The 288,358-nt window shown below is 45.5% G+C and overlaps 4 protein-coding genes and 2 pseudogenes across 4 annotated transcripts; 1 reads left to right on the top strand and 5 right to left on the bottom strand.

Moving 5' to 3' along the window:
* Window positions 1-85,940: 85,940 nt before the first annotated feature.
* On the bottom strand, window positions 85,941-189,149 carry ADD2 (adducin 2). The gene is made up of 16 exons (XM_060027554.1): window positions 188,906-189,149; window positions 127,170-127,287; window positions 121,294-121,510; window positions 119,430-119,568; window positions 112,728-112,879; window positions 112,199-112,279; window positions 110,178-110,327; window positions 108,762-108,905; window positions 106,722-106,820; window positions 102,203-102,379; window positions 96,786-97,043; window positions 95,754-95,873; window positions 94,838-94,927; window positions 92,743-92,890; window positions 91,020-91,145; window positions 85,941-86,248 (listed from the first exon to the last, which is right to left on the bottom strand). The coding sequence occupies exons 3-16, from the start codon at window positions 121,474-121,476 to the stop codon at window positions 85,941-85,943; spliced, it is 2,175 nt and encodes a 724-aa protein (XP_059883537.1). The 5' UTR covers window positions 121,477-121,510; window positions 127,170-127,287; window positions 188,906-189,149.
* LOC132435355 (kelch domain-containing protein 10 pseudogene) lies at window positions 148,582-149,797 on the top strand (annotated as a pseudogene).
* Window positions 189,150-200,118: 10,969 nt separating the features above from the next.
* FIGLA (folliculogenesis specific bHLH transcription factor) lies at window positions 200,119-214,983 on the bottom strand. Its single transcript, XM_060027552.1, has 4 exons — window positions 214,783-214,983; window positions 211,983-212,135; window positions 210,189-210,410; window positions 200,119-200,421 (listed from the first exon to the last, which is right to left on the bottom strand). Exons 1-4 carry the CDS (start codon window positions 214,981-214,983, stop codon window positions 200,386-200,388), a joined length of 612 nt encoding a protein of 203 aa, XP_059883535.1. The 3' UTR covers window positions 200,119-200,385.
* Window positions 214,984-229,887: 14,904 nt separating this feature from the next.
* Window positions 229,888-241,266, bottom strand: CLEC4F (C-type lectin domain family 4 member F). The gene is made up of 8 exons (XM_060027532.1): window positions 241,206-241,266; window positions 240,249-240,377; window positions 240,105-240,206; window positions 239,843-239,938; window positions 236,781-237,899; window positions 231,914-232,065; window positions 230,902-231,020; window positions 229,888-230,276 (listed from the first exon to the last, which is right to left on the bottom strand). Exons 1-8 carry the CDS (start codon window positions 241,264-241,266, stop codon window positions 230,132-230,134), a joined length of 1,923 nt encoding a protein of 640 aa, XP_059883515.1. The 3' UTR covers window positions 229,888-230,131.
* A 1,559-nt stretch (window positions 241,267-242,825) lies between these two features.
* On the bottom strand, window positions 242,826-256,125 carry CD207 (CD207 molecule). Its single transcript, XM_060027531.1, has 7 exons — window positions 256,095-256,125; window positions 253,450-253,566; window positions 251,718-252,092; window positions 250,966-251,117; window positions 250,181-250,299; window positions 249,548-249,696; window positions 242,826-242,860 (listed from the first exon to the last, which is right to left on the bottom strand). Exons 1-7 carry the CDS (start codon window positions 256,123-256,125, stop codon window positions 242,826-242,828), a joined length of 978 nt encoding a protein of 325 aa, XP_059883514.1.
* A 6,857-nt stretch (window positions 256,126-262,982) lies between these two features.
* Window positions 262,983-263,742, bottom strand: LOC132435393 (hypoxanthine-guanine phosphoribosyltransferase-like; annotated as a pseudogene).
* Window positions 263,743-288,358: the final 24,616 nt, after the last annotated feature.

Genomic DNA, 288,358 nt, shown 5'->3' with positions numbered 1-288,358 from the left:
ATTATATTTTCTGTCAACACTTTAGATGTTCCATTCCACTCTTTTCTTGCTTGCTTGGTTTCTGAAGAGAAGTTTTTCTATAGCCAAGTTTTTTTTTCCCTCTGGCTTCTTTCAGGACGTTTTCTTCATCTTTGATTTTCTGTAGTTTGCAAATGATATGCCTAGGTGTAGGGTTTTGTTGTTGTTGTTATTTGGGTTTTTTTGCATTTATTCTGCTTGGTGTTCTCTGAGCTGTCTGGATCTGTGGATTAATCTGACATTAATTTGGGGAAATTCTCAGTCATTATTATTTTAAATGTTTCCTCTGTTCCTTTCTCTCTCTCTTTTCCTTCTGGTATTCCCATTATGTGTATGTTATACTTTCTGTAATTGTCCCACAGTCCTTGGATATTCTGTTTTGTTTTTTTTTCAGCCTTTATTCTCTTTGCTTTTCAGTTTTGGAGGTTTCTATTGAGATATCCTCAAGCTCAGTGATTCTTTCCTCTACTGTGTCCAGTCTGCTAATAAGCCTGTCAAAGGCATTCTTCGTTTCTGTTACAGTGGTTTTGATATCTAGCATTTCTTTTTGGTTCTTTTGTAGGATTCCCATTTCTCTTATTACATTGCCCATCTGTTCTTGCATGCTGTCTACTTTATCCATTAGAGTCCTTAGCATATTAAACATAGTTTTTTTAAATTCCTGCTCGGATAACAACATCCTTGCCATGTCTGATTCTGATGCTTGCTCTGTCTCTTCCAATTGTGTTTTTTGCCTTTTGGTATGCCTTATTGCACACCAGTTTTTCCAGATAGCTGGACATAAGGTATCAGGTAAATGAAACAGCTGTAAATAATCTTTTAATGATGTGGTAATGAGATGTGGGGAAAGGAGAAGCGTTCTGTGCTAGGATTAGTTCTCGGTCTTTTAGTGAGCCTGTGCCTCTTTACTGTGTTTTTAAAAGCTAGTGTTTTTAAAATTTTTACTCCTCCCTTAGATGGGAAAGGATGGCTAGAGTGTGCTGGAGTTGGATAATTCTCTTCCTCCAGGTTAATTTTGCTCTAATGATACCCTGGGCTCTGATTAACTAGTTTCCCCTGAGGGCAGGCCTTGTTAGGGAAAACAGAGGGCTCTGGCCATTTCAGAATAAGTCCTGTTGTCCTAAACGCCCACCCCCACCTCCCACCAGAAACACAAGAGGATTTTTCTCCAATATTCACTCCAGGAGCCTGGGAGAGCTCTTGGAGGTAAATCTCCAAAGGGCTCCCCCTATGACTGGATGCTCCTGGAGTTTTTAAATCTCAGAGTTGTCTGCACTGAGCCTCCAGAAATTCACCAACTATAGTTCAGATTTCCCTACTGGGCACTGGTTCCCGTGGTGGTTCCCACTTGTGGGTCTCTGCTCCAGGCAGCTGAGACTCCCTGTATGGCTGGTCTGTCTCTCCAATCTGGGGGCAGCAATTTGCCTTGTGTCCTCCCCTTTCTTACAGATCCAAGAAGAGCTGTTTATTTTTTCATTCTGTTCAGCTTTTTAAAATTTATTTATTTTTGGCTGTGTTGGGTCTTCGTTTCTGTGCGAGGGCTTTCTCTAGTTGCAGCAAGTGGGGGCTACTCTTCATCGCGGTGCGCGGGACGCTCACTATCGCAGCCTCTCTTGTTGCGGAGCATAGGCTCCAGACGCGCAGGCTCGGTAGTTGTGGCTACGGGCCTAGTTGCTCCGTGGCATGTGGGATCTTCCCAGACCAGGGCTCGAACCCGTGTGCCCTGCATTGGCAGGCAGATTCTCAACAACTGCGCCACCAGGGAAGCCCTCTGTTCAACTTTTTACTTGTTTGGGGGGAGTGGCTATTTCTCAGCTTCCTACATGTGCAACTGAAAACTGCAAGTCCCCCTGCTTCATTCTTATAAACCTGTACAATGAAGAAGCTACGGCAGGAGATACATATGGACACGTGGGGAGTGTGGGGTAGGTGCTGTTGCATGTACACCTCTGTGTGGGTGTGTGTGTGCACATGCACGTGTGTGCTGGGGCACCTACCAGGGATGGCCCAACTGGGTAAGACCTTGCAGTAGGATTCTAATGGTTTAAAAATCCTTGAGGGGGGGCTTCCCTGGTGGTGCAGTGGTTGAGAGTCTGCCTGCCAATGCAGGGGACACGGGTTCATGCCCCGGTCCAGGAAGATCCCACATGCCGCGGAGCGGCTGGGCCCGTGAGCCATGGCCGCTGAGCCTGCGCGTCCAGAGCCTGTGCTCTGAGGCGGGAGGGGCCGCAGCGGTGAGAGGCCCGGTACCGCAAAAAAAAAAAAAAAAAAAATCCTTGAGGGGGACTAGTAAAATGGCCCTTATTTCTAATTTTCTGAGCAATTAAAAAAAAAATCGGAATCCGTGGTTTCACATTAGGAGTGTGAAATGGTTTTCTCATCTCTTTGGGAAAAAGTGATGGCCCTGAGGGGCGTACATGGGAGGGGCTGGTGCAGAAAGTGAAGGAGTGCTGAGTCTGAGTGTTTACACTTCGTTTGGAAATCGGTTTCACGTTTGGTGTCCCACGTTTTCTGAGAGTTGTGATCCACCATTTCCTATTTTTCAAGTCGATTAGAAGTCCCTTTATTTTATTTTTGTAAAAAAAAAAAAGAAAAGTCCTCGAACAGCTGAGAGAGAGACAGGAAGGGAAGGTGGTTTGAGGCTGGTGGAACTTTAGATTCAGATGTAAACCCTGGAGGAATTTCAAACCTTTTCCTGAGCTTTATTTTCACTTTCCGGAGGGTTTCCTCAACGCTCACCTCCACTATACCCCCAGAAATAGTCATTTTAGACTGGGGGAGGGGTTGAAGCATTTTCTCAGAAATAGATTGGGTAATGGCAGTTTTTCGTAAAAATCTTTCAACATGTGAGGAAGGTAAGATACCTTAGACATCTTGGTTTAATTTAAACGTTATGGCTGCAGGCTTATTTGTGGAAACAGGATTAACAAACATAACCAAGGGCTTCCCTGGTTGCGCAGTGGTTGAGAGTCTGCCTGCCGATGCAGGGGACGCGGATTCGTGCCCCGGTCCGGGAAGATCCCACATGCCGTGGAGCGGCTGGGCCCGTGAGCCATGGCCGCTGAGCCTGCGCATCCGGAGCCTGTGCTCCGCAACGGGAGAGGCCACAACAGTGAGAGGCCCGCGTACCGCAAAAAAACAAAAAAGAATCATAACCAAAAGACATGTGTGGAGGTGGGGTGAAGTAGGTGGCTGATTACAGGAGTAGTTTGATGGCATTAACATGGAAGTTGGTGGGAGGGACGACAAAATTAATTTACAACATATAGCCAGTGTAGTATTTTCACAGTTTAAGACTTCTGGTCCTGGTTAAAGACTCAGCGTGAAAATAACTTCTCAGGATGTAGTCATTCCTTCTGAGGCTCCATGTTTGTTGTGCAAACAGAATGAAAGCCTCATTCCCTGAAAGGCTGCGAGGGAAAGTGAGCATTGGCCATGCTACGCACCTCCATTTCAGGACCCACCCAAACAGCTGCATCTTTACAAAATTCTCCTGCTTCCACCACTTCCCCAGGTGCCCTGGATATGGATTTGGGAAAGCTTTCGCTGGCCTCCAATCGCTGCACGAAGGGCTTCTGCCTAAGACACCCAGCATCCCTTACAATTCAGTGTGATCTGGGGCTGACATTATTCTTGAGTCATCCTCGCTTACCACAGTGAGGTGAGCAAGAGGGAGGGGCTTCTTTTTAAAAAACAAAATCTATCTGCAGTGTTCGCAGGTGGATCATAGATTCCACCCTCTCCTATGCATTGATGATGCCCGGTAAACTGAACTATATAAAGCACATCAAATGCTCATTCAGGAGCACATTGGATAGCTTATTCAAAAGATGCTTGCAAAGTGTGTGGTTGGAGATGGGCCTAGCACAGAAACATCCAGTGTAATGAGGGCATGTTCATCTCTTTGACCTTCAGCCCTCTGCAGTCTCTAAACCTAGGTTAGCCTGGATTCTTCAGAATTGGGCCCAAAGGAACAGGGAACGCTATTTTAAACAGTTAAAAAAAAAAGTATGGGGGCAATGTTAGCCTCAAAAATGGTCAAGAGACTCACCTTAGCTGTAGGCCCCTGTATAAAACAGAAATTTAGGGAGTGGGTAGGAAGGGGAGAGAAGGGGTGAGTCACTGCAAAAGGATGCAGGATTTCTTTTTGCAGGTGATGGGAATGCTCTAAAATTAGATTGTGGTAATGGTTGCACAACTTTTTGCACTTACTAAAAATCATTGAGTTGTACCCTTACAGTATGTAAATTTTACCCCAGTAAAGCTTTTAAATAAAAAAAAGAAAGAAAAAAAGTAGATTATGGAGAGCTATTATAGATGCAAAGAGTGATCACTCTCATTTCTCCTGCAGGATGAACAACTGCTGATAACCCAGCAGAACCCAGAGCCCATCAGAACAGCTCAAGAAATTCCACTTTCTCTAAACAAGACGAGTGAGTGGAAATTCCAAAGATGCAGATTCTGTCTTGATATCAGGAAAGGACTTTTGACTGTTACAAAGGCCCCTAAAAGCAAAAAGGATGCTGTATATGAGGGCACTCCCTGGCCCTGTGTTCAAGCACAGGGCTCTACCAGGGACTCTCTATTTCCAGCTCAGAGGTTCAGGGATTCCACTATTGGGATGGGAGAACACCTTTACCTTCTGAGGCTGTCTTTGTCCATCCAGAAGCCGGATGGTCTTTGCCACATTTCAAATTCACCCGGAATGGGATGTTTGTGTGCTGCTCTGAGATTTGCTGATGAAAGACGCCAGAGAGGCACAAAGACTCCCTGAAGACTTAGACTCAGGTAATAACAGGAACTCGGCAGCCCACAGACTGCAATTGTGCCTCCATGATAATAGTAATTAATGCAAGAATAATAATTTCATTTTCAATTTCCTATTGCCACTTCTGTCCTGGGGGGCAGCTCAGAAGCCCAACAGAAAGAACTTTAGCCACTTCTGGGGTGTGGCCTCATAGCAGAATTTTTATGTTTGTTTGTTTTAGCATTTATTGATTTTCCTAAATTACAAAAGTACTATGTTGCCTGTAAGAAATTGAGAAAAGGCAGAAAGCAATGAAAGATAATATAAATTAAATGGGAATCCCACAAGCTAGTGCTAACCACTATGACATATATCTTTTTATATATTGTTTTGCAAAAATAAAAATGTGGTATGTGTTTAGTAAACTGATTTCTAATTTAACAATATATTTCAGTCTTTCCAAGCCACTAAATAAAATAAATATAACAAATAAATAAATAAAATAAAACATTATTTTTAATGATTGCATAGGATTGTATTATACAAAATATATGTACATATTAATATACTTAATCCATTCTCTATTTTTGTAGATTTAGATTGCTTCTAATTATTTTTGCTATTGGCAAGGAATTCTTTTAAGTCAAAGCATTTTTCTGAGGCCAAAGTGCTTATTGGTAACAGATGCTCTGGACATGGACCCTATGTGTAGAATTTCTGGTTCAAAAATACATAATTCAGGCTTTTTATATTTGTTTCCAAATTATCCTTCAAAGAATTTCTGTCTGGTTATGCTCAAACCAGCAGGGTATGAGTGAACTTATTTCCACATATCTTCTTTAATTCTAGGTATTATTGTCATTAGTAAATATTTGTCAAATGGGTAGGTTTACAGTGGTATCTCGTTCTTTAAAATTTGCATTTTCCTAGTCATTGTTGACCTTGACCACCCTTTTGTTTGTATTTCTTCTTTTACGGGTTGCCTGCTCATTACTTTTGTTCATTTTTCTGTCGGACTATTCATCTATTTTATAAATATCAAGCTTTTGTTTTCCTTACAACCTGCAAAAATTCCGCCCAATTTGTTGTTTGCCTGTTAATCTTATTAAAGATTTGTTTTGATATACAGATTTTTAAAATATTGTCAAAATTTAATAATCTAGTTCCAATATGATTTGTGTCTTTGGTATTATTCTTAGAAAGTACTTCCTCCACCCAAAATATATATATGTGTGTATATATATATAATAGTTTTATACATATATATATATATATATATATATATATATATATATATGTAACTATTTCTTTATTTTTCTTGAGGGTTTTTATAATTTCTCTTTTTACATTCGCATCTTTAATCTGTCTGGTGGTGATGTTAATTTATTGTGTGAAGTAGGAACTTCTTTTTTTTCCAAATTGTTAGTCATTGGGCCAATTATTGAAAATTTTATCTTTTATTTAACTGCTCTGAAGAGTCAACTGTATCATGTATTAAAATTTTATGTATATTTTTTTCTGCTCCTGGACTTCATGATTTTTTTCATCAATCTGTCAGTCTTAGCTTTTGTTGCTCCCAGACTATCTCAACTAATATTTTTATTGTAATATATATTGTTTTGTTGTATATTGTATTATGTAGCTGGGAAAATTGTTGCATATTTCATATGAAGTTTATGCTTGGATATTTTATAATTTCTGTAACTATGGTCATTGGGAACTTTTTCCATGAGATATTTTGAAGTAGATATTGCTGATATATGGTAAAATCCTTGACTTTTTAATATATGTTTTAGAACATCACGCTAACTACTCTCTTATTAGTTCAAGTATTCTTTCACAGAAAGCAGAAAAATAATTTATTCCAAAAGATGAAAGGGACCTCCCTGGTGGCGCAGTGGTTAAGAATCTGCCTGCCAATGCAGGGGACACAGGTTCGAGCCCTGGTCTGGGAAGATCCCACATGCTGCGGAGCAACTAAGCCCGTGTGCCACAACTGCTGAGCCTGTGCTCTAGAACCCGTAAGCCACAACTTCTGAGCCTGCATGCCACATCTATTGAAGCCCGTGTGCCTAGAGCCCGTGCTCTGCAACAGGAGAAGCCACCACAATGAGAAGCCCGCACACCGAAGGGGTGCCCCTGCTCGCTGCAACTAGAGAAAGCCTACGTGCAACAACGAAGACCCAATGCAGCCAAAACAAAAAGAACAAAAGATGACAGATCAATCCTGAAGACGGAGTTTAGTATGATTCCATCACATTGGGATGGATTTTCCCTCTGAATGTATTCTCTTTCTGATTGTCCCACTGGAGTCTGGAACAAAACCTTATCTGAACACTGTGTGGTATATTTAAATATATATACTGTTCAAAAAGTTTACTACTATTTTATTTAGAAAACTTCCCCTTGTGTTGATAAAAGAAGTCTGTAATTTTTTTTGTCATTTTTGCCTACAGGGCTATTTTCGCTTTATTTTATAAATTGAGCTTTATTTTATAAGTCAGAAAGACTTACTGTTTTGTATTCTCTGGAGCAATTTTTTTAAACTTCAAAAAATTTTTTTTTCTTAAAGGCTTGTAATAACTCTCCAGTAAGTTGTTTGAATCTGTCCTTTCAGAATGTTACATCCAAGTCACTGTGAATGTCCCTCACCAATGTATTCTCTCTCCCATCCTTATAATTTGCATCCCCAGTTCTAATATATTCTAATATATTTTGCATCCCCAGTTCTAATATCTGAGACAGTGAGGAGGGTTGATACTACAAGGTACCCGCCTCAGGTGAAGTCCTTGCAGGGTCTTCAGGCAAGAGGAGACTGCTCTCCCTGCTAAGGGGGAGGCAACCCTTCTCCTGGTGCAGACAATTCAGTGGAAACTAGGGGTTCAAGATTATTAGAGTCATACATACAAATGTCCTCATTCTGTGTCTCACAGATTCACTCTTTTTGTACAAGGGCCCTGACTCAAACACATGACACCTACTGTGGGTACAAGTTGTCTCTTTCTCTATTTTGCTACCTTTACAATTAGATCCTGGGCCTGATTTTTGACATGGTCTGCCCTGTAGCTCCTGGAAATGAGGGATCTCACTAACTGCTACTATAGAAGCGATCTACCTTACACAGCATGCTTTATGTGTTGAGAGTTGTCTCTGCTGATTCCATCATTTTCTTTTTTAAGACTTTTAATGTAGTTAACAAAAGCTAGACAAAGAATTGACAAAAAAACAAACAAACAAACGCACACAAACAACAACAAAAAACCCCACCCCTCCTGGAAATAATAAGTGATTATAGCAAGGTTGAAGGATACAAAGTTAATATACAAAAGTCAAGCACTTTCCTATATACCAGCAATAAATATGTGGAATTTGAAACAAAGAGCACAATAGCATTTACATTAGGACCCCCCAAAATGAAATACTTAGGTATAAATCTAAGAAAATATGTACATGGTCTGTATGAGGAAAACGATAAGACTCTAATGAATAAAATCAAAGAATTAAATAAATGGAGAGATATTCCATATTCATGGATAGGAAGACTCAATATTGTCAAGATGTCAGTTCTTCCCAACTTTGTCTATACATTCAATGCAATCCTAATCAAAATCCCAGCAAGTTATTTTGCACAAACTGATTCTAAACTGATTTTAAAGTTTAGAATATATGGAAAGGCAAAATACCCAGAATAGCCAGCACAATATTGAAGGAGAAGAACAAAGTTGGAGGACTAATACCAGCTGACATTAAGAATTACTATAAATTAAGTAATTAAGTAATTAAGACAAGGTGTTGGCAAAAGAATAGGCAAATAGATCAATAAAACAGAATGAGAGTGCAAAAATAGGTCCACAAAAATATAGTCAACTGATCTTCCACAAAGGAACAAAGGCAATACAAAGATAATCTTTCAGCAAATTGTGCTGCAACAACTGGACAGCCATATAAGAAAAAATAAATTTGGACACAGAAGTTACACCTTTCACAAATATTAACTCAAAATGGATCACAGACCTAAATGTAAAATGCAAAGCTATGAAACACCTAGGAAATAACATAGGAGAAAACCCGGGTGACCTTGGGTATGGTGATGACTTTTTGTATACAACACCAAAGGCATGATTCATGAAATAAATTCTTGATAAACTGGATTTCCTTAAAATTAAAACCTTCTCCAAACAACAATGTCAAGAGACTGAGAAGACAGCCACAGACTGAGAGAAAACATTTGCAAAGACACATCTGATTAAGGACTCTGCTATCCAAAATATACAAAGAACTCTTAACACTCAACAATGAGAAAACAAACAACCCAATTAAAAAATGAGCCAAAGATCTTAACAGACACCTCACCAAAGAAGATATACAGATGGCAAATAAGCATATGAAGAGATGCTCCACATCATACGACATCGGGGAAATGCAAATTAAAACAACAGTGAGATACCAGTACACACCTTTAGAATGGCTACAGTATGGAACACTGACACCACCAAATGCTGACAAGGATGTGGAAGCAATAGGAACTCTCATTCATTGTTGGTAGGAATGCAAAAATGTACAGCCACTTTGGAAGATGGTTTGGCAGTTTCTTACAAAATATACATGTTCTTACCATATGATTCAGCAATTGCACTCCTTGGTATTTACCCAAAGGAGTTGAAAACATATGTCCACACAAAAACCTGCACACAGATATGTATGTCAGCTACATTCATAATTGCCAAAATTGGAAGCAACCAAGATGACTTTCAGTAGGTGAATGGATAAACTATGGTACGTCTAGGCAATGGAATATTATTCAGCTCTAAAAATAAATGCAATATCAAGCCATGAAAAGACATGGAGGAAACTTAAATGCATATTACTAAGTGGAAGAAGCCAATTGGTAATGGCTACACACTCTATGATTCCAACTATATGACATTCTGGAAAAGGCAAAATTATGGATACAGTAAAAAGATCAGTGGTTGGCAGGGGTGGGAGTTAGGGGAAGGAAGAATATGCAGAGCACAGAAAATTTTCAGAGTACTGAAATATCATACTCTGCAGAATATTGTTATGATGAATCCATGTCATTATACATTTGTTCAAACCCATAAAATGTACAATACCAAGAGTGAACCTTAAGATAAACCATGGGCTTTGAGTGATTATGATGTGTCAATATAGGTTAATCATTTGTAAAAACTGTACCGCACTGGTGATTGATGTTGATAATAGGGGAGGCTATGCATGTGTTGAGGCAGAGGCTATATGGGAGATACCTATACCTTCCTCTTGATTTTGCTGTGAACTTAAAACTACTGTATAAAAAATAAAATCAAATCTTTAACTAAACCCCCACCAAAATAGGTGGGACAAATATTAAGTTGATATAAACCCAAATATATTAGTAATTTCATTAAACATAAATGAATTAAATACTCCAATGTAAAAACTGAGATTTTCAGAGTGAAAGTAAAATCCAAAGCCAACTGGGGGCAAAAAAGAGCCTGAGACTAAGGCTTAGGTATGATTGTTAAGGAATGTAGCTCTAGGGGTTGGGATAGGAATGAGGGAAGGATAGGGAAAAGACACAGGGAAAGAGGAAGAGTCAAAACAAGGATGTTTTAACAAGTTGACTAACTGCTACAGAGTTCTCCATCCCAATGGATGATCTAAGAAGCTTTGCAACATGCAGCTCAGGTCCTTGCTCCTGGGGAGAGAAACAGGGAAGCATTTATCCACTGGGTGCCCCCACACTTTGTTGAGGTTGCTCCAAATGACATTAACTACTTCTTACCCAGATTGAGCAAGCAGGGTCCCACTGGCATCCTACACTGAGGGAAGAGCTAAGGCCCAGAAGATTCCAAGTAACGTCCAATAGACCATCCAAACACCGTGACTGGAAGTTTTCTTCCAAAACTTTAAAATTTTCTTTAAGTATTAGTAATCAGATTTCTACCCCGCATTTCATTCATTTTGGTAATTTACATGTTTGAGAATCATCCCATTTCATCGAGATCCTCAAATAGGCTAGCATAGATTTTTTCCCTCTTTTTTTTTTACTGTACTTTTAGGAGGGTGTCTAATTTGTTATTTTTGTTTTTATTTTACAGAAAGGAGCTTGGATTGAATTATTAATGCTACTTTTCTGCTTTTCAAATAATTAATTTCTGCTTTCATTATGTTAATACCTTTTAACAGCTTTACTTTATATTTATTTTACATTAAAAAACTTTCCTTCTTAGTCTAAAATAGTCACCATAGAAACAAAGAATAGAATGGGGGTTGGGTGGGGGGAGAGGGAAATTGGGAGATGTTGGTCAAAGGGTACAAAGTTTTAGTTACGCAAGACGAATAAGTTCTGGAGATCTAATGTACGGCATTAGGTAATAATACCACATTGTATACTTGAAATTTGCTAAGAGCGTAGCTCTTGTGTCCTCACCCTCCCCCCCCCCACACACACACAAAAGAAAAAGAAAATGGGAACTATGTGAAGCGATGGATATGTTAACTAGCTTGATTGTACTGACCATTTCACAACGTATACATATATCAAAATATCAAGTTGTACACCTTAAATGTGTGCAATTATTATTTGTTAATTATACTTCAGTAAAGCTGGGAAAAAAAGAATATACAGACACTGAAGGCTGTTGGATAGAGGCAGGTGAATAAAAGAGATGAAATCACCCTAATACACAGTAAACAAACCAAAACTTTCCTTCTTGAAATAAATGCTTAATTCATGTATTTTCAATATTCCTTTAAAAAATAATAATACAGTAATAGCATTTTAGAATATGATTTCTTTTCTGAGTACAGCTTTGTCACATGCCAGAAGTTTTGAAACCTGGTATTATTATTACTGTTATTTTCAAAACAGTATTTAATTACATGTTTTATTTCCTTTGTTACCCAAGAGTTATTCACAAGAATATTGCTTAATTTCCTGGCATTTAATATTTTTCTTACTAATTCGTTGTTTTGCTGGATTATGATCAAAGAGAGTTTAAATCTAAGAATTTATTGAAATTTCTTTTATGACCTATATATGACCTTATAACCCATGGCTATTCTAAAGGAATATGAACTAGGTATTTGTGGACTATAAATTTTGAAAAGCTCATTGATTATATTATTTAATTCCTTTGTTTGTGTGTCCACCTGATTCATCAAAGGGCATAAAGAAATGGTAAAGTTTACCATTACAATTATAGCCCTAATAGTTTCTTCTTGATTTCTCAGTTTTCATTTTTAATATTAGACACTATTTTATGCAGAACATAAACATTCATGAGTCATATCTTTGTGATTTACATCACATATTGGTAGAATATTCTACATAATGTTTTTCTTGAATTCTTCTTTGTTTGATATTAATATTACCATCTGTATTTTAGTTTTGGCTTTGTTTTCATTAATGCACTATGTCTTTGTCATCTTTTTAAAAAAGAGCTTAATGGGTCACTTTATTTTAGGCTTGCCCTTTCTCAACCACATATATTACTCAGATTTCTGTGGAGAAAATAGAAACCACCTTATGTGTTTCAAGTGGAAAAGGACTTAATACAAGGAATTTTGTGCTTATGGAGGCCTTCGGGGCATCTGGAGGAGTGGAGGCTGGCGGCATCCACTGGCTTATTGATTCCAAGTTACTTCATGGGGATCAGGAAGCTATTGCTGCTGCTGTCAGCACAACTGTCTCTCCTCCCTCCAAGTTAGTGACCAGCTGCTGGAACATGGTCCAATCCGGCTGCTTAACTGTGTTTCTTGTTACCCAGCAGCAGGAAAATGGCCTCCACCTCACCTCCACCTATCACAGCAGCACGTCTTTGTCGAGGGCATCTTATTGGCCCAACCGACTTAGACCCAGTGCCCTCATTCTGAAGGCCTTCGAAAAAGGTAATTTTTAGTTTTACAACCTCTCCAAATGGAAAGAGGCTGGAAGGGAAGTTAGGAGAGCCAATCCAAGAATCTGCCACTCAATAACAGAGTGTTGGATTTATCTTTTGGAATTATGAGAGCCCTTTTGTCTCAAATGGGGAGTAGGGTAGCCCAGTCACATTTATTATAATTGATAATATCGCTCTAATCTCCTTATTCTTATGCTAACTTGCATTTCTGCTCTTCTTTGCCTACCTTTTGTTTTTCTTACTCAACAGTAATTTTGAAGTTTTATATTCTACTTCATTCTACTACTGATTATCTTCAGATTAAATATACATGAAGGAATATATATTTAGATTATATATATATTTAGGTTAAATATATATCTATATACCCACACACACATATGTATATAGATATCTTTTTTCAAGATCAAGCATAAATTAGCATCTATTGACAAGTGTACTAGTCAGGACCCTTACCGGCAAATAAGAGAAGCCTTCTGCTAAGTTTTAGGATTTTAGTGGAAGGCTCTTTGGTAGATTACAGAATTGGTGGGAGGCCTGGAGAGTGAGGCTGGGCGAGTAGGCAGGAGGCCAGGGACCTAGAACCGGGTCATACCCAGGACCAGCCTGTTTAGCGTGCTGCCCCTGCCACCACAGCCCCAGGGCACAAGCCTCCTGACTCCTCCTCTAGGTTAAATCCTGGGGGGCTTCCTGTCTGCTGAATTTAGGCCGCCCACCTGGGGTCTGGAAGAACTGTATTTGGCTTTTTTAACGCCAGTGGAGAAAGGCTGGTCTTTGGACCTAGGAAGGTGTGAGACACTGGCATTCCCCCAGAATGACTGCACACACCCTCATTGTGAAAGATGAGAGATGTAGTCTGTTTCCCTTCTTCTCTTCCATCTCATCAATAAGCACTTATTGACTGTCTTCTATGAATCAGAAGCTGTTGTAGGCACAACATATAGAATCAAGAAACCGATTTCTGGGAATTTGCTGGTGGTCCAGTGGTTAGAACTCCGCACTTCCACTACAGGGGGCCCGGGTTCTATCCCTGATCAGGGAAGTAAGATCCCACAAACCTCGTGGTGCGGCAAAACAAAAACACAAACAAAACCTCCCCCCGCCCATTTCTGTCTTCAAGGAACGTATAGTGCAGCATGGGAGAGTTAGATACTTAAAGGTATGTTTTAATATCATGAGATACAAGCTAGAAACATATATTTTCAAAGAGTGGGAGTGGAGCAGGGGAAAGGGATGCTTAGTCCAGTCTGAGAGAAGATTAACTGATTTCTAAAGAAGAGCATTTGCTGGTGTCCAGGGAGCAGAAAGACACGGGACCCAGAAACATGGGACCCCACGGTGCACAGAAAATAGGCATGCTTTTCTGTGACCGGGATTGAAATGCAAGGGCAGCTGAGGCAGGAGAGGTAGACGGAGCACCTCACGCCAGAGGAAGGAGACCCAAGGGAACATGGATCGTCCCCACCTCCACCAAGTTGGGGCCTGGTGACTCTCTGTCTCTGAGATTTGCTGCGTCTTTGGACCCACAGACGTTCTAACCCTGCTGGAGCCTGGAGAAAGATGTGCCTGAGAGATGGCAGAGCTGCTAGAAGGGTACCCGCAGGACACCGCACCTCTGCCGTTTGCCTCAGCAAAAATGTGAGGGTTCCCCACAGCTCAGCAGACCCCAGAGAGGGTGGCTGGGGTTGAGCATCTTTCAGGTGAGGGGACCCCAGTGACAGTTTCTCAGGGGGGGACCACCTGAGTCAGGGAACTTGCCTCGGGGGACGACTTGCCCAAGAGAGGACAGCATTTGGGTGTCTGACCCTCAGAAGCCACCAGGGGCCCATCGGTTACTACTTTTCTAGTAGCAACATCCACAGAGGGACCACAGGAGGGACTCTCCCCTGCGTCTCCTCAGAGCTTGGGCTCAGAATAGGAGGGGTTGGGAGGTCCTGGAGAGGTGACCCCCACTGGATGGTCAGGCCACTCAAGATGGCTGTTCTCTTGCTCTCTGTACATCCCCAGTTAGACCAGTGCCTATTTCACCTACACCCTACTTACATGACTGACCTTCCTACTTAGCTGTCCTGGTCCCAGCTAGTGATGTGATTGTTCTTTTTTTTTTTTTTTTTTTTTTTGCGGTACGCGGGCCTCTCACTGCTGTGGCCTCCTCTCCCGTTGCGGAGCACAGGCTCCAGACGCGCAGGCTCAGCGGCCATGGCTCACGGGCCCAGCCGCTCCGCGGCATGTGGGATCTTCCCGGACTGGGGCACGAACGCGCGTCCCCTGCATCGGCAGGCGGACTCTCAACCACTGCGCCACCCGTTAAGCCCTAGTGATTGTTTTTATCAAAGGGGTGGTGAGGGTGCACCCCTCTGTTAGCTTCCCTGGTAATCCATGAGCCAACCTGACGTCTACTCCCCCTAGAACTGGCAATCTCCCCCCTCCCCTGGGAATGAAGACTGCCGCCATGTCCTGACTGCTGCACACGATGGGGTGTCACTCCAGGACCTTGCTTCAAACATGTAAGCTCCCCCGTCCATTAAACCACTGATGTCTCTGTTGCTGACTCCAGGGCTCTTTCTTCTGTCTTCAAGCTGGGTGAGCACAGGGCTTGCAGGTGTGTGGGGTGCAGCCCAACAACACCCAGCCCCACCTCAGCCCACCCTCATCTCCAAGCTGCTGCGGCCACAACTTTAGTTTGCCCTGGAGTTTTCAGTACTGGAGTGAGACTGTTTCAGTCACGAAAAGTGGTGGATAAAAAAGGGTCTGGAGTCTTGACAAGCTGTTGATAGGAGAGCTGGCTTCCCTTCGCCAGTGGGGAAGGGAAGTGTGACAGTACACGTTTAGAGAGCAGTTACTGAGAAAAATAAAAACACTTCATGTCTGTACCCTGGTGAGCTGCGCCTTCTAAATAAACGAGCTTGGTGGGCGTTTGCTGGTGGCTAATGGAGGATGATGATGAAAGAGCTGGTTGCACTGCACGGACCCTGCAGTGCTTCCTAAAAGTCCTCCCAAGAACCTCTTCTCTCAGGAGCCTCTCAAACACCCCATCCTCTTCCACCACTCCCTAAATCTTTGTCCTCCCTGTGTTTTCTCATGTAAAGCAATCTACCTCGGCCATCGGCTCATCCCCACCCACCAAACCTGTCTTGTGGGGACCTGACCTCAGCAGGCTGAGTCACACCTGCATCATTGCTGGCGCCCAGGTCTGCATCCCACTTCCGGCCGCAACCCCACGGTGAGCTCCATCAGATTCCCGGAGTGGAAGCTGCTTTCTCTTCCGCCTTCTGAATTAGTTTCCCCAACAGCAAGAAATCAGGCTTCCTGGGGAAACTGAAGTTTGCTCATGAACTTGACCATTAATTGTTGCTCGGTTATTTGGGCCAGCTGCCTTTGCAAACAGCAATTAGCTGTGCCCTGGAATGAACTGCTGCTGAAGCCCTGAGGTCCTGACCACGGACACTGTTCCCGTTCCCCTTCCCTTTGACACACAGCGGTGAACTCTGAATTCCAGCACGTCTTCGCTCTACTGTAGAGCCTTTCTAGGGCTGGCAGGCATTCGGCCAGAACTGGTCTCTGTGGCTTTGTGCCCACAGGTAATTATTAGGGCCAGGCTCCAATCACCCTCTTAACCTCCTTGACTTTCGGCCTCTGGGGTCCGCCACCCCTGCAGCGTTTGGAGGCATGTCTAACCACAGAATGGACGCGTGTGGTACAGCAGGGGGTCTGATGGATGGAGGGTCCCTCCATGACCTTCTGCTCTCCAGCAGCCGGACTGGGGTTCTGAACATGTCCAGTCATGTCTGCCACTGACCTCTTTACCCATGAAAGAGTCTAATATCTGTAGAAATTGTGCATTTATATATACAATACTGAGCAAATACTAATTCTCAGCCTGTACTTTCTGAAGACTTAGACTCTCAGCCTTGCCTACATAAAGCCACAGATATGCGGTTCTCCATTTCACAGACCTGCGTCCTTAAAGTTCATGCCTCCACAGTCCTATTTCTGATTGTAGAAGAGCCCCCATTTCCTTCTTTTGAAGGAGACTTTCCAAGGATGGCACAACTCCTATTGGGCCAACCTCTGCTCCCTGGTACCATGAGCATAACAACTGGATGGTCATCGTGAAAGCTCATTCTTGTCACAGTTCTAGGGACGTAATTTACCTAAAGGTCCAAAACCCAGACAAACCATCACATACGACGTGAAAGTTCCAGGCTTCCTTGCAGACCATTGCCATGGTGTCACATCCAAATAAACACAGATCCCACCTTTAAAAAAACTGAGAAGTAATGCAGATCTTTAATGAAGTATTCTTCTAGACCCAGAAGAGAGGGTGACAAAGGACAAAAAGATCTCCTAAAATCCCTGAACAATTCTTCTTATGCCCAAACTGATTTCTCATTGTTTCCTATGGCAAATGCTCTAAATCTAAATGTCTCCAGTTTTTCCTCCTTTCTCTGCCTCGCCATCCCTTTCTTTCTCTCTGCTTTTCTCTTTCTCTCTCTCCTTCTGTTCTGCACGATTACATCTCCTTAGCATTTCATCACAACAGGTTGTCTGGTCAACAAAACCGAACCGTCTACCCTGAGGCTCCTTACAAAAGGCACCAGGGACAATTTTTCTTTTCTGCAGTTATTTTTCAATTAAACTTTTTATTTTCAGATAAATGGAGATTCACATGCAGTTGTAAGAAATAACACAGACAGAGCCCCTGTACCTTTACCCAGTCTCTTCAGTGTTAACTTCTTGCCAAACTACATAGCGTAATTTCACAACCATGATATTGTCATCGATATAGTCAAGATACAGAACATTTCCATCACCGCAAGGAGGCGTCATGTTCCCCTTTTGTAACCACACCTATTTCCTCCCCATCCTCTCCTTAGCTCCCGGCAACCACTAATCTCTTCTCCATTTCTGTAATTGTGTCATGTCAGGGCTCTTGTATAAATGGAATCATACAGTATGTAACTTCAGGGGATTGGTTTTTTTCACTTAGCAAAATTCCCTGGAGATTCATCCACATTGGTGCATGTGTCTGTACGAATAATTCCTTTTTATTGTTGAGTACTTATCTTTGTTCATTTGGGCTGCAATGACAAAGTACCACAGACTGTGTAGCTTATAAACAACAGAAATTTACTTCTCACAGCTCTGGAAGTCCAAGGTCAAGACAGCAGCATGGTCATGCTCTTGTGAGGGCCCACTTCCTGGTTCATAGCCAGTGCCTTCTTCTGTGTCCTCACATGACAGGAGGGGTTAGGGGGTCCCTCTGGAGCCTCTTTTATAAGGCACTAATCTCATTCGTAAGGGTTCTACCCTCATGACTTACGCATCTCCCAAAGGTCCCACCTACTAATACCATCATATTTGGGGGTTAAGATTTCAACATATGAAATGTGGGCAGAGGCACAAACATTTAGACCATAGCACTAGTGTTCCATGGAAAAGATGTACCACAGTTTGTTTAACCATTCTCCCCTTAAAAGACATCTGGGTTATTTCCAGTTTTTGCCTATTAAAATAAAACCAGTATAAATATTTAGGTACAAGGTTTTGTGTGAACTTAAGTCATCACTTCTCTGGGGTAAATACCCAAGAGTGCCATTCCTGGAGCATATGGTATTTGCAGGCTTAATTTTAAAGAAATGCCAAATATTTTTCCAGATTTTTACCATTTTCCATTCCTATCAGCAATGTATCCAGTTTCTCTGCATCCTCACCGAATTTTATAGTGACATTATTTTCTGTTTCAGCCATTCTGATAGGTGTATAGTGATATCTCCTTGTGGTTTTAACTTGCATTTCTCTGATGGCTAATGATGTTGAACAACTCTTCATGTGCTTATTTACCATGTGTACATCCCTTTGAATGAAATGTTTCTCTGTGTCCTTTGTTCTTTTTTCTTTTTAAGATTTTTTTGATGTGGACCATTTTTAAAGTCTTTATTGAATTTGTTACAATATTGTTTCTGTTTTATGTTTTTCTTTTTTTCTTTTGGCCCTGAGCCATGTGGGGTCTTCATTCCCTGACCAGGGATCGAACCCACACTCCCTGCTTCAGAAGGCACAGTCTTAACCACTGGGCCACCAGGGAAGTTCCTCTTTTGTTCATTTCTAATTGTATTGTTTGCTTTTTTCTTTTGAGTTTTGAGAGTTCTTTATCTATTCTAGATACCTGTCCTTTTTCATATAAGTGGTTTGAAAATACTTCCTCCTGTCCTATAGCTTATCTTTTCATCCACTTAACTTTGCTCTATGAAAATAAATTTGATATCAAACTTATCAATTTTTCCTTTAATGGATTGTGCTTTTGGGGTAAAGTCTAAGAACTCTTTGCCTAGGTCTAGATTGCAAAGATTTTCTCCTGTGTTTTTCTTTCCTAAAAGTTTTATAGTTTTGTATTTTATGTGTAAGTCCATAATCCAGTTTTGAGTTAATTTTTGTATAACATGTGAGACTTAGGTACAGGATCTTTTTTTTCTTTGATCTTTATGTTTAATTGTTCCAACATTTGTTTAAAAAGCTATCTTTCCTCTATTAAATTGCTTTTGCATCTTCATCAAAAATGAGCTGGGCAAGGGGACTTCCCTGGTGACGCAATAGTTAAGACTCCGTGCTCCCAAAGCAGAGAGCTCGGGTTTGATCCCTAGTCAGGGAACTAGATCCCACATGCATGCTGCAGCTAAGAGTTCACATGACACAACTAAGGAGCCTGCCTGCTGCAACTAAGACCCGGCACAACCAAATAAATAAATAATAAATATTTTTTAAAAATAAGCTGGACAAATTTGTAAGGTTCTATTTCCGTATTCTCTGTTCCATTGATCTATGTGTCTATCCCTTCATCAATTCCGATGCAGTCTTTTTTTTTTCTTACATGTATAGGTATTTTTCAATGTGGTTACTTTTTTAATTTTAATATTTATTTTATATTGGAGTACAGTTGATTTACAATGTTGTGTTAGTTTCAGGTATATGGCAAAGAGATTCAAGTATACATGTACATATACCCATTCTTTTTCAGATCCAATCCTGTCTTGATTCCTGTAGCTGTGTAAGTCTTGAAATTGGGGAGACACTCCTCCTACTTTGTTCTTCTTTTTTCAAAATTGTTTGCGCTTTTTAAAGTTCCTTTGCCTGTTGATATAAATTTTAGAATAATCTATATCTTTAAAATTCCTGCTGATATTTTAAGAGAAATCATGTTAAACTTACATATCAATTTGGGGAGAATTGACATCTTTATTGTGTTGAGTCTTCCAATCTGTAAACATATTATATCTTTCCTATTGCTTAGGGTTTCCTCGATTTCTTTCATTAGTGTTATGTAGTATTCAGCATAGAAGTTCTGTACATGTTTTATTCAATTTATATCTAAGTATTCTTTTCTTTTTAGTTTGTAAATGGTATTGTATTTTTCATTTCAATGTCCATGTGTTCATTGCTAGTATATAGAAATAATTTTCATATGTTTATAAAGAAACCTTGCTGAATTCACTTATTAGTTCTAGGAGGGTTTTAAAAATATATATATTCCTTGGGATTTTCTATGTAGACAATCATGTTATCTGCAAACAGAGACAGTTTTATTTTTTCCTTCCCAATCTGTATGATTATATTATTTTATGTTATGTTATATTATTTTTAAAATTTTGTTTTTGCCCTATTCTACCTGCTAGAACTTCGAGAAGTTTTTAAACAGAGTGGAGAAGACATTCTTGCCCTGTTCCTAATCTAAGGGAGGAAGCGTTTGGTCTTTCCCCATGAAGAATGTTAGCTATAGGCTTTTGTAGATGCTCTTTGTCAAGTTGAGGGTGTTCTCCTCTATTCTTATATTTTTCTGAGAATTTTTATCAAGAATGGGTATTGAATTTTGTCAAAAATATTTCCTGCACCATTTGATATGATCATATGATTTTTTTCTTCTTTAGCCTATTAATTTGATGGATTATATTGATTGATTTCAAATATTGAACCAGTCTTGCTTGCATTGCATCTATAGTCATGAGGGATATCAGCCTGTATTTTTCTTTTTTTATACTATCTTTGGTTTTGGTATCAGAGTAATATTAGCTTCATAAGAGGAATTGGGAAATGTTCCTTCTCTTTTGTTTTCTGGAAGACATTGTGTAGAATGGTGTTAAATCTTCTTAAACGTTTCGTAGAATTCTCTAGTGAAATCATCTGGTCTTGGAGATCCTTTTGGGGAGTTTAAAAATTATAGATCCGATTTTCTTAATAGTTACAGGACTATTCAAATCTATCTTTTATTTGTAAGTTGGTAGTTTGTGTTTTTTGAGGAATGGTCTGTTTTATCCAACTATCAGATTTGTGTGTGTAGAGTTATTTGTAGTATTCCCTTATTTTTTAATGTCTGCAGGGTCTGTAGTGATATCTGTTTCACTCCTGATATTAGTAATTTGTGTCTTCTCTCTTTTTTTTTATTTGCCAATCTTGCTAGAAGTTTGTCAATATTATTGATCTTTTCAAAGAACCAGCTCTTTGTTTCATTAATTTTATTTATTGTTTTCCAGTTTTCAAGTTTATTTCTTTCTTTCCCCTTGCTTGCTGTGAGGGAAGGGTTGTCTCTGAAACCAAGTACAGAACCTGGTCCTCTGAGTCTGGAGAGATGGAGGTAAAGATGGGGGTGGGGGAGTGAATGCAGATGAGGAACAGGAAAGGAAGTATATAGTTTACAGGTTCCACCTTGATCATCTTGATAGAGTGGGTAGTAGGTCCTCTGCTGGTGTAATGGCTAAAGGGTTGATTGAATAGGGAGATTGGAGACAGTGCTGAGAACTTGGAAAGGGAGAAGGTGCTTGACCATGATGAGGTAAAGGGTCATCACTTGAGTGTGAGGACTCAAATCAGGTTGGATACATGGCAGCCCCACTGTTAAGAATTAAGGTGGCTTTCCAGCTGAACTAACAGGTCAGTCTCAGCCATATTGTAATTTGTGACATGTGGGCCAAGGCAGATATAAGCTCTTGGTGAAAGAAAGAAAGAAAGAAGAAGGAAGGAAGGAAGGAAAAAAGAAAGAAAAAAAGACATTTTAGTGATGATCTTTCAACACAGAGAAAAAACATCAATGTGGAGTTTGGTCTGTAAGACACTGATGTGCAAATACCACTGGCAGCAGGCTTGTACAGCTTGTGTTGTGTAATTATTGTGAAAGAACGGAAAGAATTCCATGAATTGCCTATATTTCACTGTTTGGGCACAGAATCAGCTGAGGTCAGGTAATAATAAGGAGTCCTGCTCCCAGCCTTATTCATTTAATCATCTCTAATGCTGCCGAGACAATGCTCCTCTTTATGCCACGTGGAGGCCCGGATGCTGTGATTGTAGGAACTCCCGCCAACTCAGCGCTTGGCTTGGTGAACCGAGGGTTCTCAGGTCACATCATCAGAGACGGCTAGCGCCAGAGACACATCCACTGTCTTGCTCCCCCACGTGATGGCCATTGAAAATCCCAGGGTGGAGACTCACTGCAGAAACCCTATTCAGTTCATGCATAGCTCCAAGGAGGGCAGGACTGACGTCAGCCTGGGAGGTGAAAGGCCCAGACCCAGAGAAGGCAGGCTGTGTTCCAGGACGTGACAGTTTCTGTGGAGACGAGATGCATGGCCTCCCTCAGTTGTAGCGTGGCTGAACTGGAGCATCAGTGAAGATAAGCCTTCTGAGGGGTTCATGCATTATTCAGGAGGGTTGCCGTCCCTTTGTGACGGCAGTGGAAGACGGAAACAAATCACATATTTTCAAGCCGAAGGCTCCATTCTATTTAGATGGAACCTGAGCCTGGGCACCCAAATGAATCCGAGAGCTAGGGAAGTCGGAGTGATCCGTCTGTCCCCAGGCAGTGCAGAGTTCTCTATTGGTCCCAAATTAGCCTGGATCATCTCTTCCTTGCACTGTAGGAAGGAACAAGAACAGACATTTATTTAACACCTGCTGTGGACACACTCTTGAATAGACCTTCCCTAATCTTCCCAACAACATGTGAAGCAGCTCTGAGCAACCCCTTTCACAGAAAGGAAAGTAGGGAGTCAAGTGGATTAAGGAGCTTCCCTATGGCCGCACCAGTCTCAGTGGCGGGGCTGGGATTAGAACCTAGGCTATGTGACACAGAAACCTATTCATACTCTTCCCATTATATCCAAAGAAATCCATAAGTGACGTGCTTTGTGTTTCTTTCCGCTCAGAGTGCCTATTTAGACATCATAAAAATTTGCAGCTCAAGACCGAATGACCTCAGAGGGCAAGTGGGTATTTATTTGCCCAGTGGCCTAGGGGGTGGGAGGAACATTTTTCACCTTTATAGGTTTTGGACCAGGTGCAGCTGGTTGTCTTTGAACTTACAGTGCTCACTGCCTGTAGCACCCATTTTTACACTTGTTCCTGCCCTGACTCCGGTGAGACCTGGGAGACTGAGCCTTGGTCACTACATTATTCATATAGCAGGGAGTTGAAGTATTGGTCTTTTCTGAGTCAAAAATCAGGACACATGATCCGACCAAGACCTTTTTCTGATTTGTAAATACTTATGAACAAAAGCAATAACAAGTAAACCCACTTATTTGCACATTTAATCAATGATTTTTATGGAAGGGTTCACAATTACGAAACAGTGATAGCATCATGCTGAGAATAAGGGAGAAGTCGAGGCATCTGTGCCGAGTAAAACTGATTTGAATTGAGCTGCACAACTGCCTGGCCCATGGGAATGCCCTTGCCAGCTTCTCCAGTGGATTCCTTGCTCCTGCTGCAGGCGAAAGAGGGAGGTCTGAAACCAGTTTCTATGAAGAACCATGAGTAAGTGACATATTTGGAAGCTGTTCATCAGAAATGTTGCCTTTTCTCTCACAAAGTGAACCTCTTTGGAGCTACTGAACCTCTTTCCCCAAACCCCAGGGCCTGGCGCTGGTCCCATTGGCACCCGGTCTCCAGGTATAGCTCTTTGGGCACTAATCTGTCTATAACCCTGAGCAAAGACTTCAGGCTGCTGACCAGGCCCACAGCCTGTGTGCCTCATCAGGTCTCTACTACCTGGGCTCATCACAGCTGGGATGCTCCTGCACCATCCTCCTCCCTGCCATGGCCCATCCGGTCCTCTCTGCCAATGAAACCTTTCATATCCGCCCCTCCCACACCATGCTGCGATTTCTTCTGATTCTTTCCTCCACAGATGCTGTTCTTCCCAGACTTTTCCAATAATGGGAATTATCCCTTAGAATATTGATGCGTTATAAATCAGTGCTCCGTATCACCGTGTCTTCAGGCTCCTCACAGAAGTGTCTTTCTACAGCCCAACTCAAAAAGCTCACTCTCTCTGGGAAAGCTGGGGCCTCGAACCCCCAGGGGTAGACGGGGAGGTTAAAAGCTCTACCTCCGACATGGCACCTGGGAAGTGCTGTATCCATGGCTGAGTGAGGCATCTTGGTGGATGGACCTGAGGACAGCTTCACAGAGGCATGTGCCCCTGGTGTGCTGCAGGGGGCTGGGCAAGAGGGTCAGCAGACCCAAAGAGGCCCTGTCCTTGGGACAAGGAGGAGAAAGATAGTGTGAACCTGACAACTGGCAGCCTCACCTCAGTAGCAGGTGCTGCCAGGGAGCAAGAGGATGCCAAGGCCTCATGGAGGGACTTCCCTGGTGGTCCATTGGTTAAGACTTCGCCTCCCAGTGCAGGGAGTGCAGGTTCGATTCCTGGTCAGGGAGCTAAGATCCCACATGCCTCAAGGCCAAAAAAACCAAAACATAAAAAAAAAGAAGCAATATTGTAACAAATTCAATGAAGATTTTAAAAATGGTTCACATCAAAAAAAAAAAAAAAAAACAAACAAAACCCAGTGAGGCTAGAAGATGGCCAGGGACCATTCCAGCACCTGCCTTTCAAGGTCACAATCATGTCACCTGCAAATAGAGATAGTTTTGGTTCCTCCTTGCCATTCTGAATGCCTTTTATTTCTTTATCTCATCTAACTGCCCTTTCTAGAGCTTCCGGTGCAATGTTAAATAGAAATGGTGAGAGCGGACATCCTTGTCTTATTCCCAATCTTAGTAGGAAAGCTTTCAGTCTTTCCCCATTTAAGTATTGGGTTGGCCAAAAAGTTTGTTTGGGTTTTTCCATAAGATGTTACGGAAAAACCGAAACGCACTTTTGGGTCAACCCAATATGTTGTAAGCTGTGGAATTTTCATAGATGCCCTTTATCAGGTTGAAGAAATTCCTTTCTATTTCTAGTTTATTGAATGTTGTCATGAAGGGTATTAGGTTTTGTCAAATGCTTTGTCTGTATCTATTGAGATGACCGTATGGATTTTTCCTCCTTTACTCTATTAATCTGGTGTATTACATTGACTCATTTCTCTATATTGAATCAAATTTTAATTCCTGGAATAAATCCTTTTTATTTGCTGCTGGATTTGGTTTGCTAGTATTCGGTTGAAGATTTTTGCTTCTATATTCCTAAGAGCTATTGGTCTGTAGTTTTGTTTTCTTGGGATGTCTTTGTCTGATTTTGGTATCAGGGTAATACTGACCTCATAGAATGAGTTAGGAGGTATTCTCTCCTCTTCTATTTTTTTAGAAGAGATTGTGATGAATTGGTGTTAATTCATCTTTAAAAATTTGGTAGAATTCACTGGTGAAGCCATCTGGTCCTGGGATTTCCTTTGTAGGAATTTTTTGATTGCCGGTTCAATCTTTTTCTTCTTATAGGCCTATGCAGATTTTCTACTTATTTTTGAATAATTTTTGGTAGTTTGTATCTTTGTAGGAATTTGTCCAATTCATCTAGGTTTTCTAGTTTGTTGGCATACAATTGTTTATAATATTCTCCTATAATCCTTTTTTATTTCTGTAAGGTTAGTAATAACATCCCCTCTTTCTTTCCTGATTTTAGTAATTTGAATCATCTCTCTTTGAATTTGGTTAGTCTAGCTAAAGGTTTGTCAATTTTGTTGATCTTTTCAAAGAACCAACTTTGGATTTCATTTATTTTCTGTATTGTTTTTCTATTCTCTACTTTATTTCCATTCTAGTTTTTATTATTTCCTTCCCTTTTCTTGCTCTGGGTTTGGTTTGGTCTTTTTTCTGGTTTCTTAAGGTGCAGGGTTAGGTTTTGTATTTGAGATCCTTCTGTTTTAGTGTAGGTATTTGCAGCTATAAATAGTTTTCTGAGCACAGCTTTCACAACTTCTCATAATGTACACTGTATTTTCATTTTCATTCATCTCAAGGTGTTTTCTAATTCCTCTCGTGATTTCTTCTTTGACCCACTGGTTAGTACTTAATTTCCACACATTGTGAATTTCCCAAGTTTCCTTCTGTTATTAATTTCTAATTTAGTTCCGCTGTAGACCGAGAACATACCTTGTTTGATTCGAATCCTTTTAAATTTACTGAGCCTTGTTTTATGGCCTGACATTGGGTCCACCCTAGAGAGTGTTCCATGTTCACTGAGAAGAATGTATATTCTGCTGTTGTTGGGTGGTGTGCTCTACAGATGTCTGTTAGGTCTATTTGGTTTGTAGTATTATTCAAGTCTTCTTTTTCCGTGATCTCTTGTCTAGTTGTTCTATCCATTTCTTGAATGTTTTCCAACACCACCAAGCAATTCTCCAATTCTCAGTGGACATTGACTGAGTATCCCACAAATTTAACTCAGTTCTGGCACTATTAACCTGGAGATAGTGTCTGGTTCCACAAATTTAACTCAGTTCTGGCACTATTAACCTGGAGATAGTGTCTGGTTCCACAAATTTAACTCAGTTCTGGCACTATTAACCTGGAGATAGTGTCTGGTTCCACAAGTTAAGGGCCAGGTTGTTACCTGTGCCAGAACTGACACAGTTCAAAGCCAGGTTGTTACCTGTGCCTCTGATTGACCAGCTATGAATCAGAGGTTCCCACAGACACCTCCTTGAGTTCAATTAATTTGCTAGACTGGCTCACAGAATTCAGAAAACATTTACTTACACTGACCAGTTTATTATAAAGGATATTGAGGAACAGCCAGATGAAGAAGTACATAGGGCAAGGTCTGGAACTGTCCCAAGTGCAGGAGTTTCACTCTCCATGGAACTGAGATGTGCTGCTTTCCCACTCATCAGATCTTGTCGGTCAAGAGGTTTTATAGAACTTTAATCTCCAGCACCCACCCCCTTCCCTGGAGTCAGTGAGTGGGGCTGAAAGTTCCAACCCTATGATTACTTGGTCTTTCTGGCAACCAGCCCCAACCTGAGGCTGTGTGGGAACCGCACCCTAAGTTACCTCATTAGCATAAACTCAGGTGTTCTCAAATGAAGCTCCTTATGAGTAACAAAAGACACTCCTTTCAGGAAATTCCAAGGGTTTTTCTAGCTTTGTGCCAAGAACCGGGGAAAAAGATCAAATCTATTTCTTATTGTACCACACCATAATTGAAAATGGGGTATTGAAGTCTCCAGGTTCTTGAGAATTGTCTATTTCTCCCTTCCATTCTGTCAATTTTTACTTCATGTGTTTTGGGGTTCTGTTATTAGGATCATATATAAGTGTTATTTCTTCTTGATGGGTGGTCCCTTTTATCACTATAAAATGTCCTTCTTTGTCTTTAACAACAATTTTTGTCTTAAAGTCTATTTTGTCTGATATTAGTATAGCCACTCTGGCTCTATTTTTGTTGTTATTTGCATGATATACCTTTTCCCATCCTTGTACTTTCACACTATATGTCTCTTTAAATCTAGCCAGCATCTAGTTACATCCCCATCTTTTATTTTTAATAAATTTATTTATTTATTTTTTGGCTGCATTGGGTCTTCACTGCTGTGCATGGGCTTTTCTCTAGTTGCAGTGAGTGGGGGCTACTCTTCGTTGTGGTGCGCGGGCTCTTACTATGGTGGCTTCTCTTTGTTGCAGAGCATGGGCTCTAGGCATGAGTGCTTCAGTAGTTGTGGCACGCAGGCTCAGTAGTTGTGGTTCATAGGCTTAGTTGCTCCAAAGCATGTGGGATCTTCCTGGAGCAGGGCTCAAACTAGTGTCGCCTGCATTGGCAGGCGGATTCTTAACCACTGCGCCACCAGGAAGTCCACATTCCCATCTTTTAACTGAAGAGTTTAATCCATCGACACTTAATGTAATACTGATAAGGTATGATTTATGTCTGTCATTTTACTATTTCTTTTTTACATATCTTATGTCATTTTTGTCCTTCTATTCCTCTATTACTGCCTTCTTTTGTGTTAAATACTTTCTAGTGTATGATTTTAATTCCTTTGTCATTTCTTTTACTATATATTTTTGCATTATTTTCTTAGTGGTTGCCTTGGGAATTACAATTAACATCTTAATATATAACAATCTAGTTCAGATCAACACCAATTTAATTTCAACAGCATCTAAAATATTTGGTCTTATATAGCTCCAATCCTACATTTCCTTTGTACTGTTATTGTCACAAGTTACATCTTTATACATATTGTGTCTATCAATATAGACTTATAAGTATTGCTTTATGCAGTTGTCTTTTAAATAAGATAAGGAAAAAAGAGTTACAAACTAAAAATACATTTTTACTGTCTGTTATACTTAGATAGTTATGTTACTGAGTCCAAGCTCACTCTGCTTGCCACACGAAAGGCCAATAGATCAGAGACGAGGTGTTGAGGCAGGGAATACGACTTTATTCAGAAGGCCAACAGACCAAGAAGATGACAGACTAAAGTCTCAAAATAACCATCTTATCTGGGTTTGGATGCCAGTTTCTTTTACAGCACAGAGAGGGGGAGGAGATGAGGAAATAAAGTAAAAAGGCCATAAGTTTTGCAAATATCACCTGGAATGGCCAGTCTGGGGGAGGGGATGTGTTAATTTCTTCTTTCTTGTAGCCATCCACAGGTGGAACAGGGTCCTGATGTTTCCCTGAACAAAGGCACTTTGGTTTAACATTCAGGCAGAGGGGCAGGGTTCCCCGAGGCAGGCCTTTATGTATAGGCAGTATCCTTTCAGTGAACAAAAGCAGTGGAAAGCAAAGGTTAAAGGAGCAGATCCAACATGTAGTCCAATTTGGCTCTTCCTTGTTACAGTTACTTTTACTTGTGATCTTTTTTTTTTTTTTTGTGATCTTTATTTCTTCTTGTTGATTTGAATTACTACCTAGTGTCCTTTATTGGCTGAAGAACTTCCTTTAGTATTTCCTCTAGGGCAGGTATGTTAGTGACAAACTCATAGTTCTTGTTTATCTTGGAATGTTTTGATTTCTCCTTCTTTAAAACTGTTTTTAAAAATTCTAACTTAAATTTTAAATATTAAATTTTTTTAATATTACAAATTTTTATTGTAGTAAGAACACAACGTGAAATCTAATCTCAACAATTTTTTTTTTTTTTTTTGGTCTTTGGCTTTGACAGTTCAATTTTATGCTTAGATGTGGATCTCTTTGAATTTCCTCTACTTGGAGGTCATTGAGCTTCTCAGATGTGTAATCAATGTTTTTCATTAAATTTGGGAAGCTTTCACCCATTATCTGTTCAAATAGTCTGTCGTAGTCAGTCGGTCAGCCCATCTGTCTATTTGCAGAAGAACACTGTTGACAGGGACCCCACTAATATATTCATTGCAATTATCTTCAGCCTGAAGAGATACAAGCACTTTTCCTTTATTCTTTTTATTTGAAACTGTGTCTTAATCTTTATTTCTTTTCAGATACTACATCAGAGTCAGACATTAATATCAAGTTGCAATCATTGTTTCATAGTAAATGTTTATAAAAAGTGTTTGACATAGTTTCATAATTGAGATTGAGCATCTTTTCATATATTTGAGAGTACTTTGTGTTTCCTTTACTGTGAAATGTCTGGACAAACATATTTTAAAAATAAACAAATCTGAGTGCCATTATTGAAAGTGGAGTAAGGACCTTGGAAAATTCACCCCTTCATAAAAGCAACAATGAAAAGGGCAAAAAGTATTAGAATAAACATTTTTAGAACTCTGGAAATTAACTAAGGGCTTTTGGGAACTTTGGATGCATTTATGCAAGAAAAACTGGCTGAATCTCAGTAAGAACAGTAAGCTTTGTGGCATTTAAACTTACCCTGATTGTTTTTGAGATGTGAGCAGTCATTCATAATTAATACCCAGATCCATTAATTCACTGGGGACTATGAAATGATGATATTCTAATTCCATCATGCCTTCTTCATTTATTCACCAGACTAATAAGAATACTGTAAAGAGAAACTTCTCTTTATCAACTGTTTGGTTACTTGTACAGGGAAGGAAGGACAAATGCTTGAATTTTTTCTTTTCATTTACTAGATTTTAGAGTAATGAGTTGATTCCCTCCAAAAATGAATAATGAAGTTTTGTTTTGTTTAAGTATCATCAAATGAACTCATGGATTTACAGCTTTACTCAGCTTTTCTCATTGTCCTCAGTGGGAGGTTTGGTCTGAATTACACCAATTTGCTCTTACCCAAACTGGAAGTTCTGTTTGTTTTTTTAACTGAAAACACACCTGGGTTTGATAACTCTTGTTTGCCAGAAACTCTCACCCTTTGACATGAAAGTAGGTGATGTGGGATTGGAAGAAAGACCTAGAGTGGTGAAACAATGGAGAGCTCCTATGATTTGAGTAGTACTTTAAATTCCAGCCCTGACAATTTTACTCCCCCATGTAATCCCACCTGAGAATCAGCAGAGCTGCAGACATGGCTGGTCCCACACGGTGTTCCCAGGCAGTGCCTCAATACACCACATACCAGTGGGCAGAGTGGTGGGGAGTGCCAGACTCTGCAGGTGGGAAGACAGACCCAGATTAGAGACCCTGAGTGAGGCACCTAACCTCAGCAGCCCTCGGTGACATCTGTAAAAACAATGGCACCTGACTTGTGGTAGTGAGACTATAATTCCAGTGCCTGTCACATAATAACTTTTACATTATTTTCTGCAATTATTGTTATTACTTGTTACTCACATTGTTATAACTCTCCATGGTTCTTTAGGTTTTACTTCAAGGCGGTCTGCTTGAGCCTATGATATTTTAGCCACTTTTGCCTTGTTTCCACATGCCTAACCTTTTCCAGCTTGGTGAGAGAAAGGCCATGGGCTTTGGAGCCCAAATCCTTGTTCCTGATTATCCAAGTGATCTTGGGCAGGTTTAGTACCTTATTTTACACTTCTGTAAAAATCAAACACCTTGTACATTTGTTTTTCAGGTTAAATTAAATGAGGTAAGTTGGTCAAAGGTTTTATAATTTGTGATATGAGATATGTTAGGTACTCTCTACATGCTAGTTTATTTTCTTGAACCAGAGCCTTTGGTTTCAACTCCAAAATCACACATTCTTTTCAAACCAGCAAGACTAATTGCAATGATGAATTCTATTGGCAAGTGTAAATAAAACTGTGCACGCAGAAAGGGAAGAGTCTGCTGGTGAGAAGTGGCTGCTCAAGGTAAGGGTACTGTGGCTTGGAGGACTAGAAGATGTACTGACAGCTTAACTTCTGGGCAAGATCGACGGGAACCTGATCAAAGTCTTGAGAGGACTGAGATTCCTGGAATCCTAGCAAACCTTAGACAATAGAACACAGAGGAAATAGATTATACCAGTTATACCAGGTTGGACTTTGGAAGTTACATTAAGCCTCAAAGCATCATATGTGGTACACAGAACCCTATGCATGTTAAAAAGAAGACCAGTAGAAGAGAACAAAACTTATCCCAAAGAAATAAAACAGAATGGCGGATTATCAGGTCCCATGGCTCCATGGTAAGTGCCCACTTATTTTGCTCACACATAATGCTACTCTATAATATCTAATCCTGGCTTGAAGACTCCAGCATTCCCAGGGGTTTCTGTTGGGCTATCACGGGAGGAGGGAAGGTCCCCCTGGCAGTGGGCACTGTGTGATGCGTAGGAATGGAAGACAGGAACGAGCAGACGGTGCAGTCATCATCATTTTCAAGAACACAACACAGGATAATGGCACACAAATGCATGCTGGGGAAAGAGGATCTAATCTATCATAGAGAACAAAGGAATTCCAAAGTACTTTCTAGTTAGGGAAGATTAGAAGGAAAAGGGAGAAGGGAACCTACAAATATTGAAAACTTCTTCCTTCTAGTCCTTCTGGGCAATTTGGGTTTGCTTTTTGCTCTGAGCAGTTAAAATGGATCTGTGAACTCTATGTCATAATCTGCTGAAAGGAACAATTGCCATTAATTTTAATTTCCCTTCATGGTGAATTTCAATTAGTTACTTGTCTGAGCGATGATCTACTAACTAGACAGCTTCCAGATATGAACAGCATTATCTGACTTTCCTAGGTAACAGAAATTAATAGGTTTAAAATGTGCCTTTGTAAAACCAAGGCAAATTAAGATCTAAATCTAAGCCCACCCCCGAAAAAATCGTTGTTTTCTTTATTAGGATTTCCTGTCTCTGACAAATATACCAAAGACAATAGAAATATAACTATTTTCTCTTGGATCCTGTCATTTACGTAGCAAGCAAGTGGTCTGTGAATTACAAAATGCCTACTCTTCTCCCACAAGACCCACTTGCAAAACTCTGAGAGTAGGGGGAAAAAACCCTAAGGTTATGCTAGAGTAATTTCCTTTAATAGATTTGGAGAAAGAAAACTTTAACTAGAAATACTGTTAAAAAAATCAAAATACTGATAAAAATGCTTTAAAATGTAGATATAGAAGAATACTTGCTTCATATGGTAAAGATAATAGCAATATAAAACCAACAGCTACTGTTAATAATCAACAGAAAAACTTATGAGACATCCCTGCTAAGATCGGAACAAAACAAGGTGTTTCTCTGTTAAGATTCTTAGAGGCCTTAGCTGCTTTCCAAAGCAGATCAAATTCACCAAAAATTAATTTGCATGGTGATCAATTACCTAATTTTTGGAAGTTTTAAGTGTTGCCTTGGCTTCTTCCAAGCTGTTTGCTGTTGGGTGGGCAGGGGGTGGGCAGGCCATGATACTGGGCCGCTATGATTCCCCAACACCTTTTTTCTATCAAAAACAAGTTTATAATGATTCATGCTGCGTGAAACTGTCTAAATTGCTTGTGAGGATTTCCCTGTGAGTTTTCGTTTTTCCTCTAGCTTTGCACCCCGCCTCCTTTGAGGTCTGGTGGGGTGAGGGAGATACTCAGAATGGACATCCTTAACCACCTCTAAAGGCTGGAAGATGCTCCCGGATCACTGTCCAGGGCCCCCTGTGGCCACACCCCTAGGGACAGCCCAGGGAATCCAACAGGCAGGAATCCCGCCCAAGCTCCTCTCCCCAGCATGTGAGCAGAGGGGCATCACCTTCCTCAGCTGCTGCAAACCATCGAATAGTTGGAGGGACTGGTTTGTTGATTCTTTGTTACTTTATCTGGGGCTGCCTCTTTCTCCCTCATGAAACTGGCCCATTCCTGCCAGAACAGGATAAAATGGAGGAGGTGGGGTGAGATGGGAGTGCAGAGATCTGCCTTGCCTCCAGTGTCAGGTGCCACCCGAAGCTGTGAAGCCCACACCTTGGCAACAGCTCATGACTGACTGTGAGAGAAGCACGGAGACGATGTGGAGAGAAGGAGGGGCTCCAGAAGTTCTGACCCCTTGCCACGTGTGCCCGCGGAAGATGAGAGCTGAGGAGGGACCACTGCGCCCAGACGAAGTTGCTGACTCTGCTCTGAACCCGCCGAGTGGGAGGAAAGTGAAACCCTGCAGGCCGAGCCTAAGTGAGCAGGATAAGGGTGCGGTTCTGGTGGAAACTGATAGTATTTGGCCAGAAGATCGAAGGGAAGCCTGAATCCCATCTCACCAATCCCTCTCCTGCTGTGAGGCTCCTGAGAGAGCTCATCCAAACACGGAGAAGAGCAAAAGGGCACTCAAGTGCCGTGTGATAGCTGGACCAGAGCCTAATGACCTGTGTAGACCTTTCTAATCAAAGCCCAGTTGGAGCAGGCAGCTTAGATGCTCCCTCAGCCTGAGTCTCAGTCTTGGGGTCTTGTCCCCTTCTGGTGAGTTCCATGGCATAGGAAGCAATGAACAGCTTGCTCAGGCCAGTCCTCAGTGCGGGGCAGGGCAGAGCGCAGCCTAAGATTCTGGTGCATCAAGTGAAAGAGACAGAGCATGGCTGCCTGTACCTTTAATAGACAGTGACCCCGCCCACTACCAGTTTCCTGGGGTTTGGCCAATCAAATTAGCACCTTCTCCTTTCTGGAGGAATTAGGAAGGGAGTGGGCAGACAGGTGGATGGAGAAGTAGGCGAGATTGCAGATAACAATTATAATCGTTTAACCTGGAGCTGGACGTTCAAAAACAATGCCATAAACATGAACTAGACGTGAGGCATGGATATTTGAATGGTGAAGAGAAAACCATTATTCCTATTTGTGGCTAGAATATCCAAGAGAATGGACTAAAAAGCTATGTCCACATTTCAGTTATTTTCTTAAGGTAAATTTCAGAGACTTGGAGTGTGTTAATCACAGAAACAGAATTGCTGACTCAAGGTGTGGGTACGAGGTTTTCCAGAGGGCTTGGGCTCATGATTACCTGTGGCTGCCCCTTTCACAGGCACTTTTTTTTTTTTAATTTACTAAATATGTAGCTAAAAACAAAACAACAAGCACCTCCCCCCCGCAAAAAAAAACCCCTGCATTTTGTTGTTTTTGCTTTTTTTTTTTTTTTTTGTCTGAACAAGTGAAGTGAACAGGACAGGGATTAAGAGCAAGGGATACTCAGATGAATGGATAAAGAAGATGTGGTTATATATACATATATACAATGGACTATTACTCGGCCATAAAGAGGAATGAAATAATGCCATTTGCAGCAATATGGATGGACCTGAAGATTATCATACTAAGTGAAGTAAATCAGACAGAGAAAGATAAATATCATATGATATCACTTATATGTGGAATCTTAAAAATGATACAAAAGAACTTATTTACAAACCAGAAATAGACTCATGGACATAGGAAACAAATGTATGGTTACCAAAGGGGAAAGGGGGGAGGGAAAGGGATAAATTAGGAGTTTGGGATTAGCAGATACAAAGTACTATATGTAAAATAAATAAACAACAAGGACCTACTGTATAGCACAGGGAACTATATGCAATATCTTGTAATAACCTATAATGGAAAAGACTGAAAAAGAACATATATATTCTTTTCACATATATGTAAAACTGAATCACTTTGCTGTACACCTGAAACATTGTAAATCAACTATACTTCAATAAAAAATAAAAAAAAACCCAACAACTATAAGGATAAATAAGGGACACATCTTAAAAAAAAAAAAAAAAGCAAGGGCTTCTGAGCTATAGCTGACACAAGGCCTGGTTGCCAACCTTCTGCCCTTACTCACCTTTTCCCCAGGAGTAACTCAGTGCCATCTTTACAGGACTGTGTACAATAAAGGGGGTGACACCTGAAAAGCACCGAGCAGGGCTCTGGAGCCATCAGCCACTGCTGGGCACTGGGATGGTTGTGATGAATACTCCCTTCCCAGCCTCTGGAAAATGCAGCATCTCCTGGGCCGTCCCAGGATTTCAGCTTTGACATCACCTCTGAAAGCTGCTGTTAGGTGTCTTGTCCCCATACTCCTGCCCCGCTTGTGTATGCACCCTGACCATGGGAAGTTGCACCCTGACCAGAGGGAGTTGGCTGCTCTCTCTGAGGACTGGTTCTGTGGCCCTTCACTCTGGCCATGGCTGAGCAGTAGCCCTGTGCACTCTGGCCACCAGTGAGGCAGTGGACACTACTTATGCCTGGTGAGATTAGTCCATCGGTGTTAACACGCCATGTCCTCCCCTTTCAGATGATCCAAGCACAGATGACATCGCTACAATCCATCCTCCTGGACTCCCTCCACCGGAACAAGCTTCTCCCTGGGATCTTATCCTCTTTCCTTTAGATGTACTGGTGCCCAGAGCCATTCCTCCTGAGGGCAAGGCAAATGAGGCTGCACGGACTGCCCAGGAATGGATTTGGAATTGAGTCAGCCTTCAGTATCTCCGACAATAACCATCCTATCCATGCAGGATTATTTAAGACAGTGTTACCCAGCATACACTCACATTGGACCATTACGTTCTGACATGACTGTCTGGTTAGGGCCCACTGCACAAGGCCACACCCCTTTGGTTATCAGATAAGGTTTCCCCCTAAAGGAGGCAGTATTTCCCACGGTCAACCATTTTGAGAAAACTTTTACCTTCGTATGGGAAATGAGGAATAGGGAGGCAGAAGATTCAAAACCCCGTTCCTCTCTCTGGGTCTTGTGAGAGCTGGTTTGGAGTTGAAGGCTTAAGAGGAGGACTATGGGACTTCCCTGGTGGCGCAGTGGTTGAGAGTCCGCCTGCCGATGCAGGGGACACGGGTTCGTGCCCCAGTCTGGGAAGATCCCACATGCCGCGGAGCGGCTGGGCCCGTGGGCCATGGCCGCTGAGCCTGCGCGTCCGGAGCCTGTGCTCCGCAACGAGAGAGGCCACAACAGTGAGAGGCCCGCGTACCGCAAAAAGAAAAAAAAGAGGACTATGGTGGGGAGAAGTTGGCTCCTGCCTCCCAGAGGCGCAATTCTGGGCCTGGGTCATACTGGGGGCAGTTGTCCATGACTCACTATGTTGTACCCCTATGTGCCACCTCTGTAACCTTGAACCTTCAGTTCCTGCCTTAGCCACTACTCAAGGAATTCAAGGATGGCTATATTCACACTTGGGAAGAGGTAAATTACCAGCCAGGGAGCAGCATCCTCTTGAAGACTTGCTGTGAGTCAGCCGACTGCGGTGAGACCCAGGCTTGCAGCAAGTAGCACCCAGGAGAGATCTGTGGAGCCTATAATCATCTCTGCTTGAGGCTCAGGAGTCCTTGGTGGGAGGGAGACAACCAGATAAACCCTGGGTTCCTGCAGTAAAGCATCATGGGGCTGGAGGGCCATTTTAATGTTGAGCAGCAATAGAAATATAATCTCCCCGGCTGAGAAGGTCTGGGACACACGAGTTACAATTATAAAAGGGATAATAAGTTAGAAAATGGATTTTTTAAAGTGGCATATTCAAACATAGATAAAACATGTTTCTAGCCAACTCTTTGAAACAAAGTTCAAAACCTCAAAAATTAATTTCTGGTCATGTAAAACTAGATACCTTAAAAAATCCTCATGGTACATTCACATTTAATAATATTAAGTCCCTAGGAATAAATCCAACAAAAGATAAGTGAGATATCTATGGAGTTTTTTATTACATTTTTCCCTTTTAAAAAAATTTATTGAAGTATAGTTGAGTTACAATGTTGTGTTAATTTCTGCTGTACAGCAAAGCAATTCAGTTATACATATATATATATATATATATTCTTTTTCATATTCTTTTCCATTATGGTTTATCACGGGATAGTGAATATAGTTCCCTGTGCTATACAGTAGGGCTTTGTTATTTATCCATTCTATATATAATAGTTTGCATCTGCTAATCTCAAACTCCCAACATTCCCTGCCCACCCTCCTCCCCCTTGGCAACCACAAGTCTGTTCTCTGTCTGAGTCTGTTTCTGTTTCATAGATATGTTCATTTGTGTCGTATTTTAGATTCCACATATAAGTGATATCATATGGTATTTGTCTTTCTCTTTCTGACTTACTTCGCTTAATATGATAATCTCCAGGTCCATTCATGTTGCTGCAAATGGCATTATTTTGTTCTTTTTATGGCCAATATTCCATTATATATATATATACCACATCTTTATTCATTCGGCTGTTGACAGACTTCTAGGTTGTTTCCGTGTCTTGGCTATTGTAAATAGAGTTGCTATGAACATAAAGGTGCATGTATATTTTTGAATTATAGTTTTGTCTGGGTATATGCCCAGGAGTGGGATTTCTGGATCATATGGTAACTCTATTTTTAGCTTTTTAAGGAACCTCCATACTGTTTTCCATAGTGGCTACACCAATTTACATTCCCAACAACTGTGTAAGAGGGTTCCCTTTTGTGGAGAAGATTATTAAACTTTATAGAAAGACGTGAAGAAAGACCTAAAGAAATGGGGACTTCAGGCATATTTGTGAATGAGAAAACTCAAAATCGTGGAGATGTCACACATCCACCACCTAGATTCTCCTCCTGACATTTTGTTATATCTGCTTTGTCACCTGTCTAGCCATCTATATGTCTCAGTATCTATCCATCAGCCCATCTTACTTTTTGGATGCACTGCAAAGTTGCAGGCATCAGTATACTTCCCTCTAAATATTTCTGCATATCATTAATTAGGGAGGCTTGAGAATCTTTGAACAACCTGGATAGTATGATTTCAGGCCCCAAACTGTATACAAGCTGGCTTTTATTTATAAATTCTTAAGGGAGAGAGGCTTTTTTCTTTTTTTTCCTTTCCTTCTACCTGGAGCCACAGCTGATAGACATGTATTCTAGCTGTCTTCTTTGTTGTGAGATCAAAATTTTCTCTGGTTCCTCCTGTAACTGATGGTGTGGCCCTTGGGAGCTTTATTTGGGTCTCTAACATGACGTTCCAGCCTGGGGACACCTCTTCCTTCGCCAGCAGCTACAGCATCAGAATGTTCCAGGATGGCGCTGCTGCGTCCTGCCTGCTGGTCCCCATTGATACCTTCTAACCTGTCAGCTCTCCATCTCCTAATATCTGTTTCATCAACTTCTGTGATCACATGAAGTTCCAGGTCCTGGGGGGTTGTCATAAGCCTCTAGGGCCACCACTGACTATTTCTCACCTCTCAGGAGTCCTGCTCCTGTTTGCATGGGGCCTTCAGAGACTTTCCTGACTCTCTTGACAGCACGTATTTGAAAATATTTTTTAATCCAGCATTTAGCGGTGACTTGTATTGTGCACTGTGTTGCACAGTAGGTTTGACTATAAATCAATACACGCTATCCATACAGCTGGGTGTATCCTAGGGATTCCTCTAAATCTGTCCTTATCTCTGTTGCCTGCGTGAGACTGGCAACCTCGGGATCTCAACTTGCGGATTTAACCATATTCTAGGAGTCTCTCTTCTCTTTCTCTTCCCTCCCTCCTCCTTTTGGAGCAACACACATTAGCGGAATGAATGGGACACATTCCAACCCTCTGTATAACACTCAGAGAACCCTTGGCTCCAGAAGTAATTATGGGGCCCAATTAAGTGGAACAATGTCACCAAAACTCGCTCCTAGTTTGTGCAGAAGGAAGGTGTCTGGCCATTGAACTGGGGTCCCATGACCTTCATGAATGGGTCCCCCTCAGTCATTCACACTGTCAACTGCAGTCCTGTCCGTAGAGACATTCACAGCGTGTGCCAACTACCTCAGGACTTTGGCAAGGCTCGGGTCTCCAGAGGCTGGAGAGACCCCAAGAATCTTTAACCTACCGCCATGTCCTGCTGCTGATTCAGGAAATTCATAGTGGGTATTGCCGAAGCCTCCAGAAACCCAAAAAATACTTACAGACATGAGCTTTTTCAGCTAAATGCTCTAATCCTGTATTAGGTAAAGTCTGGTGACTCAGCTTGTGAAGGGTCAATTACTATGGGGTTCATCTCTGCCTTAGGAAAGTAAGGAAAGCAATGAAACGTGAAAGGAAGCTAACAGCAAACACAGGTGATATCTCTTATCCCAGTTAGGAAGCCCTTGCTGAGTATCCAGCCGGTGGGGGGCGAGGGGCGGCTGGAGGGGGGTCAGGATTCCCCTGAGACTCCTACTTACTTAGTTAACTAAAGGTGGAGGGATCCTCGTGAGGCACTTTCCGGGGGGGAGGAGCCAGGTGTGAGCTATACGTAGCCATGTCCTGAGTTCATGCTACTCATCTGGTATGAAGCCACTTTGAAAATATTCTAATAACTCAGCCGAACAGAGTCATTAACCTGCTCTCAGATGCCAGACCCAGCTGGACAGGTCAGCCTGACATCACACCTGGAAGCAGGCAGTAAAACCCAGGGTGTGTTACAGCCTCCGGGTTTGCAACTACAGCACGTGTCTAGGAGTAGACAGACCGGAAGTGCTGAGCCCGAGCCTCTGCAGGGCTCACTCCCAACAGTCAGGCTGGCATCCGGGCCTGGGAAGTAGTTCACCCCCTCGTCTATGAAACTGGCCCCGCCTGCCTGTGAGCCACAGACTCCCACGCGGGGCAGAGCATAAACAGTTTGCCTTGGGCCCAGGGTCATGGAATGCATTGGGGGGGAAGGCCTATTTTTTTGAAAATAGAAGACTCAGGGAAGGAGCCCTTTACTGCTCACAGAACCTGAGCGTTTCCCATGCTCGAGCCCACTAAGCCCCATGGGCCAGAACCTGGGTCCCACCATTATAGAAAGACAAAGCCTCCCTTTTCAGAGAGGACATTAAGTGACGGTGGGGACTGTGCTTACAGCATCATAGTTACTCAGAAATGTCCAGGCTAAGTCTGTGCATCAATGAAGATCTTGAAGATCACATTTTCTGAAACAGATATTAGGAGATGGGGAGCTGACAGGTTAAAAGGTATCAATGGGGACCAGCAGGCAGGACGCAGCAGCGCCATCCTGGAACATTCTGATGCTGTAGCTGCTGGCGAAGGAAGAGGTGTCCGTGTCTGCTGAAAGGTGATGTCTTTCTGGAGAGGTCTGAGGCTATGGGTACAGAGTCTTGGACGTGTTTGCAGAATTCTAAATCCAGCCCCAGCTTGATGCTAACCTTAGATAAGTCAGAGACTGGCTTAGAGCATCTGTTTTCCACATCTTGGAGAAGGGCTTGATGATACCTACTACTTGGATGTGCATTGAAGTATTTAATTAATGTTTGCAAATCACCTTCAGATACAGTTGTAGGGCCCACAGCCAAAATCAAAGCCAGCTTGTTCAGGTTGGCATTAAAAAAGTTAAGCGCTCTTTACTAATTAACACCCTATTAGTATAACAGCAAAGTCCATGTAGAGCTACTCAAGATCATGTTTATTTTCATCTCTCTGCTTAGGTTGGTTTCCAAGCTAAGGAAATCAGAACTTACCTGATGGTGCGAAGCAATGATTTACTGAAACCTCCCCTTCAAGCCAAACTCAACCGAGAAAGGAATATGCTAAGATGTGTGCATGTCAGGAAATGCCAGTCAAACAGGTGTCTGTTGGGGAAATATGATAACCAGAAACACCAGGCAAATGTTTCCCGCACCAAAGCTCCCCTGGACTCCAGAAAGCACTTCCTGGGAGAGTGTGGGCTCAATGAGGGCGCCCTCTGCTGGCAGTATAAAGAGTATTTTCAGTGATTTGTATGCCGACATTCCTATAGGAGGAGTCTATAGGAATAGAATTTGAATTAGAAAAGTTTAAAGGAACTTTATTAGGCCTGCCTTCATTTTTATAAATGGCAATAAAGTCCAACATAACCATTATGAGAAAGTAAAATACACAAATATAGGCCTCTGTTATATAGCATACCTGGAAAAGTATAGAAGGGAGCAGAGGTTGCTGTTTGAGGCAGAGAGGGAAGGTTGATGATAAAAGAGGGAGGGGGAAAGGCTGGAGTGATACCCTAGAGTAGATGAGAGAGGGTGGGATCTGATGGACAAAGAAGGGTATGGGTCTCTGCTAGGGTCATGGGCTTTCATCCTGTAACTGGAGGGAGGGCAGAATACAGACGGGTGTGTGGGTATCCTAGTGGGAGTTGGTAGAAGAGTTCTTTTGATTTTATCAGTGAAATGGGAAGCAAATTCATCAGTGGGGAGTGAGCTGCAGGAGGAGAGAGGGAAAAGGTTGAAACAGTCATCCAGGAGAATGAGAGAATGAATCCTCCAGGGAGACGCAGAAGGATTGCCCACCAGCGGTAGAGTGTGCTGTTATGAGTTTAAACGACAGTCAGTGGAGAGGCCATTTCTGCTTATGATGTAGAAAGCTACAAATGTCACCCACCCTAACCTGCTACACAATCACAATTTTTCTTGAAACCTTCAGAAATCTGAGGTCACAAGGCAGCAAACTACAGGAATTCCAAGGGGCGATATAAGGCCATTTGAGGAGAGATGGCACTCACTAACTGTGTCACCCGAGGTAGGGCATGGGAGCAGAGGCCCAGCAGGTACCGGTGGGGAAGAAGAAGTGAGCTTAAGTTTTCACTAGCGGCTGAGTGTGGGTTAGAGTGTCAGTCCAAAGTGAGTGTCTGCCTGTGCTGCAGACACAGGGGGAGTCTGCACTCACTCACAAGCTTTCCCCACAGGCCTCCACTGGGTGCTACTGAGAGAGATGGAAGGCAGGCGGGAGATTGGACAGAGCCTCTCCCCGTGGTGCAGGCATGCAGAGGATCACCGGTGGCTGTGTGGGGACAGGTATCCACACTCCTCTTTTGGACAAGAGAATGAGTCAGAGAACAGAGCAGAAGAAAAATTTTAAGAGATAGTAAAGAATTGCGTAAAAATGAAATACATCAAACCATAGGTCTAAAAACTCAGAGAACCGAGAAGGATAAACAACAAACAAACAAAAAAACCAGTATCATCAGGTCACCACATAGTTTAATTGCTGAAAACCAGTGTTAAAGAGAGAAGCTTGAAGGCAGTCAGTGGGGTGGGGGAGGGGGTAGAAAGGCACATTATATTCAAAGAACAAAGGGAAGAATTATAATAGAATCTCACTGGAAACTATGAAAGCAGAAAACAGTGGAGTGGCATCTTTAAAATACTGAAAGAAAGAGCCGTTGATCTAGAACTCTACACCTAGTGAAAATGTCTTTCAAAGGTGAAGGCAAAATAAACACTCCCCCAGAAAAACAACAGCTGGGAGAAATCAATGCCAACAGACCTGAAGAAATGTTAAGAGGAATTTCTTCAGGCAGAAGGAAGATGGTATCACACAGAAACTTGGATCCACAAAAAGAAATAAAGAAGCTCCAGAGATGTTCCAAAGGAAGTTAATACTTCTTAATTGATCTAAAAATAACTTCCTAAAACAAGGGCCAGCCAACATTTAATTAAAGGGCTGGAGAGTAAATATTTTAGTGTCACAGGCCATGTGGTCCCTGTTGCAACTACTCAACTCTGCAGCTGTAGCATGAAAGTAGCTGTAGACAATATGTAAACAATGGGCATGGCTGTGTTCCAATAAAACTTTATTTGTAAAAATGTGTGACTAATGTGAGAGTCATAGTTTGTTAACCTCTGGTCTAAAGTACATATGATAAAAAAAATGTATTATGGGGTTTACAAAATATGTAAGAGTAAAATGTAAGACAAAAATAACACGAAGGATCAGAGGAAGAAATTGGAAGTATACTGTTGTAAGGGGTTGACTGTAATAAATTACAGACATACATTGTAAACTCTAGGGCAACCATTAAATATTTTTAAAAGGGGCATAGCTAATAATCCAATAGTGGAGGTTAAATTAAATCATTAAAAAGTAATCCCAAAGCAGACAGAAGAAGAGTGAAAAAAAGAACAGCTGGAACAAAAAACAACTGGCAAGATGTTAAGATAGAGTTAAACCCAATCATACCAATTATTAGATTAGATGTAAATAGTCTGAGCTCCCCTATTAAAAGGCAGACATTGTCAGATTGTATAAGAAAAGACTCAACCATATGCTGTCTACAAGAAACCTACTTTTAATATAAACATATAGATGAGATAAAAGTAAAAGGATGAAAAAAGATATACTATGCAAATACTAATCAAAGGAAGCTGAAGTGGCTATGTTAATATAAAAGACTTTAGAGCAAAGGCTATAGTAGGGATAATTGCATAATGATAAAGGGTCAATAAAGGGTCAATTCACCACGAAGACATAACCATCCTCAATATGTATGCACCTAACAACAGAATTTCAAACTAAGTGACAAGAAAACTGATAGAACTGGAAGGAGAAATGGACAAATCCATGATTATAGTTGGTTACTTCAAAACTATGCTCTCCGTAATCAATAGAAAAAGGAAGCAGAAAATCAGGACCAGTCTAGAAACCCGACCAACACAACCAACTTGACCTACTTGACACTGCCAGGACACTCCACCCACAACAGCAGAATACACATTCTTTTTGAGTGACAGGGATCATCTATCAAGATACATCATATTCTGGGCTACAGAACAAAGTCCAACAAAAATAAAAGATTCAAAACTGTAAAGTGAAACCTATCAGCATGGTTTTACGTTCATAACCAGTCTAAATCGTTTGTGTGGGTTTAGGTAAAGTAGGCAGAGAATTGGATTTAACTAGGTTTGGGATTTTCCCAGGTGAGTAGAGTAGTCCCCCTTATCCACGGGAAATATGTTTCAAGACCCCCAGTGGATGCCTGAAACCGTGAATAGTACCAAACTCTACATATGACTATGTTTTTTCCTATACATAAATACCTCTGGTAGTTTAATTTATAAGGCATGGTAAGAGATTAACAACAACAACTAATAATAAAATAGAACAATTATAACAATATACGGTAATAAAAGTTATGTGCATGTGGTCTCTCTCTCTGAAAATACCTCATTGTACTGTATTTACCTTTCTTCTTGTGATGATATCGGATGATAAAATGCCTATTTGATGAGATGAAGTGAGGTGAATGACATAGGCATTGTGATGGATAATATATAGAAGAAAGTGGGAAAGGGACCATTGGTAGGTGAGAGGTTTCACAAATTGCTTGTAGATGGAAGGAGACTGTCAGATACTTGATGGATCAACAGGGTGAAACAAAGTATCCCAGAATATTCAGGAGGAAACAGCAGCAAAGGACAAAGCCAATGGCCCCAAGAAACCCCAAAGGGTTAGGAATAGGATACAGCTGGCATGATGGAGGTCAGGGGTGAGAAGGAGGGTCCCAAAATGAAAGGGTTAATTCAAAGTGGGCCCCTCTCACTTCCCCTTTTCAGCTTGATTGCTAAGATAGATTGTAGGAAGCCCTGCATTTTCCTTCAGGTCCCAAACTACAGGCTCTTCTCTAAAGATATTGAACTTACTTCCCAGGACCAAAGAGGACTCCCAGGGTGGGTCCCAGCAGCAGCTAGTCCAGCCCTCCACTGAAACATTTGGGGGACCCCAGCTTAGGTCTAGCCATCTCCATGCTAATCCAAAAGAACAGCATGCCTGCAGCTGAGCCCTGTCAACACTATGGAGCTGCCAGTCAGCATACCCATGCCTGGGAGAGACCTAGGGAGAAAAACAGCCACACGCCTACATCAGCAAGGAAACCCATAGCAGCTCTGGAGAAAAATCAACACCATTCCCCATTATTAAGTAGGAATTGACAATCATCAGATAGAAGACAAACACCTGAGCATGAAATGACAAAGATATACAAACAGAACAAATCACTCCAAAAGCAACAGGAAATTCAGTGAACAGAAGAAAATGTAAAAAGCAAATAACCCGCTAATTAAAATCCCCAGAGATTTTGAGATGTTGTATGGCTGTAGATATAAGAGCAGGGGGACTTCCCTGGTGGTCCAGTGGCAAAGAATCCACACTCCCAATGCAGGGGGCCCAGGTTCGATCCCTGGTCAGGGAACTAGATCCCACATGCCACAATAAAGATCTCACATGCAGCAATGAAGATCCCGCCTGTGGCAACTAAGACCCGGCACAGACAAATAAATACATAAATAAATATTTTTTTTTAAAAAAGGAGTTGGATGCTATTACAAAAGAACAATCAGAAAATTAATTTGAAAAAATTAATAGAATAATTGGAAGATAAAATCAAAGAAATTTCCCAGAGCATAAGGCAAAGAGAGAAAAAAGAATTTAAAGTATCAATCCAGAAAATCAATTACCTGACTAACAGAAGTTCCATAGATAAAACAGAGACAGTGGATCAAACAAATAATTTAAAAACACTTGCCCAGGGCTCCAAAGAAACACAGATTTTAAAAATTCATATAGTATTGACAGCCACACGTCTTTAACACATTTCTACATACTGAGGATAGGGTATATCTTAAAGCAGAGAGAGGGAGAGGGGAAGGGAAGTTAGGGTGGAGGGGAGAGAGAGCATGTGAGATGGAAGCAAAGAGACGTTCTTTAAAAATCAGTAGTCAGGAGGGCAGAGTCAAGATGGCAGTGTGGGAAGACATGAAGTTAGCATCTCCCCACAACTAGGGAGGCTGCCGGCTGCTGGTGGGGGACCCTGATGCCCAAGGAGATGGGAGGAACCACCAAGTGAATGGGTAGGACGTGGGGGGACAGAGGGGAGAGGAGAAGTGGAGGCCAGACAGGATTAGCACCCTTGAGGCCGGGGATATCAGGAGAGTTAGGTGGGAGGGGCCCTCCAGGAGGAGTGGGAGAGGAGGGAAGGGCGATTGCTCCACCCACTCGGGCCTTGGGAGCCTGCTGAACTCCCAGGCCAGTCCCCTGTCACTGTTTGCAGATGACATGATACTAAACATAGAAAATCCTAAATATGCCACCAGAAAACTACTAGAACTAATCAAGGAATTTGGAAAGGTTGAAGGATACAAAATTAATGCCCAGAAATCTCTGGCATTCCTGTACACCAACAATGAAAAATCAGAAAGAGAAATCAAAGAAACAGTCCCATTTACTGTTGCAACAAAAAGAATAAAATACCTAGGAATAAACCTGCCTAAGGAGGTGAAAGACTTGTACTCAGAAAACTATAAAACACTGATGAAAGAAATCAAATATGACATAAACAGATGGAGAAATATACCATGTTCTTGGGTTGGAAGAATCAATATTGTGAAAATGACTATACTACCCAAAGTAATCTACAGATTCAATGCAATCCCTATCAAACTACCAATGGCATTCTTCACATAATTAGAACAAAAATTTTACAATTTGTATGGAAACATAAAAGACCCCAAATAGCCAAAGCAATCTTGAGAAAGAAAAACAGAGTTGTAAGAATCAGGCTCTCTGACTTCAAACTATACCACAAAGCTACAGTAATCAAGACAGTATGGTACTGGCACAAAAACAGAAATATAGATCAATGGTACAGGATAGAAAGCCCAGAGATAAACCCACATACATATGGTCACCTAATTTATGACAAGGGAGGCAAGAACATACAATGGAGAAAGAACAGCCTCTTCAATAAGTGGTGCTGGGAAAACTGTACAGCTACATGTAAAAGAATGAAATTAGAACACCACCTAACATCATACACAAAAATAAACTCCAAATGGATCAAAGATCTAAATGTAAAACCAGACACTATAAAACTCTTAGAGGAAAACCTAGGAAAAACACTCTTTGACATAAACCACAGGAAGATCTTTTTTGACCCACCTCCTAGAGTAAAGGAAATAAAATCAAAAATAAACAAATGGGACTTAATTAAACTTAAAAGCTTTTGCACAGCAAAAGAAACCATAAACAAGACAAAAAGACAACCCTCAGAATGGGAGAAAATATTTGCAAATGAAACAACAGACAAAGGATTAATCTCCAAAATATACAAATAGTTCATGGAGCTCAATATCAAAAAACAAACAATCCAATTAAAATATGCGTGGAAAACCTAAATAGACATTTCACCAACGAAGACATGCAGATGGCCAAGAGGCCCATGAAATGATGTTCAACATCACTAATTATTAGAGAAATGCAAATCAAAACTACAATGAAGTAACACCTCACGCTGGTCAGAATGGTTATTATCAAAAATCTAGAAGCAATAAATGCTGGAAAGGGTATGGTGAAGAGGGAACCCTCCTGCACTGTTGGCGGGAATGTAAATTGATACAACCACTATGGAAAGCAGTATGGAGGTTCCTGAAAAAGCTAAAAATAGAACTACCATTTGACTCAGCAATCCCACTACTGGGCATATACCCTGAGAAAACCATAATTCAAAAATAGACATGTATCACAATGTTCATTGCAGCACTATTTACAATAGCCAGGACATGGAAGCAACCTAAATGTCCATCGACAGATGAATGGATAAAGAAGATGTGGCAGATATATACAATGGAATATTACTCAGCCATAAAAGACAAAATTGAGTTATTTGTAGTGAGGTGGATGGACCTAGAGTCTGTCATACAGAGTGAAGTAAGTCAGAGAGAGAAAAACGAATACCATATGCTAACACATATATATGGAATCTGAAAAAGAAAATGGTACTGATGAACCTAGTTGCAGGGCAGGAATAAAGATGTAGTCATAGAGAATGGACTTGAGGACATGGGGTGAGAGGGACAAGCTGAGGCGAAGTGAGGGTAGCATCAACATATATACACTACCAAATGTAAAATAGTTAGCTAGTGGGAAGACACAGCATAGCACAGGGAGATCATCTTGGTGCTTTGTGATGACCTAGAGGGATAGGATAGGCAGGATGGGAGGGAGGCTCAAGAGGGAGGGGATATGAGGACATATATATGCATATGGCGGATTTACTTTGGTGTACAACAGAAACTAACACAGTATTGTGTAGCAATTATACTCCAATAAAGATCTATTAAAAAAATCAGTAGTCAGATTGACATCAGACTTCTCATCAACACTGGATTCTAGAAGACAATGGATCTATTTCCTTCAAAGTTCTAAGGGAAAATCATTTGAATGTAAAATTCTATATACTGCTAGAATGTCCATCAAATGTCAGGCTGACATAAAATGTGGCAGCACATGAAGTGTGGCTGCCATGAGAATACACCTTGTAGATCTCTGATTATGGGGAGTACAGTTGATGTGGTCTCCACTTTTGTGCCTCAAATCCATTGACACATTTGTCAGTCAATTACTGAACGTAGCAGAGATACTGAGGCTGTTTCTGGGAGACAGGTCCAACATCCCTCAGGTCCAACCTGCATCATGGTCTCCAGAACTTACCCAACTGTTTCTCTAATTTTCTTCATGCAGGTACATTTAATCCCATCCCGGATTTCTCAATGTACCCAGAAAGTTTACCTCCTACACATACTTCTTGAGGAAAAGCCAGAAACAACAAGGGTAAAAAGGAATATAGAAAAAATCAGAATGAGCAGGACATGAGATATAAATGGCAGACCTAACCACAGCTCAGTCAATATGAAGTTGTGCAACACGCCTGAGAAAACAATTAGAGAGGAAGTCTGGTTTGAAGATGGTTGTTCAAAGTCACTTTTCCCCCCTCCCTGGAATGTATCAGAAAGCAATAGGAGAATGAGAAACAAAAATGCAAAATGCCATTTTAAGAGAAACTTAGAGGCAGCTAAAACCCTGGTCCATACAATAGGTGAAAGGACTGGCATAAACAGAGTTTGGTGGTGGGGAGGTTGTACAGAGAAAGGATGCTTCATGGAGAAGGCACCATGCCCACAGCTCTCAGGAAAGCAGCAAAAGCACTCTTCTTAAAGATGAGAGGCACCCTTGACAGGCAAAACCAAAATCTCCTTTTTCTAAACGTGTTTAAGAAGTACTGTAGCTTCAGGAGTAGCTTCATTGAATCTAGTTTCATTCCAAAATGCAAAGAAGATGGAATAAGAAATCACATTGGTAAACCATAATTACAGAAAGTGGTCTATCTCTTTGGCAGTAAGGGGGGAAAAAAAGAACCTTTACATTAAAACAAACAAAAAATATATAGGTCAGTCACCTTCTTAATTAGCTGGGAAGAATAAAAGCTAAACAAGTGTACACACACAAATTCCAGTTAGTCTGGGACATGACCTTGGCCCCACTAACACATGAATCTCATTCAGTAGCTAGTCCAGGGACTTCCCTGGTGGTGCAGTGGTTGAGGGTCCGCCTGCTGATGCAAGGGACGCAGGTTCATGCCCAGGTCCGGGAGGATCCCGCATGCCATGGAGCGGCTGGGCCCGTGAGCCATGGCCACTGGGCCTGCACGTCCAGAGCCTGTGCTCCACAATGGGAGAGGCCACAACAGTGAGAGGCCCACACACCACAAAAAAAAAAAAAAAAAAAAAAGCTAGTCCAGGAAAAACTCACCTCCTTCAATGATGAGTAATTTAAAACTAAGCGCATAGACTCTCTACAAAAATGCTAGAAGAAAAGAGGAAGAAGGAAACAGGAAAAACAAATGACAGATGAAGAGCCTGTAAATGTCATCATAGAGCAGATGAAAATTTTGACACAAATATTTCACCATGAATTTCAAAAATATGCAATAAGACAATAATCTCCAGAAAGTAAGAGGACAAAGAAGAGATGCAAGACCTTGGGGAAAAGATGATGAAACAATAGAAGGAGATGAAAAGTGAACTGACAGAACTCAAGAAAGAATTGAAAGAAATAGATGAAACCATGATTTAAATGAAAGAAAATAAGCACTGTGGAAAACAAATGAGAGACAAAAAAGATTGAAATGAGAAAATCAAGCAACATTAAATAAAATATTAAAAAGTTAAAAAGGATTAGAGAGAAAATTGGAGATATGAGATGCAGACAAAAGAGATCCAACATGCATATAATTGGAGTCCCTGAAGAAGAAAACCAAAATAATGAATCATAAATATTTATTTTTTAACTATTTGTACATGTGGGAAGGGAGTTACGGCATATGCTCTAGTTTCTCATTTTTGAGAGACACCTTCCAAAATTCTGAGCACACCCCAGAGCCCTCCTTAGCTTTGAAGCCATATGGACTTGAATTTGAATCTTGGCTTTTCCAGTTACTACAAGAAACTTCAGCAAGTTACTTAGTATCTCTGTGCCCCAATGTTCTCATCTGTATAATGTGCCCATTAATACCTACCACATAAGAATGCTGTGAGGATTAAATGAGAATTATGCACAGTGCCTGAGACATAGACAGAGTGAACCAAGATGTCATTTAACCAGAAAAGAGCTATTGAAGGGAATCCCAACCAGATCTCTTTTTGTCTTCTGGTAACCAGGGCTTAGAGTAAGAGAGAAAAATAGTAACATTCCTTAGGCAAGACAATGTTCAGATGTGGAGCCAAATTTCTGGACTTGAATCCCAGCTCTACCACTTACTGATTGGGAGGGTTTTTTTGTTTTTTTCTGTTTTGTTTTGTTTTGTTTTGTTTGTGGTATGTGGGCCTCTCACTGTTGTGGCCTCTCCTGTTGCGGAGCACAGGCTCCAGGCGTGCCGGCTCAGCGGCCATGGCTCACGGGCCCAGCCGCTCCACAGCATGTGGGATCTTCGTGGACCGGGGCACGAACTCGTGTCCCCTGCATCAGCAGGCGGACTCTCAACCACTGCGCCACCAGGGAAGCCCGGGAGGTTTTACGTAACTTCTCTTTGCCTAAATTTCCCCATTTGATAATGATAGTACTTATCTCTTAGGGTTTGTTCAAGGATTAAATGAGTTAGTATATGTAAAGTAATTAGATGACTGCTGGGATAACAATAAATAATTAATAAATGTTGCTATCATTGGGTTTGGAAAATTAGCTTTTAGAGCTTCTGGGTTAAGATGCCTGATGGAATGTCTAAGTTTTCTCCCCAGTGAGGAAATTTGAAAACAAAACAAAAACATAAAATTACAATGACAGGGAAAACAAGGAGAAAACAGCTACAAAATTTTTGAAGGTGGAAATCAGAAGGGTGAGTTGTAACAGAAGTAGCAGAGTTGATAAAGCTGAATCTTAAGTAATTTGTACAGAAAGTGAAAAACCAACTTGATCTATTCCACAGAATCCTCAAAGGTCTCAGAAATGGACAGCATTGGGCACTTCCAGAACAGGGGGTAGAGAGGAAGCCCCCATAAGAAACAAGAGGTGAAAGCCGTTGACAAGTGATTAGATTCCCTCTTTACTCCACACTGCCCTTTTCCCATCCCGGTACAAGATGAGAGGTTTTTCTATAAAGAGGGAAAACACAGGCTTGAGTACCACACAGAAAACAGGGATATGAGGCGGGCACATACAACTGAATGCTGAGAGCACCCATCAGCCCATTCCCTCCACTCATCTCCCGAAACGTCAGCATCCAGTACCCTCCACTTCAGTTGGGAGAGAAGACTCTTCTTGGGAAATCTGACCAGCCTAAGAGAAAAGGGCCTGAGTTGGAGGTTCCCAATACACAACCTTTCAGATTACTCTGAGGGGGAAGCTCTAATTTATCAAGGCCTTCACACACTCAGAACTTTGAGGCAGCTTTTTGGACCCAAATATTAGTCAAGAGCAGATAGCCAATGCTTGTCAGACACTGAGAAAGTTCTCTAAAAGGGCCCAAATAAATAGTGGAAAGTAATCTAAAGGAAACAGAGTAAGTGTAAGATAGAAGAAAACTACTTTTATAAAGCTATCAGTAATACTCCTAGAGAATAGAAGAGACTGCATCAATGAAACAAGAACAATGTGTCATTTTTAAAATTCAAAAAATAAAAAACTCTTGAAAATTAAAATATAATGGCAGAAACTAGGAACTCGTAGAAGAACTGAAGCTAAATGGGAACAAATCTCCTGGAAAATGGAACAAAAAGACAAAGAAATGGAAATTAGGAGAGACAACATAAGAACATTAGAGGGTAAGTACAGGAGACCCAAAATCTGACCAAATGGAATTTCAAAAGCAGACAGAGAAGGCTGAGAGGAATAGATCATCAACAACAGTTTAAGAAAATTTCTTAGAACTGAAGAACATAACTTTCCAGATTCAAAGTGCTCAGTGAGAGCCCTGTGAACCCATGAAAAAAACCACATCATCGTGTGATTTCAGAACCCTGAGGACAAAGAGAAGATCCTATAAGCTTCCAGAGAGAAAAACTATATCACATTAAAATGATGAAGAATCTGAATGGCTTTGGATTTCTCAACTGCAATGCTGGAAAGAAGAAGGCAGTGGAGCGATGCCCCCCAAATTATGAAAAATAATTAAAAATTTTTTCCAACCTAGAAAAATTAATTATTTCTAACCTGGAATTCTATAGTCAGCTAACAATCAATGAAGTAGGAGGACAGACATAATAAAGACATTTTTAGACATGGAATGTCTCAAAAACTCTACTTACCATGTACCCTTTCTTAGGAAGCCATTGGAAGCTACTGGGAATAAAGCAAGAAAGAGGCCATGGGATTGAAAAAATGAATTTCAACCCAGAAAAGAAATGAAAGGAATCACCAGGAATATGATGAAGGGAGATCCCAGAGTGATGTCTGTGGAATAGGTGTATATGGCAATTGTCCAGATTGGAGAAGTGTTACTCAAAGGACAGTCATGATGAAAATGGCCGTCACTGTACCCTCCACTGCTGGACCACATTTTTAACATTATGAGACTACTGGAGCATTTATTCCATTCAAACAAGGTATTAAACTAAAAAGAGGAAAACATGAAAGAAATAAAGGATCCAATTCAGAAAGAGAGGCAAAATAATTCCAAGGATAACAGCAAAGAGAATTCAGGCCCAAGAAGACCGCTATCCAGCCAGCCTAGACAGCAAACAGCCCAGACAGGTGAAAGCAGGTTTTCATGAGGGATGGCTTCAACAGAAAAATGAAAGAAAGAAAGGAACAATTAGATTGCCTGACTTTGTTACTTGTTGGTCTTGTAGAAAAATGTTCTGAGAGACTTTTGGAAGTTATGGGGTGAGTTAGCAATTAAGTAAAAAAAAAAACCTAAGTAAATAAAAAACTAAGGCAATTATTAACTGCAGATAAAACAAAAACTAAGAAAGGAAACATAATCATAGTGCATTACAGGGCTCAGCTGTGAATAATATTTGTCTAAGCATATTATGTAAATAGTGAATATTGATCTAAGAGCTGTAATCTAACTTCATGGGGAGGAAGGGGAACAGGAAACAGAGGGATGGGGACGGTGGTGTAAGAGAGCCAGAATCTCACCCAGCATAATAGGAAGTCAGTAGACAGTATCTAAAATTGATAAAGATAATAGCATATACTTGTTCTTTAGAAACATGGAGATGAGGTAAACCCAGGAAAACAGCAGTTGACAGTGGTGGCCTCTGGGGAGGGGAACATGGGCAAAAGATAGAACAGGGAATCATATTTTCTTATAAATAGTTTAGTTCAAGTTGATGTCTGAAACTATGTGCACTGTTATAACAAAAATTAATCTAAAAGGCATTCATTTCTCCTAGCACTTTTGCTTGCAAGTCTTGTGGCTGCCTCTGTACGTTGTGGATCTTTCTCTGGCTTCCCTGGCCCAATGGTAAGGCTCAGAAAAGAACAATGATCCCCCCTCCCCTGCCCCAGAGACCACTTCTTGTTTTTCTATCGTTATATGTTTCTTAAAGTGAGTTGTTATTGGGTTGGCCAACATGTTCATTCGGGGTTTTCCATAAGATGGTACGGAAAAACCCAAATGAACTTTTTGGCCGACCCGATATTTCAAAGAACAAAATACCTAGGAGAATAAAAAAAGTGATCACAAGCAAGAAGTGTATAACTATAATTTTAGGTATTTGCAGGTAACACTGAAATGCAAGTTAACACCTTCCTAAACATCAACCATGTTAATTTACCATGTAGCTAATTTCCTTTCTGACCTCTTGGGAAATCTTTAATTTCCATCTCCCCTTGCATTGCTGGTTCAGAAGTCCACCTGTGGCCTTCCAGCTCCTTGGGACCTGCTCTGGGGACTTTGAGGGGCCCAGCCTCCTCCTGGAGTTAGCCCATGTCCAGTCCTTTCTAATAGTCTCATCCTCCCTTTGAGAGACAAGAACATACCTCCCTGAGAGCAGTGTCCTGCTCACCACCCCAAGCTTGGCACAGAACATACTCAAAGATAATTAGCTGCATGAATGAACTGCCTTCCTAACCTTAGAATAACCCTTAAATGTTGTTGAGCTTGAAGGATCCTACCATCTCATTTTTCAGAATCTCTGATAGGTGCCAACATTTGTTCAGGTCACAACAAATTGGTGAGTCAGATACTGGAGTAGGTGTGTGTGTTAGTTTCCTAGGGCTGCTATAACACAGTTCCATGAACCAGGTGGCGTTAAACAACAGACATTTATTCTCTCATGGTTCTGGAGGCTAGAAGTACAAAAATCAAGGTGTGAGCATGGCCACACCCCCTCCAAAGGCTCTAGGGGGTATCCTTCCTTACCTCTTCCAGCTTCTGGTAGCCCCAGGAGTTCCTTGGCCTGTGACAGCCTGACTCCAATTTCTGCCTCTGCCTTCACATGGCTGTCTTCTCTTGGTGTCTGGGTGTCTTCATGTCCTCACATGGCATTCTCCCCTCCTATCTTCACGTCTTCTTTTTTAAAAGGACACTGATCATATTGGAGTAAAGGCCTACCCCACTCCAATATGGAGTATAGCTTTATCTGCAATGAACCTATTTCCAAATATTCTGAGGTAGCCAGGGTTAAGATTTGAACATATATTTTCAGGGTATGTTCAATGCATAACAGCATGGAAGACAGATCTTCTATCCCTGGCCTAGCAGGTTTACCACGAGGTTGTATGGTTGCCCCTCTGTCAGGGCTGGACAGCTTGACTCTACCCAGCGGCCACCCCATAAAATCAGCTCATTCAGCTTGTTGATAGGAATACTTTAATATCACCACTTAAATGAGGGATGGCTTCAACAGAAAAAAAGAAAGGTGAGTTTGCATTTTAAAAGAGGCTCTTAAAAATCAGATTCCTGGGCTTCCCTGGTGGCGCAGTGGTTGAGAGTCTGCCTGCCGATGCAGGGGACACGGGTTTGTGCCCCGGTCCAGGAAGATCCCACATGCCGCGGAGCGGCTGGGCCCGTGAGCCATGGCCGCTGAGCCTGCGCGTCTGGAGCCTGTGCTCCGCAACGGGAGAGGCCACAACAGTGAGAGGCACGCGTACCGCAAAAAAAAAAAAAAAAAAAAAAAAAAATCAGATTCCTTTGACAGCTAAGTAAATGGAATCAGTGAAAATTGAGAGACAGAACTTCAAATTCGGTGAAAGGCAGTGCAGGAGATATGTCCTTCCTGGAATCTCCCATCATACTTCCTGAGTTTCCACCCTCTACTCAGAGCTCAGACGTGAAGGTGGGCCTTGGGGGATAGAAACACTCGTCCGCAACCAAGAGGATGGACCTTCCCTTCTGCTTCCCACACCTCAACATCCCCCATATCCGGATGCTGCTTGAGCAACGGCTGGGTGGCTAGAGAAAGCAGGTGGCAGCGAACGCTCCCAGCACGCTCGCCTTCGTCCTGGGCTGTGAGGCTTGCCTGTTCCCCTCCAGTTGCCACAATGACCCAACCAGGCCCATGATGACACAGAAATAGGAGTGCAGGGTCACAGGTTTCTTTCTCGCCATGGAAGAGCAAGAACGATGGTCTCACCAGTTCAGGATGACACAATCTTTGGGGCTGGGACGTGCTGTCTTTTCTTTTTTTTAATTGAGACCACAGGCCTCTGAGGACAAGAACAGGCTGTCAGGTCATGCTGGCCCTGTGGTGTTTATTTTGAAAGCAACGAGAATAAATCTGATTCACGTCTTTCATGATTCAGCCTTCCCCGTAATTGTGAGGGAGGAGGTTCGTCTTGAGGCCTCCACTTCCTCCTCCTCCCTCCCCCTCTCCTCTTAGTTGTTAGGAGTTGCACCGCCCATCTAAAAGCAGTAGCTCACGCCTCTGTGTTGAGTGACGTCACCCCCCCCAGGAGGCTTCGCACTGTTAGAGAGCAAAGCAGCGAGAGGGACACAGGAGGACAAAGCCTTTCATATGAAGACAGCGAATTGCGGGGTGGGAGGGCTTCCAGTCAGCCCACCACTAACTCTGCTCAGAGCTGATGTGGACAGTGGGCTTTCGTGTCAGGAGCTGCAACTGCCAGCTGCAGGAGATCTGGAGGGGGAGGCCCGGGGCTGGCAAGCGCGATGGTGAGCCCAGGGCCCAGGGAACTAACGCATAAGGACCAGACCCAGGGAAAACATCAAGTTCTTCCTCCAAAACAAACTTCAAAGACAGCAAGTGATAAGACAAAAACGCTGGGTAATGACCTGCCTGTGCTTCCTTTCATCTGGGCATCTGGAATCTCTTGAAAACATTAATTCCGCTTTCCTCCCTTTGGATGGAGGAGAAACCATGTGGTTGTCACCGTGGCAAGACATAGGTCAGAGCACTGGACCGGAGCCAGGAGATGGGGTTCCAACTTCAGCTCTGTCAATGTAGTGGTTCTTAGGCAAGTGCCTTAACTAGAGTCTTGGCTTCATTATGTTAAAAATGGGAGAATAATGATAATAAAAATAGTAATAATAATAATGAAACTGTAGACTTTGTGAAGCACTTGCTGGTGTCAGATGTTGTGGGAGGGCTGCCCTTGCCTTATCTCAGGAAGCCCGCATGGTACCTCAGGGGGCAGGCACTACCATGGAACCCATTTTGCAGATGAGAAAACTAAGGGCTGGAGAGAATTATTGACTGCTGGTAAGTAGAGATGCTGGTATGTGAATGCAAGTCTTCCAGCTGCAAAGCCAAGGCTGATAGGTTGATAAGAAAATCTAGTGAGACACAGTATGTAGGGTGCTTGGGGAAGTTCCACATTACATAGAAGTAAGAGAGAGTTTCAGGACAAGGGTTCCAGTCAAGCCACTGTCCTCCTTCCACCTCAAGCTGCAAGCTGTTGTCTCTATGGTCCAACTTCCCTGCTGCCGGTGCTTGTGCAAGATTTAGTCAGGTTTCCAGTGGCTTGATTATGTGGGAGGGACAGCATAGAACGTCCTAGATTAAAATGTTATTTTGTTCCTTTCAAAACGTCCACAAGCTTCTGAATCCTTCAGTCTAGGAAAGCCAAACCATTCTACCCTTAATCAGTTCTGGGAAAGCGATCGTCAAAGATAATGGAAAAATAATATTCTGTGTGTTGCTTTCTACCGTTGCCCAGGGCGCGAGAAACATCTGAAGGTGGGAAAAAAAATGAGGGTGGGCTGAGCCATGTCTTTTCTCCGTTTGCTACTGAAAAGATGATTGATTTTGTAATTAATGATGGCGCACTTTAAATGAGTGACATCAGGATTCCACAGCTTCAGTGCCTGTGAATAACCAGCCAGGAGAAAACTCTCCAGGGCTGTTACATCTCCTGCTGTGGGAAAGGGAGCCCCTCCAAGTGCCCGTTGTTTTCGATTCTTTCTCGCCTCCCATGGGTTCACTGGACACCATCCTGGACCCTGCAGTTATCAGAGGTGGAGGAGGGGGAGACCCCTGCTGCATGGCGAGCCACTGGAGCCCACACTGGAAGGACAAGGTGAAGGGTGGGACGCAGACACAGAAACACAGGATGGTTGGAACCCAGGATGGTACCCTGGAGTCCAGCAGGTGGGGCTGGCGGCACACTTGGGGCCATGGGGCCTGGGCAGCCCTTGACGGATCTGAAGCAAGGATGTGAACCGAGGGACTGGCTTCGTGTGGGAGAGAGTGCCCCCTGGAGGCCGCGGGGCGGTGCAGCGAGGCCGGGAGATACGGCGCTTCCCCAAACCTGGGCGACAGGTCGCAACTAACACAGTGGGGCTGAGAGGCACGTGTTCTTTTTAACCTTTTGTCCATTTTCCTGCGAAAGAAACTTCTGCCTATTGAACAGTCTATGTAATTAGTGAGAATTTAAGATATGAAGCAAGGTTTCCTCAAAAATAATTCTCTGCGTGATAGTTATAAGGGTCAGATGCAAATTTGAATAGATGAAATCAAACATTGTTACCATGAGATTTTAAAATCTTTTCCTTAAAAAAATTTTTGCTGCCTTTGTTCTTCATTTAGGAGTTCACTTGGTGATAAAAATAATAATAACAGCTGCAACAGCGAACACTTATAGTGCACTATGACATGTCCAGCTGTGTTCTAGAAGCTTTCAACAGATCGACTTGTTCAGTGTTCACAGCAGCCCAATGAGGTGGCACCATTATGATCCCGTTTACAGGTGAGGACATTAGGTCATCACACAGCTGGTAAGTGGCAGAGCTGGGACTTGAATCCAAGCACTCTGGCCCCAGAGCCCCTTCTCAGCCCCTTACCTGCATCTCATCACTTGAAACGCCCAACACAGGTCAGCATTTAGTAGCAACGTGACCTTGGGCAAGCTGCTTCACCTCTGTGCCTCTGTTTCCTCATCTGTAGAATGAGGGAGGGGCAGTAAGTTATGTGATCTCAGTGATCAAGTCCTCCAGCTCTGATATTCTACTGCTCTTCTACCGTTAGTTTAATAAATATCTGAGTCCCTGCATGGTTCACACATGGGCCAGGTGCTTTGCTAGGCCCTGATCTACAGGGAAAATCTGACCAGCCTATTCCTCCAAGAAGCTTGCTTTCCTCCACGGGGAAACAGCTACAAGGTCCAGTCTCCCTTGCTGACAGCTGGGGGCTGGGAGAGGAAAGTCTGATGGGAGATGGTAGAGGCACAGCCACTCTTGAACAGCAGTGGCCACAGAGCCCTCAAGAGCTAGAGACCTCTGCCCAGGCTGCTGAGAGTGGAGACCTTTTCATGAGGCCAGCAGCCCCCCTACTTAAGCCCTCAGGACACAATGCAGCCATCACTGCAGGTATCACCATCGAGCCAATCCAGCCTCATAACTGCACTGTGCCTCTGTGCTCCTTCGCCCTGGGCCTCTCTTCCCTTCTACACCCAGAAAGCTCCTCCTGGCCCCTCTCTTCTTTGAGTGTTCCCTCACCTCCCCCAAGGTCCCTGCTTCCTGGGCAGCCTTCTCTGGAGTTAGTGCTTTGCTCCTTCCCGCCCCATGTTCGTCACAACCGGGAGCCTGGGTTGACCTCCTTGGGCCCACTTTCCATCTTCAGACCATTGCCCTTCCTCCCTTGTGAATGCCTGGAAAACCCAAGTCCTCTCCTAGTGGTTCCTGCCATCCTTCCTCCACCCCCTGCTGGTGTGAACGCTGGGCCTCTGTGTCCCCCTCAATCAGAGCACCTGGACCACTGGCTCTGCACAGCCTCACCTCCTACTGTCAGGATGTCACTGTTAGTTCTTGCTCCAAATCCCAGTGCTGTCATTTTAGGGTCTCCACATCCATCAGCATGAGCCAGCCACCCCCCGGGCTCATACCAGGCTTATCACCACCCCAAGTGCAGCCTCTGTCCTTCACGTGCCCGCCACTAGGCATGCAGTTGCTTGTCCACCAGCCTCCGCCTGGCCCTCCTTCACCCTCACCGGGGCCATCAGTTGCTGACCCATCTGCTTTCCTCCCTGTCCACATTCCTCTTACCTTCACTCCCCTGTGTTCCAGTTCTGTATCCACAGTCCCTCATGTCAGCATTGTTGTCACAACAAACCAAACTCCCTCGACCGTCCATCTTTTCAGTGCCCCACCAGGCCAACTTCCAGTGCGGTTCCCCCAGCTCTGTTTGTTCTGGGCCTGCAGGCAGCAGCTGAGAGCTGGCAGCAACAGCACTCGCAGCACAGATTTCAAAGACTACAAATCGATGCCCATCACGCTGCCACTGCCAGGCAGTCCTCTGGGGTTTCTCTAGCGAGTATGTTTTCCCACTTATCACTTGGTGTCAGCATTCTCAGCTCTCTGCACAACTCTAACCTTCCCTCTGTCTCTTCCCTGACTCCCAGCAGATGGCTTTGCCTCCTGCTTCAGAGGGAACAACAAGTTACCAGACAGGAACTTGCTCACCTTCTGCAGAAACACTGCCCCCTCCACCTCACCTTTCTTTTATCCCTGCCCGACTAGCTGTAGTTGTTCTTAACTTGCTGAATTAATTTTACACACACACACACACACACACACATATATATATATATATATATATATATATATATATAAATTAAAAGGGTAGCATACTATAGGCTACTTTCTGGGGCTTACTTTTTAAATTTAATATGCAGTGTATGATTCATCTATATTGTTGCATGTATCTGCAGTTCATTTGTTTTAAATGCCCTTAAATGTTCCCTGTGTGAAAATACCACAAGAGAATGATAAACTGGGGTTCAGAATGCTGGTACCTCCAATGGGGGGAGGCCAATGGCAGAATAGGGAAGAAGTATTGATACATAGTAAGTTATTGTCAGTAGTCCTGTTCTTACGTTGGGTGTTTCTTATAATATACATTTTAATAAATAAATAATAAATCAATATCTCTGACATGCATCTAAGATGAGAATGCGTCATAAACTAAGACATAATGATTAATAATATTGCATCAGAGGGAGACCTTCAAGATGGCGGAGGAGTAAGATGTGGAGACCACCTTCTTCCACACAAATACATCAGAAATACATCTACATGTGGAACAACTCCTACAGAACACCTACTGAATGCTGGCAGAAGACCTCAGACTTCCCAAAAGGCAAGAAACTCCCCACATACCTGGGTAGGGCAAAAGAAAAAACAGAGACAAAAGTATAGGGACAGGACCTGCACCTCTGGGAGGGAGCTGTGAAGGAGGAAAAGTTTCCACACACTAGGAAACCCCTTCACAGGTGGAGACTTGGGTGGCGGGGTGGAAAGCTTCGGAGCCACGGAGGAGAGCGCAGCAACAGGGGTGCAGATGGCAAAGCCGAGAGATTCCCCACAGAGGACCCGTGCCGACCCGCACTCACCAGGCCGAGAGGCTTGTCTGCTCACCCGCTGGGGAAGGTGGGGGTTGGGAGCTGAGGCTCGGGCTTCAGAGGTCAGATCCCAGGGAGAGGACTGAGGTTGGCTGCGTGAACACAGCCTGAAGGGGGCTAGTGCACCACAGCTAGCCGGGAGGGAGTCCGGGAAAAAGTCTGGAACTGCCTAAGAGGCAAGAGACAATTGTTTCGGGGTGCACGAGGAGAGAGGATTCAGAGCACCGCCTAAACGAGCTCTAGAGATGGGCACAAGCCGCAGCTATCAGTGCGGACACCAGAGATGGGCATGAAATGTTAAGGCTGCTGCTGCAGCCACCAAGAAGCCTGTGTGCAAGCACAGGTCACTATCCACACCTCCCCTTCCGGGAGCCCGTGCATTCTGCCACTGCCAGGGTCCCGTGATCCAGGGACAATTTCCTGGGGAGAACTCATGGCGCACCTCAGGCTGTTGCAATGTCACACCAGCCTCTGCCACCACAGGCTCGCCCTGCATTCCGTACCCGTCCCTTCCCCCAGACTGAGTGAGCCAGAGCCCCCGAATCAGCTATTACTTTAACCCCGTCCTGTCTGAGCGAAGAACAGACACCTTCAGGCGACCTACACACAGAGGCGGGGCCAAATCCAAAGCTGAACCCTGGGAGCTGTGCGAACAAAGAAGAGAAAGGGAAATCTCTCCCAGCAGCCTCAGGAGCAGCGGATTAAAGCTCCACAATCAACTTGATGTACCTGCATCTGTGGAATACATGAATAGACAATGAATCATCCCAAAACTGAGGCGGTGGACTTTGGGAGCAACCGTAGACTTGGGGTTTGCCTTCTGCATCTAATTTGTTTCTGGTTTTATGTTTACCTTAGTTTAGTATTTAGAGTTTATTATCATTGGTAAATTTGTTTATTGATTTGGTTGCTCTCTTCCTTTTTATATATATATATTTTTTTTCTGTTTTTCTCTTTTTGTGAGTGTGTATGTGTATGCTTCTTTGTATGATTTTGTCTGTATAACTTTGCTTTTACCACTTGTCCTAGGGTTCTGTCTGTCCTTTTTTTGTAGTATAGTTTTTAGTGCTTGTTATCATTGGTGGATTTGTTTTTTGGTTCGGTTGCTCTCTTCTTTCTTTCTTCTTTTATTACTTTTTAATTTTTTTATTTTTAATAATTTTTTATTTTAATAACTTTTATTTTATTATTTATTTATTTATTTCTCCCTTTTATTCTGAGCTGTGTGGATGACAGGGTCTTGGTGCTCCGGCCAGATGTCAGGCCTGTGCCTCTGAGGTGGGAGAGCCGAGTTCAGGACATTGGTCCACCAGAGACCTCCCAGCTCCATGTAATATCAAACTGCAAAGGCTCTCCCAGAGATCTCCATCTCAGCGCTAAGAGCCAGCTCCACTCAACGACCAGCAAGCTACAGTGCTGGACACCCTATGCCAAACAACAAGCAAGACAGGAACACAACCCCACCCATTAGCAGAGAGGCTGCCTAAAATCATAATAATTTCACAGACACCCCAAAACACACCAGTGAATATGGTCGTGTCCACCAGAAAGGCAAGATCCAGCCTCATCCACCAGAACACAGACACCAGTCCCCTCTACACAACCCACTGAACCAACTTTAGCCACTGGGGACAGACACCAAAAACAATGGGAACTACGAACCTGCAGCCTGCGAAAAGGAGACCCCAAACACAGTAAGTCAAGCAAATTGAGAAGACAGAGAAACACACAGCAGGTGAAGGAGTAAGGCAAAAACCCACCAGACCAAACAAATGAAGAGGAAATAGGCAGTCTACCTGAAAAAGAATTCAGAATAATGATAGTAAAGACGATCCAAAATCTTGGAAATAGAATGGAGAAAATATGAGAATCTTTGACAAGGACCTAGAAGAACTAAAGAGCAAACAAAAATTGATGAACAACACAATAAATGAAATTTAAAATTCTCTAGAAGGAATCAATAGCAGAATAACTGATGCAGAAGAATGGATAAGTGACCTGGAAGATAAAATAGTGGAAATAACTACTGCAGAGCAGAATAAAGAAAAAAGAATGAAAAGAATTAAGGACAGTCTCAGAGACCTCTGGGACACATTAAACACACCAACATTCGAATTATAGGGGTCCCAGAAGAAAAGAGAAAAAGAAAGGCACTGAGAAAATATTTGAAGAGATTATAGTTGAAACCTTCCCTAATAAGGGAAAGGAAGTAGTCAATCAAGTCCAGGAAGCACAGAGAGTCCCATACAGGATAAACCCAAGGAGAAACATGCCAAGACACATAATAATCCAACTATCCAAAATTAAATACAAAGAAAAAATATGAAAGCAGCAAGGGAAAAACAACAAATAACATACAAGGAAATCCCCATAAGGTTAACAGCAGATCTTTCAGCAGAAACTCTGCAAGCCAGAAGGGAGTGGCAGGACATATTTAAAGTGATGAAAGGGAAAAACCTACAACCAAGATGACTCTACCCAGCAAGGATCTCATTCAGATTTGACAGATAAATTAAAACCTTGACAGACAAGCAAAAGCTAAGAGAATTCAACACCACCAAACCAGCTTTACAGCAAATGCTAAAGGAACTTCTCTAGGCAAGAAACACAAAAGAAGGAAAAGATCTACAATAACAAACCCAAAACAATTAAGAAAATGGTAATAGGAATATACGTATCAATAACTAACTTAAATGTAAATGGATTAAATGCTCCAACCAAAAGACATAGACTGGCTGAATGGATACAAAAACAAGACCCATACATATGCTGCCTACAAGAGACCCACTTCAGACCTAGGGACACATACAGACTGAAAGTGAAGGGATGGAAAAAGATATTCCATGCAAATGGAAATCAAAAGAAAGCTGGAGTAGCAATTCTCATATCAGACAAAATAGACTTTAAAATAAAGACTGTTACAAGAAACAAAGAAGTACACTACATAATGATCAAGGAATCAATCCAAGAGAAGCTATAACAATTGTAAATATTTATGCACCCAACATAGGAGCACCTCAATACATAAGACAAATGCTAACAGCCATAAAAGGGGAAATTGACAGTAACACAATCATAGTAGGGGACTTTAACACCCCACTTTCACCAATGGACAGATCATCTAAAATGAAAATAAATAAGGAAACACAAGCTTTAAATTATACATTAACAAGATGGACTTAATTGATATTTATAGGACATTCCATCCAAAAACAACAGAATAAACTTTCTTCTCAAGTGCTCATGGAACATTCTCCAGGATAGATCATATCTTGGGTCACAAATCAAGCCTTGGTAAATTTAAGAAAATTGAAATCGTATCAAGTATCTTTTCCAACCACAACACTATGAGACTAGATATCAATTACAGGAAAAAGACTGTAAAAAATACAAACACGTGGAAGCTAAACAATACACTACTAAATAACCAAGAGATCACTGAAGAAATCAAAGAGGAAATCAAAAAATACCCAGAAACAAATGACAATGAAAACACAATAACCCAAAACCTATGGGATGCAACAAAAGCAGTTCTAAGAGGGAAGTTTCTAGCAATACAATTCTACATCAAGAAACAAGAAACATCTCAAATAAACAATCTAAACTTACACCTAGAGCAATTAAAGAAAGAAGAACAAAAAAACAAAAGGAAAGAAATCATAAAGATCAGATCAGAAATAAATGAAAAAGAAATGAAGGAAACAATAGCAAAGATCAATAAAACTAAAAGTTCTTTACTTTTTGGTTCTTTGAGAAGATAAACAAAATTGATAAACCATTAGCCAGACACATCAAGAAAAAAAGGGAGAAGACTCAAATCAACAGAATTAGAGATGACAAATGAGAAGTAACAACGGACACTGCAGAAATACAAAGGATCATGAGAGATTACTACAAGCAACTATATGCCAATAAATTGGACAACCTGGAAAAAATGGACAAATTCTTAGAAAAGCACAACCTTCTGAGACTGAACCAGAAAGAAATATAAAATATAAACAGACCAATCACAAGCACTGAAATTGAGACTGTGATTAAAAATCTTCCAACAAACAAAAGCCCAGGACCAGACGGCTTCACAGGCGAATTCTATCAAACACTTAGAGAAGAGCTAACACCTATCCTTCTCAAACTCTTCCAAAACATAGCAGAGGGAGGAACACTCCCAAACTCATTCTACGAGGCCACCATCACCCTGATACCAACACCAGGTAAGGATGTCACAAAGAAAGAAAACTACAGACCAATATCACTGATGAATATAGATGCAAAAAACCTCAACAAAATACTAGCAAACAGAATCCAACAGCACATTAAAAAGATCATACACCATGATCCAGTGGGGTTTATCCCAGGAATGCAAGGATTCTTCAATATATGCAAATCAATCAATGTGATACACCATATTAACAAATTGAAGGAGAAAAGCCATATGATCATCACAATAGATGCAGAAAAATCTTTTGACAAAATTCAACACCCACTTATGATGAAAACCCTCCACAAAGTAGGCATAGAGGGAACTTACCTGAACATAATAAAGGACATATATAACAAACCCACAGCCAACATCAGTCCCAATAGTGAAACACTGAAACCGTTTCCTCTAAGATCAGGAACAAGACAAGGTTGTCCACTCTCACCATTACTATTCAACATAATTTTGGAAGTTTTAACCACAGCAATCAGAGAAGAAAAATAAATAAAAGGAATCCAAATCAGAAAAGAAGTAAAGCTGTCACTGCCTGCAGATGACATGATACTGTACATAGAGAATCCTAAAGATGTTACCAAAAAACTACTAGAGCTAATCAATGAATTTGGTAAAGTAGCAGGATACAAAATTAATGCACAGAAATCTTGCCTTCCTATACAATAATGATGAAAATTCTAAAAGAGAAATTAAGGAAACACTCCCATTTACCATTGCAACAAAAAGAATAAAATACCTAGGAATAAACCTACCTAAGGGGACAAAAGACCAGCAAAAAACTATAAGACACTGATGAAAGAAATTAAAGATGATACAAACAGTTGGACAGATATACCATGTTCTTGGATTAGAAGAATCAACATTGTGAAAATGATTATACTACTCAAAGCAATCTACAGATTCAGTGCAATCCCTATCAAACTACCAATGGCATTTTTCACAGAACTAGAACAAAAAATTTCACAATTTGTGTGGAAACACAAAAGACCCCGAATAGCCAAAGCAATCTTGAGAAAGAAAAATGGAGCTGGAGGAATCAGGCTCACAGACTTCAGACTATACTACAAAGCTACAGTAATCAAGACAGTATGGTACTGGCACAAAAACAGAAGTATAGATCAATGGAACAGGATAGAAAGCCCAGAGATAAACCCACACACATATGGTCACCTTATTTTTGATAAAGGTGATAAGAATATATAATGGAGAAAAGACAGTCTCTTCAATAAGTGGTGCTGGGAAAACTGGACAGCTACATGTAAAAGAATGAAATTAGAACACTCCCTAACACCATACACAAAAATAAACTCAAAATGGATTAGAGACCTAAATGTAAGACTGGACACTATAAAACTCTTAGAGGAAAACATAGGAAGAACACTCTTTGACATAAATCACAGCAAGATCTTTTTTGATCCATCTCCTAGAGTAATGGAAATAAAACCAAAAATAAACAAATGGGACCTAATGAAACTTCAAAGCTTTTGCACAGCAAAGGAAACCATAAACAAGACGAAAAGACAACTCTCAGAATGGGAGAAAATATTTTCAAATGAAGCAACTGTTAAAGGACTAATCTCCAAAATTTACAAGCAGCTCATGCAGCTCAATATCAAAAAGACAAACAACCCAATCCAAAAATGGGCAGAAGATCTAAATAGACATTCCTCCAAAGAAGATATACAGATTGCCAACAAACACATGAAAGAATGCTCAACATCATTAATCATTAGAGAAATGCAAATCAAAACTACAAAGAGGTAACACTGCATACCAGTCAGAATGGCCACCATCAAAAGATCTACAAACAATAAATGCTGGAGAGGGTGTGGAGAAAAGGGAACCCTCTTGCACTGTTGGTGGGAATGTAAACTGATACAGCCACTATGGAGAACAGTATGGAGGTTCCTTAAAAAACTAAAAATAGAACTACCATACGACCCAGCAATCCCACTACTGAGCATATACCCTGAGAAAAACATAATTCAAAAAGAGTCATGTACCACAATGTTCATTGCAGCTCTATTTACAATAGCCAGGACATGGAAGCAACCTAAGTGTCCATCGACAGATGAATGGATAAAGAAGATGTGACACATATATAAAACGGAATATTACTGAGCCATAAAAAGAAACGAAATTCTTTGTAGTGAGGTGGATGGACCTAGAGTCTGTCTTACAGAGGGAAGTAAGTCAGAAAGAGAAAAACAAATACCGTATGCTAACACATATGTACGGAATCTAAAAACAAGGCTCTTAAGAACCTAGGCACAGGATAGGAGTAAAGATGCAGACATCGAGAATGGACTTGAGGACACAGGGAAGGGGAATGTTAAGCTGGGATGAAGTGAGAGAGTGGCATAGACATATACACACTACCAAATGTAAAATAGATAGCTAGTGGGAAGCAGCCACAAAGCACAGGGAGATCAGCTCGGTGGTTTGTGACCACCTAGAGGAGTGGGGTAAGGAGGGTGGGCGGGAGACGCAAGAGGGAGGCGATATGGGGATATACGTATATGTATAGCTGATTCACTTTGTTACAAAGCAGAAACTAACACCCCACTGTAAAGCAATTAGACTCCAATAAAGATATTTTTAAAAATAAATAAATAAAATTATTCATCAGGATAAAAAAAATAATATTGTATCATTATTGTTACATAATCTTGTAAGATATATGAATCATAATCCTTATATATGTTATGTGTTACATATTATATATTATGTAGACGTGTATTTTATGTATATAAACACATACATATGTATTATATACTATTAATAAATAAAATAGGACATGTTAGTATATATACTATTATTATGTATTATTTAATAAATAATAACATACTATGTTATTTTATATGATATGATATTTAACCTTTAATATAAAATATATTATTATATATGATGACAATTAATAAAATTAAGTAGAAACACCGACACCCCTTAGCCCTCACACCACTCCAGCTGTCACTGTTCTTTCTTCTTCCCTTTCTGTTGAAGTTCTTCCCAGTGTTGTCCATCCTCCCATCTTCATTTCCTTATCTTGAACCTTCCTCCTCCTCCCATCCCATCCTGACCTCTGCCCCATCGTCCCTCCAGAGGTCACCAGCAGCCTCTGGGTCACTGAGTTTAGTGGGCGGTCTCGGTCTTCAGCTCACCTGCCTGTCCGCGGCCTCTGCTACTGCTGAGATGCCCTCTTTCTTGGCCCCCTCCTCGCCTGGTCTCCATGGGCCACACTCTTTCTTTCCCCCTACTTCTCTGGCTGCTCCTTCTCAGCCTCCTTTAGCAGACTATCTCCTCTGCTGTGGCTTGGAGGTTCCTCAAAATCCCATCCAAGGTGCTTTTCTTATTCTCTTCCTTCATCCATTTCCTTGGCCTCATCTGTACCCTAAGCTGGGTCATCGGTTATTGCTGGCCTCTCCAGCCAGACATCTCCCTGGAGCTCTAGATTCATCCCTCTGATGGCTCTGCTGGGCTGTCAGCACCTCCAAACTAAACTCCTGACCTTCTCTAGGCCAACCCTTCTCCAGGGCTCCCTGTCTCAGGATGGGCTAAAGACCTTACTGGGTTTGTCCCGGCTGCCCCCGAGCTCTGGTAAGTGGCCCCGGAATGAGCATGGGCCTCAACCAGGACAACAGGAGGCTTCCCCTGGGATTTTTCTAAGTGGATCTAATGGAGAAAACTCCCTGGCCTCTTGCATGTGAAAGCCGCAGGCGTGTGAGATGGGGGTCCTAGAGAAAACCTGTCTGCCACCAAGAAAATGGCGAGTCCAGGCAAAATCGAGGGTCCTGGGGCTGCAAGCTCATTCCAGTCCCCCAGGCCCCTGCCTGCCTTCCTGCATTGCTGCCCTTGGTTTGTTGAGCGCTTATATATCCACCCAGTAACCCCTCTTCTTTGCTTAAGCTAGTTTCAGTTAGGTTCTGGTCACTGGCCGCTAGAGGGTACTGACCACCATGGCCCCTCCCCCAAACCATCACAGCCACTGCCCATCAGGCTCCTGCCCAGCTCTCGATCCACCCACTCCTCTCCACCCCGGTGCGCTGTCACCTCTCACCAAGACCCCTGCACCAGTCGCCTTTCTGTCATCCCAGTCGCTCTCTCCCATTCCAATCTGGCCACCGCACAGCAGCCCAGCCCAGATAAAGAGAAGCATGGCACCTTCTTCTATGCCTAGAAGTGCAGAAGGCAAGTCACAGCAAGACCGATTTTTTGTTATTTGGAGGAAACTCACATTCCAGTGGTCCCTCCAGCCATATACATGGGGGGCAGCGTGCACCTCTTGCCCTGGGAAGAGAATACAACACAGACCCAGGGACTAGCAGTGCGGCCCATGATATGCAGAACATGTCGGGGGTGCAGAGAGCCGGGGGCTGTTGGCATCAAGACCCAGGGCACCTGGAGAGTGAAGAAGCCAAGACACACTAGTTCTCCCGGCCTCTTGAAGTGAGGAAAGCACCCATAGGGGGATTAAAGTGTGACCTAGGTCTGTTGGCTGGAAAGGACAAGCAGACCCCTAATGAGAGTGTGGCTGGTGTTCCAGGCCCCATGAGAGCCCAATGGGCTGGTGGGGGCCGAGGCTGGATGCTCCATGGATCCAGCTCCCCAGCCTGGGGTAGAGCCTTTAGGAACAAGCAGAAAGGCCTTGATCTCTGTGGGGACCGGAACAGTGTGGGAGCATCACTGCAGCTGTAGTAACGTGACATCAGAGCCAAGTCGAGCCTCTGCGAAAGTCACAATGGCAGAAGTAGATTCATGCCTCTCCAGTTGTCTTCCTCGTGTTTGAGTGCCAGGCTTCAAACCCAGTCTGCCCTGGGCGCTAGGACAATTCTGGATAGAGGCGGCTGGTGGTGGTTGGGGGGGGGGGTCCTGAAGAGGGCAATGCTGGCCTTTCTGCCAACACGATTATGTGTAGACTAAATAATCAATGGAAAGAAAATAAGAGACATGGTCACATCTGTACCCCAAGCTTAGTTATGGCTCATGGGTGACATTTATAGACAATCCAGTGAGGTTTTAGGCCCAGAGCTAGAGGCCAGGGCAGCAAATGCCGCTGCCAGGAGTGGAACCAACGAGCCTCATCATACGGAAGCCGGGATTAGAGGCCTCCAGTCTCCTCTCAGAAGGAGCCTGGGTGTTAGGAGATAGCTAAAAGATAAGATGAAGGTGCCTCCCTACGCGTCACCAAGGAAGTAGCCACCCAAAAATGCCACCTGTGGAAAACAGGCTGTAATCCTGGGCCGGATCGCCCCTGGCTGATCTGACAAAAGCAGTGTTCTGGCCCTACAAGGGGGAGCACCAGATGGGCAGTGAACCAACCAGCAGGCCAGCGCAGTTTCCTGCCTGTATTTATCATGCTTCAGTAACCAAGAACGCGAGGGAGAGAGTTGAAATGCTCACCATTAAGATTTTAACACCGTGAGAGGCTTCCAAGTCTCACTGCATTTCAGTATCACCGAAAGAAACTCAGGTAGTATTTAGACCCCGGGGAAAGCAAAGGTCCCCTGGTTCCTCAACAACCCGGTAAATCCACCAGTCCTCTTAGACCAGACCTTGACGAGTGTCTGTCTTCTCTGTTACAACAAAACACTTCCCACCAAGGCCACTGTGAGCTTTTGTTTTGTTAATTAATGGAACTGAGGACACTTTACAGCCTTCTCAGGAACTTTGCAGAGGGCAGTGCTACTTCCCAGCCCCTCCTTAGGGCTTCTGCCCTCAGACCCCAACAAGGGGTCCACTGCCCTGGGTCCCCCCACTACGGAGGGTCCTGCACTGACACTTTCTCTGGCCACGCCCTCCATGGGGGTGGAGTCAGCAGGGCCAAAGGAACATGCCTTTGGTGTTACCCCATGCTCTGGAAATCCAGGACCCCAGAATTCCATGCCCCAGCAGCCCCTGACCCACTTCTGGTGTCTGCACAGTTTCTTCCCAGAGCATATGCTCATATCCCCAAGGACTTACAGCGTGGCCAAAGGGCAGCTGTTTGTACGGAGGGTATGGACAGAGCCTGGACGTGAGGTCTAGGTGTCCACACGTATGCACACAAGGCCACCTGTGGCATGGGATGGACCCCACATTGGGAAGAAAAGGCTCAGGCTAGTAGTTAGAGACTGGGGATCAGCTCTCCCCACACTGTCATTTTTTGTGTGTGGGACTCCAGTGAGTCTGAGAAGTCTAAATTTGACCCTGGCCTTCCATCCTATTATGAACATATATTTACAAAGGCAGGAATTTAGAACCTAATTAACTTAAAATGTTTAGCTATATAGGATGTGAGCTTCTGGAGTATTCTAGCCCTGCACGCCCAAAGGTCCAGAGCAGTTATGTTGGTCAGGTGCGCCCCTTGTTGGCCCTGCTGAGATTGTTGGAGGCAAAGACCACCTCTAGAGAGGAGGGACTCCTGTTGCACGCTCTGCAGTCAGGATCTTCTGAATGGATAAAACGATGGAAACTGAGAGCATCAAGCTTATATTTATTTATACACTACCAAATGTAAAATAGATAGCTAGTGGGAAGCAGCCGCATAGCACAGGGAGATCAGCTCAGTGCTTTGTCCAACTAGAGGGGTGGGATAGGGAGGGTGGGAGGGAGACGCAAGAGGGAGGGGATATGGGGATATATGTACAAATATAGCTGATTCACTTTGTTATACAGCAGAAACTAACACACCATTGTAAAGCAATTATACTCCAATAAAGATGTTTAAAAAAAGTTTAAATTTATTTAAAATGAGGTTAACGATGCGTGTGTGTGTGTGTCTGTGGATGTGTGTGGTTGTGCTCATGTTTATGTGTGGGGTGTGCATGGGGGGGGTGTCTGCATGTGTGTTTGTATGTCCATGCATTAGTTTTAAGAATAGTAGAAGCTGTCCTTTAGAAGTCTGAAGTAGTGAAAGTTTTATGTTGTCCCTCACTGTATAATTCAAAATTAATCTTCAATTACCAAAAATTAGTCCCCCCCAATTCTGTTCCACCCCCCGATATTGATTAGTTCTTCATTTTACAGATGAGGAAACTGTAGCTTAGGGATGTTGAGTGACTTGCCCAAGGGCAGAGAGCTCATGAGCACAGGACCAGGATTCAGTCCAAGCAGGGTGGCTCCAGAGCTCTGGAACACTGCTAACTATTGTGCGTGGCCTCTTGGCTGGGAGAACAGATTCTAATGAGCTGGGCCATCGTGCAGGCTGCTCAAAAGGTGGGGACTCTGGAAGCCAGGCAGTGAATACTGGATATTAGATAAGTGTTAAGGGCTACTCAGAAATCAGATAGGTTCTTAGGTCTTGGATGAGTAATAAGGCTCTCTGATCATCCTTGATCCCTTTGCTGGTGACTAAAAGGGACTAAGGGCCATGATAGCACTGCTGGGGGTTGCCTGCCAAAACATGGAACAGTACTGTACTGCTTAGGGCTCTTTCTGCATTGGAAGTGGAGAAAGGAAATGTTGCCACCTGGTGGACATCTTTGGTAGTGTCAGTAGGGGGCCCACCAGCCTTAGCAGGTATGGGGCAAGGAAGCTTTCTTGTGTCCTAGTGGATGATCATTTTCAAGTGTCTTAAAAACCATTGTTTCATATATTTTATCCATTTCTTTTTGTTTTTTTAGGCAGGATAAATGTCTCTGGTACTCCATCTTAGCTGAATTCCTAATAACTCACTTTCTGTTGTTGTTTTTCTCTTCAATGATTTGGAAGCTATATTGCCTTTAATGACGATTTTCTCTAAATTTTTATAAATCATCTCTAAGTTCACAACTTTATATGTAATTGAACCAGTATTCCCTTAATGGTCTTAAAAATGAAAAATCTGGGGAGGAACCAAGATGGCGGAGTAGAAGGACGTGCTCTCACTCCCTCTTGTGAGAACACCAGAATCACAACTAGCTGCTGGACAATCATCGACAGGAAGACACTGGAACTCACCAAAAAAGATACCCCACATCCAAAGACAAAGGAAAAGCCACAACGAGACAGTAGGAGGGGTGCAATCACAGTAAAATCAAATCCCATAACTGGTGGGTGAGTGACTCACAGACTGGAGAACACTTATACCACAGAAGTCCACCCACTGGAGTGAAAGTTGTGAGCCCCACGTCGGGCTTCCCAACCTGGGGGTCTGGCAACGGGAGGAGGAATTCCTAGAGAATCAGACTTTGAAGGCTAGCGCGATTTGCTTGCAGGACTTCGACAGGACTGGGGGAAACAGAGACTCCACTCTTGGAGGGCACACACAGAGTAGTGTGTGCATCGGGACCCAGGGGAAGGAGCAGTGACCCCAGGGGAGACTGAACCAGACCTACCTGCTAGTGTTGGAGGGTCTCCTGCAGAGGCGGAGGGTGGCTGTGTGTCACTGTGGAGACAAGGACACTGACAGCAGAAGTTCTGGGAAGTACTCCTTGGCATGAGCCCTCCCAGAGTCTGTCATTAGCCCCACCAAAGAGCCCAGGTAGGCTCCAGTTTGGGTTGCCTCAGGCCAAACAACCAACAGGGAGGGAACTGAGCCCTACCCATCAGCAGTCAAGTGGATTAAAGTTTTACTGAGCTCTGCCCACCAGAGCAACAGCCAGCTCTACCCACCACTAGTCCCTCCCATCAAGCCTCTTAGATAGCCTCATCCACCAGAGGGCAGACAGCAGAAGCAAGAAGAACTACAGTCCTGCAGCCCGTGGAACAAAAACCACATTCACAGAAAGATAGACAAGATGAAAAGGCAGAGGGCTATGTACCAGATGAAGGAACAAGATAAAACCCCAGAAAAACAACCAAATGAAGTGGAGATAAGCAACCTTCCAGAAAAAGAATTCAGAATAATGATAGTGAAGATCATCCAGGACCTCAGAAAAATAATGGAGGCAAAGATCAAAAAGATGCAAGAAATGTTTAACAAAGACCTAGAAGAATTAAAGAACAAACAAGCAGAGAGCTCATGAGCACAATACAATACAATATTGAACAATACAATAACTGAAATGAAAACTACACTAGAAGGAATCAATAGCAGAATAACTGAGGCAGAAGAACGGATAAGTGACCTGGAAGACAGAATGGTGGAATTCACTGCTGTGGAACAGACTAAAGAAAAAAGAATGAAAAGAAATGAAGACAGCCTAAGAGACCTCTGGGACAACATTAAATGCAACAACATTCGCATTATAGGGGTCCCAGAAGGAGAAGAGAGAGAGAAAGGACCAGAGAAAATATTCGAAGAGATTATAGTTGAAAACTTCCCTAACATGGGAAAGGAAATAGCCACCCAAGTCCAGGAAGCGCAGAGTCCCATACAGGATAAACCCAAGGAGAAACATGTCAAGACACATAGTAATCAAACCGGCAAAAATTAAAGACAAAGAAAAATTATTGAAAGCAGCAAGGGAAAAATGACAAATAACATACAAGGGAACTCCCGTAAGGTTAACAGCTGATCTCTCAGCAGAAACTCTACAAGCCAGAAGGGAGTGGCATGATATACTAAAAGTGATGAAAGGGAAGAACCTACAACCAAGACTACTCTACCCAGCAAGGATCTCATTCAGATTCGATGGAGAAATCAAAAGCTTTACAGACAAGCAAAAGCTAAGAGAATTGAGCACCACCAAACCAGCTCTACAAAAAATGCTAAAGGAACTTCTCTAAGTGGGAAACAAAAAAGAAGAAAAGGACCTACAAAAACAAACCCAAAACAATTAAGAATATGGTCACAGGACATATCGATAATTACCTTAAACATGAATGGATTCAATGCTCCAACCAAAAGACACAGGCTTGCTGAATGGATACAAAAACAATACCTGTATATATGCTGTCTACAAGAGACCCACTTCAGACATAGGGACACATACAGATTGAAAGTGAGGGGATGGAAAAAGATATTCCATGCAAATGGAAATCAAAAGAAAGCTGGAGTAGCTATACTCATATGAGATAAAATAGACTTTAAAATAAAGAATGTTACAAGAGACAAGGACGGACACTACATAATGATCAAGGGATCAATCCAAGAAGAAGATTTAACAATTATAAATATATATGCACCCAACAGAGGAGCACCACAATACATAAGGCAACTGCTAACAGCTATAAAAGAGGAAATCAAGAGTAACACAGTAATAGTGGGGGACTTTAACAGCTCACTTACATCAATGGACAGATCATCCAAAATGAAAATAAATAAGGAAACAGAAGCTTTAAATGACACAATAGACCTACAATGAGGTATCACCTCACACCAGTTAGAATAGGCATCATCAGAAAATCTACAAACAACAAATGCTGGAGAGGGTGTGGAGAAAAGGGAACCCTCTTGCACTGTTGGTGGGAATGTAAATTGATACAGCCACTATGGAGAACAGTATGGAGGTTCCTTAAAAAACTAAAAATAGAATTACCATATGATCCAGCAATCCCGCTATTGGGCATATACCCAGAGAAAACCATAATTCAAAAAGACACATACACCCCAATGTTCACTGCAGCACTATTTACAACAGCCAGGTCATGGAAGCAACCTAAATGCCCATCGACAGACGAATGGATAAAGAAGCTGTGGCACATATATACAATGGAATATTAGCCATAAAAAGAAACAAAATTGAGTCATTTGTTGAGATGTGGATGGATCTAGAGACTGTCATACAGAGTGAAGTAAGTCAGAAAGAGAAAAACATATATCGTATATTAATGCATGTATGTGGAACCTAGAAAAATGGCACAGATGAACCGGTTTGCAGGGCAGAAGTTGAGACACAGATGTAGAGAACAAACGTATGGACACCAAGGGGGGAAAACCGCGGTGGGATGGGGATGATGGTGTGCTGAATTGGGCGATTGGGAATGACATGTGTACACTGATGTGTATAAAATTGATGACTAATAAGAAACGGCAGTATAAAACAAACAAAACAACTAATACTAAACTTTCTTTGGGTCATTTGTATGGAAATATGTTAATATAAATGTTTCAGACATGACATGAAATTTCTAAAAATCTTATATGTTCTGGTATAATGTTATAAGTCATAATTCTAGTTATTACTTTAAAATGTATATCTCAGAAATAACTAAATTTCCTTTTCAATTGCATTATTATGAACTTTCATCAAATCTTTAACCGTGGTCATTTTTAAGTCTTTTGTCATTTACAGACAGTCGGGGTGTACTCTGATGCTTTTGCAAAAATGTTCCTATAAAAGGGTTTCATCTTCAAGGAATTCATGGAAAAGACTCTGACAAGTACAGGTTTCTGGTAACTGACTATACCGCTGAACTGAATGAATAAGCGTTTTCAGAACTCTAATGGAAAACTGATGAATTCATAAAAGTGCTAACAAAAGATCAAGATAAAAAAATTAATTACCTGGGACTGAGTGAACTGATGAGGATGATTACAATTTTTGTGACTTTCTGTTTGAATAAAAAAAAAAATCCCACAAGGACTCAGAGGCAAAAAATATACAAATCAATTTTCACTGCAAAGTAAAGGAGCTGTTACAGTGGAGGATTCCTGGACTGAATGTCAATATTATGACATAGTGTGAGTGTGTTTCGTGTTTGGTAATTGCAGTCATTGCTGCTTTTGTTGTGGTCATCCATTTACAATGCTTGGTGTCAGTTTATTTATCCCTTGTAAAAATAAAATACAGTGTGTGTGTGAGAAAAAAAATGAAAAATCTATTAGGTCCCTCTCATCAATAATGATAAATTCAGCATATTTTGCTTCTCTGCTGTTCCAAGTGTGTGTGTGTGTATTCCAATAACTACTTTTTAAACAATTGCTTTAAGTTTGTTAAATTAACAATGAAAAACTAGACTTAGGTATAAACTTGTTTGATTTAATTGCTCACGACCATTTTTAATCCCATGTCCTTCCCATTCTCATTTACTTAGATTGATTTCCCAATCAACTGGACACATGATTGGCTAATTTTTCCGTGCTGGGTTTGAGATCCTTACCTGTCTAAACATATCTTTATGCTCTCCTCATTCATCAACAATCTTCAACTTGCCGTTGACTGCCCATGCCTCGTTTTAAAATACAGCACTGTGGGCTTCCTGGTGGCGCAGTGGTTGAGAGTCCGCCTGCCGATGCAGGGCACACGGGTTCGTGCCCCGGTCCGGGAAGATCCCACATGCCGCAAAGCGGCTGGGCCCATGAGCCATGGCCGCTGAGCCTGCGCGTCTGGAGCCTGTGCTCCACAACGGGAGAGGCCACAACAGTGGCCCGCACCGCAAAAAAAAAATAAAATAAAATATGGCATTGTTTCTCATCATCAAAAAAAAATTTTTTTTATCTTAGTTTAAAGTGCTCCCTTTTCATGACTGGCTGGTCTTTTCTGATAAGTGGCGATTAATAAAGATTTTCTTAACCTTCTTGCTTTTTGCAGTAACTCAGCTACATTGAGGAGCATGTCTCCGCATTTCTCAGACTGGCTCCTGCTTTTGAACTACTAAATCATTACCGCGCTATTTTTCTCCATGCTTATTCCTGAAAGAGTTCGATCTCTATCAGATTAAAGATGGTTCCCGTCAGAGATGTGTGGCTCCCTGTCCAAAGGTCCAAAGGAAGAGAGAAAGAAAGATTTCCGTTTCTAATGGTTACCTTTTGTCAGATTAGAGGTTACCTGTGTGGCAGCAGTGGAATCTGCAAAACTTGGCTGAAAATTTCCTTTTTCATATTTATGAGAGTGGCCGGCATTCGTGGGGGGTCCTGGCACTCTGACCCTTGTCAGGATCCCGGTGCTGAGGCATCCCCTCTCTCCCCTTGTTACCTAGACCTTGCAAACAGGGTTCCAGCTGTGTGAATCCTGCACCTGGCTCTCTGCCTTGAGGCCAGGCTTGCCCTCCCCCAGCATTTCCCCAGTGTCCCAGGTGTCCCTCACTGCTATCAGCTAGCTGGCTTCCACTGCGGGTCCTTTCACCCTCCTCACCAGGCAACCTCCCCTTTCTCACGCGATTGGTTGACCCTAAATCTTCCCTCCAGCACTATACACTGTGAAGAAATTCCTCAGCTTTTCTGGCCGGTAGAGGGCACTCTGCTCCCATGTTTGGATCCCTTTCGTCCTTGCAGTAGAAATTTAGGAGGAGGAGGAGGTGGCGGATGCGGGGGTGGGGAGTTGTTCAACCTGTGCGTTTGCATCAGCACCTTCAGCTGCAGCCAGCCTTATAAAGCGATGTCAGCACGCTGACTATGGTCCCTGGCCTGATCAGTGCACACAGCTGTGCGAAGACAGAGCTGAGACGTTGTACTGCTTACAGGCAGTTTCCTTGGTGACTTCAGGAGAGGAGAAACTGATGGCTTTGGGGCAGGGGAGAACCTCGGCTCCTGGGGGGAGCCTGTGGGGGCTTTGGGGCACCTGGATGCAGCAGGAGACTGCAATTTTTGGAACAGGTGGGCCTGGGAGTGATGATCAGATCTGCTTCTGTAGAGGTCTCTTTGCTCAAGACACTGGGCAATGGGCAGTAGTGGGAAGAACTTGGTTACCTAGAAGACCTCGGTTTGAATTTGGTCTTCCCCACATGTTAACCTGTGGTTCATGACAGTTTTCTTTTTTTTTTTTTTTTTTGCGGTACGTGGGCCTCTCACTGTTGTGGCCTCTCCCGTTGCGGAGCACAGGCTCCGGACGCGCAGGCTCAGCAGCCATGGCTCACGGGCCTAGCCGCTCCGCGGCATGTGGGATCTTCCTGGACCGGGGCACGAACCTGTGTCCCCTGCATCGGCAGGAGGACTCTCAACCACTGCGCCACCAGGGAAGCCCCAGTTTTCTTATTTCTGAGCCTGTTTCCTCATCTGTAAACTGGGTAATGATAATAGGATCGCCTTTCTGGTTTTATGGGGATTAAATGAGGTGCTACGTATAAGACACTTAAGCAGCACCTGACTGATGTGTGTGGACCCTCCACAAACACTGAGCTCCTTATTTGAGTAAAGAAGAGTTGGAAGGGGGCAAAATGGCTCTTTCCTCCTCTTCTTCCTCTCCTCTAGTGTCTCTGTTCCCCTTTTGCCCTTTGGGGTGATGTCTTAGCTTTCCCCAGCCCTCTGATCCTGGCCTGACACCTCTTTCCATTCCAGCCTGTGAACCTCTCCTGTTTGTTTCTGCAAGCCTTCCCCATCCCAACACATCAAAACTGACCTTCCTCCACAGAGCTGTTTGCAAATCCACCTGGCCTTTCCCTTCTCAGAGGACCGTAGCATTTTATTACCTCCCTCCCCAGTCCGAACTCAATGATTCATATGTCCAGGTTTCCATGCGTGAGGTTTCCAGGATAAAAGTTTCCATACATGGAGCCCCTCTCTGGCTTCTGCTCCCCAGGGAGCTGGAAGAACTGGGTGGCTGAGAGAGATGGGTCACACACCGGGAAGCCAAGCACAGTAGATTTACTAGGGTAATATCTGCGGGTGAGAAGACAGCACGTACATACAGAAATCCATGGCCAGAGATACTGCCCAGCACCACAAACACCAAAGCAGAGGGGGGCTCAGGAAGTGGCTCTGGAAAGTTCTCTTGACAATCCGAGGGCAGCTTTGGTGCTCAGAGATTCAAACAGAAAACCGTACAAAACCAACCCATAAATATATATATATTATGTATATAATGTGTGTATATATATATATAAAATTGCAAAATAAAAGCCCAAGAAACGAACCAATCTGCACATCAGCGGCTCAAAAAGTGTTAGCGTAAAGGCAAAACCACTTGTGGGAAAGAAGCACAATCCGGGGGGCTGGCATTTCAGCGGCAGAAAGAGTATTTGCATGGAACCCCTATTTGAAACTTCACAATACTAGGAAAAGCTAAACACAGACCATGTATGTACAAGGGAAGACGATTGTCAGACACAGACGTTTCACCGAAACCGTCCACAGCTCTAGAGAACACAGCACTCTACCTAGACCCCCGTGTGCTCCACCACCAGGTGAGCCAGGCTCACAACCGTTTCTGCTCCCCCCCACTCCCGCCTCTTCCTGAGAAAGGGCGTGGGACTCAGCAGGGTAGCGTAAATTACAGGAATTTAAAGGTGGAGCAGCCAGTGGAGATCAAACAATCACCCACAAAGCAGGACCGATAGGCATGGGGTGCAGTTGAAAGGTGGGGGTGAGGTCCCCAAAATATATTCCCATTTTAGGAAGCCTTTGATGTATTTAAATGTAGCCCCTCTGTCCTTGGTCCAACTGTCTTCCTCCTTCTGGTTCACTTTAACAGAGAAGATCTGGCCTTCGCGCTTCTCAAAATTATGCAAGATAATTTGTTGGAGGGGGGAAGAGTTTAGGGTTTTTCTTGCTAGTCTCCTCCCACCCCCTAAGCCCTCAAAACATTTTCTTCACACGAAAGATAGGGGATTTGCCACGTCACAGCGGGCCTCACCCTGCTGCTTGGAAACAGTGGGTGAGAAAAATCAAGGGCCGCCTACACAGGGAAAGCTACTGGCTGGTACCTCCTCACAGCGAGACTCTGCTTCCAGCTCCACCTGAGTCCCTCCCTGTGCCGGTAACGGTGACCACTTCTCCTCCATCTTCAGGCCCCAATGTCTCATAGTGACAGCCCAACTTTGGGGGCAAGCTTGAAGGCAAAGGGCACCAAACATCAATTTGGCAAACCTTCATACCACGTAAGTACAAAGCAACGCAAACCATAGCTTCTGTATTTTTAAGAAAACCCCCAACCAGAGGTTCTTCCTAATCGTTCCTACAAAGAGAAGACTCTCTACATAAAAATGACGAAAGGCGCTTTCTCCACTCAAGAGAGACACCCCGCCTGAAACCCCACACTGAGGCCTGGGTGAGAGGTGGCTTCTCACCGTGGGAGGCTGACAGGGTTGGGTGTGCGTTGGCGACAGAGCTCTACATGGGCACTCTTAGTTCCGGCAAAAAGGAATCCACGTCCAAGTGGACAGGTTGCTGAGATGGGGCGTCTGGAACTCAACAGTCTACTGCGTACTGTGCCTGCTTTTTCGTATTGTGGCACCAGTGGAACTGCCCACAGAGAAACATCCAATGAGCATATTTCATTCGTCATTTCGGGTCTCTGACTTTTTAAAGTATCCCTCTCAGAATAGATGTGGAAAAGTGAGGTTATAATGGCCCATCACGTCTTGAATTGTGGGGAGCCCTGTCCTTTCTGCGGGGGTGGAGAGCATAGATTTGCATAGATTTGGCCCCTCCTTCATTTCTTCTCAGACTCTTTGAATGTTATTGTCTTAGAGAGTTCGCTTGGGCTCATATGGTGGAGAAGATTTTAACAGACCCGCTTCCTCTGTGCTCGGAGAGGCAAAGGCAATGTGGCCGCTACCTCGAGTACCGCTGCCGACCTGCACCAGGACCCAGGGGAAGGGCTGTAGTTTTTCTCATTTGTTCAACAGTCAGAAACTGTGTGTTCCTGCCTGGAGCTAGAGCATAAAATTCACACCGGTACAAAAGACGGCACAGAGGCCGAGGGTAGGCTGTGTGTCTATCTGCCCCTCTGACTACCTCCATGGAGAAATCCACACTTCCTTTTCCTTTTTTAGGCTTTCAGAAGTGAATCGTGATGTTGGGTGAATGGTTCTTTCAAATCCACGGCAACCAGAGAAGTGACCACATAGCTCTTCTTCCCGTGTTGACAAGGGTAGTAGCCCTCTGTGATGTCAGTGCCAAATGACATCTGCATGACTGTCTTGCCACATTCAGGAGTGAGTGACACTACTGGACGGGGAGCAGAATGCAAGGCTCAAAGTACACAATCAGTGGTATAAGGGTGATGCTTTCCAGTGGGGTTCTTACTGGACCAGACTTCTCATCCAAATCCACTCAAGTTCTTTCAAAAGAATGTATCTGTCTGCAGAGGAAGAGCCCCATTTTCCTTACAGGAGGGTTGAGGGAGGTTCTTTTTGTCTGTATAACCTGGCTGAAGTCAGATGGTGACTTGGGTCACCTGCAGGCCAGGAGGCTCTTGTGGAGCCCGGATCTGGGCTGGTCTCTTGGCAGTGCTTTTTGCAAAGTTTGAGGAAAGGTCACGTGGTATAGATGGTCCTCACACATGACCGCTGGGCACCGGCCACCAGTGCAGGGGAAGTCACTGGCGCCAAGCTTGCATCTCTGTAACACCTCTGCCTCCTTACTCCCACCCCTGCCCATCTTCCCAAGGAGACAGGCTCAGGAACCTCTCCACTCCCCAGCTCAGCATCTATAACGTAGCATCTCAGTCCACGCCTTCTCATCCTTTTCCACAGCATATCCAAGCTTTACTAGAAACCATCCTATCACCTAACACTGCTGAGCTCCTCACATGCTGAGTATTTTTCTCCAGACAGATACTGGCCAAAGTATTCAGCCGACTTTTATTCAGAGCCAAAGAATGAGTCCCTTCCTCTCACCCTGCGAGCCTGGGGTCTTGTTTGAATGGCACATCTGCTTCAGCAGCACTCAGCACCTGGCCTCGAGCCTGGAGCCATGCCAGCTGCATCCTACACGCTCAAGAGGAGGAGAAATGGGCAGGGTGACTCGACAGCTCTCCCAGCAACTCTCCACCAAGACAAAACAGAACTGGAAGCTGCGCTGAGCATTAGCTCTCTGAATAGTTCCCTCTCCTTGTTGAAAAGCTCTCTTAAGATGCCTCATCCAAAGAATGTCATGGGAATGAATTCTGTGCTCCCAGCTCACTATTTGCTGTAAGGGAAAAGGCAGTGTAAGGCAGGCCACCACATCCTTTCCAGTTTCCGAAAGGCCTCCTTGTGGAGACCTCCCATGCTTCCAGCGCTGCCCGCTCCAGTCAGTTCTCCGCTCAGTCACCAAAGGAATTTTTCTAAGATGCAACCTGCTCACGATCTACCCTGACCACAAGCCCTCAGCAGCTCCAAACCCCGTTCATGATAAAGTCCCACTCCCCCACACCTTCTACGAGTTTCTTTTTGACCCACCCCTGCCCACCTGTGAAGTGAACCCCATCACCTGACTCACACTTTCTGTCCCAGCCGCACTGAATTACTCCACGGACGCGTCATGGCGTTTCATGCTTCCGTGCCTTTGCACGGGCTCTTCCCTCATCACCAATGTCCTACTAATCCTCTTGTCCTCCTGGAAAATTCCTCTTTGTTTTGAAAACCTAACTCAACCGTCACTCCTTTCAGGAAGGTTTCTCTGGCCTGGAAGACAGCCAATCAACGCTTCCTTACACCTCCTCTGCACCCTTGCCCGTTCTGTAACTTGTTTATATGCCTACTAGACTTAGGAACCTCCTTCAGGCGGGGACCATGTCCTGCCCTCAAGCTTGGTCCATGACCTAAGCTCATGCGTGGTTTTTGAATGCATAGGGAAAGAACAGATGGTTGGATATGAGGCGGCCCCATGGCATAAACTCCTGCAAGGCCCTGGCATGTTCACCTAAATGAGGCCTCCCTGTTTTCACGGGAATAAAGAGAATGTGATGAAAGCAAAGAGTCTGTTGACATCATCTCTGAGCGACAACCACTCAAACATAAAAAGCTGCATCAGTGGTTGGGTCCCCTCTACCTTTCTCTTAACACTGCCTGCCGCTGACTGTTCCAGTCACAGCGATTGTTTTCTTTTAATGTCAGCATAATGCCTGCTGCTTAACAAATATTGGGATGAATGAATGAATGTGAAATCTTCTTTTTTTTGAAAGAAGGCATCAAAGGAGTGGCTTTGAAAGGCATTTGGCATATCACAGGCTTTTCTGCTTTGGGTTGTCCATCACAAGACTTGACTCAGTCAGAAGCGGAACAGAGAGATGGGTCTGGGTAGCAGTTAGGAATCTTCTGCTCTAGGGACACACAGTATTTGTGTTTTCCTCAGTCCTGTGTCAGTTTCCTTCCTTCTCAAGAAAGAGCCCAACGATGATGGTGTTTCCTGCCCCAACCAGAAGGCTCTGGCCTCTCCTTTGTCAGAGGTCCACACTGGCCCTGTCACAGCCCACATTCACCAGGAACTTACTGTGCACTGATCGGGGGGAACACAGGTGGTTTCCTACCTTCACTTCAAGTGCTAACATTATGCAGTGGAGACCAGTCACAGGAACGAAACGGTCCAGGACTAAAACCACCACCCTCGGAGATTAAAGTTTTCTGATCATCATAGCTGTTAAGCGCAAAGGCTCTGGACTCAGACGGACCTGGGTTCAAATCCAGCCTCTGAATCTTTCTAGCCAAGTCACTGGAACAAGTCAATTATCCTTTGGGATTGGAATTGGAATAATCTGACCCACATCACAGGATTATCATGAGGGTTAAAGGATATAGTGTACGTGAAGCCTGCACAGTGTGTGTGTGTGTGTGTGTGTGTGTGTGTGTGTGTGTGTGTGTGTGTGTGTGTGTGTGTAGTAAGTGCTCAAAAATGGAAAACTATGATTAAGAACTTTCAAAAATACTTTGACAATATTCAGGACAGAAAGGGAAAATATTCTTTGAAGACACTGTGCTTTAAAGAGAATGGATTGTCTGTTTTTTAGGAGTCAATGTTGCTTATAAATCAAAGCCCCAGGGAAGAGTATGAAAAGATAGTGACGGCATCTAAAAAAATAGCTGTGGCTCTTACAGGCCCCAGGATTGATGGGCAGACAGTGACGGGGCCAGGGACACGCAAGCCTTTCTCTGAGAGCTGGTCCGAGAGGATTAATCCTGAAGGGCTCACCTCATTCTCCTCTGCTGGACCTAGAGCGACTGAGTCAGAACCCAGAGGAGCCACGGTCAAGGGGCCAAGGTCAAGGGGCCAAGGATGCCAGTTCCAGGCTGTGAGCCAGGGCTTCTAGGTTTAAGGGAAGGTCAGGGGATCCCAGATGCCGGACCGGAGGGGGACAGGGTGAGCCGCGCTGCCCTGAGAGTCAGGCAAATGCTCAAAAGGCATCACATATCCGCGCTGTCCTGACCCTCCTCGTACAACCCAAAGCCAACAGAGGATCAAAATGTCCCCAAATTTCGGCCCTGCTTATGACAGAAGTGTTTCCTAAGCTAAATTTGGTTTTAGTTTTGAAGTGCCTGAGATGCACTGTTCAAATGGGTCAAGTTCCTGGCTTCTTATATGGATTGAACCATCCTCCACGCTGTGGCTGAGCTGGCTGCCCTCATGTCTGCCCACTCTTACAACAATTCCGGCCGTCATTCCAGAGGTTCCATGAAGAAAGCTCGGGGTTAGTGGTTGGGGGAGCACAGCTAAGCCATCAGCCCTTGGGAACAAGGATTAACTTCTGGTGGAGGGGGCGGGTCCACTTGTGTGGTTCCCGTGAGCAGCAGGGCAGTTACCCTACGGGAAAGAGAAGAGAGATTTCTAAACATAGTGACAGCTCCGTCAGCAGGAGGTTGGGTTCACGCGAGGACAAGGACCCTGCTCAGGGGAGCCTCGACCTGTCTGATTTGGGTCTGATTTGTGAGAGCTTGCGGCTGACTTTGGCCCCTTGCCCTGGGCTCAGATCAGGGGCAGCATCCTCACAAGGGCAGCCCACAGCTAGGCAGTGTCGTGTAGTGGAAAGAGCACTGGACTGGGAGCCAGAAGACCTGACTTCCAATGCAGGCTCCGCCACGAACCAGCTGTATGACCTTGGGAAAGTCACCTGATTTCTGTGGGGCAACTGTAAAATGAGGGGTTGGTGGGGTAATCTCTAAGTTTCCCATCAGAGTGTGATCCAGGGCCTATTCGACCCCTCCTTGGCCCCGTGCTTCCAGGGACAGAGATGGGAGACGGCGAGGGAGGGGAGGGAGGACGCAGATGGGAGCCCCAGGGGGCTGCGAATCAGGACTCCACTTTCTCCTTCTTTTTGCTTTTCTTCAGGAAGGACGGGGTGCGGAATTTCTTCTTCTTCTTTGAGGGAGACTTGGAAGGCGAGCCCTCTGGGGACATGGGACCGCTGGTGACTGACTCTGTTTTGTCTTTCGAGGTATCGACATCCGTGTCGGCGCTGGTGGTCATCTGGCTGAGGCCTTTGCTGAGGATGTCCTCTGCCGTCTGCTCATCCTCCCTGCCGTTGACCACCACTCCTTCTGGCTGCGTCTTTTCCGGCTCTGTGGTGGCTTTGCTTGTTTCCGTCTTCTGAGCATCTTCTAGAAAAAGATCCAAAGACGTGACCCATAAGATTTCATTCAGGCGAGAGCTTCAACCTGGGGCTAACAAAACCATTTCTAGGCAATTATATAAAGGAAGTCTAGAGCAAAGAGAGGGGCGGGCTGACACGGTAAGGGGAAAGGGGTAGGCAGGGTTCTCTCCCAAACAGGAGAGAACAGGCCCTTGGCAGGCCAGGGACTATGGGCTCTTGCCTACAAATGTAAACAGGTAACGATCTCCAGAAACGGCAGCAGCCCAGCAGGGGCCCGGTTGGGAGCTTTCCTAGGAACAGACAGAACAAGGGAACAGACGCAGACTACAGAGAGGCTGTAGGAAGGGGAGGGCACTGCCATGGACAGCTCAGGGGATGCATCTAAGAATTGTTGTGACTGGTTCAGTTTCACTAGTAAAAATATGGAAATGACATGTTTTCATACCCATTTCATTTCCTACATCTCTGAGGAACTTTTCAAAAATGGAGAGCATCTTCCCAGTAGGCAGAGAGGGGCAGGCAGAGGGAGGGTGGGATTCCCTGAGTGGCATGGACCCTACAGACTGCCACCCTATTCAAGGCCAGGAGTGAAAGCCTCCTGCTGCCCTTTCTCCTCCTTCCCACTCTCTTCCCACCCTGCTTCCACTCAAGCTTTGAAATGCCTGTATGGGGAAGGAGGAGGGAAAATTCTAAAACCGTAGATTTTGAAAAGAGAAAGGAAGGTAAAGTTAATCTAGCTCCTCCCCATTTTACAGATAGGAAAACTGAGTAAAGCAGTAAAAGCGGGCAGACCTCAGTTTCTTGCCGTCCCAACTTAGTGTTCTTTTCACTACGTGAAACTGAGAGGGGTGTGTGTGATTGTGCATGTGTGTGAGTGTGCATGTGTGTGAGTGTGAGGGATATCACACCACAAGAAAGTGGGAGTGTGGGAGCTGGGGAAGGTGGGAGACTGGTGTCCCTTACAGACAGAGTGGGGCAAGACAGATGTCTTGGGAAATGGCTAGGGTTCTTGATGGGGTAAAGACTGGAGAAATGTCTGGTTACATGGAAGATGGGACAGAGGGGGGTAAATTTGGGGACAGTTAACATGGGCTAGTTTAACTATCTGGGTAAGCAAACGTCTTCTCCAATAACTCCTGAGGACTGTCCCCTCTTAGTACTGAAGACCTCGGCCCTGGCTCCCATTCTTCCTACTGTCTGGCCCGCATCCTGCCATCATCCAGCTACCAAGTCCTCTAATGCGCTTGACTCCTATGGCCCTTACTGCCCTCCCGCCCACCATGCATTCCCATGGTCATCACTGGCCATTCTCTTGAACGCAGAAAAGCAGTCCAGACACAGCCTTCCCCCTGACCGCTCCCCTCTCCTCTCTTCACCTGTTTTTGGCCTCATCGACCCTCTGATCCCTGGACCCCTCCCTGCCATTGCAGTCTGTTTCCCTCTGTCTGGACCACCCTTCTCTCTCTTCTCTGTGTCCCCAACCTTCACCCACACAATCAATCAGCTTGAGTGTTACCCTCCCCTTAAAGTCTTTCCTGGTCCCATCCCTGCTTCCAGGTAGAATTTGTCACTCCTTCCTTTCGGCCCCTACTAGATAAATTTCCATCACAGTGACTGTGAAACAATCACTTCTTTTTTATGCCTATCTCTCCCCTCAAAACTGAAATAAATCAGACAAGACTGTGTTTAATTATCTACGTGACTAGCTTATAGGAGGTACTCAGAAAATGGTTGTGGAATCCATGAATGGTTGAATGCGTAAGCAAACAAATGAACGTGTGAATGGTTTTATTCTAACCAAGCCAACACCATACCTCATCTTTCTTGTCTGTCCCAGCCTGAGCCTTCTACGCTGAACTGGACCCAACCTTATAAACAAACAGCTGCCCTGCATGCTGGCCTTTGTCTCCTGTACCTACTCCCCTGTTCCCACTCTTGGCCTCCTGGGCTCTTGTACCTCCAATGACCCCTCACTTGGATGACCCGTGAGGATGTGTTTCTCAAGTTACACCCTCTCAGATGATTTTGTTACCTGCCTTCTAGCTCCACGAACACAACTATGGATCAGAGGACCCCACCTTCTGTCCAGGTGCCATTTCCTGCCCTGTGGTGATAGGCACCCTCGTCCCAGCAGTGGCCTTCACCCACGCCTGCCCCTTCAGCTACATCTGCAACCGCAGCCCCTGCTGGCTGGCTCTAGGAGAGCACAGCAGGATTCTTCTCCCCAGCCAGAAAACAAGTCCACACCGGGCATGTCACCAGCATCTCACAGAGCTCCCGCACCATGAATCGTCTGGGGAGCACCAGCAAACAGAACGTGGGGCTGGGAGGCGCCATGGGCCTTGGAGGAGTCGGGTTCCAGATCGAGGTCACCACTCCCTCAGCTGGGGGGGACAGAGACCCCTGGAGGGTGCAGTTGGCCAAGAGAAGGGGCAGCAGTCAAGGCTCTAGAAATAAATACTTATTGGGCCCCAGTAAGGAAAGCATCAAGGACCAGCTCTGAGAGTCCAGATCCCTCCTTTGTTAACAGCCCACGACAGTTAAGGTCAACTACCTGGGTCTTCAGCTATTTGAAGGGCTCCAGGAGCTGTGGCAGAAGCAAACTCACCTTCTAGCATCTCCTAAGACGAACCACTGGCTTTCTTTCCTAGATGGGGCACTTCGAGCTCTGGGAGTAGGAGACAGGTGTAGGGTGGATGGAATGGGGTAGAGGCTGGGAAATCGGGGGATCTATCCAAGGATGGTGGCCAGGAAGCAGAGGGGAATAGGGAGAGTGGATTTGGAACAAGACTGGACTTGGCAGCCTAGGTCCATAGCCACACCCTTGTGGCTTGGGAAGAGCTGAAAGGCTTGAAGAGGCTGGAGGAGGAAGGGAGGTGCTTTGGTAGGGAGATGCCGAGCTTGTTTGGGTACCTACCTCTCAGACTGGATTTCTCACTATCCCTCAGCATCCAAACACTTGTCTCTCAGTCCCCCGATGTCCCCTTCCAGAAATGCCCACTCCCTGGACAGCCCACTCTACTCCTATCTGCCAGTCCAAGCATATATCTCCCCAAGGTCTGGTTCCAGCCTCCCTTGACATTTGACAACGATTTTGCCCTTCTCTAAACCTACCACCAATATATGAATTTTACACTTGAGTGTGGTCCCCTCCCACACTGAATCTGGGCTGGCCGTGTGGCTTGGAGAAACCAACAGAATGCAGAGGAAGTGCCACTGAGCCAGCCTCAGGCTGAAGAATTAAGAAGGCCCAGCGGCTTCTGCTTCTATAGTTTGGGGAGCCTTGAGGCACCATGTGTAAAGTCCAACTACCTTGATGGAAACACAGATGGAGAGGCCACATGGAGAGGACCTACCGTTATATGGAGAGACAGACAGACAGACAGAGAGACAGAGAAAGAGGCCCAGCCATTCCACTGTCCCAGCTGAGCCCAGCCTTCCAGCTGCCCCTGACAAGGCACCTGACATGTGAGTGCACCATGTTGGAAGTTCTAGCTTAGTCAGGCAACCAGATGACTGCAGCCCCAGCTGACGTCAGTGGAGCAGAAGAACCACCCGCTGAGCCTTGTCCACCCACAGAAGAACTAATTTCCATAAACCAGTTCTCATTAGGCACTATGATTTAATAGTTATCTACTGCTGCGTAACAAACCACACCAGAACTTAGTGGCTTAAAACAGCAAGCAGCGTAGTATCTCTCACAATCCTGAGAACAGAGTACGTAAGGAGAACTCATTTATGAAAGCACATTACAAGGGCCTTTTATATTTATGAGCTCATTTTATCCTGATAACAATGCTGTAAGTTAGGAAAGGCAAGGATTCATGTTAGTCCCCCATCCTGCAGTGTTTTCATGCAACTTATTTGAGATGGCTAAATTAGTAAGTGACACAGCTGGCCTTCTGATGTTGAATGCAGGGCTATTTCTTGCAGGCATAGCCAATGCTCCTGAGGGGCCCATGGGGGGATTGACTCAGCAGGGGCAGGGACAGTCAGGAGCCAGTCAACAGAGAAGGTGATGACAGAGATGGCCAGATGTGAAGGAACAGGACTGGAAGGACTCCTTCAGAGAGGCTGAGGGGTAGGAGTCAGGGAGGCAGATGAGGAGTGACACTGAGGTGAATTAGCACAAGAGGATTTGAGAGCATGGGGACCAGTGGAGAGATCTCACAACTCCAGGCTGCACTCCCCCATGCCCACTCCTAGACCACTGAATTCAGAAACCGCTGGGGTGGGACCCCAGCAGGCGTCAGGGATTGTAAAGCTCCCCAGGTGATCCCGACGTGCAGCCAACGTTGAGAATGACACCATCAGCCTCACCTGGGGGCTTGCCAGAAATGCAGGGTCTCAGGTCCCACCCCAGACCTACTGTGTCTTCATCTTAACATTTTAATCTTCATTTTAACCGGATCCCTAGGTGATCCCTGTGCACATTGAAGTCTGAGCACTGGGCTGGTGAGTCTAGAAAGGCCCATCAGCCAACCTGGCCTGAGTAAGAAATGAGAAGGCCATGGGTCAATCATTAACGTACTCAGCATTGCTTAGACTCGGCTTCACCTGTAAGGCGTATCAACACAGCTTGTGAACGGAACAAGCTTAAAGTTGGTAACCCCTGTCTCAGGTTCCCTAGAAACAGCAGAGGGGAGAGTCTCCCGTAGGAGGGCAGCACCTGTTGAAAGGCAGGTGCCCTGCAGTGAAGACCTGCCCACCCTCTATGCAGACCCCCTTCTCGGCCTGCGGAGGCGCCTCCTCCCTCCCAGATGCTCAGCTCCACTCACCGTCCACAGACTTGGAGGGAGAGCCCACGGGGCTCTTCGTCTCTGACTTGGCTGGGCTCTGAGCTGGAGAAGCAGGTGCAGACTTTACAGGTGAGCCAGGCTCCTCAGGGGCAGGTTCTTTCTCTCCTGAAAATACAGAAAGCCAGCTCAGGATAGAGGTCAAGGAGAGGAGAGGTGGGCAGACCGAGAGTGCTTTAAAACAACTGCTTTCTTCGGCTTGGCCCTCATTTCTCCTGGCTGGAGTTAGCTGCTTCCTCTAACTTTAAAAAAAAATTTCTGCTCCATCCTAGGGGAGGTAAGTGGGAGGAGTCGGGAGGAGTCGGAGTCCGTTTCCTCCATCACAGGACATCTCTTGATGGACTTTGTTACCCCTGATGTGGACGGCAAGACTGCAGGGGAACTCCCACCCACGATCTGTTTGCATGTAACTTATTGATTATTTGTCTAATTTACATGTCCGGTCCAAACAATCTCTAGAGACAAAGAGCACCATATTTTTCTATCTACTTTTTCGATTGGCACCGAGAACTCCAAGCAAGCTAACTCCAAGAAAGCCAGCGAGGATTCTTCTAGTGCTTTTGTTCCTAGGAAGATGGCTGAGTCTGGGTGGGGACGGGGGCTGTGGAAGGGGGCCCTGCCCTGAGGGAATGAAAGCCTTGCCTGGTGGACAAAACCAAGAGCTGAATTCTGTGTCTCAGACCCCAAGTGCACTTGAAGCAAAGAGAAGGGACGGCTCCATGTGGGGCACAGAGAGGGCTTCCTGGCTGGAGGGGGTTTGCCACAGAGGCCGAAGTGTAGATAATACTGAATCAGGCTAGCCGAGAAGAGAAACTCTGTCGGGAAGGGACAAAGGCATGAACAAGCTCTCAAGAGTATGACTACTTAGGAGTCAGCATGGAGAGATGGGCTCGACTGAGATTCTGACATAAAGGACGCAGCTGCTGGATTCTGACATAAAGGACTCAGTTCTGATTGCCCGGCTAAGCGGTTTATACCACATCTGATAGACCATCAGTAATTATGATCACTATTATAATGAACATATTATTACAGCTAACGTTTGTCTGGTGTCTACTGACCTAGGCCATATTCGTAGGCAGTAACCTAAGCACTCCTCACGGATTAACTCCTTATTCCCAGGTGAGAGGGTCAGTGGGGTCATGGCGGCAGCACCGTGTAACTGTCAGGCACGAGCCATGAGGGGCATTGGTGTGATTAACAAAATCATGCTGATAAGAATATTATTTGCTGGGCTTCCCTGGTGGCGCAGTGGTTGAGAGTCCGCCTGCCGATGCAGGGGACACGGGTTCGTGCCCTGGTCTGGGACAATCCCACGTGCCGCGGAGCGGCTGGGCCCGTGAGCCGTGGCCGCTGAGCCTGCGCGTCCGGAGCCTGTGCTCCGCAACGGGAGAGGCCACAACAGTGAGAGGCCCGCGTACCACAAAAAAAAAAAAAAAAAAAAAAAAAAAATTTTCTGATGGAGCAGGAAGGTCAAAGTGAGGACATGACAGAGAAGAGACAGAGAGAAGCAAATGAAGATTGAAAAGGAAAGCGAGACAAGGCTGGATTGAGCCCTGGGGACCCTGGCAGGCAGCAAGGAAGGGGGTCCAGGGCTGCTGGCGGGGAGTGAGGGCCATGGTTTGCTCTGCTGCCTCTCTGGGTGCCCCGAGCTCTCCCCTCCGCCTGGGAGGTCCTGAAGCACCAGCTTCCGGGGGTTATTTACCATCGAGTTCTAGCTTCTTCCTCTCCACCTCTTTCTTGTACTCTTCCAGCTCCTGATCCGTGAGTTGGCTAAAGGGGTTGGGCGCTATCTCCTCGGCCTCGTCTTTGGTATCCGCCTGGCCCCGGGACATCAGCTGGCTCTCTGTGGACTGAAAGTTAACCACAGAGTGTGTCGCTCTCTGAACGCCGCAGTCGGGGCCCAGGCCCGAGCTTCCTTTCAGACTCACGGGGCTGCCAGTGGTCTTGCTAGCGACAGCGTGGCATGCAGCTCCATGGCAACAGCTCGGGGCCTCGGGGTAGGGGTTTTTCACTCCGTCCCACGGCTACACCTCACCCCCAAGACCCGGCTTCTTTGTAACTGCCTGGAAGAACGCAGGGGGTCCTCCCTCTGCCCCAGAAATAAAATCAAAGAATGCTCCCAAGCAGAAGGAAGACACATCTTTATTGCGATCTCTACTGTGGACGCTTGCAAGCCGTCACTGGGCAAATACAGCCGGCGGCCCACAGTCAGTCAGCCAGACCCCAGCATGCAAAGCGTTGGCTCAACCAGTGTCACGCCAGCCGCTCCCCGCCATGCACCCCACCATCCCGCCTCAGCAGCGCAAGCCACAGCACCCAGCGGTAAGTCATATGCAAAACACACAGTGGCTTTGGCGTTCTCGGTCCAAACTGTTAGTCCTGTTTTGCACACGGTCATAAATAACAAGGGGGCCAAGGTCCTGAACCTTGGATATTCAACCCGCCTGTACTGCAGGTCCCTGAAGGGACATTGGCAAAATCACTGTGTTTCACCCCCTCTGGGGAGCCCCTGGCTCTGGGGAGCTCACCAGCTGGGCCTTGTGTAAGCTTCGGGAATCCTTTGATCCCTCGAGCTCGGGACAGCTCAGACTCCATAGCCCTTTATCCTAACTCAGCAACCTCATCTCGGCCTTTGGGAATTCAGTGGTCCGGAGCCAAGGAGTCAAAGAAAGTGGGGGCGGGGGGATGTGAGCCTGGGCAGCTGGCCCACACCACACACTCCCGGCCATCTGTCTCTGGCTCATCAAGTCTTCTGATGATGGGCCCATGGGCTCCTTCCAAAAGAAGGCAGCACTGGGCCTATCTTAAGGAATCATGGGGTTCAAAAAAGTCCAAGACCGGGATCCCAAGAAGAGGGACTCCAAGGAGAGCACTTGGTATAAATGGCAGAGTTTTTAACAATGTTGATCACAGTATTGAACTCCCACCTCCCCCCATTATCATGGGGTATTTCTATCCTTGACCCTGTAGCACATTTGCTGTTCCTCCTCTTGGCTCAGCTGAGGTGGGGTGGAGGTGGTGACATAACCTTCACACTTCCCCTGCCAAGGGGCACCCACCTGGTGGGTTGCAGCCTGATCTGCAATCATGACATCACCTCAGTTTGCTCTGCAGAGAGGAATGGTCCCTGTATCCCCTGCCCCTGCCCTTACTGCTAAGGAAGATGCCACTGCTACTTTGCAATGAGCAGCAATGATTTCCAACACAAGCCAGAAGTCTGACGTTCACCCCTTTTGCTAAGCACTAAACAAAAACTGTTCTATCTCAAGCAGGGGAACAACTTTATATTTTCTAACTCTACGTGTGTTTGTGTGGGCAACTCACTGCCCCTTCCCATCCTGTAGGAGTACCGGTCCTTATATACATGTCTGCCCTCTGAGAGCCTGTGAGTATCTTTCCAGAGCTACGGCCTGATGGTGCTGTTTCCACGCACAGAGGCCAGAGCCGCTCAGGGCAGCCAGGCCTAGAGCCGCTGGGAGAGGCCAGCCGCGCTCCTGAGAGGTCACTCTGCGGGACACTGACAGAGGGCAGAGGGGAGTTCCAGGGGGAGGCATAGAAGCCGCATCACTCCCGTGGGCAGGCTGGGCTACTCCTCCCCTGCCTGGCGCCCACGGGAGGCGATGAGATACTGTCCCCAGTCCTCACAGCATCCATTTTGCAGCAAGAGCACCAGTGCCCAAGATCACAGGGGAAGGTGGGCATATAAGGGCTCAGGGGTCCTGCTGCCCGGCCCCAGGCACTGCAGACCCAGAAGGCAAACACGTTTCCCCTCCAGACAAGGGCAGCGTCTGCTGTACCGGGCTTCGGCTCTTCTCAGCGATGACACTCGCCAGCAGCTGGGACTGAGGCCCCGCCGACTTCACATCCTGTCGGTTTTGTTCTCGAATCTGTGTAGAAAGGGATGGGGAGGGTGAGGTAGCTGTCCAGCATCAGGGTGTGGAGTTGGCAGGGAGCATCCCCAGGGCACACTAGAAAGGCCGCCCAGGGGTGCAGATGTAACGCATCACATCCACTTTGAGACAGTCTGTCTCCACGTCTGCTCCAGAATGAATGAGAAGTTTATGTAGAACGCCAGATTCTCATTAACCACAAGCAGATCATTGAGATGAAGAGGGAAATGAGGCATAGGAGATCCTTGAGGGAGATTCTCAATTTTTAATATTCCTATGAAGTCCCTGAGGAATTGGTTTAAACTACAGATTCCTGGGGGGCCACCCCGTACATATTGAATCTCAGTCCCATGGGAGGAGGGGTGGGAGTGACCCAGGAATCTGCCCTTCAGAGGACCACACATTGAAACACTGTTCTGGGAACATACCCGACCTATTGAAGGTGGTCTGTTACAAGTTAAGTTTTTAAAGTAACATTAGAAATATAAGTGAGTGAACTGTAAAGCAAAGGTAGAGAAATAAACACAAAGGATTTTGCAATCTTGAAAATGAGCCAAAGGGAAATAGCATAAAATTTGTAAAAATTCGATTTGCAAGTTGGTCTCTTAGACACATCTAATGTCTAAAGCTAGCACCTCTCTATTGAGGGTTACACAGGACTACAAAAGCACAGCACTTAGCACTGTGCCTGGAATATGGCCAATAAATGGTAGTTTCTTTTCCATAAGAGGCATCTGGGATGTCGGTAAGTCAGGCACATCCTGGGGACCCCCCCCACGCCCTTGAGGGGGAAAAGATGGGAGGTAATTAGCTATCCCCTTACCTTGTTGCGCATGTCCAGCACTTCTTGGGGGTCAGTATACAGAGGCACAAATTGGTTTGGGTTTTCGATCCGTATGGGCATGCCACTGCTGGATTTCTCCACCTCGTCAGCCTTCATCCACTGAACACACACAAGGCCCGGTGGGTAAGGCAAAGGCATATGGCTCGCCGTCCACCCTAGTGGTCCACCCCATGAGATCTGGGCCGACCAGCCCACGTGCAAGTCAGCAAGCCTAGACAACACTTTCCCTCGTCTTGGGCCTCTTTGGTGTCTGTCTCCCAGAGCAGAGATGGGCAGCAAATGACCCAGCAACCAAAGAAAGGCCCCAGATCAATGGCCATAAAGAACACCTAAGACGAGGGACAGAGCCATGGTGCCAGCTTTGACAGACAGGCAGCCACTGGTGTTGTAGTATTAGATGACTCATGGATGTTAATTTGCAGGGCTTTTCTTTTTAATGAAGAGCTATTCTATTTGGCTGCCAGCTACTTTGTTAGTGAAAATCAAATTAAGAGCCAGGGTGTGTGATGAAGGAGAGAGAGGAAAAGAGCATACGATTTGTAAAAACTCAATCTGTGGGCAGGTCTCACACATCTAATGTCTAAAGCAAGCACCTCTCTACCGAAGAGGGTTATAAAGGGAGTGGACAACGTAATAGAAGCAAGTACCCCATGCACCTTCTGGTTTTGCATCAGACGGTCAGTTCAAATGTTGGGTACCCCTCCCTTGAATTTCCCAGAAGCCCCTTCCAGATATGGGAGCAAAAAGCTTTCATGCTGCTGGGAGTGACCTGGTCCAGCCACCCTCTGGACCAAAAACTCAGCATAGGGGTGCAAGAAACAGGTGATCTGCTCCGTAGGCATGAGAAACTGCTCCCAGATGCCCAATAGGAAGCCTTAGGGGGAGACAGGACTAGTGCAGGCCCAGGGGAAGTTTGCTGTTTCCCTTGTAAAGCTGCTTAGCCCACACAGGTAGCTGGGCACTCTCCTTCCACCCCAATCTCCCCAGCGGAGCCCCCTCTGCCCTCCTTACCGTGGTCTTTGGCCGGGGGCTACCCATGCTCCTCTGGACCTCGTCGGCCACGTTGACCCGCAGGTAGGTGTTGGGCGTGTTGAGCCAGCGGGTCTTCTCCTTCTGCTGCTTCTGGGCGTGTTGCCTCAGGGCGGGCACCGGGGTGCCGTCCTCCTCAAACACGAAGGCTGTGACCGTGGCTGGAATCTCCACCTCACTTTTGTGTTTGGTTTTCTCTTGAACAAAGGGGTAGCGGTAGGTGTAGCCTGTTCTGTAACCCTAAAAAGGACAAAAACAGAACCACATGTGGTGGGGAAAATGGTCAGGTACATGCCTGCTCGCCCGCTCACACGCTTTACCCCCTTCCATCTAAAGGACTCAGTTTAACCCAAAGTCTCTGTAATACAACCCAGGCCTTGCCGCACCTCTGGTGTATTTCAGAATCGTTCCCTGTCTTGGTCCCCCAACCCCTCCCCTCCTCCACCCCAACAAGCCCTCTGATCAGGGATGAGAAAGTTCCCAGAATCTTGTGGACCAGACAGAGCTCCAGCTTTTGGTCTGGTCCAGTAGTTCTCAACACAACAGAATCATGCGGGAGCTTTAAAAATGTATATGCCTGGGCTCAACTCAGAGTACCCCATTTCATTGGACAGTGGTGCAATCTGGGCTACAGGATTTTAAAAAGTTTCCCAGCTGATTCTAACAGTAGCCCTCCTTCCTCGACTCTGAGGCTTCTTAACTATTTTTCTCTTGGGAGCCCTAACTCTGACTCAAGAACATCCCTGTCTCCTAAGCAAGACCATGTCCCGCCAAGGTGGACTGTTACTCAGAATGAACACTCGGGAATCTTAACAGCTGCTGCAGCAATTCTCGGCTCTGCCTGTCATCTTTTTTAAAATTCAAGTGGTATTAAAAAGAAAGTGGATTGGGGCTTCCCTGGTGACGCAGTGGTTGAGAGTCCGCCTGCCGATGCAGGGGACATGGGTTCGTGCCCCGGTCCGGGAAGATCCCACATGCCGCGGAGCAGCTGGGCCCGTGAGCCGTGGCCACTGAGCCTGCGCGTCTGGAGCCTGTGCTCCGCAACGGGAGAGGCCACAACAGTGAGAGGCCCGCGTACCGCAAAAAAAAAAAGAAAGTGGATTACAAAAGAAGTACAGAGCCATGTAGAAAAATTAAGCAATATAAAAAACATAAGGAAAAAGTGGGTTTTATGCAAAATCTCATCCCCAGAGACAATCACTAAAAATCCTTTCAGTCATCTCTCTAAGCACACATATACAAATGCATGTATGTAAATATACAGACTATATAATGAATGCATCATATAATATATATAAAACAGTATATTAATGGACTGTACCACATACGCAGCTTTTAAAAAAATTGAGATATAATTGACATGTAACTTTACATTAGTTTCAGGTGTGCAACATAGTGATTCAATATCTGTATGTATTATACGTGTAACTGAATCACTTTGCTGTACACCTGAAATTAACACATTGTAAATCAACTATACCTCAATTAAAAAAAAATTGTATGTATTGCGAAATGATTACCACGAGTCTAATTAACATCCAGCACCTCTCATAGTTACCATTCTTTTTCTTGTGATGAGAACTTTTAAGATCTACTCTTTTAGCAACTTTCAAATATATAATACCGTATTAATAACTATTGTCACCATGCTGTACATTACACCCCCAGGATTACTTATTTTATATATGGAAGTTTGCACCTTTTGACCCCTGTACCCATTTCTCTCTGCCTCCCACCTGGCAGCTAGCAATCTGTTCTCTGTACCTATGAGTATGAATTTTTTGATTTTTGGTTTTTGAGGGTTTTTTTTCAATTCCACATATAAATGAGATCATACAGTATTTGTCTTTCTCTGTCTGACTTATTTCACTTAGCATAATCCCCTCAAGGTCCATCCATATTGTTGCAAATGGTAAGACTTTCAGCATTTTTACGGCTGAATATCCTATCATATATAAGTACCACATTTTCTTTATCCATTCTTCCATCAGTGGACACTTAGGTTGCTTCCATACCTTGGCTATTGTAAATAATAATGCTACATAATCAGCTTTATAAGCTGCTTTTAGCTCGTCAATGTGTCTTGGAGTTTTTTTCATGTTATTGAACCTATAAATACACAGCAACCTTTAAACAACTACATAATATGCCAGTGAATGGACATATCATAATTTATCTAACCAATACCAGTGGACACTGTTATTTTCAAAATATTATAAACAACCCTGAAATGAGTATCTTTACACATTTTTCTTTAGGCAATTAACATAAGTGCCTAGTAATGAAAATGACTGAGTCAAAGGGAGCACAGTATAAGTTTTTATATATTTATCATGTCCGTCTTCCCAAAACACTGAGCCAATTTACACTTCTGCCAATTGTGCTGGAGTTCCCAGTTCTCGTCTCCTTTCCCCCGCACTGAATATTGCCCCACTCTTCTTTTTATAGGATTTTCTGAGCCATTCTGAATTTCACCTGAAATTTAAAGGATTTTTTAAAAATTTAAAAAAAATCCTTGGCAATCAGATGGGTTAAAAGTAATATCCTCTACTTTTGTTTTGTTCTTTTTTGGATTACTAGTAAGACTGGATATTTTCAATTACACTTAATGGCTTCTTGAATATCTTCCTTTGTAAACTGGATTCTCAGTTCATTTTTCTATTGTGATGGTCATCTTTTCATATTGATTTGTAATACCTCCTTTTACAGTAAAGATATGAATCTGTTTTTGTTTTTGTTTTTTTGCGGTACGCGGGCCTCTCACTGTTGTGGCCTCTCCCGTTGCGGAGCACAGACTCCGGACGCGCAGGGTCAGCGGCCATGGCTCACGGGTCCAGCCGCTCCGCGGCATGTGGGATCTTCCCGGACCGGGGCACGAACCCGTGTCCCCTGCATCGGCAGGCGGACTCTCAACCACTGTGCCACCAGGGAAGCCCGATATGAATCTTTTGACTGTCACAGATGTTGCAAATATTTTCCCCATACTTTGTCTTTTAGCTTTGTTTATATGGTGGGTGGGGTGGTTTATAAAAATACAAATTTTGAATTTTAATGTAATCATATCTGTTAATATGTGGCATCACGATTTCAGACTTTCCTGCCATGCTTGACAAGGTCTTTCCCAACACAAGAGCATTAAAACTATTAATCTATGTTTTTAAATACCTATATCAATTTCCTTTCCATGTTTAAATTTTTGACAAATCAGGGATTTATCTTGTTGAAAGGACAAGGTAGTAATCCACCTTAGTTTTATTTCCCAGATGGCTAACAGTCTATTTTTTCCCCCAGATTTATAAGATGGCTGTTTATCCTGTGTTAAATTTTCATGCATTTGGGATCTATTTCTGGATCCTCTAAGCTGTAGCATTGATTGGCCTGTGCATTCTGGACTAGTGCTCCACCCTTTAGTGACTCAAGCCTTATCACACTTTACCATGTGGTGGTAATCACTCTTTTTTTTTTTTTTTTGTGGTACGCAGGCCTCTCACTGTTGTGGCCTCTCCCGTCGCGGAGCACAGGCTCCGGACGCGCAGGCTCAGCGGCCATGGCTCACGGGCCCAGCCGCTCCGCAGCATGTGGGATCTTCCCAGGCCGGGGCACGAACCCGTGTCCCCTGCATCGGCAGGAGGACTCTCAACCACTGCGCCACCAGGGAAGCCCCACTCTTCTTTTTATAGGATTTTCCGAGCCATTCTGAATTTCACCTGAAAGAACATTTTGCTCAGTCCCTATACCTTCCCCCGCTTTTGAGGAAATTACATTGAGTTTATCAATTAATTTGGAAAAGTTACCCTACTGAAGCTTTTAACCAAGAATAAATTATAGGTCTTCACTGATTTCAGGTTTTCTCTGATGTCTATTGGTAAAATTTTACAGTTGTCTTTAAAGGGGTTCTGCTTAAAGTTTGATTTTGCTGCATTTGCAAATAGGATTATTTTCTCATTATATTTTCATTGTTTTGTTTCAAAATTTAATGGAAATTCTTCTAGTGTTTCACCATGATACTGGTGCGTGTTTTGAGAAAAAAATCATTTTAATCATGTTAAATAAATGGCTTCCTATCTTACTTAACAGCTATTATTTTTATAAATCAATATTAAATTTTTATCAAATAACTTTTGATCTCAAAGTAATCAGAAGGTTTATATTTTTGACTCATTGATATCATGAAATATATTTAAAAGATTTATAATTATTAAACCATCTTTCAATACTAGGAATGAGCCCTCACTTGGTTATTGTGTATTATTATTCTAATGTTATGCTGGATACTATCTGCTAGTTTTCATGCAGCCTTTTTCATCAACTCAAAGTGAGATTGGTCTGAATGTGTTATAATTGTTATGGTTTGGTTTCCTTCTTTCACTCTTATCTGCAACCGTTTAGATAGCATAAGAATAGCCTGTCTCTTAAAGGTCTGAAAGAATTTCTGCATGAAACCACTTGCTCCTGGTGCTTTATTTAGGCATAGTTACACAGATGTTAACAGGAGTTGTATTTTCATTGTGGAGTGTACCTTTCACCATTATAAAGTGACCCTCATGCTTGGCCTGGTAATAAAGTGGAAGTGATTTGGAGGAACTGGGGGAGGAAGGAAAGGACTGATTATTGCAATGACCCAGACACAACAAAGAGAGGGTCCAAAGTAGTAGCAGTGAGGCGGAGGGGAGGTAAATGATACAGAAATGTCACAGAGGTAGGTTTCGTCTTCGCTTTTTCGAGCAATCTAAGAAGTCAGAGCCTCTTCCTGCAATTAGCTCCCCACGGTATGTGCTTTCTTCTTATTCTTGAATTGTCTCATATTTACGTCATATATCATCAATTAAATTGTTAGCTCCAGAAGGAAGGGTGTCTTATAATTCTTTGGATCCTTTAAAGCCCACTCCTGGACATATACCAGTTAACGCCCTACCTGATCGATTGATTCATTCGTTACAATAGGATATTGTTATAATGCCGCTCACCAGGAACAGGGAAATTAATGGCATTATGTGTTTTCCGCGTTAAAGTCGTGAGATTAGAAAGAAAGGCAGAACTAACTGCAAAAGAGGAGTGAACAAAGCTACAATATGAGAGAGGCTCTGTGGTGCTGATTATTGCTGGATTACCACCTCTCATACCAACCAAGGGCTTCCTACCCCTTCTCTAAAGAGCACCTTGCAGGTATGACAACAACCACAGCCCTTGGAAAAGGGGTGGCAAAGGCCACCACTTGAGAAAACTCAACTACTATTAGAATGACCACAAACTCTAAGTCAAGTGGCCGATCAGGGGGCTTTAACAAATTAACTGTGATGCTGGCAGTTCTCACGCCCACCGAATGCTTCATACAGACTGGTTTGGGGGGAGCTAAGCCACAAAGGACTGGCCTGGAAGGACAACGGCAGGAGACTCACCAGATTGTCCAGCATCCTCATGAGGGCCTCGAACTCGTGCTCCCCCAGCCGGCTCTTCTGCATGGGCCCGAAGGTGCTCCCCGCCCACTGCACAGAGCCCACCTCGTGAGGCCGGTGCTTCTCCTGCTCCAGGAGGATGAGGTTCTCCACGCCCCCCGCGCTGGACAGAGCCGACACCTGCGCAAAGGGCAGAGAACGCTCAGCTCACACACACGGGTGTGCGCGTGTACACACACATCCCTGCGCATGTACCTGTGCTCCTCTGTGTAACAGAGAATGGAGATCGGGGAAGATTAGAAACAGAAGTGTCTGGAAAACTGAGCTGTAGCTGGTTATTTCCTCCCAGAGGAGAGCCCCTCCAAACTTGTAGGGCATGTGCCCATTTCCAGGGAAAGAGGTGTTAGTATTTCTTTCCTAATGTCAGTTCTTAGGGGGACATAGCAAGTGTTAAACCTCAAGAATAAAGCAATGCAGAGTCCTGAAAAATTACCTGGGATACAGACCAACCTCAAGTTGTGATTATTTCTGGGGAAGAAGGGAAGATGAGAAAAGGGGACTTCAATTCTTGTCTGTAACATTTTACTTCTTCCAGAGGAAAATGCCATTGATATTTGTTAAATCTGGTTGGTAGCAGGTGTCGATTATATGACTCTCTGCACTTTTCTGTATGTCTGAAATATTTCTCCTTAAAAAAAAAAAAAGGTCACTTGAAAGAAATAAGCTGCCTTCTAGGCCAGTGAAATATGAGTGTAGCTGCATGTTGGGCTAATTACAGGTCTAAAGGCAGAAGACCCGCCATGATGGCATTATCCAGTCAAGGAAGCCCAGAGAGAGGAGACACATGAAATGCTGACAGTCACAGCCGGGCACTGTGTAGGCCTTAGGAAGCTTTTACCAGAAGACTTGGAGCGTTTGTCCCACTGTCAAGGCTCCATGGGGAGGGGACGATCCAGGTGGCTACAGGCAACGGACTCTGACTTTTAGGGCAAGTGGTGTGTGTATAAAGCAGGCAATTTTAGAATGATCCTAAAAACATTCATGAATCCAACTGATCTTATTTTCTAATTCCATGCTCATCTAAAAGCACATTCTATTTACTCCCTGTATCTGCCACTCAGATATAATTGGTCATGGTTCGGCTTCCTGGGTAAGTCCAGAGAGAGATGGTGCTTTCCGAGTATTGTAGGTAGTGAAGCTGGAGTTTTACACTGCACATCAAGACCCCAGCATTCTGATTAATATTTGATATCCCATGTAAACCTGCTTGTTATGGGGGAACGGCTCTGATTATATAAACTTTCAGTGTTCCAGCTTTTGTGCCAGTTATTGTTTCACTGAAAATGAAAAGAATGCAGTGTAGCTTGCTGACAAACACGGGTCTATGAACACATGAGGATCCTGGACACACTCCAGAGTGTGTTAAATTCACCAGTGTAACACGTGGCCCCTGTGAGACTTCCTAGAGGTCAGCCAGGCAGCGTTTCCAAGGTGACCCCCATCACTCTGTGAAGAGGAAGAAGCAACAACAAGCATTTCCACGCTCTCTTCATCCAAGGCATGTGTCCTCTGGAAGCCTCCATTTTTATCTTAAAAAGATGACTCCACACCCTACAAATATAGAGACGTCGAGGCCTTTTATTCCATTCTCTCACCAAAAATGAGTCCTTGTCTAGTATCCCTAGAAGTGGTCAGCTCCGTGCCTGTTGTCCAAATGTTAGAAGGGTTACAGTGAGTTGATATAGATTACCCTGAGTTGAAATCTACCTTTTTATTATGTTCATTCACTGGTCCCAGTTCTGCCCTCTGCTGACCGTGTTTTCTAATTCTGAAGTCCCTCACACCTGGCACCGCGGCTGAGCACCTGGAAACGCACTCTCAAAGCTAGTGAATCCCAGCTGGTTGATCAATTACCAAGTTCGTCCTGGACCCCTACCTGGCCAAGGCAGGGCTCCAGCTCTGGGACCCTGAAAGCCTGACTTGCAGTGCCAGCTCCCTGAAGAGAGGTCCCAACCTGACAGCTGACCTTTCCCACCGACGCTTGCCTTCCTGAGAGGCAGTGCAATGTGGTGTTTAGGACATAGGACCTGGGTACCAGGCTGTCTGGGTTTGGATCCTGGCTCTGCCACCTACTTGCTGTGTGACTTTCAGCAGCTATTTACCCTCCCTGTGCCTCAGCTTTCTCATCTGTAAAATGAAAATAGTATCTACCTCGTGAGGATTATTTAAGGTAATATTCGTAAAGCACTTAGAATAGCACCTGGTGCATACGGAGTGCCGTAGAAATATTTATGATAAATAAATTCTGAGGTTTTACCATGGAAGGCTGAGAAGCAATACCCCCTGGAGACTGGTCATTCATAGAGGAGGAGAAAACTGCCCACACCCTTGCAAGAGCTGCCTCCTCTCACCTCCCCCTTCCCCCATCCGTTTCCATGGCGATGGGTAGCAGATGGAGAATCGCCTGAGCTTCTTCTCATCTGCCTGTGAACAGAGCAGGGAGCTGCCTCTCTCAGCAGAGGATGACCCAGTTTCCTGGAACCCCAAACCGATGGGGAGCAAAGAGAACGCTGTCCCCAGGAGAATGGAATAGGCTCTTAGCCTCGAACCGCTGAAATGACCATGGACGCATTTGCTTGTTTGCCAAGGCCACTGAGGGAGAACACTAGTCATGATGGAAACAGAATTTCGGTGCTGGTCATTTGACCAGAAATGACCCTTCCAGGGACTGCAGTCCCAACAGCATCTGCAGGCTGCCGTACCTGGGCTCTTCCGAGCCTTAATGCACCCACACTCTTCGTCCAATCTCTCCTGTTTTTTTCCCACAACTTCCAGCTTCATTTCACCCTCTAGAAGCCTTCCTGCTCCACCTGCTGAAAAAAATCCACTGGCGCTTTCCTCGGGTTATCTGTCCCCATCGCCTGATGCGCTTTGAAAAGGTTACATCAAACCAGTCCTGACTGAAAAGGAAGTGACAGCAGACAGGGCCAAGAGAAGCAGCTGGGGCTGTCCAGGAAAGTGGCTGGCAGCTCTGCCCTTCATCTCCCCAGCTGCTAGATGGCCCTCTTCCCTTTGCTTAAATTGCACAGTGGCCATTTCTGGGGATCTGGAGCCTGGGGAAGGCATCCTTCACCGTGTGGTGGGGGGGGGGGACACCCGGGAACCTCTCTCCATTCATTCTTTTTCATGAGATATTTTCTCATGGAAGCCTCTTCTTCAGAAGAAAGATGGGCAACTCTTCAGATGTGGAGAAGGGAAAGTAGGCATATCAGAGGCTCTGCCAGGTTCTAACAACACTCAGGGGTCAGAGTTCAGGGCCAGCATTATTGGATGGGGGATGGGGAGTCAGGAGGGTCTCACACCACCTCCTCTAACATTTCTTCATCACTGTCCTCTCAACATATCCTTCAAAAACCACTGAGAAAGGTCCCACTTGTAGAGCCTCCACTAGTGATGCTTCTGGGATTATCCCATTCTTCCCCCATAACGCCCAAGAGAGGGGCAGGCCGTCTTCCTTGGGGCACTGCTCTGCCCAGACCAGCCAGGAGAGGGCAGATGGGACACCAGAAGGGCCCTGAAAAGAGCCGACTCACCCTGGAGCAGCTAGCCTCTCCCTCTGTCAACCGAGTCCTAAAAATACCATCGGCAACACCTCTCCTTGTCTGAAAGGCCATCCTCACAAGGTCTCTCTAGACCCAGGTCTGAGGTTGAGGAAATGGAGGCTTGCAGAGGGCAAGTCCCTGACCCAAGAGCACAGAGCGCAGGCTGGGAAGGATGGAGCCCAGTCAGTCGTGCAAGACCCCCCTACTCACCTGACGGCTTGCCACACTGGAAGGAGCATATGCTTGGCTTATCGAACACTACCTGGTAATTTGATGAAACTACAGGATGTGTGTTTTCCTATTGCTTCTCCATCAAGTCTTCTAGGGGTCCCACGACTACTGACACTCCCCACCCACCCTCTATCTCATCCTTTACCAGTTAGGAGAACTTCACCATGGGCTCCCTGGACATCACCCTGGGGCTGCCCTGGGGTCAGGCCTGCCATGTCAACACTCTACTTTGGCCTTTCCACTTCTCTTTCTGGACTTGACCACATTCATGGTCTTTGCAAACTACCCTTCTCCAAACAAAGAAAGGAAAGAAGACTTACCTGTGTGGTGTCTGTGGGGCACAGCTGGAGGTAACAGGTACACCCCAGGTTATACAGGAGCATGGGAAGTACAGTTCCTCCCACTGTCCTACTGATGAGCCCAGGCAGCACCCCCTCCTGAGCACTGATCCCCAAGAGTTGGGTGTGGGTTGTTAGACAATGGCAGTAGAAAATTTTAAAGGTACAAAACTGATTCCAAATGTGAAACTTTAGAAGAATCAGGTGGTGCCAAGGCAGAGAAATAGGGTGAGGCTTTCAGAGGGCCCCGCTCAAAGGTCTCCCTAAATCACGGCCCACGGGGCTGCCACCTTTGTCCCCAGGCCCCTGTCAGGGTCCCTCCTGGGCCCACACCCCAGAGGAATTGCTCACCTGTATCTCACACGCAGCCTGCAGGTGGAAGATCTTATAAAACGCCTCCTCTACGGTGTCCCCCAGAGCAACCACTCCATGGTTTCTTAGCACCAGGATCTGCACAGGAGCAGACAGCCAATGAAAACTTTAAGCCTTCCAAACTTGAGTTAAGAGGGAGAGATTTTTCATTTTATTCGGAACAATTTCATAGCCAATCCTGGAGCACACGCCCCCCCCCCCCAATTCCTTACTCATTCTCCCTGTACAAACACCGAATGCTACCCACCCACCCCATGAGTTTTAATATCCACCCAAACGAACGTTTAAAGCATCCACCCTAAAAAACTGAAGATGCTTTTGAAAACTGAGACTGAATAGCTTGGTGGATTTCTTTGGGCAAGGCCTGGGTTTTTAGGCCCTGAAGAGCTTAAAGTCTGAAAAACGAATGTTTGTGTTAAAGTGAATGAAATGACTTGCTGTTGAATACAAGGGTCCTACCTCAAAAGCACTTGCCCCCCTGTAACTCAGTGGGCTTGTGAGTCAAACCCAAGGGGGTGGTCCTCTGAGAGGTGTCTCTGCAGACACAGGTGAGTTGGGTTCCCTGTTTTCTGGCCCTCAGGCTTCCTCTCCACGAATTCCGTGAGGCCCTGGCAGCTCTAAGATCCTACAGTTCCATGAAAGAGGCCACAGTGACTTTCTAATCTAACTTACTAGTTTTACTAATGAGGAAAGAGAAGCCTAAAGAAATTGAAAGTCTCCCAGCTAATTAGGGGCAGAGTTGGAACCAGAACCCAGGCTCCCCCTGATGGAGTGATGTTTGTAGCTCAGCCAGGGGCAGGCAGATCTAAAAGGGGGAAAAAAACAGAAATGAATTTATACCAAGGTCCAGGTGCATCCTCCCTGTTGGAAACTCTTCTTGGTTGGTTTTATCCTTGAGAACTCTCTGAAAGATACCTAGGTGACACCCACCTGGGAGTTGGGCCACAGACCCACGTATCAGATCTGTCCTTGCAGCACCTGGGCTGGGGCCCAGTGGCCTAATCTTCACATCCACTCTCGCTGAAAACAGCGGGAGTTTTTTCGTCTCAAGAGCCAGAAAGATGGAAAGAGACCGCGACTTTTGCTCACAAGATTTTGCAGATCTTTTGTGAATGCCCCATCTCTTAAATATTTGTACCATTTCACAACTGTGAACATCACCCCTCTCCTGGCACTGCTAATGAGTCTTCAGAGAATGGCAGGGATTTCTGCTCTATGTGAGAGATGGGAAGACAGGGACTCTCAGATGGAAAATGACTCTGGGAGTGAGTGCCTTTCAAGGAAGGGGGCAAGCGCCCACCCACCCAGGCTTGGCTATGAAACTTCCCGTCCTAAGCTCAACAGCCCGAATCACATGCTGTTATAAAAGAGGCCTTCAGACTTAAATCAAGCAATAATAATGAGATTCTGTTTCTCTCTATCTAGTTAGCAAAAACAAAAAAAGTGATAAGAGTCAAGTTTGGGGAGACTGTAGGGAAATGGCATTCTCAAGTACTAGTCATGGCCGGAGGAGAGGACAATTTGGTACTATGAAGTAAGACTTTATCTTAATGAAGTAAGAGTTTATCCTAAGGAAATCATCCCAAGCAAATACAAAGATGTAGCTGAAAGAATTTTCATCACAGAGTTGTTTATATTCAGAGAATATTTGGGGCAAAACTTTTCAATGTCCAACCATAGAGGACTGTGTAGGTAAATAGCGGCACAGCCATTCATACAATGAAGAATAATTTAAACTAGTGATTAGAAAGTATTTAGTAACATACAAGGGCGTTTACTGTATATCGCTAAGGGGAAAGGGAGAATATATTTTATAATCCTAGTTTTCTAAATCTATATGAATAGTTATGGGGCTGTGCACCCAAATCGCAGGGTAGGGTGAAAGAGTTTTATGTCATTTGTCGTTATTGCTGTTTATCTGCAACATATAAACATTTTCCAATGAACATTTGTCGCTCTTGTGATGTCGGTTTTTGACAATCCCACCCAGAGCATCTTCCCAGAACAGCTGAGCCGAACCTTGCAGGTGGGTCCAAGGCACTTCTGCAGGTTGATCCGATCGGCTTCCTGCTCCATCTCGCCGTTGAAGTCATAATAGGCCATGTCCCCCACCAGCAGGGCGTTGTGGGACACAGGCAGGAGGCCCCACTTCATGGCTGACACCTGTAGTGAGACGACGGAATGAATGTTTAGCGCAGCAGTTCCATCCCCCTCCTCGCCCCTCTGTCACAGTCGCCCTGGCCTCAGAGCAGCACAGTCAAGTTCTGTCTGGGGACGTGGCAGGGGAGGGAGAGAGCGCACGAGAAAAGGCACCCCCTCCCCTTGGCGAGGCTCTTGTTTTCTCACTACTTCCTCTAAAGCCTTTTCATCACACTTTTCCCAGCTGCCATGTCAAGACATCACCTTCTAAAACTGCTGCAAAGCATACGCTGGAGGGATGGCGTGCTGCTGCCCACCCCTGCTTGGCTCTTGTCCTAGGACCCGGGAAGAGGCAAGGCTGGTGGAGTTGGCACCAGGCAGGGCTGAAGCAGGGTCCAGGGTCCCTGGGGTGGGTTGCGCGAGACCCTCAGCCTTGGGTCAGTGTATCAACAGCCACGATTCTTCACTAACAGGGAGGCCCATTGAGAAGCCCCCATTTTACCGGCAACGGAGCAATGCAAGTGCCAGAGAACAGGGTTAAAATGCAGGCTGAAACGGCCATGCCCCAAACCCCGCCTTTTATTAAAAGCAAGGAGCGTGGAGAGGTTAGGAGAGCCGCTCGCCCCCCTTCACTCATTTTGCCCCTCCTGTAAGCCCCGGCTCTGCAGAAATGGATACTTGGCACGAATACAACATGCAGTCTTAGTCCGAATTCTGGAAGGTCTGAGTGCTTGTAAGTGGAGTGATTTGCGGAAAAAACCACAGGCCAGTGACAGGTCTTTTTTGCCCCTGTAGGCATGTGGCCTGAGGGTGAGGGTTGAGGGAACACCGAGACTGGTTGTCTGCTGTCTTTCCAGGGGCACCGCAGCGTCTCAGGTAGACATGGAGAAATGCCCAGAGACCCTTGGGGGACAGCTTGCTCCTTGAGGGTCTTCCCTCTGCTCTCTCCCAGTTCCCAAACACTCGGAAGGTGCCGTCACCCAAGCCTGTGGCACTGATTTGCGTATGTAGCAGGTGCGGGGTGCAGCAGGGAAGACTTTACACATCTTCACCTTGTCTCCCCTCACCTAGACTTCCATAGTTAGAAAATGCAGAGGAGGAGGTTCCCATGTTGGGTGTCCCCTCCTCACCTTGCTCTGAGTTCCAGGGAATCTTTCCAGAACTGTTTTATATGGCGAACTTGCTCCTAGCTTGGGGGCTTATGTCTTTCTTCAGGGAGACCCTCAGAGGGACAGGTGCCATGGGTCTGCCGCCAGCCTGGGGGACTGAAATGCTGGCTGAAGAGCTGACACTCACCGCCGCCGTGGCCGGAGTATGCAGGTGGATGACACAGCGCACGTCGGGTCTGGCGGCGTAGATGGCCGAGTGCAGGCAGAAGCCCGTGGTGTCCACTGGGAAGCAGCTGCTGCCCTTCTCCACCACCTCTCCCAGGATGTTCACCTTGATCTGGGCCGGGGCGAAGAGAGACTTCCGGCCACCAGCAGGCAGAGGCCCCTCATTCCCCTCCCCGCCGGTGGGCCAGGCACACGCCCACCCACCTGTGTCCACTCTCCACCATACCACGGGCAATGGACGTGCTTTATGTGGGGGGCAAGAGACCCATTCCTGCCTGCAGGGTGAGCACACAGGCTACTGGGAAACAAAGGCGATTATAATGCAGCATTGAAAAATGCTAGAGCAGAGTTTCTCAAACTTCAATCACCTGGATGCAACTAGAGATTATCATACTAAGTGAAGTCAGTCAGAAAGAGAAAGACAAATACCATATGATATCACTTATCTGTGGAATCTAAAATATGACCCAAATGAACCTATCTATGAAACAGAATCAGGGACATAGAGAAGAGACTGGTGGTTGCCACGGGGGGAGGGGTTGGGGGAGGGATGGAGTGGGAGGCTGGGGTTAGCAGATGGAAGCTTTTATATATAGAATGGATAAACAACAAGGTCCTACTGTATAGCACAGAGAACTATATTCAATATCCTGTGATAAACCATAATGGAAAAAATATATAAAAAAAGAATGCATATACATGTATAACTGAATCACTTTGCTGTACAGCAGAAATTAATACAACATTGTAAATCGACTGTACTTTGATTTAAAAAAAAGAATCACCTGGAGATCCTGTCAAAATGCAGATTTGGATTCCGTAGGCCAAGAACTCGGCCTGAGAGTCTGCATTTCTAACAAGATCCCAGTGATAGCCCTGCGGCTGGTCCAGGGACCACACTTTGAGAAGCAAGGTGCAAGAGAATCATTCACAGAATTCTCTAGAAGCAGATAGGAGGAGGCTTTAATTCCTCCTATTAAAGGGAAGAACATCTAAACTGAGCCTTTTTCCTTTTTTTCCCACTTTTTATTTTGAAAAATTTTTAATCACACACAGAGGTAAAGAGGATCATGTAATGAACACCCATTTACCAGTCACCCGAAAGCTAGGTCTTAAAGGACACATGGAGAGCAGTCACTGGTCTTACAATCTGCTTTTGACTCCAAGGGGTTGTGGGTGTCATGGTGAAAACACACGCGCACGCGCACGGGGGGGCGCGTGCGCGCGCACACACACACACACACACACACACACAACTGCTGGTCGCTGCGGCTGACCTGGCACCTACCTAAGCCATGGCGCTGCCTAACATTAACAATCTCATAGAACATCATCCCCAGAGACGGCCACTTTTGACTGTGACACAGAAGACAAAAGCCACTCCTTAATCGCGTCTAAGCACAGACAAAAACAACTTTGTGTCAATGTAAAAATGCACCTGAACTCGACTTCTTCTGCTTCTAAGCCAGTCCCTAGACTGCTCTCCTCTCCCCCCACCCCCGCACCCAGAAATCTTTCCTGATCGAAACCGATTCTGGAAGTTTCTTCCTACCACGCCTAAAAGGGGCAGGAGGACAGAAAGGGGGCCCAGAAGCTCTCTCTCTGGGCACCGGCACTAGAAGAGTCTTGCACTGCTTTGGGACAAAGCACTGGCTGTTGTTCTAATGTATCCCCTCAGCTGGAAGGCTTCCTGACTCCCAGCCTTTGTCCAATCCCAGGCTCAGAGGCCTCCAGGCTCATCTCTTCTCCCCTCGCCCTCCCACTGCGCTTGCAGCCTGCACCTCCCATTTCGTCTCTTGATCACATCATGCTCTGCGCTCAGTTTGTTTTGCGTCCATGTGACTTCTCTGTCCCGCTAGATTGCAAACTGCAAGAAGGACAGGATGGCAGTGGCTGCCTTGGAGATGACCTCTCACCGTAGGAGCAGAGAGAGTACTGTCATCTCAGCAAGAAATGGGTGGTGACAGGCCGGACTGTACTCACCAGGCTGGATGCTGTGACTTCGTTGCACGAAACTCCCTTAGGGCTGATCAGGAAGTGGTCCTGCTCCTTGCTGACCCTCAACTGGAGGAAAGACACGTGTTCTCAGAGGCAAGGAGGGAGAGGGGTCATTTCCAATGCCATACTGCTTGAATCCCCTCTTTCCCTAAATCCACTGCACCCAAATCTTCCCCCCAAGAACTCTTACTTCTCCCTGACCCATAAGAGATGAAGAGGACTCAGCTTTATTTGGAGCTGGGGAAATGGAACTACAGGAGGAATCTCCCAATGGTCAAGGGTAGCCCTAGAAATAGGATCCAGAAATTCCTGGCTCCTCATCCAGAGAAGTGCCCACTGGGCAGGTTATCTGTCTCAGGAAACCACAGTGGTTAGAAACCTTGGAAGGGCTCATTGAATTTTGGCCAAAGGCCACCAGCAGTGCCATGGCCATGCCAAAGATAAGGAGTTTTCCCTTTGGATTTGGTGGGGGTCACACACATTGCCCCACCTCACCCCCAAATGCTCTCCTTACCGTGACGTAGGTGTCACTCAGCTGGGCCCAGCCGTACAGGTCCAGGAGGCGGTAGACACTGCTGATCTTACACCGCATGAGCCGCTCCCCCTTGGCCAGGTTCAAGGAATCGGCTGTGTGGAGGTCATTGATGGGCGTCATCATGGAGAAGTCTGCAGGGGCACAGGGCATCTTTTGGGTCGGGGGCTCCCGTCTGCCCTCCCCTGCCCTGCCCCCGTCCTCTCAAATTCTCACTGGCACTACAACCACACACGAGACTTCAGGGAATTCAACATTCTTTGACCCTGACTCCAGAGGAGAAAATCCACAGAATGGATAGCTGTGCCCAGTAAGGTCCTCTGCTCCTTCGGGGAAGAACGGCATTGCTTTCGGTCAAAAATCATGGCCAGACTCAAGGCCACAGAATGAAAGTTTCTCTGAAGGCCAAGCTCACCACAAACCCTAGAGATGGACATTGAATAAAAGCATAAATAAATTTCTGAGGGGAAATACGAGTATATTTTATCAGTTTTAATGAAGAAGTTACTAATCATTATCATATTGTTTTAACTATACCATGTAATATAACTTTTTCTCTAATTTGGAAACAGGGCAGACAGAAAGTCAAGTCAACCAGGAAGTAAATTCGTCAAGTTTTTCTGACAAGTCATGGACTTCCAGAAGTCCGTGTAGCTGTGCTGGCTGAGGGGCTGGAGGCCTCAGGTGGGCCACATCTGCTCCCCTCTGGATATGCAGTCCCTTGGTTAGTTATGGCTCTTTTGGGGAATTCAGAGGGATGTGGAAGTAATAGGGAAATGAGCCTAGAGCATTTGATAGTCAGGGCACCCAGAGGGTCTAGGAGTTGACGCTCAGTCTGTCCCATTAACCACGATGACCGCTGCCTGCATGCCTCAGGAAGGCAGAAGAGGGCATCTGAGCCCCAGAACTCCAATTAATCAGTGTCTAGGAAACAATAAAAGAATCAATAGGAAAGGATTCTGGCTTAAGATGATGTCTGGCTGGGAGCCTCCTGATGCTGTCTCTCCCAGCTTCCCACTAAAACCGTTAATTGATTAAAATGCTCTTTGGAAGCTTCCACCAGCTCCATAAACCTCACTGTCACACCATGTGATGTATGTCCTCTATCAGGTTTGCCATTAGTTGAAATGACGACACGGTCTGCAAATATGAGGGTGGACTGGGGGCCTAAAGCAAGCAGAGCAAGCCTTGAACACCCCATATCAGGAAGATGCCCCCAAAGGGCCTGTGCCCACCAACGGTGGTACGCCTCCAGTGCATGTGTCCGGTACACGAAGTTGATAGGGACAGTAGTGGTCCAAAGGCCCAGCTAAACTGGCAAGGAGAGCAACAACGAAACCCAAGAATCAAGGGTTTCTAATTCAAACTGACCGACCTGGGATGGCTGCCTCCTCTCTAGTTCCCCAGATAAGTATTTACCTCTTTGCTTCACCCCCTGCAGCAAGCTGGGAGGCATAAGGCCCCCAGGCAAAGCTGGAAGGGAGGGAGGCTATTGTTGGGAGAGCCTTCAGACCCAGAGTCCTTTGAATCCTTCTCTTAGAAATAACTATGGAGCCCTGGAGATGGCAGGAGGCCAGAATAGGACTGAAAACACTCACTCTGTCATGTCCTCTGTGTCCCGTATCAAAGAGTCCCCTCCCCAACCCTGTGGAGCTTCCCCATGAGGACTATCCACCCACAGGCCCAGAATAGACCAGAGGGTTCCACAGGAGTCCCCGGTCCTCTGTGCTCAGGGTCTTCATAGAAAGAGCGCTTATTGTGACCAGCCTCACTAAAGTGAAAATCTAACTGGGCCATTATTTCAAAGTACCTAAGAAAACACAGAAAAAGATGAAAATCCACCAAACCCCCTGAAAGCTAAGCCTGAAGGACACACTATTTAGAAAAAACAACAAAAACAAAACAACCAAAAAACCCAAAACCAACCAGGCAAAGAAAATTCTAAGGCAAATGGACAAAGAACAACCTCTCCGGGCTTGAACTCTGGACACGTGAAAGGTTCCCTCTCCACATTCCCTGACTCAGATACCCTGGCACCAACAAGATTTTCAGGCATCCAACTGTTTTCCTGGCAGTTGCTGATCAGTGAGGTGATGGGAATGCTGGTCAGCCCTAGTTCTCTCTCAAAAGGAAGAGTATAAGGTCAGAGATATGAAAGTGATGAGAAAGAATATGATAGATATGGGAGACAAAGACCAGAGGATCTGGCATATAAGTTATAAGTACTGATATAATAGAAGAAAAAAGTTCAGAATTGAAAAAAAAACCCTATATATATAAAAACTGAAACAACTTACTGCATTTCAGGGGGGAAAAGTCCATTAAAAGAAAAGCCTACAATTATATGCTTCCTGACACAGTCTTGAAATACAAGGGTAAGGGGGAAAATCCACAAGCACCTAGAAAAACAATTGGTTACCTACAAAGGAACCAATAATAGACTGTTTCAGACTTCTCTGCTACAGCAACAGATGTCAAAGACAGTACTATAGGAGATTTAAAAAAACTAACAAATACTACAATAAAGTGACACAAAACAGGTAAAAATAAAGGGACCATCAAAAGTATGCCAAGGCAAATATAAACAAAAAGATAAATAGAGCCATAACATGATCAAAGTAGAAGCCAAGGAAAAGGATATTCTTTTGGACAAAAAGGATCATTTTGTAGGTCATTTTACATGGATTAAAGGCATAATCCATAATGAAGATATAGCTATAAAAACATGTATACTTTGAAAAGCGTTTCAAGATATTCAAAGCAAAAGCTATCAGAAACAGAGAGAAATGAACAGAAATAAAATACAGTGGGAGACATTAATTCTTTATAAAATCAAAAACAATAAATGAGGATGAAGATTAAATACTATGTCCCAGAGATAGAGTCTACACCCATATATCATTTAAGTATGATATTATTAGGGCACAAAGAAAATCTCAATAAATCCCCAACATAGACATTAAGTAGGCTACATTGTCTAAACATAATGCAATAAAACTAGACATTATCAACAAATCTTCAAAAGAATACAAATTCCAATGCTTAGAAATGAGAAAACACACTCTCGGAGTGTGTTTATTTTATTTTAGAATAAAAATAAAACCAAAACAGCAACTGCAAACTACCTAGAAATTAACAATAAAGGAAATACTACATGTCAAAACTTATGGGATAGGACCAAATTTATACTCAGAGAAAAAAATTTATAGTCTTAAATGCCTTTATTATTGAATTAAATATGAAAATAATCAAATCCATTTTATTCTATTGTAGAAAAACATAAAGAACAAAATAAACCAAAGAAGAGTTATGGAAAAGAATTAATGAGTATAAAAACAAAATCAGTAAATCAGAAAACAAGAAAGTTAGTAGAACCAATATGTAAATCCAAGAATTGGCTTATGTGTGAAGATCTATGAGGAAACCAACATCTGGATTGGCCAATAAAGAGGAAGTGGGAATACACAGCATCAGGAATGAGAATGGGATGTCATAGCCACAGTAGAAGGTTTAAGTAATAAAAATAATATTGTAAATCAGGCTAATAATTTTTTAAAGGCACATGAAATGGATTATTTTATATAAAATATGACCAAAATTTACTCAAGAAGCAGCTAAATAAAATTTTAAGAACTTTAAATGAAACAGAAAAAAAATGTTATCCAAATATTCCATATCTGGATAGCTTTATAAGTGAATAATAAATCTTAAAAGAGCAGAGACTTCCTATCTAATTTAAACTCCATTAGGGCAAAGAAATGGGTGGGGATCACCCTGATTCATCTTAGGAAATTATAGTCTTAATACCAATACTAAACAAAGGCTGCCCAAAAAGTGAACTGCTTTTTATCATGTGTATGGATGCAAAAATTAATAAAATTCCAGCAAATCAAACCCAGAAGAGTATTTTTAAAAGAATGCATCAAAACCATGAATGATTTATTTCAGGAATGAAAAAAAGAGTTCAATATTCAGAAATCTATTAATATAATTCACCACATCAAGGAAAGAAAAATCAATAAATACCCAAAATGCATTTTATAAAATTCAATATCCATTTCTGAGAAAAACCCATATCGAACTAGAATACAAAGATATTTTCTCAACATGATAAAGAATAACTGTCTCAAACTCTTGTGGTAAAAAAATTTCCATTGAAGTCAGAAACAAGACAAGGATGATTACTCTCTAATCTATTATTAAACATTGTTCTGAGAGTTCTAACGGATGCAATGAGAAAACTGGAAAAATAAACCAAAGGGTAAATGTTGGATTGAAGGATGCAAAATGACCATTATTTGCTGATTATGTGATTTTTCTATATACAAAGCCCCAAAGAATTGAGAACATACCAGAATTTAAGAGTCCAGTAAGCGGCTAGTTTAAATAATATATAAATACATATATCTCCAACGATTTCCCTAGATGACAGCTATAACCAGAAAAAAAGTTGAATGGAGAATCACTTAAAATGACAAAGTTACATAAAATTTCCAGGATAAACTTAACAAGAAATTAGTAAGGACTATAAGAAAATAACTACTAGCTTTTCTGATGGACATTTAAAAAGATTTAAATAAATAGAAGACACACATCATTTCTGAAAAGATTTAAAATTCATTCATGCACATATTTTTTAAGCACCTGTTATATGCCAGGTGCTACTTTTCTAAGTCCAGGACACTACTCTAACGGTGAACAAAACATACATATATCCTCCCCGCCACGGAGTTTACATTCTAATATAAAGTTGTACATTTATAAATTCTCCACCAAATTAATCTATTCATTTAATGTAATCCCAATCAAAATCCCAAAAGGAATTTTTTGAGGTGGATGGAGAGACCTGACAAAATACTTCTAAAGTCATTTTAAAGAATCAACTTAAACAATGGTTGAGAAAAATTGGCAAATGAATAATTAAGGGTATTTTATTGGATGATAAAACATAGGGAAGGTGTTTCTAAGTATGCAATCAAAAGCAGAAAACACAAAGGAAAATAATAATGGATTCAACTACATGGAAATTAAAGAATTCTGCAACACAAAGATATCATGAACAAAATTAAAAGGCAAAGGAGACACTGGAAAAAAATCTGCAATGTATCTGACAGATAGTAGGGAACTAGCCTTACTTTATGATTTTTAAATCTGTAAGAAAAGAATATGCAAGTAGAAAAATTGGCAAAGGATGTGACAGGCAATTTAGTACAAAAAGAAAATCATACCCAATATGTATATGAAAATATATTCAATCTCTATAGTAATCAAATGCAGATTAAAACACAAAGTACTATTCATCACCCATCATATCATGAGGATGAAACAAATGGTAACACAGACTACAGATCAGGGTGGAGGAAATGGGTACTCTTGCATTTCTGGTAGGAATGTAAATTCATTCCATCTTTCTCCAGGGTAATTTGGCATTATGCATTGCTGCCTTTAAAACATGCGTATAATTCAGTCTAGCAATTCTACTTCTAGTAATTTATCTTAAGAAAATAGTCATGGATATACTCGCAGATTTATTTACAAGGATGTTTATTGCATTGTCATTCATAATAGCAAAAAGTTGGAAACCACCTAAAAGTCCAAAAATGGGAAACTGATTAAATAAACTGTGGCATATTCAGCCATGTACAGAAGAGTATACATCCACCAAAAATTATGCTATAGAACCATATTTTATTATGTGAAAAATTAGTCAAGATATGCTAAGGCTATTAAATTTGTATGTATAATGCGATTCCACTTTTTTTGGCATAGTCTGTATATGTTAAGAGAAAAAGGCTGGAAGGATATACACCAAAATATTGATAATAGTAATTTCTTGGTTGTAAGAACACAGTACAGTAATTTTTATTACCCTTTCTCAACTATTTTCCTAATTTTCAACTATAGTCCTATATTCATCTTGCTGAGGGGAAGTATTTTTCGATGTCTGTTTCTTAAAGGTTGTGGGCAGAGCTTCAGAGCCAAGGAAGATGTGTTCGTGCCTAGCCCTGGCTGCTCTTGGCCCTTGTCTACGGAGTCAGGTTGGCACGTCCAGTGGGTGAGGAGACAATGGCTCCAATGGCCTCCCATCTGCCCCCCCCCACTCCATCTCCAAGGGAGTGACGCCAGGGGATTGAGGGAAGATCAGCCTTAGGGCTGGATGCTGTGAGGACACAAGGATTTTCTTAGGTTCTGTGCCCATAGCTCGAGTAACAGAGAGCAGAACCCTAACTCTCCACTGTCCACTCCTGGGCCTCAAGCAGCGGCTGTGCAATGGTGCAAGGGACCTTGAGTTGCAAAGCTCTTCCCTCCATGCTAATCCGCTTACGAGGGGTGGGGGTGGAGGGACCATACATAGGCCGCCCTGCCTCTCATTGCAGTGACACGGTGTCATCCTCCGCCCGCCCCCAGCAGAACCCGAACTGGGTTCTCCCTTAAGTCTCCAGCACCCCCTGCCCTCCGATTTCTGGGCATCAGGGGTAATCCTCCTGGGCTCTTTAAATCGCAGCAGCATCAGAAGCAGAGGCAGGTATCTCTCTGGCTGCGGCCCAGCTCCCCCAGGTCTGTTAATGCAGCTGCAGCGCTCACTGCGTAGGCCGGCGGCAACCAAGCCGCTTCTGACTGCGCCTTTCCCTCCCCCACTTCCACTACCTCTGCTCCTGGCAGCTCCCCAGCTCCCCCACGTACTCATGGAAGATGTTGGGAAGACTGCGTGGGAGGTGCTGGCCATGAAGTCCGCGATCTGCCGCAGGGCCCAGATGTTGGAGGAGTTGTTCCCCTTCTTCATCTGCTCCTGGATGAGGCCTTCCAGCTCCTCCCTGAAAGACTGAAGCAGGCCCCCGAGTCGCTGGTCCTCCCAGTGTGCCTCTTGTGGAAGACAGAGGGCCCCTCTCCCAAGTGCCCACCCCTAGCCCTTGGGTCAGCTAGGCTAGGACCACATGTGGGATATCTAGGTCCCAGGGGGCACCGGGCAATCCCACTGGGACCTCAGGAGCCTCCCCAGACTGCTGTGTGGGGAGCAGTAAGGAGATGCTGGGAATGAATCCTGTTCCTTTGCCTCATGGGCAATACTCCAGACTCCTGGTCCTTCCTGTGTCTCAGGGATAGCCTAGACCCCCTCCCCTGCCCATCCAGCAGACATGGCAGGACTTCACTTTAGTAATTAAAAGACTTTTTAAAAAGCAGAATTGAATGAAAAAGTATGCCATCTTTCCTGTCCGCTAGCCAGGCCGATGGCTCTTCTGGGCCTCAGTTTCTTCATATTCAGGATTTGATGACCTCAGAGGTCACTTCCACTTCTGATGTCCCGCTACTCTAAGCCGGGCTTTTCAGACCATCAGGCCACAAATAGGGCATGCCTGTCCACCAGGTGGCAGCAGGGAACACTCAGGAGGAAATGGGGAGTCACTTAGGTGTTGGGGAATCTACAAAAGGACAGAAGAAGCATGACCTCCTCCTGTCCCCATCTCCTGCCTGAGAATAGAGTCCCATCCTTCAGGCCCCCAAACTTGGGTTGGTACTAACTCTGCCGCTTCTCCTACCACACCCGCCATCCCTTCTAGTCTCCCTCAGAGTTTCTGTCATCCCAACGTTTTTAGCAGCTGCCATTTTCCTCCAGACTCCCCAACATGGTGTCACCTGTCACCAAGACCTCGGGCCCATCCCCCTTAGCACTCCTCTGTGAGGCCCGAGCATTCACAGTGTGCTCTCAACCAGGGTCTCAGAAAAGCCGGGTAGTGGCTGAGGCAGATCTCATCCTGGCAGGTACCTGGAGATGCCAGCTCCGCCCCTGAGCTTCCCAACACTTAGGATCATGCACTGTTGCCTGCGGACCCCCCACCTTTACTGCCCTGAGACTCCCCCTTGCCTCTGTCCACACTGCTCTTCCTCCCCCTCCGAGGGCCTGCACCACCCTCCTGCTTCACTGGTCCAGTAGGCCCACCCTCCACCCTCCATCCTCAACGCACCACCTGCCTCAAGGAAGAGCTCTGTGTCCACGCCAGGCAGGCGCCAGCTGACCTCCAGACTCCAGCCACGGCTGGGTGATCCGGTCTTGCCCGCTGTGCCCTCCACTCCCCCACCTCCTGGGGTTTTCAAAGCCTTATTTGCCAGGATGGAGTTCTTTGTGGCGTTCAGAAAAGGGAGCCCCAACCCTCCCACGTGGCGCCCCCCGGTGGCCGCTGGTTTACTCGAATTGTTACAGCTTTCGGTGAAGAGGGAAAGGAAGACTGGAAAGTGAGGCTCAAGAAGGGGCACAAGAAACTGAGGCGGGGCTCCTGCCTCTCAGACCCACCTCCTCCCGGCACCGAGCCAAACCACTGCATATAAACCAGGCTTTGCCCTCCGCCAGTGCTAGGGAAAGACACACACCCATGTTGCCAGAGCATCTTGCTCGGAGAGCTGAAAATTGCTCCGACCCTGAGCCAGCGGAAGCGGAGTTATTTATCTTTCAGGTTCACCGGCTGAATCAGCGTCCCCCTCATCTCCCCTCGCCACACCCTCTGCTGCCTCCTTTCTCCTCCCCCGCCCCGCCGGGGCAGACCCCGCTCACCGGGCTCTGCAGGATCATGGTGACACGCTTCTTCTTCTCCATCAGGTTGAAGTCCTGCCGCAGGTCCGCTGCACGGTTGCGAAGGCGCAGGTACTCGGGGTCGTCCTCGGAGAAACGATCGAAGTACTGCTGCCCCTGCGCGGACGGCGGGGAGGCGGCCTCGGGGACAGGCTCTTCACTCATTGTCCTGGTGGGTTTACAATCCACTCCTGGAATCCTGCAGAGAAAAAAGGAGGGTACTCCCAGTCGGGGTACGCGCCTCCTAAGGCAGAGGGCTTGGATTCGGGGAGATTCGCGGTGGGAGGCGGCTCTTCCCTGGAGGGTGTGAGCGGGGCAGCGGGTTGGAGGGCTGGGCACCGCGGCTGCCGGCCTGTAGGGCGTCCAACGAAGTGAAAATGTGTCACCGGCTCGGGGTCCCCCGCCCTTCCCTGCCTGACCCGCCCGGCTTCGGCGGCCACACTCGGGTTCAAGTAGACGGGTCCTCCAGTACGAGCGCGACCTGCAAACCTCTGAGGGCATCTTGTGATGCTTATCTACACAGTGTAAAGCTATTCACTGGGAATTCGTACTTGATCTAAAATGTAAACCCTCTAAGAAGCCTTCTAAAAACATTCGGTGGGAAATCCACAAAACTGAAAAGAGAACGGGTAACTTCTAAAAGGCGGGAAACGCTTTGAGCAGTGCTTTTCTTCACAACTTTGACTTTGCTCTCGCCTCTGGAAAAGAATTACTGGTGAATCGGTTTCTGTAAAACATGTCTCACTGGAGAATCAGATTCTTATTCTAAGTTTAAAAGAGGTGTGCAATTTTTATTAATGGAAAATAAGTTTCTCCTAAACCCCAGTAAATAAATATTGAGAAACAGTGAAAGAATAAACACCGGGCTTCCCTGGTGGCGCAGTGGTTGAGAGTCCGCCTGCCGATGCAGGGGACACGGGTTCGTGCCCTGGTCTGGGAAGATCCCACATGCCGCGGAGCGGCTGGACCCGTGAGCCATGGCCGCTGGGCCTGCGCGTCTGGAGCCTGTGCTCCGCAACGGGAGAGGCCGCAGCAGTGAGAGGCCTGCGTACAGCAAAAAAAAAAAAAAAAAAAAAGAAGGCAAGTGCCTTGACTGAACAATAATTAATTTTTGAACACAAGTACGGAGATACCAACGAAAGAGCTTTACCTGGGGTCAGGGCACCTGGCTTTCATCCTTAACCTGACCCTCCCTCACTTTGCCTCTGGGGTCTCCATTCCAGAAGGAGATGGAGCCTCTCTTGTTCTCTCAGAGCAGCTGCTGGCCTCCCCAGATCTGATCTGCTCTGACCCCTCAGCTGATCCTGTTAGCCCAAGCCTTAGCCTTCATTCCAGCCAACAGCTCATTACGAAAGAGGCCTTGCTGACAACCAGGAAAGCATATTCTTGTTGTCCATGAGCTGTCTGTGATCTCTTCTTCCAGCTTCTGTCAGCACTTTACCCTCCACCTTATAGCTCCTCTGAGTGGGGTGGGCATGAGAAATGGGAGTCCATCCCATCAGCCCAGAACACTCAGGTGATTGACTGATTGATTGATTTTATTATTATTATTTGCATTCTCCTTTGGAGAAGGCAAGTAACAAGTTCAGGGGAAGACACATGGACAAGGTCCTTCGAGGGTCAGCTGAAGCTCTGAACCCTCGGCCTGGAGCAGGGATCTCAATCTTGGGTGCACGTTGGAATCATCTGGAGAACTTTGAAAAATACTGATATCAGAGATTCTAATATTATTAGTCCAGGGTGTGACCTCATCATCAGGATTTTTAAAAGTTCTCTGGGTGATTCTAATGGGAAGCCGGGTTGAAATACCACTGGCTAGATGTCAGTTGCTGTATCATGCAACAGAAGGCATCCATTCCAGGTGCTGGCCATCTCTAGCAAGTCTGCCAAGGTGGCACTGCCTCCCATGGCTGTCCAGGCCTCCTCCTCCCACTGTATTCACCTGCTGCCACCACACACTTGACCTGGGGCAGCAAGAGGGCTCCAAGTGCCACCACCACCTGCCTTTACAAGTTTACAAAACCATGACGTCTGATCTTAATTCCGTCACTAATTAGTCAGCTCCTTGTGAAAGCCCTCACCAGATCTCCCCCAATTAGCACCACCCTTACCAGCCATGTCGATGGGATAGAGGATGGAGAAGGGAAGAAGGAGTCACCTTGCAGTGGCAGCCAAAAACAAACAAACCAACCAACGGTCTCTAAGGAAATATTTTGAGACATATTTGGCAGGTTGCTAAAGTGTTTGAGGTTGTACTTAGTGACATGTAAAGGCAGATTCTTCATCTAAGTGAAGAGTGATTGAGACCATCAGGGATGTTTCTGGTTGAATTAGCTCTGGACTAAAGTCAGCATCTGCAATGTTGCCCCAGTTCTGACATTCTCTGGTTCATGGACTTGGGCGAGTAATTTCCCTCTTTGGGTGTCACTTTGTCCATTCCTAAATTGGGGAGTGGACAGAATGGACCTCTGGGGCCCCTTCCAGTTCTGACACTATATGGAGAGAGACAGACTCATGTAGAAAAGGCAGAAGGATGGAGGATCTAGGTTTCCTGGAGCAAGAGACCTTCTTCCTGCATCTCCCCAGTTCCTCTTCCTCAAGCCAAATGCTGAAAAAGAAACATCTGCAAAGAGCACATATGACCTACTGACTGTTACCTTGTGGTTTCAAGTCTATCCCATGCACATGGGATGAGTTAAGAATACTTCACCCCCATCGTGCTCCCAAACAGCTTCATCTCTGGAACTTGGGAAGAGAGAAGAGACCGCAAGGTCAAACATAATGGGAATGCAACGGAGCCATGCAGACATGGGGTCACCACCCAGGTTCTTCTGGGAAGACACCGCTGCAGACCAAAATTCTTCCAGAGGCATCGCCCCCCTGCATCCGTCCCCTTTAATTCTCTTGGGCACCTTCACACCCCCGAATCTTTGATGTTATTTTTAAAATAGCAACAAGCAACCCCCCAATGGATACACTGGATGTGGGCGTGGAGATCCCTGTGCCTCTCGCAACGCCAAATCCCACTAGCTCCAGAACCACCTGAGCTGTCAGCTTCTCTGGGACCAGCACAGCCTGGTACTGAACCCTCCTGGACTCAATCCTTTTCATCCAGGCAGGAAAAAGCTGGTCCTCTCTCTTCCCTTTGGAGTGGCTGCACTTCCCAGGAATCAGGCTGTGAAGTCTCTGAAGTAGCTCTGGCCCACGAAGCATGAGGAACGAAGACCTTCCAGGCGCGATGGACAGGAACCTCCAGGCCTGCCTTCACTCGTTAGAGCCCAGCCCCACAGTGCTGCTCCAGAGGTGCTCAGATGGGGGAGGGGGTAGAAAATGGAAGCTCTGACTCCCTCACCACGACAGCTGGGGCCTGGGCAAACTCTTCGGTTTTGTGAACCAAAGGCATTCTTCTGTGCTCCTTCTTTCCCTTCCCAAAATGTTGGGAGGTGGTCAAAGTTGTGTGCAGCACAGCTTAGTGGTTAAAACCAAGGACTCTGGAACCAGACCATGAGTTCAAATCTTAGCTATGCCCCTTATTAGCTGTGTGATCTTGGGCAAGTTACCTAACCTCTCTGTGCCTCAGTTTCCCCATATATTAAACAGGGATTGCAACTATTTAACTTCTCTTTAGGTTGTTGTGAGCACTGGGTGAGTTAATGTATGTGAAGTAGTTCAAAAAGCTCCTGGTGCATAGCAAGTGCTATCAGCATTTGCTCTTATTATGTGTCATTTAGGGGCTAGAATCATCGTAGCATGAGGAACTCGAGTAATGAGAGGCTTATGATTCAATTGTAAACAGGTGCACACCAAATAACTGTAATTGTATGTCTTAGTCCCCAAACTAATTCAATTTTGAACTATATTAACAAAAAGAAAATCCAGAAAGAGACTGAAGAGAATGCCTCGTTCTCTGACCAGATAGCGGGAACATGTCAACTGGGAGATCACAAAGGAAAAGGGGTAAGCAGGGTGCTAAAGATCACAGGATACCAGCGCTTGTGAGGCCAGGTGCGGCGTCATAAAGAATAGAAGGGGCCTCTGGCCCCAGTTCCTGGCACAGAGCTTCAAAAACACATGGGATTTCTAAAACGTCCAAAAGACATTAGGAGTGTCTTTTCTTAGTCATTGTGAGCCCCTTTCACCAAGTCTGAGTTTTTATGCAAATGTGGTGACTTATGGTGGGCACTTAGATATTTCAAGGGAGGGACTGGCCACTGAGAAAGACCAAGCACATGATTAGAAGGTTGGAACTTCACCCCCATCCCAACCACAGAGTGAGGAGGGGAGAGGGGCTGGGGATTGCATTCAATCAAGTGGCAAATGACTGAATCAGTTGTGCCTGGTAATAAGGCACACCCCCTTTAAAGAACCCTGGACAGTGAGGCCGGGGGAGCTTCCTGGTTGGTGAGCACAGTGCTGGGCTGGATGGGGGCGTGGAAGCTCTGCACCACGCCCTCCACCCCCAGACCCTACCCTGCTTTTGTCTGGCTATTCCTGAGTTGGATCTTTTATAATAAAACTGCAATTGCCGTTATAGCGCTTTCAGCGAGTTCGGTGAGTTATTCTAGGGAATTATAGAAACTGAAAGGGAGGTTGTGGGAACCCCCAAATTTACAGTCAAGTTGGTCGGAAGTGCAGATGGCCTGGGGTTCACACCTGTAGCTGGCCTCTGAAGAGGGCGGAGCCTTGTTCATGACTTTGCCTTTTCTTACGTGCCCTTTTAACTCAGGGTAGTGTCAGAACTGGGTTGAACTGTAGGACATTCAATTGGTGTCAGAGAATTGGTGATGGAATAACACCAAGCAACTTCTATTTGTGATTTATTTTCATTCCCAGGACCACTCTATGAGGCAGACATTATTGTCCCAGCTTTACAGATTAAAAAAAACTGAATCAGAGAGGTTAACTAACTTGCTGAAGATCACACAGATTAATAGTGGAGTCAGGATTTCAACCAGGCCTGTCTCTGGCCCCAGATCCTGCATTCCTCCACTCCAATTGTCCCTAAGTATCTGCTGGACTGCCATGTGGAAGAGGGATTAGGCTGATTCCTTAGAGCCTCGGGGGCCAGAACCAGGAAGCAAGTGGTTACTGCAGGCAGGCAGGCAGGCAGATTCTAGCCAAGGGTGCGAGGGTGAGCCTTCCACCAGCAGGAGCTGCTCAGTAACGAGAAGGTGGAACAGGCTGCCTCGTTAGGTGGTGAGCTCTCTCCCTGGAGTCAGGGTGACTACAGGATGCTATAGTGGGGCTTCTGCCCTGCTCGGGGTTGGACCGGTGACCTCTAAGGTCCTTCTGATTCCATGGTAGCTCCTTTGCTTATTGAAGTGTAGTTGATTTACAATGTTATGCCCATCTCTGCTGTACAGCAAAATGACTCAGTTTTAGACATATATACATTCTTTTTTAATATTCTTTTCCATTATGATTTATCCCAGGAGATTGGATATAGTTCCCTGTGCTATACATTAGGACCTTGTTGTTTATCCGTTCTAAATGTAATAGTTTTCATCTGCTCACCCCAAACTCCCAGTCCACTCCTCTCCCTCCCTCCTCCCCCTTGGTAACCACAAGTCTGATCTCTACATGCCTGTGAGTCTGTTTCTGTTTTGTAGATGAGTTCATTTGTATCATATTTTAGATTCCATATATAAGTGATAGCATATGGTATTTGTCTTTCTCTTTCTGACTTACTTCACTTAGCATGATAATCTCTAGTTGCACGTGGTAGCTCTGGAGTCAGCAGGATCGGGGCAGTTCATGGCGATGACCTGAGTGTCTGGAAGCTCATCCTGGTGAGATGGACCCAATCAAAAAGTGTGTCTCACCCCCCCCATCACCACTGAAAACTACCGACTAATTACCAGGAGGCTGGAGCAGCCTTGCCCCAGGCTGCCTCTTCTCAGCGCTCAGCCTGCACACTCCGTTCCACTCCCAGGGTCACCGATTGCATCTACAGGATCTCAAGCATCCGGGTAGAAACTGGAAGACACAAAACACAACAGATATCAGGGTGTTGTCTGCACCACCATGACTCTTCACCCTGTTTCTGCAGCACCATTAGTTCGCTGATTTATTTTAAGGACTGCTGGGAAATGCTTGAAAATGAACTGAAGCTGAATTTTTTATTTTAAAAGTAAATTGTGTCTACAAAAAGGTAAAGAAAGCTTCATTATCTTTACAATCAGGATCAAAGTTCCTTTCAAAGAGAGGAATTGGGAAATCCCTTTGCTGAGTGTTGGCCAAGGGAGCCCAGAGGAGGGCGGCTGCTCTGTCCGGTGCAGGGAGCAGAATGTGGAACTCCGCGCAAGCCCAGAAAGCACACGCTGCTGGGCTAGAAGGGATTGGCCCCTTCCTGACACCCCCCAGAATACGTCACTAACAGCTACCAAACTCACAGATGCTGGTGTGACTGATTTTTGGATGCAGCCCAAAGAGGCAGAAGAAGCCCAAAGAATCTCAAACCCCAGGAAAGTGGGAGGGTTTCGAAGTTACACAGACCATGAATTGGTGGATTCAAGACAATGTCACCTACTGTTCAAGGGGAAGAAAGGCCCCAGCTAATAACTGGGTAACAGGTCATAAAGTACTACTGAAGGAGGAATGTAAAGTTGTTAATGTCTTATTAACAAGGGCGAGTTACTAGTCCAAAACTCCTGGGGACCAAGGTCATCAAAGAGTTAATCATCAAAATGCTTTAGAATAAAAGACAAGTGATAGGTTTTTTGTGTTTTTTTTTTCACTTGGGTGCCTGTTGTTTAGACCCAGGGATGCTTGTCTCACCCAGAGCCAGTGTCCCATCCCCACCCCCACCCCCACCCCCTCTGTGGCTCTGAGGGCCTGGCCCTGCCTGTCCTGCCTCACCAGCAGCTCAGCTCCACCCCAGACCCCATACTGCCCAGAGAGCAGCACTTGGGAAGACTAGTCTCACCCAGGAGGGGCAAGGAGAATTCGTCTCAGCAGGTCCAGTGTGTGTGAGGGAAACCAAGATGCTGCGTGGCCCCTGAGGCGCAGCTGCCTTCTCAGCCCTGCTGGGCACTTGGGGCTCAGCATTCCAGTGCTGAGAGGGCCCCTGAGCTCAGTCCCAATGGTCATGCCTCTAGCTAGGGACCTGGCAGTCGCTTTCGAAAGCTCTTCTCTATGCTCTATGTGTGCAGCTGCCAGCTGGGGCTCTCCTCCCATGGGCCTCATTTTTAGCTAGAACAGAGTCACTGCCACCACTTAATGCTGCTTCTGTCCACTGCCTACCAATATGGGAGCCCTCCCTGGGGGGTTTGCTGACATACCTCTGGATGCCCTTCTTTCTATGGGTGGCCACTGACCTGCCTTAAACACCAATCCTGCAGCCAGATAAGTTGTCTTACATGAAGCTCCAGCTCCCTCCCCTTCACCGACAGCCCCTGCCACAGAGATGTGAGGTTGTCCCGTCCCTGTTAAGGCTTGGATTTTCAGAGTCTGAGCTATTTCTTGTGTCCACGGAGAGAACTAAACTTTTGTCCCCAGAAGGAACCTATGCCATTCAGGTAAGAAGAGAGACATCTGTCCCACAGAGAAGTATACACTGAATGCTGAATAATTCCTTCCTGATCTCCATCAGTGTTGAAATTCTACCATTAGTGTTCCATTCCTTGGGTTATAGCATTAACCCCTGATTACAATGAAAATAGCCCTGAGAGGTATTGTAGGCAAAGGCATTATTTTAAACATTCTCCTGTGTTACCAAATCGGTCAAATCTCTGATTGCAGTCAGGCTGGGCAGGGCCAGGAAAGGTACCAGATCAGCAAAAGAGGTCTGATGCCAGGGTCACTCAGGAGGGTCCAGCACCAGCTGCGGTCCTGGGTGGGCCTCGGGGGATCCTGGCCTGACAGAACCCTCTGAGCTGTGCCTGCTGTGGTTTTGAGGCCAGGATCATGATACACGGAGTCTTCGGTTTCCCCAGCACGTGCTTCAAGAGGCGAGCTCACCCAAGCTTCCTAGGGCCCGTGGGCAGAGCTGAGAAGCAAGGGCTGCCCCATGTAGTGAGAATGCCAGACCCCTCTACCTCGGGGCCACCTGCTCGCTACTCTCAGCGCACAACCAAGCCAGCTGGAAGGCAGGAGTTGGGACACGAGATTTCAGCCCCAGCCGGCTGCTCACTAGACTGTGGCCTTTGCCCACCTGTATGTCCCACAGCCACCTTGAAAATAACCCGTCGGAGCAGACCATCACTCTGGCCAACCCTGCACCAGAGCCTCCTTCCTCCAGCCAGCGTCTCCTTCCTGCCCCCCACCCAGCTGGCCACCCACCAAGGGCCCCAGAAGGCAGCCTTGTCTCCTCCCTCTTCATGCCCTGTGTACCTACTCTGTCACCAAATTCTCTGGTTTTGTGTCCTAAATATCGCCCCACCCAGAGTACCACGCCCCGAGTCAAGCCAGTGTCATCCCCATCCCTTTCACGGTCTCTGCCTAGCCTTTCCTCTCTCATACCCTCCAGCCAATCAGTAGCCAGAGTCACTACAATGCAAATCTGGCTCATGTCCGTCATTGCCCTGTATCCCCCCCCTCCACCCAACTCATCCATGGCTCCCCGCCACCTGAGGCGGCGTTCCTGCACCTTTTTTTCTAATTTCTGCTCCTCTATCCAAAATTTAGTCAAATTTAGACTGTATTACAGGAGTGACAGCTATCCTTTTTATATTATCAAATCAAATGTTAACTCTGATTTTGTTCTTTTAAACCAAATGTGTGGCCCATGTAGGAAATTCAAACCAGCCCATCCCCGACCAGGGCACCGGGGATCATGTCTTTCTCCCTCTGGCCACTCCCTTCCTCTTGAGGACAGCACCCTGCAGAATGAAGTCCCTCCCAGCTGGTACACAAAGCCCCATGGGCCTCCCAGTGCCTGCCCCCACCCTCCCTGCCTACCACTGGTGCTCTGGGGGCTATTCCCAGGACCCAGAAGGCACCAGGCTGGTCCCCTTCTTTGTCCTTGCTGGTCTCTTCCTGGAGCACGCTTTCTTCTTTGCCATCATCTCCCTTCGGCTCAGGTTGTCCTCTCCTCCCAGAAGCCTTCCCTCCACACCCCTGTCCCTTACGCTCTCCCATCACCGTTACCCTCCTCTTTCATTCCACTTATAATCCGACGGCAACAATCTATTACCGTGAGCTCCCAGCAGGCAGGGCCTGTGTCTTTGCCATTTCTCTATTCCTTGTGTTGCTATAGGGCCTGGTGCCAGGTAGGTGCTGAATAAATGTTATTTGAACTAAAACTCAACTAACGGTGAATTGGGACGAGTTAGGATGGCAGGGCAGCACCGTCCCGGCCCTGGGGTCCCAGAGGTGAGTAAGGCCCTAGGGGAGTCCAGGGAACAGCGTGGGAGACAGACCCCTGAGCAGCGCATTTCAGGGTAAGCTGATAATGGGGCGTGCGTGGCAGGACCCTAGAGCCTAGATCACCTCCTCTAAAATAACAGCTTCTTTTGTTATGTAACCCAAATGGCTGGGCCTGCTCAGGCAGCCGTTCTTCTTGCCTATTTCGAGACAGAATTCCAGTAATTGATTGGAGCTCTAACAAAGCCAACTCCACAATATAGCAGCAATTGTGGCCACAGGGAGGAGAAGGTAATAGACACCCTTGGCTCAGCCCCGCCCCCTTATCCATCCCTCTCACCTCGTCCCTCCAGTAGCTCCTCCTCTGCCCCAACCCCCAACACAGGACCCTCAGCTGCCCGCTCAGGGCAGCCCTGGAACTCCCTCTGGGCATCTCCAGTTTGCACCCTCACACTCTTGAGACTACTCAGCAAAGACTCTGCTGGGATTCACCCTCCTAGGAGAGCAGCCGGGGATCACCAATCATGAACGACGCTCCCTGTCACAGGTCATTTTCTTCCCTGTCCCACTGAAGACCACGTATGTGTCACCAGTGGAGTATGAAATCACTTTTCTGCGGGTCGTTCCTTGTAGCTACAAAAGGAACAGAAGGTCGTGAAGAGGATGCTCAAGTTGCCTGACTTTTGGTTAAAGTCTGTTTCAGCCCCGTGAGCCCACAACGGAGCCGAGTGCCCGTCTCCTGCCACTTCAGTGGGAGGTGTCCCGACGGGAGCCGACAGTCTGTATCACACGCACCCCAAGCCCGAAGCAGAAAGACGTGGCAAGTGGTCCTTGCGCGGATGCTCCCGCTGCTGCCATGGGCACGGCCACCCCCTGGGTGGTGCCAGCCTCTGAAGCCCCAGGCCCCCAGCCCCACAGGTCAGCTCCAGACAAGGACAGCACGGCATCTGCTTCAAGCCCGAGACTTAAAGTCAGAGCCCAAACTCACCGATCCCTGAATGAAACTTCCAGAAGTGAGGGAGGAGCTGGCCAAGGCCCTGCTGCCGTTACTTTGCAGAGTAAATGGAGACCGTTGAACAAGGGACCGGACCACACCCTGCCTGGTCTGTTCAGATAAAGAGAAAGCTCATGCCCCTGGGTGGTGGGATTACGGCTGCAGTTTATCAACAGCTTCTTCACGTACTTCTGAATTCTCCACAGTTCTGCATAAGGCATTAACTGCTGTGACCACTTAGGATGAAAATAGTTTCAAAGAAGAAAGGGCAAAGGAGGAAGGAGAGAGTCTCCCTCTGTCCATCTCCGGAGACCCCCTTGGCTGGAAGAATCCTTTAACCCCCTGACTGCTGCAGGCCTAAGAAGGAAGACATTATTCAATCTAAAAAATTGGGGCTGTTAAACCCAAATAGGTATTGGAGCCGTGCCCAGCCCTTCTCATCAGTGCTGCGGTGAAAGGCCCATCATCCTGGTTTTCAGGTGAGGACACTGAGGCTCAGGAAATGGAGTGACTTGATCAGGACCACAGAGCTATTGGGAATCATCGCATTACCGAGCGATACATACATAGATCATTACAACACCGGGGGTGGGGGACAGTGCTCCAGTACAGGCTCGTGAACCACGGGGTTCCGGGGAGGTCTCAAGCCTGATGCGCCAGCATGAGCTCTAACACACTTGCCAGGTATCCCTGCCACCAGTCACCAAACCATGCGGACCTCATGCGTTCGGTGAAATGAAAGAAAGGGGGATTCAGGAAACCCTGGTGATGCAGAGACAATCCTGAACCAGCAGGATGGCTGGGCTCAGCCTTCAAATACTCAGTCCTTTCAGTGAGGAGGTCAGCCAAACTTGCACACTATGTGGATGAAAGATCATCCAAAGGCCCGTCTAATTGAACTGACACGTCCTCTGATTCACTGTTCCACACCTCAGGCTGTCCTAGAATCCAATCACAGGTACTTTTAAGCGGTCGTCTCATCTGCCTTTTGCCTTCAGGAAAGCCTGTACCCAAAAACCCATGGAGCCATATTTTGAAAAGCTTCACCTTGGTCAAATTCAAACACAAAACAGTCGATTCTGCTTTGGGGCCTAACCTGAGAGCATTTGTCCTTCATGTGGCAGGACCACTCTTGCCCCCAACTCCACCTCCAGCCAAGAAGTCCAGGGAACAGCTATTGGATGCTGTGTCCTCTATGTCTAATAGTATGAACCACATCCTCAGCAGACGAGGTTTGTTGGCTATCAATCCTGCTTCTGCCAGGGACGCTGTCCCAAGATCTACAGAGCAAGGAGGACTGATATGCCCGGCCCCCAAACAGTATACATCCGTGTTCTGCTGAGGAGGCATCTTCCTCCTCTGTGAAACAGGACCATAATGTCATCAGGCAGAACCAGACTAGGATGAGAAGGCCAAACTTAAAAGACATCCAGAGGAGACAAAATGGAAATAGATCCACTCCCTGGATTTCTGATTCACTGAGCCAATGAAAACATCCATGGCTGAAGTGTTCTCCAGAAGGACTAGCACATAGTAAGTGCTCGACCAATCCCCGATATCCTCACTCCAAGAACCCTCCCAGATCTTCCTTTGGGATCTGCCCTGCATTTTCCCAATGCTGGGAGTAGAGAGATTTAAGGCAAGCAGAGAGAAAATTAAGAACTATTACAGGGAGTGGGGATGGGATGGGATGGTAAATTACTCAAAAGGAGTCCAAAGCTATCTCATTACATTAAGAGCCCAGGGAGTTGGCTGTACCACGCAACATCGTCGCTAAGATCCAGGCTCTGGAGAGCATTAAGGGCCCAGGATCAAATCCCAGCTCTGCACCTTTCCAACTGTTGCTTAGTTTCTCTAAACCTCAGTTTCTTCATCTGTACAATGGAGACAGGAACAGTACCTCCTCAGAGGATCATATGAGGCAATTTATGTAAGGACAGGCTCTGTACAGGGTCTGGTAGATAATAAGTGCTCAATAAATGTTACATGCTACTATTCAATCAGTCATGTGGTCTATGACAATGGAACAATTGAATCTTTAAATCACAGTCTGGACTCCATCTTGCCATCAAGCGTACATCTGGGCTGACTGCCCCATCAAATGTTCTCAAGGGAATGTCAAAGAATCTGTGAAACTGAGCTTAATACAATTACACCGGTTATGTCTGCTGCTGAATTTCTGTACTAAAGACACAGGTAGATTTGGGGCTGATTATGCATTTTTAAATGGTGGGCTCCACTTTTCCATCTGAGCAGGTAGTCTAGAGCTTCCACTGCTGCTTGCGCCAATGCTGAGAATGCCTGGACTGGGTGTGGGTTTTCCCAGCTAATTCTCTGACCCTCTCAACCCGACATTTATTGTAGGTACAAAAGGCTGCATCCAGTCATCACCATGCTTGTGCCTTGGGAAGGGCTTCTGGAGACTCTTAGCAGTCAAGCTTGGAACTCAAGAGAAAGGGGTGAGTCTCTCAGTCTGGGAAAAATGAAGGTGGCAAAAGACTGCAAGCCAAGGCAGAAGGTCAGGAAGGGTATAAAGAGGATGAAGGCAAGGGGAGATCCCACCCTCCGCATTCAAAGCAAGGGTAGTTAAAACAAATTAGATGAGGTTTCACATGCTGGTTAGTAAGCAAATGGCATGTGTGAGCCCAAGGCAGGAGGCAGATCAAAAGTGCCAAGTGATGAAACCATATTAAATACTCATCTAAGTACCTTCTTTAATGATAAACACCCACAAGGCACTTAGCCATGCAGGCTGTCTCATGGAAACATGTACCTATACAGTGTTAAATGAAAAAGGTTTTGGGGTGGAATCTATACATATATATATATTTTTTTAAGTGCCCGCTATGCCCGGGCACTGTTAGCACTGCCCTGCCGTAAGCCTGGCGTTCCAGAGCCCATGCTGCGCTGTGGGGGGAGGGACTGAGCAGCTGTGTGACCTTGGGCACTGTGGGCTTCATTTCTGAGTGGCGGCCATAGCAGTACCGCTCTCATGAGAATGTCTCACCTGCATTTCTGGGTGGCCTTTTCATGAGGGATTCAGAACTTGGCTCAGCTGCCAGCATCCTAATGAAACCATGCACCTGTCCAGGGCACATTTGCCTCTGCCCCCTCGTGCCCCCCACAAACACACACCATGCACGTGGGCCTTCAGAGCTCAAGGCTGTTTGTACGCTCCCTGGGCTGCTCACCCAGGCACACCAGGAGGTGGCGTGGTAACATCTCCCCTGTGGTTCTGGCCCCTCCTGGACTCTTGGATGTTGCTTCTGGCTCTCCTTGACTCGGAGCCCCATCTTGGGGTTGCAGGACTCAGCTCCGTGCCCTCCAGAGAGCTGAGCATCCAGCCTGGGCAGGTCCACAGAGAGAGTCCCCACCAATCCCTGCCCCGAGCAACGTCCCTGGCCACGGCTATGCATGTGGTCCTTTGACACAGATGGGAGGCACTGTGTCAGTCACTCGCTGCTGAGTAAGATGTGCTCCATCCTCCGGGCACCAACAAGTGGGGGTCCCCCGACCTCCAGGCACTGTGTGGTGGGTGCAGAAGGGCCCACACCGGATCTGGGCCTTCTTTGTGCCCAGGCTCCCTGGGCAGTGGGCCAAAGAGTCCTGGTGCTATCTCTCTCCTCCACCGCTTGAACCTTCCATAATTCCTGAAGCATTTAATCATGCTTCTGAATGGTGAAGCATATGGTAAAGAGCACAGATTCTGAGGCAGGCTGCCCGGTTTGTAGGCCAAGTTCAACTCTACTAGCTGTGAGAACTTAGGCGAGTTCCTGAACTACTCCGAGCTTCAGTTTCCTCATCCGTAAAGTGGGGGTGGTAATTACAGTAGCAGCCCTGAGGGGGTGTTGCAATCCAATGGATTCGTCCATGTGAAACATGTAGGGCAACATGTCGTAGAAAAGCATCAGTAATGCTGGTACTATCTGGCAGTGTTCAGCAGTACGGCTAAATCAGTACGCCAGGCTGGACTAGCTGCGGAGGGTGAGCTACGGCAAGGGGCTGGAAGCATCTGCCTGGGAATGTTCCAGAGGGGTCTGCAGTGGGTTGAACAGTGGCCCCTCCCCTCAAAAAATAGGTCCATGTCCCAACTTCCAGAACCTGCGAATGGGACCTGATTTGGAAAACGGATCTTTACTGATGTAATTAAATTAAGAATCTCAAGATGAAATCATCCTGAGTTATCCTGGGGGGCCCTGAGTCCCATCACGACTGTCCTTACAAGCCACATGAAGATGGATGCAGAGATCTGAATGAGGCAGCCACAAGGCAAGGAAGACCAGGAGCCCCCAGAAGCTGGAAGGGGAAAGAAAAGATTCTCCCTTAGAGCTCTGGCGGGAGTTCAGCCCTGCTGGCACCTCGATTTCACACTTGTGGCCTCCCCAGCTGTTTCAGGCTTCTCCGACCCTAAAATGCACACACTGCCTGAGGATTTTGCTGACCAGCAGACGCTGATTCAATCAGCGGGTCCGGAGTGGGGCCTCAGATTGTGTATTTCTCAAAAGCTCCTGGGCGAGGCTGATACCGCCGGTCTACAGATCATGCTTTGAGCAGCAAGGGTGTAAGAGCCTATGGTCATCAGCAGCACGACGATGGCAAAGGGGACCCCCAAACCCAAAAGTTCAGGACTTGTAGATGCAGCGAGCCACCCTGCAGGGCCACCGTGTGGCAGCGAAGGAGCCCAGCTTTCAGCTGCAGGGTGCAAGTCGTTGACCTCTGATGATACGTCTCCCTGGGCTTAGCCGATGCTTCTAAATTGAACAGCAGCTCACTGGGCCAGTGCTAATGGCTTCTGACTGCTCCAGTTCATCACTCTCTAAGAGGGTCAACCAAGAAGTGGTTTCATCTTTTTGGACGGAAAAAAACCAAAACAAAACACCAGATTATCTCTGGCTTACGAAGGGCCCAGAACAATTCCTGGGAGAATGGAAACTTCGATGACAGAATCCCAGTGCTCTAATTTCAATGAACTTGATGGAGACTTCTACATCAGTACTTTTTTTTTAATGTTTAATTATTTGCTTTATTTTTTTGGCTGTGTCGCATCTTAGTTGCGGCATGCGGGATCTTCGTTGAGGCATGCGGTATCTTTCGTTGTGGCGTGCGGGCTCTTCGTTGTGGCACACGGGCTCCTCTCTAGCTGTGGCATAAGGGTTTTCTCTCTCTAGTTGTGGTGTGCGGGCTCCAGAGCGCAAGGGCTCTGTAGTTTGCGGCACGCAGGCTCTCTCGTTGAGGCGCGCTAGCTCAGTAGTGGTGGCGCGCGGGCTTAGTTGCCCCGTGGCACGTGGGATATTAGTTCCCCGACCAGGGATCGAACCCGCGTCCCCTGCATTGGAAGGCGGATTCTTTGTCACTGGACCACCAGGGAAGTCCCTACATCAATACTTTTGCCATAATGTTTTTATGGAGTGAAAAGCACCTGGTCCAAAAAGAAGGCAAGAGTGTGCGTCTAACATAGCCTGAGCTCTTCCATGACTGAGTACCTAGAAGCTCAGCTTGACAGACAAGAGAGGAAAGGTGGCTGCACGCATGCCCCACATGACGGTGGGAGTGGAGGAGCTTCACCTCATAAAAGAGCCTAGGTTTAAAACTGAAAACAAAACAGGCTGGTCCACCAAGTCCAATGTAAGAATAGGCAGAAGAAGATACAGATGTCCCTTGGCCTGAAATCTCCCCACATTCATTTCCCCACTCATCTCTTTCTCCAGCACTTGCTCCTTCAATCCAATCCACACCCATGGTTATATGTCTAAAATGCTTCACAAAAACCATCCATGTCTTCTTGTCCGTAGCCAGATGGTCCCCAGGCTTTATGCCATGTACCAGCTCCCATGTACCAGCAGCACCGCCCTAGGAGAGCTTGAGTCCTCCTCTGCCTTCAGTGGGAAAGAACGTGCTGTGGGCTGGGGGCAGGGGGGTGGCACCACGCCATTTCGTTTTTGTTTTATTTTGCGGTACGCGGGCCTCTCACTGTTGTGGCCTCTCCCGTTGTGGAGCACAGGCTCCGGACGCGCAGGCTCAGCGGCCATGGCTCACGGGCCCAGCCGCTCCGCGGCATGTGGGATCTTCCCGGACCGGGGCGCAAACCCGCGTCCCCTGCATCGGCAGACGGACTCCCAACCACTGCGCCACCAGGGAAGCCCACCATGCCATTTCTTTCTGGACAGGCTTTCAAGCTCCTCAGGTTGGCACTGAGGTGTCATCTTCCCGCTCCTACTACATGAAAGGCCCAGCCCAGCCCAACAGACAGGCCCTCCCTCTCCACCCCAACACAGCACATGCATCCCTGCCTCTGCAGCCTGGCTCAGGCCAGACTTCTCCTCTTCCCCTGGTCAAGGTCCTTCTATTCTCTCCCTCTTCTCAGCTCCAGGACCTCTCATTTGTCACCAAACTGGCATCTTTTCCAGCTATTGCTCATCTCTGTATATGTCAGGACAAAAATGACTAACGCATGAGTGTCCCCAGCTCTTCCCCCACCACGGGCCTTCCTCCCTGACTGTCAAGAGCCTGCCTCACCCCCTCGGTTCTTTGGGCTTCGTAATGCAGAATGGACAGGAAGGGAAGTGGGGAGAGAACGAGAGGTAAGCCCTTCAAGGAAGCCGGAGAGGAGAGCGCGTGAGGCCTGAGGGCAGCGGGCAGAGAAGCGTGGATTCATGGGAAGCGTTGCCGTGCTCTGCACACTCCCTGTTTCACAGGAAATGCAAAACCTGGAGTTATTACAAAGGGCTTCCGGTTACTCAGTCCGCCCTTGAGCCACAGCCGTGCTCTCGGTTCAGACCTCCTGGGACATGGCTGTGTGAGTGTCCTATTCCCAGCCTGGCGGAAGGACCATTTCCCGCCCCTGTCTGCCAGGGACTGGGGTAGGTCCCAAGTGCAGGGCTGGGAGAACCCCTCACTTCACAGGTAAAGAGCCTGAAGCCCAGAGATGGGGGACTGTTAGCACCTCAAACTCCACTGCAGCTGACACCTGTGTGAGCAGTCTGTCTCGAGCTGAGGACAAAGCTACCACCACTTCCCTTCTTCAGGAAGAGAACACCTTAGGCAAGGGGATGTCCAGCCAATCCAGTCTGACAGATACTGATTGAAGACACTCCATGAAAACGGTGCCTTGTGTGAAAATCCGTTAAACATTCTAGAAAAGCCTGATGTGGACACTGCCCTGTTGTGAATTATTTTATGATGGGAAGCATCGTTTTGCACAGACAGTGACCATCACTGGTCATGGGTGAGGCCCTTTGACCCCTTTGCTTTTGGGTTCAGCTCTCCACCCACAGGTATGAACCCTTTTTTGTCTCCTCTTTCTCTTCCGTTCCCCCTCTTCTACCTACCCCTCATCCCCACACCCACAAACACCTTCCCTGAAGTCTTGCCACGTTTTCCCCCATAAAGGCAAGCCCAGCACAGAACAAGGCAGGTGTACCTTGAGAAGGTTTGTTTCTGATGCTGGGATGGGGAGTCTCATTAAAGACCAGTGTGGCCTTATTGGCCTGATTTTCCCATCGGCACACCCTTGAGGACACACTGAGCTTCTCTCTCTCATTGAACGTCAGAGTTAACAGGGACTTCAACAGCAGCTTGGCCTGGGCTGCTCCCAGCCTAACCATTTCTCAGCCTTCCCTGCCGACGCCTGCAGGCTCCATGTCATCTGGCTTCCTGCTGGGTTGGGGGCAGTAGGAGGCACTGACCCAAGATTTGTGGGGGGAAGATGCCAGAGTATCTCCTCCCTCATTCTCTGCCTCAAGCAGCATCCCCTCCATGGCCCCAGCTCTTGCCCCAGAGGCCCCCACGTTCCAGCTTCCACAGAGTGGCCCTGGCCCCTGGGCTGGGATGACACCCCCTCCTCCCCTTCTCCCTCCAGCTTCGAGGAAGAAGAAACATCCCACTGGGGCTAACCTCGGGGCTACCTTCTCATACCCTATCTGTTTCAGCTCCTCCATTACTCGTGTAACTGTCCTGCATTCAATTCCCTCTGTCGACATACTTGAAGAAGTTCCTATTTTCCTTGTTAGACCCTGACTGATACACAGCCCAACCCTCCCCTCCCATGTCTTTAAACCTATGAGAAAACTGAGCCCAAGAGGGTGGGATGTGTCCAAAGAAAGACGCACTAATACTTAGTTGTCTGTGACTGGACTGGGTCTCCAGGCTCTGTCCTCCTCGTCTCTGCAGAATATGGCACGGGGTGCTTGCTTTTCACTTTCAAGCCCAAAGAGTCACGAGTCATTGGGATCAAGTGTGAAATACGTGACTTCCAAGATACAACCACAGTTGTAATTCGTTCGCATTCTAAACACACCCTCTGGAGTGCTTTCAACCTCCACTGTGGGAGATGGAAACACATCAATTAGAATAGCCCAGGAGGTAAACACAGCCAGGTCACCTCCTGCTTCCTGTGCCTCAGTTTCCATATCGAAGGGATTAAAAGTGACACAAAATGACCATTTCCAGAAGCATTTAAACACCTCTCTTAATATATGCAGCAAAATTCAACTCCTCAGATTTTTTTGGACCAGATGGTTTCTCAACTCTGCAAAGTAGGTTTAATTTAATAATTATTTAAATATGCCATATATTTTAAATACATAGAGCTTCTACTAATTAACACTTCATAATTTCTCCAGAGTCCCACAGGCAATTGTTACCACGTTTAACTGGTGAAAGATAGTGTCAAGAAAATGAACCCTATTTCCTTTCCTAATTGCAGCCCGTGGATAATCTATGTGCAGTATCTCGTCTCTTCTGCCTGTGTGAACGCAGTGGTGGGAAAAGACGAGTGTGACCCCCTGGGGTTGGATGATGGGGACATGTGAGCAGAGCATCACCTCAGGTTCTTTGAACAATGATGTTCTTCAAAAGGGCCGATGGGGCCACGATTCGTTACACAGATGCACCTAAGGTAAACAGGGACCTGACAAGCAGACACAGACATACGTGCACCTAGGTAGACGCAGACACAGCACTTGTATGAAAAACCCAGTCACAGGGCAAAATGAGCCCAGTCTGTGTAAGCCTGAGAGGCAGGGCAAACTAAACCCAGGTGCAGAGTGGGAGCGAGGGGCGCTCTTCCCGCAAATCTCACCAGGCTGCCTAAACATCCTTACCCCACTCCTCTGTGCCTGAAGTTCCATCATTTAGAGGTTTATTTGCCTAAGATGTCTTCTCCTTTGAAAGGCCATCCCTCTTGGGAGATTCAATTGGATATTGGTCCTTTCTACCGATTCATCACTGTGACCTAATGAGCGAGCTTTCTTCCTGGAGCTTTGCAGACATCCAGGGCTCATAGGCCCCCAAGGAGGACATGGCGCACTTAGGGGTGCCCACTGGGAGGATGCAGGCTTCCTTACTTTATTGTAAAAGGGACCCTGAGCACCTGGGAGTGGAGAAAAAGGGGTACCTAGGAGTTGCTGGGGCACCGAAAAGGGAGGGAGGAGGGAACGTCTGCTTACCCAGGGCTCTGTCTAGGACAGGCTCCCACCCCCCATGCTCATTACAGCCTCAGGACGCTGCTTCTCTGGGGGAAAAGGAAACGATGTGAGCAAAAGGTCGACAATGCAGCCGGGGATAAAAATGACAAGAAAGACTGCGTGTGATGGAAGAAAAGCTCATTGTGTGGAAACTTCTTTCTTGAAATTCTAAAAATAAAGACCTAGAACAGGCTTCCACCTGTCACGATACCGGAAGTTCTCAGAGGGAAGCCCCGCCTGATTTTGTTCCACCCTGTATTCCAGCACCTAGAACGGTGCCTGAGAGACGGGAGGCGCTCTAGAGGAATTGGTTACGTGAATGAGGTGGGACAGACCAACACACAACGGGAGCTCTTCCAGGCCCTCCAATCCCATGTCTGAAGGCCCACCGACCATCCATGGCTGCTCCGTCTCTTGCTGGAGTTATGGATGGCTCTGGGGAAGAGGAAGCCCACTCTGCAGACCCCTACAGAGATGTATGCTGAGCTCTGCTGGTTTTCTCATGTCCCCCTGGGTCTCTGCGTTCATTAGGCAGCAACTGCTACGTGGCCAGCCCACCTGTCCCATCCAGCAGCCCAGGCATCTTCCTGCTGATGCCCACCCCAGGAGGCAGATGTTGCACCAACCAAATTTACATTTCCCTGAACCAAACCTGTGGTTCAACGGGCGGCAGGCTCTGCACCGGCAGAGACTGAAGGGAAATTCTTGGGAGTATTTTCCACCTTTCATTTCTGAGGCACCACAGGAAAGATAAAACTACTGATATTCTGTTAGACCCAGTGCCCCAAGGTGATGTTTATGGCCATATTTTCAATCTCCCCCTCCCTTCACTGGGTTCAGAGGATTAAGTGGCACAGGTGGTAGGTGAGGACGTGGCCGTGATTCTGGAGGAAGGTAGAACAAGGTTAATGCTTTGTAACTACGAAGCAGTACAAAAATATATAGCATGAAGACTACGGATCTTTACAACTTCAAACCTCTTTTGTCAATAAATCAAAAACAGCACTGGATTTAGCCAGAGACACTACCTAAAGCCCCTCTACAAAAATCCAGATACACACAGAAGTGTCTTGCTCAGGGCGAGGCTCACAGTAAGTTCTCAATTAATTTCTGTGCGATCGAGAAACAATTGAACGCAATGTGTTTCTGGCCCCATCGAGATCATATGTGTATGAAACAGAAAGCCTTCCTGATCCCTGGGTACACATGACGTGTACACCATACTGAGAAACCAGGGCGCTAAGTGGACATTTCAGGGGCTGTGTCCTGGGGAAAGAGCACCGGACAGACTCAAGAGACCACAGGTCTGGTCCTGGATCTCCAACTAATTCACTCTGTGATCGACAGCAAGCCACTTAACTTCTCTGGGCTTCTGTTTTCCCAACTGTAAAATAAAGAGCGAGACAAGGCAGCCTCTGAAATTCCTGCCAGTTCAGAGGTGCTCTTTTGAGTCTGTGATTTGAACACAGGATTGTGATTTGCTTGGTCCATGCGGGGGAAGAGCTGAGACTGGAAACACAGCCCCCTGGGCTCACCCCCTCCGCAGTCATCCTCAGGTGGCCCTCAGGGATGTGGGAGGTGAGGCCAGAGAGGAGGATCCTGTGTCATCTAGAGTTAGAGCAACATGGGCCCAGGGCCTGGCAGGTTGCCTCCAAACAAAGAACTCAGCCTAGGGAGAGCCCACTGTTTGCATGGGGGAGGTAATGTCTTTCCTTTGGGGAGATGAAGGAAACAAAGGAGCTTGGCAGAGGGCTTTGAAGGCCACAGCTCATCCCCTGGCTCCTGGGGGAGGGGTCCGGCAGGAGCTAAATTTGAGCCACAGAGCTGGGAACCTCACAAGAGGAAAGAGTCCCTGAAACGCCTCATGGAGAAGTACGGGCTTCCGACCTCCCTCTCTCACAATCCGCCTTCCTCTGTTAATTAATTCCCATCTTGTCACAGTCACTCTTGGCCCATAAGTCCCGCTTACAATTTCCCATCTATATTACCTGGCATTCAAGAATTCCAGGCACTGACAGACACACAAAAAATAAGACACATTTGAACAAATGAGCAGCTTTGATAAGCTCAGGGTCCAAGGGCCACCTTTATTCGATCTGCCATCAGCTACAATTTTGCAAACTCTTCTCTCTGAGATTTTTTGGCAGCAGACGTTGCTTCTTGCAGGAGATGTGAAATCGCTGCTGGCACGCTCCTCCCCTGCCATCCATGGACTGCTTTTTAAAGAGACTTTAATAATGCATAGGAAGGGCAGGGCGGTGCATGAATTAAACACCAAGCCTCCACCAAGATGAGATGTGCTGCTTGAAATCAGGCTGGTGAGCGAAGCAAATGGACCCGCTTTTAGCCTGAGTCCTCTGGTTTGCATCAAGAATGGGAGTTTGGATCCCAAAGCCTTTTCTGAGGATGCTATCTGACAACTGTAGGTTTGAGCCAACATCAGCTTGTCAGGAGCCGATTTTCATTTCCTCCCAGCAGCCTGGCCACACAAATCATTGCTAGCTGGACAGACAAGAAATGCTTTTCATTTAGCCTTCAAGAGTTCTAGGGGTGAATACATATTTGACTGACGTGTCAAAAAGTTATCAAAGAGGTGTTGCAAGTCTGGTAAGATATGTCAAGGATCAGAGGCAATGCAGTGGAAAGGAAGGGAAGATTCTATATCTGGATTCCCAATGTGCAAATTACGTAACTGATGTTACTGTGCCACCTGGGAAGCTGTTAATATTGTTAATAATACAGTAAGAGTTGGCAAGTTTTAAGAAATGGGCTGCTACTCTGATAAAGAAAGGATCGCCTTTCTTGTCCCCAAGTCCCTGTACTTTCCACCCACACACCCACACACACACACACACGCACAAAACCCACCCCCAGGAGCAGATGAGCAGACTTCATCCCTGTTGTCAAGGAAACCAGTCTGTTCTGAGCTCTAGATTTAGAAAGCCTGGGCCTGGCCTCAGCAGTGCCTTCTGCCCACTTCTGATGGGCCTGCCGTCTCTCCCCCACCAGGGACACCCTTTCACAAAGTTGCTAGCATTGACCTGTAGAGTGGGTGCTCCATGGACAGACAGGCCAAACCGGCCTGCTGGCAGCTGTACAGGCCACATGAACAAATCCATGTGAAAAAATGGGTTTATCCACATGGAAAGGGAGAGGACAATTGCCAAGGGCCTGGGACAAGTGCCAAGTGATTGACCCACGTTACCAGGAATGGCTTCGGGAAGCAGGATCAACCACCCAAAGCCAGCCCAGCACTTCTCCCTCCAAAATATCTACCCCCATGTTTCTCCAAACAGGAGGGTCACCCCACTGGCGTCCACCAACGGTTCAAACCTGGTGCTCCCCCTGAGGCAAGGAGGGGGGCCCAGGGAAGCCATTTGGGGTAGGGGGACGGGGTGAAATGCTCCCAGGTGGTTGGGGGCATTTGGAGAGTCAGAGATAGGACAAGGGTCTGGGAGGAGGGGAGAGAACCTCAATATTGCTGCCACCATGAGAGGGGGTGTCTGAGATGCAAAGGAAACAGGGAAAGACAGGAGGGAACCGGCTGCTGGCAGGAGGGGGAAGAGGACCACAGCATCTTTAGGGATGTTCTCTGTGAGAAGCAAGCATGGGGGATAAATTAAAGGGCCCTGAGGTGACATCTGCTAAGGACGGCCTTACCCAAAAAACAACCCATGTGCTTGATCCTCTGAACTCTCTGAGCCAACACTGTGTCAGTACCCCTTTCAGAAGTGAGCACCTCAGAAGACCTATATAGACATTTCTCCAAAGAAGACATATAGATGGCCAATAGGCACATGAAAAGATGCTCATCATCGCTTATTATTAGAGAAATGCAAATCAAAACTACAATGAGGTACCACCTTACACCGGTCAGAATGGCCATCATTAAAAAGTCTACAAACAATAAATGCTGGAGAGGGTGTGGAGAAAAGGGAACCATCCTTCGCTGTTCGTGGGAATGTAAATTGGTACAGCCACTGTGGAGAACAGTATGAAGTTTCCTGAGAAAAACTAAAAATAGAGCTCGCATATGATCCAGCAATCCCACTTCTGGGCATATACCCAGACAAAACTATAATTTGAAAAGATACATGCAGCCCAATGTTCACTGCAGCACTATTTATAATAGCCAAGACATGGAAGCAACTTAAGTGTCTATCAACAGCTGAATGGATAAAGAAGGTGTGGTGTGTGTGTGTGTGTGTGTGTGTGTGTGTGTGTGTATACACACACACACACACACATATATATATATATATATATATATATACACATACACACAATGGAATATTACTCAGCCATAAAAAGAATGAAATAATGCCACTTGCAGCTACATGGATGGACCTAGAGATTATCATACTAAGTGAAGTAAGTCAGAAAGAGAAAGACAAATAACATATGATATCACTTATATGTGGAATCTAAAATATGACACAAATGAACCTATCTATGAAACAGAAACAGACTCACAGACAGAGACAACAGACTTGTGGTTGTGGGGCGGGGAGGGATGGATTGGGAGTTCGGAGCTAGCAGATGCAAACTATTATATATAGAACGGATAAACTACAAGGTTCTATTGTATGGCACAGGCAACTATCAATACATTCAATATCCTGTGATAAACCACAATGGAAAAGAATATGAAAAAGAATATATATATATTATATAATATCTATATATAATATACAGATATATAATATATATAACTGAATCACTTTGCTGTACACCAGAAACTAACACAACGTTATAAACCAACTATACTTCAATTTTAGAAAAAGGAAGTGAGCAGCCTCCACCTTGAACTATACCGTCTGGATACACGGTTTATCTGCCTTTTTAAACCAAGATCCTTGAGGGGTCCATTTCTGACCCATCTCTCCATCCTCCACAGCCCTGGAAGGACAGCTTGCACAGACTAGGACTGATGAGGGTCTGCTGAGTTTTCATGAATGAATGAATTCTTACTCTAGATCTTGTGAAATTCCCTACCCAAAATGTTCACAATTTTGAGGTGATTATAAGAAGAATTTTATCATTTCTATCCCTAGAGTTCAGAGTATTAGTTGGGTTTTCATTTCTAGCGGTGCTTTATCCGACTGCCCCAAGTATTGCAATTGCTTTATTGTTCTGAACAGTGATGGTGATGGTACTGATTCTTGTCAGCATAGGGAAGCTACAGTGAGACACCTGCCTCTGTTCCCCACTCGTCATCACAGAAGCCAGAAGAACAGGCCTATGGCAGATCTAATAAAGATGACCCTTGCACCATGGCATACAAAAGCAGCTAACTTATTCAAATGTGTCTGCCTGACCAGTCATGCCTTCCCTCCTCAGGACGGTACAAGATGGCAAGGGAAGAAGCTGTGTGCATGAAACCAGTGTCTTCTTCAGCTGCCAGGGGAGCAGAAAGGCTGAGAACAGTCAGATGGTGATGATTTCTGTCCCATCACCCAAGAAAGACTATGTCAGGAGGAAGGAACATAGGACAGGCATGAAGGTATCAAGGAGAGTGTCACATGGGGCAGTAGTTGGATTGAAGGTGGGCCAGCTGGGCACACACCTGGAGCACCCATCACCAAGCAGCATTACAGTATCACTATTGTCATATATGTAGAGATACAGTGCCAGTTTTAACCAGGTGTTCCTAGAAACAGCACCAGTTAACTAGGATTTCCGTACTAGACTCCTCACATTATGGTGAAACGTAAACTGATTCTGCTCCCCTGGAGCAGACAGAAGACTTAGGGCAGCTCCTTGACTGTGCTGACCCACAATTTTTAAGTATTTTTGTAAAATGCCCCTCCAGCTCTCATGGTAGAAGCATGACAGTCCCCTGAAGTCTGTCACCACATTCAGCTGAAATTTCTAAATTAAAGACAGGATGGAGGGCTCTGTACTGAGATAAGCTATTTAGCTTATTATATAACTTCTAGAACTTTTCATATGCCTTTTGAGAAGCTGCCCAGTTCAGAAAATCTTATGAGTGTTTTCTTTATTTGGGACATGAGGAGAATTTATTTCTCCTCACTCCTCCTTTATATAAAAGTTAAATGAATACTTAAATAATATCAACTTGGAGGGAGGCAGAATCATTAGTCCATCGGGGATGCTCACAAAGTACAATTCAGGAGAGAGACCACCCCTATCATAAAAAGGATACTTCAGGCTTCATACTGTTTGGAAACATTGAATTCATCCAAGTTCCCCTGCTCTGATTCCATCTCCCTAAGAATTCTTGCGATTGTGATTCAGCTCCTCAAATCCATGTGAGGCCAAAAGAGAGCACGTTCTGGCAAACGCACCACAGATCGCCTCTGATTTTCAGTACCACTCTTTAGGGTGAAAATTATTATCCCCATTTTACAGAAAAGGAAACTGAGGCCCAGAGAGTTTAAGTGAGTTGCCCGGGAACACACAGCTAAGAAGCGGCAGAACTGAACACTGGACCTGCATTCATCTGATTCCAGAGTCCAGGATCCTACAAGGCCTCCAATTGTTTCTACAGCTCCTTTACTTATTTACTTTCTAAATTAACACCATTTGTGAGACTTATCCAGTAAGGGAAGACCAGGGTTTTTTAAATGATTACAAATATTTGAAGAAATTCCACTTTAGGATGGTATCTGGCTAGTGGTCCATAACTCACCCTCCCCCAACTTTTCACTAAAAACCAATGTCAATTCACATACAAAATCAGATGATAACTTATAAGAACTCCAAAAATGAAGGCTGACAATTAGACTAGAGCTAAACCAATGGATCAATATTTACTTGTCACAAGATCTGTGAGATTGAAGAGAGGCACAAAGAGTGACTGATATGGGCACTTGTCTTTCTCACCTGCAGGACAGAAAGCTCATTAGGTGGAAGGTGAGGCCTTATTCCTCCCCAACTAAATGCCTCCCCTCAGGGTCTATACTCTCCAGAAAATTTAGCAAACTTCCCACTATGATGTGGAAGGTGCTCCTCCAGTGGCCAGAGCCATTTCACACACATATCACCCCTGTGAGCATCTCTCATGCTACATCTGTACCAGGTTTGCAGTGTCAGTCATGCAACAAGGCCAGGACAGACATGGATTCCCATGCTATGTTGCGCCCAGAGATTTGAAGACACTAATGTAAAGTGGTTATGACAGGATAGGTGTGGGAATGTCAAAAAAAATCCACCTCTAGACTACTCATAAAAAGTTATGTGGGGGGCTTCCCTGGTGGCGCAGTGGTTGAGGGTCCGCCTGCCGATGCAGGGGACACGGGTTCGTGCCCCGGTCCGGGAAGATCCCACATGCCGTGGAGCGGCTGGGCCCGTGAGCCACGGCCGCTGAGCCTGCGCGTCCGGAGCCTGTGCTCCGCAACGGGAGAGGCCACAACAGTGAGAGGCCCGCGTAACGCAAAAAAAAAAAAAAATTATGTGGGGTCTCTTGAGGAACCCAGGAAGGAGGCTCAGCTAGGGCCGCCGGGCCACGGGCTGCCGCTACCGGGTTGCAGCAGTCGTTAGCAGATCATGAACTGCCGGAGGGGAGGAGGCGCCGCAGGCGGCGGCGGCGGCGGAGACAGCGGGGCCGGCGGGGGGCATTGCGGGCAGCGGGGGGTCGGGGAGCCGGCCAGCTCAACCGCTTCGTGCAACTCTCTGGGCGGTCGCACCCGCCAGGCCACAGACCTCCACCAGCACGAGGCGGACATCGTTGTGTGGCAGCTAATACCAATCTATGTGTTTGGAGGTTACAACCCAGGTTATGATGAATCAGGAGGGCCAGATCATGAAGACTATCCTCTCTTCAGGGAACTTTGGAGGTATCATTTTGCTACAGGAGTATGGCATCAGATGGGCACAGATGGCTACATGCCCCGAGCATTGGCATCTATGTCACTCGTGCTGCATGGAAACAACCTGTTAGTGTTTGGAGGAACAGGCGTCCCATTTGGTGAGAGCAATGGCAATGACGTCCATGTCTGTAACGTGAAGTATAAGAGATGGGCTTTACTCAGCTGTCCGGGGAAGAAAACCAGTCGTATATATGAACAGGACATGACTATCATCAATGGCTCCCCTTATGGCTTTGGAGGGACAACTGGCTATGTTTACAGCACAGACCTGCACAAATTAGATCTCAGTACCAGAGAGTGGACACAACTGAAACCAAACAACCTATCCTGTGATCCACCAGAAGAGAGATACAGACATGAAATTACACATGATGGGCAGAGGATTTACATCTTGGGAGGCGGTACTTCTTGGACAGCTTATTCCTTAAACAAGATTCATGCATACAACCTTGAAATGAATGCATGGGAGGAAATTGCAACAAAACCCCATGAAAAAATAAGCTTTCCTGCAGCCCGAAAATGTCACAGTTGTGTTCAGATAAAAAATGATGTGCTTATTTGCGGGGGCTATAATGAAGTGATCCTGGGAGATATCTGGAAGCTGAATCTGCAGACTTTTCAATGGGTAAAGCTCCCAGCTACCATGCCAGAACCAGTTTATTTTCGTTGCAGCTGTTACACCAGCTGGTTGCACGTACGTTCATGGAGGAGTGGTGAATATCCACACAAATAAACGGACGGGGTCGTTGTTTAAGGTCTGGCTGGTGGTTCCTAGCCTGCTGGAACTGGCGTGGGAGAAGCTGCTTGCGGCCTCCCCCAGCCTAGCAAACCTCTCCCGGACACAGCTTCTGCACCTTGGACTCACACAGGGACTCATCGAGCGCTTGAAATGAGGATTTCTGGCCTGTTCATTGATACTGGAAATGTTAATTTAAAGAGACTCCTTTATTTATGGGCAGTGTAGAATGTGCTACAGAGAGGATTGGTTACCCTGATCAAGGCCTTATTCAGAAAATACATCAGATGCCTTTCTGTACATTGTTTTAAATTGATGGAATCTCACTTTCCCTTGTGCTTTTTTCTTTGTTTCTCTCCCTTCTGCCCCAATACACACACACAGACTCACGTACTCACATACTCCCTCTTCCTAGATGGAGTTGAGGGCAAGTCTGAAAGTACCTTAATAATGGGATGAATCAAGATAAGATAAAGAAAAATTTAAAGGAACTCTATAAACATATGACCCTTTCAGGCAGTGCTCTATCAATTAAAGCAACATCATCAATAAAAATAAAATTTAAAAAATTAAATCCAGCAACAACAACAAGAAGTTTGGGGGAATAGAACAAGAAGGCTAACCTTGAGACTTGCAGATTATAGGGAAAGCTAGATGTTTAACTTCCTGTTTTCCAAGGTACATCTCATTGAGTAGCTGCATCTAATGGCAGCGGTGGTTGACACCTTGCTGCCTAGGTACCCAAACCGATCCTTTGACTTTGGAGAAAAGTTAAGCAGCTCAGCAGCTCTTGATTAGTGATTTCTTTTCTCATCCTTATGGTGCCAGCAGTGGTTAGAGTTGACTTGTCTAAAGACTTCACTGTGTGTTGTAGCTGTGCTGTTTGTCGTTGCCCTTAGAAATTGTGGCACCAACAACATGTCAAATCAAGAAATTTACGGTGGTCAAAGTTCTTCGTTCTGGGCAGTTTTGGAATTCTCCTACGCTTATTAATGGTTTCAAGTATCTTTGTGACTTCATTGTGGGGAATTGCAGACCCCAAGCGTGTGGCATAAATGCTGTGGGACATAAATGTAAGTTCGTGAGAAGCCAGAGTAGAGCAGGGCAGGGAGGGCTTCTGCTCTGGGCTGTGAGCTTTGACTGTCATCTTGGCCATTTCCTTTCAGAACTGTTTCTTTTCTCACTCTGGGCCGTGCGCCTGCCATATTCTCAGGCAATGGGTTTTATCTCTAGAAAGCCAATTGGCCCTTGATATTTCTCTCAGCTTTTTGCCTCGTTTTCTGTCTGCTTGAATGTGCATGGTGCTGTGAGTAATTGCCTAGTAACTGGAAAAAGGTCTTGGGGAAAAGCCACAGGTCATTCTTCCCGATGAACTAAGTATCATTTTAAAAACTAGCATGAGGAGGGAATGCAACTGAGGGTCATCCACTTTGGTGGGAAATTTTCGTTCTGGTTTGTTTTGTGTTGTATTTTAATTCTAAAAAAGAAATGACCTAAATGTTCACTTGCTTTGTCATCAGGCTGCTAGAGTGGTCACTGAGACATAGCAGCTGGAAGTCCTTCGGTGTATGAAAGGTGCTAAGGGTGTGCAGGAGGGCACAGTGCTGATCATTCCGTTGGTTACATCATAACAGGAGACTCAGATGGGAGGCTAGGGACATGTTTTTGCTTTAAGTGCCTCTTTTTCGCTTAGCTTTTAAAATTATTCTTCTTTTTCCTTTGTCCCAGAAGGGAATCTCTTAGGCTCATGTGTGGATTTAAAATCACCCTTGAGTTATGGCTAAAAAGTTACCGTCTAGTGTTCAGTTCTGGGGAAGAGAAAAATGTGGCCTCTAGACTTGGACTCCTAACTTCCAAGGCTTATTATAACCTCCCGTCCATGTGGGGTTGATTTCGCAGAGCCTGTGTTCTGCAAGGTCTTGTAACAACCTTTCATCTGTGAGTTTGGGTCCTTTTGGGGGAGTGAGGGGCTAAGGGAGAGGCAGGAAAAGGAGCAAGTCCTCTAGAGGCCCATCCTCCTCTTGCCATGACCAGTCAGGCCTGTAACGTCTTACCACCCACTGCTAGGTTGTTCCAATGAGGAGCTGTCTCCAGAGCAAGTCAGTCTGAGCAGCTCCATTAGTTCAAAACAAAGCTTTGCTGTGCGTGACTCCCATCTAGTCTCTGGAAGTTTTGGGGGAAACGATCCATAATTAAACAAGTCACACTCCCCTGGGTGGCAAAAGGATCTGTGTCCTGGATTGATAGGGACCAAAGACTGAATGCTCAGCCTCTGTGCTTATCCTTCCATAGTCCTTGGGATATAAGCAGGTCTCTAGTTCTACGACCCCAGAGATCTGAAAGAGAGACCGGTTCAATCCACACTTGCTAGCATCCTTTTTAAAACCTTCTGAAGGCGGTCTTCTTTGAGGTAGACTTTGGAGGCCTGACCTCCAAGACCTTGTGTGTAACGTTTTCATAAAAGTACATATCCTTGGTCTAAAGTGTCTTCTTTTAATATGACACTGTGAAAATGATGTCGTGTGATCAGCTCTGAGGGCTATAGAACCACACATGCGCACGCGTTCTGGATGCCCAATGAGACGGTGTATATGATGACTTGAATGTAGATGACTAGAGTTTTATGTAGGGAGTCACCAGGCCTTTTAGTATATCCAAAACCAGCACTCTGAATTCCTGATACTGTTACTCGATTTAGGAAAGTCTATGCCTGCTGCTCCTCTGCCTCTTTGAGGTACTCCCAGCCATCTTACTGCAGTCCTGTAAGTTTAAGTGCAATATATAGAAACACGTATGGATATATACAGGTTATCTAGAAGGTGTGACTATAAAGCAGGTAGACTACTAGTTTGTATCTGTCTTGGGGAAGCCAGCTCGTTACTTGTGAGTCAAATTATACCAAAACTTTGAGATGTGATTGGCTGGCTTAGGCCAACTCTTGGTAAAGCTGGACTTCCAAGTCCAGTGCCTCCTTACTCCAACTCTTAGAGATTTATTGTTTCTTGGGTTTGTTAAAATTGAGACTTTTCCCCAGTCATCTTTGTACTATCTCATGTTGGCATACCTTACATTTCTTTGCCTAGGAACAAGGAAGTCTACCTGTAAGGAGTTTTCTAAATGGAGAATTAAAACCTAATATTTAATACTATCAGTTCTCCCACGTGTATACTAATTTATCTGTGAAAGTAATACTTTATTAAATGAAGAAAAATGATGCTTTCTTCATTTAATAAAGTATTTTCCATATTCCGGAAAATCTATAAACCAGTACAGAATAGATTGAAATTTTAACTGTTCAGGGGCCAAACTGAAACCCTTGCTACTGGCAAATCTTTTTTCAGGGCCCTGGTGACATGATGTAAAAATTTGCTCTAAGCTATTCATGTCCATTACATAGCTAGATTTAAAAATATAATAATAAACATTAACATTTCTAAGCAAAAGTGTATTAACAGTGACCTTTCGTTACCCAGAGTAAAGCAGAGTTAATTGAAATCCATAGATAATCAGTGCTTTAACTTATCTATCAAACAATTGATTCATTTATAGTTCTTCCTTCTCCCTACCCTTTCCCACAGCACCTCCTTTTCAATGGAGTGGGGCTAACGTGTAGTTAGAAATTGAAAAGCAGGAATCACAGAGGGGTTAGAAACCAGCAAAAAGCAGCCCAGTTAGCTGTAGGCAGTCAACCTAATGACAGCAGTTAATGGTGAGTTTAGATGTCACTCTTCACTCTTCTGCTTTGGCATAGTCTCCTGCCCTGAGTTCTAAGCTGTCTCTCCTATAACCACCAAAGAACTCTTAGCACATATTGGAAGAAAAAAGCTGTGTATGATGCAGAGGAAATCCCATCATTTGGATACATTTCTTTGGCTCTTTGCAAATACTTGCTTTTCCACTATTCTTTTTTTTTTTTTTTTTTGGAGTATGCGGGCCTCTCACTGTTGTGGCCTCTCCCGTTGTGGAGCACAGGCTCCAGACGCGCAGGCTCAGCGGCCATGGCTCACGGGCCCAGCCGCTCTGCGGCATGTGGGATCCTCCCGGACCGGGGCACAAACCCGTGTCCCCTGCATCGGCAGGCGGACTCTCAACCACCGCGCCACCAGGGAAGCCCAGCCAGCTAATTACTTTTAGTCATGTTGTATGACTTCATCAAATACATATCTTTTTTTCTTTTTTTTTAGATCTGCATAGGATTTATTGATCAGATTGTTTTAGAAAACCAACAGCAAAACACTGACAAGATGCATAAATACAGATTGGACATTTTAGGGTAAATTCACTATATTTCCTACCTGCTTGTAGATAAGGTGGGAAAAGCTGTCCTGAACATACGGCATGCACACCAGAGTGCAAAAGGACTTCCACACTATTTAACAGGACTGTGGCAAATAGTTTTAAAGTAAGGCAAGCAGCGTGTGTGGCCTAAGCATACCCTGTACCAAGAGCTAAGCCCAGGCTCACCTCAGAGACTGCATGTGAGTGAGGTTTCCCTTTCTTGCCTAGTTCTTCCAGTAAAATCCTCATTGGCAGGTGCCTTTACAGGGAGATGCCTGGCGCTGTCCCTGCTCAGACTCTGTGTACAAGGAAGTGGCTTTAGAGAAAGTCAGTGTGTTTCTGATGCCTCCTTTGTATTCTAAATGTGAGAGGCCCGCATACCACAAAAAAAAAAAAAAAGGTAATTAGCTGGATAATTATGCACCAGGGAGAAATAAATGTAAACAATCTATGAGTTGCAATATTTCTATCAAAAACAATAAAATTCAAGGTAAAAAACTCTAGATGATATAAAGATTATTTTATATTTGAAAAGAGTAATTCCCACAATGAAAATATCATATTTAACTATTATGCATCACATAACATAGTATTGGACTGTAGATATAAAGCAAAATCTATTGAGAATTGTTGAGAAAATAACAGGATCCCAATAATGATGGATGACATTAATATGCTTCTCGGTCATGACAAATTAAAGAGGCTAAAAAAATGGGCAAGGAGGTAAAGAACCTGAACAGGTTGATTAATTAAATTTAAGAGAATCCCTCACTACCCACGTCCTCACAGTACAAACTCAGGAACCCAATAGATTTAGATAGCAAGGTGTATACTGAAGGTAACATTATAAAAAAGAATTTCACTGCAAGCATCTAGAGCAGAATAAAATACCAGTTAAAACAAACATTTCAGCAGAGCTTTTCTTTATTCTAAGAAAAGCATCATTTATTCAGGGAGATAGTGGAGGGGGTGGGTTGTTTTGTCTTGTTTTTTGGCCTAGGAAATTTTTTGATGGGACCCTTAAAAAATGAAAAGTGAGCTCCTGCCTCCCTTGCTGTGAAGTAACAAGAAATATATATACTAGTCAGTGCTTCCAGTTCCAACCTGGAGTGCCTAAAACCCTTGTAAATTTCCATAATAGGGGTGCTAGGAGTGACTTTTGTTCTAATATTTGGTCTTTGTCCCAGAGCTCCTAAAACTCCTGTAATTTCCTAAGTGAGGGGGTGATAGACGCATCTTACACAGAGTTCCTAAATCCCTTGGAAGTTCCTAGATTATAGAAGCATCTTTTGTTCTGATGAGGTAACTGTTGGTAGGCTCCTGGTTGGGGGATGGTCACCAGAAAGACCAAGCTATGAGTAGAATCTTGGAACTTTCAGCCCCACCCTTTATCTTCTGGGGTGGGGAGAAGAGCTGGAGGTTGAGATAAGAATCAATCAATCATACCTATGTGATGAAACCTCCACAAAAGTCCCTAAAGTACAGGGTCTGGAGAGCATGAACGCACCCATGTGCTGGGAGGGTGGTGCCCCCCAACTCCACAGAGACAGATGCTTTCACACTTGAGACCCTTCCAGACCTCACCAAGTACCTCTCATCTGGCTGTTCAACTTTATTCTTTATTATATCCTTTATTATATAATAAACTGGTGGATGTAAGTAAGTGATTCCCCAAGTTCTGTGAGCTGTTCTAGCAAATTATTGAACCCAAGGAGGGGGTTGTGGGAACCCCTGGTTTATAGCCAGTCAGTCAGAAGTTGCAAAGGCCTGGACTTGCAATTGGTATCTGAAATGGGGGCAACCTCACGGGACCATGCCCTTAACTTGTAGGATCTTACTCCAGGTAAATAGTGTCAGAATTGAATTGAATTACGGGACACCAGCTAGTGTTGGAGAATTGGTCAGTGTGGGGGAAAAAATGTCAGACATTTGGTGTCAGAAGTGCAGTTAGTAAAGGAAAGAAGTGTTTCCTTTTATTTGCCAACCCTCCCCAGCCTTGATGTGGAAAAAGATGGTGAGACAAGGGGATAAATTGCCCTACAGAGGAAGTAATTATTGCACCAACAACAAATGGGGAAAGATGAGAGATGCAGGAACAGGCAGGGGCACTGGAACAGAACCCAGCGAAAAACAGAGGCCTGTAGACAGAAGCAGACAGTGAAAAATTCCCGTTTCGAGAATCACTGATGTCTGACATTGAATGTAAAAGTTGTTTCCAGCCCTATACTATGAATGCCTTCTGTCTGCCTCACCCTTTGATTAAAAGTCTGACATGCAGAAGAGCCTTGGGTTAGTGGTGCTTTGGGAGAATAAAGGAGAAAGGACAGGTTTGGTGAGAGCAAATGTATTAACAAAGAAGGCAGCTCCTCTGGAAGGCAAGCTCTCAAGTGTGATGCTCACCGGTATCTGTTCCCTCTCTACTTTCAGGTATAGGCGAGGATGGTAGTTCCCCACTCTCTTCCAGTTTGGTCTTGCCACGTGTCCTTTTGTGGTCAATGAAATATGGACAGGTGTTCATCTGGAAAGAAGCATTTTAGAACCCTTCTTCCTGCTGCAGCTACCGGCAATTTCCAAATGGTGACAACTCCACCAGCTTAAGTCTCTGAGTAAGGAAGACACGGGACAGGTCTCCCCACCAAAATCCGGTGGACATACAGCAGGAGCAAGAGAGAAATCTCTGTTGTGTTCAGCCACTGAGATCATGGCGTGACTTGATACTGCAGTGTAATGGGCCTGTCATGACCAACAGCCTGCCGGGTAAGGTCATGGTCAGAAGCACCAAAAGCATGGAGTAAGAGGTAGACCAAGAAATGCTCACCCCTCCACGCGAAAAGTCTTGGGGAATCTGGGAAAGGCACAGGCCTTCCCACAGTTTGTAGAATAGGGGCTTGAGCCATTTTGATTGCATATTAAAAGAAAAGGTAAATTGCATATTAAAAACAGGCAGGAGGTCTTAGAGACATTTGTATTATACCTTAATGGAACATTTATCAAAATTCATTACAAATTAGGATACAAAGGAACTTCCAGTAAACCTTAAATACTGAGAAAGACATATTCTCTGACCACAAAACATTAAAACCAGCTAATAAATTTTAACAACAAAAAACTGCCAACTAGAAATCTTAAAACTCTCCCCAAAATAACGTTTGTTCAGAGAGGAAGTCTAACCTCGCATATTATTAACCTCGCGTATAATATGCAATCGCATATTATTTAGAAAATGACAGAGGACATGATATATTGACAATTAGGAGCTGTAGCCAGAGCCATATTTGGAAACAAACTCATAGCCTTAATACTTCCATTAACAAGAATGAAGATAAAATAGCTAAGCATTCAGCTTTAAAGGTTAGAAAAACAGAATAAACCGAAGGAAAGAGGAAAGGAATTAAATAAGATAATAAAAATTAATGAAACAAAACTGATTAATCCAAGAGCTGGTTATAAATAAATAGACGCATTCTTAGCAACTCAATAAAGGAGAGAAACAGCAAATATGTAAAACTGGGAAAGAGAATGTATCCGTATAGAGACAGAAAACAAAAATCTATGAGGGCTGGGCTTCCCTGGTGGCACAGTAGTTAAGAATCTGCCTGCCAATGTAGGGGACACGGGTTCGAGCCCTGGTCTGGGAAGATCCCACATGCCGCGGAGCAACTAAGCCCACGTGCCACAACTACTGAGCCTGTGCTCTAGAGCCCGTGAGCCACAACTACTGAGCCCGTGTGCCTAGAGCCCCTGCTTCGCAACAAGAGAAGCCACCGCAATGAGAAGCCCATGCAATGCAACAAAGACCCAATGCAACCAAAAATAAATAAAATTAATTTATACAAAAATCTATCAGGGCTGGAGGAGGAAGAAAAGGGCGCAGGAGGAGGTTATCTGCAAGCGAAGCCAGCCCAGCCAGTGCGGGGTGGGAGCAGTAATAGGAGGAAGGGAAGAATATGTGCTATTACTCAGCAACGGCCCTATTTTAGAAAATGGCTGCTTACTTGCATTAGATGTTAGTGTTTAATCAGGCAACTTCTAGGGAAAGTCATAGGTTCCACAAGCCTCAGGCATAATAAGCCTATAAGAAGCACAATTCTCAACACAGAAAACGATCCAGTTCTGGCTTGGCAGTTGTCCAGGAGGGAAGGAACAGATCCATGTTCGCGACTGGTTCATGGTGTGTCACCCTGCCTCGGATCAGGACAGCCGCCTCACACTAGGACTGGCGTACGAAGTGCCACTAGTTATTGGAGAAGTGGGAGGGAGCCACGGCCCACAGGGGAACAACCTGTCCCCAGTTTGTGGGACAATAGGGATGTGCCACACCTTTGTGGGTGGTAACAATCTGGGCCCTACCTCTCTTTCCAGGGCTGGGGGAAGCCCGTCCTCCAACCTGAACATTTACTTAAAATCTAACTAGTAAAACTCAGCCTCAGTGTAAACTCCGGGCTTTGGGTGCTAATGATGTGTCAGTGTAGGTTCATGGCTTGTCACAAATGTACCATGCTGGTTGGGCATGTTGACAAGGGGGGAGGCTATGTATGTGGGGCAGGGAGTAAATAGGAAAATCTCTGTACCTTCTGCTCAATTTTGCTGTGAACCTAAAAATGCTTTTTAAAAAATTAAGGCTATTTTTTTTTTTTTTTTGGTGGTACACGGGCCTCTCACTGCTGTGGCCTCTCCCACTGCAGAGCACGGGCTCCGGGCATGCAGGCTCAGCGGTCATGGCTCACAGGCCCAGCCGCTCTGCGGAATGGGGGATCTTCCCGGACCGGGGCACGAACCCGCGTCCCCTGCATCGGCAGGCGGACTCTCAACCACTGCGCCACCAGGAAAGCCCAATTATGGCTCTTTTTAAAAATCTAACTAGTAAACATCATTTGCAGCTCTAACTAGGTAATCACTATTTATTGTCCGCCTTTGACATTAACTGGTTCGTTCTCGTCTCCTCTCCTCCTCTCCTCCTCTCCTCTTTTCTCTCTCTTCTTTCTCTCTGCCTCTCCCTCTCTCACTTCAGACCAGTCCTAACCACCCTAAAGTCAGGAGGGCAGGATCATAATCTCAGCTCCTCCACCACACACCCCACCCAGCGATGGGCTTGCAGGCAAATCAATTGATCAAGTTTTCACATCCCTCTAATCAGCAATAAAATGAGGATGTTGATCTGGTTTAGAAGTTTTCAAACTGTGTTCTGAGAACCCTGAAGATTCTAAAGAAATGCAACAGGGGCTCTACAGGCATTTGATTCCACCTTCTCTAACTATTTGAAAATCTATAATGAGCCATGCATTTTAATATTCCTAATTTAAGGACGTCTGAGACTACCAATATCTTGGGTTAATTCTTCTTCTCCATGACTTCTGTTCCTTCTGCAGATTTGAGAACTGCCTAAAACATGTCCTTGAGTAGGAAAACTCTATTTCTGAGTCGGTAATTTTTTGGAACGTAGAGCCCATTCATGTCTGCTCACATGCAAATGTGCCATCAGGTACATCACCAGTGGATGCATGCACTGGGCTGAACGAAACGCCGCAAGCAGCTCAGCTATACCTGCTTGGAGCCAGCCCTTGACTGGACAAAACTAAGTTTTGGGTGTTCTTCTCTAACTTCTAATATTTACATATATACATATTGTCTCTTTTAGATGAAGTGAAATAATTACCCATAAAAAGAGAGCAAGGTTTTGTATGTATCGCCCAACACAGTAATGTGTCTGTATGTGTATGTACAATTGTATAATATGTACATTGTATGTGTGACTCATACAAGGGTACGTGCAAAGCATAATGTGGCTGTATTTTTACCCTGTCTCTCTGGGAGTTGGATTACCATGAGATACATGGGAACATGAGGCATCTCTGCTCTACAGAAAATGTTCAGTGTCATTGACGGTGGTAACTTGTGGTTATCTTTATGCTGCTGCTTTGTACATTACAATCACCCAGGTAATTTATGAGAGGATACACACTTCAAAACTTAACATTGACAGGCTTCCCTGGTGGCGCAGTGGTTGAGAGTCAGCCTGCTGATGCAGGGGACACGGGTTCGTGCCCCGGTCCAGGAAGATCCCACGTGCCGCGGAGCGGCTGGGCCCGTGAGCCATGGCCACTGAGCCTGCACGTCCGGAGCCTGTGCTCCGCAACGGGAGAGGCCACAACAGTGAACTTAACATTGATACAAGAAGAGAAGAAATGTTTTTTCTTCTCAATAAGTGTGTAAAATTGCAAATAAGTTTGTAAAATTCAGGAAGATTTGTCAGGCTTATTTTTTTAAGAACCTGGTTTTAAAAACCCAGAAGTAAGGCCTCCTGGAAGCTGTGGCTGTAGCTTATTTCAAGCCATCTCTGTGCACGGCAAAGACAAGCACAAGCTATTAAGAAGGTGGCAATGTCTTTCAAACCAAGGTTTTAATTTGCCAAGAAAATGAAGACATTGTCTTTAAATATTCCCTTCTCAGAATTACTCATAATACCTTGGGGAGTGAATTCCAGCATATTGGTTTTTCATAACAAAGTTTAAGGCAAAGAGGTGGTTTAAACATTTCACATGTAGCAAGAAATTATTCTGAGTGTATTTTTCTGATAAGAAACTTAGCCAGATTCCTCTGAAACATAACAAGACTACCCCAGCTTGCAGATCATGTTGGTATTTTTAACAAATCAAATGAGCTTCATTTGGCAATTTAGGGTCACAATATTACATGCTTACAAATCATTCAGCATTGAAAATCAAAGCGTTTGGACTGAACATTCCAAACAAAATGCATTTGACTATTTAAAAACTCTGAGTAAGTATCTGACAGAAGTAAAGGCTAAGGAATAATTTAATAGCACTGTTGAACATTTCACAGTATTAAAAGAACACTGACAAGAATTTTCTACCAAACACTGAAGATTTCAATTGGCCGAGTTGCTCATTCAATCAACTCCATCCAAATGGAACACTCTTGCAGAAAAGGGACGAACGCTGTTGTTAGATGTTGCGTGATTCAGCTGAGGAAATAAGCATTCAGCAAATGCCGTGTAGAAGGTAGAATGGTGAGCAAAACCAGGCAACATCCTGGCAAGCATGGAAGGTGGAGGTTGGTGCAGGAAACAAGCACTGACCTGTAACCACAGAAACAACTGTACCTGCACCCATGACAGCTGCTGTGTAGGAGGGGCACGCTGTGCTGCGAATCCCTGTCATTAGCGAATTTGGCCTCCTACTACAGCAGGTCAGGCAGGTCAGGGACAGCATCTCTAAGAAAGTGACATTTGTGCTGACATTGTAGGGAAGAATAAGAGTCAACAATGAAGCAGGGAGGAGAAAGTATTCCAGGCTGCGGCATTAGCACGTACAAAGGCCCTGTGGTGGACCAGAGCACGGCCAGTATGAGGAATCAAAGGAAAGCTAATGTGAGAGCAGAGCCGAGGAGCCTGGAGAGGCCAGAGGGGGTGACACGTGGGAGCCAAATGCTGCTGGGTCATATTTCTCCATTCAGCCATTTACAATCGGTCATTCATGAATCAATATTTACTGAGAGCCTTCTAGGTGTCAGAACAGTGTTCCAGGTACGAGGGGAGATGTACTAGTTTATAGGACAAGTAAGGATCCTGTTTTCATGGAGTTTACATCCTAGATAGATAATAAATAACACCTTATTTAAAACTCAGAGCAGGGCATTGGCGAGGGATGGATTGGGAGTTTGGGATTAGCAGATGCAAACCAGTGTATACAGAATAGATAAACGACAGGTCCTACTGTATAGCACAGGGAACTATATTCAATATGCTCTGATAAACCATAATGGAAAAGAATATGAAAAAGAATGTGTATATATGTATATCTATTTATATATATATATATATAACTGAATCACTTTGTTGTACAGCAGAAATTAACACAACATTGTAAATCAACCATACTTCAATAAAATAAATTTTAAAAACTCAGAGTGAGGGCTTCCCTGGTGGCGCAGTGGTTGAGAGTCCGCCTGCCGATGCAGGGGACACGGGTTCGTGCCCCGGTCCGGGAAGATCCCACATGCCGCGGAGCGGATGGGCCCGTGAGCCACGGCCGCTGAGCCTGCGCGTCCAGAGCCTGTGCTCTGCAACGGGATGAGGCCACAACAGTGAGAGGCCCGCGTACCGCAAAAAATAAAAAAAAATAAAAAATAAAAAAAAAAACCTCAAGAGTGATAAGAGCAATGAAGAGAATTAAAAGAGGGCAATCACTGAACTGTACACCTAAAAATGATTAAGACGGTATGTTATTTGTATTTAATCACAATAAAAATTTTGAAAAAGATAGGAAAATGGGCTCTAAACAAACAAACAAAAAAAAGGTTGGGGCTTCCCTGGTGGCGCAGTGGTTAAGAGTCCGCCTGCCGATGCAGGGGACACGGGTTCGTGCCCCGGTCTGGGAAGATCCCACATGCTGCGGAGTGGCTGGGCCCGTGAGCCATGGCCGCTGAGCCTGCGTGTCCGGAGCCTGTGCTCCTCAACGGGAGAGGCCACAACAGTGAGAGGCCCGCGTATCGCAAAAAAAAAAAAAAAAAAAGAGGTTGGTGTATTCACCATTTGGAAACCAACATGGTAATAATTGTTTCAAGCAAGAAGCATCACTGTATGCTAATCTATTGGGCAAAACGATGATGACAAACAGGATGCTTATACAGTGTCAGAGTGCATCCCCATAAGGTACTTCATAATTACAAGAGATGAATAGTAACGTTACAATAGAGAAGACTGGCAGTGTGAACCACCTGAGAGGATGCTCAGAGAACACAGCACCAGCTCACTGCTAGCCCTGCCAAGAATGCACAGTCTGAACCTCATCATGAGAACACATCTGACAGATCCAAACTGAAGAGCATGCAGGGAAAGAACTGGCCTGGATCCTTAAAAAATGTCAAGGTTACGATAAAGATGAAGGAAGACTGTGGAACTATTCCAGGCTGAAGCATCCCAAAGAGAAATGATCCTGGATGGAATATTGGACCAGGAAAAAAATTGTTTTATTTTTGCTCTAAGAGAATATTAGTGGAACAATGGCAGAAGTTTAAGATTCTAGATTCAATAATAGGATTGTACCAATGTGAATTCTCTGGTTTTAATAATTGTATTTGGTTATATAAGAGAGTGTCTTTGTTTTTAGGAAACGCACACTGAAGTACTTAGAGGTAGATGGGAAGCATTATGTTTGCAGTTCACTCTCAAATAGTTTTAAAAAATTATGTGTGTGTACAGATGTAAATATATGTATGTATATTATGTATGTAAATGCATATAAACTGAGAGAGAGAATGCTCTCGGAAGAGGCAATACTTAGGTTGAGTTATAAATGACAAGAAGTAACTAGCCAAGGAAGACCCTGTGAAAGGGCAGTTCAGGCAGAGGGAACAGCTAGTGCAAAGGCCCTGAGGCTGGAAAACACTTGGTGAGTGTAAACAGCAGAAAGAACTCCGGTGTGGCTGAAGCTGGACTGAGTGGGCAAGGGAGCAAGTGCTATGAGATGGGAGCAGAGAGGAGTTTTGCCTTTTTTCTAAGAATAACAGGAAGCACTAATGCGTTTTAAACAGGATGGGGATGATGGAGACTGGACCAGAGCATGGGGGAGATGGAGAAAAGTACATGCATTTGGGATTGTTTAGGAGATTAAAAAATCAAACAGGATGTGGTGGTGACCTGGACGTGCCCTCTGGTTCTCTTCTTTCAAGCCTTGGATCTGAATGGAACTGAACCTAAGATTTCAAGTGAACTGTAAAGTGCCCCTACCCCACCCTTGCTATAGGTTTTGTTTTGTTTTCTTTATTATTCCCACACCCCTTTTCCAGACGGTGCCACACAATACAGACCAGAGACAGAGCAGATTGCCACCATGGGAGGAGCCCTCAGGAGTATGGAAATGATACCTAGATGTAAGGGCGACTGGTCTCCTCCAGTGGCACAGGCCCCATCTCCGAGGTTAGTACGGTGTTTCTAACATCCCAGCACAAAGCAGGGAAGTGCCATGTGCTGGAGATCAGATCCCCCTCTACAGCCAGACCCCTGCTTCCCACCCAGGGAGAGCAGCTGTCTGTGCCGAACCGGAGATTGCCTACCCCTCCCTCTTGAGAAAGACAGCAGATGCTTTTCTATAATGTCAATTGCTCCAAGTAATGTCATCATTTTTATGATTAATCGGTTGCTGAGTGTATACTCAGAGACATATGTCAGGTGGGTATCCAAGGACAACAAAAGACCCTGCGAAGAGGAGATAAAATGAATGCAGCCCTATAGCTGATAGTTAGAGAGACAGATTAACTGGGTATATTATACAGATATCTCTCCACGTAGACTATGGCCAAAACAAGGACTATTTTAACCTAAATTCACCGTGAAACAAATCTATTTTTAAAACCTATAGGTTTTGTAAATTGGGTGGGGGGGGGGGAAGTTGTGAATAATAAGTATCCCCTTGACACAACTCAAATAATAATGAGCTGGGGAGTCTGCAACTCTGATTCTCACTTATAAAATAGCACCCAGTAAATAAAAAATAGCTTTTGTGCTTGAAAGGATTCTTCCAAGAAGGAATCTAATCCAACAGGAGTATTCTACTTGCATTCTGAGGCCCAGTTCAAATGTCAACCCCTTGTGAAGTTCTCTCTGATCTCTCGAGCAGAATGAACAGGGCTCTTCTCCAAGCCCTTCCCGCATCATCAGTGGGGAGTGGAATTACTCATCACGGTAAGTCTCTCTGAGGACTCTCTTCAATTTCAGTACCTAGCATACTAACTCAGCTCCCTTCGCATTCTAGAGCCTTAAAGATGATGCAAATATGAAAAGGATTTGTGGTAATAGAGCTGCTAACACTTAGGGAACAGTACGTGGGGGCCAGGCACTCACTCCAGGCAATCATACTTTTAATCCTCACAATAACCTACATGAAGTAGGTGCCACAAAGATGAGGAAACTGAGCAAGAGAAGTGAAGAGATGTGTCCAAGGTCACACTGCTAGTAAGTGGGGACAATCAGGATTCTAATTCAGGCATTCTTACTCTGCCACCCCCCAGATGGGGGTGAGATGAGAAATCACTGGCCTGGGAGTCAAAATTCCTGGGGTCAAGTCTTTATTTAGTAGTTTACCAGCCTGCGAATACCCACTGAGCCCCCCTGGCCTGCAATCTCAGAGTTCCAGGTCTCATCCACACCCACCTGCAAGACAGCAACTGCCCCCTGGCTGGGCTTCCCACCACTGAGCACAGCCTGCGGCTTCTGGATTAGCATCTGAGCCAATTTTTTTTTAATTTTTTTAAATATAGAATACTGATAGTTTATTTTATTTTATTTCTTAACATCTTTACTGGAGTATAATTGCTTTACAATGGTGTGTTAGTTTCTGCTTTATAACAAAGTGAATCAGTTATACATATACATATGTTCCCGTATCTCTTCTCTCTTGCGTCTCCCTCCCTCCCACCCTCCCTATTCCACCCCTCTAGGTGGTCACAAACCACCAAGCTGATCTCCCCAAATGAGCCAAATATTTTTGATGAGACATATGTTTTTGGGTGGATGTACTTGGGCATCAGTGCTTTCCTGATGAATTTACTCATAGTTTTTTTTTTTTTTACATCTTTATTGGAGTATACTTGCTTTACAATGGTGTGTTAGTTTCTGCTTTATAACAAAGTGAATCAGTTATACATATACATATATCCCCATATCTCCTCCCTCTTGCGTCTCCCTCCCTCCTATCCTCCCTATCCCACCCCTCTAGGTGGTCACAAACCACAGAGCTGATCTCCCTGTGCTATGCGGCTGCTTCCCACTAGCTATCTACTTTATGTTTGGTAGTGTATATATGTCCATGCCACTCTCTCGCTTTGTCACAGCTTACCCTTCCCCCTCCCCATATCCTCAAGTCCATTCTCTAGTAGGTCTGTGTCTTCTACTCATAGGTTTTAAAGACCAAATGAGGCGCTGGGCCAAGTGCTAAGATGCAGCAAAGGCATAGCAAATGGTCCAGGAATGAAGAATTCAAAAGTAGATTCAGACAAGGAATCCAAACCTCAAGATTACAATCTAGAGCTCTATGGCATGTGCTCTCCCATCATGCCACGTGCTCTCCCATCATGCCATGTTCTCCCATCATGCCACGTGCTCTCCTATCATGCCACAGCACAATCACTCAAGCAAGAGAAATTCATTCTGTCTTCTGCTACATTACCCTTTTCTTTATACCTTCTACACACGTTTTATGTTCCAGGGATAGTATCTCTTTATGGGTCGGTGGCTTGGAACCACTTACAATTTCAGACTGACTGACCTTTCTGAAACATTACTCAAGGACAAAAACATTGTTTCCTTTGCACTCAGGGGCATTACAAGTTGAAATTCAATTGTTTTGTACACTAGATCAACCACCAAAATAGTATAAGGGCATTTGCTCCTTTCAGCCTCTGCCTTCATATCACACTGGATATGAGGCCACTGTGACCTGTGCTTTCTTAGGAATTCATAATGGCATAAAATTTTTATGAGTTTAAAAAATCGTGACATGTTCTTGCTGATAGGAAAAACAGGTGTTTTGACATCCCAGATTGGTTGCCTCCACCCAGAACGGAGGAGACAGCTTGTATTCATAGCAGAAAACGGAAAATAGCATAACCTGTATGATTGCTTTTCCCCCCAGGCCACTAGGCCCTCACTTGTGAAGCACATTCCTGTGCTCAGGTTTGATGACCCGATTGCCTTATCATGTGGGTCCTTTCCTCCTCCTCACTCATCCACAGAGGTAAGGTTAGAAATGTCACAAATTGACGCAGAGATCAAAAAGAAGCCTCTTTTGGAATCTGTTGTTTGTCTCTGTATCTTTGACATTACTGTTTGCTGTATTCGTCAGGCTAAGCTAGGTTACGCTGCAGTAACGCCTCCTTCCCCCTGCCTGTGCTCTCCCTGACTGCACAAAGTAAAGGAGAAGCCTCCTTCTCCTACAGGAGGCTCGTCATTGTAGGCCCTACCCGGAATTGGAGGCATGTGCTGTAGCTCTCCTGGTGATTAGAACGTGTGGCCACAGTGGTGATCACTGAAGACCTTTGCCATTGACGAGGTTTCCTGGGCCACAAGGCAGCATCTATTGCCCCTAAGAAAGTGAAAGCCTCTATCTTTTTGCTACTTTAAATGTTGGCCCGAAGAACTGGCGATACTTCGGCAGTGCATTCCAAGTGTATTACTTTAAATGTGGCAGCTATATATTTAAGGGATTTCAGGTTGTTAGAGAGGGAAGGTCCAAAATCCATTAGAGCACATGCAAGAAATTGAAATTAGTTTAGGAGTGCAAATACACATCAAGCGATTAAATAATTTAAAAGGTACTTCGTGTGGCACGGAGCCATGCAAGTACGGGCACTCTTAAGCTGCTTGAGATGTTCTAAGTGAAAATGTTTGGCAGGACTAAACCTGAAGGCTGATGCGAAAAACCTGAAATTCTATAGGAAGCATTCTCTTGTGAAGGACAGTGGGGACAAATGTTTAAGAAGGGCGATCTCCTGGTCACTAATGCCATGGGAAATTGTGTGTGTGGCAGTCACTGCCAGCTGCCCATGCAATATCACCCCTTCTTTCTTACTAACAGAACTTCGATTTTATCCAAGGTACAGTGTGCCCCCTCAAACCCCATTTCTCAGCCTTCCCTGAAGCTAGAAGCAACCACTTGATACAGTCCTAGTCAATAATGTGTAAGCAGAAGTCGGCAGGGAATTTCTGGGCAAGTGTAAGTTCCTGATAGAAATGCTATCCCTTCTCCCTCAGCACTTCCTCCTCCTTCTCTCTGTCTAGAAGCTATTCGGTTGACCAAAAAGTTCATGCGGGTTTTTCTGTAACATCTGATGGAACATCAATAGTCGGGAGATTGGAAACGGAGTAGCTGGTCTGCAAACTTTCAAGAGGAAGAACACCACCTACGAAGCATGGCAGAGCGGAGAGACAGAAGGAGCCTGGCATGTTGATGACATCGTGAGCCACTGAGCCAACCCTGGGCTGCCGAACTCTGAACTTTCTAAGTGAGGGAAATAAACCCCTATTGAACTAAGCTACTGCAGTTGGTTTTCTATTTCATGAGGTTGGAGGCAATACTTAATCAATATAGCGTGTTAACACAGACAAAGAATTCCCTGTCCAATAAACTTTGGAATTGGCAGGGTAAACCCAGGTCCTTGTAACAGGACTTTTCCCAACCATTTATATCCTAGATGCCTGGTGATGCTTTGTGAGGAGGATAAAATACAGGGTCCCCCAAACGCTCTTGACCATGGAAAATTTTGTTTCATGTTACATTCCCTGAGAATAGTGCTCTACCAGATATACTTTGGGAAACAGTGTTCAAGGCGCCTTCTTCCTCCCACTTCTCTCCCCCCACCCTCCCTCCAGGGCTAAGGAAACAACATGTCTTTGTAGGGCATACAAGTATAAATTCTTAGCGAAAGTTAAAACATAAAATCTTCACAACTTTGCTTGCTGGGTTGAATAGTGAGTGCCTCCCCAACATACTGTGACGGTGACCTTATTTAGAAATTGGGTATTTGCAGAAAGTTAAGACAAAGTCATAGGGGTTAGGATGGGCCCTGAATCCAGCGGCAGGGTTGTTATAAGGAAAAGGAGATTTGGACAGAGAGGCACAAGGGACACACAGACACAGAGGAGAAGGCTATGTGACAGTGGAGGCGGATATGGGAGTGATGCAGCTGCAAAAGCCAAGGAACGCCAGGCACTGTGGACCACCAACAGTCAGCAGTAAGAAGCAAGGAAGGCTTCTTCCCTTACAGCCTTCAGAGGGAGCACGGCCCTGCGGACACCTTGATTTCAGACGTCACCCTCCAGAACTATGAAAGAATACATTTCTGTTGTTTTAAGGCACCCAGTTTGTAGTATTTTTGTTAAAGCAGCCCTAAGAAACTAACATACCTTGTAACATTATAACAAAGCTTAAATAGCTGTAATTTTCCCCCTGTATCCAGGGCTGAGAATTAAGGGTAGATGGAGGCCTAGACTCTAGACAGCCTGCCTCAGCCCCACCCATCTCCTCTACCGTATTTTAGATTCTTGAAAGGAATTTATATTCTTCCTGTCTCTTTTCCTTGAAATCAAATAACCTCTTGAAAACTCTGCCATTAAAAAAGGGAGAAGGTAAAAAAAAAAAAAAGGGAGAAGGTGACATTTAGAAAGAAATGCCCTGAAGGGCAGCTTGTCAGGAACCCGGATTTGCAGTTATTACGGACGCCAACACCCTGGGTCAGTGCCTTGTCTTTTCTCAGCTCCATTTGCCTGAACCTATGACTAGGGGTGGGGTGGGGTGGGGGGAGGCGGGAAGGGTGGACTGGAAGATCTCTACGGCCTTTCCACCTCGACAGGCTGGAATTCCGGCGGCAACGTTTCATGTCTGTGACATCTGACACGTTACTCAGAAACATAGACAGATGAGTTCATTTGTATATAAGAATCTTGCTTCCTAGGATATTTCTTTGAACCGAACTAGAGAAAGGAATGCAATTTTATGTTTGGGGTAATGTTTGCCTTGGCATATTGATTCTTTAGAGAAAGGTGTAATAGAAATTGCCAGGTAATGAATGTGGGTCTTCCTTTCCTACCCTTAAAAGAAATTCACTCTTACAAAATGAATTATTCACATTACAAAATATGTTGTTATTTTATGAACAAGTTTACTAAAGATTTCCTTTAAAATAAACAACAGAGCAAAATAGTGACTTCACCTGCTCTTTCCCAATCTAAACAACCCAAGATCCTTCAGACTTTCTTCACTGAACTACTTTCCGTCCACTTGACCATGTACTTTGTTTTTTCCTGAACCCCAGCCACTTTTCATCATACATTGTAAGTGTGATAACCAGCACAGAGCACAATACTCTCAAAACTGAACAACGCACAGAAAGTTTAGGAAAAGAATACATCTTGGAGGCTGAAGGTCATTTTCTCAATGTATCCCACAGGTTACAGAAAATACAGCGATGTCATGAGAAATGAAAGAATCCCTGCTTTTCACAAGGACACACAAGGTACAATGTCTTTGTAAGGTACATCATGATATTGTAATTATCAGACAAAAATGTTTTACATGCAAATAGGCCTTGTCAAAAATGGTTTGAGGAAGCCAAAGAGACTATAAATTCTGTAACACACACACTTTGGACATTTGCCTGTGGACATTTGCAATGTGATTTGTGCTTACCAAGGACACAGACACCTTAAAATAAGACACTGTCTCCCTAATTATGTAATTATATCAACAGCACTATTGACTCTTACATTGACAACAAAGGAGAAAAATAAGCCAAAATAATGAATTAAGTTTTTTAAAGTCATAAACTGCAGGTCTATGTAGGGTTACCTAGTTATAAGTTTTTCTCACTCAAAAAATGAGGTTAATAATCCCATCTACCTTATAGCGTTGTCATGATAACTAGATTCAAATACATTTAAGTATAAATGTATGGCATTGTCTTAGTCTACTTGGGCTGCTATAACAAAATACCCTAGATTGAGTGGCTTGTAGACAACAGAAATTTATTCCTCACAGTTCTGGAAGCTGGGACGTCCAAGATCACATCACCGGCAGATTCAGTGTCTGATGAAGGTCCATGTCCTGGTTCATAGAGAGCTGTCTTCTTGCTGTGCCCTCATATGGGAGAAGAGGCAAGAGAACTCTCGAGAGTCTCTCTGAGGTCTATTTGATAAGAGCACTAATCCCCATTCATGAGGGATCTGCCCACTTGACCTAATCACCTCCTAAAGGTCCCACCTCCAACCACCATCACATCAGGGATTGGATTTCAACATATGAATATTGGGGAGATGTAAACATTCAGTCTATAGCAATCATTAATATAGTCTGACATGTAGAATGTACTCAGTAAATGCCAGTTACTACTATTATTATGGAGCCGAGTGGAAAGATTTGGAATATGCTTTAGAGACTTGAACCAATGGAATTTTCTGATGGATTAGACAAGAAGGTGAAGGAAAGAGAGAAACCAAGGACAATTCCACGATTTTTGGTATGAGCAACCGGGAGGATGATGTAATGAAGAGAAAAGTGGGTTTGAGGAAATATCTCAGGAACTATAACAGGGTCATGTGAGGTTTGGTCTGAGATGCCTGTAAGACGTCCATGTGGAAATGTCAAGGAGGTCATTGGGATTACGAGTCTGCAGCCTCACCACTCAAAGTAAGATCCCAAGACCAGCAGCACCAGCATCACTTGGGAGCTTGTTGAAAATGCAGAATCTTAGGCCCCAGACGAATGAAATCAGAATCCGCATTTTAACAAGATCCCCAGGTGGTCAGTATGCACATTAAAGTTTGAGAAGCACTAAGCTAGAGTTCTGGTGAGAGAGAGACTTCGAAGTCATCAGCATTTCAATGGAGTCTGCAGCTAAGGCCTGGATGAGCTCTCCTAGGGAGAGTCTGTAAGGAGACTAGGTGGCCCCGGGTAGAGCCATGGGGCTCTCCCACATTTAGAGGTCTGGTAGGGATGAGGGGGGACCACACAGAGGAAGAAGAGGAACAGCCAGTGAGGCTAAGGGAAATCCAGGAGAGTAAAAGGTTCCAGAAGGCCAGAAAGTGGAATGTTTCAAGAAGTGTTCAACTGTGTTGAACGCTGCTGATGGGTCAGGTAAGACAAGAACAGGGTAGAGGCCATTAGGTTTGGCAACGTGGAGGTCATCGATGACCTTGACGAGCAATCTCAGTGGTATAGAGAGGACAGAATCCCAAGTGCAGACAGTGAGGAAGAAGAAGGGGGACGGGGAGCAAAGGCAACTCTTGCAAGTTTTGCTGAGCACATAAAGAGAGAAACGGGGTAGTAGTTGAGATGCTTACGTAGGAGATACTAGAGCATGCCTGACCACCAAGGGGAATATTGCAATTGAGAGAGGCAGAGAGGGAAGGCGATGATTCAGAAAAGGGAAAGACCAGCTGCTGGAGTAGTGTTTTGAGGTGAGAGGGAAGGGGCCCAGAACCCAGAAGGAAGGACAGCCTCTGACAGAAGAACTCAGCTCATTGCTTCTGTTTCTCAGTGAACTCAGAGGCACCCAGCAAGGTGGGTGGGGTGGGGAGGGAAGGAGATTTAGAGAAAGGAGGAGTGAAGTAGTCATTTTGGAGAGTGGGAAAGTAAATGCCTCAGGATTGCCAGGTAGTCAGGGAGTTTTTTGAGATTTTTGGCTATGCGTTTAAGAAAACCCACACTTGCCCATAACATGCTTCATTCCTCCAAAAACGTCCTACCCTAATGCATGAGCCATAAATTATGAGAAAGTGCATCTTCTCCATCCATTCTCATTATTCTCGTAAGCATTTTATTACGTTAAAGGTCACTATCAGCAGAGCAAGGCTAGACAAGGAGTCATTGCAGAGCCACAGCAAGACGGTGAGACAAAAGGACAGATGCCCTCTGTCCCCTCCCTGAGACTTATGGCTGGGGGTGACACAGGAATTAATGACATGAAAACACGAGATGCCTCAAGAGAGGAAGTTTTTCCTCCTCGTCTCACAATTCGCAAGAAGAGCTAGGAGATCCCTCATGAGACTAGTACTTTGGTAAACAACACCAGCTACTGTGAACTGCCTTTAACTGAGTTTTGAACAAGCCCCAAGTCAATAATGCCTCCTTGGTTACCGCCCTTCCTGCTTGGAAACCAAACTCATTGAACAGTCACATAATTCTTTGCAGCACGCACTAATCCAGCTACATACACCCCCTTTCTGTGATCCCAAAATCAAAAATCTAAAGCCTGCCTTTCCCCGGAGCACACGGCACTCAGCACACACCTCACACATTCAGCACCTGCACGCAGTGTACATGGCCTCCTCGCGCCCTACAGCCACCTCTATTTTCACTGTTTCAAAAACCCATTGCCTTGGGAGTACACACCCTCCAACTAGACTTCCCATCACCCCTCCTTTGGGCTAGCCTTTACCGCTCACCTGGTCACTCGTCTCGATCACTGATGACTTCAGCTCCTTCCTGGCTGACCGTCTTTCCCTCCGTCACTATCCTTACTCATTCCTGATGATGTCGACTTCAGCCTCCACATCCATGCAGTGATCCACCCAACACCCAACCTCACATTTTCTTGGCCTCTAGAGCCAATGATCTCTCCTTTCAATCCAGCCTCAGCCACCCACTCCCATGGGCACATACCCTAGATTTTGCTGTCACCAGCAAGATCACCACCTCCCATGCCCTTCCAGCCCACCTACTCAGATATCCCTCCTCTAAGAATTCAGTGTCTCCAAGACCTCCTACTCACGTTCTCACCCCCAAATCCACCCTTCACATCCCTTCTTTTCTAGCTTAAATTAACTACTCCAGCTGGGTAACCACTTTGCAAAACACCTCTAACCCCTCTGTCCCTCTGTCCTCCACTATTCTCACCTTGCAGAGCCCCACCTTTGGTCAAACCCTACATGACCTTGCTTGCAGTGTGCATCTGAGCAGTTGACCCTTGCACACAACCGTGAAGACTGGACTCATTTCAAAATTCCCTCCACACCTTTCAAATGATTTCTTAACATGGCCAGGCAACCTGCCTTTCCCCCATGTCGACTCTTCAAGAAGATCGTTTCCCACCTTCTCATCTCTCCTCAATTCTCTCCCATACCCTCCTCACCCCCACTCTCAGCCAATGGTGCTGTCTCAAATAGCATAATGAAATGCTTGCAATCAGCCCACGCTCCCTCATTCTCCGACCCAATCCCACTAACCCACGTGAGTCAGCTCAGTGTCACCTCCCCAGAGAGGCCTTCCCTGACCACTCCTCTTGTCACTCTCTGCTTACCTGAATTTATCTTCTGCATAACAAGTATCGGTGCCTGGCACCATTCGTTTGTTTGCATGTTTAGCATCTTTCTCTTCTTCCTAGAGGGTGACCTCCTAGTTTGCCCTGGCATTCCCAACACCTGGAACAGTAGCTGCGCATAGAGGGTGTTCAGTAAATCCTTGTCAACTGACTGACTGATCTTCGTAGTTAAACCACGCAAACCTACCTACAACGGTAATAAATCACGCATTGCTGCTAGTATACCTCAATCATGGTAAAAATGTTATGGTAGAATACACATAACCTAAAACGTACCATCTTAGCCATTTTTAAGAGTACAGTTCAGTGGTATTAAATATATTCATAATGTTGTTCAACCATCACTACCATACATTCCATAACTCTTTTCATCTTGAAAAACTGAAACTCTATAACCATTAAATAATAACCATGCATTCCCCCCACCCCAGCCCCCAGCCACCACCATTCTGCTTTCCATCTCTATGATTTTGACTACTCTCAGTACTTCATATAAATGGAGTCATCCAGTATTTGTCTTTCTGTGATTGGCTTATTTTACTTAGTGTAGGTCCTCAAGGTTCATCCATGTTGTAGTATATGTTAGAATTTCCTTCTTTTTAAGGCTGAATATTATTCCATTGTATGTATATACCACATTTTCCTTGTCCATAGATGGACACTTGGGTTGCTTCCTTGTTTTAGCTAATGTGAAGAATGCTGCTACGGACATGGGTATACAAATATCTCTTCAAGTCCCTATGTCAATCCAATTTAAATATACATTTTCTTGAACATCTTTTATTTAACCTTTTTTCCCCTTCCTTCACCCCCCCCCCCCAATTAACAGTAGGGCTGCTATCTGGGCCAAATATATCTAATTTAAAGAGGTACTGGGGAATTCCCTGGCGGTCCAGTGGTTAGGACTCTGGGCTCTCACTGCCAAGGGCCCAGGTTCGACCCCTGGTCAGGGAACTAAGATCCTGCATGCTGTGCAGCACGACCAAAATAAACAAATAAGTAAACAAATAAATAAAATTACTATCCCTCTACTCGACCATCAAAACAATTCCTCTTTAAAAACTAAAATAAAATAAGGAGGTATTTACTGACTAAAAGTATAAAGACCAGAACTTGGAGTAAGCAAATTTAAAAAATGGAATCAATATTAAAGCTGTCTTCCTCCCTTCTTCTCTCCCTCCCTAAGGGAGCAGCCCCTCATAGTACAAACCACAACATCCTCCAGAGAAGAGCTCCAGAAGCAGCCTGTGCAGGAGGGAAGGATCAGGTACCCCGGTCCTGAAATCAGCCCCCTGACATCACCTTCCTCTCAGCAACTCTCCCCCAGTCTCCCATTCCACTCCCCCTGTTATGTTTCTGGTCCCCCTTTGAGACTAAGGAAAAATCCTTTCCCTGTTTACCTTAGAATGGCAGAGCCTTCCTGACATTTAAAAGACAAGAAACAACAAAAAAGAGATACTGTGGCATTTAAGCAAATGAAAAGATGCTCACTGGCATTGATCATTAGGTAAATGCAAATTAAAAACACAATGAGGGGCTTCCCCGGTGGCGCAGTGGTTGAGAGTCCGCCTGCCAATGCAGGGGACACGGGTTCGTGCCCCAGTCTGGGAAGATGCCACATGCCGCGGAGCGGCTGGGCCCGTGGGCCATGGCCGCTGAGACTGCGCGTCCGGAGCCTGTGCTCCGCGAGGGGAGAGGCCACAACAGTGAGAGGCCCGCGTACCACAAAAAAAAAAAAAAAAAACACAATGAGATACTACCCCACACTTATGATGGATAAAATTTAAAAAACAACAACAACTAACAATACCAAGTGCAGAACAACGAGAACTCTCATACATTGCTGGTGGGAATGCAAAATGGTGCTGTCATTTTGAAAGCATCTGGCAGTTTCTTATAAAGTTAAGCATACACTTACCACACTGGAATCCCACTCCTGGGGATTTACCCAAGAGAACTGAAATCTTGTGTTTATACAAAAACCTGTAGGCCAATATATATGTAGTGGCTTTATTCACAGTCATCAAAAACTGAAAACAAACCAAATGTGCTTTAGTGAGTGAATGGCTAAACAAATTGTGGTACAGCCAACCAAAGGAATATACAAAAAGGAGGGACTATTAATATTGTAACAACATGGTTGAATCTCAAAAATATTAGGCAAAGTGAAAGAAGTCAGACACAAAAAGCTACACTGTATGATCCCATTTTTATGACATTCTGGAAAAGGCAAAACCAAAAACAGATGGGTGGTTGTCAGGGGCTGTGGGTGGAGGGAGAAGATTCACTACAAAGGGGCATGAGGGCCCTTTTTCTACTTTGATTGTGGTGGCGGTTACATGACTGTATATATTTGTCAAAATTCATAGGACTGGACTTTCCTGGTGGCACAGTGGTTAAGAATCTGCCTGCCAATGCAGGGGACATGGGTTCGATCCCTGGTCTGAGAAGATCCCACATGCCACGGAGCAACTAAGCCCGTGAGCCACAACTACTGAGCCTGTGCTCTAGAGCCCGCGAGCCACAACTACTGAGCCCACGTGCCACAACTACTGAAGCCTGTGCACCTAGAGCCCGTGCTCCACAACAAGAGAAGCTACCGCAATGAGAAGCCCGTGCACCACAACGAAGAGTAGCCCCCGCTCGCCACAAGTAGAGAAAGCCCGCGCACAGCAACGAAGACCCAATGCAGCCAAAAATAAATTAATTAATTAATTTTAAAAAATCATAGAACTATACATCTAAGGAAGGTGAACTTTACTATATATAGCATATAATATCATATATAGCATATTAATAAGCTTGACTTTTAAAAAAAAAAGCACAAGTAAACAAATTAAAATGTGACCTTCTGCATAATACTAGGAGACACAATAGTAAATAATATCAGCAATACAAACAGCACCAGAAAAAATCATTTTTAAAGAACTGGTTTCTGATCCTATGGTAGTGGTGTACAGTGTGTACAATGGAGATTATAAAGCAAGAATGGAGACCTTCTCAAAATCTCAGTAACTTTGAAAGACTATTTTAGCAGGTAAAAAGTATGGAGAATCTCAAATAGGAGAGACACCAAGATATTACAGATCAGCTTGTGGGCTTGCTCTGCAAATCAAAGCCCCTCTTTCTTGTCCCTGCTCATTTCCCAACGGCCTTGACCTTTCTGGGGCTGCAGCCACCCATCCGTAAAATCCCGGTAAACCCAATTCACAGCAATAAAAACAAAGCTCCCTTACATAACTAAAGCTATAGATCTGCTTTAGAACATTGTTAGCTTAATTAAGTATTGCCTTCTGGGTGTCCCAGTTACAGAATTTATGGATTTTTGTCCCACTATTATAAGTCAACTTAATTGATTTGTCATTTAACAGTATTCTCCAGCTATTTTCATTTTGTGTTTGAAGTTGACTAACAGTTAACATCATGGTTAAGATGAATTTTAATAAAGTAGCAAACAGTACAAAACAGTAGACATTCTTTTTTTTTTTTTTTTTTTTTTTTTTGCGGTACGCGGGCCTCTCACTGTTGTGGCCTCTCCCGTTGCGGAGCACAGGCTCCTGACGCGCATGCTCAGTGGCCATGGCTCACGGGCCCAGCTGCTCCGCGGCATGTGGGATCTTCCCGGACCGGGGCACGAACCCGCGTCCCCTGCATCGGCAGGCGGACTCTCAACCACTGCGCCACCAGGGAAGCCCCAGTAGACATTCTTTAATTATGAAAAATGTTGAAAATATACAAAATTAGAGGGCACACCATAAGGAACCCCAAGCACCCATCACCTAGCTTCAGAGTAGACTGCCGTTTGCCCAGGAGAGTCCAGTATATGCCTCCGGTTCCCAAGTAATTATTAGCAGCACCTCCTTTCACTCTAAAAGTGCCAGTTTAGGTGATAGATTACACTCAGCCTCAACAATTTTTAACTCATGGGCTATTTTAGTTCACCTCCAACCCCACTCATCCCCCAATAAGAAAAAGATTCTTTTGAGACAAATCCTAGACATTGTATCATTTCTTCCATAAGCAAGACAGACTTTGAAAAGGAGATTTTAATTCCCTGACAGCCTTAACTTGATATAGCTTCAGTTCAGAAGTAAATATAACAAATAGTGGCTTCAAAGCTGCTAACAGTTTCATGACCTGTAACTTTAACAGAGTTAAGATATATAAAGCAGGATCCCCAAAACTGTTTTCAGTCTTAATGATCATTGATAAGTCTGAAAAATGAAGCAATAATCTCCAAATTAGATGAAAACATAGAGACAACTGAAATTTCTTGTGCATCATAACTCCAGATTTACTTTCTGAACAAAGAAATGTTGGCACCCACAAATTCTTGCTTCTCATCCAGGTTAAAAAAAAAAAAAAAAAACCAGCAGCCCCTCCCCTGTGAGAATACAATCTGTTAGTTCACTTACTTTCTCTGTGAGTTCCTTACTTTCTAGGTCCAAATCAAATGTACTGTCAACTCTGACAAATGATCTTCCATAGCACTCGGGCAAAAAGTGTGACCCAGGTTCCTAGGAGAACTTTTCATCTTCTCTGAATTTTCATTTTTATCCCAATCTCTTTTAGACTATTAGCCAAACTCTTCTAATTTTCCATTTCCACTTTTCTGGAGTGTATACAGAGAAACAACCGAGCTCATTAGAATTGTATGTAAACTGGGCTTCCCTGGTGGCGCAGTGGTTGAGAGTCCGCCTGCCGATGCAGGGGACACGGGTTCGTGCCCCGGTCCGGGAAGATCCCACATGCCACGGAGCGGCTGGGCCCGTGAGCCATGGCCGCTGAGCCTGCGCGTCCGGAGCCTGTGCTCTGCAACGGGAGAGGCCACAACAGTGAGAGGCCCGCGTACAACAAAAAAAAAAAAAAAAAAAAAAAAAAAGAAAGAAAGAATTGTATGTAAACTAAAAGTTAATCATCGAGTAGGGGTAGGAAAATGCTTCAATGTTTCTGGACTATTCTAGATGGGAGAACATATTGGAATTGAGTTGATAGGTGCTGCACCTATTTGAAAGCATTTTCATAACAGAGAAAAGCAAACCTCACCAGTGTTTGAATTTAAATCATGGCCGTGCCAATAGTTTGTCTTATCCCTATTATGCATGGCTTGATTGAAAATTAATACCTTGGCTTCTAATTCAAGATGGCAGGCCTAATCCCACCTACCACTATGTTTTTCTCTCTTCTTAGACTCCATTAAATTGATAAGGGAATAAAAATACATAATCCCACAATGACAAAGTAAAAGCAGGTCATTAACAGAGAAGAGATTTCAACAAGTTTCTGAAGGACAAAAAGCAGATGGAGAACTGGTGACTAATGGTTGAAAGCAAAAGAAGCGTCAGCCTAGATTTCAGGCAGAGGATGTTGGAACCAAGGAGGCAGATGATCCGTGTAGCAGAGCCCTAAAAATGTCCTGGACTCTGAGATGGCAGGTGTCATGGAGGGGAGGAATTAAAAAGAGAATGAACACAAGGGCACAAGTTGCAGTCTCTATACAGAGCAGTGGACCCTGCCCACCCCCAGAACACAGTGGTTCACAGCCAGGCAGACAGCTGTAGTTACCTCTGTATCTCAAACCAGGATATATATACTGCTGTTTCTGAATTTATCAACTTGACTTCTGGGTGAGTCTTCTTAGAGAAACTGTACGCACTGCAGAGGCGAACTAGAGCAGCTCTGATGGTGCCGGTGCCCTCAGAGTAACAGAATCCATTTGAACTTCACCCTGGAAGCATTTTCCACTGAGTGGTCCAAAGGTTGAGATGTTGGAGCCCCTGAGAAGGGTATGAAATCCTAGCATATTACTTATCGTGAACAGTGAAAAACAGCAACCCAGTTGGATAATGAGCACATTAAGAGTTTTCATCATTTACAATTACCTTATAGACAAATCATAGAAACCAACTATGGCAATGGAACACAATGAATATTTTATCAATTTTGATAATGCAGAAGTAAATGTGCAGCTAGAGGGAAGGAGGAAGCAGGCAAGGAGAGGTGATGGTGTTGGTATAGCCTTATCTTACAGAGTAGAGTCAAGTGACCCAACCAACAGTCCATGGGATGAGAAATCTGGTGTTAATAAATGCACTGTCTGGTGTGGCAGGGGTGACCAGAAGGCAGTGAAGGGATGTAGGTGTGGTGTAAATAGACTACATCCTTGATTCTCATGGCAGAAAGTCACTAGATGATGATCAAAGTCGATAAATTCAGAAACAGCAGTACACAGAATGGAAAACAGAGCTAAAACTGGTTCGCCTGTGGAGAAAGCATTTGGGGCGGGGCAGGGATTGTTGCTTTCTGTTAGAAGCCCTTCAGTCCTATTTGATTTCTTAACTATACACGTGCGTTGCCTTAAAAAGAATAAAGATTGGGGGACAGGTGACGAAGAAGGAAAAATAATGGTATGTTTTATGAAATACAATAAAGGAAGTCTTACGCAGTATACGGTCGGAACAAGCATGGAATGGGTTAAGCTGTATGCTGCATAACTATGGTAACAGATGTAGCTGATTTAGGACACAAATGAGGGTGTTGGAAGGATCTAAGAGAAAGGTGGTGCGAAGAGGGAAGAAGAATAAATTCTAAATAAAGGCATGCTGAGATAACCAGGATAGATGCTCTGCCACCTGACACGAGTAAAGGTGGAAAGAACTGAACCTGCCCTCACTTTTCCAGTGTCTTTTCACCATCGATTTTTACAAATAAAAGCCAAGAGATCCTTATTATCAGCGCCATGCAGAGTAAAGAAAGCAAACACGATGAAATTCATACTCAATAAAATAATTTGGGTGGAAAATCATGTCCGTTAAATGAAATTCTGTCTCCATAAAGCCCCCATGCATTTCAAAGTTTAATAACTTCATTTGTTCTTCGAGAAAAACAATTTATAAATGACATTTAAATGCACATGTATTGGCTTTCCCTTCAATAAAATGATTCACAATTGAGCATATGTAGTTAACTACCCCTTTCAAGATTCCACAGAAAATTACTGCAGGAATATAAAAATAGGAACAAATCTGCATCACTTCTGGTTACCAGGAAGACTGCCATCCACACGGTAGAATCTGTGAGGAATCGACCTCTTTGTAACATCGATTCTTCCCATCCAGGAGCATGACATTCGATTTCTGGAGTAAATATTGGTAGTTCCTATTTTCTGTGGAAGTTGTCCATTTCATCAAGACTTTCACACGTTAGGATACAATAATGCATAGTGTTCTTATGATTTCAAATCTCTTCTTCTCCCCTTCACTCCATATATCATTTCTAGTGTTGTTATTTTTTTTCTTTTAATAAGGCTTGCTAAAAGTTTGTCTGTTGTGGAGAGGGGGAATGTCCAGAAAGATGGTCTAGCCTACATCTCCAAGGAAGGAGATGTAAAGCAGTAGGGGTAGGTACGGAATTTGGGCTTTATCCCGAGGGTAGAGGAGTGACAAGATTCAATTTTTGTTTTGGAAAGATCACTGTGGATGGATGGAGAGAGGTTGGGCTCCATGTGGGGAACAGAAGCCGGAAGCTCTGGAGTAAGCCAGAGTTCTAGCCGGACATTATGGCTGTCTGAAACAGGAGCCCAAGCAAACTAGACTAGCAGGATGGAGGGCAACCTCATCAACCTAGGGACCAAGGTCTAGCTGGACTTCATGGAAGCTACTAGAACTGGAATCACTGTGGCCACCTCAAGGGAGCCAAGTGGCTTCTCTAAATTGGCGAGGGAAGTAGGGGGATGACCCATGATCTATCCTCACCCTAACACACTCCCCTGTTTGGCCTAATATGGCTACCAGCCCTGAGGTTCCAAGTCCTCACAGGTTCATGCCTGGTCCAGTCAGCTGTCTGTGTGTGGGGATGGGGTGGAGGGTGTCCAATGGTCCTTAGTGCTGCCATTCACAGAAGCCAGAGGGATTTGCTACTTGGCTTGATAAGTTCTTTCCAGCCACTTCAAGGCTGGGCCCAGGGAAGACCATTCTAAATATTGTATAGAGCACTGAATTTTGATTTCTGGCTACCACATCCTAAACTCCCTAACCTCCAGGTCCTGCTTGGGTTGTTTGAAGGTTGGGGTACTGGGTCAGATCAAGTACGTTAGGGATATTTACTGGTGGGCCAAGTGGCACTTATTTATATACTTATATATCTTTGTCTTTAGCCACAACTGTTGGGTTGACTTGAACCAACCTGGTTGGAAGCTTCACTGAGGGCTCCCTGGGCACATGTCAAGACTGGGTCCAGGCACTCAAGGTGGAAGGTGCTGAAAGAGTTCCTAGAGCCTTTTGATTTATACACCCACCCTCTCCCCGACCACATCACAGCCCTTCCAGGACTTTCAGGCCTGGAGCTTAAGGATTCTTCTAGGTCTCAACTGGGAGAACACACCTGCCTCTTCCCAGGAGAGTTACTTATTGAACCATGGGCTGGTTGTTGTTGGTTGGCACCATTTGTACCACATCTTCTTCTTAAAGAATACGAGCCTATTGTCTGTTCTCTTGCTGTTCTCTAAAACTAAAATAGATCTGTCTTCCTTTGCCTGGCACTGTCCCAATTTTAGCATTGAAAGCCCCCCATCCCAGGAAACCCACCAGTCCTGGGCAACCAGGTCCTAAGTAACACACCATCAAATAACTCTGTGTGTGTGTGTGTGTGTGTGTGTGTGTGTGTGTGTGTCTATATACATGCATATGTCTATGATAAGTGTATATCAAAAGGAAAGCAATCAAAAATATGATTATAGTGGGAGACTAACACACTTCTTGTAATCTCTGACAGATCACCTAGGTACAAAGAAAATTTTAAAAGAGATTTGAACAATATAATCAGTAAACTTGTCTTAGTCCATACAATCAAATGTTGTACTCCACAGAGAATAGGCTTTCTTTTCACTTCATTCAATAACATTGGCAAACCTTTCATTTGTAGCTTATCCTGGAAGATAGACCAGGATGAATTTTTGCTGGAAGCTTGCCATTCTCTGAGTCCAGGGGATTTTGCTATTGTTGTTGAAGACAGAGGCAAGTTTTGTTATTACTGCCTTAAAATTCTTTCAGACTAAATCTATGGCAGTTAAGGTATATAGAGTCAAATTTGGGGCTGCAATCTCTCTTCTAGAGGTTCAAAATTCTATCCCAAGAATCTTGGGTCTGTCAAAATGCTTGAATTATATAGCTCAAAATGCTTGAACTATATAGAAATCCCTTTAGAAGGAAAAAAAATATCTCATGGACCGAGGGTTGACCTAAGTCACTTTTAGTAAAATATAACTTAAGTATGTACACTCATAAAGACCAGTTCAAATACTTACACTTTATAACTTTTATAAAACTAGAATGCCAAATGGGACCTAATGAAACTTCAAAGCTTTTGCACAGCAAAGGAAACCATAAACAAGACCAAAAGACAACCCTCAGAATGGGAGAAAATATTTGCAAATGAAGTAACCGACAAAGGATTAATCTCCAAAATTTACAAGCAGCTCATGCAGCTCAATAACAAAAAAACAAACAACCCAATCCAAAAATGGGCAGAAGACCTAAATAGACATTTCTCCAAGGAAGATATACAGACTGCCAACAAACACATGAAAGAATGCTCAACATCATTAATCATTAGAGAAATGCAAATCAAAACTACAATGAGATATCATCTCACACCAGTCAGAATGGCCATCATCAAAAAATCTAGAAACAATAAATGCTGGAGAGGGTGTGGAGAAAAGGGAACACTCTTGCACTGCTGGTGGGAATGTGAATTGGTTCAGCCACTATGGAGAACAGTATGGAGGTTCCTTAGAAAACTACAAATAGAACTACCATATGACCCAGCAATCCCACTACTGGGCATATACCTGAGAAAACCGAAATTCAAAAAGAGTCATGTACCAAAATGTTCATTGCAGCTCTATTTACAATAGCCCGGAGATGGAAACAACCTAAGTGCCCATCATCGGATGAATGGATAAAGAAGATGTGGCACATATATACAATGGAATATTACTCAGCCATAAAAAGAAATGAAATTGAGCTATTTGTAATGAGGTGGATAGATCTAGAGTCTGTCATACAGAGTGAAGTAAGTCAGAAAGAAAAAGACAAATACCGTATGCTAACACATATATATGGAATTTAAGAAAAAAAAAATGTCATGAAGAACCTAGGGGTAAGGCAGGAATAAAGATGCAGACCTCCTAGAGAACGGACTTGAGGTTATGGGGAGGGGGAAGGGTGAGCTGTGACAGGGCGAGAGAGAGTCATGGACATATACACACTAACAAACGTAGTAAGGTAGATAGCTAGTTGGAAGCAGCCGCATGGCACAGGGAGATTGGCTTGGTGCTTTGTGACCACCTAGAGGGGTGGGATAGGGAGGGTGGGAGGGAGGGAGACGCAAGAGGGAAGAGATATGGGAACATATGTATATGTATAACTGATTCACTTTGTTATAAAGCAGAAACTAACACACCATTGTAAAGCAATTATACCCCAATAAAGATGTTAAAAAAAAAAAAAAAAACTAGAATGCCAAAACAAATGTGCAAATAAATACAACTATCCAACTTTAAAAGGTCAGGTTAATAAAATTAATTTACTGCAGCAGATAATATTGTTTTGCTGAAACTAAAATACCATTTGGGTTTAACAATAGAAAGACGTAGCTGCAGGTCTAGTTACTACATATCGCCATTATCTGAATTTTTCACTTCAACATATTAATGCAAACAATACATAAACAATGCAAAACAATATTAATAACCTCAAAAATGTGTCTGCTACTTGAAGATAGTTCAGATATCATAATTTAAAATGCTGATATCAAGCCATCCTGGGGTACCTACATAAATGAAGTGCATTTCACACTAATAAAAATAGTATTAGTTGCTAACATTTATTGAACATAGATATGCTCCAGGTATTTCACATGTAATGCCTGTAATCCTCACAATCTTACTATGAAATCAATAACGCCTATTTATCCACATATTATCGTAGCAACAGAGAGGCTGAGTAACTTGCCCAAAGTCTCACAGCTAGTAAGTGGAAAAATAGATTTGAAGCCAGGCAGTCTGGCTCCACTTAACCATTACACCAAATTAATTGCCTGTCTCATTGCTTTGGACATAAGGTACTTATTGGGAGGTTGCTAAATCTGCACTAAATGGAGATCTAATCCAATTATTCCAAAACCAGCAAAAGCAATTCTTTCATTGTGTTTTTACTACAACACCTGCTGCAAATAAATTGCTGCAACTTGGTCCATACAAAGGTGGAGCTGGCCCAAGAGCTTCATTCCTTGACTGTTTAGCAGCGGTCACCAGATGCTGTTCTTTTTTGAGTCTGGCGAGCCTGTGCCCTGGGTGGACTCACCACTCTCCGCAGGTGTCTTGATTTAAACTCCCCTCCCCCTCATCTGTGCTGTGGCCCCAGCCACCAGGCCTGCTCCTGACCCGCATGGGAAGTTACAGAGGCAAACAGAGGCCCCAGCCTTGGTTTGGGGGTTGCCATCAAAATGATCCAGAACATGGTTTTAATATTTATTATTGAACATTATCACTGAAATAAAACCACTGAATTTTAGGGAATACACAGACCTCTCAAAATACATATATTCGCAGAACCCCAGGGGTCCGAGACCTGTGGGGTAATAGCAGGATCCCTCACACTAAGGGACACTCTAAAAAAGGCTGAGTGAAACCCATGTGTCTGATGAGGGCATGATTTGGGACATCTTTCCAAACACTGCATCATATCTGAAAAAAGTTCCTTTCTGCTCTTAGAATCAAGAATTGTTGTGCTTCTCTAAAGAAGCTTTTATTTCATATTTTTATGTCTGGACACGTGACATTTTGTGCTTCATGCTTTTCCTGCACAGCTCTTTTTTTTTTTAACATCTTTATTGGAGTCTAATTGCTTTACAATGGTGTGTTAGTTTCTGCTTTATAACAAAGTGAATCAACTATACATATACATATATCCCCATATCCCCTCCCTCCTGCATCTCCCTCCTACCCTCCCTACCCCACCCCTCTAGGTGGTCACAAAGCACTGAGCTGACCTCCCTGTGCTATTCTGCTGCTTCCCACTAGCTATCTATTTTACATTTGGTAGTGTATAGAAGTCCATGCCACTCTCACTTCGTCCCAGCTTACCCTTCCTCCTCCCCATGTCCTCAAGTCCGTTCTCTACATCTGCATCTTTATTCCTGTCCTGCCCCTAGGTTCTTCAGAACCATTTTCTTTTTTTTAGATTCCATATATATGTGTTAGCATATGGTATTTGTTTTTCTCTTTCTGACTTACTTCACTCTGTATGACAGACCCTAGGTCCATCCACCTCACTACAAATAACTCAGTTTCACTTCTTTTTATGGCTGAGTAATATTCCATTGTATCTATGTGCCACATATTCTACATCCATTCATCTGTTGATGGACACTTAGGTTGCTTCCATGTCCGGGCTATTGTAAATAGAGCTGCAATGAACACTGGGGTACATGACTCTTTTTGAATTATGGTTTTCTCAGGGTATATGCCCAGGAGTGGGATTGCTGGGTCGTATGGTAGTCCTATTTTTAGTCTTTTAAGGAACCTCCATACTGTTCTCCATAGTGGCTGTATCAGTTTACATTCCCACCAACACTGCAAGAGGGTTTCCTTTTCTCCACACCCTCTCCAGCATTTACTGTTTGTAGATTTTTTTGATCATGGCCATTCTGACCGGTGTGAGGTGATGCCTCATTGTAGTTTTGATTTGCATTTGTCTAATGATTAGTGATGTTGAGCATTCTTTCATGTGTTTGTTGGCAATCTGCATATCTTCTTTGGAGAAATGTCTATTTAGGTCTTCTGCCCATTTTTGGATTGGGTTGTTTGTTTTTTGATAATGAGCTGCATGAGCTCCTGCACAGCTTTTATCACAACTTGTAATCAGATACTCGTTTTCGAGATTTCTTCGTGATTGTCCATTTCTTGCATTCGGCTGTAGATGTTGTCAGGGAAGAGACCATGTCTGTCTGCTTCACCCCTTTGTTCCCAGCACCTCTCACAGAATCTGTGCAGAGTAGGTCCTCAGTGAATGTTTCTTGAGTGAACAAGTGAGTGAATGAGTCAGTGAATAAATAAAGCATATGAACCGTAGGCTGGTCAATTTCCCTTTTTGTATGAGCTGCTAGAAAGTTCAGAGCTGGATTTGTTTGCCTCTCATATGTTTGTATTTTTGCATTAGCCTCATTCTTAATACAATTTTATGTCTTTACCTTTCGCTTTCTTTTTCTTCCCATCTAATTCTAAGTCTGCCTTGCTATATTTTATGAATCCCTGTAAACTGTCTTAAATCCTTTGTAGAACACGGTAGGTGATAAATATATTTATCAGAGTCTTTTTTTATGTATTTAAAATCTTAACTCTAAACCCTCTGCCAACAAACACACTTGATCACCTGTAAACTCTTAAGAATAGCTGAGATTTACTAATTCCAGCACCAAAAAAGAGTGATTCTCCAAAATGTATTGACATCATACTAATAATGAAAAGTTTGCTTTTACTGTGTCCTTCTAGGGGTGGGGGGGTGGGGATTGAAGGTAGGTGGGGGGGGGGTTCTGAGCAAGATCTTGGTCTGCAGGCAGAATGAAGGTAGAACATTATAAAGTAGAAATATTAAATGGCCCAGCTCCTTTTAAAATCTGTAACATATACTCTTCATACGTCAGTGAGAGGGGTGACTTGCAAGTGTGAAACTTCACAGCTCTCTTCCCTGGTCATACTCATTTAAAATTTAAAGCCCTTCCACTTCAAATGTTACCAGCTATTTTTCCCTTAAAATAAAACATCATTTTCAAATCCCATTAACGAGGACATACCTCACCGCACAAGTTCGACATCTCCTGTATCTCCACCAGATCCACACCCTAGATGTGAGAGGCGGGAGTCCACCTTCCCCATCCTTTGCTCCTGCCAGGACGCCGGAAACCCCTCATTTGGGGTTAGTCAGAAAGCACAAAACGTCCCTTTAGGAAACTGAGATTTGATTTCTAGTATTAATAAGGCTCATTTGAGTCAGTTGAATCTTAGCCGACAAACTGCAAGAGGAGGGAGGAGTAGACGTAAAGAAACAGATGGGAAATAATCATGTGTCAAAGATAAAGGACAATTTTCAAAAGAATTGGATAGGGTGTGGGCTTGGGGGCTTTTCACCCCCCTCTTTTCTTATCTCTCTCTGTCTCTGTCTCTCTTTCTCGCTCTCTCCCCACCCACCCGCTTTTTTCTTTTTTTTTCTTTCTTTTTTGTCAGGGGGTGGAGATTAGAGAAGAAAAGAAAGGGGGAGAAAAGGCAAGACAATAGGCTAGACCCGAGCGCCCGATCAGCATCCTAAAGCAGTCTGCCCCTCCCTTCCCCCCAACACCAGGTAGACTGGCTGTGGTCGCGATTTCAAAACAAGCAGACGATGGCCCCCGCCTCGCGGGTGGTGCGTGGCCTCCTCCCGGGTGCAGGAGGGGAGGGGAGACAGGGGAAGAGAGGGGAGGGAAAATCTAAGAGATGTACAGCCTGGCCCGATCTCCTCGGGGACAGTGGCCTTTTTTCCCTCCAAAGTGGTGGAGTCGCATAAAAATTCAAACCCCCTGGGGTCCGCTCACGTGCCAGCGGCCCTCCTCCCAAGGCAAGCTGCTGCCGACGCCGCACCTGCTAGCCCCGCAGCTGCGGCGTCGCCACGGCGATGGCGAGGCCCGGGGAGCGCGCCCAGCCCTGCCGAGCGGGTCCCGCGGCTCCCGGGAGGGCGGCGGCGGAGCGCGGAGGGAAGGGAGGGGCGGCCCCGCGAGGCGAGGCTTGCCGCCCGCCAGCCAGCCCGGACCGAGAAGAAAGCCCCACCTGTGAGGCGCTGCTCTCGGGGCGGGTGGGTTCGATCTTCCCCAGGCAGAGGCCAGCGCTTGGCAGCCCGCTTTCCAAAGAACCTCCAATGTTACATCAGCAACAGAAACCTTTAGGCATAAGCACAGACGAGGGGAAGGGCTGCCTCGCAGACGCACTCACTAACAGACGCTCACCGATCTGGACCAACCAGCTCCCGGTCGGTAGAAGGATGCTGTAGGGGGGGTCTCAAATTCGCTTAAAATAAACAAAACCAAGGCCAGCCCATGGCGCCCATTCCCAAGACGGGCTTACCTCCTGCAAGGCATCTTATCCATCTCTGGTCTTCCGCTGCGGGCTGTTGGGGGTTTGTTCTGCTGGTTGGTTTTTCTTTTTGGGATCTGCTTGATAAATGCACCCAGCTAATCGGCAGAGCAATGTTTTCTACTCATCCTGCAGCCCCGCACTTGCCAGAGCTGCCTGGAATTCCACCAGCAACGCAGCTTCTCCGCGTCAGTGGTAATTACAGACAACAGAGACTGCTACTCCTTGACAAAAGGCTTTCGTTCCCGCTCGTCCCTTACAGCCCTGGTGTCAGAATTAAATCCATTTCCAGCACGAGGCTAGGAGGAAATGAGAGCTCTCTCGGCCCTGTGCGCTGACAAAAGGACGCTTGGCGGTGCCCACAGCGCCCCCTCTAGCGGGCCGCTGCCCGGACGCCCGAGGGCCGCGGTGCTGCAGTGCCCCCGCCCGCTCGCGGTCTCGCCGCCCGCGCTGCCGCAGTCCCGCCGCCCAGGCCCTCTGCTCACCGCCACTTCCGCACCACGAGCTGACCGGAACAGCCAAGAGCCAGTGTGAGGATGTGGTCACTAGGAAGAAAATCTGAAACTTGAGCTCAGATAGAGGTTGTATCCTCTTGGGATTAAATAGAAGCAAAGTCTTGTATTTGTAATATTTTTTGACTAGGAAGGGCATCTTGCTTTAGAAGAGTAATTCTATTCATAATTTTAATAGCAATTGTTTGGCCATTTGAATTCCAAGCCAAAATCATCCCTATTCTAATGCTGACTCCATTTTCCACAAGGGCAAAATGTTTCTTGTTGCCCTACCCTCTGGGGTTAGGGATGGGCCCAGCTCCCTCCAATTCTCACTACTTCCACCTCTCACCCGCTCCCCTCTCGCAGTCTCCCACCCCGGCGGGAACAGGTGTTTGGTGAACGTGCAACTGGAGGGAGAACCAGAATACTTGGTTACGTCCCAGACGTGCCATTAACTAGCTGTGTGACCCTGATGAAGTCACTTAACCTCTCTGGGCCTTATTGTCTTACTCTGTAAAATGACAGTGTACCTATGGCACCTCCCACTTCTACTTTCTGATAGTGTTTCTCAATGTGGGGCCCTCAGAAAGTAGAGATGTCAAGTGCGAGCCTGAGACTTTAGGCCCCATAATCTTTAGTCTTTAGACTTTAGACCCCATAATCTCCATCAACTCCCCAAAGCTCACCTAAATCAACATTCACACTATGTTTTTTTTTTAAACATCTTTATTGGAGTATAATTGCTTTACAAAGGTGTGTTAGTTTCTGCTTTATAACAAAGTGAATCAGTTATACATATACATATGTCCCCATCTCTCTTCCCTCTGGGTCTCCCTCCCTCCCACCCTCCCTATCCCACACCTCTAGGTGGTCACAAAGCACCGAGCTGATCTCCCTGTGCTATGCGGCTGCTTTCCACTAGCTATCTATTTTACGTTTCGTAGTGTATATATGTCCATGCCTCAAGTCCATTCTCTAGTAGGTCTGTGTCTTTAGCCCCCTCTTGCCCCTAGGTTCTTCATGACCATTTATTTATTTATTTATTTAGGTTCCATAAATATGTGCTAGCATACAGTATTTGTTTTTCTCTTTCTGACTTACTTCACTCTGTATGACAGACTCTAGGTCCATCCACCTCACTACGAACAACTCAATACTTTTCTTTTTATGGCTCAGTAATATTCCATTGTATATATGTGCCACATCTTCTTCATCCATTCATCTGTTGATGGACACTTAGGTTGCTTCCATGTCCTGGCTATTGTAAATAGAGCTGCAGTGAACATTGTGGTACATGACTCTTTTTGAATTATGGTTTCCTCAGTGTATATGCCCAGGAGTGGGATTGCTGGGGCGTATGGTAGTTCTGTTTTTAGTTTTTTAAGGAACCTCCATACTGTTCTCCATAGTGGCTGTATCAATTTACGTTCCCACCAACAGTGCAAGAGGGTTCCCTTTTCTCCACACCCTCTCCAGCATTTGTTGTTTGTAGATTTTCTGATGATGCCCATTCTAACTGGTGTGAGGTGATACCTCATTGTAGTTTTGATTTGCATTTGTCTAATGATTAGTGATGTTGAGCATTCTTTCATGTGTTTGTTGGCAATCTGTATATCTTCTTTGGAGAAACGTCTATTTAGGTCTTCTGCCCAATTTTGGATTGGGTTGTTTGTCTTTTTGATATTGAGCTGCTTGTAAACTTTGGAGATTAATCCTTTGTCAGTTGCTTTGTTTACAAATATTTTCTCCCATTCTGAGGGTTGTCTTTTCGTCTTATTTATGGTTTCCTTTGCTGTGGAAAAGCTTTGAAGTTTCATTAGGTCCCATTTGTTTATTTTTGTTTTTATTTCCATTTCCCTAGGAGGTGGGTCAAAAAGGATCTTGCTGTGATTTATGTCATAGAGTGTTCTGCCTATGTTTTCCTCTGAGAGTTTGATGGTGTCTGGCCTTACATTTAGGTCTTTAATCCATTTTGAGTTTATTTTTGTATATGGTGTTAGGGAGTGTTCTAATTTCATTCTTTTACATGTAGCTGTCCAATTTTCCCAGCACCACTTATTGAAGAAGCTGTCTTTTCTCCACTGTATACTCTTGCCCCCTTTATCAAAGATAAGGTGACCATATGTGCATTGGTTTACCTCTGGGTTTTCAATCCTGTTCCATTGATCTATATTTCTGTTTTTGTGCCAGTACCATACTGCCTTGATTACTGTAGCTTTGTAGTATAGTCTGAAGTCAGGGAGGCTGATTCCTCCACCTCCATTTTCTTTCTCAAGATTGCTTTGGCTATTCGGGGTCTTTTGTGTTTCCATACAAATTGTGAAATTTTTTCTTCTACTTCTGTGAAAAATGCCAGTGGTAGTTTGATAGGGATTGCATTGAATCTGTAGATTGCTTTGGGTAGTAGAGTCATTTTCACAGTGTTGATTCTTCCAATCCAAGAACATGGTATATCTCTCCATCTATTTGTATCATTTTTAATTTCTTTCATCGGGGTCTTATAGTTTTCTGCATACAGGTCTTTTGTCTCCTTAGGTAGGTTTATTCCTAGATATTTTATTCTTTTTGTTGTACTGGTAAATGGGAGGGTTTTCTTAATTTCACTTTCAGATTTTTCATCATTAGTGTATAGGAAGGCAAGAGATTTCTGTGCATTAATTTTGTATCCTGCTACTTTACCAAATTCATTGATTAACTCTAGTACTTTTCTGGTAACATCTTTAGGATTCTCTATTTATAGTATCATGTCAACTGCAAACAGTGACAGCTTTACTTCTTCTTTTCCGATTTGGATTCCTTTTATGTCTTTTTCTTCTCTGATTGCTGTGGCTAAAACTTCCAAAACTATGTTGAATAAGCATGGTGAGAGTGGCAACCTTGTCTTGTTCCTGATCTTAGTGGAAATGGTTTCACTTTTTCATTGAGGATGATGTTGGCTGTGTGTTTGTCATATATGGCCTTTATTATGTTGAGGAAAGTTCCCTCAATGCTTACTTTCTGGAGGGTGTTTATCACAAATGGGTGTTGAATTTTGTCAAAAGCCTTCTCTGCATCTATTGAGATGATCATATGGTTTTTCTCCTTCAATTTGTTAATATGGTGTATCACATTGACTGATTTGCGTATATTGAAGAATCCTTGCATTCCTGGGATAAACACCCCTTGATCATGGTATGTGATCCTTTTAATGTGCTGTTGGATTCTGTTTGCTAGTATTTTGTTGAGGATTTTTGCATCTATATTCATCAGTGATATTGGTATGTAGTTTTCTTTCTTTGTGACATCTCTGTCTGGTGTTGGTATCAGGGTGATGGCGGCCTCATAGAATAAGTTTGGGAGTGTTCCTCCCTCTGCTATATTTTGGAAGAGTTTGAGAAGGATAGGTGTTAGCTCTTCTCTAAATGTTTGATAGAATTTGCCTGTGAAGCCATCTGGTCCTGGGCTTTTGTTTGTTGGAAGATTTTTAATCACAGTTTCAATTTCAGTGCTTGTGATTCGTCTGTTTGTATTTTCTATTTCTTCCTGGTTCAGTCTTGGAAGGTTGTGCTTTTCTAAAAATTTGTCCATTTCTTCCAGGTTGTCCATTTTACTGGCATATGGTTGCTTGTAGTAATCTCTCATGATCCTTTGTATTTCTGTCATGTCAGTTGTTACTTCTCCTTTTTCATTTCAAATTCTGTTGATTTGAGCCTTCTCCTTTTTTTTCTTGATGAGTCTGGCTAACGGTTTATCAATTTAGTTTGTCTTCTCAAAGAACCAGCTTTTAGTTTTATTGATCTTTGCTATCGTTTCCGTCCTTTCTTTTTCATTTATTTCTGATCTGATCTTTATGATTTCTTTCCTTCTGCTAACTTTGGGGTTTTTTTGTTCTTCTTTCTCTAATTGCTAGGTGTAAGGTTAGGTTGTTTATTTGAGATGTTTCTTGTTTCTTGAGGTAGGATTGTACTGCTATAAACTTCCCTCTTAGAACTGCTTTTGCTGCATCCCATAGGTTTTAGGTCATCGTGTTTTCATTGTCATTTGTTTCTAGTTATTTTTGGATATCCTCTTTGATTTCTTCAGTGATCTCTTGCTTATTAAGTAGTGTATTGTTTAGCCTCCATGTGTTTGTATTTTTTACAGACTTTTTCCTGTAATTGATATCTAGTCTCATAGTGTTGTGGTCAGAAAAGATACTTGATATGATTTCAATTTTCTTAAATTTACCAAGGCTTGATTTGTGACCCAAGGCATGATCTATCCTGGAGAATGTTCTATGAGCACTTGCGAAGTATGTGTATTCTGTTGTTTTTTGGATGGAATGTCCTATAAATATCAATTAAGTCCATCTTGTTTAATGTATCTTTTAAAGCCTGTGTTTCCTTATTTATTTTCACTTTGGATGATCTGTCCATTGGTGAAAGTGGGGTATTAAAGTCCCCTACTATGATTGTGTTACTGTCGATTTCCCTTTTTATGGCTGTTAGTATTTGCCTTATGTATTGAGGTGCTCCTCTCTTGGGTGCATAAATATTTACAATTGTTATATCTTCTTCTTGGATTGATCCCTTGATCATTATGTAGTGTCCTTCTTTGTCTCTTGTAATAATCTTTGTTTTAAAGTCTATTTTGTCTGATATGAGAATTTCTACTCCAGCTTTCTTTTGATTTCCATTTGTGTGGAATATCTTTTTCCATCCCCTCACTTTCAGTCTGTATGTGTTACACTATGTATTTTTTAAAATGTGGTGACAGGGCAAGTACAGCTTCCAGAAAATCCTCTGGTCACCACCCCCAACCAGATCATAGCCCCTCTGCTCCCTCAAGATTCTGGGGTACCACAGTCCCATGAAAATCACCAGATCCCACCACAGTGTTGCTGCAGAATCAGAATCCCTGGAGGTGGGCCCAGGAACCCATATTTTTAACAAGCATTCCTAGGGATTCCTTTGCACACTAACATATAAGAAATGCCACTGTATGCAAGCTACTACTGACATAGAAAAGGAGAAAATGCCCACCACAACAACCCTAGGACGCCTGGCAGTCATTTCATTTCAGATGCCAGAGTAAATTTTGTCTTTCTGCTCTAGCTCCCCCAGCCCTCCAACCCCTGGTCTCTACCCATCCTTCCCACTCAGAGCTCCTCATCCATTCCCACTTCATCTTCAGAATCAGAGTCCATAAGTTCTCTCCCCATTCTCCAGTCAAAAGCCACTAGAATTACAAGTATCTCAGCCACCAGGACCCGAGGTCTGGCCAGAACCAGGAAATGATATGTTTATGGAGACACTTCAGGCAACTGTGCACTACTGGTGCCAAGTGATAATATGTGGGAAGTTGGAAATTCCTTCTCTGGAGCCCTGAAATCACAGGTATGGTAGGCCCTTTTCTGAACTAGAACCCAAAACGGGAATAGAGAATTTTTGTTTAGTCCAGAAATAGCAGGTTTCATAAATCCCCTTGGTCATCACCATCTCTCAAAAATTTCTCTTCCTGGTGTGTTAGTAAGCTTTCTCAGACTAATAATAGCAAACTCTTTTTGGCTCCTGCCATTGTTCTGAGAGCTTTACATGCATTTTACTCATTTAATCCTCACAAGGACTCTATGTGGTGGAAATAGTATTACCCTATTTAATAGATGAAGAGACTGAGGCACAGAGAGGTTGAGTAACTCTCCCAAGGTTGCACAGACAGTGGGTGGCCAAGCCAGGATGCAAACATAAGCACCATGGCTCCAGAGCTGAGCTCTAACTACTACGTTGCCCATGCCCTCTCAGAGGGGAAAAAAATTTGATTTTAAAAAGCAGAACTAGTACAAGACACTGATAAAGTCCATAAGGCTGATACATTCTCCTTTGCCCCCACCAGAAAAAAGAAAAAACCGATTCTGCTTTGATTTTGCTCTTCTAGCCATCACAGAATCTTAAAAAAAAAAAAAAAAAAAAAATCCCTCCAGCTTCTCCCAGATGCCATCTGAATATGATGAGTGCTGGGAAGAGTTGTACCATTCTGTGACTTTAGGAATTATTCAAATGTCAGATGAGAAACAAGACTTCATTGTATTAATTTCCATATTAATAGCCTATATGAAATTTTAGTTGAAGTTCCAGAAGTTCTCACTCAATTCCAAATTCCCTTTGAAATCCAACAGAAGGAACTAGAACTAGCTGGCTCCATCAAACATCATCAGAATTCAAAGTTCTCACTTGCAGAAAGCTCGAGTTGCCTGGCCCTTGACAAAGGACAGAAGAGCATAGGAGACTCCATGTCAGACCCAGAAAATCACATTTGGCTAGCCTCCAATAGCCAGATAAAATTAGACTTTCTGTTAGGCAGTAAAATTATTTCTAATCTCCAAGCCTCTTGACAAAAATGTTTCTAGTCGGCAATAACTTGTAAGGAGAGACACCTGCAGTGTCTAACAGATCTATGTGGCAAGGAACTGAGGGTGATATCTGGCCAAAAACCAGCTAGAAACTGAGGCCGTCAGTCCAGAAGTCCTAGAGGAAATGAATTCTGCAGACAACCACATAAGCTTGGAAGCAGATCCTTCCCCAGCCAAGCCTTCAGCTGAGACCCCAGCCTAGACTGACACCTTGATTTCTGCCTTGAGAGAGACCTGGAAGCAGAGGACCCAGCTAAGCCATGCCCAAGCATGACTTCTGACCCACAGAAACTGTGATATAATGTGTTGTTTTAAGTTGCAAAGTTTGGGGTCGGTCATTTGTTGCTCAGCAATAGATAACTAACACAGGGCCTTAGCACTCTCCAGGGCCAGACATTCTTATCAACAGCCTTCCCCAGGGCATGCTGGAGGTGCTGGAGGAATTGACACCCCAGGGAGTTGGCTCTCAACCTGTGACCATCAGGAGTTAGTGGATAAAGAGCCCGGCTCCCTCCTCTGTAAGTGTGGGGCGGACCCCCTGAGGTGTGTTGTGCATATTTTCCCAGGAGGCCCCAGCAGGACTGAGCCCCAGCTGCCCATAGCATCACCTGCTCAGCATGCATCTTTCATTGTCTGGCTCTTCTTACCTATATCATTTTCCCACTCCCCTATTGGTATTTCCTGGAATTGCCTCCCAGATAAACTATAAATTATGGCCTCATTTATGGAAATCAAATTTAAGACAGGAGAGAGCAGGGAAGACAGGGCTTTCAAAGCAAGACCAAGGGTAAATTCTAAGTCTAGATCTCCTGAAGACACCACTCTCCCAACAAGTAAAAGGTCAGCCAACCCCATGGCTGAGGCCTGCCATGGAAAGAGAATGAAACTTGGGTCCAGGGCCTGGGACTCCAGTCTTGGTCCCATGGACTGTGTGGCCTCAGTAAAGACTCTGACCCCCGGGTCCAGCTGTAAAGTGAGGGTAACAGCGCTTGCTCTCTGTTATGGGCTGACTTGAGCCCCCCAACCCAAATTCCTATGTTGAAATCCTAACCCCTAGTACCTCAGAATATGACTGACTGTATTTGGAGTTAGGGTCTTCAGAGAGACAATGCGGTAAATTAATAAGACAATTAAGAGCTTAAAAAACTAGGTCATGTGAGTAAGTCCTAATCCAATAGGATGCTGCCTTTTTAAGAAGAGGAAATGTGGATACAGACTGACACAAGGAGAAGACAGCCGTCTACAGCCAAGGAGAGAGGCATCAAGAAAGCAATCCTGCTGACCTCCATCTCTTGATCTCAGATACATTTCTGTGCTTCAAGCCCCCCAGTCTGTGGTATTTTGTTATGGCAGCCCTAGAAAATGAATAGTCTCCTACCACCCAGGGTTGTCATGGAGACCGAATGGGACAACAAGTGAAAGTACTTACAGTCTTATTATTGATGCCAAAAGCTCAGCCTCTGTGCACTGGTGCTGAGTCAAATCTCAGTGGCAGAGTTTTGCATGAAGTAGAAAATAATAGCTTTATTGCTTTGCCAGGCAAAGGGGGACACAGTGGACTCGTGCCCCTCCAAAACTATGTGTCCCAACCCAGGAGGATTTAGTGAGGAGTTTTATAGCAATAGTTCAAGGGTGGGGTTGCTGACAAGATTAGGGTATGTGCAGGGCCTGCACTCCTCTAATCTGGTCTCAGGTAATCTTCCTGATGAGCTTCTCTGGTTCCTTTGATCTGGCCTCAGGTGGTCTTCTCTGGTATGAAGAATGCTGACATCTTCCATTTGTTGGGTTTTAATTCTATAAAGAGTTTAAAGATATTGTTATGTGTATCCCTTGAGGTGGAACCAGGACCCTGCCCCAAGGCTGCACTATTGTTTCTTAGCTGCTCCTCCCCTGTCTCTGCATCCCCTCCCTTCCTGGATGACCAACTGTTCCAGTCTGCCCTTTGGAACTCAGGGAAGGTCCTGGAGGCTGGAGTCTGTTCCCTACAAGAAACGGGGAACACGGAAAGGCTTCTGTGCCCAGGAGCCCCACAGGGTCCTGCTCAGTTTCATTATCGCTGATTAAAATGAGGCCACCAGCAACGGTAACCCCACCCACATGAGGGAAGAATCACACAGGGCAGGGAGGCAGTACACACGATTGGTGTGGAGAGGCCCCAGACTCCAGAGGCAAGGCAATCCTTGTTATAAAGTGGCAAAGAACTTGGCTAAATTGTGTATTAGTGATTTGTCAAAGGTAGAACTTGAAAGGAATGACCTTGGATATTTAGCAGAGGAGACTTTTAGGCAAAATATTGAAGGTGCACCCTGGGTCCTCCTTACTGCTGACAGCAAAATGCAAGAGGTGAGAGATAAATTAAAGGAAGAACTGTTAAACAAAAAGGAACCAGAACTTAGACATGTAGAAAATTCTCAGCCTATCTCTATTGCAAAAGGTGAGAAAGCTTGCTCTGAAGAGAGCACTAAGGGTGTGGCTGAACAACCGTCTGATAAAGAGATCACGGGTGCAACGCATAGACTTAATCAGCTATCTCAACAGAGGCCAGGAAGAGAGGTGGGATTAAGAGCAGCAAAGACACCGCCCATATGAACTAAAGGGGAAAGATAAAGCAGGACAGAATGAAGGAAGGTTGTCAGGACAAGACCACAGAGCTATTCAGTGGCAAACACGCACTGTTCTTCAAGGAAAGGGAAGAATGATCCGCAGGCGATTCAGAGAGCATCTGGGCTGCCACTCTGAGCGCAGGCCCAGGGGGCAAGTCTGTTTCCTGTTAGTTTCAGAGGGCAGGGCCACTGCAGAGAGCTGTGTGGGGTTATGCTGCCATCCCAGTGGACCTGGAAGGTGGGACGCGGAGCCAAATAGGATTATTCTGAAACCTTAAAATATAATGGAATTTGCCTTGCTAAGTTCAGGGCTTGCTTGGGACCCATCACCACTTTCTTCCAATTTCTCCCTTTTGGAATGGGAATGTCTATCCTGTGCCTGTTCACCACTATAGTTTGGAAGCACATAACTTGTCTGGTTTCACAGGTTCACAGCTGGAGAGGAATCTTGCCTCAGGATGAATCATACCTCGAGTATTACCCAAAAGTGCTTTAGATGATATTTAGATGAGCCTTTGGACTTTAGAGTTGATGCTGGAATGAGGTAAGACTTTTGGGGCTGTTTGAATGGAATGAATGTATTTTGCATGTGATAAGGGCATGAATTTGGGGAGTAAGGGGTGGAATGCTATGGACTGAACTGTGTTCCCCCAAAATTCATGCACTGAAGCCCTCACTGTGACTGTATTCAACGATAGGGCTTTTAGGAGGCCATTAAGGTTAAATGAAGTCACAAGGGTGGGGCCTTAATCCAATAGGATTTGTGTTCTTATAAGAAGAGGAAGAGAGGCCAGAGTTTGCTCCCTCTCTCCACCATGTGAGGACACAGAGAGAAGGCAGCTGTCGGCAAGCCAGGAAAAGCAAACGAAACCCTTCAGGCCTTGATCTTGGACTTCCCAGCTTCCAGAACTGTGAGAAGTTTCTGTTAAGCCACCAAGTCTGTGGTCTAGGTTATGGCAGCCTAAGTGGACTCCACACTCTCTATGCCTCAGTTTCTCCATCTGTAAAGCAAGGATCGTTGTGCCTATCTTGCAGGACTGTTATGAGAACAAATTAACATATGTAAAGTATGGAGAAGAGGCCCATTTATTAAGTGCTAGGTCTTGGTGAGCAGTCGTTATGAGGACGGCTGTCTGTGCTCAAGCTGCTTGAGCTTGCCCGAAGGTGCCATATGGCCCTAGCTGGGTGCATGAAATTGAGAAAGTAGAGTCAAGTAAATTTGTGACAGGCAAGACCATTTAAAGGGTAATTGTTAAACTTTGAATTATGACAATTTTTTTTTTTAAAGAGACTCTAAAACTTTCAAGACTGCATTTATTTGTCTGTAGAAGATAGCCCTGGGCCAGCCTTTTCACTTTGCATACTTGAGGGAACCTGAAACAGAAGAGAGCCCATCGTAAATGGCTAACAGACAGTTTAAAAACAAACAAAAAATTAGTTAGTAATCAAAGATGTTTACATTTAAAGATACCATTTTTTGTCCATTACAATTCTATCATTTTAATAGATCTCATCGTTGGCAAGGATATGAAGGGCTTGGCACTCTTACATAGCTGGTAGTATTATAAACTGGAACCAAGTGGGACTTCCCTGGTGGCGCAGTGATTAAGAATCCGCCTGCCAATGCAGGGGACAACGGGTTCGAGCCTTGGTCTGGGAAGATCCCACATGCTGTGGAGCAACTAAGCCCGTGCGCCAAAACTACTGATCCTGCGCTCTAGAGCCCGCAAGCCGCAGCTACTGAGCCCGCGTGCCACAACTACTGAGGCTGCGCTCTAGAGCCTGTGAGCCACAATTACTGAAGCCCACACGCCTACAGCCCGTGCTCCGCAACAAGAGAAGCCACCGCAATGAGAATCCTGTGCACCGCAACGAAGAGTAGCCCCTGCTTGCTGCAACTAGAGAAAGCCCGCGCACAGCAACAAAGACCCAGTGCAGCCAAAAATAAATAAATAAGTAAATAAATTTATGTAAAAAAAAAAATTGGCACCAAGTCACAGATTGTACCTACCTGTGACTCAGTTCTACTTCTGGGAATCTATCCTAAAAACAAAATGAAATACAAAAAAGAGCTAAACACAACAGGTTGAGAACAAAAAACTGAAAACAAATGTCCAACAATTAGAAAACTGTCCCATTTAATGAACCATTAAAACTTGTTATAAAGACTATATAATAACCTCCAAACATGCCAATGATAGAATAAGAAAACAACATACAATGTTATACACCTTATGATAATTTCTTAATTCAGCTGTAGGAAAAAATTTTGCCAGCATGGTAGTAGATTTCCATCTGTGGCTTTTTTAAGATGGTAAGACCACCCTGGGCTTCTCAATTTTCTGAAATCTCAACTTAAATCCATGAGCTAAAAACATAAAGTCACTCAAATCCTGGTCAGGCACTTCAGAAATGGAAACCCGGATGTATATTAATATGAAATATTGCAAGCAAATGCTTTAATTTAGCTTTAAAAAACATTTATTTACTTCCTAGTCCACCCATTTACATTTCAAGGGTGAGCTCTGTTAGAATGAAAGGCCATTAAAAGGTTTAACACTATTTCCCCACATCTCCCAGGCCCAACCCTTTGTCCACGCACTGGATGTCGGGCCAGTTACTTAACTTCATTCCTTAGTTTCCTGACATGTAAAATGGGCATAACTGTTTGTACGTCACAGGACAGCTGTGAAAATTAAATAGGTTATTACGTATAAACTGCCAGGAATAGTGCCTGGCACAAAGTAAGTATCAATATCTATTGTTTCTGATCTTGAACAAGTCTTTTCACAATACATGTCATCAAGCTTTCTTTTTTTTGAGTTCAAATTTAGCTTTAGAAGTTTTATTTAAAAATTTTAAAACTTCTTACACAACCAGAATGTTCTAAACCTAGAAGACAATTCATGTATTGCTGTGTTTACCTAGAAGGTTAAAGGATAATTTCATCTTATCAGCCTACAGTCCAGTGTATTACAGATTGTTGTCTTAGTTTCTTTTCTTTTTTTAAGTTAGCTGGGAAATTCCAGGATTGTAATATTTAAGTATCGGAATACAAAAACTCGAAGTTCATTGATGTTGTCTTATTCTCACAGTTCACTTAAAAATGTTGGCCTCATCTAAGTCAAGGAGTTGAAGGCCCAAGAAGAAGGGCGTCTGAGGAATAGACACCCAGCCTGCAGTTCAGCAACTTTAATAAGGTGGGTGTAACTCCTGCTGTTGGTTGTGTAGCTGGATAATCTGACATACTATCCAGTGTACCCTTCCCTCCACCCACTGAGTCAAGGCTGGGGGGTGGAGTGACGGGGCGGGAAGGGATGGATAGATACCGACCAGAAGTCCTCAGAGTTCATTTCCAAGCTTAACAACAGTCTGAAAAGCAAGACTCTCATTTGAAAGAGGCCAACTTTGTTAAAAGGGAGAGCTCCGGTGGGCAGAGCTCAGATGGCTGCTCATGGGGTGTCACGGTGCAGGGAGGAGGCAAGATATGCCAGCGGAAAGCCTACCACAACCGAGACGGAGATGAGATTGAAACAGCGGGAGGTGGTTCCTCAGGGAGGACGGACCAGTGTGTAGAAGCTGCCTGACCCCTGGGAAGGGTCCTGTACTGTGCCATCCCGGCCTTGACCAGGGGACGGGGGAGAGTTCCAAAGGTAACAGAACCCAGGAAAGGCAAAGTAGAGTCTGAGGAAAGCAAGGATCAGTACCCACTTCTCAGGATATGGTCTCTCAGAGGAGCTGGTGAGCACTGGCTGAGGGACATCCTTAGGAACATGGGCCTGAGGGCAGCCGTACAGCCCATCTGGGGCGGGAAGGCTGGGGATACGAGAAGAGGCCTGGGTTCTGCATGGCGTGGCTTAGACAAGAGAAGCCACAGGGGGGCCATGGACACCCACAGCGGATGTCAGCTCAACCACACCCAAGATCAGGGGCCAGAGAACCAGCTGGGCCACAGGTGGGGCAACACACGAGGCTCCCACCACAGCCTCTGGAGTGTACAGACTCCTCACGGTACCAGAGGAGGGGCAGAGGGAGGAGGGAGATCACTTAGGAGGCAAAGGAGCCCCCACACGGAATATTCTGAACGCTGAACTGACTCGGCTTTACTCAAAGAAGACAGGCCTTCACGGGGCAAGATAAAGAGTTCTCCCACCATCTGCGTCATGAGGGGTTCTCAAGAACAAGTGGAGAACAGTGTAGAAAGTAAAGTGGCATTTCTTCCCATCTAAACTGTGCTCTCATTGTTAATACTGCTTCAGTGTGTGAAAGTCCAGCCAGGACCCAGAGATCAGAATCCAGCCTTGTGGCCACAGCCTCACTGCCTCCTGTCTGGAGGGAAAGCCACACAGATGATCTTACAGCAAATGAAGCTCATTCTGAGCAGGGCTTTGGCCACAAAGCCCCATGTGGTCTGTCTCCTCTCCTGGGGACCTGGCCCAGATAGCATGATGCAGGGGGACTCTGCCCCTCGGTGCCTCTCACCTCAGAGCAACCCCAGTGAGGCAGGTGCCCCAGGCCTGTCTTCTACACCAGAGGCACTGGAAGGACGACTCCTGGAGGGAAAAACCTTCCAAAAAGGAAGAGAGCGATCCAAAGAGGACCGGAAGAGTTCTGAAAAATAATTGAGTCGTATTTCTAATCCCTTTATCCTCCCACTAAAAGATCTACCTTTAATACTGTGTCTTTGGCGTACATTTTATCCCTGATCTGCTCTGGATAGCCCCGGAATTAGAACAGGGGAGAAGGTGGCAGGTGGGAGGATACACTGACCTCCCTCAGGGGCGTGTTTATGTGGTCCGAGCATTTGGTGGTTTTCTGCTGACCCAAAGGAGCTGTCTGTCTCCAGGGAGGTCCCACAGCACATCAGAGAAGTCCTGCCTCTAAGGACCCTCTCAGAGAAGGGTCTTTGAGAGATCCTTCCATCCAATTCTTGCCATTCTCTTCCTTGTTCATGTGGGACCAATGAGGTGGATCTTTCATAAAACTCATATAAATAATCCCTCCAAAAGTCCACAAGAATAGAAGAGCACTAACTTCAATTTATTTAATCACCAGACCCATTATGTGTCAGACAAATGGAAATTGCTGGCTTTCTCAAATGATTCTCAGCTCACGGACAGACCCAGGAGCACATACCACATAGAGATCTCCTCAAACACACCAAGCTTCACGTCACACACACTCACATGCATACACATAGGCAAAACCCACTTCCATGATTGATTCAATCTTTTGTCCCCATAGAAGAATCTGAGTTACGACAAAAGAAATCTCCCTCTCTTATTTTCACAAAGAAATAAGGATGTGTCTTCCCTGTAACATTTTCATCTTACTTGATCAGATTGGGCCTTACGGGTCTTCCTTGGGTGCTGGTTGGAGTTCTTCCTAAGTAGCTGTAGCCTGGGGAACACTCCACCAGAGGTGGCATTACTCCAAAGTTAGATGGATCCTGTCCTGCGTGCACCACATCTCACTTTCCCAAAGTTCCAGACAGAATGACCAGCATTCATATCATCAGAGCACCAACCCCTAAACCCCCGAAGTTTAGAAAACGATAACGTCCCAGAGCCAAATGCAACCACTCGTGCAGCCTTTCCTCTGTGCCCAGTGCCCTGGGTCCAGTATGGCAAAATTAAATGCCTACACTGGAGATGCGGCAAGAGGGGGTGGGGACTGACCAACCAAAGAGCACCTACCCCATCAAAAGGGAAGTTCAACTTTTTAAAACTCATCAGAATATGCCCACTAGGCCACAAGTAAATACTGGGGCAGATGAAAGTGATTCCCAAGGATAAGCCTAGACCTACCGCCTGTCCCGCCACACACACACACACACACACACACACACACACACACACACACACACACGCACTCTCTACTATGGTGGAATTTTTGCTATCACACATAACCACTACCTGGAGGAAACGTGAGATGGAAGACAGAACATAGGTGCTTCAGGGCTTTCTCAGGTTGCTAATAAATTCATCCCAACTAGCCAGACCATCTCATTTCAGAGCTTAAATTGCTATTAGAAGAAATGTCCCCAGTGGTTAATTTCACACACAGATGATCACAGCCTGAAGGAGGGGTCGAGGAAATCTACCACCCACCAGGCTTCCTTCTCTCAGAAACTCTTCCCAAGGAACGCTCCCATGACAGGCCAAAATTCAGAGGTGTACAATGGCGGCACACGCAGGTCCCGTAATAGGCACCTACGATCATGCATATAACGCTTTCCAGAGCTCCTCTGGCCCCAGCACAACTGGCATCTCACTTCAACACTGAGGGGGGTCTGTGTCCAGGGACACAGTCTCTACAGGATGACAGGCAACTCTGAGCAAAATTCAGAGCCTTGCATGATGTGAAATGCCCAAGCCATAGCCACGGTGACAAATAGAAGGAATAAACAATGGTGGGTTAGTGAACATCTTGCCACCCAGTAATGTCTAATCCCAAAAGAACAAAATCCTACACCTTGAAAGTCCAATTTTAAACAAGCCTCCCTGGACCTTGACATTAATCCCTATCCCTACCGAGGCCAGAGGCATGGCTGGCCCACGTCCTCTCCATCCACGCACACACTTATTTGCTGATTCGGTCCCCAAGTGAACCCGCTCTGGCCCGAGCAGTTCATCTCCCGTCCTGCCATCAGCAGATTCTTATGTGCTTCACTGGGGATTTTGCCTCTCAGGAATGTTGTTGATACTGCACAGCCTTTTCTGACCACACCCCCAAGTCCCTCCAAATGCCCATCTCTACCAGCACCAGATTCCACTCCTCAGAGATCCTCTCCAAGAGCAGGAAGAAGGGTGCCATTCCTGCAAACTGAAGCTGGAGGGGACCTGCCTCCCAAATCCTGAGCCCCTCTGTATATGAGCATTTCAGTCCAATGTGCCACATCGGCTGTCCCCAGGTCTCCAGTTAGGGTATCTGGGCAGATCCTGAAACCCTATGTAGTTGCCCTTCAAATAAATGGGAATGACCCCTTATGACGATTGTTTGGCAAATAGAGACCAGTCTGAGCTTTGTTTCCTTGGCCCCTTTATCTTGATCCATCCTAGAGAGGGTTATCATGGAGGGGCAGCCTGTCATGGGTGTTGTTATGGGCTGAACTGTGGTCCCCAAAATACAATGGAAGTCCTAACCCCCAGTACCTGTGACTGTATTTGGAGTTAGGACCCTTAAAGAGGTGATTAAGTTAAAATGAGGCCATTAGGGTGGGCCCTAATCCAATCTGACTGGTGTCCTTATAAGAGGAGGAAATTTGGACACATAGAGGAGAGACACCAGGGCAAGCACACACCCAGGAAAGGCCATCTGCAAGCCAAGGAGAGAGGCCTCAGAAGAAACCAAACTTGCCAACACCTTGATGTTAGACTTCCAGCCTCCAGAACTGTGAGAAATAAATTTCTGCTGTTTAAGCCACTCAGTCTGTGTACTTTGTTACGGCAGCTCTAACAGAACAACTACAGGTACTAAAGCCCAAGAGGGGTAAGGAGAACAGCCATGCAGGGAGGAGATGGTATGGAGATGGGAGGTGAGTTACCCACTGGATGTCCTTGAGGAAAGTGATTCCAAGGCTGGAAAAGTACAAGATGCTCGAGCTTGGACCATCTTCTGCCAGAAAGGAAGTGATCAAAGAATGATGGTGACATTCAAGTGGAAAGGCAGCCCACTTACAAGGGCCATCACTGGCCACAAGGAGGACAGTTTGAGTAACAAAATAAGTCATGATATTATATGATGATGTAATAATCCACTGAATGGAAAACCACATGTCTATAGTATTAAAAAGTTAATATAGAAACAACCAAAATGTTCTACAATAATCATTAAACTGTGGCACATCCATCCCATGAACTAATACTCACCAATAAAAAGGCAGAACAGACTACTGACACAATAACTTGGATGATTTAAAGCACATTGTGAAAAATAAATAAAGCACATTGTGCTGAGTTTAAAAAGGCCAGTCTCTAAAGGTTATGCACTGTATGATTCCACTTATACAAAATTCTCAAAATGATAAATTAGAGAGATGGAGACCAGATTAGTGGTTGCAGGGGTTAGGGAGAGTGGAGGAGTAGGGGCAGTGGGTGGGTGTGACTATAAAGGGTAGCATGTGGGACAGCTTTATGGTGATGGTTCCACAAAACTACATATGCGATCAAATGACATGGAGGGCTTCCCTGGTGGCGCAGTGGTTGGGAGTCCACCTGCTGATGCAGGAGACGTGGGCTCGTGCCCCGGTCCGGGACGATCCCACATGCCGTGGAACGGCTGGGCCCATGAGCCATGGCCACTGAGCCTGCACGTCCGGAGCCTGTGCTCCGCAACGGGAGAGGCCACAACAGTGAGAGGCCCGCGTACCGCAAAAAAATAAAATAAAATAAAAATGACATGGAACTATACACACATAATACCAATATCGACTTTCTGGTTTTGATATTGTACTATAGTTACATAAGATGCAGCCATGGGGGGAAACTGAGTTAAAGGCAATAGGGGACTTCTCTGTTGCAAAATAAAAAGTTTAATAGAATGTTTGATGGGCCTTCCCTGGTGGTCCAGTGGCTAAGACTCAGCACTCCCAATGCAGGGGACCTGGGTTCAATCCCTGTTCAGGGAACTAGATCCCACATGACGCAACTAAAAGATCCCCCATGCCACAACTAAGACCAGGCCCAGCCAAATAAATAAATATTTTAAAAATAAAACAATAGCTATCACTTTAAGAAAAAAAATAGAATGTTTGATGAATAATGAGATTTCTAGATAATTTCAAAGCACCTTCGCACAAAATACAGATTAATTACAAAAGAAAAGGGCTAACTTTAAAGTGGAAAGGCCTGGAAGTCACTACGTTAAGCACATGATCAAAGTGAATATCCTTACTAATGGGACAAATCAAAATCTGCCCCCCTTTGACAGGGTGCAATGAGTAGAAAACCACAGCACTTCCATATTGCTGCCAAAGATGCATATCTGAATCTAATCAGGAGGAAATAGACAAGCCCGGATCAAGAAACATTCTACAAAACAACTGGCCTGTAATCTTCAGATGTGCCCAGGTCATAAAAATTACCTAAAGACCAAGGAATTTTTCCAGGTAAAAGGAGGCAAAAGGCAAGGGACAACTAAACGCAATGCATGATTCTTAACTGGGTCCTTCTGCTAGAAAGGACATTTCAAGACTGTTGGTGCTACTTGAATGGGGCCTGAGGATTACATGACTGTAATGCCACATAATCTCCTGATTTAATGGCTGCACTGTGGTCATACAGGTGAACGTCCCCATTTCCCATTTGAAGGAAATGCATGCTGACATCATTAGGGGCGATGGCCATCAGGTTGGCAAATTACTCTCAAATGGATCAGGGAAAAAGTTCTTTGTACTATACTTGCAACTTTTCTTAAGTTGATTTTTTTCAGAATAAATGTTTTTAATTTTTTAAATGAATGATCTGAATGTCAAAGAATGAGAAACCCCTGACAAAACTGATGAAATCCTAAAATCCTTCTGCAAAAACTGGCACTCTTTACCTTCAGGCCTTGGAAGTCACACTTGACAGAAGTTATACACATACGTAAAAAATCTCAAATACGTGATTCTCTGTTCATTCTAAGAATTAGCACACTCTTCCAATTAACACCTTAGACGTGGTTAGCTAAAAGACTAAAACTTGAGTGTTGTGTTCCCTTTTTAAAACATTTCCAGCCAGAACTTTCCTGTTTCCTACTAGAAAATGATGGTCCCCACTTTAAATCAAGTTACCATAAGTTGGCAAATTCAATGATCAATTATCCTTGGAAAAGCAGGACTTCCGTTGTACATCCTTGGCGCTGGCACAGGCCTGCTCTGTACCAGGCCCAAGGGGACTGGCTGGAAGGACTAGCCAGGCACCTCACTGTGAGAATGACATGGTGATGCCTACCTGATAGGGACCAGTGAGGATTAAGTGCAAGCAAGATTCTTGCCTTAATATCTAACACACTAAAACCACATTTGGGGAAGCATTACCATTACTAACTTAGACAGCCAGGTTCAAGGTTCAGTTCACTCTTCTCCTTTTCAGTTCCACTCTTTGTTCTCAGTCACTCCCTGTCAGCTCATGTAATAGAATAGGAATTCTGTATCCTAAGAGTTGACTGGAGAGGGAAGTTTTAAATCTCAAGTGGCCAGAACTGGAAAATCTAGACTGAGCATGTGCACAAGTGGGATCCTTAGAAAACAGTAATCAACTCGGAAACGAGGCCAGCCAGTCAGCAGAGAGCCTGTAAGACCTCAAACCACAGCGGAGCATTGGTAAGAGCCAAGTGAGAAAACCCAGACCACTTGTTGCAAACAGAATGACAATGCCTGGGGCCCATTGTTGACTGCTCATCAATCAGTACTGACTGCTTCAGAAAGAGAAAAGCAAGTACCGTATGCTAACACATATATATGGGATCTAAAAAAAAAAAAAAAAAGGTCATGAAGAACCTAGGGGCAGGACGGGAATAAAGACGCAGACCTACTAGAGAATGGACTTGAGGGTATGGGGAGGGGGGAGGGTAAACTGTGACAAAGTGAGAGAGTGGCATGGACATATATACACTACCAAATGTAAAACCGATAGCTAGTGGGAAGCAGCCGCATAGCACAGGGAGATCAGCTCGGTGCTTTGTGACCACCTAGAGGGGTGGGATAGGGAGGGTGGGAGGGAGGGAGACACAAGAGGGAAGAGATATGGGGATATATGTAGAGCTGGTTCACTTTGCTATAAAGCAGAAACTAACACACAATTGTAAAGCAATTATACTCCAATAAAGATGTTAAAAAATAAATACTGATTGCTCATGGCGTGGCAAGCAGACTTAATAAAGTCCAAGTGAACACTGACATGCCAGGTACTATGCTAGACACTCTGCTGACATGATGTCATTTGAATCCCACAGTTACCTTATGTAGGTACAATTGTCATTCCCATTCTACAGATGGGGAAACTGATGGTTGGAAAATTTTAGCAGCTCACTCAAGGTCACACCGCAAACAAGTGGTAAAACCAGGGTTTGAACGTCAGCATTCTGTCTCCAGAGCCTGCACTCAACTGATCTTCTAAACCACCTCCCACCACCACCCATCATTTGTTACTCCACGGCCCCCACTGTTCCTTATACCACGCTGAGCAACTTGCTTAGTTCCAGACTCCTGCAAGCCTTTCTTGTTTCAGCAGCAATCGTGTTGGAGGACGGAACAAGGGGTCTTGCTTGTGTAACACTGAGACACAGCCAGAGCAAAACGTCCACTTTCTAGACTTGGAGAAGCAGACTGCTCCATGCAATGGCTTCCTTGGTTTGGCAAGGTAATAAGTGATAATGTTACAATAAACCCCTTTGTTATTACTTAGAAAACTCTGTCTTCCAACAAGGCCAACTTAAAAACAAATGCACGTGTGTGAGTGCGCATGTGTGTGAGTGAGCGTGTGTGTACATGGGATCACCATTCAGCTTTATGGAGGGCAAGCTACTTCTTTTTCTGGAGACCTCAGAATCCGGAAAACCCTTTGATGTATTAATTAGGGTCGTAAAAAATTAAGCTTAGGTCCCTGTTGGGTGATTTTGGAAGAGTTTCCTTCCCCTTGAGCAGCTTTCCAATTAACTTGGGAACATAATAACAGACCTTTCCAACTAGCAAACTCACCTCCCCACCTAGGTGCTTTCACACAATGATCTTGTTTCAATCATGTTTTAACATGGAAAATATCTCATGCCCAAGGGATGCATTATGAGTTTTTGGACATCAACATGACTAAGAAGAAACACTTCACCAGACTCCTGGCTGGAGAGATAACTCCCATTGTAGACATCGCCCCCTGGCGACAAGTGTGTGCCAACTCACCATTGCCGCCATCTGCCCAGGACCCTTCCTCCTCATTCTTCAAGCCCACAGCACAACCGGCGTGTGGTATATTTCTCGATAGCTCTCTAGCCAAGGACATATGTGGTTCAGAAGTATTGTTGCTACAGTTCTGATGATCTGGGTCTTGTTTCTAGAAACCATATTTAGTTGTCAAACAGTATGACAGATTTTAAAGATTTAAATCAATATATTTCAAAGTTCTAATGTACGAAATTGTATTTAAGTAATGAGGGCAATGCTTAAGTTATTCTGGAAAGAAAATCATTGCTCAACAGACTGTATTTTGTTCTACTATAACCTTAAAATGTTGTGTGATTGGCAACTGCATTAAAAAGACTATAGCATGGGACAGAGTCTATGTTTTATAATGAATGCAGCACAAAACAAAGCACTTCTGCTAGACAATTCACATGCAAGAAAAAACTAAGGCAGCCACCTGCACCTGTCCAGGTATTACGACCGTGCCACAACCCAGCCATCCAGTTTGGCCAGTAGGACAATCCATTCCCACCACTGCAAAATGTATCCTCCCAGTAGTCACGTAATTAGGACTAGCAGACAAGAGGAAGAAACTAAGAAGTACCATTATACACGTGGCTATTTCTGCCCTAAGTTCCTAGAACGAATACGTTTCTCTTCTCTCTACTATCTGTCCTCTTTTGTCCCTAAACAGGATCACATAGCTAATTAGAAAAGGCCTTCATGGATCTAACAACTGTTGTTCTTCCATCCTTTTGATTCTTCTCTCCAGGCTCAGACTTCCAAGTTGAATGAGCTTGAAGTCTGCCACTTCCCTCTGCTTGGATTTCAGATATTTACCAACCACATACCCTCAACGCACAGTAAGGTGACTTCCAGCCACCCCTGGCCCCCCTGCAGCTTCTCAAACAACTTCCCATGCTCAGATTCCCAAGATGCCCCCTCCCTGATTGTAGGTCCCCATCTTGCTTCTCCACCTGCCCCTCTCTGATGGCTCCTCCTTTAGCACTCATTTCTAAGGCCTCTTCTCTCTTCATAGTTTACCTCCTCTGACGACTAACCCATTTTCAAGCCTTCTGCATTTGCCTCTCCATAGAATGAGCCCATGAAACCAGCCCACACCTTCCACTGCCTAATGGACACCCCTGAGCTATGTGCCCCAGTAATGATGGTGACATTATGGTGCCTCACAGTTTACAAAGCAGGTTCACTTGTGTCGTCCCACTGGATGGTCACAAAACCCCATGAGATCAGCATCACCAGGAAATCAATGAGCTCTCCGGCAGGGTTGCCCCTCAGGGAGGGCCTCTCCCAAGGGACATCCCTCTTCCTTTCTGTGTCCTGCCTGAGGTGCGTCCTGCTGAAGGAAAGCGCTGCCGTAGAGAGGGTTTAAGGAAACTCCTCTCATGCCCCTGCTGTCAAAGTCCCAGTAAAGGCTAAGCAGTTCGGAGCTAGATGCCCTGGACAGCAACAGGAGGTAGGGATACAGATGGCCAGGAACTTGGCTCCAAAGCTTGCACAGACCTAGATTCAGACTCCAGTTCTGACATTCCTTAGCTGTGTGGACTTTACCTGTATTTTGGCAACTTCTTCAGTAAAACCAGGATCATAAATAGGTCAAAGGACTGTATAAACTAACTAGAACGGACACATCAATTGTCTGGCACCTAGACAGGGCTCAATAAACAGTGGGTATCGCTGTTCTAACTTCTTAAACCTTTACCTCAGAGTCTTTGGCTCCTTCCAAAACATCACTGAGAACTTGTATGTATTCAGTTGCACCTTTGAGGATATCAACTTTGCTAGGCTTCCTGCTTTGGGGGAGAAATGGCACCAGCGCCTTCAGTTTGGCAAAACCACGGTTGAGATTTTTTATCTGGAAAGCAAAAAGGCACAGTGACACACAGGAAGCTAACTTGTAAGGCATCCCCCCAAACCACGGAAGGCGGTTGTGAGGGCTCGTTTCCACAGCTCTCTTGTCTGGGCAGGGAATCTAGGCAGGCACGTGCCGAAGAGCCATCGCTCCACTGGCAGTACACTTCCTGGCAAGGGGAGAGGGAGGGGCATGAACCTGGCAGCAGGGATGGATGGACTGGGAGGCGTGTCTAGGTCCACACAGACCTCCTTCTCTTCCTCTGGGAGCATCCCCACTGCAAGGTAGAGGCGGGCTGGGTAGTGCTTAAAAGCTCTGAGTCAGTACATCAGGATTTAAAACCCAACTCTACCATTTAGCTTTACAAAACTGTGTAGGATACTTCATATCGCCAAGCCTTGGTCTGTTTACCTGCAAAGTGGAAAATACTCCCCTTGTTGTGGTGTAGCTTTTCTTGTGGTGATTAAGTGACATAATTACACACCAAACACTTCCTCCTGGCACACAGAAAGTCTTCAATAAGTTGTACTAACGATAATGAATAAACTGTACAAACACTCGTCTATTCAGGTACTGTGCCAGCAACTCTTCAACCTCTTTCCCAGCGGAGTTGATGATATAGAGTCCAGAGAGTCTGCGCGTTGGCAAGACTTGAAAAGTAGAATGAAGAGCCTTTTTTCCTTCATCTCCAGGGTCTAGTTCCTTGGCTCTGAAGGCCTAGAATTCTGATGATCAACCCGCCGCTGGAGGACACAGGCCCTCGAAGAACCGGTTCCCACTACACCATGAAGCCAATATACTCACTCACTTATATTGAGAGCTCCCTCCTACCCCACATCAAAGTGGGCAAAGGACATAGTCAGCCCATTCACAGCAGAACACAGTGAATGTATTTCATAAGTTTACTGGTCATAATGTATTTCATAAGTTTATTGGTCATAAGTTTCAATAAACTTATGAAAATATTCAACTTTAATAATCAAAGAACTACAAATTAAAACAGAAATTAGATACCATTTTTCATGTACCAAGCTGGTAACATTTTTGTTTTGATTATCGTACCCAGCATAGGGGATGGAAAAAGGGAACAGTCCTATAGCCTGCAAAAGGGGATAAAAATTAATAAACTTTTCTAGAAAGCAATTGGGCAACCTGTATCAAAAGTCACAAGATCGTTTATATCCCAGTAATTCCACTTCTACTGTTTTGCTCTAAAGCAATTATCAGACATGGGCATAGATCTATGTACCAGTAAAAAGCTGCAAAAAAATCATATATGCCCAACACTAGGAGACTGAATAAGTAACAGTCCATTTATATGTTGGACTATGCAGTCAAAAGCTGCTCTGCTTAGAATATGAGGAAATGCTTTTGATAACGTTAAGAGAAAAAAATACAAAGATTTGTACTAAATCATAGCACCTTTGTAAGATTATGAATACGCACAAATATAAGTAGAAAAAAGACTAGGAGGATATACACAAGAATGATAGTTCATGGTAGTTATATTTGCATTGTGGGTGTTTCCATTCCCTATTTAGTCATTTCTCTGTCTTCCAGGTGTACTAATTTCATCATTATAAAGAAAACTAAGGTCATTCGTTTTAAAATAGTAGGTAACACCAGGACCCATTCTCTGCAGAAAGCAATTCCTTCCTGGTGGGGAAAGCCCAACTTAAAATGCAAAATATCGGATCAGAATCTTGTTTGAGAGCCACATCAACACATCAGATCACAGGGTTATCATAAAGGGCTCCCAACTTTCCCTTAAGTCTTCTACACCTGCTTGGTCCTTTCTCCTCACACCCGTACCCAAACAAAGCTCCGAGTTGATTGACTGGGGCTACGTTTCTAAAGGGCCCAGGAGTGTGCAGGAACAGCCCCCAGCAGAACTTCCGCCTCAAGTCCCAGGCCGGAATGTGCGCGCACCGTCTTCCAGCGTTCGCCCTTCCCTCTCTCGGTAGCCTCTGCAGCAGCCCGACCCAAGGACTGCAAAAGGCGGAAAGGAGACGGAATCTCACAAGTTTGGGGCCCGAGTTTAGTTAGTAATACTAAAAGCTACCAGTAGATGGCGCTCCAACTCCGCCCGAGGGACCATCCCCGCGGGTGAACCCGCGTACCCGCCAGAGTGGAAAAGATCCACTTTCTGTCCCCCGCCAGGGGGTTGAGTGGGAGTCTGGGTGCACACCCAGGCTTTGTTTAAATTCTTTGTTTAAAGTAAGGAAAAGAGTAACTTCCATTAGGCTCCCTGTGCCTCGCCCTATTTGTGCTTGGAGGCAGAGCGCTGGGAAAAGGGGACCCCAAGCACCCACCCAGCGCAGGAGGTAGTGAGACGTAAGCGCACTGCCGCCTCTGAGGGTTCAAAGCGCCTGCCAGGGGGAGACGTTTCTGAAGTGGTAAGCGGCCCCCTCGGCCTTCCCCAGACCCGCTTCCCGCACCGGTCCAGGTGGGTCGCAGGTGAGGCGCCATCCCGGCGCGGGTGGAGGCGAACACGAGCGGCCCTCGGGAGGTCGAAGTCGCCCCGGGCCCCCGGGCGGGGAGTGGGCGCCCTGGGCCCCCGAAGGTGTCCGAAATGGGTGGCGGGTCTGGGGGGAGCCGGGAGGAAGGCGGCCGGGTCTCGGGACAGGGACCTCGCGGGGCCGGCGCTCACCCGCTCGCGCTCCTTGGCGTTGGCCACGCGCCGCCGCTCCAGCACCAACTGCAGGTCCTCCGTGGACGAGTAGCCGCCCGACGGCAGCCGCTTGAGCCGGCAGACGGCGGCCAACTGGGGCAACGGCCCGAACTGCTCCCGCAGCACGTCTTCCAGCACCTCGGCCGGTGGGGCCCTCAGGAGCGCCGGCGCGGCGTCCATGGCGGCGCGCGGGGGCGGGAGGCCGGGTCTTCCCGCGCGGGTACCTGGGCCACGCGGGGTCGGGGGCGGCGGCGGCTCGGCCACCTGCCCCCATTCCCCTGCGCGCCTGCGTACCTGCCCCTCCCGCTCTGGGGAAACCACTCCGGGACGCTCGGTTCAATAAGCCCCACAGGTGATTTCCGTGGATCCTGGATTACAGCGCTGGCTCGCAAATCGGCTGCACACTGGAGTCACCTGGGGAGTTTTAAAAAATCCACCTGCTCGGGGTACCAGTCCCCCACATTCTGACTCAACCAATCTGAGTTGGGACCTGAGCGTCTGGACATCTGTACACACGTGTAGGCAAATATACATACGAACATATATACGTTTACCAGAAAAAAATTGATGGATAGGGGCTTCGCTGGTGGTGCAGTGGTTGAGAGTCCGTCTGCCGATGCAGGGGACACGGGTTCGTGCCCCGGTCCGGGAAGATCCCACATGCCACGGAGCAGCTAGGCCCGTGAGCCATGGCCGCTGAGCCTGCGTGTCCGGAGCCTGTGCTCCGCGATGGGAGAGGCCACAACAGTGAGAGGCCCACGTACCGCAAAAAAAAAAAAAAAAAAAAAAATTGATGGATACACACAAAACGTTTTTCAATTTCATTTTGAAATAAATAAAAGTTGCAAGAGCAGAAACAAAAAGGTCCTATATCCCCTTCACCTAGATTTCCCACTTAACTTTTTTCACATGTGCTCCACCACTACCTTTCTCTCTATGTGTATTCCCGTTTTCATTTTCTAAAGCTTTTCCTTAGTCTTGTCCTGTCTTCATGGCTTTGACAGTTTCAGAGAGTAGAAGCCTTTCAGTGTGGAGGATATCCCTGAACCTGGGTCTGTCCAGTGTTTCCTCATGTCCAGACCCAGGTCCTGCCCTCTTGGCAGGGACTCGATAGGAAAGATGCTGAGCTTTTCTCAGTGCCTCACATCAGGAGGCGTGATGTTGACCTGTCCCACCGCTGGCAATGTTAACTTTGATCACCCAGTCAAGGTGGTGTCTGCCAGGTTCCTTCACCATAAATTGACATTTTTTTCCCTCTTAATTGATAAATATTTTGTGAGGAGATATCCTTAGCATCCATTACTGACTCCTGCCTGAATTAACCGCCACTCTGATAACAGACAAATGGTCAGCATCCTCTTTGAGGAAGAGCTCTCCCTTCTCCCCAGTAAGTGTTTCATTTTGTGTTATGTCAGCATGAGCTCATGAATTTCTATTTTATTCAATAAGATGTAATTCATTCATATCATTTATTTTAATGCTCATATTGTCCCAGATTTGGCCTGTGGGAGCCCCTTCAAACTGGCTCCTCTGTCCTTTTGACATGACCCCTTCATTGTCTGAGCACTTACTTACTTGTGCCAAAAAGACAACATGTTCCAGGCTCATCCCGAATTCTCCTAGCCCCTGCCCTGAAATGGGTCAATTCTCCTTTTAGTGGAAGATAGGATTTAGAAACCAAGTTTGGATGTTCATTCCTTTTGGGATGTCATTACTTCTAGGCTCTTTTTGCAGACAGGAAATAGATGTATGCATGCACAGAAGCAGACGCACACATACAGCTGTATCTATCTCTATATAGATGGACAGATATATTTAAAAAGCATGAGTTCACACTAATACCTCCAGTTCCAATCCAATACCTCAGGTTTCTCTCTAGTTTCCCCCTTTCCCCCTTAATTCCCTTCTTCAACAGTGAGAAACTTCACTCTGGTTACTTATTTGCTCGGTTCCCACATAGAACTAATTTCCTAGCCACATCAGCCACCTCCTCAGCCCCATCTCCATGGCAACTGCCTTCAAGGGCAGGGTGAGGGGAAAAGAAGAGGACACACCAAATGCTTAACCAGGGTTCCCCTGAGCAGTGGGCCTGGGAATGGGGAGCTTTGATCTGTGAATCCCATCTTCTGTGTTGCTTGCATTTTCATAGCATGAAATTACTTTTATAATTTTTAAAATATATTTTTTAAAGAAGGAAAATTATGTGCTCTGAGTTCATTTGGTGCTGTCTGCTGACAGGCAGAGAGAAGGCAGCAAGAGCCAGGTGTGTGGGGATGAAGCTTAAAATGGAGATGGTGGGCTTCCCTGGTGGCGCAGTGGTTGAGAATCCACCTGCCAATGCAGGGGACACAGGTTCGAGCCCTGGTCTGGGAAGATCCCACATGCCACGGAGCAACTAGGCCCGTGAGCCACAACTACTGAGCCTGTGCGTCTGGAGCCTGTGCCCCGCAACAAGAGAGGCCACGACAGTGAAAGGCCCGCGCACCGCGATGAAGAGAGGCCCCCGGTTGCCGCAACTAGAGAAAGCCCTCGCACAGAAACGAAGACCCAACACAGCCAAAAATAAATAAATAAATTTATTTTTTTTAAAAATGGAGATGGTTTACCCCTTTACTTAACTTTCCTTGGGCGTCAAAAAGAACATCACCGACATTATTTTATTGCCAAAAGCTTGAGTCGGCAAGCTGGTGTGCGTCAGAAACCCAGTGTGAGAAACCCAGACTTTACTCTTTCAGACCTGCTCCCCTCCATCAACTCCAACTATCATTTTCTGGCCCCTTGGCTGTTTGATTCCTCAACTGAGCCATCTGTTCTGAGGGAGAGCAATTACATACACCAGTCTGAGCTGAGGGGCCGACACCTTTCCATCACACAATAATGCAATGGCCTGATGAACAAAAAGTTTATTTCTCTCGCCTCTAACAGTGTGAATGAAACGTGGAGGTCAGTAGTGCATCTCTGCCCCTCATGGTCACTCAGGGATTGAGATTCCTTCCAAATCATTGCTCCTTCATCATCGCCCCTGGGGGTCATTTCCCAAAATGGAGCTGTCCCATTTGAGGCTTCTGCCGTGGCTGGTGTCCGACAGGGATCACCTTCACAGCAGCAAAGTCCTCAGGCCACTTGCACCAGTCAAGGTCCAGAAAACTCTTCTAGGGTCAGAAACTCTTCTGGGTATTTCAAGCAGATGCCAAAGGGTTTAATTCAGGGGTTTATTAAGGTGCTTACACAATCAGTGGGAGGGCGGGAGAAGCAGGAGGGGCTCTGAGTCCAAGGACACACCTCCAAAGCAGCAGCCAGGCAGCAGGGAGCCCCTGCCCCTGCAGCTGCCACTCAAGCCTCCGAAGCTGGGGGAGGGGCCCGGGAGACTGCTGCAGAGAAACCCCAATTTCCCATGCCCTGGCATGTCCACAGGAAACAGGTGGTAGGACAGGGAGGGGCGCTCTGCCTCACTTCCATGCTGGTAATCTCACACACACGTTTCTAACTAAATCTTTTTTTTTAATATATTTATTTATTTATTTTCGGCTGCGCTGGGTCTTCGTTGCTGCGCATGGGCTCTTCTCTCGTTGCAGCGAGCGGGGGCTACTCTTTGTTGTGGTGCACGGGCTTCTCATTGCGGTGGCTTCTCTTGTTGCGGAGCACGGGCTCTAGGCCCGCGGGCTTCAGTAGTTGTGGCGCATGGGCTCAGTATTGTGGCTCGCCGACTCTGGAGCGCAGGCTCAGTAGTTGTGGTGCACGGGCTTAGTTGCTCCGCGGCATGTGGGATCTCCCCGGACCAGGACTCAAACCTGTGTCCCCTGCGGGCAGGCAGATGCTTAACCACTGAGCCACCAGGGAAGCCCTAACTAAATCATCTTAACTGGCATCCAGAGCCATGGGTACAAGGGGTTCTGGGAAATGGAGCTTCGGCCTTCCTGCCTCTGCGATGCAGAAAGGCACCCTGGAGAAGGGAGTGAGGACAGTCTGGTCCACATTATCTTCCACCCCGAGACAGAGAAATTGCCCCAGCACGTTCACCTCATCAGTCTTTGCCTATTCGTTACCCTGGGACCCAGCTGAGAAGAACACCCCCTCCTGCTGATGGAAACACCCATCGTGGGTGCTTGGAAGCCTCTACCACACCAGCCAGATCGTGGCTCAGACACAGTTCCCTTAATCTCCTTAGGTCAGTCAAGACATGAGAGAGCAGTGAAAACCAGCTTTAGTAAGAGAAGGCAAAGAATGACATTTTGCAAGGATCAAAAACTCTAAAGGGACATGTTTGCACTGCCCAGAATGCCTATCCAAGTCAATCTGGCAATTTCATATTAGTATTCATTTTCCCATAATGTGTATTATTATTATTACATATTATTTATTACATACGATATACTATTCTATCTCACCACATTCTTGGGACTTAGACTTTACTCCGATGTACAAGTGGGAAAGTTAACGCCAGAAAAGTTGAGTACCTAGCGAAGGTCATGCTGCTGGTCAGTGGCAGAGCTGAGCCTAGAGCTCGGGCTTGCCGTCTCCGTGGCAGTCCTTTTTCCTCGAGGTCTGAGCGGCCCCCATCCCAAGGGCTCTGGGCCAGCCCTGTGCCTCCAGTTAGCCTGGTACCCCAGCACCCGGGCCCTGCTCCTGTCCCAAGGTCCTGCTCCCTGTGCCCCACACCTCACCTCCCTTGAGCTCTTCCTCCACCCCCTGGGCATGAGCCGGGGTTAACTTCTTGGCCACATCTTCAGCAGAGGTAACAGTGGGTCAGAAGTGCTTTTCCACCAACAGCGGAGAAGAGGAACAGACCCACAGGCTGTGTCCCCAGGAAGCTGCTTTAAGGTCATTTCCCCACAGGGACCCTCAACTCGTGCCCTTCTCATTTGTGCTGCTGGGCTAAGGCCACAGCCATAGCCTGGAGCTCTGACAAGATGCCAAAGGTGCCTGGCAGCCTCGCAAAGGGGTGGATGCAAGCTTAGGGCCTGTGGGGTCACACGGAAGAGCTGAGACTTAAGCAGACCCCAGGGGTTCATTGTGGCTCAGAGGGGAAGAGCTTCTGCAGCACAGGGGTTCCTAGGACTTTTGAGCGAACCTCACATTGCCATCCATAAAGCAGAGATTATAATAGGAACTTCCTCAGAGTTGTAGTGAGGAGTCCATCAGGCTATTGGTGTAACAATAACAGCTAAACTCTAGGCCTCACCTTGCCATCTATAAAGCAAAGATTATAACAGGAGCTTCCTCAGAGTTGTAGTGAGGAGTCCATCAGGCTATTGGTGTAACAATAACAGCTAAGGCTTATACAGTGGGATCTGGGTGCCATGCACTATTCTAAGCTCAACATATGTGTTAATTTTCTAAATTCACACAACAGCCCCAAGAGTGAGGGATTCTCATTTACTCACAGAAGCAATTGAGACACAAAAGTCAGGTAACCGGCTTTCGCAGCTAGAAAGGGGCAAAGCTGGGACTGGACCCAGAGAGTCTGGCCACAGAGCCTGGGTCTACAACTACGAACCTCTCTTGCCTTGTGTAACTCCCACCCCATTGGAAGTGATGGTGAGAATAGCAATGATGATTTATGAACCAGATGGAATGTCCAGAAACTCGGCTATTACGCAGACAAATCCTAAGTGACCCAGGCAGAGGGATGTTCTGAGCAACAGTGCAGGAACTGCAGTCAGAGCTGGTTGAGGGGCACTGAGGCCCAGGGCTCGGTTCCAGTGACCCTGCAGCGAGGATGCCATGAGAGGCTCAGTGGAGCCACCTTGAAGAGGGCCTAGCTTCCTGGTCCTGGGATCTATACAACTGAGACTGGGAAGTTCTTGTCAGATTGAAGAAGGGTAAGATTGCAACAAAAGCAGGGCTCTGGGAGGTTTGAGAGGAAGTGGGATCCAGACTGCTTTGGGGGAGGGTAAGGGGATCTGAGGGGCACAGCTGTGCTGTGGATACCCTGCTGCGTGGACACTTGTCCTGCAGGAAGAAGCCTTCTTGAGGCCCAGCTGGCAGCCACTTGTTCTATCCTAAATCACCACCACCACCCCCAAAAAGCAGCCCATAACTCCTCACTCTTCTGTGACTCTGACTGAGGCCTGGAGCCTTCATTGGCAGTGCGGGTCCTTGGGGGTGTTTGTCTTTGAGCTGCAGGAATCGCTAGTAGCAGATTGAGGTAGAGCCATTTATAACTGGCCCTTATAAGTGAGAAAATACAAAGAGAGAGGGTCTTCCTAGTAGGCATGGTGTAGGCTTACGGGGAGACCTGGCCAAGGCCCAGGCCCAAATCTGGGCATTGCTCATGGGAGCAAGTGTTGTAAGAGTTCTGGAGCATGGAGGGCTGAGACATTAGTTGGTAGAGCACACTTGGAGTTTACAACTATAATAAGTAGGGGTACCTTTTCCTCTAAACTAGTGACCTCCATCCTCAAGATGCTGTACCATCTTCCTCCAGAATGCGTTCTCCCTCCCGACTGAGAAATTATTCTAGAAAACTAGGCCTCGAAGGTCATTTCATGACAGCCAAAAAGTCTATGCCTTCCCCTCCCTATGCCAGAGTCCGGCTGTCCCCTACATCACAATGTGTAGACAGACCCCAGCCTCATCAGTTTGGGTCCTCCTACGGAGGGAGACTGGAAACCATGGCCCTGGGAGACAAGGCTGTGGACACACACCAGGTGGCGGGAATCGTCCCAGCCTGCTGTTGCCATCAATGCAATCTGAGTGGAGGCAGAGTGGGACAGGGTGACAAGCTGACTGCTTCCCCCAGGACAACTGCGGATTCACTCTGCCTCCCCAGATTCTCTCTGCTCCATCTACAGAGAACTTAATTCCTCTGCCTTTCTCTTTCTTGGGGAGACTGCAGCTTTCAGAACCTCCTCTAGAGGAGAGAAAGCGCCAGCCCGGGCATAAGAATTGACCCTGGAATGTGAGCAGGAGAGAGTCCTTCAGGTTTACCGGTTCCTGTTCTGTTAGCTCTAGACCACAGACCATGGAGGGCTGGGTGAGCAGCTGCTACTCCAGAAGGTCCCCAGCCCCAGGTTTCAAGCACCACAGGACTCCTTCCTGTGGCTCTGAGAAGGGGGCAGATGTCCTAACCACCTCTCCTCCCTACTGGAATGCCGGCTTCATGAAGGCTGGAATTTTTATCTGTTTGGTTCGCTGTTGAATCCCCAAAACCTAGAAGAGTGTTTGGTACATAGTGGAAGCACAATAAATAATCCTTGATTAAATGAATATGGATAAAAAGTAAAATTCTTCAAGTATATGTAATGGTTGCGATTTTTTTTTTTTTTTTTTTTTTTTTTTGGCCAAGCCATGCGGCATGTGGGACCTTGTTCCCCAACCTGTAATCGAACCCATGCCCCCTGCATTGGGAGTGTGGAGTCTTAACCACTGGACCACCAGGGACATCCCAATGGTTATGAATTTTTTAGACATTAAACAAAGTAACACTGAAATACCTAAATCAAAAGCTATTAGAGGGCAGCTTCACTGGTGGCACAGTGGTTAAGAATCCGCCTGTCAATGCAGGGGATATGGGTTCGAGCCCTGGTCCGGGAAGATCCCACATGCCGTGGAGCAACTAAGTCCATGTGCCACAGCTACTGAGCCTGTGTGCGCGCCTAGAGCCAGTGCTCCGCAACAAGAGAAGTCACCACAACGAGAAGGAGCCCACACACCACAGCGAAGAGTAGCCCCTGCTCGCCACAACTAGAGAAAGCCTGTGTAGCAATGAAGACCCAATGCAGCCATAAAATAAATTAATTAATTAATTTAAAAAAAAAAGCTATTAGAAATCTGAGAATGTGGCAAAGCATAGATAAATGTGGATAACCATAGATAAATGTTAAACATGGGAGAGTTAAAATCCTCTCAGAGAAATTTATAGGCTGAGTAGACAGAACATGAATGAGGATATAGACTATCTGAATAATGAAAATTACAAGTCTAGTCTAACAAATATGCCTCTGGAACATTCATAAAAAGTGAAATACACTAAGTCACACGGAAACTCTCAGTAAATTCTAAGAAAGTGGGACATATTATTTAATACCGGCTTCTACTTTTCTTTGTGTAAGCTAGGAAAACCCTAAAAGAAAGAAATGCATACAAATAAAACAATAAATCCATCTCTCTATATATCTATATTGATATAGCTGCAAAATACCAATGAATCAACTATCAGGAAATCAAATCTAGCAATATATTAAAATAATACTGTAACCAAATAGGTTTCTATTCAAAAACTGCAAAGATAATTGATCATTAGGAAATTACTAATGTAATTTATTATACTAACATATAAAAGGATAAGTTTTTTTAATGGTTTATTTATTTACTTATTTATTTTGGCCACACTGCACAGCATGTGGGATCTTAGTTCCCAGACCGGGGATCAGACCCGTGCCCCCTGCAGTGGAAGCATGGAGTCCTAACCACTGGACTGCCAGGGAATTCCCAAAAGGATAAGATTTTAATTAATATTTTGGTATATGCTGAAAACCCATTTGACAAAATTCAGTATCCATCCTTAATTTAGATAACCTCTGGTTATTTGGAATTAAAGGAAATTTCCTTCACTTTATAAAAGGTAATTATCAGAAATCAATAACAAACAACTTAGTGTAAAACTGGAAATAGTCATATTAATGTCAGGAACAACACAAGCATGCCAGCCATCACTACTAGTAGTTAACATTTTTCTGGAGGTCTTACCAATACAGTAACAAAAGAAAAAGAAATAAGGTATAAATTCCAGAAAAGTACAATTGCAGTTACCATTACTTGCAAATAATGTTTTTTATCCAGAAACCCAATGCAATTAACTAGAAAAAAGAAAGAACTAGAGTTATTACATATGTATTCAATAACATGTTTTATATATGATAAATATGCAAAATTAATAGCTTTCCTTAATACTATAATATCCTATTAGAGAATATAATGAGTTTTCTGTTGAAAGAGGTAGATTCAATGCCCACATTCATGTCTGTTTTCTCTGAAAATCTACTATACTGACAGTAAAGGAATAAAAATAAGAAACACCCACAATGACAAAGAGAATGGAAGAAAAATCAACAGCAGATAAGAAATTTCAACAAAACTTGGAAGCTGGTAGTGGGTGGATGAGTGGTAACTGAATCAGCAGAACTGAGAAAATGGAACTCAAACTGGAACTAGTGAGTAAAGTGAATAAAAATGAGGACAACCCCAGTAAGTTCACAACCCTGAAGTAGCAGTTACCTCTGAAGGCAGGGGTGCAGGGCAGACTAAAAATTGGAGAATCAGTTGAAAGTTTTATGAAGACCATTTAGAGCTTACACATCCCCTCCTCCACCTCCTGTAACTAGGCAATCCCCTGCACTGCAGAAGGGCAGTTTATATCCAAAGAGGTCTGCACAGCCAGACTGAAAGCAGGGGCACTCAGGGGCCATCTCTGTACCAAAGAGTGAGATGCCTAGACCCCTTTCCCCTCTGCGGAAATGCTGGCAGTTGAGCTTCTATTTCCCAAATGTTTGGGGAATTCCTTTCTGAAGAGCCCTCCACGGCCATTGGATTAACTGCAGCAGGGATGCTCCAGTGAAAAATTCAACTAACCACCTTATGCCCTTTAGTGAAATCCACCAATAACCAAGCCCCGCCCACAAACGGATCTAAAAATTTTTGAAAAAGTTAAAGGGGGGGCTCGCCCTACTGGGTAACAAAATGTATTCTAAAGCTACAATAATTAAAGCAATGTGGTTCTCATAAAAGAAAATGAGAGCTCATGGGAACGATGCAATCAAGAAACTTGTAAGTACTCATCAATAGACAATTGGCTTAAGAAGATGTGGTATACTGTGTATATGCTGTCTACAAGACACCCACTTCGGACCTAGGGTCACATACAGACTGAAAGTGAGGGGATGGAAAAAGATATTCCATGCAAATGGAAATCAAAAGAAAGCTGGAGCAGCAATTCTCGTATCAGATAAAATAGACTTTAAAATAAAGAATGTTACAAGAGACAAGGAAGGACACTACGTAATGATCAAGGGATCAATCCAAGAGGAAGATATAACAATTGTAAATATTTATGCACCCAACAGAGGAGCACCTCAATACGTAAGGCAAATACTAACAGCCATAAAAGGGGAAATCGACAGTAACACAGTCATAGTAGCGGACTTTAACACCCCACTTTCACCAATGGACAGATCATCCAAAGTGAAAATAAATAAGGAAACACAAGCTTTAAAAGATACATTAGGGGCTTCCCTGGTGGCGCAGTGGTTGAGAGTCCACCTGCCGATGCAGGGGACACGGGTTCGTGCCCAGGTCCGGGAAGATCCCGCATGCCGTGGAGTGGCTGGGCCCATGAGCCATGGCCGCTGAGCCTGCGCGTCTGGAGCCTGTGCTCCACAACGGGAGAGGCCACAACAGTGAGAGGCCCGCGTACCGCAAAAAAAAAAAAAAAAAAAAAAAAAAAAAAAAAGATACATTAAACAAGATGGACTTAATTGATATTTATGGGACATTCCCTCCAAAAACAACAGAATACACTTTTGTCTGAAGTGCTCATGGAACACTCTCCAGGGTAGATCATATCTTAGGTCACAAATCAAGCTTTGGTAAACTTAAGAAATTGAAATCATATCAAGTATCTTTTCCGACCACAACGCTATGAGACTAGATATCAATTACAGGAAAAAGTCTGTAAAAAATACAAACACATGGAGGCTAAACAATATGCTACTAAATAACCAAGAGATCACTGAAGAAATAAAAGAGGAAATCAAAAAATACCCAGAAACAAATGACAATGAAAACGCAACGACCCAAAACCTATGGATCCAGCAAAAGCAGTTCTAAGAGGGAAGTTTATAGCAATACAATCCTACCTCAAGAAACAAGAAACATCTCAAATAAAAAACCTAACCTTACACCTAAAGCAATTAGAGAAACAAGAACAACAAAAAAAAAACACCCCAAAGTTAGCAGAAGGAAAGAAATCATAAAGATCAGATCAGAAATAAATGAAAAAGAAATGAAGGAAACAATAGCAAAGATCAATAAAACTAAAAGCTGGTTCTTTGAGAAGATAAACTAAATTGACAAACCATTAGCCAGACTCATCAAGAAAAAAAGGGAGAAGCCTCAAATCAACAGAATTAGAAATGAAAAAGGAGAAGTAACAACTGACACTGCAGAAATACAAAGGATCATGAGAGATTACTACAAGCAACTCTATGACAATAAAATGGACAACCTGGAAGAAATGGACAAATTCTTAGAAAAGCACAACTTTCCAAGACTGAACCAGGAAGAAATAGAAAATACAAACAGACCAATCACAAGCACTGAAATTGAAACTGTGATTAGAAATCTTCCAACAAACAAAAGTCCAGGACCCGATGGCTTCACAAGCGAATTCTATCAAACATTTAGAGAAGAGCTAACACCTATCCTCAAACTCTTCCAAAATATAGCAGAGGGAGGAACACTCCCAAACTCATTATATGAGGCCACCATCACCCTGTTACCAAAACCAGACAAAGATGTCACAAGAAAAGAAATCTACAGGCCAAGATAACTGATGAACATAGATGCAAAAATCCTCAACAAAATACTAGCAAACAGAATCCAGCAGCACATTAAAAGGATCATACACCATGATCAAGGGGGGTTTATCCCAGGAATGTAAGGATTCTTCAATATACACAAATCAGTCAATGTGATACACCATATTAACAAATTGAAGGAGAAAAACCATATGATCATCTCAATAGATGCAGAAAAAAGCTTTCAACAAAATTCAATACCCATTTATGATATAACCTCTCCAGAAAATAGGCACAGAGGGAACTTACCTCAACATAATAAAGGCCATATATGATAAACACACAGCCAACATCGTTCTCAATGGTGAAAAACTGAAACCATTTCCACTAAGATGAGGAATAAGACAAGGTTGTCCACTCTCACCACTATTATTCAATGTAGTTTTGGAAGTTTTAGCCACAGCAATCAGAGAAGAAAAAGACATAAAAGGAATCCAAATCGGAAAAGAAGAAGTAAAGCTGTCACTGTTTGCAGATGACATGATACTATACATGGAGAATCCTAAAGATGCTACCAGAAAACTACTAGAGCTAATCAATGAATTTGGTAAAGTTGCAGGATACAAAATTAATGCACAGAAATCTCTTGCCTTCCTATACACTAATGATGAAAAATCTGAAATAGAAATTAAGGAAAAACTCCCATTTACCATTGCAACAAAAAGAATAAAATATCTAGGAATAAACCTACCTAAGGAGACAAAAGACCTGCATGCAGAAAACTATAAAACCCCGATGAAAGAAATTAAAGATGATACAAACAGTTGGAGAGATAAACCATGTTCTTGGATTGGAAGAATCAATATTGTGAAAATGACTATACTACCCAAAGCATTCTACAGATTCAATGCAATCCCTATCAAACTACCAATGGCATTTTTCACAGAACTAGAACAAAAAATTTCACAATTTGTATGGAAACAAAAAAGACCCCGAATAGCCAAAGCAATCTTGAGAAAGAAAAATGGAGCTGGAGTAATCAGGCTCCCAGACTTCAGACTATACTACAAAGCTACAGTAATCAAGACAGTATGGTACTGGCACAAAAACAGAAATATAGATCAATAGAACAGGATAGAAAGCCCAGAGATAAACCCATGTACATATGGTCACCTTATCTTTGATAAAGGGGGCAAGAATATACAGTGGAGAAAAGACAGCCTCTTCAATAAGTGGTGCTGGGAAAACTGGACAGCTACATATAAAAGAATGAAATTAGAACACTCCCTAACACCATATACAAAAATAAACTCAAAATGGATTAAAGACCTAAATGTAAGGCCAGACACTATAAAACTCCTAGAGGAAAACATAGGCAGAACACTCTATGGCATATATCACAGCAAGATCCTTTTTGACCCACCTCCTAGAGAAATGGAAATAAAAACAAAAATAAACAAATGGAACCTAATGAAACTTAAAAGCTTTTGCACAGCAAAAGAAACGATAAACGAGACGAAAAGACAACCCTCAGAATGGTAGAAAATATTTGCAAATGAAGCAATGGACAAAGGATTAATCTCCAAAATATACAAGCAGCTCATGCCTCTCAACATCAAAAAGACAAACAACCCAATCCAAAAATGGGCAGAAGACCTAAATAGACATTTCTCCAGAGAAGATATACAGATTGCCAACAAACACATGAAAGGATGCTCAACATCACTAATCATTAGAGAAATGTAAATCAAAACTACAATGAGATATCACTGCACACCAGTCAGAATGGCCACCATCAAAAAATCTACAAACAATAAATGCTGGAGAGGGTGTGGAGAAAAGGGAAGCCTCTTGCATTGTTGGTGGGAATGTAAATTGATACAGCCACTATGGAGAACAGTATGGAGGTTCCTTAAAAAACTAAAAATGAACTACCATACAACCCAGCAATTCCATTCCTGGGCGTATACCCTGAGAAAACCATAATTCAAAAAGAGTCATGTACCACAATGTTCATTGCAGCTCTATTTACAATAGCCAGGACATGGAAGCAACCTAAGGGTCCATCGCCAGATGAATGGATAAAGATGTGGCACATATATACAATGGAATATTACTCAGCCGTAAAAAGAAACAAAACTGAGTTATTTGTAGTGAGGTGGATAGACCTAGAGTCTGTCATACAGAGTGAAGTAAGTCGGAAAGAGAAAAACAAATACCATATGCTAACACATATATATGGGATCTAAAAAAAAAAAAACAATGGTTCTGAAGAACCTAGGGGCAGGACAGGAATAAAGATGCAGATGTAGAGAATGGACTTGAGGACACGGGGAGGGGGAAGGGTAAGCTGGGACGAAGTGAGAGAGTGGCATGGACATATATACACTACCAAACGTAAAATAGATAGCTAGTGGGAAGCAGCTGCATAGCACAGGGAGATCAGCTCAGTGCTTTGTGACCACCTAGAGGGATGGGATAAGGAGGGTGGGAGGGAGACGCAGGAGGGAGGGGTTACGGGCATATATGTATACGTAGAGCTGATTCACTCTGTTATACAGCAGCAACTAACACAACAATGTAAAGCAATTATACTCCAATAAAGATGTTAAAAAAAAAAGGGAAGAAACCATAAAAGAAAAAGCCAAAGGAAAAGCCAAAAGAAAAATATGAATAAAAACGGATTAAAGTCCACTTCAGCCAAATATGTCATAAAAGAACAGGTTTCTAATTCTGGTCATGACGGAGTCACTGGACCAGCCCTTCTGCTGTAAGCAACCTGAAAACTGGACAAAACACATGCAACTATTGTTTTCAGACATCGGATAACAGGCAGAGCAAAACCAGGATTTGACTGGATGAGCCCAAGACCCTCCCTGGATTTCTTCCTGGTGGATTTTTCCAGACCACAGGGCAGGGGAAAGGGTGCCACACAGGGTGCGGCAGTCTCACTAGGCTGAGGAGAGAAAGATGGGAGTTTGGGGAGACTGAGCATTCCAGAATTGGGGAGCAGAGTGGAAAGGAGAGTAATGAAGAGAAAGAGCTCCAGAACTTTGCATAGCATTCCCTGGGCAGGCCTACGATGCGATTCCAGTATTTGCTGCAAAATAAAATTGGTCTAGAAATTCTCATTCTAAGCTGAGCTGGCAGAAAGCTGAGTCCCTGGAAGGGTGAATGGGGACAGGAAGAGTCAGAGAAATGGCTCTGAGAGTTAAAAGTCCGAAGACAAGATAAAGCCAGCAACCCGAGAGAAATGAGTTTTTGGAGTTATTTAAAGGGCTGGAAAAATCCAGCTCCAGCCCCACCTTCTACAAAGAAAGTACAGAGAACACCTGGGGTGTCTATGACTTTCTGGGAATTCGTACCCCTCCCAAGTCCCTGTAGTTTGCGTTAAACCTCTGCTGTTTTCAACAAACCAACTGGAAGTTCCTAGCTATAAAGCCCTTAAACAAGATATGCCTGTTTCAAGACAGAAGGTACCCCAAGGGAAGGAGAACCAAGGCAGGGAGCAGCAAGCCTGGCAGCTGTCACAGAGACAAGTCTAAACTTTCGTTCATCCGAGTATTTATTGAGGACCTGCTGTCTGACAGGCCTGTGCTGGTTGCCAAGGGAGATACAGAGGCAAAACAAGGCTCTTGCCTTGAGGAGATATTGCTTGTGCTGGGTCACATGAGGTAAACATGTTGGAAAGATTTTTTCAAAAGGACAGGGCAGGAGAAACAAAGGCCAAGTGGAAGGCCCCAGAGAGCAAGCTGAGTTCAGAGGCTCCCAAGGCATCCTGGAGAAGGGGCTCAGCTCCGCCTGCCTTCAGGCTACATCCGGCCCATGGGCTTCTTGCAGACCCACTGGTAGAGGGCGGTACAGTACATGTCATTCCACTTCCGCTGCATGTGAACACAGTCTTCCGTATGCCCATTCTTGTGTAGCCAGTTGTCCGGCTGATTCCTGTCCCAAAACCTGGAAACAAGAGGGCTTTATGATGCTAGATGAAAGAAGTATCCCTTTGCCCTGCTGTGGCATAAGGAGCTGAAGTGACACAGGTCCCTAATACCCTGGTAGCCCCAGGATGGGGCCAGCGGTGTCCTCAGGATGGCTCTGCTGAGGTTGTCCTTAGTTACTGAGAATGGAGGGATGAGAAGGGTGTCTAAAGCTGCAAGTCCCCACCCCAGAATTCATATTCAGATACCTTCAGATGGGGGCAAAGCTCCCTGGGACCAGGCCTAAGTAGTAAGGTATAGGATAGGCAAAAACAAACAAAACACAACAAAACAGAAAGACCCACTCATAGGCTGCCTACCAGTCCCAGGACCTGTCCTGTTCTGATGCCCCCGTTTAGGGGTCCAGGCGAGGATCACAGCTATGCTGGTGTACACACACATCATACACACACCACACACATGATACACACACACACATCACACACACAATCATATATACACACACATCACACACACACATCATACACATATATCACACAGAACACTAACACTTCATGGGCAGGGATACACACACAGGACAGAGTCTCTAGCCAGACCTGCCCAAGACAGTGCCTGGGACGGCACCAGACAGTGGCTGGACTCACGCACTGCTCCCGGCACTGTTGAATGGTGTGCCATCCGCCCAGCGCCAGAAGCCCTGAAAATCGCTGTCAGTGAGCCCAATCCAGTGGTAAGAGGCACTCGTGAACTGTACCAGAAATGCCTGTGGAGGAAAGGCAGGGTCGTGTGACCTCGTGTGAGGAGCTTGTTCACCAGGCCGCATGGAAGAGGAATCCAAGCCACGCCCTCCCTAGTCCCAGGGACATAAAGCCCACTTTCCAGGAGCTGGGCCCCCTCCCTATGCATTCCATGGTTTTCCAGATCTAGGGCAGCAGCCAGGTCACCTCAGGGAAGTCCAGCTCTCCCATGTTGACCTGGTGAGGAGTGTGGTCTTACTGGGACAAAGACAGATCTGGTCACAGTTTTTTTAAGAAGATGTGTTTTACAAAATAGCATGTCCTTTGGCGGACAGACAAGAACAGTCTCAGGAGAATCACAAGGGTTGGACAGGTCTGTAAGTTAAATTTGACCAAACCTACAGTGGGCCCTTGTCAATAACCTTAGTAACTTCTGATAAGAAGCTTCGGCATATGGGCCACTCTAGGGCTCTATTGCCTTTGGTGGTCCTCAAACTCATATGTGTGTCTGGCCTTCCCAAGAAGCCTGCATCTTCTGCTCATGGACCTTCCATAGCCATTAGAGGAACTGACATTAAAATCAAGATTGACAACTAGAGAGGAAGACTGAGAGAAAAATGAGGGAATGGGGAGGGAAGGTTGCACCCAACACATTAAGGGTGCCACCTCCCTCTGCCCTTCCTCTCTGCTGACTCCTCTGGGTGTCTCCCTCATTCACTAAGGACATTGGGGTTTGCTGTCAGTGCTTGTACGTCCAGAGCAAGATGCTCGTCACAATTCACTAAATATTTGCTCCCTGACTGACAGAGGAGGCATGAAGATCTCCGCCATGCCCACTCCAAGAGGGGGAAGGCCAAAGCACCGAAGTCCCTGATATCCCATCAACCCTTGCAGCACCACCCAAGCCCACAGCTCTGACCTGCTCCTCCTCAGAGGTCACCGAGGCCAGGTGGGCTCCCTGGGACACACAGAACTGCTCAGCCTCCTGCCAGGTCTTCTTGGCAAAAGAAAAGTAATACAAGCTCCCACTGTAAGACTTCCAGCCTTGCAGGATCAGCTGGAGGAGTTGATCTGGAGCAAAGGTAGGGGAGGAGAGAGAACCAGGAGTTGGCTGTGGACCCTGATCTGTCCAGGGACTGACCACTGAGGGTCACAAGCCCATGCAATGCTTGATGCCCAGTGCTACAGGGGCACGGCCTGGGAGGGTTCACCCCCAGCCCACTGCCCAGCAGCGGCTCAGGACATCTGGCTCCATCACTCCGGGGATATTCAGACAGCTCTGCTACCCAGCAATGCTCTTTCGAGGCTCCTGCTTCCTAGCTATACTACCCTCTTTCCCAACTCATTGCTATCACCTGACAGTTCTCTGCACCTCGATTCCTGCCATTTCCCTGGGAGAGTTCGCAGCCAACCTGTAGCATCCCTCATTTCCTTGATTTCATCTCCATCCACTTCAGCTGCCCACATCCAGGACCACACTTGGGACCTTTTCATCCCCTGGTCTGCCTGACCTCACAATTTCAGACTCTAATAGCTCATCCCGTGAGCACACGCCCTGATTCGTTCAGCTGTTTCATCTCTCCTGTCCTGACATTCTCTTTTCTTTAACATCATCCTTATCACAGCTGCTTGAAATGGTGCCAAAATAGACTCACTTATTCATTCATCTATTCTTCTGTTCAACATTCCTCAACTTCTATGGATCAGGGACTGTTATAGAGAAATCAGTAAGACATGATTCATGCCCTCAAGGAAATCACTGTCTAGTAAATGAGACAGATGCTCAAAACGGTGTTGAAGATGCATTGATTGAAAACCATTGCATGTTAGAGGCACAAAAGAGGGTGTGGTCTATTTCACCTGGGCTGGAAGTGGGGCTCAGGAAGGACACCTTAGGTGAGAGGTCACTTGAGCTGAGTCTTAAAAGACTGAGGAAGAGTGTTCCAGATAGGCAGTGCCAAGGAGAGCATTCCAGGCAGGGGACAGAGTAGTCGCAAAAGCATGAAGGCGTGAAACAGCCTGGCATAGCCTGATCTGTTCAAGTACTGGAACGGTCAGTGCACAAGGGATGGGAAATGAACACGGACAGGTTCACCAGCACAAGATCGCACATCCCATGTAAAGGAGTTTGGAAGATTTTTCCTGTGAGCAGTGGGAAGCCCTGAAGGGTTTTAAAGAAGGATCGTTATATGCTTAGATTTGCACTGTAAAAATGTCAGCCTGGTAACGGTGTGGACGCTCAACAGGAAGAAGGCAATCTTAATCGGGCCAGAGACACCGATTACAACACAACTGCAATGTCTGAATAATAAATGGTGAGTGTGTAAACCAGGGGTTCTCAAAGTGTGGTCCCAGGACCGGCAGCATCAGCACCTGGGAACTTGGTAGAAATGCTGATTCTCAGACTCACCCCAGACCCGCTGAATCCAAAATTGTTTTTTGACAACCTGCGTTTTAACAAGTGATTCTGATACACTCCAAAGTCTGAGAAACAGCAGTCTAAACCAAGGACTAGGTAAACTACAGCCCACCAGCAGCTTCTTTTTATAAATAAAGTTTTATTGGAACACAGCCATGCCCTTTAGTTTACAGACTGTCTTTGGCTCCTTCATCATTACAACAGCAGAGATGTTGCAACAGAGACTGTTCGGCCAAAAGCCCAAAATATCGACTGTGTGGCCCTTTAAGAAGAAGTTAAACCAATGGTTCTTAGCCCCGACTGCCCATTAGAACCACCTAGGGAGCTTTTAAAAAACTCTGATGCCCAGGCTGCATCCCAGAACCACCCCTCTCCCCAAAGAAAAGTCAGAGTTCTGGAGGTTCGTTCCAGGCATCATTCTTGAAAAGCTCATTGGGTGATTCCAGTGTGTCCCCAAGGTGGAGAAGCATTGGTCCGTACCAAAGCAGTAGCAAGATATAGGAGGGAGTTAAGAGGACAGCATAGGAGAGCCATTAAGAAGGGAAGACTTCCAGGCTCCTGACAGAGGGCAGCAGAGCAAAACAGTAGAGTTGGTCCTCAGCGCTGTCTGTCAAGCCCCTCATTTGTCAGCCCCATCTTTTCAGCAGATGCTCCAAACGGCCCCCTCCCTCACAACTCCCTCCCTCTTCTCTCACCAGGGACCTCCTGCTCTGCAGAGACACCACTAAATATCCAGCTCCCTCAGTGTCGTGTACCCACATCTGCAAACCTGGGTGAACATCTACTTCCACACCTCCTCCCCTCCCAGCCTCAGAGGTTCAAGTACTATCCCAACCCTTCAAGGCCAATCACTCAGCTGTGCATTTCATTCTCTCCTCTCTCTCTCTTTCTGTCTCCCCCCATCCACCACTGTCTCCCCAACCCCACCCCACCCCCCGGGTCTCTCTCTCCTTCAATCTCCTCCCTCTTCGCTGGTGCCTTTTTCTGACCCGCAGATCAAGCCTATCCTAATTTAGAAAAACCCTCTCAAGGAAGTACACCAAAATATTAGCAGTGGGTTCTTATTGTAGAAATGGACATTTTTACAGAAATACAAGTTGTCATAGTCTCATCTTTCTATTTTTCAATATTTGCCACATTGTCTATAATTAATATGTAAGTTTTGTGATATTAGTATGAAAGATACAGGTTGTTTTTTAATCCCCCCTTCTACCCTTCCATCCCCTTCACCTTGGCCTCATCTCTCTCCTCTTCTCAGCTAAGACCCCTGAATGACTTGGGCACCTGATCTCTCATTCACGCCCCACTGACCATGGTCTGGCCTCCAGGCCACATACAACTCTCCACTGAAACTTTATTCCAATGACTTACTAATTGCCTGAAGTTAGCGGTTGCTTATTGATTTTTTTACCTGGCCTCTCTTAGATATTTGCCAGAATTAGCCACTCCCTTCTTGAAATGCTCTCCTTCCTTGGCTTCCCCAACTGCACATCTCCTAGTTCTCCTCCTGCCTCTGAGACTGCCTTCTCCAGTATCCTTCAAAAACACCTCTTTCCCTTCTTGCCACCTAAAGGTTGACTTCCTGTTTCCACCCTCAGCCTCCTCCTCACGAAGCGTTTTATCTCATGCAAACTCCCCACTCCCACTGCCACAACCAGAACCAGCACACCCAGGGCTCCTGCATCTCTCTGCACAGCAGGGCCCCTCTCCTACTCTCCAGACAGCCTGCAGATGATGGCCACGTGAATACCCCCAAAGCATCTCAGACTCAGCATGTCCAAATCTTGCTGCTTGTCTTCCTCTTTTATTCCCTGTCTCAGCCTGGAGACCCATCTAGCCAGCCCCCTTGAAGCCCTTCGATAGATCCTCATTTCCTGAAGGACAAAACCCCAGCTCAGGGACTTCCCTGGTGGTCCAGTGGCTAAGACTCTGTACTCCCAATGCAGAGGGGCTGGGTTCAATCCCTGGTCAGGGAACTAGATCCCACATGCCGCAACGAAGAGTTCGCATGCCGCAACTAAAGAGTCCGTGTGCCACAACTAAGATCCAATGAAGCCAAATAAGTAAACATTTTTTTAAAAATTTAAAAATACATTAAAAAAAAAAGAAATCCAAGCTCAGAGGCCTTCCGCATCTAGCTGGTGTCTCTCCAGGTCTGCCTTCCTTCTTCACATAGTGTTTTTCCAGCCACAGTCATCAACCCACTAATGGGTTGTACTCAGGTTGTAGGGTTTTTTGGAGAATAGATTAGAAAATAATATTTTATAATAATAATAAATAATATTATAAAATATTAAAGTAGATTATAATCTATTATAAATAATAGATTATAAAATATTATCATTCGTGTGGTAAAAGTTTTGCTTTCTGAAATGTGTGTGTGTGTGTGAGTGTGTGTGTGTGTGACACATAATTATACTGGGTCACAATGTAAGATGGATTTCATGCTGTAGTTACATTCAAAACAGTTTGAAAGCCACCACTCTGGCCCCTGCCTACTGTCCTTTCAGCCTGTGCCTCATCAACCACCCACTTGGCCACAGTCCTGTCAGACAGAACTGCCTGAAGTTTCTGGAACCTCATGGTTCACATCTCCATGCCTGTGACCTGCTGTTCCCTTATCCTATCTGCTTGGCGAGCACCTACTGGTCCTTCAGGACTCAGTTCAAGGGCCAAATTACCATCGAAGCATCTTTTGATCCTTTCTCCCCCGGAAGATTTCCTCCCCCCTTGGAAGATCCTTGTCTACACCAGAGGACATCAGCCCGGTGAAGATCCCTTCTTTTCCTTCTTTTTTGCTCCTCCCCAACCCCAGTTTTTAGACCTGCTCCCAACATAGCACCTCTTATGCCTTTTGTGCAAGGCTGCTCTACCCGCCTGCAAGCTTCAAGGGTAGGCATCACATCTTGTTCATCTTTATGCTCCTGACACATCCTAGGGCCTCAAAACATTTTTGTCAGATGAATGCAAGAATGCTGGGTACTTAGTTAAATGCTTTATATGTGTTAACTCATTTGATCCTCACTGGAAGCACATATTAGTGTCTCCACTTTGCAGATGAGAAAAGTGAAGGTCAGAGAAGGTGAACAACTTGAGGAAAATCACAGCATCTGGGCTAGCAGGAAGACGGAAATAAGGCCCTGCTAGCACACTCTGTCCCTGTTACACACCTCCACCAGATCTCATTTGTTTCCCAGATGTTTGTTTTGTCACTCTGGTCAGATGATAAGCAGGGATTATGCCGCCTTTGGTGGGGTCCAGACCCTCTCCAGCACCCACACTTCTTCCCAGGGGGGTGCATGTAGAAGTAATCAAAAGGCTGAAGGGACAGGAGACTCTACCCTCCCCAGCCCCGCCTCTAACTTACTTTGGGTCCTCTGGAGCTGCTCCTGGGAAGCAGACGCTGCGCGGAGGGTCTCCAGGCTACCCTGCTCCTCCTGGATTTTCGTAGTCATTGCTTTGGTGTTCTCCAAATCCTCTTTCAACCTGTGGACCTCAGCTCTGGCCTCCTGCAGATTTCTCTCTAACATCTGGGTCTTGGAATTTAAGGCCGCAGCATCCTTCATTCCTTGTTTTAAGGTCTGTATCTCTCGGCTGGCGTTTCTCAAAAGACCATCTAACACCTGAATCTTGGAACTTAAGGCAATGGCGCTTTCTAGCTCTGTTTTTAATACTCGCATCTGAGCGTCTGTCTGTTCCAGGCGACCATTTACTGTTTGGGTCTGGGCAGTGACAGTTTCCAAATCTCCTTTTAACAGGCGAATCTCATCACCAGCCCTTTCCAAATGACCTCTTAATACCTGAATCTCAGCACTGGTGTTGCCTAAACTGCCTTTTATAAAGGTCTGGGTCTGGGAGTTTAAAGCATTTGTATTTTGCAGACTTCCCTTTAGCTTCTGCATCTCAGCAGTAGCACCTTCCAAACTACTTCTTAAAACTTTCTGCTGGGCCCTTAAATCATTGACACTATCCAGATCGCCTCTCAAAACATGGATCTGGGCATTAACATTCTTTAAACTACTGTTTGCCAATCGGACCTGAGCATCTGCCGTTTCTAACCCTGCCTTCAACACCTGGATCTCCGTGTTGGCATTTTCTAAGCCTCTGCTTAACATATGGAGCTCAGTGCTAGTGTTTTCTAAACCGCTTCTTAAGAAACTCTGGATCTGGGAATGTGAAGCTTGTGTGTCTTCCAGATCTCCCTTTAGCTTCTGCATCTCAGAAGTGGTCCCCTCCAACGAACTTCTTAACATCTGGGTCTGGAAACTCAAGGTGCTGGCATCCTTTAAGATGTCTTTTACCATCTGGAGGTCAACACTGGCATTTTCCAGATGACCACCGAGCATCTGGATCTGAGAACTGACATTGTCCACCCTGTACGTCAACATCTGGATCTCCACGCTCCAGGTGCTGTAATTCTCCACATGCCCTTTAAACATCTGGATAGCCTCTTGCAGCTCTGCCTCCCTGCCAAAGTGGTAGGGATCTGGAGGGAGGAAATGGAGAAGGCAGCTAAGAGGCCCATTACATAGGGAAGCCATTCATTACATGGGCCAACCAGAGTGTTCTTAAGATTTCCAAGGGAAATGTCTATGAGTTCTCCTCAAGAAGCCTGTAGCCACCCAGACCCTGGGAATGGCCGCCTGAGAATGTAAACCCAAAAACGAAATAAAGGCCTACTTAACTATCCCATGTGAACTGGGGAGCAGAAGGATTGAAATACTTGCCTACTGGATTATTTTGCCATTGTAATTGAACTTGAAAATAACTGATGATATCATTGACAGCTGTTGATGTTTAATTCCACTGAAATTTCACCACTAGATGGGTCATTATGGTAAAGAAAATAGGTAAGAATAAAGCCCATATTTAGTCCTACACTGTATTTGTACACTAAGCGTGAAGCCTCTTGATACACAATTTTTACTACCTAAAAAACATGTAGGCCAGGGCTTCCCTGGTGGCGCAGTGGTTGAGAGTCCACCTGCCGATGCAGGGGACGTGGGTTCATGCCCCACAATGGTGAGAGGCCCGCGTACCGCAAAAAAACCCCACAAAAACATGTAGGCCACAAATATAGAAATTTTAGAAAGTTTCTGATCACAAATCCATGGGGTGAAAAAAACAGAAACAAAATAAAATAGGTACCCGTGGAGGAAGCATTCTGCTCAATCATAAAGCTATGGTGGAAGTCCTCCAGGTGACACTGAACCCTGAGCTGCAACAGCCTTTTAAAGGGCTGGTACCCCCAATGTTATGTAGGGCAAGGGTCCCTATAGAACCATTTGAGGATGTGGGAGACCTGAGTGAAAGGCTTTGGTCATTGGGGTCATTCAAGGAAACTCTGTAGCCCCTTCCATCTGCATGGCTTTTCCCACCAAACCCACCTGCAGCTGTCTCTGGTTGTTCTAACACCCTCTGTGAACCTCATGAGCTAGGACGTAAGTTCAGACATTCATGGTGTGAGGCTCCCATTCCAGCCTCCTTTCAGGAATAGGGAGAAGAACCCAAGTAGGCAAGGACCCTTTCTGGAGGATTCCTGCCCTATTTCTAAAGCCCTGCCTAGGTAAGTGTGTGAGACCTCAGCCACTGTGCTGAGGTAAGACCAGAAGGGCCTTAGATCAATGGAACAGAATAGCGAACCCACATATGTACGGACAATTGATTTCCAACAAAGATACAAAGGAGAAAGGATAATTGTTTCTACAATTGTATACCCATATGCAAAAAGAGAAAATGAACTTCAAACCAAACCTTGCATCATTATTCAAAATATTAACTCAAAATGAATCATAGACCTAAATGTAAAACCCAAAAACTATAAAATTTCCAGAAGGAAACATAGGAGAATGTCTCTGTGACCTTGGTATAGGCAGATTTCTTAGATACAGACCAAAAGGACAATCCGTAAAAGAAATAAAAAGTGGATAAATTAGACTTCAGCAAAATTTAAATCTTGTTAAGAGAATAAAAAGACAAGCCACAGACTAAAAGAAAATATTCACAAATCACGTGACCGATAAAGGTCAAAAAAAGAGTATGTACTATAAATCCTTTTATATAAAACTCTAGAAAAAGCCGAGTAATCTATATTACAGCAAGCAGGTCAGTGGTTGCCTGGGAACGAAAGGAGGATGACAAAGGGTACAAGTGAACTTTGCGGGGACGGTGTTGAATATGTTCATTATCTTGATGGTGATGATGTTTCACGTGTTTATACGTATGTCAAAACTTAGTTTGTAGGCTTTAAATATGTATACTGTATTATGTGCCAATTATACCTCAAAAAATCCATTTAAAGAAAAAGCAAGATAATGCCTTTCTGTGAGGAGCGTGGCCCTGAGGGTATCAGGGAAGAAGCGTGTCCGAAGGGTCTGGGCATCCAAGGTCCCAGCTCCCTCCCACCCACCCCCTACTGTGGCTACTTACAGTCGTGTGCCTTGAGGAACTGCCCAGTACTGTTGTGTTCCGGAAACTCTTGGAGGGAGGCGTATGTCTCCAGTGCAGGTCTTCGGTGCTGTAGAGCTGAGATACCCCATTCCCAGGTCGGCATAATCCCTCAGCACTGAGCCTGGAGGAACAGGCTGCCCTACCTCCACTCAGGGTTCCAGAGGGGATGGGGGAAGACGGCACCAACGACCCCTCAGAGCTCCCCTCATGGGCCTCATCTCTTGGGAGGTTCCCCTTGGACAGGCCTTGGTCAGGTCCCAGGAAAGCTCTGGTTCGGGCCTGGGACTAGAGGTGGAGTGACCCTCCTGGGAGTAGAGGGCGTACATCTGGGGCTCTTTGGGACCTTGAGGCAGGAAGGAGAGAGAGTCAGCTGAGTTCGGGTCACCTAGGAGCTTACCCACAACGAAGAGAGCCACAAGAGAGGAGACCACGGTCGCGGCCAGAAAGGCCAGGATGGCCTGCAAACGCCTCGGCATCTTGGGGGCTGCAGGAGCCACTGCCCCGGGGTCCAGCCCTGCAGGGGAGAAGCCAGGGTCCAGGACGAGACTGTGCTGTGCGGGCAGACAGGCTCCGCCTCTTGGACTCCCTCTCCTGGCTGCCCGCTGGGGCTGAGAACACTTGCCACACTTAACCTTGGGGAAGGGCAATGAGTGCTCGCAGACGTGCACCAGGGCTCGTGGAGGCTGTGGTAGCAACATAAAGGCTAAGAGAAGACCACGGCCTGGAGGCTGGAAGGCGTGCACAGGGCACAGAACCTGGCACAACCAAGGTGTCGTTTGAATGAAAGCAGAAAGAAGGGAGGGCAGGAGACCCAGCAGGAACTCTGACCTCAGCGCCCCAGGGCCAGCCTTTCTCCATCGATCCTGACTGGGGTGAGACGCAGAGCCCTGGGGGGGCTGACATGGGTCAGTCCTGGAGCCTCCCTGGCTGGGTCAGAAAGTCCCCCATGGGTGTCCTAAAAAGGCTATGCCTGGGAGTCTGGGGGCTGAGTGTACAGGGAAACCCACTACAAGGGGGAGAGACGAGTCCCTAAGGCCTCATGGGACCAGCCCAGCGTGCAGAGATGGGATTCAAAACCAGTCCCCCTAAATTCAAAGTTCACTCTCTTTCTCTCGCCAGGTTGCCATCCCCAAGGAAAAGGGTCCGGGGAGATTTCACATGGAGACTGGGTGTGGGCCGCAGGCTCTCTGTCCTCACCTGCCTCACCTTCTGCCCTGCCTGCTAATTCTGGAAGCTGAGCCAGCACTGAGCCTGCCAAGCAGGGGCTGAGGAAACTGGCGGGGGGCTGGGGCCCAGCAGGCCAGTCCCTGGCGAGGACGGGCTGGGGCCCCAGTTTTCTCACCTCGGGAGCACAGGGAGACACTCTGGTTGCCTGTGCAGAAGTGGACCTCGTCACCCCTCATCTCTGCTTCCTTCATCCTCCAGTACTACTCCCTGCCCCGGGCTCCTAAAGGTCACGCTGCGGGCCAGCAGTGGTGGGAAGTGAAGCTGCGATACCCGGATTTATATGCTCCTGAGTCATTCCTAACCAGCTCTGCCTGCCTCCCTCCGCTGCTGACTTTGCAGAAGCGCCCCATCTGGGCTCTCCCCTCAAGTCTCCCAGGCGCCAGTCTGCACCCCCATTCTCCCGCTCCCTCCACACCAGCTTCTGCCCTCCCCTCAGGCCCGTCCTCCCCCTCTCCGTGCTCCAGTGTAGCCCCAAACACTAACCTCTGCCTCAATGTCACAGACACTTTTCACCGGCCACTTAGGAGGGGGTCAGGGGTTCTTTCTCAGCTTTGCAGAAAAAACATCCTTGTGACCCATGGCTGACTCTTAATCCCAGCCCCAGACGCTCTTAAATAACAGGAGGTCAGGTAAGGGAGGAGGCTGGGTCAGTGTAAGCAGGTGTTTGCAGGTCAAAGGAAGGGCTGAGGTGACTCTCTGCCCACTCAGGACCTCACACCTGGCATGACAAGAAAGGGATTCTAGTGGAATAAAAAACTTATTTCGTCTCAATCCCGGTCCCTAGAACAGAGCTCCTAAAACGCTTGGAATTTTCTGAGAGACAGGAGTGTCTTTTGTTATTCAAAACAAACCCTTTTCAACAACACTTGAGTTTATGCTAACAAGGGAACTGAGAATACACCCCTAGTTAGCTTCTAGATGGGAGGTAGTCTCAGAAAGACTAAACTCTCACCTCTCTTATTGGGTTATAAAAGCTCATAAACACCAAGAGAGATTCAAGGAGTTTTCAAGAAGTTTCCTGGCTGGTGAACACGCCTACATACTAGAAGGGCGTTGCACCCCACCTCCATGGGGACAGAGGCTCCCATGCTGCCAGGCCCCTTCTGTACCTCTGTACCCCTGCATGGGACTCTTCATTTGTATCCTTCATCATAAACTTTAATAGTAATTACAGGGCTTCCCTGGTGACGCAGTGGTTGAGAGTCCGCCTGCCGATGCAGGGGACATGGGTTCGTGCCCCAGTCCGGGAAGATCTCACATGCCGTGGAGCGGCTGGACCCGTGAGCCATGGCCGCTGAGCCTGCGTGTCCGGAGCCTGTGCTCCGCAACGGGAGGGGCCACAGCAGTGAGAGGCCCGCGTACCGCAAAAAAAAAAAAAAAAAAAAGTAATTACAGTGTTTTCCTGAGTTCTGTGAGTCATTCTAGTGAATTATCGACCTGAGACGGGTCATGGGGTTCCCCAGATTTGCCGTCGTCTGGGCAGAAGTGTGGCTGCCTGGAGAGCCTGCTTGCACCTGGCATCTGAAGTTGGGGTGGTCTTGTGGGACTGAGCCCCTCACCTGTGGGGTCTGTGCTAACTCCAGGGGTGAGTGTCAAAATTGAATTGAATTGTAGGACACTCAGCCGATGTCAGAAAACACCACACATCTAGTGTCAGAAGTGATGTCAGAAAACATCAAAGAGGACCTAACGTAATCCAAGATCTCACCTCAAGCTGACTGCATCCGTGCTCCCCTCAGTTGATCAGGTTCAGGACTAACTCAGAAGAAACTGCAGGGTAAGCCAACGTGCTGCTTTACAATGAGACCTGTAACTCCCAGGAGGAACAAACACTGCGTCAGGGGGTTCCTGCTGCTTCTGGACCAAGACCTAGGAGTGAGCCATCCCAGTGGAGCTGTGCAGCCCCAAGTTCCCACCCCCATGGGGGTGACCAGCTGGACAGAATCAGTAGCCCCAATGGCTAGTCAAGGCAGCCCTCCTGAAGTCTGTTCTGAGGATGACGGTAGATTCTCGCTCGTCGGTTCCCCATCAGTCCAGAGTTACAATCTTATCGAAATGGATCACATTTTCTTTATCTCATGAAAATCTAATTATGTCTTTGTCCCCTATCTCACCAGCGGCCCATTTACGAGATGTCAGTTTCCTTGCAAGTTGCTTGTTCCATCCAAATTGTGTTGATTTTTCCCGTTTTCACCTTCAGTCCCTGCATCTTATTCCCACAGTGTTTTCCCAAATGCTGGAGTCAGCCTCCCATAGGGCCCCGAGCACCACCTGAGAAGCCCACCGTCCGGCTTCCATGGTGGAGAAGCCACACTGAACGTTGCCTCCTCCTGCGGCCAGTCCAGGAGAGCAGCTTAGGTCCAGCAGGAGCCTGTGTCATGGACGGCCACTGTCAACGCAGCCACAGCCAGCCGGGAGCACAGCTCGTCGGCAGGGCGAGGAGGGGCGTGCCTGCCTACACCCAGCTCCTGATGCTATGGCAGTGTGTGTGTGTGTGTGTGTGTGTGTGTGTGTGTATGTGTATATATGTATTGTGTGATATATGTGTGCATGTGTATATTTGTATATGTGTATATTTGTGTATTGTGTATCCAAATATTGTGTATATGGTTATGTGTATTATGTGTATATGTGTGTGATATATGTGTGTATGCATATATGTATGTGTGTATACGTGTGTGCATGAGTATATTGTGCATGGTATGTATGTGTGTGTGTTTATATGTGTGTGTGTATATATGTGTGGTGTGTGTATATGTGTAGGTTTATGTGTGGTGTGTGGTGTGCATATGTGTGTGTGTGTATGTTTATGTGTGGTGTGGTGTGTGTGTGATATGTGTGTATGTGTTTATATGTGTGTGTGTATATGTGTATGTGTGTATATGTGTAGGTTTATGTGTGGTGTGTGGTGTGCGTATATGTGTGTATGTGTGGTGTGTGTGTGTGTGTGATATGTGTATGTGTTTATATGTGTATATATGTGTGTGTATATGCGTGGTATGTGTATATGTGCGTGTGTGTGTGTGTGTGTGTGGAGAATACAGAGCCACCATCCACAAGCCTGCTACCTCCTGCCAGTTGAAAGCTGAGCAGATAGGAGAGGACACAGGAAAATGTGAAGTCCATAACAGCACTGCCTGAGACCCCAGGAGTGTCCAAGTGGGAGGGGAGCTGCCAGAGGTACCCTCCAAGAGGTTTGTAAGAGGCCCAGGGGAGCAGCAGAAAAGAAAGGGCCTGCCTTGGTTTCTGTTTCCCCACATACAGGAAGGGCCCACGTCAGCCCTCTCAGGAGCTGTTTCCTCCTGGGCCTGAAAAGCTGAGAGAACCTCAAAAGCAGAACTTTGGAGAACCCTTGCTCAGCTAGAAGGGCGAGGTCTGGGCCAGGAAGGGGCACAGTCCTCCAGGCTTGATCAGCAGGACTCCTCCTCTCGCCCCCTTCCCTGTGCCCAATCCCCTCCCCACTCCAGGCTCCCAGCTCTTACTTCTCCCACAAGAACATAATCTGCTAGCAGGAAAGAAGCACCAGGAGGTTTCTAATCCTTGCCGAGAGGTTTCTCTGTTCTCTGGCCAGAAAAAATCAAATGGACATCTTATACATTAACACTTAGAACCACTCATTGGTCAGGACCTCTCACAGGTTGGTTGTCCCTGTCTCTGCTGAATGGTACAGGGCCGTCCTCCTAGAGATGCAGACCCTTAGCTTCAGACACCCCAGAAGTTTTTGATCAGCCATATCAACCCCTGACGACACAGGGTGAACAGCTGGGAGTGGCTGATCCCACAGTTTCGATGGAAGGAAGAGACCCACGGCTGCAAGCAGGGCCCTGGGCAGCTGTGAACTAACAGTCTCGCTCCTTCAGGCATCTCTCCCGGGATTAGTCTTGAGAACCATCCTGCCTTCGTGCTCAGTCTTCTGGCAGGGGTGAGGCTGAGCCCGTACCCAATGCCCAGGATTAAGCCTATGGCTCAATCAACATAACCCATCTCCCTGACCTCCATTACTGCTTCAGGGCTGGGCATGTGACCCAATGCTGGGCTTTTGCTGAAACTATTGGAAAGGGGAAATTCTTTCCTCTGAAGTTACAGAGCTGTGAGGTTCTAAGCTTGGAGCTACCCAGATCACCACTGGGGAGAGTCCGCCTGGCATCAGCGCCAAAGCAGAGGCAGTCAAGGGCAGGGCTGGAGACAGATAGCTTTGTGGCATGATGTGAGAAAGAGAAAAAAAGAAGGAAGGAAGGAAGGAGGGAGGGAAGGAGGGAGGGAGGGAAGGAAGAAAGGAAGGAAGGAAGGAAGAAAGGAAGGAAGGAAGGAAGGAAGGGAGGGAAGGAGGGAGGGAGGGAAGGGGAGGGGAGGGGAAGGAAGGGAGGAAGGAAGGAAGAGGGAGGGAGGAACGAGGGGAAAGAAGGAAGATAGATAGATACATAGATGCATAGACAAATAAAGCATAAAACAGAAAAATAAAATATTATAGCATGTACCTGCTCACAAGAGCTAGGATCAGTCAGTCAGTAAGAGTGGGTCAAAGATTTTTTCTCCTCTTCTTTGTATTCAAATACAAAAATATAGATTTTTTCAACAGCATTTCATTGCAACATTCAGAGAAGGCATGTCAATCATTGTTAGCCTGCAGAATTAGAAAAAATGTATAATACTATAATAAAATAAATACCCAAGTTAGATGAGACAAAATTCTCACCCATCCTTGGCTCCCAACTTTCCAGCTTATAATGGAAACAATCCTGGAATTTCATTAGACATATTATCGTGTCCATGACCTGAGACAAGGACTAAAGCTCTGTCAATGCTGGACTTCTTGGGTAAGGACCCACTGCCAGCAGAAGGGCAGGTACCCGTGTAGTGACCTCACTGGAGAGGTAAGCCCTGCCTGCGGGGGTAAGTGAGCCAAGGTCACACGGCAAGGCAAAGCAGCAGCCGTCCCAGTTTCCTGAAGGGAGGAGGGCCTGGCAATGCTACACTGGTTGGTTACAGAGTGGGGCACAGCCTCCAAATAAAAATACATCCTCACTGACCCAGGCTCCTTCAGTTTGCAGAAAAAGCAATGAGCAGGGTCATGGGGGCAGGTCGTATCGCAGGATACACGTGCACAGGACCCAGGAGTGTCAGGAGGGCTGGACTGCTTCTGAGGTGATTCCAGGAACCTCAGCAGCCTGGCTCTTGGGCCTTCACTCTGCTGCCCTCCCCTCTGTGTCTCGCCTATTCCCCCCTCTGCACCATTCTCTTTTCTCTGCCAGATATATTCCTCATGTGCTTTGCTTCTCTGCCTCACAGCTTCCGCGTATTCTTAGTTTCTGCAGGTGCCCCATGGTGGCCCCTCCAGCCTTTCTCTAACTCAGGGCCCTTCCAACTCAACTTCTCTCTGTTAACTGCCTCAATCCCTGGGTATTTCCAAGTTCAAATTCTTTTCCAGAGAAGTGTTCAGAGAGTCCCATTCATCCCTTCACATCAGGACCAACCAGAGATTCCTGGCCAGCCTTGTTCTTATCACTTCCTATTTACCCCAGTGGTGAGTGTCTTAGTCAATTCAGGCTGCTATAGCAAAAACATCACAGTCTAAGAGGCTTACACAAGGGAAATTTCTTTCTCACAGTTCTGGAGGCTGGGAAACCCAAGATCAGGATGCTGGCAGACTCAGTCCCTGGTGAGGGCTCTGTTCCTGGTTTGCGGATGGCTGTCTTCCGTTGTAAACTCACAGGATGGAGAGCAGACGGAGAGAGGCAAGCTCTCATGTCTCTTCTTTTAAAAAAAAAAAATTTAGTTATTTACTTTGGCCGCACCAGGTCTTAGTTGTGGCCCGTGGCATCTTCGTTGCGGCATGCGGGATCTAGTTCTCAGACCACGGATGGAACCCAAGCCCCCTGCATTGGGAGCATGGAGTCTTACCCACTGGACCACCAGGGAAGCCCCTCATGTCTCTTCTTATAAGAGCACGAATCCCATCATGAGGGCTCCACCCTGGTGACTTAATTACCTCCTACGGGCCCCATCTCCTAATACCAACCCAGTGGGGATTAGGGTTTTAACATATGAATTGTGAGGGGATGCATTCAGTCAGTGAGGGAGGCATCTCCTGCCCCAAATAATACAAGATGGCCAAACACATGACATCTGACGCTGGGCAGATAATATTCACGGCAGTTTACTAGTCACATACTGTCACAGTCCGGAAGAGGACACTGCGTACCATGCAGGGCCACACGGGGGTTACACCCAGGAGCAGAGGGAACCAGCAAGAGCCGTGAGAGGCCGGCTTTGCAGCAACAAGAGGATAGTGTGTCCCTGGTTCTGCAGGAGGATGTGATGGGCTTGTTTGAACAGTTTCTGGACTAGCAGGTTAGCGGAACCCAGTAGGTTGAAGACTGGGTGGAGTGCAGCTGGTCCAGTTAAGGGGAATTGGCCAGGTGCGGGGACATATCTGGTGAGAGCTGGGAAACTCAAAGTCAGGCTTTTTGAGGCCCTGTAAGCCTCAGAAAATATCACGGCAATAAGTGAAATTTTAGGCCTTACAATGCAAGCCTCTGAAACCGCTGCCCTGGTGACAAGTGCCCACCTCAGGGAAGGAGCTGGAGCGTGGGGCAGGGTCATGTGCTACTCAGCGTGGCAGCCCAGACGTGGCGACTAACACGCCAGGCGTGACAGCAAGATGGAGAGCAGTGTCATGTTTGGACACACAATGGGATAGTTCCCTAGAGGCAACCCTGAGTCCACAACTTGTATTTCATTTCTACATCAGCTTGTGCTGTGAGCACATAGCCGACACTGGGAAGAAATAACATCCTCCCGTAACTTGCTACTTCGAATTATGAAGAGTAGAAACAACCAAGTATTTCTTAGAGAAGACATAGCTGGCTTCCATGCCGACACATCCACCCCTGTGAGCTTGCCCGTCTTCACTTCCCTGACGCCCTTGCCCCCTCAGACCTCAGATGTCCCTGGAGCTGGCCTAACAAATGCTCCCTCGTGGACGCCATTGCTGACTGCCCATCCCTCGTCCATCACCATATTTTGAAAACCCCAATTGCCCCATGTTCCTTCAAGATTCCTCCTAATGCCCCTGACCTTAGCCCCGACCCCTTTGCACCCAGAACACCAGGCTGCTGGTCACAGTCACTGAAGGAAAACGTCCCCTCCCCAGGACCCTAAAGAGGACACCTAACTAGGACCCCAAGGAGGGGAGGGCCACTCTGCTGAGCCCGCCCCACACTCACACCGCACCCTTTCTGCTTCCTCTCTGCTCCTCTCCTGTCTGGTGCGGGCCTGGATTCCTGCCTCGGCCCCTGGATGGGGGATTTGGACCCGATGTCTGTGATCACGGTCTCTGTGAAGAGTGGGAAACCTGATGTGTCTCCCCATCGGGAGCAAAGGCAGAGAACAAAAGATGGTCCATGAACATCTGGGAGGAAAGACCACCAGGAGGGTCGTGACACTGCAGACACTGCAGTGGTAGCTCTGCTGCATTTCAACAAAAGCCAGAGATCAGTACTACTCATACTTCATGGCATTTCTGGGGCTGGAACATTCCTACTCTGTTATTTTGAACCCCCAACTGTTTCCTGAGGACACCCCAGAACTTCATGTCCGGGAGAGCAGATGTTGTTCCCCGCACATTCACCTGTACCCGCGGGAAGAAAACAACAAAAGAGATTGACCTTTTCCCAGGCAGCATTTTATTCTAATGAAGCTCAGAGGTGCCCTCTTCACTGAAGGCCCCTTCCCCTGCCCTCTGGGGAGAGAGGAGATGCAGAAGAAAGAGGAGGGGAGGCAGAAGGGCTCGGCAGACGGACTGGGTCCCAGAGTTTAGCGAGTGAGGGGGAGGGAGAAGCGCATGGACGCTGGTCCAGCTCTAAGGAGATACATTCCCATGTCAGCCCGAGATCTGAACCAGTCAAGCCCGTCCCAGGGAGGAAGGGTCTCAGATCTCAGAGGATGTGGATGTAGGGGGCGATGGGTACATGACATGAACAGGGTCTCCAAGAGCAGAGCTCTTCCCACTGAGAACACAGCCACCTCAGCAGGCAACTGGGAATTCTGGGGAGTCAACCAGAAAAGCCCTGAGTCTCAGTCTCCAGACAGTTGCTTGGGTGGTCGAAGCGACTTTCATGCAGTGAAGATGAGGCTTCTCTGAAGGGATGGGACGCCCCAGGGTGCTGCCCCAGATTGCAGGTTCTGATTCACCTCACTGGGTGAATTAGTGAACTTCTAATCCTCTCCACCCTCAGCTCCCATTTCAACCCAAGATCTCCTTTCCATTTCAGCTGACTCTGTGGGGTCAGAGAACTCCTAGCCAAGGCAGATAGACTCCCGGATGCCTTCAAGACAATTTCGAAACAAGAAAAATTAAAGTTCAAAATCACCCTGGAGTATGAAGGAGAGAGCCGCATTTCCTTGAATTCAACAAGCATTGGAGTTTAAAGTTCGAGCTTGGGGGCCAGTCCTGACATGGTTCTGATGGCATGTAGGGTCGTTCACAGATAAAAAGAAATTCATTGTCACAGGAGGCATCATTCCATAACTGCGATGAGGACATCTTTATATCGGCACAGTGTTCATTGTTCCCAGTGTTGTTGGGCTCACCTGGAATCCAGAACCTATGAAAGGAAAAAAACAAAGAAAAACGTATTTCCAGTGAATAACTGAGAGAGTTCAACCCCAGCTTTGGTGCCGGTTGATAGCATCTCAAGTTTTCCCATGCCTGAGAGGAAGGGGACCAGTGATCTGTCAACCTCTAAGCCTGCAATCACCCCCCAAGTCAGGGCCACACCAGCCCACAACTCTCAAGGCCCTACAGGAACACACAGTGCAAAGACCTAAACTTAGAACGAGGTCCCTGCCAAGTCTGGGTGGACGGCCATGGTGCCAAACCCCAGAGGGCACTGAGAGGCCATGAATTTGTCCCCAGTTTCACGGCCAATTAGTGGCAGAGGTCAGCTAGATCTCTGTTCAATGCTCCTGCCGCCCGAGGATGGGGAAGAATCACAAACCCTGTGGTCAGTAGGAACTATCACTCCACTCTTCATGCCCTGGCCCTGGCCCAAGAAAGTCAGTCTGGGAAGGAGGGTTCTTGGGGCTTACTTCACACTCTGGACCTTGTTGAACAGCGAGTCATCCACCCAGTACCAGTACCCCTCACTCCCTGCTTTGCTCAGGCCGATCCAATAGAGAAGTCCGCCTGCAGTCCTGTAGAGAAACTCCTGCAGAGAGACAGAATGAGCAGAGGTGCTGCCACGACTCCGAGTTGGAGCATCTGTCTCTCTGGGTGTTCTTCACCCATCCTCAGCGACAGCCCCTGAACCCACAGACACAGGGTTAGGACTCTAGACTCTGACTCCAGAGCCCACGATCTCACCTGCTCTGCTAGCCCACCTCCAGATGAAAGGAGCTCGTTCAATATTCTGCCTCAACAGGTACGGGACTTCTTGGGTTAGACAGTGTCATTAATTCTATTCACAAATATTTCTATTTTCTGGGCACATGGAAAGATTGTACTACCCTGCCCTCTTTGAAGCTACAAATACTGCATCATTTATTTGGTCAATGAAATGTGAGCTGAAGCGATGTCCGTTGCTTCAAGCAGAAGCTTTAAGAGCCAACACACAATGTGCCATGTTCCCTTTTCTCACCTCAGCAATTGTGGAAACATATGTTGAGATGAAATCTCCTTTGACCTAAGCCCTGAGTAACCACAGTGAGCAGAACCCTTTGCTGACCCTCATTGGACATGCAGTGTACAAGTGAGAAGTAATTCTGAAGAATTACTGATATTTGGGGATTTTTGTCACTGCAGCATAATCTTGCCCATCCTGCCTGATACAGCTACCAATACACCCCTTTCCTAGAGCCCACAGGACAGCACTCACCTGTTCACTCTCTGAGGTCACTGAAGTCAAGTGTGAATCCCTGGACAAGCAGAACTGCTGGGCACTGTACCAGGTCCTTGTGACTTGAGAAGAGTAATAGAAGTTCCCCCTGAAGTACTTCCAGCCTTGAGAAACCATCTGTAGGATGTCATCTGGAGAACAAGAGTGAAATATGTACTCTGGTGTTCCTGTTTTCTCTGGTGCTGGCTAGGTAGGGATCCTTGAGTGGGATCCCAGAGACAGAGTGAATGGGGCTGGGCTCTGGGGGTCTTTGGGTCCTTGTGTAGGAGCTTGGGGACATTCCCTCAGATCCTGAAAGTCTGACTGAGATTGGTAGAGTCTCTGGGCTCAGAGAGGGGAGAGCGAGAGAGGCTGAATCAGGAATCTGTCTCTCTTGTGAGGAGGAGTAATTTTCCATTGGCCATCACAAGTGTCTGAGCCCCTGGGCTCTAGGTAGAGACTAATGGAAAATGGCTGGCTTTGGATCAGGACAAAGAGACTCCCTAATGCCTTCATATTCTATGCCTTGGTGTGGGAACCCTGGCTGGTCCCTAGTGCCTTCTCTCCTGAACAGCCCCTAAGCCCTCCCCAAACCCAGTGCTGAGCCCTCTCTTCTTAACTTTCCAGCCATGGCTGCCCTGCTCCTCTCTCCCTTCCCTTCACACACACCAGCCCAGTGATGTCATGCCTAAGACTGGCAAGGTCCCACGGGCCACTGGTCAACTTGCAACGTTCTTTTCTGAGTCACGTACTTTGCTGTTGCAACAACTGGCTGATATTCTCCAAACCTCCCTGGAGTCCCCGGACCTTTGCGTTTAAAGCACTGGCTTTATCCAAATCTCTTTTTAGCTCCGGGATTTGAGCATTGAACTTATCGACTTCTTCCCAACTACTTGTTAGCATCTGCAGCCGTGCATTGGCTTCCTTCACGCTGGTTTCCAACCTCCGGATCTGAGAACGCACACGATCCAGGCTGGCATTCACCATCTGGACCTGAAAGCCAGCTGCCGCCACGCCACCTCTATTCCTCTTTATTTCAGAGCTCAGGGTGCTGATGTTGTCCACACGACCTTTCAGCAACTGGGCATTGGTCTTGACATCCGATACTGTGCCCATAAACCAGGGATCTGGATATGAGACAGTCAAGAGGTCAGCCAAGGGGATCCCCAGGGACTGGAGTGGGGCTGTTGCCAGGGTAATAAAAGGAAGGGGAGGGAAGGGATGGGCTCAAGCTTCCCAAGGACCCAACCCAAGGAGCAGTTGCCTACCCTCCACTCATTCATAATGAATTCATTCAACAAACATGCGATGGGCACCTTCCGTGCACCAGGAACTCTGGGAGAGGCAGATCATGCAAAGATCGACAAAACACGGGCTCTCTGTTAGAGACTCTCACGGGTAAGCAGAAGAGGGGGTTAGAATCCAGTTCTAAATTTTCTTTGCATGTTCACGGCGCATTTGGTAAAGGGATGCCTTCAGACACCACTTTGTCATATTTCCCATGTCCCTCTAGGCCGCACGGCTTATGACTACCCATAAGCCCCTCGCGGCTATGGAAGGGAGAGCCTATGCAGACTTCTAATCTGGAGGTGATCTCTTCTCCAGAGAATACAAAAAGGGAGAATTACGAAACCACTTCTTCTCTTCCCTTGTCCCACCCCCTGTCACACTCTGTTCAGGCCACAGGCCACAGAGGAAACCAAAAATAAGCCAAGTGGGCTCAAAGCAGAGGAGACTCTGCTCAAGTCCAAGACCAAGTCCAAGTCCAAGACCAAATATGTCCCGAGGCCTTGAAGGGAGAGTGCAGATGTTCCCTCCACCTGCTTTCTGGAGACCTAATGAGAGGAAGAAGAAGCAGAGGCCATGAGGCTTGGCAAAGCCAGAAGAGGGAGAAAGATACATCACACATCCAGTGAAGAAGTAGGAAGTCTCCCTTGACATGACCTTTGTGGGAGCAGGAGAGTGAAGAGAAGGGGTCCTGTGGTGGGGGGGCAGTGATCCCTAACACTAACCCTAACCCTAACCCTAACCTGTTGGCCAGGTTCTCCATCTAGTCAGTTAGGGCTGAGGATACAGTTGGGACACCATCCCTTGTGGGGTCAGGAAACATCATGCTCACTGTTGGGGGCTACCCACAAGGCTCTCGATCAAAGGGACACGAAACTCAGAGAGGAAGGAGGAAATGACACAGGATGAAGATGGGCGAACATTTCTTGGGGACTAAAGAGCGTGTCCTAGAGCACAAGCATGCTGATCCCCGTCAGGAAAATCTCCCCAGAATTGTAAAGGAAGGAGCAGCAGCTGATCTTACGGGGGACGGCGGGGGTGTGGAGGTGGGAGGGGACTTTCTGACTGCACGTGGAAAGAGGGGAAACAAGACAAATGAAAAAGCCAGAGGCAGGAGAGACCACCAGAGAGCGGGGGAGAGAGGGAGCCGACTGGCCATGGAGAAGGATGGAGCCCAGGTGGAAGCTGAGGACTTACAGAGAATGGCCTGCAGCAGGACGGAGGCGACCAGGACCAGCATCAGGAAGATGACTGCAGCACGGACTGTGAGAAGTCTTCCCAGAACCAGAGATGGACGCGTCTTGGGAGGAGGCTCTGCAGGAAGAAGAGGAGAGCGTTTGTTGGACCAACAAACTGTGGGTTTGGGCACAGAGCCCTGAGCAGATTCTGCACCGTAACCCTCCTGGCACAGGTGCTCCCGGCCAGCTCTCTCCCCAAAGTTCTTTTATCTAGAGGAAAAGGGAAGTGACCCCCAGAAGTCATTGTGTTATCCCAAAGTTCCCCATTCCTGGCTTAAGCACCTAGGCTACAGCTCGGTCCTCTCCTCAAGGGCCTGAGCTTTCAGGAAGAGGCCATTTGTCATCTTCTCCAGGGGGTCTATTACATGGGCACTTTAACTACCTTGTCCTCAGGCTAAGCTTTTTCTAAGACGGCTCTCATCCATCTTCCATCCTGCCTTCCATTCACCCCACAAATACATATTGAATGCCTTCTAGATACCAGGCACTGTGCTAGGACTGAGACACAAAGCTGAAGAGCTCACAGTCCTTGTACTCAAAGAGCTCACCATCTGGCAAGAAAGACAGACCTGAGCAAATAAATTACAATACAGGGTGATAAGCATAACGATAGAAGAATATGCACAGTTCAAGGGAAATACAGAGACTGGAGTAATTTTAAGAAGTTCTGGGTAGAGGGATTAACATATTGGAAAGTATGGAGTGCCTGGCAAATTATAGGTAGTTTGGCACTGTTGGAGTATAGAGTATCAATATATGACCTGAGCAGGGAGGGCCTGGGCTAAGGAGGCACCTGGGGTCAGATCATAAAGATCCTTTTGGGTCGTGTTAAAGAGCTTGAACTCTGGCTTATAGGTGATGTGGAGCCAGTGAAGGACTTTAGGCAGGAGAGAGACAAGGACAGGAACACTGAAGAAAAATCAGTCTGATCGTGGTGAGGGGCAGAGATCAGGGTGTGGGGAGTCTGGAAGCAGGGAGACCAGTAAGCAGACCACTGCAATAAAATATTCTACTTCTGTTTAGGGCATCTTAGATGATAGAATATCCCTCTATAAAATGGGGCTTGGAGATTCAAACTAAATGTACAATTTGGCTTCTCCTCTCTGCTTCCTGCATTTGTGAGGGTCTCAGACAATGTGGGAGGCCCAGCAATATCAGACCAGGAGCTGCTCTTTCATTCATGGGAGATGCTTAGGGCAGAGAGGAGCTGATTTGGGGCTCCATGAGGGACTAAGTTTTCTCCTGGGAAGCTTCTGACACTTTGAAGAAATCTGCCACATCTGAGAAACCTGGTATATAACAGATTCTAAACAAATATTTCTTGGAAGGTAGGAAAGAGAGGAAGAGAGGGAGAAAAGGAGAAGAAGAAGGAAGTCAGTCCAGATAATTGGATGGATTGATGGATGGATGGATGAGTGGATAGATAGATGGAAGATGGATGGATGGAAAATGGATGGATGGAAAATGGATGGATGGATGGATGGAAGATGGATGAATAGATGAAAGAGAAATGAATAGAATAATTGATGGCTGGTCATGACTCAACTCTGAGATTCCAGCCTGTGGACTGGAATCTGTCTTCTGGAAGCTACTGCATCTTTCTGTGGCCTCCAGCAGTTCTCATTCATTCCCATAGTAAAGGCATGAGGCAAGTGTGGTTTTAAACCTTACCCAAAAATGCATAACAACTCTGGCCACAGGACTAGAAACCTGACCGGGCTTCCCTGACCCTGAGCCATGGAGCTGGATGACAGGTTGGTGTCAGGGACCAAGGCTGGAGGCTAAATGGTCAGGGCCAAGGAGATCGCTACCTTTACTTGCAGAGGCTTCTACTGCCTTTGATATTGGAGAGGATCCCAGCTCCCTCTCCGACCAGTTCATTGTGATTACAGACCCATTGCTGCTCCCCTCTCCAGGCTGAATAGGCCTCAGACTAGAGCTGTTTCTCTGACTGGTTGAGGGAAACCAGAGAAGACTCCACACCACCCTTTCCAAGTGTTGGGAAGGAAGCTGGATCACAAGGGTGGTGTTCCTCTCATCCTGTCTCATTTCCTCCCTACCCACATACCGTCCAGGCCCGCCGTCTGCTCTGAGCTTTGACGTTAGCTAACCCCACAAACTGAAGGCCTCACTCCTAATTCACTGCCAGTCTCTGAACATTTATAACCACGCCTGTTCTCTTCAAGCCACTCACCTAGTTGAAGAGCCTTGGTTCTACCAGGGCTCAGAAGGAGTCAGAATGTTCTGTTTCTGGGCTCTCAGGCTTGTTACCCAGCCTAATCCCAGGATCACGTCAGCCCTTCCGCTCCTGGTTCCTGGCCTCACATCCACGTCCCAGGGCCTGGGGATGGAGAAGAATCCAAGTTACTTTGGATTCTTGGTAGAAAGTACCACTGGGGTCCTGGTCTCCTCCTGAGGCATCTGAGGGAGAGCAGCTGCCACATAACACCTTGGAATGTCTGTCCCCTTCCCTCTCTGTTGAAAAGTTGACTTTCCCCAACCTCTTCTGTTATGTAGCATGAGTGATTGGTAGAATGCCCATGTGCCCTCCCAGTGGTCCCAGGAAAGGATCTGGAAGCCTCGCCAAGCTGGGACGGGACTCACTGCGTAAGCTGGGACTGGGCTTGGAGGGCATTTACTCCAAGTGATGGAAATGGAGGCTTCAGGTGAGTGTTCTGCTGATAGCTGTACAAAAGGCTGATCCAGCATGAGGGAGATAGGCAAGAAGCAACCGCAATCCTGTGGGCCCTCTGGGGTTTCGGAGATGGTTTCTGTAAAAGTCCTGACCATGAGGAGTTTCATTTCCCACTTTGCAGGGTCATGAGCTATTTTCCTCTGGCCATGCTTATCCGCAGGTATTTCCTGAGCAGTCTCCCGGAAAAGACCAAGTGGGAGGTGGGTGCCTCAGCCTCACTTTCCAGCCAGGAAGGAGGGCGATTCTCCCAGACATTTAGGAGATCCCCGCTCTTCCAAACAGAGGAGGAACTTTGGGCCAGATCTAGAGTAACCAAAAATCACTGCTGTGATGAGAGAGAGGGAAGTCAGTGCTCATGTTTCTGTTGCCCCACTACCATGCTCCTGGGGTTCTAAGGCCTCCTCTGGATAAGGATGCAGGAACGAAACAGTTTGGCCGCTCTCCCCTTCTCTGGTTGGGACTCTCCTTATGCTTGGAGGTAGACCATAGGCATAATCAATGGGAGTGGAAAACAGACCACTGTTTGAAATGCCCCAGCAGTGCTGGGGGTCATCTCCAAGGAGTGGTGATCTGAGTCCCTCCATCCAAGGCACAGAGGAAACTAAAGTAGACAACAAACCAGGGAGAGGGGTTGGAGGAGGCTGGGAGGAAGGGAGGGGAGGGGAGAATGAGATGAGAAAGGAGACAGTTACGACAGCTGGTCAGACTGATTCATAGGGGACTCCTGTATATAATGTGATGCAGTATTTGACCAGCAGGTCCCAGATAACCAAAGGAATCCATGCCACTCTCTGGATGTGTGCCCTGGGAACAGGGGATAGGGCAGAGAAACCAAGAAGAAAGAAATGGTAGGTGGGGCCCTTCAACCATCCTTTCCTCTAGAATGCCTGCTCTGCACCAGCTGCAAAGAGAAAGAAAACCATGGACCCTGCCCTCAGAAACAGTGCTTCTCTTGGGAAAACATGGCATCCATCATCCCAGGGAGAAGGGAAGACTTTCCCAAGACTACAGGGGGCCTCCCCAGCTCTCTCTTGACCCTGGGAATGAGTTCCTCTTTTTTAGAACATTGTGTGAGGGCAATGTTTCTCTGGCACAGTGACAATGGGCTAGACCTCAGTGAACAGGCAGTTATGTCTGGTGCGATCATAAATAATGTGGTATGGATATGGGGGGCCGCCTGGCTGCATGGAAAGATCATTGTGTGCCAGGCAGAGGAGGCTGCTCTGAACTATCAGGGTCAAAGAGCCCTTGCCTGTGTCCTTAGTGAGAGGGCAAATTCATGGCAGGAAAGTAACACAGGGCTCTTGGGAAAAGTATGCATAGTTTCTTTCCTTTTGTATCTTTTATTTCTTTATTAATGATATTCATGATAGAAAAAAATCCAGGTGAGTGAAAAGAAAAAAAAAAGTATCTACCATACAGAAAAAAAAAGCTGTCCACACAGTTCATTCTTCCTATCTACATGTATGTATATAAGTATTTACATCTATATCCATACCTATACCTAACTATAACTGTGTATATATTTATGTAAGTATTGAATGGGACAGCTCCTGTATCTTTTCCCCAGCATCATTCCCATCTCCATTTCTGATACGAAGAGTCCCCTTCCTTTGGGAAACTACGCCCCCTTCTCACCCCCCACTTCGCTTGGCTCAGAGCCAGTGTCCACAGGTTGAGTTTTTAACACAACCCATTACTCTGACATTGAGTCTTCTGCTTCCTGCTTCCACTTTTAAGGCCTCTTACATTGGGCCCACCCAGATAATCCAGGATAGTTTCCGTATCTTAAAGCCAGCTTATTTATTTATTTAGCCGTGTCACAAGGCTTTCAGGATCTTAGTTCTCTGACCTGGGACTGAGCCCACACCCTCAGCAGTGAAAGCACCAAGTCCTAACCACTGGACCATCAGGGAATTCTTAAAGCCAGCTTACTAGCAGCCTTAATTCCACTTTGCCATGTAACTTAATGTACTTCCAGGTTCTGGGATTACGATGTGGACATCTTTGTGGCCATTATTGTACCTACCACACTTCCTCACCATATTAAGTTAGGGTAGCCTTAATAGAAATTTTGGTATATATCCCTGAAGTTTGAGAGATAAACAGGCTGGTACTTGACACATGAATGAAAGGTCTAAGGCCTTCAGTAGGTGATAATAAATAAATAGTAGGATGGGACTTCCCTGGTGGCACAGTAGTTGAGAGTCCGCCTGCCAATGCAGGGGTCATGGGTTCAATCCCTGGTCTGGTAGGATCCTACATGCCTCAGAACAACTAAGCCTGCGAGCCACAACTGCTGAGCACGTGCGCCCCAACTACTGAGCCCACATGCTGCAACTACTGAAGCTGGCAGGCTCTAGGGCCCACATGCCGCAGCCGCTGAGCCTGTGTGCTGCAACTGCTGAGGCCCACGTGCCTAGAGCCCATGTTCTGCAACAGGAGAGGCCACCGCAATGAGAAGCCCATGCACCGCAGTGAAGAGTGGCCCCCGCTTGCTGCAACTAGACAAAGCCTACAAGCAGCAACGAAGACCCAATGCAGCCAAAAGTCTTTTTATAAAATTAAAAAATAAATAAATAGTAGGATAAACAAACTGTGTTACTTCTAAACAATGGAATATAATTCAGCACTAAAAAGAAATGAGCTATCATGGTACTAAAAGAAAAACAGATACATAGGTCAGTGAAACAGAATTGAGAGCCCAGAAATAAACCCACACATATATGGACAATTAATTTATACAGACAAGCAAAGAACATACAAGAGAAAGAATAGTCTCTTCAATAAATGATGTTGGGGAAACTGGACAGCCACATGCAAAAAAAAATGAAACTAGACCACTATCTCACACTATACATAAAAATCAACCCAAAGTGGATTAAAGACTTGAATGTAAGCCATAAAACTCCTAGAAGAAAACACAGGCAGTACACTCTTTTTGACATCAGTCTTAACGATATCTTTCTGGATATGTCTCCTCAGGCAAGGGAAACAAAAGCAAAAATAAGCAAATGCAACTACAACAAACTAAAAATCTTCTGCACAGCAAAGGAAACCATCAACAAAATGAAAAGACAACCAATCATTTGCAAATGATATATCTGATAAAGAGTTAATATCCAAAAAATATAGAGAACTTATACAACTCAATAACAAAATCAACTTGGTTAAAAAAATGGGTAGAGGGCTTCCCTGGTGGCGCAGTGGTTGAGAGTCCGCCTGCCGATGCAGGGGACACGGGTTCGTGCCCCGGTCCAGTAAGATCCCACATGCCGCGGAGCAGCTGGGCCCGTGAGCCATGGCCACTGAGCCTGCGCGTCCGGAGCCTGTGCTCCGCAACGGGAGAGGCCACAACAGTGAGAGGCCTGCGTACTGCAAAAAAAAAAAATTTCTGTCTGTTATTTTCACAGACGTAGAAAACAAATTTACGGTTACCAAAGGGGAAAGGTGGGGGAGGGATAAATTAGGAGCTTGGGATTAACAGACACATACTACTATAAAAGAGACAAACAACAAGGACCTAGTATATAGTACAAGGAATTATGTTCAATATCTTGTAATCACCTATAATGGAAAAGAATCTGCAAAAGAATGTATATCTCTTAGCTGTATACTTGAAACTAATACACATTGTAAATCAACTGTACTTCAATAAAATTTTTTTTAATAAAATCAATTTATCCTTGGATTCAAAAAATAAAAAGAAATGAGCCATCAAGCCATGAAAGGACAGGGAGGAAACTTAAACGTATATCATTAAGTGAAAGAAGCCAATCTGAAAGGGCTACATACTGTATGGTTCCAATTCTATGGTATTCTGGAAAAGACAAAACTATGGATACAGTAAAAAGATCAGTGGTTGCCAGGGGTTATGGGGGAGGGAGGGATGAATAGGTGAAGCACAGGATTTTTAGGGCAGTGAAACTACTCTGTGTGATACAGTAATAGTGGATACATGTCATTACGCATTTGTCAAAACCCATAAAATGTACGACAACAGGAGCTCACACTAATGTGAACTATGGACTTTGAGTGATAACGATGTGTCAAGCAGGCTCATCGATTGTAACGAATGCACCGCTCTGGTGGGGTGTGTTGAGAGTGGAACAGGCTGGAGGCGCCCTCTAGAGGCAGGGAGTATGTGAGAACGCTCCATACTTTCTGCTCAATTTTGCGGTAAACCTAAAACTGCTCTAAAAAATAATCTATTTTAAAAGAAGGGGAGGGACTTCCCTGGTGGCACACTGGTTAAGAATCCATCTGCCGGGCTTCCCTGGTGGCGCAGTGGTTGAGAGTCCGCCTGCCGATGCAGGGGACACAGGTTCGTGCGCCGGTTAGGGAAGGTCCCACATGCCGCGGAGCGGCTGGGCCCGAGAGCCATGGCCGCTGAGCCTGCGCGTCCGGAGCCTGTTCTCCGCAATGGGAGAGGCCACAGCAGTGAGAGGCCCGCCTACCGCAAAAAAAAAAAAAAAAAAAAAAAAAAAAGAATCCATCTGCCAATGCAGGGGACATGGATTCGAGCCCTGGTGCATGAAGATACCAAATGCCGCGGAGCAACTAAGCCCGTGGGCCATAACTACTGAGCCTGTGCTCTAGAGCCCACACCGCAACTACTGAAACCCGCGCACTCTAGGGCCCACGTGCCACAACTACTGAGCCCGCATGCTGCAACTACTGAAACCCATGCGCCTAGAGCCCATGCTCTGCAACAAGAGAAGAACCAGCAATGAGAAGCCCAAACACTGCAACGAGGAGTAGCACCCGCTTGCTGCAACTAGAGAAAGCTATGTGCAGCAACGAAGACCCAATGCAACCAAAAATAAATAAAATTTTTTTAAAAAAAGAAGAAGGGGAGAAAATCTAAGGCAAGAAGCTTTAGCTAACTACTGCATTGGGACAGCAGAGTGGGGAAGAAAAGCAAAATATAAAGATGAAATCTCTTCCAGAGTTTGATGGGGAAAAAATGTGTGTCAATGGACCAGACCTACCTCCACCGTTCCCTTCCACCCCCGCCCCCTGCCCTGCACCCTCTCCCTGCAGGAAACTCTTCTTAATTGATTGAGAGGGACTGAGCCAATATGGACCACCTGGATGAGTGTGGGGCAGGACCACAGAAAGCAGGCGCTGAGGTCAGGCCATAAGCAGACAGCCTGTGCAAAAGGAAAGCCATTGAGAGACCTGGGCAATGCAGGTCTCCTGAAACCCCCCAAACACATGCCCAGGAAAATGAATTGATATTTACAATATGCTGCGTCCAGAGGCATGAATACCAGATTTCAACTGTTCCCATCAAGGAAGACCTTTCTGACACCTGTAGCAAGCTACAATTTGGGAGTGGGGCAGGTAGAATGAAGAAGAGAGAAAGGAAGGGAACAAGATAAAAGCCAAGCCCCCCCCGCAACATCTCATATTGAGGAAGGGGAGAAACTCAAATCTGATGGGCATTTTCCCTTTTGTGATTTTTTGACTCGATGTTTTGATTATATTAATGTGACTAGAAAAGCTATAACACCTGCCTGAGGTTCGATCCAGGGTGAAAAAGAACAAGAAACGAAAGCAAGTTTGAAGGGCAATCATAAAGTTACTGTCTAACTAGTCCCGCTCATTCAGTAAACCACTTACTGAAGGCTAGTTAACCGTTAGAAGTCCCCAGAGCTCTAGAGACCACAGACCCAACATGGGGCAAGAATCATAGCTTCTTTCATCCACCTGTGCCCCCAGGCTTTCTTCTCAGGCTCATCCAAAACTTGGCCTACAAGGACCTACTCTATAGTGCAGGTAACTATATTCAGTATCTTGTAACAACCTATATTGAAAAGAACCTGAAAAATATCTATATATGTATAACTGAATCACCTTGCTGTACACCTGAAACTAACACAACATTGTGAATCAATAAAAAAAGAATATATGACAACTGTAAAAAAAAATAAAATACATATAGTTTTGATGTGATTCACCATGCTAAATATACTGATTATATAAATTAGTGTTGACTATTTTCTTTCCCATAAAAAAGTCTATATTATTACTTCTAATGGAACCCTAGTATTCTATTGTATTATATAGCTATAACAATTTATGTAACCAATTCTTTATTAGTAAACAATTAGGATGCTTTCAGTTCCTCATCACTATAAACAACCTCACAATGAATATCTTTCAGCAATATCTCTGTGTTGTATCCATGATTATTTCCTTAGGATAAATTCCTATAAGCATAATTGCTGGACTAAAACATGTATTTTTTTTAAAAAAAATAGATTTTGTGATAAGTTTGGACAATTATGCTCTAGAAAGGTTTGTATATAATAGAACAAATCATTTCTCCTGGACCCTCATCAACAGTGGGAGTGAGTAATTCTTTTCTTCTTTTGTACCCATATTATAGCCAATTTTTATATTGCATTTTCTTGATAGCTAGTGAGATTACTGAAGACTTCACATGTTTTCTCTGACGTGTGTTATTGTCCTTTGTGGATGGAGTTTATTATTATGATTGTCTTCATTTGTAAGCATGCTTGAAATATTAAGCATATTAAACCATTGTCATGTGCTAAGAAAACACACAACAATCCACCCAAAGGGAACTGAGCCTATAGACTAGGCTCATAGAGCAAATAAAGAGTTCTGGAATGCAACAACTGACATTGCTAAAATACAAAACAGATAAAATTCTTAGAAAGTACATGCAATAAGCTCTACTAAGCAGCTGGCCACAGACCTAGAACATTTGACAACTTTACTGGTGATTTCAATGGGACTCCAGATGTTTCCAAACTTGAACTCTCATCTTAGGCTTCGTATTTTGCTTTTCCAGTTTCACTAATGACAAAAACATGATTCAAATCCCTGAAGTAGTCATTATGGTCAAGAGCATATCCTACAACAAGCTTGTCTGGAATTTCAAATCCAACAAAGTCAGCCTATATCCAACACTTCGAGGGGTCCTTTTCACCAGCAAGTTTGCAACCTTGACCATCTTTGGATTACGCTGCTTGACCAAGGAAAGCAAGGTTTGCATGGTTTTGCCAGTGTCAATTATATCTTCAACAATCAAGACATCTTTTCCAGTGAAAGTTAAGAGATCATCTCCACCAATTACTTTTATGTCGCCTGTTGGCTGGTCATTGCAGTAGCTTTTCAGTCTGATAAAGTCTACAGTCATAGGAAGGGATCTATCACTATTTCTGTTCAGGGCTTTGATGTAATCCAGCAGGTCAACAAAGAATTTATAGCCCCCCTTGAGCACACAGAGGGCCACGATGTGATGTCCTCCCATTTCCTTCATCACATCTCAAGCAAGCCATTCAGTCCTGTCCATAATTAGTCCATGAGGAATAAACACCTTTTCCAAATCCTCAGCATAATGATTAGGTATACAAAATGAATCTAGGTCATAACCTGGTTCATTATCACTAACCTCAAATCCAAATAGTTCCTCTCATCTAACAGTAGGGGGAAAAAATCACCAAAAAAAGCTAAGTGATTCCTTAAAAGCCCAAACTTCTAGAAGTCTGAGATTGTTATAATCAACCCATGAGGTGCCTTCATAGAGATGCTCTAAGGCTGTTTGTGTAGGACCACGTATTGGTCATCTTGGTATGTCCAGTCCCAAGACACTGGGGCTGCGGGTCGCCACAACGGAGCTGGCTGGCGTGCTGGAGTGCAGGCTGATTGTTGAATGAAAATGTCTGGCAGCATTGGTCCAGAGTTAAGAGTCTTGAACCAGAAATGGAAAAGAGATGTGAGCCACCTTGTGGCCAAAAAACAAACCTCAAGACTCTGTAGCCTAAGTGCCCTAGGGTTGCAAGTGTGTGCACGGGGCCTTGAGTGGCCTACCGCCTGTCGGTCACACACATGGAACACAGAACACGTGCCCAGAAAATCAAAAACACGCCCAGAACTTCTCACCAGAGTGAATCAGATGCCACCGCTGCGTGACTGAGACAGTAATGCACAGTCTCGGAGATATCGGAGGTTCTTCAAAGGACATCTCCGGAGTCTTCTCTGATGGCCAACCTTCCCTGATCCTGCCCCATTTTCCAAGTCTTCCCCTTGAGTCTGAGAGCAAGGGGTTCCCTTCCCAATAAATTCTTTTTATGCTTAAACTATGCCGACATGGGCTTGTAATTCCAATCAAGAACCCTGAGTGACAGATCCACCAACATAGCTCCTTTCCTATTGACTGACACCGTTTTCCCAAAGTGTGTTGCATGGGACACTAGTCCAGAAATATGCTCTGCCCAAAAAGGGTTCCAAGATTAAATAAGTTTGGTAAATATTCCATGCTGTGTGCCTTCTTAGAGATTCATGGTAACTGTGAGCATATTAAAGATTCTGAGACATCTTATGCTAAGAAAAGCTGTTTAGGGAATTCCCTGGTGGTCCAGTGGGTAGGACTCCGTGCTTTCACTGCCGACGGCCTGAGTTTGATCCCTGGTCGGAGAACTAGTATCCCACAAGCCGTGCAGCACAAAAAAATAGAAAAGCTGTTTAACATTGTTTATATCAGAGGTTTCCGTTACTGCTTTTCTTTTATGCTTACATGATGGATGACACTTCTCACTCTGAGAAACCCTGGCCTAAAGCCATGAAAGGAAGATTCAGAGAGACTGCAGTTTCCTCAGATTTCCAAGTTCTAGTTTGCTCTGAAGTCTTGCTACCTTCCCGGTTTAATCTCACAAAGACTCATCAGCCCCTTCACAGGTGTCCATACTAAGCAGAGAATTTCAGCACCATTCTGTTGAATAATCTGTACCTTCCGCATTAATTTCAGATGTTTCCTTTGTTTGACATTTATAAAGTGTTTTATTCTGGCGTCTGTTAAGAGTCTATTTTGTTTCAGTCATCTTTGAATTCTGTCAATATTACCAAACTAATAACTGCTTTACAAAATATCTTAAAATATGACAGGTCCCCTTTTTTAACCTTTTTATTAATTAAAATTTTCTTAGCCATCCTTAACTTGTTCTTTCAAATTAACTGTTGGCAAGTTACAAAAACAGAGTACTATTAAGAGTGTAAGTAAAAAAAAAAAAGTGTAGACTTCCATGATGGCACAGTGGTTAAGAATCTGCCTGCCAGTGCAGGGGACACAGGTTTGATCTCTGGTCGGGGAAGATCCTGCATGCTGCGGGGCAGCTAAACCCGTGAGCCACCACTACTGAGGCTGCGTGCCACAGCTACTGAAGCCCGTGTGCATAGAGCCCGTGTTCCACAACAAGAGAAACCACCGCAATGAGAAGCCTGCGCACCGCAACTAAGAGTAGCCCCCGCTCGCCACAACTAGAGAAAGCCCGCGTGCAGCAACAAGGACTCAATGCAGCCAAAAATAAATAAATAAATAAAAGAGTGTAAGTAAAGCTCAATTTTAGTAAATTCAGTAATTTTAGTAAAGCTGTAAAATAATTTGGGAAGATTTGGTGTCCTTAAAAATAGTCTACAGGGCTTCCCTGGTGGCGCAGTGGTTGAGAGTCCGCCTGCCGATGCAGGGGACGCGGATTCGTGCCCCGGTTCGGGAAGATCCCACATGCCGCGGAGCGGCTGGGCCCGTGAGCCATGGCCGCTGAGCCTGCGCGTCCGGAGCCTGTGCTCCGCAATGGGAGAGGCCACAACAGTGAGAGGCTCACGTACCGCAAAAAAAAAAAAAAATAGTCTTCACACCTAGATGCACATGAAGTTTCTCTATTTCCTTTATATCTGTCAGTCAACATTTTTCAGTTTTAATGTAAGTCCCAACATTTTTTAAAGAGAAGACAAAGTTATTATTTGCATATGACATTTTTTTTTACCTATGAAATATGAAAGAAGCATCTGGAAGATTTATCTACATTGACAAGAGAGTTCAATAATCATATGGACAAAAATAATCCACGTGAGTAACTTTCCTTTATATTAAAAATATGGATATACAGAGAAATTGAGAGGATTCCAGATATATCTAGGAACGGAATTAAGAGGACTGGATAATGGGTTTGGTATAGAGTGTGGCAGGATTAATAAAATTTTTCAGAATGTTGTGTGGCTTCCTTTTGCCCTACCATCATTCTCCAGTAGAATCATGTTGGGTTATATAATCTCATTCAATTTTAGAGTCCAGATTGTTGCCTCCAGATACCATTTTTCAAAGTTCTTGGCATTCCTTGTCTCAGCGCTGCTGGTGTGACTTTTGGCTACTTTTATTCATTTTGTTCTTTTCATTTCGGTTGGGTGGAAGTGGGTTTGGTTAGCTAGTCAGCTCCTAGAAAACCGTCTGTAAGGTTCTCTGTGACCATTTATCTCTCACTCTTTTATGGTTGTTTGATGAAGTAGGAGGAAAAGATCATTTGCTGGAACTAAGAAAGAGTATCTGCTTGGAACTGCATACGGGGAACTGAAAGGCAGACCGAGTATTTACAATAGCATAGAGGGGAATGAAAGAGGAAATTCATCAAAGACAAGGAAATGGACAGGCAGCCCTGAGACCACATACTGTAGTAGCCCTATGATCCAAAGTGATCCTGTAAATTTCATATGCTCTCAGACCCTTTGAATAAGGAATTTAACATGCATGGAGGTAGGCAAGGAAATACCAAAGGCTCTTTTCTGGACCAACTTAAAACCTTGCAAGTTATGCACTCGGAAAAAATATATATATATATCAGTGTAAATATTGTTATCAGGGCATCAAACTATTGAGCGACAACCAATCAGAATTATGGACTTTTAAGGGTTAAAGGCTACACTTCACAGTACATAACAATCTCTGAAGTCCAGGCATCTTCAAAGACTCCTTTGTTATATGAAAACAGAGCAGGATTATGCACTTTCAACAAGTCTTCCCACTGGCAGGAGAATAAAACTAACGCTCTTTGTGAACATTCTCAATATACCTCTTTATCAGAACTCACTTTCAATAGGTCTGCTTTCCTCTAGTTTTACGGGAGGGAATATTTTCTCCTTAAGTTTACAAGATCTTTTTTATGAGCACCATGCTCAAGGTTAAACCTATTCTCAAGGTTAAGTTCACTAGTCCAGGAGAAAAAGAAAGTGCTGAGAAACCTCAGTATGGGGGAAAAGAAAGGTAGAAGAGAATTCCAAGTAAATGGAATATGCAGGGATGTGCTCATAGATGTTTAACAGCTGGTCCTCTGGGTCTAGAGGGAAACCCTCTTTTGTAATATTTGCTAATTACCATTGTGTAAATATCCCTGCATTAGCCAATTTCAAGTTACCATCATGATGTCACTGAATGCAGAGTTCGGAAGATATGCACACGATAGGCTCTTGAGAGCCAATAAGGTCCAAATGCCAGCACATCACTAAGGGACAAGTAGTATTTTCCAACTATGGCCCCAATCTATCCAATTATGTGTTTTTTTCCAAGCTTGCTCTCCAGGAATGAGAGGAGGAGATTCCGATGTAGGTTTGGGACAGAATGTCAGGGGTACTGTCAAATGCCATCAGGGAGACTCAGAGTGGGAAAAAGATGCAAAGACTCAGTATAAAATGGTAGAAACGAGTCCCTGTTCCTCTTGGAGATCCTCTATTCCAAGAACTTATTTGTCCATTTATACCAATTTCCACCAAGAAAGTGCTATTGCTTGTTGTAAGTTCTCTCTGTAAATTCCAGAACGAACCATTCCTCTTCCCTGGCCACAGGAGACCTGGCTGCCTCCACAACCATAACTGCCTGATGTGGGCAGGGTTCCCTTTTCTTGGTGTGACGTATGGTCCCCTTCTCAGGAGACAGTGACTGACAGGGAAACCCCCTGGTTCCTGGGTACTTTCCCAGGGACAAGAACCACAGGGACCACAAAGGCCCCCTGTTTGGCCACCAGAGAGATGGGTGGGGGAACAGCTACATGCTACAAGGAATAAAAATCCTTTCCATGGGTGTGGCAACTCCAGGGGCCTGGGGACATTTGCCAGGTATATGGGAAGAAATAAGCTGCATCATGGGATTTTAAAACATAAATCTGGGGGCTTCCCTGGTGGCGCAGTGGTTGAAAGTCCGCCTGCCGATGCAGGGGACACGGGTTCATGCCCTGGTCCGGGAGGATCCCACATGCCGCGGAGCGGCTGGGCCCATGAGCCAGGGCCGCTGAGCCTGCGCGTCCGGAGCCTGTGCTCCGCAGCGGGAGAGGCCACAACAGTGAGAGGCCTGCGTACCGCAAAAAAAACAACAAAAAAAAACATAAATCTGACCAAGTCCCTTGCTTCAAAGGAATTCTTCCTTGATTCTCATTACCCTTAAAAGAAAATAAAAAATCTTAATCATCTTTAACAAAACCCTTCAAGATCTGGCACCTGTCTGTCTCTGCATTCTCATCTCTCACCATTCATTCCCCCGGCCCTCTTTATGTTTGGAAATATGTCAAACCTGTTTCTTCCTCCGGCCTTTTGCACTTGCAATTGTATATATGTATACATATGTATGTATATATATTTTCTCCTTGCTGAACCATTTGAAATTAAATTGCAGCTTTCTAGTATTATTTAGTATTTCAGCATTTATATCCTAAAAACAAGGACATTCTCTCCATAATCATAATATCATTGCCACACCCAAGGAATTTAACATGGCTGCAATATCTAAGCTGTACATAAATGTCCTCTTTAAAAAAAAGTCCCTTGTAGCTGGGGGGTTTCCCGACTCTAAGATCCAATTAAGGTTGGTACATTGTGTTTGACTGTCATGGCTCTGTAGTTTCCTGTAACCTACAACAGCCTCACCACCTCCACAGTCACTCACACACACCTCTTTTTATCTTTCATGCCATTGACATTGTAGGAAGTCCAGGCCAGTTGCTTATAGAATGCCCCCAATTCTGGGTGTGTCAGATTGTTTCCTCATGATTAGATTCAAGTTATAGTTTTCTTTTTTTTAAAAAAACTGTGAGTGCAACTTGACAGCCCCTCATGGGCAGGGCGTTGAGTGGTGACTGAGCCAGGAACCCAGCATGTGTACACCAGTCATGGCCCAGCCTGGCCTCCAGGTGTCCCCTGGGCTCCACAGCCCTGAAGCTGCTCACATCCTGAACCCTCCCGGCTGGAACCAAAGAATTTTCTGGGCCAATAAGTGTTCCAGAGTTCCTGGGGCCAAGTGTTTATTGTCTTCTGACAGTGATACCTGAGCCCTGGGGCAAACATGTCTTGATGGAGGACATAGAAACTAGGAAGCAACTCTATCCAGAAGCCCATGTTCTGGGAACCCCTCACCAAGACCAAGAAGATGCCCCATTATTAAGCAGAGAGATGGTTTCTTGCCAGTGTTGTCCCTGGGTGTATCCTTAAGGTCTCCATTGTGGGACCATGAACCAGACCTATCACATATCTGTGATACCAACCACACCTAGCTGGTTGCAGAGGACGATGCCTTTACTGTGTGACCCTGGGAACAGGGGCTGGGCCCAAATCCACTGAGATGGACCGGGATCTTCTAATGGTGCCTTTAGCCATTCAGGAATTTTGCTTGGCCCAGTTCAAAACTAAAGTGGTTGAATGAAGTCTTCTACTGCTGGCCAAGACAGGGTAACAAAGATAATGTTTACTCTCCCGCCTGGTGGAGGGGGGGAGAGGGGCGGAGAACATTCAGGAAACAATGGTCTTTAAAACACTGGACATGAGGCAATGAAGGATGTGATCTGTGAGATGAAGGAAACAAGTGAAGTGAGCCCTAAGATTGCCCCAGTTTACTCTCTTGAGAGTTTCCACAGCACAGGGAGGAAGAACAGGCAGAGCCAGGCAGACTCCCTGGGTTGAAGAGACAGAGCTGAGAGTCCGGGGAGACTGAGGCAGCCAGAGTACATAGGACAGAGCACCCAAGAGAAGAGAGCTGCTCAGATACTGCGACCTGAAGAGGGCCCCCTGCAGCTTCCAGAAGAGGACTAATCATGCATGTGTGTGAGAGAAGCACACGAGGCCAGGGAGAGGACCACGCAAGAGAATTAGAAAGAGTAGTGTGGGCGTTCACACAAAGCCTGGAATACTGCCTGTTTCCATCAGCCAGATGGAAAAACTGTAATTCACGGGGCCCAGGGTAGAGTCCTCAGGAAGGCCTTGTCTCAGCTGTAGAGGATTCCTAGCCCTAGACTGGGCACTTCTCTGGACCTGCCTCACAATCCGTAAGAGCTAAATCTGAAAGGACCTGTTACCCAGTAACCTTACTGCACCCCCAGAATAAAGTAAAGAAGATTCACAAATATGCAAAACTATCCAGTGTCCGAAAAGGAAAAATTCATAATGTCCGGAATCTAATCAAAAATTACCAGGGGGCTTCCCTGGTGGCGCAGCGGTTGAGAGTCCGCCTGCCGAAGCAGGGGACGCGGGTTCGTGCCCCAGTACGGGAGGATCCCACGTGCCGCGGAGCGGCTGGGCCCGTGGGCCATGGCCGCTGAGCCTGCGCGTCCGGAGCCTGGGCTCCGCGGCAGGAGAGGCCGCGACGGCGAGAGGCCCGCGTACCGCAAAAAAAAACACAAAATTACCAGGTGTGCAGAGAGGAAGAAAAACCAGACCCATAATGAGAATAACCAGCCCCCTGAAATCAACCCAGAGTTGATATAGCCCTTAGAATTAGCAGAGAAAGACATTAAAACAGACATATAACTGTATTCCATATGTTTAAAAAATGAAGTAGAATTACCTGGTGGTCCAGTGGTTAGGACACTGCGCTTCCACTGCAGGGGGCACACCCAGGTTACATCCCTGGTCAGGGAACTAAGATCCCACAAGCCACATAGCATGGCCAAAAGAAAAAGGAAAAAAGAAGTAGAGGCATGGAAGTTTTTAAAGAAGACCCAAATCAAACTTCTAGAGATGAAAATGCTAATGTCTAAGATCTAAAAAAAAAAAAAAAAAAAAAAAGACATGGGATGGGATTAACAAAAGATGGGACACTGCAGAAGAAAAGATTAGTAAACCTGAAGGCATAGCAACGGAATCGCAAATGAAGTACAGAGAGAAAAAAGACTTTAAGAAATGAAAAGGGCATCAGTAGCTATCGGACTTTAAGCAGCCAATTGGATTTCCTGAGGAGAGAAGGGACAGAAAATTTCCTGAAGGAAAATAGCTGAGACCTTTCCAAACTTAAAGAAAATTATAACCTGCAGATCCAAGTTCAACAAACCCCAAGCATAAGAAACAAGAAGAAATCTACATGAAGAAAGGCACATCAGAGTCAAACTGCTCAAATTAACATGGTCAGTATTATCAAGGGTTTTAAATATATCTTAGCCAAGCTAGAAAGTGAAGATCCTTCCAAGATGCCTGTCAGGACAGCAGAGGAAGCCTTGGGGAGAAGTGAAAGAGATGATAGCATCGATGGAGACACACCAGCTAGGCGACCACCAGGCAGCAGTGGCAGGAAGTATTCCGTGTGGCCAGCCTGGCCCCTGGTGTGGCCAAGGCCCTCACCACTACTGCCACCACACGACAGTCTGACATGTGCCCTACCCCCACTTCCAGCCCTGTGCCCCAGGTGTACTTTGTCATGAAAGTCACCTTTCAGTCCTATGTACTGTTTAGGGTGTGTCCTCTTTTGCATCTAGAGCGTACCACAAATTATTACATGGCCTCATCTATCCAAAACAACCTCTCTAAGCTGGACCCGCTTAGCCCCCTTTAAATGGGTAAGGAAACTGGAGAAAAGAGTCACAGTGGTTTGCCCAGGATAACAGACAATATGTGACAGCGCAAGAGTTCAAACCCAGCCTGCGTCTGAAATCAACGATTTTCCTGGCAAAGACAGTTGGGGAAGCATAATACGGCTTCGACTATAAGCTCCATGAGGTCAAGGATCTTCACCTGTTTCGCTTTCTGTTGCATCTCAAGTGCTTAGAACAATATAAGCCATTCCAATAAATATGTTAAATGAATAACCAGCTCTGAAGTCAGACAACTTTTGTTCAGATCTTGGCTCCACTCTTTCCCAGCTTTATGCCCTCAGAGCAAATCATCCCAGCCGGACAGGGTTAATAATCAATACTACCTACCTGCACGACCTGTCAGGCTTCACTGTGGAGATTCATAAAAATGACTAGCAGTGTCTACCTCAGTAGACATTCAATAAATGTGTTAAAAATTAAAGTAAGTAAATAAAGGAACCTAGTGAAGGCTCCCCGTTACCTATCCTGGCTTTTACTCTTGTGGCAGATGTTTTATCCTTTGCAGTTCTCTGCTTTCCTAAATTTAGAGGCTATTTTGAGTCCCATCTCTCCTGTGAGGCCACCAAAAGGGAGGCTGACAGTGGAGAAGGAAGGCCTGGGGAAGGGGTACAGACACCGTTGACAGCTCCTGCCTGTCTTATTTACCTACCACCCAAAGGAAGCAGTTTGGGAGAATGACTGAGGTCAAAGGGCAGGGAATGAGGCAGACAGTGTGTGCAGACAGACATCCACGTCCTTCATACACTGCTGAGGCCATCCAGGGCCACGGCCACCACAGACCAGCCGCCTGGTTAAGGAGGTGAAAGAGGGCCGGCCTCTGCTCTGGGGTACCAAGCACCTCAAAGGCCTCCCCTGATCCCTGTCACCCCTCACTGCCAACAGCTCAGTGAAGGTGGGGATCTGGATTGGCACCCGGAAAGGAAGAGGCCAAAAGGGGGTTCCCATTCTTAACCAAAGGGAGTGTGTTAGTCTGAGTCCTCCGAGAAGTAAATGTCAATACACAATGAAACATGCAATAAATGTATTAGGGGAAATGCCTGTGGGGGAATCTGGAAGGGCTAGAAGAGGCCGGGGAGCCGTCAGACCCCAGTGAAGTAGAGAAGAGAGGAGGTTGGGTGGAATCATCCCAGTGTGACCGTCATCCAAGGAGTTTTTGGCAAGGCCAATGGGGAGTACTGGAGCCAGTGACCCATCAAAGGAGTCTTACATCCCCCGGGCATCCCCTTGGTATCCTGCCTTAGTGTCCCCACTGCACTCTGCCTTTGACTGTGAGAACACTGTCAGAAGTGTGGCCTCAACACCCAGGAGGTGATGGATTTCAGAGCGCAGCAGCTGAGGACCTCCATCAATTACACTCCCTGGAGTTGGAGATCTGACAGGCGCATTTTCATGCTCGCCATGGGGCAGGTCTAGCAGAGTGGAGGTTAAGGACAAGAAAGGGGTAAAAGGGTTCTTGCAGAAACCTTCAAGGGCATGAAATTTCTCTGAAGGTTGCTATGAGCTTCTCACCAATCTGTGACTCAAATGTTTCTGCCGAATCAGGACACCTCCTCCTCTTTCTTGGAGGCCTCATTTGTTTCAGATTCATGCTGCAAACAAAATGAGAAAGAGAAAGAAGAAAGAAGATGATCGTTCCAGAAAGGACCTATGGGTCATCTCATCTAGCCCTCTGCCACTGGGGGCCCCTGCAGGCCGGGGCCAGCAGAGTATTGCTGTGGCTATGCTGGGGGCAGTATGGACCCAGATGTAGGGAGTATATATCCCCCAGGAGAGCACAAGCACTTGACTATAGAGCTCAGATCAGACGGTTCCCACCCACCCCCAACTGGGGCTCTACATTCTGGATGGGGAGAAGAATCAACCTCTCAAGGAAACCTACAAAAGACCCTTTGCTCCAAATTCAGCCCCAGCTGCTGCCGGGTCTTTCTCGAGTTCAGCAGCATCTCCCTGCTCACAATCTTCCCCTTTCTCAGCACCCCTTCCTTCCTCTTCCTCCACATCGCCAGATGAAGCCAGCAGGAGAATGGCAGCTGCTAAGATGCTTAAGCACAAGGGCCAGATCTTCCCCAGTGGACTTCCCCAGAGCTGCAGGGGAGCAGACAGCCGCCAAAGCAGAGAAGCGCCGAGAAAGAAAAGCTGTGTCCCAGGGCACCCCAGGGGAGGACCATGCCTTGGGAGTGCTTTGAGGAAGGAGTGGGGAGACCTGACCAGACTTCCCCTCCAGAGTGTGGTTCCCTCCTTGTCTGCTGAGCCCTGGACTGGCCTGTTCTGAAGGGTCCCCCAACCTAGTTCCCATCCCAAGATTAGAAAAACCAGCAGGATGATTTGCCTGGGGCTCCGCACTCTCTGAAAGGGCTGGGTGGGGTGCCCGCAGGACTAGGAGGTAAGGCACTCACCAGGGTACCCAGCAGCCTTTGCCAGCCGGATCTGCTCCATCCAGCAGGCACAGCCCCCGCCCCCTGCCCCCCCAGTCAGCGGCACCAGGGCGATGCACATGTCGAATGTTGCATCTCCATTGAGCAGAACGTCCCCAGAGTCCCCAGGCCCCACTCACCGAGCACCTAGTCCTTCTTCCAGTGAAACAAGATGGAGCAAGGGCAAAGGCCAGAGGCAAGGGCAGACAGGTGATGCTGTCTTCTGGAGCACTCTGACAGGACACAGTCACCTTGGGAGGCATTGAGGGCAGAGAGCAGAGAATGAGAGAGAAGAGATCCGACCACAACTCACCTGGGTTCTCCATGCTTCTCACTCACAGACCACCCCCTCAAACCTGTGCCCAGAAGCCAGGCCAGGAGACCACACCTGTAGGGAGGGGCTCCGGATTCACAGTCATTGCTAAGTCTCCATGTCCATCACCCTTGGAGAAGACCTAAATCCGTTTCTAAAACTTAAATCGGACCATGGCACTCCCCTGCTTAAAATTCTTCCATAACTTTCCATCCCTCATTGGGTGAAGTCTTCAAAAAGTAGACTCAAGAACCTGGCAGCTGAGGCCCACCTCTCAGCAGCCTCTGAACCCGGTGCTGTATTAGTGCTATTGTGGTGATGGACACTTTAATCAAAACCACGAATAAATGCTTACTTTATGATCCTCATGCTGCATTTGGAAAGGCAGGGAACACGTAGTGCATGTAGAAGGACGTACAGCAGGTGTTGGTGCAGATGTCAGAAACACGGGACAGTGCTGGAGCTGCAATCTTGGTTTCCTCATGCTGTGTATCTTTGGGCAAGTTACCTAACCTCCCTGTGCCTCAGTTCCCTTCTATATAATGGGAGCTAAGATAGCATCTACCTCATAGGATTGTTCTGAGAGTTAATGAGTTAATACACGTTTTGAGGAAGGCTGGCACTCGGTAAGCAAGTGTTGGGTATTATTAAGTAACTGAGACACACAGACTTGACTTCCCAGGCTGTATTTGATTGCATCCAGCCCTAAACTTGTCCCTAAGCTGTGATCCACTGCCTCTGCTCACACAACTACAAACCCCATTTCCACCAGGTTTTCTTGTTTTTTGTTTTTGGTCATGTTCTGGAAAGGAAGCCTTTAGCTCTGCTTTTGTAGGACACAGACATCCACAAGCTTTATCTTTCCCCCTCCCTAATTCACACTCAGGCTCACATATTGGTCCATCCATCTCTTGTGTTTCTTTTACACGTCTGGTCATTAAACAAAGATCATGTCACTGTAGAGTTCACTTCTCATTAGTCAGCAGGAAGAACATGGAATCCTGTTCCTGAGGGCCCTGCCGCTGCTATTCCCTTTGTGTTATTACAATTACACGGATGCTCTCGCCTCCAGTGACCCGTAGATGGCACTATTACCTTTGGCTGGGCACAGCAGGACTGTGCTGCTTAGAGTAATATTTTTACTATGGGTGTGAATCTGGTCCTCCTTGCAGTTCTGTAGGACGGAGTGATAGATATGATGGAATCCTGGCTTTCCAGGGATTTCCAGACCCCCTCAATAAATGTGGCCAGTAATACTAGTAATCCTATCCCTACCCCTTCCTCCCTAGGCCAGTAAATGGATAAAGACTTCAGTAAATGGATAAAGTTGCCAGATTCTTTGAACAGAGAGACAGGTGCTGGCTTCATGGAAGACAGACAGCTGCGGGCCTTATCCCCACGGAGCAGACACAGAGGATCGGTCGTGGTCTTTGGGATAGAGTGGAGGTGGCCTCTTTCCCACAAACTGTTGCATACACCAAGCCCTGACAAGTTAGGTCCTGAGAGTCTAGAAACACCAGGGTCCCCTGTTGTGAGGCAGCCCCAAAAAACAGGAGTCAGGCGGCAGTGGGACTGCACACATCCTTGCTCCACCAAAGTTGTTCTTACCAAGGTCATGGTGAAATGACCATTTTGTTTTTCTTATAGTCTGAATGTTTATGTCCCCCAAAATTCATATGTTGAAATCCTAACCCCAGTGTTATGGTATTAGCAGGTGGGGGCTTTGGGAGGTAATTGGATCACGAGGGTGGAGCCCTCATGAATGGGATTAGTGCCCTTATTAGAAGAAACATGAGAGATGACTTTCCTCTCCACCATGTGAGGGTACAAAGAAACAACAGTTGTCTGTAAACCAGGAAGAGAGCCTTTGCAGAACCCGACTGTGCTGGTACCCTGGTCTCAGCCTCCCAAACTTCAAAACTGTGAGAAATAAATGTTTGCTGTTTAAGCTGCCCAGTCTGTGGTTTTCTGTTATAGATGCCTGAAATAAGACACTTTCCAAATCCAATAGGCACTTTCCTCTCTTTGTCTTTTCTTACCTCTTTGCACCATTTCATCCAAACCACCCCCTTCAAACTCCCAGTGCCCTTGGATTTTGTGGTCCCACATGCTCCTGGTTTTTTCCTATTTCCCTGGCTGCTCCTACTCAGAAATCTTCCTGAGCTCCTTTTCTTCTACCTTTCCCCTAGTGTCGGTCTTCCTTGTAGGTCTAATCTTGATGCTCTTCCCTGCTCTCCACACAAATTCTCCCTGGGTAACCTTCCTTCCCTCCTCACTCCCCAATTCTCTCTCAACCTAAATCAGTCAGCCAGACTCCCCTTCACTTGCTTATCACACAGAGCCTTCAAAGGCAGTAAAACCTGAACCAGACCTCATCTGTCCACCACAGTTCCTATCCCCTCCCTGGCCCCCAAGTCTGCCCCTGTCTTTATGTCCCCAAGTCACCTAAACCAGAAACCTGAGTATCACCCTTGACTCCTAGGGCTCCTAGTTTCCTAGGGCTGCTGGGAAAAAGTACCACAAACTGGGTGGCTTAACTTAAAACAACAGAATCTTTTTCCCTCACAGTTCTGGAGCCCAGAAGTCTGAAATCAAGGTGTTGGCAGGGCCACTCCCTCCAAAGGCTATGGGGGAGGATCCTTCCTTACCTATTCCAGCATCTTGTGGCTACACGTGGTCCTCATCTCGTGGCAACATCACTTCAATCTCTGCCTCTGTCTTCTCATGGCCTTCTTCTCTGAGTCTCTGTGTGTTGTTTTCTCTTATAGAAAGACTCTCCTTGGGTTTAGGGCCCAAACTAAATCCAGGATGATCTTGTCTTGATCCTTGACTTAATTACATCTGCAAAGACCCTGTTTCCAACGAAGGTCACATGCTGAGGTCCTGGGTGGTCATGAATTTGGTGGGGACATTATTCAACTCACTAAAACTCCTCCACTTCCCTCGACAATCTAACAATTCTACCTGCTTCACACAATGGATCCACTCACTTCTCTTCATCCACATGGTCAGGCCACCACTTCCTGGATCATGGCACGTGGTCCAGGTCTCCAGGCCTCCAGCCCTGCCTTCTATCCACTCCCTACACAGCAGCCAGAACAGGTCAAATCCTGCTCCTTACCTCACAACCTTCAATACACACACACACACACACACACACACACACACACACACACACACACAGTCCCTGGGAGAAAGCGCAAGCTCCTTAGCCAGGACCCCACTCCCTCTGTAAACTGCTTTTGCCTTCCTCTCTGCCTTAGCCTATAACAACTAACTGTCCACCTGCTCTGTACTTCTCTTCCGCAGGCTCCAAGCTTAACTGGACCAAACACGCTCACGCTGCCCATGCCCAGGTCTCTGCACGTGATGTTCCCTGTGGCTGAAACGCCTCTTAGCCTTCCAGACTAACCTCACTGCCCGCCTTCACCACCTCACTGGCTCCTCCAAGTCTCAGTTTGGATGCGAATTCCTCTCTTAGATGTTCCTGATCCTCGTCACGGAAGATTCCCCTTGGGGTTCTCCCAGCTCCCCAGGCCACCCTCAGCACAGCCCTGGTCCTACTGTACCACGTGTGTTTCCTCAGGCACTGGGTCGTGTTCACCACGCAGCTTCTGCCCCTGGCTCAGAACTGGATGCAACAACAAATAACACACTGTGAGTGCCCAGCCTATGTCAGGTGCTGTCCTCAGCATTTTACTTGCTTTAACTCATTTACTCTTCATAACAGCCCTGTGAAGTGGTTAGTATTATTCCCATTTTTTAGATGTGGAAACAGGTGCAGAGAAAGGGGGTAACTTATTCAAAGTAACAAAGCTAGGGACTTCCCTGGTGGTCCAGTGGTTAAGACTTCGCCTTCCAATGCAGGGGGTGTGAGTTCTATCCCTGGTCGGTGAGCTAAGATCCCACATGCCTCGGGGCCCAAAAACCAAAACATAAAACAGAAGCAATATTGTAACAAATTCAATAAAGACTTTAAAAATGGTCCACATCAGAGCTTCCCAGGGCAGTGGTTATGAATCCGCCTGCCAATGCAGGGGACACGGGTTCGAACCCTGGTCTGGAAAGATCTCACATGCTGCGGAGCAACTAAGCCCGTGCACCACGACTGATCCTGCGCTCTATAGCCCGTGAGCCACAACTACTGAAGCCCGCGCGCGCTTAGAGCCTGTGCTCCGCAACAAGAGAAGCCACCGCAAAGAGAAGCCCGTGCACCACAAGGAAGAGTAGCCCCCGCTCACCGCAACTAGAGAAAGCCTGAGTGCAGCAACGAAGACCCAATGCAGCCAAAAATAAATTTAAATAAAATAAATAAATTTTATTTATAATAAAATAATACATTTACTATTTAAAAAATAAATTATAAATATAAATAAATTATAAAATATTTTTTAAATTAAATAAATAATAAATTTAATATTTTTATTTATTTATTCTTTTAGGTCCACATCAAAAAATCTTTAAAAAAAAAGCTATTAAGTGACAAATCCAGTATTCCAACACAGGCAGTCTCGCTCCAGAGTCTACTCTTAATCATTATGCTATAGGCAAATATTTATGGAAATAATTAATTAGTGACTTCATTAGTTAATTCGTTAATGTAAAATGGAGACACCAAGGTCCCTAAACATGTATCAAACAAACAGAATGTGTGGAGTTCATTTGCAAGCTGATTAAAGCAAGCTACCTATAGAAAGACACATATGAGATAACACAAAAGATGTGAACAGTGACTAGATACTTGATGATGTTAAGAATTAGTACTAATTGTAGTTATAATTATTGTGGTTTTTCTAAAGAGTTCTTACTTCTTAGAGATACATACTGAAGTATTTACAGTAGAAATTATATAATATCTGGGATTTGCTTTAAAACAATTTGAGGAAAAACCATAGGGGTGTAGATCAAATAAGATTGGTCAATTGTTGACGCTGGGTAATGGGTGCATGGGTGAGGACATTATACTATTTTCTCTACTTTTGTATTTGCTCAAAAATGCAGAAAAAAAGGCTAAAATAAAAGAGTGCCCAGCACAGTACACGAGGCAGCCACAGTCAACCAGTCAGAGTTAAAATTATAAATCAGCCTTCTCTGGGTGGGAGTGTGGTAATCCTGGGAAGGAGGCTGTGGACCAGGAAAGAACCCAGGGGTCTGGTTAGGGCCAAAAGCCTGACCTTTAGAACCTGGCTATTTTTATAGAATGCATTTTTCCTTCCTTCTTTCTTTTTTTCTTTCTTTCATTTTCTTTTTTTTTTTTTTGGTGTATATATATATATATACTTTTTATTTTTATAAGGGAAGGATCTCTTCTTTTTTATTTTTTAAATAATTTTTATTGGAGTATAGTTGATTTACAATGTTGTGTTAGTTTCAGGTGTACAGCAAAGTGAATCAGTTATACATATACATATATCCACTCCTTTCTAGATTCTATTCCCATATAGGTCATTACAGAGTAATGAGTAGAGTTCCCTGTGCTATACAGTAGGTTCTTACTAGTTATCTATTTTATATATGGTAGTATGTATATGTCAGTTCCAATCTCCCAATTATCCCTCCACCCCTTTTTCTTTCTTTCTTTCTTTCTTCATTTCTTTCTTTCATTTTCTCTTCTTTCTTTCTTTCCTTCCTTCCTTCCTTTCTTCCTCTTTCTTTCCTTCCTTCCTTCCTCCTTTCTTTCTTTCTTCCTCTTTCATTCTTCCTCCCTCCCTCCCTCCCTCCCTCTCTCACTCTCTTTCTTTCTTTTAATATTTATTTATTTATTTTGCTGCACCAGGTCTCAGTTGTGGCACGAGGGATCTTCACTGGGGCATGAGTGATCTTTTTTTTTTTTTTTAAATTGAGGCATGCAGACCTAGTTGCATTATGCAAACTCACTGTTGTGACATGTATGCAGGATCTAGTTCCCTGACCAGGGATCAAACCCAGGCCCCAGGCACTGGGAGCGCGGAATCTTACCCACTGGACCACTAGGGAAGTCTCTCCTTCCTGTCTTTCTTTTCTTTTCTTTTCTTTCCTTTTTTTTTTTTTTTTTGTCTTTTTGTTGTTGTTGTTGTTGTTATTCTCCTTCAACCTTTGGTAGATCTCTTTTATGAAAATTCGAACTTCTTTCAGCTGTAATTAGTGGAACCAAGGAAAGTTGAGTTGGTTTGCCAAATGTTGAGACCTCCAATTCCATGTCCAGATGTCTTCTCCTACTAGCTCCCAGCCTGCTGGCAGACCTGGGCTTTCCCTCAAAGCAGGAGACTGGGAGAACCCTCTCTGGGGAATCTGACCAGCCCAGAAGCAATATCTTCAAGGTGATGAAACTGATAGATTTCTCAAGTTTTTAAGAGGAGTTTTGGAGAGTTGACAGGCTGAATATTTTAAAGTACATAGAGAACTAAACAAACAAAAAAGAGAAAGCAATTATTAATTTTTAAGTAGTACAGGAAAGGAAAATACACATTGTGACTCAGCTGTGAATAATTTTTACTTATTCATATTAATATAAATACTTAATTAATGTGTCATATGTTATTTACTGGTTTTCAATGTCCAGTTCTATTCCTGCTATGTTCTCCCCTATGTTGCTGGGAGTGAAAGCTAGAAACTATATTTCCAGATTTGCATAAAGCTTGGGATCTGACTGTAATTTTAGATCTGCCACAGAGACATGATTTTTAATGTTTGGCCATCAGTAATTTAGAAGTGTGCTGAAACCCCCAATAGGGATGATGAATTTGCACATTTCTTCCTGTAATTCCATCAGTGTTTTTCTTTATCACCAGAAGTTATGTTATTAAGTGCATACATGTTTAGAACTGTTCTATCTTCTTGGTGAATGTTTTTGTCATTTTCAGTGTCCCTCTCTGTCCCTAATGATGCTTGTTGTCTTAAAGTCCTTTTGGTAGGATATTAATATGGCCACACCAGCTGTTTGTTGTTTGCCTGATATATCATTTTCCATCTCTTTACTTTCAGTTTGCCTGTGTCTTTATGCTTTAGGTGTGTCTGGGGTTTTTTTCTTTTTTTGTTGAAGTCTAGTTGATGTACAATATTACATAACTTACAGGTATACAACATAGTGATTCACAATTTTTAAGTGTTATATTCCATTAATAGTTACTACAAAATACTGGCTATATTCCCTGTGTGGTACAATCCTTGTAGCTTATTTATTTTATACATAATATGGTAATTCCCTAGATGTCCAGTGGTTAGGACTCTGCATTTCCACTACAGGGGGCATGGGTTTGATTCCAGTCAGGTTACCAAGATCCCACAAGTCACACAGCGTAACCAAAAATAAAATAAAATAAAGTAAAAAATAAAAATATTTTATACATAATAGTTTGTACCTCTTAATCCCCTATCTATATCTTGCCCCTCTCCCATTCCCTCTCCCGACTGGTAATCACTAGTTTGTTCTCTATAAGGTGTATCTGTTTTAAAAAACATATAGTTAGGTTTGTTTCTCCTTTTTTGAATTGTTTCTCCAGAAGTGTTTTCAGTATAGGTCATTCTACAGCATATACTGAGAAAAATATTTATTATGCCCTGATATATATTTTTTTAATAAATTTATTTATTTATTTTTGGCTGCATTGGGTCTTCGTTGCTGAGCCCAGGCTTTCTTTAGTTGTGTTGAGCGGGGGTTGCTCTTCCTTGAGGTGCACGGGCTTCTCATTGTGATGGTTTCTCCTGTTGTGGAGCACGGGCTCTAGGCGTGCGGGCTTCAGTAGTTGCAGCACATGGGGTCAGTAGTTGTGGCACGTGGGCTCTAGAGCACAGGCTCAGTAGTTGTGGCACACAGGTTTAGTTGCTCCGTGGCATGTGGGATCTTCCCAGACCAGGGCTTGAACCCATGTCCCCTGCATTGGCAGGCAGATTCTTAACCACTGTGCCACCAGGGAAGCCCATGCCCTGATACTTGAATGACAATCTGCCTACATATAAAATTCTAATTTCAAAGTTCTTTCCCTTGGACTTTCCTGGTGGTCCAGTAGTTACAGCTCTGCACTCCCAATGCAGGGGGCCCAGGTTCTATCCCTGGTCAGGAAACTAGATCCCACATGCATGCCACGAGGAAGTGCCCACATGCCGCCGCTAAGACCCAGTGCAGCCAAATTAATTAATTAATTTTAAAAATTCTTTCCCTTCAATATTTTAGAAATACTGCTTGATTGCTGTTTGTATCTGGTGTTACTATTGAGAAATCTAATGTCAACCTGACTTGTTTGGAGATCATCTACTCTTACTCTGTGGAAGCTTTCAGAATTTTCTGTCTTTATATTCCTAAATTTCACTATAACGTATCTAGGACTGAGTTCTTCCTTAACACTCCTGCTGTTACTCCAGGGATACTCTAAACCCTTTCAAACTGAGGTTGTTCATCTTTTTAACATTTTAAGAAACATTTCTATTAGTTTTTCAAAGATTTCCTCTTCTGCATATTTAGTTTTCTCTCTATGACTCCTGTTGTCTGGATCCTGGCACTTGTATTTCTACTGCCATACCTTTTTTATTCCAAATTTCCTATTTATCCCTCACAGCTTCCTTCTAGGAGGCTTTCTTAATTTGATCTTCCAACTCACTCATTGTTTGTCAGCTGTGACTGTTCTACTATTTATCCCATCTCTTGTGTTCTTTGTTTCAATTATTCTATTGTTCACACTTAATATTTCCTCTTGCTTTTTTACAATTCTTTATTCTTACTTCATGTTACTAATATCTTCCCTTGTCTCCTTAAGTATATTTATCAAGCTTATTTTGAATTATTGGTTGTCCATCTATTATAATTCTTCAAAAGATGTATTGTCTCATTTGTTATTTTCTTTTAAGATAGTTGTTCTCCTCAGGTTGTTTTGGCCTGTGAGCTCATGTTCCCCACAGAATTCCAACTACTCCATCTGATAGTGAGTGTGAGGGAAGGACTGTTGCTCAGACCCTAGACCTTGTCAGCCCTGTGAGCACAAAAAGAAGGAGTGCGGTGAGCCCTGAGTTCTGAGCACCAGAACCACAGGTAATCACACCTGTTTTCTATCACTCCACCAGGCAACTTCTCAAGTCAAGCCTTGAACTTCAGACCCCATGGAGAAGCAGCATTGGGCAGAGGTGGTCTCCCTGGAGACCCGGGGGTATGAAGGAGGAGAAATAGAGGATAAATGCAGCAGTCCAGTCAGTGGCCAATGATTTTCCCAATTACCCCAGCAAGGGCTGTGTTCTGCCCTAATAGTACCCCCATGGACAGCTGCCCAAGACTTATGGGCCATTTTTAAAGACCAAGGGAGCAAACAATGGTGTCCCAAAGCAACAGGGTGGGGGCAGAGCAAATGGAAATTAAAATAATAGTCTGCCCAGGACTTTCCTGGTGGCACAGTGCTTAAGAATCCACCTGCCAATGCAGGGGACACGGGTTCCATCCCTGGTCTGGAAGATCCCACATGCCGCAGGGCAACTAAGCCCGTGCGCCACAACTACTGAGCCTGCTCGCAGCAATGAAGACCCAACGCAGCCAAAAATAAACAGTCTGCCCAAAGTTAAACTGACACCTCCACCTCTTCGAAGCTTTTTTTAAAATTTTATTTTATTTATTTATTTATTTTTTGGCTGTGCCGGGTCTTAGTTGCGGCACGAGGGATCTTCGTTGTGGCATGCAGGCTCATTTGTTGCGGCATGCAGGATCTTTTAGTTGTGGTATGCGGGCTCATAGCTGAGGCATGCATGTGGGATCTAGTTCCCTGATCAGGGATCGAACCCAGTCCCTCTGCATTGGGAGCATGGAGTCTTACCCACTGGAATACCAGGGAAGTCCTTCTTTGAAGCTTTTTAATGGCAGGGTTTGAAGGAGCAGTTCCAGGTTCACTTCAAAAATCACAGTCCTGTCCTTGGCTACAGGGGGAATGCTTTCAGTGTTCCTCCAGTAAGCTCATGGCAGCTCTACACGTACTGATACAGAACCATCTTCAAAATATGATAAGTGAACAAGCAGGGTACAAAACAGTACGGTATGATGCCGTTTGTGTAAAGACAGTGGATGTGTGGGTGTGTGTGCACTTACCTGTATATGTACAGGACACCCCTGGAAGGCTACACAAGAAACTAACACTACCGAATGCCTCTGAGAAGAATGCCTGAGTGACTAAAGACTGGGGTAGGGAATTTAAGCTGTTACGCTTTTTTGTAACTCTTGATTTTTAAACATGATTTTTTTAAGTTGATAAATATCTCAAGCAGTGTCTTACCTTCAGGTTCCAGGGACCCCTCCCAGCTTGCAACTAATGTCTCAATGAATACAACACTTCCCAGGTCATCTCTTTTTTTTTTTTTTTGGCCATGCCGCACAGCTTGCGGGATCTCAGTTCCCCGACCAGGGACTGAACCCAGGCCACAGCAGTGAAAGCGCGGAGTCCTAACCACTAGATCACCAGGGAATTCCCAACACTGCCCATGTCATCTCAGCCTGTTGCAACTCTCCTCATTTTTCACTAGCCATCAAAAACACCACATCTTTCATTAAGCCTTCTCTGAACACCACAAGAAGATTGTCTCTCTCCTTCGAACTCTCAGCTCCCTTTGGAGTCAACTGTTTTAAGGTCCTGGTCACTTCGTACTACCTGTTAGTTACCTGCATATCTGTCATGCCACTGCTCATTCATTCATTTGGCCTTGAGGAATATTAGCATTCCATTTTATCCTGAAATGGTCCCAGTATCCAAAACACCACAAATTCCTAGTGGCATCCTCCAGGCCCAGTTTAGATGATTTTCACTCACACAAGCCACACATTTCCCCATATCAACGTCCCCTGGTAGCCCCTGTCCTGGTCAGGGTCTACCACACCCTAGGCCAGTGACCTAAGGACCACCAGGATTCCACATTCAGATAAACCAATGAATGAATGGCCATGGGCCATTTCCTCCAATTTTGGACGTACAACAAAACTGAACCACAGAAACCAATAGTCCAAGGTGGCCAGCTTCATGGATGAGAGCAGCAGCCTCTGACTCTGTGGCCGATCTTCTGGACAACAGTCCTTAGCTAGGGAAGTCCTTCCCACAAGACAGAAGAGGGGTCTGGGAAAGGCCTGTCCTCCTGATCCTTAGGGGGACCAACCTTCCCCTGACATATTTCATATTGCTGTTGTCATGTTTTATTTGTTCAGTTAAAGATAATTATTGTCCTCTTAAGTTGGCAAACACGGTAAAGAACTGTCACCCCGTGGTCTTGAAGGACCTAATCTCCCACATTGTGCCAAGAAGCTCAGGAAAGAGACAGGTGCTGCTTGGAACAGAGCAGACCCAGATGCATACATCAAAACTGCTACCCACCATCTCTCTTCCCAGAGCCCTCCTGCATAGGAAAAGTCCACCGGAGGGGCTCCAATAGATGCTACCAAGCTTTGCTCAGGTGCAACCTCTTGGTGACCCCTAACCCTCCTAGCACCAAGCTTGTACCTTATACCCAGAATTATTCTCCTATACGTCATCCTGCATCATTTGCTCCTATGTCTGTCTCCCCTCCTAGACACCCCAAATGGCCTCTAGTCACTAAGAGGAGGAGGGCGGTGACGTCAGGCCACAGGGAGGCCTGGGGTAGGGGCTGCCATTGTTCACTACATTAAAGTGGGTGTTTTCATCATCCTTGGACCCTCAGTCCTCGGGACGTACCTCAGGAATGAACATAAGACGCCCCTTGCCCCGGCCACAGTTCTCTGGGCTCCCGGTCCTAACGGCCCTCGGTCCCGCCCCCTTCCTACCCCTCAGGAAGGACCGGGGTTGGGCGAGTGCACTCAGGTAAACCAGAGAAATGACACACGTGACCAGCTGCTCGACCTCTGTCCGAGACATTTCCCTCGCCCCCCACCACTACCCGGGACCCTGGGCGTGGACGGGAGTCACGGGGAACCCAGAGGGCCGGCGCCCACAACCAAGAGCGCATGCGCAGGGAAATGGCAGCTGGGCGAAACCCCTCTTCGCTGTAAGTCCTTGACTAGCAGGGAGCGGCACGAGGCCGCTTCCCTGAAGGTGGAGACAAGTTAGCGGCGTCCGGCTGGAGGACCGGCTGACACCCGACTGCGGCGGCGGGAGAAAGAGAGAAAGGGCCGCCCCCCCCGCTCGCCTCGCGGTAAAATTAGCGGAACGACAGGGACGGGGTAGTAGTGCGCATGCCTGGCGCACGTCCCACGGTCCCTGACCCCCCGGGACGGAGTAGTTACAAGCTCGCCCCGCTGTCACTAACATATGACATGGGTGGGGTCCTGTGGTGCCGAGGTGAAGGAAACGGGCTTTGCCCTGAAACTGAGCGAATTTCAGTCTCACTGTTCACTGTGTAACTTTGGGCAAGTTACCGAACCTGCCTGAGCCTTGGCTTCCCCGTGTAGTAAATGAGGGTAGTAGAGCCCATCTCTTTGGGTCATTATGGATCTCAGAAGCTCACGACAAGTGCTTAATAAATGTTAGCCCTTATCAGCACTTTTCTTATTGCATCGTAACTGCCTCTCTGCGCATCTGTCTCCTCCCCCCTCCCCGCCCCCCGCCACTAGACCCACCACAGGTGCTCACACTGTGAGCTCCCCTGGGGAGATAACACGAGTCAGTCATCTTGGTATTACCTGGCCCAGCACCAGCCCTTATACAAAAATAACTGCTCAGGAAGTGAGTGAGAAGCCAAGCAGCTGAGTTGGGATGAGGTTATGGGGGTTCCACATAGGGCCCTACAGAATACTGCCCAGACCTCAGTCCAAATCAGACACTCAGACCCTCAGACTCCAGCCCCACAGAGCTCTGCTCTATCTAGGCAGCCTGGCCTCCCTACTGTGCGAAAGGAAGTACTGTCTCCCAGTCCCCAGTGGTCCATCTAGACCACACCTGCTGTTTAGTCCACCTGAGAGTGCTTTGCCTGCACCTGGGTCTCCCTATATTTCCGTCTCTGGCTCCACCTAACTCTACCTGTGCTTGTGTCTGTCACAGGCTGTGGATTCCAAAAGGAGGAAGAGGGAGCACCATCTCTAATTTCTAACTCAACTGCCAGAAGTTGGTATATATAATTAGCCCTCCTCAGCTCTCTGCCAAAGAAAGCAAGTTGGAAGCTCAACCCAGCTGCTTCAGTCTGCAGCCTGTGAAAATTCTACTCTTCACTGCACAATCCCACTCAGGCCCCGATGGGTAGGATCTCCCCCAGAGAGCCTGGGCTAACCTCCCTGGGGGACTGCTGGGAAAGGAAACATGTCCTCTTCCGGAAGAGATGGCTGTGGAGAGAGAGGTCCTGGGGACCCTCCCCTGGACAATTTCATGAGGCTGGCCTGAGGCCAGGAGCCCTGGGCACTGGCTCTCTTGGCTCACAGGCAGGTCCACCTCTAACCCATGCAACACCTCTCTGAAAATGAGCTTAGGCTGGTTTTCAGTTCCCATTTACCCTCTGGGCCAGGCGACCTTGTACACAAACTGCCCAACTACATGGCAGAAAACTGCATCCTGCCAATCCACATGGAGAGGAGAAATTCAGACTGTGAATATGTCTGTGATCGGCCAGATGGTGACTTTTCCACCTCCACGCTCCAGGGCCATGGAGGGGGGGAGGGAGGAGGGGAAGACAGTCCTTGTTCCTATGAAAATATAACACTTCTTACTCCCATCAGTGGACCCACAACTCCACATGGCTCCCTCCAGAGCCTCTGACTCTGGACCTGATGGAGTCTACAGGGCAGTTTCAGGAAGCTTGTCAGGGGGCCTCCTCCCCAACTGCCTGGCATATCCTGGCCAAGATGGTTGACCACTCCTCTGTGCTCAGCTCTATCTCCTGGGCACCACCTT

This window comes from Delphinus delphis, chromosome 12 (assembly GCF_949987515.2).
Source record: "Delphinus delphis chromosome 12, mDelDel1.2, whole genome shotgun sequence".
NCBI lineage: Eukaryota > Metazoa > Chordata > Mammalia > Artiodactyla > Delphinidae > Delphinus > Delphinus delphis.
This window is presented reverse-complemented; position numbering and strand designations above follow the sequence as displayed.

Bases quoted from the DNA above. Each gene is read 5' to 3' on its own strand.
- ADD2 (XM_060027554.1), bottom strand. From the start codon at position 121,476: ATGAGTGAAGAGCCTGTCCCCGAGGCCGCCTCCCCGCCGTCCGCGCAG. The intron at 119,569-121,293 runs GTGAGCGGGGTC...GGCCTGCTTCAG, and splicing joins CCATGATCCTGCAGAGCCCG to TCTTTCAGGGAGGAGCTGGA. The intron at 97,044-102,202 runs GTGAGTCTCCTG...TGTCCTTTTTAG, and splicing joins TGAGGATGCTGGACAATCTG to GGTTACAGAACAGGCTACAC.
- FIGLA (XM_060027552.1), bottom strand. From the start codon at position 214,983: ATGGACGCCGCGCCGGCGCTCCTGAGGGCCCCACCGGCCGAGGTGCTG. The intron at 210,411-211,982 runs GTAAAGGTTTAA...TATGGTTTCTAG, and splicing joins AAGGAGCCAAAGACTCTGAG to AAACAAGACCCAGATCATCA. The intron at 200,422-210,188 runs GTGAAGTGTTTC...TTTTGTTTTTAG, and splicing joins TCTCTCCAGCCAGGAGTCTG to GATAGATTCCCAGAAGTAGA.
- CLEC4F (XM_060027532.1), bottom strand. From the start codon at position 241,266: ATGAGGGGTGACGAGGTCCACTTCTGCACAGGCAACCAGAGTGTCTCC. The intron at 240,378-241,205 runs GTGAGAAAACTG...TCTCCCCTGCAG, and splicing joins TGTCTCCCTGTGCTCCCGAG to GGCTGGACCCCGGGGCAGTG. The intron at 239,939-240,104 runs GTCCAAGGGGAA...GGGGTATCTCAG, and splicing joins CTGGGACCTGACCAAGGCCT to CTCTACAGCACCGAAGACCT.
- CD207 (XM_060027531.1), bottom strand. From the start codon at position 256,125: ATGCCCTCCAAGCCCAGTCCCAGCTTACGCA. The intron at 252,093-253,449 runs GTAAGTCCTCAG...TCTCATATCCAG, and splicing joins CCTGCTGCAGGCCATTCTCT to ATCCCTGGTTTATGGGCACA. The intron at 249,697-250,180 runs GTAAGCCCCAAG...TTCCTTTCATAG, and splicing joins AACAAGGTCCAGAGTGTGAA to GTTCTGGATTCCAGGTGAGC.